Consider the following 241927-nt stretch of genomic DNA (forward strand, 5'->3'; position numbering starts at 1 on the left):
TGACCGGTCCTTCGCGTCTGCGGGCCGGGAGGGGCTGGCGGGGCTGAGACGCTCGGGACAGAAATGCGGCTTCCCCTGGGGTGCGAAGCGGGTCTTTGCCGCCGCCACTGTAAGCTGACGAGAAAGAAAGTTCGTGTGCGTTCTCCTCTCGAAAACAAACCTTTGTGCGGTTGCAGCTTTCCACGTAAATCAGGATTTTAAAAGCTAAAAATAGATGTCAAGGATGCTTTTGGTGATGCACTCTCCTGCACGCTTTCCCCAATGTCTGTTGATTAGTTTTGCTTTTTTGTCTAGTCTTAGGCCCTGGTCATGCAAACACTCATGGACTTAATGCTGTACATGTGAGTGACTCATGTGCCTGAGTTTTAGCACAGGGCTTTCTTTTATTCGTGGTGTCCTCTGGACAGGGACATCATATTTTCCAGTTTGTGTTTGATCTTGTGGACTCAGCTGTAGGGCCTCATGGCAAGGAATGTGTAACGAATTGGAGGAAATTTTGAGAAAATCAACATAACTGAGTTTTGGACAGCTTAACTGAACTAAAGTGTTTACATGCTGTATTCTTAAATAGAAATACAAACAATGTTGATTCCTTCCAACTCTCTTGAGAGGAAAGAATAAACTTAATCTTCCTCACTTACACAGGGAGGAAACTGAGACAGAATCACGTAAGTGGTGAGTCAGAGTTAGTGCTCCAGTGCCTTGGATTCTCAGTGTTGCACTTGTGCCTTCACACAAATGTCCTTCAAACCAGAAAGGATGGTTTCCAGAGCACTTGGTGGTGGTCTGTACAAGCCTGTAGTGATCAGATATCTTCTCAGTGACCTGGATAGAGATGGGCAGAGAAAAGCAACACCCTTCAAGAAACAAGTGTCTATGAACATGATCAATTAACACTGGGTAAGACTGTAGAAATATCCTTACCCCGTGTTGGTTGCTCCTCATCAGCCCATTCCTGTAGTTGCCACAGAGGTGTTTGTCATGCAGGCATATGATGGGAGGTTATTCATGCCATAGATGCAGTGCATGTGTTAAAAATTGATGTGTATACCCTTGCCTGTTTTCAGGACTAATGCAGGGCAAAATTCTGATTGGGCCACTTGTGATAATTCTTCAGTGACAGAGACACACAAGTAGTTTTTTTTTACTGTCAGGTTCAGTAAGTGAATCAGATGTATTGAGCAAGGAAAACAACAATGTTCGCTCAAAATACAGTACAAGCATCTATATTTCTGAATCTTGAGGACCCATGATGTACTTCAGATGTTTGTGTGCCAGTTGCCTCTCCTAAGAGAAGTTCCTTTCAGGGTGATCAGTAGGTGAATGGGCATTATAAGGAGAAGGGAAAGGCAGTGTGTGTGTGAAAATGGATTACCCTGTTGTTGGTCCTGAGCACCAGATTATTACTAAGGGGTCGTGCTGGTGAAAGAAGTCAGCCTAAAAAGTCTCACGTATTTGGCAAGTGTACAGGTAAAATGGCATGTGGGAAATCTCTTAATGTAACTCCCCTGATATTTACTTGAATATAAAAGGTAGGCCAGTGTCACTGTAAAGAGTAATCAAGGACTAGTAGTTTTGAAGTATAATTGTATAAAAACAGCAACATCTGAAAGGAGAGGCTTTTTCTATAGACAAAACCTGTTTTACCATCTCCAGATAAAACAACAAAATTGTCTGCAAAAACATGAGGCTGAGAATCATTTCTCCCAAAAGTCAGTTACCCCAGAAGCTCATGCTTTGTCCTCTAGGAAATGACAACCCCCCATGGTAGCATCACAAGGAGCTTTTCATAAGAGGAAAGGGCAATGACTGCTCTGCTGGCCAACTTGGTAAACTAGGCTCTGCTTATCATTTACTATCAGTGCAGCTTCAGGAAATGTAATGAAACAAAATGAAATCAATACCTAGTGGGCTCAGACATGGAGCAACTTGCCAAAAATGACACTTTGTCTTTTATTTGTCTTGGTGGTTGGTTTGTTTTTTTGTTGAGGATACTTTTTTTTCAACCTGATGCATGATATTTTTTAATTATACCCAGTCCTACTTGTTTCACCACTGTGCCCCGTTCAATGTGATGTAATGGGAAGCAGTAATAACAGCTCTTTGGCCCTTTAATCTAAGCTGCATGTCACATCAGTGCTCATTAAAAACTGTATTAACTAATCCAACCATGACTTTCTGAACTTGGGCCCCTGGGGTACCTAATGCAGGTATAATGTCATATCATTTACAAAGGCATGTCTCAGCCATATTCTCAAAAATACTGTAGAGGTCAAAGCATTTCAAAAAGGAAGTTGTCAACAGAAGTTTGCACAGAAAGGAGCTGTTTTGAAAAAAACCCCAAACCTGATGGGAAATGTACTTTGTGGCTGGGGCCCTCTGCAAAAAGTATTAAAATAGGAAGAAAACTAACTTGTTGGACTTGTGTGACACTTCAAAGATCTAGGCATATCAGCATAGCACTTGTCTAGCTAAAGTGCCGACTGGTTGGCTGGCTGCCAATGCCAACCTGGTGGTGAAAGATATTTAAAAGAGAAAGAGGATGGGAAAGAGTTGAGGAAGCAAGCATGTGAGACACTTTATGCTATAGAGAAGAATGAGATGGGGTGGCACAGCTATGATTTGCTAATGGCCGTATTGTGTTTTTAAAAAGGCAATATGTTCTTTTGAATAGATCAAATAAGCAGGACGTAAAGATTTATTGGAAAGGAATGGAGTGACTAATTCACAAAGATTCAAGCATCTGTCAGATTTATGTTTGTGAATTGCCCATGACAAGTTAATCGAAATAAGTGAAGATTTGGAGAGAAGCTTTCCTACCTATCCAGCTTCAGTTTGAATCTTCAAGATGAGCCTGGAGCCTGTCTGATACATAGAAATAGTCACTATGTGGCTACTTATTTTGTCTTCAGCTACCAGACCGAGAAGTTAATCTGTTTTATAGTGTAAAACAAATGGCAATTCGTTTGTTTCTCCTTTCAGTTTGGACTGAAAATGTTATAGTTTATGGGGTATAGCAGAGTTTATCCATCACTTCCTCTATCAGTTTTGTATATTTAGAATAAGGTCTTTAAGTTGCTGATTTTTTTCTTATTCTTTGTTAAAAGAGTAACTGAAGGAACTTTTGGAAATACTTTCTAGATGTTCAGCTCCCAAATTGTGCAGGCTAATTCACTTTCCCCTACCAGAGATCTGATCTTCAGTGGAGATACTGAAGGCAATGGAATTTTATGATTGTTTTAAGTGATGTTGCATTGGTTTAGTTTTCTCAAGCATGAATCTGTGGTAATGCTCTCCTGCAAACCATGTCTCTGAGATGGCAGAGTTTGCTGCAGGGATCTATCCTTTATTGCTGTTCATAGTTTAGGTAGATAACTAGTCTGAGAATTACATTTTGGAAATGAATTTATTTTAGTCATCTAACATACAACGAAACTGAAATCCTGTTACCTCGTAACAAACATAGAAAATATAGATCAAGCATAGTAGAAAAGAAGTTATTCTGGCAATTGTCAAGATAGGTTCTTTTCCCCCTATTCTTTTCAAATACACACAAATACCTGCATGCAAACATACATACATACACAGCCCATCTGCTAAAATAGATTTGCTGGTTTCACAAAAATGAGGTTATCTGAAGAAGTATTTTTTAGTTTTTCTAGAATGGTCTGACAAGTAGGTGAGATTAAAGGTATAAAATAATGTTAGAGTAGACCCTGCAGAGCTTGGACCATCCCAGACAAAAAAATCAAAGAAAGATGTAAAGAATTCCAACAAAGCAAATGGCTTTCCACAAAATAAGCTCTTGCCTTCTTACTCCACTTGTTTCCGGCATTTAAAATGTGCTTGTGATGTGATTGTTCAGAGCTAAAGAGGAACTTCTCTGGGTAGAACTCTTTTACTACAAGTGTAAACAATTTCTTAGTGTTGTTGCTGCAACCAGAGATTGGGGGCCAGGTCCGGCTCCCAGTGAGCTTAGTGCGGGTCTTGCCATTGACTAGAGCAAGGGCTGGACCACGCCCTGGACAAGGCTGTTGAAAATGCTAGCTGGAACAGCTAGTGCTTGTATGCTGATGGCATTCATCTGGAAGCACAGCAAACAGGGGCTGAAGGTATTTCTTCATCCAACATACATATGGGCAGCCATCCTAACCCTTTCCAGCTTTGCCATCCATTCATGGCACCCAAATACCATGAAAATGAGTGTGCTTAAAATATCTTCTTAAGTGTTGTTTATACCTTCTATTGTTTGCACAGTGCCTCTCTGATGTTGTGACTTAAAAAAGGGCAAACCGCTCCACACAACTAAACCAGCAGATTGAAAATCTATTGCAGTCTGGGCAAAAATGCCCTTCATATATCTTCTTGCTTTGCAGTGCTGTGTGACCAGTCAGAGAAAGGATGATTTCCATCACTGAAGACAAAAGAAAACTGGAAAAGTTTAAACATATGTACAGTGTTGTTCATTACTGCTTATATTCTCTGAGAGTGAAATTAAACTTTGACTTTGATTAATTTCTTAGAGAAAATGGAAGTTCTGGCAATTATTTATAACCTATTCAAAGAAGTAGATTTCATTTTTAAACTGAAAAATGGAGTAATATAATCTGCTAAGCTTGTGTAATAGACTTAAGTAGCATATAATGCACCTGGGAGCTGCTTTCTTAGTTTATATTCTTCTTGTAGTCCTTTAGGGGCCAATGCTTCTCCTGGTTAATAACATCCTTGGAGAAATGGGATTTTCATCCCTCACAGAGCACTGCCTATGGTCTTCATTTCGCTTGGCAAATTTCTGCAGCAGGGGAGGAACAGAGAGTGGGAAACTGACCTTGTTCCAGGCAGTCCTGTTAGAGCCATTCCCCAGTGAGGAGAGCAGGAAGCCCTCCTGCCATTCTGACCACATCTGACCTGAGTGGCCAGCTGGACCAGATGGAACTTGAGTGTTGCCTTGAAGGAATAGGTGAAAAATTTTCTTTCATGGTTTTATTCAGTTTTTGTATTTGGTGGTGGATCTCTTTTAATGTACTTAGATACACAAGTGGCCAAACAGGAGTTGAAAGTATGACCCTGTCTCACAGTGCCCCTGGGTTTTTGCAGTGGCCCTTTGGCCAGTCCCATTCTTGTGCAAAGGTTGGTTATGTCTCACTGTGATGTTATGGCAGCCTCTTTCAGTCTTGATCTTGAATCACAGGTATTACAGTCTTAGTGTTCTGCAGATGTCTCAAACGTAACCACACTGCAGGCATTTTTTCATTGTTCTTTAGAAAGCTGACTATTGTTGAAAACGTTCACTGAATTTTAAACTCAGGGTCCTCCTGGCTCTCAAAACCCCTGATTGTTCAAGCACAAGTGCATTTTATTAAAGCTCGTTCTCAAAGGGGGCTAACCAACATCTTTCAGTAATGACATAATGAAGGTGTTGTCATAGCCACCAATGGCTCAAAAAATACAGAAACATACATTTTCCCAAGTAGTTTGAAAATAATGAGGAGGGAAAAAAATGGGCAACAAGAAGTCATGGAGAGGTACCATTTCTAGTCTCGACAGCCGGGGTGGAACAGAGGCTGAGGGCAAGCCTTTGCTCTGGTTTGATGTGACAGGCCAGTGCAAGCCACCTTTTTTTCCTCAGAGCCTCACTTTCCCCACCAGTGGGAAACCCCCCCCAAATCTGTGGATAACTTAATGAACTAAAAGCAATGCCTGTACAGTATGAACTGTAACTTAAGGTAGGAGTTGACTCACAGATAGAATGGCATTAATACAGCTTTAAAGAAGAAATATCACAGAATCATATAATGGTTGAGGTTGGAAGGGACTTTTAGAGTTCTTCTGGCCCAAATTCCCTGCTCAAGCAGGGACACCCACAGCCAGTTCAGGACCGTGTTCAGGAGGCCTTTGAATATCTCCAAGGGAGGAGACTCCACAACCTATACAGGGCAGCCTGTATATACATTGTCTTAGGATATTCCCAATCAACTGCAGGAAGTTTTGAATTCCTTTCACCATTTTCATCTAGTTACCAATGTAAAATGCATGTTATATACATATATTTGTATGGGTGATGTATGTACATATACAGTATGTATATATGTTTAGATACATATATTCTGTATGCATAAAGTCTCTGAAACATCTGGGTAGTGCATTATCCATGCGTATGCTCTTCAAGTCCATATGCAGACAACCAGCTTGCTGACTGCCTGAATTAAACTTCAACCTTCCCAGACAATGCTGTCTGCAGCTGTAAGGTGTTCTCTAGACTACCTAAAAGCTGCCAGGTTTTGTAGGAAAAGTGCTATCTGCTGAGAAAATATTACCAGTAGCTTCCTGGAAAGAATCTCCAAGTTTCTCAGAGCAGTGGCTAAGTTACAGTTGTAGGTAATAAAAAGAGTAAAGAAGAAGGAAAGGAAAGGCACCAGGCAGATAAATTTGGTCCCATTTCTTTCGTCTCCTGTTTCTGTGCTTGGTACAAGAAGTAGGAATATAACAGCCAGGGTATTGTAAGGTCTGTGTTTTCTGTGTCTGATGCTATTTAGAGTCTAGAAAATAGCTAGTGAGTAACTACTCAGAGTAACAGAGGACTTCTGTCTTCCCTTTTGTATCTTTGCCTGTCAGACAACTGTGTCCAGAGGATCACAGAATCATTTTGCTTGGAAAAGTCCATCCTTTGACCGATCACTGCATTGTCAACTAGACCATAGCACCAAGTGCCACATCCAGTTGTTTCTAACACCTCCAAGGATGGTGACTCCTACGAGAGCAGTCCATTCCAATGCTTAATAACCTTTTCCATGAAGAAGTTCTTCCTAATGTCCAACCTGAAACTTCCCTGGTGCAGGTTGAGGCTACTTCTGTCCTCTCATCCTGTCACTGGCATCCTGGGAGGAGAGACTGAAAACCACATCACTACAACCTCCTTTCAGGTAGTTGTAGGGAGCAATGTGGTCTTTCCTGAGCCTTCTCTTCTCCAGGCTCATGAAGCCCAGCTGCCTCACCCACTCCATGTAGGACTTATTCTTCAAACTTTTCACCAGCTTCATTACCCTTCTCTGGACTTGTTTCTGCACCTTAGTGTCTTTCTTGTAGTGAGCGGCCCAGAAATGGACACAGCACTCAAGGTGTGGCCTCACCAGTGCAGAGTACAGAGGGACAATCACTTCCCAGATCGTACCTCAGACTTCCTCTCCTGCCTTTTATGTCTGGACAAAGTTGCAATTAACTTGTGTCAAACAGCACATAGAGGTACGTTTGCTTCCTATAATGGAAGGGATAAGAGGAGGGCAGAAGCTCTTTATCGTTGTGATATCCACTGGCTGTGGCTCTGGGAGCTCCATCAACCCCTTCCTCAGCCCTGTGCTCAGCCCCTTCCCTTGACACTTCTGCCTGGCCTTGCACCAGCAGGAAACACAGAGCTGTGAAGGGTTACAAAACACACCTGGCAAAAGGGACATGCTCACGCCTGCATTGCCTTATGCGGTACGGGGCTGTGCATGTGGGATGCTCTGGGAGGAAAACAGAGAGCAAAGATGTGGACCGTGGTGTAGATAGCCAAGGTGTGCTGACCCTCACACTGCTCTTTCTCTGCCACACACATGCACAGACAAATAAATACCCCACGTGCAGGCAACCCGTGGAACTGTTTTTCCCATTAGAATAATCACAGCTACTCCAATTATAACCACATGTGTGCAACTTACTCCTGGAAGATAATTCACTGATTGCAAAGCTATTGAGTGACTAAAAATATCCTCTTCAGCCCGCTCTTTAATTACTGAAGTGTTCCCCATCACATTACAGGAAGAAAAAGTACATTTGGTAGTAATTGTCTCACGTGACGGGGTCTACACACAGAGCTCTCTGCTCATCATGCAAGTGTGGTAAACTCCCTGAGATATTTTGAAAGAAAGGTTCTGCAGAGAGTTTGCCTCCATGGTGAATCAAGGGGCAGACAGCTACTGCTGATGCTGCTTTCACTTTGGTCTCTACTGTCCCAGATGTGGAGGAAGCTAATGTGATCAGAGTGAGCAGCGGTTGATAGCTCTGCATTGATGCATGTCTGGGATACAGAATTTTCTTCTGAGCATTGTTGTATGTGAAATGGGAGCAAGCTGTTTGGAAGGAAGAGAAAGGGGTGAAGTTCTGAAGAATTCCTCAGGTCATTCCAGATATGACTTGTGGATTTTCATTCTTCCACAGCGGGCACAGAGAGACCCAAGCAGTGGATAGAAGCTAAAATTTAACTCACAGAGTGTAAAATGTTGTTTGTCTTGCTCTAGCTACTGTATACTTTTATAACTGTATTTTACAAATATAGACAGTAGCATGGCTACTCTTTTCTGGTGATACCACCACAACAGGGTCCACATTCCAACGGGCTAACACCACTGAGGAATACAGGAGAAGAGGAAGAGAAGTACAGCTGTTTGGATGTAAAGGGCTCCATGCAATGTACTCCACTACTCTCAGACTCCCTCCTCACTTGAACATCAAGATTGGGAAATCAAGAACTTGAGAGAAGTGCAGTTTGATTGCTTGCATGCTTTCATGGTTGGCCATTGCCAAACTGTTCTTACTCCTCATTAAGGTCTGACATGAATCTGTAGCTGTTTATGAACTCCCCCAACTTTATTTTACGTGCTGGTGCGTTGTTTTGGGCATTTAACAGTACAGAAGTTTGCTCTGAAGAACTATGCATTCCTTATTCACTGGCCAAATGCCTTAGATCTTCATAGTGTGATAAGCAGGATAGTTTGTATCACCAGAACAAAGAGATGCACATCGGTCCTTAAATAAAGGATTAACCTACTTTTTGCCAACACAGATGACCCACTGTGTCCTTCCAACCTTACCTTGTCCCTTCCAACCTTACCCATTCTGTGATTCTGTGATTCTGTGATAATGACGATATTTATCCTTTTACTTGGTTTTTTTTCTTATTTTTTAATTTTTTTTTATTTTGCCAATGATCCTGCAAACCTCTACCACTAAGTACTTTGTTCCAGGTTTTGTCCAGGTTTATGTAGTTCAGAAGTTTTCTACTGCAGTCAGAGAGAGTTTCACCTCTTGTTTCAACAGAAGTGGAGTAGGTTGTAGAGCTAGTGACAAACTCTTTATAGTTCACTTTGAAAGCAAGTGCAAACAACTAAAAGAAATGTCTTAATAATTTGCGTGTTGAAACTTACATTGCATAAATGTGCCATTAATATCATTAATATCTTCCTGGAGATAAGATGCAATGAACTTCCTTGAAGATGAATTGCTCAACTCACCCCTGGCATGACTTCAGTGGAATCTCACTCACTTCTGACAGTGATTGATTTCATCTGGAGCACTTTCCTCTGGGAGTCCAAGATGTCTATCTTTTCAAATCCACACAATCTAACATCAGAGAACTCAGAAGCAGGACTCTCAAGTTCCAGCACTAGCTCAGCCATGAACTAGCATTATGCTGGTTATCTCATACAATTTCTGTGGGCTTAATCATTAATCTCCCAGATTTACTTATTTCTTGCAAATCATAATCTCACTTTGAAAGGTATACTGATGAAAAATTTAAATATCCACAAATTAAATGTTTCTAAAAAAAATTGCAAGTAGAGAAGGATATTCATTCCCACAAAAAGAAAAGGAGGGGATGTTTCCTGAGGCAGTTGTATAAATTTTTGATCATGTCTAATATGGTGGAATAGCAAAGAAATATTCTTGGGATGTTTGTTTGTAACAGAGAGGAGACCCTGTCCTCCGCTTTCTCTGTCATTGTATTAGTGTTTGTCTGTGTACACAAAAGTTAAAAGCATTACTTCTGTTGCAGGAGACACGGCAATAGTTCAGGCTTGAGTGTGAATTGTGACAAGCTGCATTTAAAATTTGTCATATTTGACATGGAATGAAAAATTTTCTATACAAATGTTAGTTTTAGAAAACAATGCTAATATTTTAATCCTTTATGTTAAGTGAACAACTGTGTTTCTTTAACCCACTTTTATGCCTCCTTCATGTTGACTCAGATCTGTTTGGGGTTTGAAATGGCTTTAAGTGTTCATTTTCAAAGTCTTAAGTTTTAATGTTTTGGAGGATTTGCATCTTGCCTCCTAGAAGGGAGTGGAAATGCAGGCACATTGCCAGTTCAAGGAATTTACCACTATTGCAGCAGTGCAACATGGACTTTAAGAGTGGAGTCTTCTCGTTTCGTACTTTGACTCTTTTTTTATACTTTAACTTTATGTTGCAAGTGCTCAGGGTCCTTTTTCTCTCTGTGGTGTTAACACCAAGGGACCCCATGTCTAACCTGACCTCTTACTTAACAGAAGAACTTTAATTAATAATGCAGTCACTTGTTGCTGAAGTTGAAGAAACTGTGATTTAGCTAAACAGCTTTAGGCACTTGGACAGAGCAAAGACCATTCAAAACATTCATAGCCAAAAAAAATATTTTATTATAAAGATATAGGGAAGTAGCACCACAGAATCATGTTGACAGCTAACAGAGAGAGATGTGCTAATATGAAAAAATTATAAGCTATTGGCAAAGAAATATTTATCTGCTGGTGAAGGACATTAAATAAATTGCAGCAGATGAAGAAAGGTTAAGTAGAATGGGGTACACTTTATCATACCAACTACATTATATTCTCCTGTTACTGTTTCTCTTCTGCACATGAATATTAGTGTTAAGATACTTCAGGTATGTCCTAAATATAAGTCTGTTCAGATATGTGTGGATATATATATATATATATATATATATATATATACACACACACACATATATATATTTGTGTGTGTATATACAAAAATACTTACATACATATATCTATAGCTATATCTATATATATATATATACACATATGTATCTATGCCAAATCCTTTTATGTCTGAACTGTAGATTGTGTCACAAGATTAAACAGCTTGGTTTTGTAAAACTAAAATAAAACATCTGTTTGGAAAGACCCTGGCATTGTAAGAAATTTTTGCAGGCTGTGTCTGCATTCAATGAACCCACATAAGTTTTTATAATTATTTCAACTCAAATATTCTTATCATGTACATTCAGAAACTGAAGCTAAAGAGTTTGTTGAACTTAAGGAAAGTTTTCTCCTGAACTAAAGTTGATAAGATTGTGTAACTTTCTCTATGGTAATCTGTTTCACTTTTTCATAATTTTCTGAGCTGTCTTAGCCAGCTTCCTACTTTGAGGCGAAATATGTTTTTAAAGACTTCAGCAAGAAATGATTAGTCTTTCACCACTTCTGTTAAATGCAAGAGAAATATTTTGCCTTACTTATCAAGAAAATGTTTCCTATGAATCTAGTGAAGAGGCAAGGGCCTAAAATAGAGGATCAGTGATCATAGTCCTTCTTGTACAAGGAAACCAAGTGCATTGCTTAATATTTGTTAAAAATGCAGAAAAATGGGACAACCATCTGAGGAATAAAAATTACTAAGCCTTTAAAAAATAGTCTACATTCTTAAATGCAGGTTCTACAGTCAGGTCTTGGTCCCCAGCCTTCTGAGGTGCTCAGCACTGTTCTGTGTACAAGACACCCTTACTTCTTAGATTGAAATAATTCCAGATTCTGTTCAGTTCTGTTTCGTGGTGAACAGAAGATGTATTTACCCATCTGAAACAATCCCTTTATGATCTATCAGGGAAAAACACTTTCTTACTGCTGTTGATACAGATTGGCTGCCTGATGTGCTGCTCAGCAGCAATGGAATAACATAGCGGGTGGAGGTCTGCTTCTCCTCTGGAAATCAGATCACTTCATGTTACACCATAATTTCTCAGTCCTTTTTGTATTCCCCTCAGATAAGAAAGCTCAGATTTGAATGCTTGGTCTGAGAGCAGAGCTAGAGCAGATCAAGGGCAGGGAGAATTGTTGTCTTTTTATCAACATGCTGCAACCTGTGTCAGAGCAAAGAAATGCAAGCTCTGAAAAGGAAAGTTTTTAACTTTATCTGCCTGAGTAGAAATAGAAGCAGAAAAATAGGAATTTGTAGTTGTGAAAAATTTCACAATTTTCCAGCTATAATTGTCCCTTAGTGAAATGCACAAACTGAGAATCATGAGGGATCTAGTTCTGTGGGTGTTTCAGCATGGAGCATTTGAATGTCAATGCAGTGTGCCATTTGCTTTTTGCAAATAGGCTCAGTGAGACAGAGGGACTCTTGCAGCCATTCCCACCTTGTACAACTCATTTTGCATGGTTGTTGGACCCTACCTCAGGGCCTTGAAAAGATTATAATTTATAAGCAGCTTTGAGCTCTTAGTCAAGATTCCATGATTCTAGAAGTAAGGCTATTTAATCTTCCACACAAGGTTGTGGATGCAATTATGTTGGACCAGGTCCTAGACCTTTTAGATGTACAGATATAGAGGAAACAAACATGAATAAAAGGTTTTAGAAGAGCAGGGACCTAAATGTATACCATATTGGTATACACATGAGGTAGGGGTCCTTTAACATCATTATGAATCCAAATAACTGCACTAGGCTTCCAATACTTGCCCTCCTATCCCTACTCTCATGTTCCCTCAACCACACAGACTAAACAATCAAGGTACAGAATTGCTGCTTTTAAATTTTAGACCCTCTTCTTTCCCATATGCTTTTCGTTTTGGTTAGGCAACTGCTTAAGACTTTAGAGGCTGGTTATTAGTATCCATGTGGATGTAATTTAACTGTCTTTTATTCCAGTCATGCTTTTATTGGAATTTTAAAAAGATAGTGGTACAATACTAAAAAGCAACAAAGAAAAAATGTAACATGATTCCTTTCAGAAAAGACACATATTCTATGAAACAGTGGACCACTGTGCAAAATAAATCAGGATATTAAAGCAAAAGAACTAAAAAAAGAGAACCAACCAATAATAACAAGTATCAGTGTCCAACAAATACTAATCTACAGACTAGGCACCACAGACAAAGTTTAGGCTCCATTCTTGCATGTGCTTGTGTTCTTGAATAATCTTACATTTGTGGGCATCATGTATGAGGCACACCATATATTTTCATGCATGAACTCTGTAGGTCAGGCAGTTAAATTAATTTTGAGTGAGGTCTGTTGACTGTCTTTCTTAAGCATATTGGCTCCAACAGTGTGGCACATGCGCGTTTTATGCAGAATGAAGCAAGATCCCATATCCACATAGTTTGTTTCTGATGAAATCTCATAAATTTATAAACATTGCTATTTCCCTCCTGGAAGCTCCTAACTTTGTGCATAATTTCATCAATGTTTTGCATAACCATTTCTGACATAGCACGTACTTGTGCACCAGCACATGCACACGTAGCATGTAGTGAGGCAGCATCGGCTGTGGTCTCACAGAAGGATGGATTTGCTTTGACTTAAAGGGATTTCTGGCTATGGAGTGACCAGTATGCTATGTGGAGGTGGAAGGGGCAGAGTTGTGCCTGTTGGTCGGAGACAGGCAGTCCCCTCAGGCCACCGAGCCCTACTGGGGCTGCCTGTCTGTCCCTCCTGTGTGGCTGCAAGCATCTCTGGGGCCAGGACTAACCTTCCCCAATGGTGGGAGCTGGGAAGTCCAGTCCAGCGTTCCTGAAGCCAGGGTTTGTAGTTTAAAAACAGGTCCTTAGGGAACTGAGCTGGATTTACTGATTTTGGATGCTTGTTCCCATCTGAGAGAGCAGTTGCTTCTGGCCAGCACAAGCTGCTGTCTGGTCACCTGGTGATCCTGACCAGGGAACTGATGTGCCCAAAAGATAACCTCTCCTCAGCCCAGCCACTTCTTGGCATGAGGACATAACTGCCTACACCAGCACAGTGTTAGGAAGCACTGGCCAAGAGTTAGGTGGTATGCCAAGGGACTTACTCCTTGGAAAGAGATATGAGGGATGCAGAGCACCATGAGTCCAGGACTGCAGGAAGTTCCAGGTGGAAAAACTTACAGTTAGTACCAGGGTTGTTTGGCTGTTTCTGCTCTAGGGTGCTGTGTATACAATGGGTGAAGTGAGACAGATTCAGGTTCAGTACTTTGCCTATTGAAATGTGCATCATGTAAGTTACATTGGAAACAATTTTTGGTTGACATCTTTGTTGTATCAATTTTCCAGAGTTGAGTATAGAAAGGTAAAAATAATGATTTTATTTTTTATCTCTTTTTATGATCTTTTTCCTTCCAGTGTGATGAAAAACTTAAAGATAACAGAGAGAGGATCATGAGTTTTCTCATGCTTTTGAAGCAGCAAATGTCAAAGCTTTTAAAAAAGCCATAAAAAAAGAAATCAGTTGGGAGTGTTTAAAAATCGCAAACATCAAAACTCTGTGTTTACAAAAATCACTTTTTTTTTTTTGATTGAAGAGAACACTATTTAATTGAAAAAATGCCTGCCATCCTGCTGACTGAATTATACAATGGTTTGTTGGTGGTTACAGCAATGAAATGCATAAAATTTAGTTCTTCATGTCAAGCAGGCCACGTTATCCCATGGTTTTCCAAGCAGAGCTAATTTTTAGTGCAGGATGTCTTACTAGCAGAATGAAAGGCCTATTTTGAGAGCCTTCTGAAAAGCTGACCTTTGGGATGAGTCCAGGATAAGTGTTACTGACCCTTTTTAGACTGAATATTTATTAAGTAAGCCAGAGGATTTTTAGCTTGACCCTGTCAAATTTAGAAACAAAGATCGTTGTTAGATGTTCTGTTGTTGCTGCATTGGTGTGTTGGCTTTCAGTGTGTATAAATAAATTTAAATATGTCTTTTTTGCACAAATGATGGAATGTTTGCAAGTAAGTAAACAAGACAAAAAGTTTGCAAGACCTGAATTTTTAATTACAGTTAGACAAGATTGAAAAAACCTGGTTCATCTTGACAATCAAATATATTTACCCATTTCCTTCATAACATCTGAATCTTTCTCAGCAAGATTTTTTTTAGTGTCTTTTCTTTACCCTGGAGGACAAGATAATCCAGTATAACTCTTAAAATATTGTGCAGGCATTTATACTGTACATCAGCAAAGCAGTATTATTATTATTATTATTATTATTATTAGTAGTAGTAGTAGTAGTAGTAGTTGTTGTTGTTGTTGTTGTTGTTGTTTTTAATGGAGTTATTTCTCTTTAAATTTACAGGTCTGGTTCAGAAAAATCTATCCCTTGGTCATTCTGCTCTGACATGTCTTGTTCATTAAGTTCCCAAAGCATGGGGCATCATGTGTTTGGTGGATTAATTTATCTATTATTTTTTACATCTTCTGTACTTTGTAATGTAAATACCAAAGCTGGTTTGTCATCCAGCTTGTACAGTTCCCCTTGACTTCAGTACGGGTGTGGTGCTTTATCAATGGCTTTGATGTTCCTCAGATGACTTCAGAGAAGACTTATCTCCAGAAAGGTCCTCTCCTATGGTAAAGATGAAGGACAGAAATGTTGGAAGCAGGGTGTCTAAAGCAAGTTGTTGCTCTCAAAAGAATAGGGTTGGCAGGTAACTTGAATATAGATGGTTTAGACGCTAGCAAAAATCTGTCACTAAAAGTAGTTTTCAGTATCACATATAAAAAATAGAAATACAGGAATGGCAGTGGTGGTCAAACCAGACACCCATCTAAGATCTCTCTGATGCTGGTAAGCCACAGATGGCAAGGTGAAATAAGAACAGGGCATAGTGCTTAGTGTGCAGTATTTGCCTGGAGTGCTCTCCTGCCAGCCAGTGAATTGGGACACAACCTCCTCTGAGCTGGAAGTTGCTTTTGTAAAATGCAGCTGTCCTCTGCAAACCTTTGTTTCATGAATTTGTCTGGTTGCTTTTTGAAACTGCTGGTATCCACAGCATCCTGGGGCAAAGTGCTCCAGAGCTTAATAGCATGTTGCATAAAGAGCCTCTGCCTTTCCCTTGTTTTCCACCTGCTACCTTCTCTCTTCACACCGTGCCCTGGTTCCTGCCCTGAGGGAACAGTGCTCCCATTGTGCCCAGTTTGCTCACCCTGTGACACACGTGGGTGATTTATGGAGATTGTCGTATCCCTACTCGGTCATTTTGTTTCCAGTCTATTCTGTTTAGTGATTCCCAGTGGGGAAGCTGTTCCATACCTTTGATCATCCGTATGACCTTTTCCTGAACCTTCCCCTGTTCAAATATATCCTTTTTGGGGTCAAAGGGACAAAACTACACTGGGTATTCAAGGTGCAGAAATATTGCAGTGGCATGATAATAACAACTTTTTTTTTGTCTTTTAATTAAAAATCCTACTGTTTTATTTTTCTTACTGATGGCTTTCTGATACAAACCTTGTATTTATATTAAAACATCTACATAAAGGATTGCACTATAGAGGGGTAATTGATTAGAGGCCATAATTTTGTATTGCTCTGCAGAGCTGGACTAGACCAGTGTAGCTCAACAGTAGCAAAAAAAAAAGCTTCTTTCAAGAAAAACTGGACAGGACGATTTTTTTTTTTAAATCCAGAATGAAAAGAAACACTTCTAGGGCAATTCATGAAAATTTTTTTCCACATTTTTGTTTCAAAAAGTCTTGTTTGAAAATTTTCCTTATTTGTTTTTCTTTATATTTTAAAGAAAAATTATAGTGGTTTACAGATGATTCAGGAATTTTCAGGCCAGGAACCTTACATTCAGACCTTGCAAAAGGCTTTGAACCTAAATGAAACAAAATTAAACTGGAAGATCATAATATGTGTTTGCAGTGGGAGATTGTCCCAGGCAATCCCTTGGACTTCTTTGAGTACATTAATAAAGTGCTCAGAGGATAAAGAAAAATGAGTTGATAAAATTTATTTAGACTTTGAAAATCTTTGACAGCACCTATTAAAAAATTAAGGCATCACTGGCTAAAAGTCAAAGAGTTGTTATTACTGAAAAAGTGGGAAGGTATCAATTTCCATCCATGATCAGTTTTCATTATTACAAAATCTTAAGAGCCAGGTCTGACAAGTTTCTGTACTAGGGCCAATGTTTCACATATACTATAATAACTTGGAAAGGATGGTGAGCCCAGAGGCACTAAGTCAGCAGATGGCCCCCAAATAATTTAGGCTAGTCAAGATGAAAGGAGTAGATAGGAAGACAAAAACTGGGAAAAATTTAGTGAAGCTTAAGAAATCTACTCATAGCAAATGAAGTTCAGTATGGATAAATGTAATTTATAAATGCAAGGTTAGTTATAAAGCCAATAGATAAATACAGTGCAAAGGTAGAGAAGTGTTTTTTTTGTGCAGTGTAGACACCCCTATGTTAAAGGAACTCTGGAGAAACGTTGAAAAGCATCTGCTCAGCATGTAGCTCCTAAGCTGCTTCAAGTACCATATGCAGTAGGGAAAGTCCTACGCACGCAAGAAATAGAATCTATTCAGGTAGTCAAATCACTCCTTTTAAATTTTCAAAGTCCCTGAACAACGCAGATTTGAAAGACAAAACATTCATAAAGATCATAATTTTGAAGATGTTGCTTCCCTTTGCATAATTATAGTCGTGGCAACAGCTAGAAAAATGTTCTGACTGGCAAAACCGCTGACTTTGACTAAATTAGTTTAATTGTCATTGTAAATTGTTTGAAGATTATAAAGATAACTATCTTTTGGTCTACCGATACTACCCATACATTTGAGAAAGTTCTCACATCACAGGCTTAAATTACTTCAGACTTGTGAAATTGTTTCTGTTTTGTGACTGACCTGTGTAGAAATATAATCCCACTGACTGTTAAGTTAGGGGATAGAATCCATTTAAAATTTGTTTTTCCTCAGTATGTAACCTTGTGCAATTCTACCTTCTGCAAACCTTTGAGCTAGTAAAACACAGTATCACAAATATCCAGAAAAAGCAAACATAAAGGAGCAAAAACCAGCTGGGAAACCTTTGTTTACAAAGTTGATCAAATATTTGCAGACTTTTCTCCCCCCAGTATTCACTTTCCTGCGTAGACGCAGAGGTAGCTTTACTTCTTTATGTGGGTAATACTTTTCACCTAGAGAATTCCAATCCCTTCTACAAACAACAAGCAACACATAAACTTCAATTACATTGCTGTCAGCTGAACTGCACTTGCCTGTAGTGTGAGGTAGGCATGGCATACCAACTAGATGGAACCTCCCTTAGTTGTGACAGCGTGCCAATACTGTATCAAAAATAAATTGTAGAAATGGAACGTGACCAACAGACTGGAATCAACACTTCCTTTGCAATGAAGAATATCCCAGATCTTTTATGCAAATGGCAAACAGCAGCACTTCAGCAAGACCCTCTGACTGATTAACTGGGTCAGGGAGGGGTTGCAGCAGTTAAATCAGAAGTACTTCAGAAGTCCTGCAGCATCATACAGACCCCTTCCAGCTTCTTTTTTAATGTCAAAGGAAGTATGTAAAGAATTAGAGAGCAGTCACTATGGATCATGTATGGAGAGCTCAATGTCTCTTCTTTCTTTTTCTTTCTTCTGTTCAGGTAGATTTCCTGCAGCTGAATCAAATGGATTCCATTTGGTAGTTTTCAAGGTTGATGCAGTATCTTGTCTTACATCTTGATTGACTTTTCATTCTGTGCTTTTTCCTCTGCAGCTGCTCACAATTCTTTACTGTAAGTTGTCACAGATGCAGACTTTGACTCACATGCTTGCCAAGTGAATCAGTGGCAACATCTGTTTCCCCAGAGGGATGGGTGCACCAGCCTCGAACCACCCACAGAGGCAGTGCCTATGGAAGCTGGTATTTCCTGGCTTGCATTTTGGCAAGCATTTTTGTTAAGGCGGGGAAAAATCAATCCAATGTGCTTTTGTGTATAGGTGTGAGAGTCTCCCCTCTATTCAGAAAGACAGGGTCAGAGAGAGGCAGTCATGTGGCATTACTACTACCAGGCATCTGAAATTTTCAGTTGAATCCAAGGTTCCCTAGATGGTTATTGCAGTCAGAGATGGCATTTTTAATGTGTGGCAAATGTTTCAACAACCTGTAAGAAAATATTTGTTGTTAAAACAAAAACATTTTGTAGGATACCTTTTCCCTCTGTTACTTTAGTGACCCTACATGCATATACCTGAAGCTGACCTGTGTGGACGCTCTATGCAGAACTGAAGGTGGATCTTTGTGGGGTTCCACCAACCTGCAGTGACATCTGCAGTCTAACAAATGAAACATAGTGGGATTTTGGGCAGTTCAGAAGAGGAGATACCAAGAAGAGGAGATCATGTGTGAGACTGATCAGGAATCAGTTTCAGTCCTAAATTGAGACCTGAGTCTATAGTTCTGTGATTAGCTGTGTATTCTCCTTTAAGGACCACCTCTGAGAAACTGTCTAAATTCAGTGGTAAAATGGGAGAAAGCCAGAGGTGAATGGCCACAAAGTCAGGAGCTGAGGAATTGTTTTATGAGGAAGGATTAAAATCAAGGGAGGTTTACCAGGATGGCTTAGTTTCCCCATTAGTAACACAAGGAATACTGCAAATTGTGGGAGAAGTGATTGTGAAAGAGTTGTGTGGCAAGGTGTGGTTTCATATCCTCTTTGTGACTGCACTCCTACATAGAGGTCTGGGTGGTCAGTGGAAATATCCCTTTGATCCTGAGAAATCACAGCCTGGGCCAGCAGGCTGGCCACTGTGAGACATCTTGGCCTACTTGTATTTTGAGGCTTTAATCTTTCTGTAGTTTTAGGGACAGCAGTGCATAATGGCAAGAAAATTATTCTCCAGGACAAAATCTTGGATTGAAATATCTTCCTTCCTGGTCTGAGGAAATACAGGGCAGGCAGCCTGAAGTTTGTGTGGTTTGCTGGCAGCATCTGTGCTGAGGGAATCACAAGGGAGTTACCTCTTTACCAGACCCTTAGGACACTGGTTTACAAACAAGAGGTCATGGTACTTAAGAGGTGACTTGATAGGAAGTTGATTGCAGGAGTAGAACTTGCAATCAAAAGTGGGGTCATTAGCCTGGAAGTGCACTGGGAAGTGAGGTCATGAGTGGAAAAAGTTGGGAAACTGCCCAAAGATCTGTGTTTAGTGCACTGGAACCCTTGGTCTCTCTTACACCTTCCCATCACTGTGTCCTTGAAGCTTCTACTGAGGATTAATAAACCTCTTTCCGGTGCATGAGAATATTCACTTGAATCCCATTTCTTTGGTAGAGTTCAAAACACTTGCCGGCAGGCTAACAACAGCCTCTTTTGTCCGTGTGAGGAAAAACCTGGGAACTTTGTGATCAAGAACTATTTCTCATTTTCATGAGAGCAACAGGAAAGGTTTGAGCCACAGGGGAGACATTTAGAGTCAAAGAATAGAACTTGCCTCAGCAAAGCCATAATGCATATACACACACCAACGAGTAGAGCTTAGAAATCAGCCTGGTAGCACCAGACCAGATTCTCTCTGAGAATGATTATGCATAAGAAATGAGACTTAATAGCTATTTGTAATTAAAAAGGCGACTTGTTTATTTGTGCCGTTCTTATGAATTCTGGTTTTTCACAGTCCAAATAAAGTAATCTCTCATGTTTTCCTTTGTTTTGCTATGGGTTAATAGAGAAACTAAGGTAAAACATCTAAAAAAGGTGAAGTGCTTAATTAGTATTAAAGCACTAGAAAGGGAGATGGTGGATTGTTCTATGCTGCAATAGAATAATTTTATATGCTTTTCAGACCTTTGGCTGCACAGTATTTGTGGCCATGTAGTTTATGTTTCATTAGGAACATTTTCCTGGATGTGCCCTAAGATTCTTACCTGTACCTATTAACAATGTCCTCTTATAAGGGGGCTTAGAGGAGGCTTCGTGATCTTCAGGAGAAGCAAGTGAGATGCAGGATTTCCTGAGAACTGTATTTAATATATAAACAAAGTTTCACTCATATCTCTGAAAGTTTAAGTAGTACCTCTTAAGCGAGAAACAAAAGAAGCATCTCAGAATTTGCTTGTTTTGAATAATTATTTTAATTGAAATGTTGGACTGTGTTCTAATTTCTACACCAAAATGTCTTGCAGGCACAGAGAAGAGGAATTATTTGTGGAATGCAGCATCAGCCAAGTCTCAACACACACTGGAAGGAATTGGCGTAGGCTCACCTGGTTTTGCGTGCAAAGAAGTGTTGAAGTGTAGGAGTTTGGACTGTTTTTCTTTTTAATTCTTTTCATTAGTGTTACAGAACAGCAGAGCCAAATTGCCCATTGCCTGCTTGCTTTTCACATTTCTCAAAGTCAGAATAACTGTAGATGTCAGTGGGACTTACCTTGTTGGAAACTATATTGGACAATTCTTTCCTGTTGTCCTGTCCTGTCCTGTCCTGTCCTGTCCTGTCCTGTCCTGTCCTGTCCTGTCCTGTCCTCTCCTCTCCTCTCCTCTCCTCTCCTCTCCTCTCCTCTGTTTTCCCCTTCCATTTTTCACCTGTTTTACAGGAATCGTATTGTCTTCTACTTAAACATGCTTAGTACACCTTTTCCTGTTGAAACAAATGTTTTTGGAAACAAATGTTTTTGTAATCCAGAGCTCTTGACAGAGACTGCACAAATGATGCCTAGCAATTACAACTGATCAAATATATCACTAAGCCTATGTTAAGAATTGATTTTTTTCCTTTGATGACAGAGTTAAAAGAAAAAAAATCAAGATTTTGGTCTGAATTAAAATAAATATAGACTTTTTTCTTTTCTTTTTCCCTCATCAAGGAAGAATAAAACCTCAAAATTACGTTTTGTGTTGAATGAAACATTCTGTTCAACCCCAAATGAAATATTTAGTTTCCCAAGCACTTGCAAGAAAAGCAAGAGAAATTAAGGGATGCACAAAACTGGGAATTGAGAAGTCAGATACTTTTAACCTCTTGCCAGAGAACTCTTCTGTTTTGTCACTTTTCAACTTTGTATAAATATTTATTGGAACACAGAAATGAGCTCAGAGGACTGCTCCAACTTGCAGGCTACCTATGCCTCCTCCTGTATCTATTCCCCTTGAAGATTTTAAAAATATTTAACAAAAAGTAGACCAGAAGGTAGCACCTTCACTCCAATCCCTGCTCTGAAGCACAGCAGTGGTAAAGATGAAGGGTGGATTTACACACACCTTCTTTGCATGATGTAGACTTTAAACACTTCTGACATGTACAGATCATTTTTCCTGTGCTGCCAAACTCCTGGCCAGAATTTTAAGCCAGATCTCTGTAGCAAACATCTAAACCCTGAGGTTTAGTGGGGCTCCCTCAATCACTTCTGTTGAAGCTCCTCTACCCTGTACAAGATATTTAGGAAAAGAGACAACTAGAGCAAGTGAAAGTGGCTCCCTACCCCAATGGGCATGTTGCTCAACTGGAGGGTGAGAAACCTGAAGTTCAGTTGTTTTTTAAGTTATTGAATTGCTAGTGAAACTACATAGCCAGGCAGATTGAGACAGATACCCTGCCCTGAATGAGAAAAGAGTTGATATTATGGGTGAAATTCTGGAAGATGGAGCCCATTGGTTAAATCTCCTCTGACAGAGGAAGGGAACTCATGTTTTCTCACATCTAATTGTGTTTTCTCACTGCTATAACACTGGCTAAAAGTATACCTTAATTAATGCTCTCCCAAGTCTGTCTTTTGTACCTTTTCTTCAAGTCAAAATGATTTGGTGAATTTGACCAGCTTCCCCTTTACTGCATATATTACATGGCAGATATTTCACCAAATAAAAAATGTCCTTGAACATGTGTGAATTTGCAGTACAAGACCAGAATAAATAGTGGGCTGAATAAAGCCTTTATGCTGAAATTCACCTTTTCTTTCAGAAATCTCTAGAAATCAACACATGGCATTTCTCTCAACACAAGTAGAGTTATAGCAGAGTGGTCTATAGGCAGCAAATGAACTAGAATTGTAGACCTTATAGGGTAGATACCATAGGTATAGTTTTGTCCTTGGTCTAAGCCCTTGACCAAATAATCATGGGTGAAGTTGCTTTCAGCATTTTGGTTTTTAAAGAGAGAATATTCATAGAATCATAGAATCATAGAATGAACTGGGTTGAAGAAACCTCCAAGATCATCAAGTCCAACCCTTGATCTAACACCGCTGATTGATTACTAGATCATGGTCTAAAAGTGCCACATCCAGTCTCATCCTAAAAACCTCCAGGGGTGGTGAATCCACCACCTCTCTGGGCAGGCCATTCCAATGCCTGACCACTCTCTCTGTAAAGAATTTCTTTCTAATATCCAACCTCAGTCCCCCCTGGCAGAGCTTAAGGCCCATGCCCTCTTGTCTTATTGCTGGTTGCCTGGGAGAAGAGACCAATTCCCACCTAGCTACAACATCCCTTCAGGTAGTTGAGGAGACTGATGAGGTAACCCCTGAGCCTCCTCTCCAGACTAAACAACCCCAGCTCCCTCAGCCTCTCCTCATAGGACTTGTGCTCCAGTCCCTTCACCAGCCTTGTTGCTCTTTTCTGGACCTGCTCCAGCCCCTCAATCTCTTTCCTGAACTGAGAGGCCCAGAACTGAACACAGTACTCAAGGTGTGACCTCACCAGTGCTGAGTACAGGGGAAGGATCACTGCCCTGGTCCTGCTGGCTTACACTATCCTTGATATAGGCCAGGATCCCACTGGCCTTCTTGGCCATCTGGGTACACTGCTGGCTCATGGGTTGAACAGAATGTTTCAATGTTTCATTCAACATAAAATGTAATTTCAATGTTAAAGATTCAAACAAAGGAAGGTGGTGTTGGGAAGAGCCCCTCAGAGAATTTTTCTCACCCTACCAACACAAAGGTTTGGGTGTTGAAGTGCCAGGACTGAGGACAAAATATGGCTGATGACTTCAGATTCCAAGTGAATGGTGGGGTGTAGGAGAGAAACAGAACCCCAGCACCTGGGGATGGGAGAGGTTTTTCTCCTGTGTGCTGGCTTGACTTTTGGTTTTGGGCAGCTGCAGGAAAAGAGCCACTGTTTGCTAAGCTGGTGAGAGCTTTTTCTGGCTCTGCTCCTTGCCTTCCTGCCTCCATCTCTGGGGACCCTGAGCTTCAGAGAGAGAGGGAGAGAGAAGTGAGTCACAGCTGCTTCAGGACACACTGCAGACCTTTTCTTCCTGGGGACTGACTCGGACTCCAAGGAGATTCGTGGGAATTATCACCACTCCTCAACTCCCAGCTTTTCCTTCTTTTTGAACAAAGGACAAGGAAAGAGAGAGAGTCTGCTTTTCCCCCATGAAAAAGGTTCCATCCTGCACCACATGAGTTGTTCACTGCCTTGTCTCTCCCTTGCTGGGAAAAGACTGAGAATTCACCTCTCAGCCAGCTGAGGTGTGACACTGACACTGTAAGTTAGAACTTATAGCTTGGGTTTTTTGTGTGTTCAGGTTTTTTTGGTGTTGGGAGAGTAGTTTGCTCTGGTCTGTTTATAGTTATATCTATATGTACATATATATATATTAGTTAAGAATGGTTATCCTTCTTATATCCATTTTCTAATTAAAAGCTCCTTTTCTAATTCAATAAGGAGTGAGTAGTTATTGAGGAGGAATCCTCTCCTCTGGTTTTTGTAAACATTTTGGTTTTCTTTAAACTAAGACATTTACCTATCTTTCCCCTACCCCCTTGCAAAAAGTGATTTTCAGCATGTAAAATAGTCACTGAGGATAGATAACCTGATCTACCCTAGAGACCTTATGTTGCACTCCTTTCTCCAGTTTGCACATGTTGTATTTGCCATTATTTGCATTCTCAAATAACTGCTCTGTTATTCACTTACCTGCTGATCTGTGCACAGAAACGTACAAGAAATATTCTTGTTTAAGCTTCAGAAGTTTAAACAGAAAAATCTACATTAACAATATACTATGACTACTGCAGAATTTGAACAGCTGCCCTCATAACTTTCCAAAAGTGCAGTGAGCTTAGCTGCTGGTAATGCCACTCTATGTAGCCTTCAGTGACCTGTCTCCAATGGGTCTTTCTCTTCTGCCTCCTCATGGTCAGTCATGCTGGTGCTGCTCAATCTGCTGAAGTTCAAGATTAGGTCTGCATGCTTGCAGAGGAAATTGGATTAGTTTTTGCACATTTGTATGCTTGTTTTGTTTCCTTCTGTCAAACGCATTTTTTACCTGAGAAAGAAGGAGTTAATAAAAACAGGCTTTCTGCTCTTGAAATGTAGGCCACAGCTTCTCATCACCCCATGAAAAGCCCTCTTGTTTCCTTGCTCAGCTCCTCCTGAACTTCAAACAGTCCTCTAATCCCTTTGACCTGGGAAGGTCAAAGATATATAAAAAGTATCATTCTTTGTGTAAAAGCACATTAATCATTCTTACCTAGCTCTTTATTCTCTTTTGAGGGCCTTGTGATATTTTTATTCAAGAACCACCTTCTAGCATTAACATATATTATTTCAACTCTTAAGCAAGTAAAAGACAAGGAATCCTTTCTGTCCCTGCTTTTGTTGATTCCCTGAGTACAGGCATCTAATTTATTTTCATGATTAATTTAGTTGCATAATTTAAGACATTAATATTCACTCAAAGTGCACATACATATGTCCAATTGTACTATAAATATTGTTTAAAATAAAGAGTGGAAGCAGATAAATTTTAAGTATGGTGCTCTCCATTTCTATGAATTTGTCAGAATTTGAAAGTCCTAGGACTAAATTCTGATGTCAATGCAAATTTGGAGTTTAATTTATGTCAATGAAAAAAACCCTCTGGACTTTCAGTTGGGGATAGAATCTTTTTTTCCTTGAAGAGCTGTATTCTGCAGTGGAGAGGGGAAGGGAATAGCAAATTAAAAACCCCTCTTCAGACACAATTAACTGTGTGGAGCCTGTCAAAGGCCAGGGCAAGATCACAGACGGAAATGCAAGTGCGAGTCTGAAGCAAAATTGGCAGTGGGAGTGCGAGGGCAAAGTCAGAAATGAGCCTTTCAGCCAGGCATGGCTCCATGCTGGAGAGCCAACCCATTCACGTGTGAGGTGAGGGGGCCTGTCAGGGAAGAGCTCCTGCCTCCTTGCATCCTGCTGTGACAAGGAACTCAGTCTGCACTGATGCCAACATGCAGTAATTGTCACACAGTAGAATCACGTTGCACTGCTGTCATTACACACCTGCTTGGTGCACTGCTGCATCAGGGCCAAAACTCAGAGCCGACAGAGGAACGGGCTGTTTTGAGCCTGACTCATGCTTTCTCAGCTACCCATGCTCAATGGTCTTGGTGGAGCAGCTTTTTTGAACTGAAATATCTGAACTCTACTTTCGTGAGCAGTGTTGTGACTGGTTTTTGCATATTTGGAGCAACTCTGCATGAGATGCTTGGAAGGTCTTTTGTAATAGCGTGGTTCAAAGGAAACCACAGGCTGCAGAACTGCATCAAAGTGTCACAGCTGAGAAAAACTCCTCAAGGTAACATATATGACCTTTTGTATTGATTTTATTTTTTTTCCTGGATAAGCAGAATTTTGTTTATCCAATGTTTAGTGCCTCACACTAGAAGGATATAAGTAACAACCGATTGCTCTGTTGATGTGCCAGGGGAGTTATGCTGATGCCCAGATCTGTCCACCTTTTTCTTGGCCCTGCTCTTTTGGGGCTAGAAACCAGTCCTGGGCACAGACAGGGACATAGCAATGTCCTGAAATTTGCGTATCTGACAGGGTTGGTCTCAGCTTCCTTCAACCTTCCTGGCATTATCCCAAACTCAGCATAGAGTGCTTAAACCTTTGGAACAGGACAATGAGATGATGAGAGAAGAACCACTTGAAATAGATGAGAAATCCAGGTGAAAAACTTCCATTTTTAATGCACTTTTTCTTCCCCAGGTGGAGAAGCAAAATGCTTCTTGCTGATGGTTTTCTCCTTCTGAAAGGCTTCTTCTGACAGTTGTACAGTTCCCTGGTACTTTTATCTTTCCTTCTCTCTTCCCCTCACCAAAAGGCAAGGGGAGCTGCAGCAGCTCTGACTTCTTACCAGTAAATTCTGTAAGATGAAAATTATCTAAAATGATGTATTGATGTTGGGAAGGCAAGGGTGCACTACAGACGCATATCTCCGCTGACAGTATGAACTGATGAGCCTGGTCTTCTCATGCCATAGGAAAGCATGTTGTAAGCTAGAGGAATGGATGGAGGATAGGAGGAAATATACCTGCAAGAGAGTTGCATGACTGTAAAATTCTCCTGCCTCTTAATATGGGATTCTGCCGTCAAATCTATCTCAGTCCATCAGCTCTCAACCCTGTTACTTTTCTTCCCAGTCCCTTGGCACTTGTCACCTTTGAAGCATGGCAGCTTTCTAGAGCTGTTAGTGATGATTCCCGTAAGCTCAGACCCATGACTCCCTTTCCTCTTGAGCTTCTGTTAGTGTGGTGAGGGACAGCCTCCTACCTGGGACAACTGCCTCTTGTCTTCTCCCAGTATCAAAACTAAAAATCTCACCACTGCCACCCACCACAACAAATAACCACAATGGGTTCTTTGCAAGGGTGCAGCACTCTGTCCCCGGGCTCTCTCTCTCTTTTTTTCCCTCTTAATATTCTTCTTCTATTATCTTTTAATTTGATTTTATTTTCTGAAACTTCAGCTACTTTTGTCCTGAAAGGGTTCAGGCACCTCTCTACTCCCCAGGGATGTGATCAGTTTTAACCTCCTACATTCTGCACTAAACCTGGCAGTTTTTCTACTCCCCTTCTATGCACTATTTTGGCCACTGAGCCAACTTCACTGTGCGGGAGGGGCTTTTCCAGACCATTTCTCATATAACTCAAAATCACATCATGAGAGAAGTATATTTACAGTTCTTGGTCAATAACTATTTCTTTGTCCAAGCCGTGAGGGGCTCAGTGTCCTAATCCTGCTAAAGGTACCATCTGAGCTGGTTACAAATCCCCACCTGGCTCAGACATCTGATATTGGCCATGAATTTCACTAACTTACCTCCCAGAGTTTGAGAGAGATAGGTCAATAGTCCAATCCTGTATTGTGATTCCAGTTCAGGTTGGAAAAATATTGAAATCAAACCCTCCCTTAAGGCGGAAAGGACAGAACTGTCCCCTAGACACTTTTAGAGGAAAATATGTAGTTGCCTGCAGGTTTATGGTGTGTGTGTATGTTATGTGCACGTATGTGAAAAAAAAGCATAAAACTTAACTAGGAACCATCAGGCCAGTTGTTTTACCTGGTGTTATGGGTTTCAGGGTATTGGCAAGCTGTGATACTCTTAATGGACATCCCAGGTTTCCTTCTGGAACAGAGAAATGGGGCATTTACATTTTAGTAAAGAGTATTTCCAGATATATGTGTGAAGGAAAGAACTGAAATTGTAAGTGCTTGGGTGAAAGCTAAGAAAATCTCGTTTCTATGTTTGGGAACAACAAACAGTTTATTCTGGGTACTTTGATGTGAAGGGTTCTGTTTAAGCCCTCTTGTTTCAGAGGGAGACTCGACACACTGCTTGCCTTGTCCTTGCTCAAATCCTTCCCAAAACTGAGAAGAGTGAATATAGCCTGAGATGTGCCCCATATACTGAGCTTCTACCTGTTTCTGGTGAATATGAGGAGTAGCTCAAGAGAAGGATGTGAAGAATGCTCCTTATCCAACCCTCTTAACTTTCTTTTCCTTTTATAGCTGGAGTAAAGCTAATAAGCCTGCCTATGTAAAAGGCTTTTCATGCATTACAATGAAGCTGGCTGGAGGAAGTTGACAGTTCACTGGTATGCAGGAAGAGGTTGATTTCCTTCTTTATAAACATCTCAGAATAAGGCTATAGAAGTAATAAAATATTAAACCTCCACCTATTTAGTTTCTTGGACACTATCGGAAGAGAAGTGAGGGAGAAAGCCAAAGAATCACCAGTGTGCTACTGCATACAGATTGGATTATTTCTTCAGAAAAGAAAGGGAAAAGTCAGTCTGAGAGTATCTTTTACAGGTAAGGAGGAAAATCATATAATCTCTTGCTGTTAGATTCACAAACATCCACCCAGCTCAACTTTTTTTTTACTGGAGAGGCCAACAACTTTTCACTTCACAGATACTAGGAGAGGGTGAAAGAAAGAATCTAGTTCAGAATATAGAATTTGTTAAAACTACCTGTGACGTTGAGAAGACCTGTCTTTGTGCAGCCTGGAGAAGAATCTATCTATAATACCTGCCTTGTTCTTATTTGGTTTCCTAATATTACTCAGAATTGTTCTCCACATATTTTTGAGTACCCTGCTATGGGAAAATTATTCTGAATAATCATGACCTAGCCAACAGAACCTAAATCCAATTTTACTTGAGTAGCTTTGAGCTGATTGAGAGTTTCATGGTACAGAAGAGGGCAATGCTTTTCCACCAGTCCCATACCCATAGAGCTTTACTTTAAGCTATTTGGGAGTGTTATAGCACCCACAGCTTGGGTGCTTTCGAAGAGCTTGGGCATGCAGGCAGGAAGCATCTCTCCTTCCTTATCTGGTACCACTGGAAAAAGCCAGCAGATCTAGCCAGCGTGTGGACAGGGCAGCTAAGTTTGTCAGTGGGGTTGGGCTTCTTTTGCTCAAGAAGACATAGTTCATGTGGAGAATTAGCACCTTCAGTTCAAGAGATGTCCACAAAAGGAAAGGCACTGCCCTCATGACTATTTGATGTACAGTCACTCTGTGATATTGCTGAATATTCAGATGTGTGACAAGGACCATATGCTGTGCAAGATGGGACCAATAAGAAGATGGGACCTGTAAGAATTCTCTCTTGGTCAACACACTTGTTAGATTCTGAAGATCAGGATGGAAGTGAGAAGGAGAGGTAAGGTAGTACTGGAAAATATTACAGAAAATATGATGAGACTGGAAGGGTAAGTTGAGAATTGAACATTTGAATGGTTAGCACTGCCTTGTGCTGATGCTGTCTGTTGCTAGAGTGGGAAATCCTTTTGTGGCAAAGCAGAAAAAGACATCTTTTACTCGGAGTATGCCAGATAGGTCCAGGATATCTACTGATAATTCAGGGCCTCTGCTTGAATCTACATGAAAATGCTTAACTACAGAATGTAGAAGGAAGTGCAAAAGAATTCAGCCCAAAAAATCTCCAGAATGGTGAGTTTCTGATGTGGGAGAGATGGGCTGGTTTGGCAATGAAGGTAGGCTGGTTATTGGTAGTTATCACAGATTGCTCTGCTGTGTTCTGCTGCCCTGAGGGGTAAAACACACACTGTAGGGTATGGCTAATCAGGCCCTCTGATGAGAGACAAGCTGGAATCAGGTTCAGAGAAAGGTACTGCAGTCATTTATAATCTGGGAAATAGGCTGAACTTCACCAGAAGGTCTGGGCAAGAAGGTCCTTAGAGGCTTAATCACAAGATTAGGGACTATAAAATGCAGAGCAGGTTTTGGGATAGTAGATGAGATAGTTTAAGCAATGTAAGACAAGCAGGTCAGGATTAGGAGGAAGAAAATTAATAAAGGCCAAATCAGAAACCTGTGAAGAAGAGTCAAGAGCTAAGTAGGGAATTACAAGTGAGATTCAAAGGCCAAAGCAAAGACTGAGCAGACAAGGAGCACTGTATGCTGAAAATATACGTGTACCTTGTAGCAGAGGCTACCTGTGCTAGATGAACTAGGACCAGAAACTCTGATGTTGTGCTGGATCTCATATGCTTACAGGAACCAAACTTGGAGGCTGCCCTTGTCTTTCTTCAAAGAAAGGTGGTTTATTTATCACAGGCAAAATATTCTGATATTCTATTTTTCCTAGATTCTCTGAAGATAACTAGCTTTAAAAAGAAAATGAGCTGAGGCTCATAATGGTGTTTCTTTCCCTTGGTTGAGGCAAATATTCAAAATAATTTTCAGTGTCCAAACCCTTCCAGTCTAGACCTTCCAAGTCACCCAAGGGTTGTGGTCTGACTGCAGGAATTTCTGAATTATTTTTGTGGTCTATATGCCATAGGTTCTGATCTCAACAGTCCCTCTTGTCACCAAATGTTAGGATGCTTGGGAGAAAGTCACTCTTTATGGCGCCCACTGTTATTCCTAATTCTACTCAGTATTCTCTTTCATCTGGGTCAAAAACTGGCAAGCAGAGAAAAGAGAGTAAAGTCATTACCCTTTTTTTTGGCCTCAACAGGCTACAGACCCGTATTATTGACTGCAATAAAATGATGCTGGAAAGAAATTGAATGTTTTGGTGCAGAGTACTTGAATGAGCTTCAAAACCTTGTGTGTTCCAGCTGAAAGATCAACACAATTTTGGTTTTAAAATGCTGACTCTGCTCTGGATGGCTGCTGCTGTTATGACTTCATTAGCGTGGCACAGATTCATGTCTCCCTTGCCCTGGCTTTACTCTGAAGTAGCTCTGTCAGCTCACTGTAGGTATATCTGACTTAACTCAAGCTGAGAAGAGAATCAAGCCACAAATGTCCTATGCCTAACTCTTTCAGACAGGAAGGAACTTCTGGTTTGGATCCCTTTGGGTTAAGAGGAAAAAAAAAGAAAAAGAAAAGCTTTAAAACCTCAAACTCAAACATAACCTTTCTTTCCCCTCAACAGCAGGTTTTGCTTATAGAGTGATAGTATATAGCTCTTTTTAGCATGCTGGAGCTGCCCCACAATGATACAGTACATTTTCTATTTTCCTTCTGGGAAACAGCTGGCTCCCCAGGAATGACGTGTGGACACAGCTCGGTTAAGCTGCTAAAGCAGGAAACAGTGGGTTTGCAGAGCTGACGCACTTTGGCTGCCTCTGCCATCTTCCATCCTCTGATGGCATAGGCAAAGTTCATCAAGGCAGGCATGACCTAGAATGATGTTTATGCAATACAACCATGAAGTATGTTTTTAATCAACTCTAATGACACTGAAATTATTAGAAAATAATTTTTTCCAGTGATAATTGCAGCCTACTGCTAGACATAGGTTTTGATAGAATTGTATTGATTTTACTGCCTTCATGACCCAGTGTGGATGTAGTGCAAAACATCAGGCAAAGACAGAGATGAACAGAATGACAAAGCACTGACATGGCATTAGTAAGGTCCCAACACAGAGCTGGGAGTTTGTTCTGAGTTTCCTAAGTCACAGAACCTGAGGTCTCCTTTGTACATGAAACTGATTACAGTGTTGTGGTGGATTTGTAGGTGGATCTCTGCTCCATTGTGGATATCCGTGGCTGCAGGGGGACAACCTGCCTTACCATGGTCTTCACCATGGGCTGCAGGGAAATCTACTCCAGTGCCTGGAACACCTTTACCCCCTCCTTCACTAGCGTTGGTGTCTGCAGAGTTGTTCCTTTCACATATGTATTCTTGCTCCCCTTTCTGGCTGCAATTTGCTCTTGTGTGAATTGTGCAGTAACTTTTTCCCATTCCTGACTACATTATCCCAGAGGCACTACCACTGTAGCTGTTGGGCTTGGCCTTACACACCAAAACCTTGCCATGTAAATGCAACTGAACTGTACGGGTCCAGTGGTTTACCAGAGAAAGACAGATTAGATAATCTCTTCTCCAGTCTGAACTGTTTGTCTGTTAGTGTAGCTGAAGTTGTTGATACACGTTTCCGTGCAACATCTTACCACAAAGGCTATTTTTTGTACTCAAGGATTTTTGGTTCCTTAGGCAGGCTGGAAAAATATCTTCTGACCTGCTGCTTGTCTTGCAAGACAAGCAACACTAGTAGATTGTTAGTATAAACAGTGGTTTATTACTATTATTTGGGTATAATCAGCTAATGGTAGATCCCAACCAATTATTCTTAAGGAAAATTCTACCCCTGCAAGTTTTCTCCCACTGATCTAGTAGAATTTAAGGCTACTGGTCTCCATAAAATGGTAAAAGACCCAAGTCACTTCTAGACTTCTGTCTGATGAACAGGAGTTGTGGCCCAGATGTTGTTTTTAATCAGTAGTTTGGTTTAAACCAATAAATGACATTGTCTAAAGACACTCAGAGGCTTTGGTAGTAGAGACATCAGCAAACTAGTAATCACACTACTGGACAGCCTGTGTCACAACTTGTGCAATCCAGCATTTTACTACACAACACAATAGGCTGAATTAATCAAAGTGATATCAGAGTCAAAAGGGTAGAGTTGCTAAGGCATAACTCACTGTATTTTAGAGGCAATTTTAGTTTTAATTTCCTTTTTGAGTAGTGTTTAAACTTTGATTAAGACTTTCCAGGGGAGAATAATAGAGCTGTGGGATATATGTGTAAGTTCAACTGATAATGCAAAGCAATTAAAATAAGAAGTCCCCCTAAACCTCTCAACAGAATTCTTTTCGACAGAAGTCCTTCGCATCCAAACTAAGCAGGCTGTTCCCCTTCCACTTCTGTCATCCTGCAAATGAGGACTTTCTGCAAATAAAACTAACATGTTGCCCATCTGTTATGCACAGTTAAAGGAAATTTTAAGACAATACTACTAGAACTCCCAAAGATACCATCTAACCCCATAAAAATTATTTTCACAGCTCGGATCAAAGAGCTCATGGATTTTGGACTCATTCCATCATGGCGTGTCCTTTGGAAGAAACTCCCACAGTCATGTGATTATTTTCCCACTGCCTTCTGAAAAAGTACTCAGGCTCAGAAATTCCTTTAGCTCTGACTCCCTCTCCTGTCCCCTGGATTATGTTTCATATCTTTCATGCTGCAGCCATTCACGCCATCCTCTTTAGATTAACAAGGGTTTTACTTTTCTTGGATGGTGCTGAGATCTCCTGTGTCCCCGAGGAGGGTATTGGGTAACTATGCATGTTGGACTGTCAGAAATACAGGAGGAATTTTTCACCCCAAAGTGGGTTTGTGTTTCTTGCCTTGGGTCTTGCAGAACTGTCTGCTGATCTCTGTGTATCACTGCTGAGATGGCTTGCTGGTAACCATGTCTTAGGTCTACCACCTTTGGGGGGCTTTATGAAAATGCTGGTGCCATTCACACTTCTTGATAAAGGGAAGAGGGATTAGGCTTTCCCTTTGGACCATGTCATGGCCCAGGTGATCAGCTTTGTGTAGTGGATTAGATGTGGTGGCATGATGTTATCACACATGGGAGACAAGCACCTGTTGCAGTATTTTGAAAGCTAGCCAGAGGATGTGGTGGTATATGTTATGCTGGGTTGTGTGTCACATGTGTTAAGCCACAGAAAAGTGGAAAACAGGTTCATGGAAGGGCAGACAAATGTCATCTCAGATGTACTCATGATGGTCTGTGGCAAGTGAAGCATGAGCAACCAAGATATTGGCTTTTCAGTGGTAACTGTGAGCTCTGTGGCTGCTCTGTATATATGGACAGCTTAGGGTTCACAGCCAGATAGATACAGAATAATGCAGAGAAGCCACACAAAAGCAGTCTTCTCATTTCTAGCTAAATGGTCACTAGTGATTTTTCCCATGAAATGAAGCACGTTACTTCATTTGACTATATGACAGTCATGGATAATGGCTGTTGTACTGCTCCCAAGGAATACTTTTTGGAAACCAGTCCTTTAAATTTGGCAAAGCAAAACATCTGTGATTCCAGCACAGGCATTTTGGGGCTTGATCTTCCTCTCAGCTAGTAAGCTTTCTTAAGATCTTTTCACCCTTCTTTTTCTTTATAACATCTCTGAGGAAACTTTATGATTTTAATACACTGCCTGTGATAATATTGATAAAAATAATCTCTTGTAGCCTATTAAAGCAGGAGAGGCTGGGAAGAATGGCCGCACTTAAATGTATTTTTGCAGCTATTCACGTTTACCTGTTCTTGGCCACTTTTTATTCCCTGGGTATTGAGGACTTGGTTTGGTGTAATGGGCAAGTCTGTTTTGAATTGTCATTCAATATATATATGACTGAGCAGTGAGGTGAACAGTAGGGTTGCTTGTAGTGCAGCTCAATAAACACTGTCAGCTCTCAAAATTCCAGGAATGGGATCACTTATTTTTGAAAAACCTCTGCTATACCCTCATGGATGTCCTAATTATGTGCACATATACAGGAAAAGAGACTATGCTTAAGGCAGTAGCTAAGTATCTAAATATCTCATTACTTTAAAATACTTATTGCTTTAATTAACCTGCTTTTATTTTTTTAATGTGTTGGATCCATATCTTTGAAAAGGGCAAAAGGCAATATGAGTAATTATACAGTAGCAACATATGTACTGAATGATTCTTCTTGCTTTATAAAGAACACTGAAAGTGAAATAAAAGATTAAGACTCCCATGATATACCTGAAAATAAGTGGCATAGCTTTTACAGTCCACTAATAAACTTAAATCAGGTCATGATAAAATAAAATACCAAATAAAGGAAAATTGGTTGATAAATTTAATTGCTCATCTTGGTAAAAAGCCTGCACAAAGGTTCAGACAGTCATGGTGTGGGAAATAGAGTGTTTTGAGGAATACTATGATATGCAATAAGAGACAAAACCCCCACCATACAATAACACAAAATTATTTTGATGTATGTGACTGAGGAGAAAGTCAGATGGACTTACGTGAGTGAATGACATAAAAATCAAGGAAAACTAAAAATGCTTTTGGAATAAACATCTGAACTCTGAATTAACCCAATCACCACACAAAAGTATCTTAAACTGAAGTCAATCAGGAGAGATAAGGAAGATCTCCAGAACAGAAAGAGGGAAGATCACCTCAGCTATTTTTGTGTCTTCCACTGAATTATCTAGGTGTGGTCAGAAAGAGAATTGCAGCCTGACAGTTTGACTCTGACCCAGTAGCACATTTTTTATATTCTGAAAATCAGTATTTGGGTGCTGTTGTGAAAGCTTTGTATTCAGCATAAACATAAAAAAATACCTCAGAATCAAGCTTATTATTCAAATGCATAAGAAATAAGATTTCAAACAATTAAATGCTCTAATATCTTCACAGTGATGTGGCCTCATCAGAGATCCCGTGTTCAGTTCAGTCAACCAATCCTTAAACTGGTTTTAGAGTTTGTTTCAGAAAGGAGATAAATGCCTCTGGAGATACTGAAATGGTCAGGTCTTGAAGATAAGGCTGTGGACTAGCTGGGGTGAATCCTCTGACACAGGGGTGAGTTTCCTTTGTCTGTAGCACATTAAGTATTTAGGCAATGACTGTTTCATTTCCTGATCTTGCATTCATCTTGTTTGAAGATGCACTTAACTGATGTTTAATAAAATATCATGGATACTCTTGAATTTAATGAGTTAACACGTCAGATTTTGTTTAAATCCTTTGATTTTTGTCTTACTTTTATAGCCTATAGCTGTGTGTTTAATTTTGACCAGAATTATTGCTCTAGCTATTGGCACTGGATTCCCTGTATTTACATACCTGCAAAATAAAGATTAAGCCAAGCTAAATTAAAACTTAATAATAATAAAACCCCCTCAGAAAATGAAAACAACAACTGAGCTCCATACTTCACCTTCTCAGAAACTCTAAACCACAACACATCAGCAAAAAGTACCTTTTTGGCTTTATTACTCAAAGCATGTTTATGTATTTTGGACCTGAAATGAATGGGCCCTTCTTAAATATGACATCTGTGTATTTTAAAGCAAATTAAACCTTTCTGTGGGGATTATGCTAAACTGACACCCACAGAGATTACAGACTCCTCTTTTCATGTGTAGAGGATGTCACCCCACATGTTTGTTTTTGTATGTGAGCATAACCCCTGCTCCTGCAGTGCCTAAAATAGCTGGTTTGCTGGGGTGGGTTGGGGGATATCAGCCCGTGTTGCTGGAACTCCAAGTCTTCTGGTATTTTCATGCATGCCTTTGCACATAAGGAGCCATGGGTATAGGCGTGTGTTACATGCCATATTTATCTAGCACACTGTTATGATCTGTGGCTGCAAGGATCATGTAGTTACATCCACATGTAAGCTGAAGTGCCATACTTTATCTTGATGATCCTTGTAGGTCTCTTCCAACTCAGAATATTCCATAATACTGTACAAAAACAGGCACAGGGCTGTGCTACTACACCAGAAACCATGAAGTTTTTTGATAAGGCAAAACAAAACAGAAGGAAGTATATACTATCATTGCTGATAAAAGATTTGTCATGGATTAAAATGTCTGTTTTTCTATGTGTCTGACATTTTCTTTTCTAAAACTGCCTCTGTTTGAAAAGAATTTTTGCAACAAAGAGTAGGTTTTAAAAAATTTTTGAGGTTTTAAATTTTTTTTCACTACAGAAATTTTTTAATGTGTTCTGGTGTTTCAGATTTCCAGAGCAGGAAAGCTTGTGGTTCTGAGCTATGAATTTGTTTTTTGTTCTATTTGATGATGTCCTTATTTTGCAGGTGTGCATACACAGGCATGCAAACAGAGAAGTCACCAGTACACATATAGAATGACACAGATGAGCAGAAACTCCTGAGTTCATCATGTGAAATCCCAGTCCCTAAGACTGCTCTTTATTTTGTATTTTACTGTGTTGTCTGTAAAACAGAAACTGTCATTAGATAGAGCTGTGATGAAGATAAACAGTCCATGTGAGAGTGCCTTGTGACAACTAAGTTTTGGAATTTCCAATGCTCATATTTGCCTTTTTCCTTAAATCATAAACCTGAATCTTTTACTAAATTAAACTTCTAATGTGAAAGTTGCTTACAGGTTTGTTGCTGATTCAACAAGTGACTTTATGAGTGTGTTTTTCATTCTCCGTACGAGACCTTTTAAAGTACTGCCTGACAGGCAAACAGCAGGTACTGCAACCATATTCTTAAGAAGCAGATGCTCAGGTGTACTCTGCTCAGATGTACTCCACTCAGGTAGAAGCAGCCTGTGAAGCTAATTGGCACATGTAGCTATTCATGCCATATTCATTGTAAGATGTATTAGCCTCTCTTTTCTTTACCCTTGATGTAATCTCTTGAGCAAAAAAGATCTGCTGGAGGGAAGAGCATGATAAATCTCCTGGCTCAATCAAGAGCCATGTTAAAATTGTAATCTAGTGTTTCCCCACTACCAGACTCTGTTTAACTAAGTAGCTCATGGGAAAGGTTTATTCCTCTTTTATAGTGTGTTCAAGTGAGAGAAAGGATTTGTGTGGTCAGGGATTAATTGGAAAAGACCAGGCTAGTCTTTCTATTGTTGTACCCCTCTCTAAACCAGCTCCCAAAATGGTTTATAAAATATTTCCCTTCTTGCACTTCAGTGAATTGCAAAGTTATTTCCCCAGTTTTCCTTTACCTCAGCACAGGACATTTTACTTTCAAAGTAGAAAATGTTATTTATATACTTCTGTGTTTTTTCGCTCCCTTTAATGTTTTTCCAGGAATTACAGAATAAGCAAACCCTACAAAAGTAGTTTGAGAAAGTTTAAAGTGCATTAAACTTCCCCTCATTAATGAAGGAGAGGTGATTGAAGTGAAACATAGATGTGTCTGGGGCTTACCCTTCAGGGCTGATAATGAGATTAAAAAAAAAAGGATAAGTAAATGCTCATTAATTAGGCACCTGTTCCATCATGATCAGTGCTTTAAGGCATAAAAATGCAAAATGATGGTGATATGTTGCACAATTTTGAAAAGAAAACATTTCTTCTTTGGCTTTTCTTGAGAAATACAGTGAGGCAGGCTTTATTTTGCTAATAGATATTTTTAAATCAATTTGGGAAAAGTTATTCCATGAGGTAAAGATCCTGTTTAAAGTTGAAGCTGTTCATCTGAAGGAACATCCGTCACAAGACAAGAAAAGAATGATTTCTTTGTGACTGGCAAATCAATGAGACATCTGTTTTAATGTACAGGCCAGAAATAATGCAGGGAGTTCAAAAGGGAACTATAAAGAAGGCTGCTTTTTGTCTCCTCTCTCAAGTATCCTTAGGGTGGAATTCAGCAAGGTATTTTACATTAGCAGGACTAGTTCTAGACTTTTTGTCCTTACCTAAGTGGTTGAGGTATACCTTTTGAGGATGCTGATTTTTAGGGCTATGTGGGCTACTAGGGATTTGTGTTTACTGACCTCATAAAAGAAACCAATTTGGGACTGGATTTTTCTCCCATTTTCCAGAAACAGATTGCTCAAAAGATCAATCCTGTCCCATTCTCTGTGTGAAGCAGAGACTGGAGGCTGCGCAGTCTCTGGGATGCTTGGCAGGAGGTTGAAGCACTGATTTGCCATGGACTTGGTCTTCTTGGAAATACTGTGTCTGGGCTGTAGGCTCCTCATCTGGAGAGGCAGAAAACCAAGTGCAGACCTCACTGCATGTGGTGTGATTGCATCCGTTTGTCCAACTTGCTTCCTTTCTCTCCTCTGGAGCCTCTGGAAAACTTGCTAGGTTCCTTTCTCCTGTCTTTCAAGTGCATATGCATTAAATTTAGGCTTTCCCTTGCAGGCTGTTCTTTGAGCCTCTTTTGCTTTCCTGAATGGTAATGGTCTGAAAAGCAGCAGAAAGAGGTTTAAAACCAGCAGACATCTCCTTATACTGGAGTGACCCATCCCACAAACCCCAGACACCCTGAATGAGACCTAACTCCTTATTTGTAAGGTTTTTTTGTGGACAAGAAGAAATCAAACATTGAAGACTCAATTACCTGAAGGCATGTTGGATTAGCAGTGTTTTACACTTCCTTGGTGCGCATGTGCTGTATAAGATACAAGACCAAGAGGAACCCCCAGGCATTAGGCAATGGACTTGTTAGAGCCCCCCTGATATGTGCAGTGTGGAGTCTCCTTATGACACAACTGGGCTTGCAGATGTCTTTTTCCAAAAGGAGGAGAGAATAGCAAGACAATATGCAGCTCTGGCAATGTTTGAAATCTGAGATCAATGGTCACCCTGGAAACAGCATGTTGAAAGTCTGAAAAACCTCCTAGCAGCATGTGGGTGGAGTGAAAAAAGTCCTTGGTGTTGTGTGTGCAATTCCAACAAGTTGTGCTCGACAGGAGAGAAACAGCTACTGAGGGGACACACGCACACGCTCTCGGGGGAGCCATCTTATCACCCCTTCACAAAGAAAGCTGCTGAAAATGATGTTGTTTGGGACATGGCTTCCCTTGGGAAGCGTCAGTGAAATGAATGCATTTTTGTTCCTGTCAGCATAGTACTGTGGAAAAAAGTCTGTGAAGAGATGCACAGAACAATAAAACAAATAGTCAAAGGTGGGAGAACTGTGCCCTACCAAAGGCAGCAAAACTCCTTTGCTTTTCCCATAGAACAAGATGTTGACATTGCAAATTCCAGATTGGCTGGTGACAGAACAGGGACCCAAACTCTCCTATTCTCTGATGTCATCTATTGAGGAAGGATGCAATCTGAATTTTGTGGATTGACTGTTGAAGCAGGCCCATAAGAGACCATGAGCAGGAACAGCACAGACATTCCTCAGGTGCAGACAGCTCGATGGTCTCACTTCTGTCAGTGCTGGCTGCTACCCACTGGATAGTTTGTAATGATACCTCCCTGGAGCACTGGTCAAACTTCAATGAGATGTAGTTCAGTGGTTTCCTGAGCCAGCAATGGCTGTCTTGTCATCTGACAGCTCATGAAAGATTTTTCTTTTATGAATTGGTCTAATTATGTCTTTTGACAATGTAAACTTTGACATACATAATGCTGTCTGACAATGTTTCCCAATTTTAAGCACATGATGCTTTAAAAGATAGTTCTCTTTTATTTACTTTGAAATTACCACCTTCTTTTGATGTTTTTTATTTCCTGTATCACTGGGGATAATGACATCTTCACTCATATCCTCTCTTCCACTTGTAATTTCATCATTTGTCTCTCTTCAGAGATGAAGAGTCATAGTCTTTTAAATCAGTTTTTGTTACAGAAGTTTCTTCATGCTTTTTTTTCAACCTTGTTGGCTTTTTGTGGCTCTTTTCTGGCTTTGTTATATCCATTTTGTGAGGGTGGGATGAAAACTATATTCAGTATTGAACAGGTATGTGCACATAGACTAATGCAATTGTTTTGATGTCTTGTCTATTCCTTACTTAACAAATTCTGGTATTTGATTTGCTTTTTTGATGGCTATGGGGTAATCAGGTGAATGGAATTAGCTAATGTGATCCTAAAATCTTGTCTCTAAGGGGCAGTAGTAAAGTTTAAGTCAGGATTTGTTTAGCGTATATGCTTTGTTTACACTGAATTTCATTTGCCATTCTGTCTTTGGGGAGACACTTTTTGGAAATCCAGAATTACCAGATCTGTTTGATCTCTCCCAGTCCAGACTTGTTGAATCCTTCGGTGAGCTACACTAACACAGTGATGTGACTTCCTTCTACAGAAGATGTATGGAGTTTTCCCAACATGTTATGTTTATTTCTGTGATCCCTAATTATATTATTTAGAATAATTTTTACCAGTTTATGTGTGCTGCTGTGCAAAGGAAATCCCGCAGTATTAGAATGTAGTGACCTTCCTTTCCAGAATGGGTAACAGGAAGCTCTATGGATGACAGGGGAAATTACATTATGCAAAGAAAGTTGCTGCTTTTCTATGTGTGTATAGCAAATCACTTTTCTTAGTCTTCATATTTGATAGAGTATGGGTGGACAATACTGTAATATCCCTGTTGTATTGACTCTTCAGCAGCCTTGCTGGGCATAAGAACTAAAGCACTGAGTCCTGTTGTGTTACATGTGAAAACACCCCATTGAGTTTTTCTTTTTTTTTTTTTTTTTTTTGGAATATTCTTTAGGCTTTAACAGAAGTAAAGACTGGAAATGAGGCCAGCACTGAAATACTAGCTGAAAAATGCAGGACTTGAGGGGAGATTCAATCTTGCAGAACGAACTTGCAGTTTCGAACATTCACTGGGTTGTTTCCTGCAGGGAATTACTAAAGAAGTAGAAAAAAACCGCCTCTACAAAATTAAAAACAGTTACTGTTTCTTGTTTCACAATTTCCATATCCTGAGATGATTAAAAAGTAGCATCTTGCCTTGATTTGTCATCTTTTTGGGAAAAAAATTTGTAACTAAAGAATTTTCCCAGACTTATGAACTCACTTAAAATACAATCTGTATTTGTCTTTGCTTTTTCTGTGGACCTGGATTACACTAAGAAGAGTCTGTTTATTTGGTACCTCAGTGACTGTCTTGACATGTGTGAAAATGATCTCTGTGCCAAGGATGCACAAGCCTAGGTAGAGATGAAATAAGCAGGAAAAAAAGTAATCTGAGTGCTTTAAACCGGTGAGAAAGAATAATGTGCATAGGAACATTAGCACTGTGTTTGATATATCAACTTGCACTCTGAACATTACAGAAATGTGTGATGAAATTTATTTTCCTGCTATTTGTCCTTCATTTCTTTGAGAATATGTCAGCTAGGAAGGATAAAAGAAATCTGATATTAAATTTACAATGCATGAAAAACACTCACTTTCACACTTTATGGATAAATATCTCAAGATTTTCTATTTATGTGTACAACTGAATTCCAAGTACCTAATATGAATATGTATATGTGTATATATATGTGTGTGTGTGTGTGTGTATGCACATTTGCAAAATCCAGGCTTAAGGGCTGGCTTTGTTCTATGGAATCTAATATTTTTGTATATGTCCTGTTTGTGTTATTTCTTTTTGTTTAACAAATCATAATCTATGATTTATATTCTGTGAGAGACTATGTTTGCATTCACCCACAGCACATTTGACTGACTGTGGTGATTGCTTTAAGGAAAGCGTATGTCCCTTATTTTTTAGTGGAATTTGGCTTAGATGGAGCATCTGGTTCTAAGTGAAATGTTTTCCTTCCTACTTTTCCGTCTGAGCTGACTGAGGTGTAATAAAGTTAAAAGCTAGGCCCAAAGTCATGCAATGGTTCAGAGGCTCAAAGAGAATTGAAGTAGTGACTTTTGATCTGAGGTGAATCTGAAATAGAGTTTTGAGCACAGGTCTGAGTGACTTTGATTAGATGTCTATAAGTGTCTCTCAGCCAGTAGATTTTGATCCCTGCTCCAAATGGTAGTGATTTATCTGTATCTGGCTCAAAGGGCTGCCTCTGCAAGCACTGTGTTTTACTTGACAAGGAAAACACCTATGGGAAAAAGTAAAGATAAATTTTAGCTTGACTTTTCTCAGAGTTTCTTGGCAGAGACCTCAGAAGGGAATTCTTTCTACAGAAATGTTCTCAGCTTTCTCCCTAATTTACAGGGTTAATAGGCTGCACTAACTGTCTGTGGAGAGTACAGGATCTTCATATTAGCTGATGGAGTGTTAATTAGGATAGTGGTGGTATCCTTTTATATGACAAAACTAGAACTCTATTCATTCAGAAAGATCTACAGAATGAAGCAGAAGTTCAACTGAAAGGATTTTGCAGATTTTTTTTCATTTAAATTTAGGAAAAAAAGGGAAAAAAACACCCCCTAATTGTAAAAGCAAGCAAAGATATGAAAACAACTTACAGTAAGATTCACTTTCTGGATTTATCTTCCTAGGCTTTTAGAATCATTAAGCATCTTTTGTAGTAAGAGAAAATAAATTTTCTGATACAATCTGTGTAAGGGCATGCAACTTCTTAGTTTGAAAGCTGAATGTTTCAGTTGGACACTTATAGAATCATAGAAACACATAATATTGGTGTTGGAAGGTCCCTTGAAAGATTATTTAGTCCAATCCCCTTGCTGTGGGGAGGAATACGTTCAGTTGATCAGGTTGCTCAAAGTCCCATCCAACCTCAGTGTGAACACTTTCAGGAATGGGGCATGCATAACTTCTCTGGGCTATCAGTTCAAGTTCTCAACACCCTCATAGTAAAGAATTGTTTCCTAAAGTTGAATGTAAATCTACTCTCTTCAAGTTTAAAACCTTTACCCTTGTCTTATCATTACAGATCCTGCTAAAATGTCCTTCTCCATATTTCTTATAAACCCCTGAAAGTACTGAAGAGTGCAGCAGTTGCTTCCTCTCTGGTCGTATCCAAATTTCCCACAGGTGGTTACAATCTTTCCTTCTGTGGGAGTTGCTGTTTTCCCCCATGGAGACTTTGCTGTCAGGAGTGCTGTATAGGTAATGAGGTATGGTGCCATGTGCTTCATAAAGACCACAAAAGCAATTAGGTACATTGCCTCCTAATTGTTGTCATCTCTTGTTGGATGCCAGCATGTGCGTATAACGAGATGGCACTTTCCAAATTCTCAAAGGAACCATTGTGTCATTTTCAACCTATGTGTTTATTTGTGGGCGTGGAGTCTCACAAGGAGCTTCATAGTAATTCCTTCTGGCCTTTGTTGGATAGAAAAACATTTGCAACAAATGAACTTTTATTCTTGGAGAACATATACTTTGCCATCTTCAGTCTGTCCTATTGCATTGCACACCCCTCTGACTCTATTGGGAAGATGTCTTTTGTTGGTGGAAAATAGTATTAATAAATGAAAGATCTATAAATAGACAAATCGAGACTGCCTAAAGAGGAGTGAAGTTGTTTAAATTAATAGATCACCAGAGTAGCATCATTGTTTCTGGGAATAACCCCCTATTACAAAATGCTTAACTTTTTCCACATTTCAGCTTCTGGGTACAATTGTCCTTTAATACGTTTTAGTCCAGAATACAGCATGAACTCATGTGACTTCATCTGAAGTGCTGTGCAATTCAATTGCTTCATGAATTTTTGTTTTGCAAATTGTTATTTCTTACCATGTGAGCACTATAGAATGCATTTTAAATTTATTTATTTAAACTGAAATAAAAATGTGGAAAAATTCCTCCCTTAAAGCCTAACACTGGGGCTTCACAGAGGGAGTGTTGATCATGTTGAATTAATGTCTTGTGGATTTTTTTAAAATTAATTCAGGTGACTGGCCTAGTATGTATGTAATTCTGACTGAAATTAGTCACTTTGAAAGATTAATGATTATACAGTCAAACCTGCAGATCTTAAGAAAAACTCTTGGCGTGTAATACAAAAAACCAACTTTATAGATTACATGTCTCCCTTGTATTGAATCATGTAAATAAAAATCCATACTGTCCTTATTAATTTGGCCTGAAGTAGGCCTAAGTTTGTGAGCTTACTCCACCTAATTTTTCAGCTTTATAACACGCTGGATTTAGCTATTTTCTCAGTGCTACAAGGCGAGGATGCCTATTTTTTTAGGAAGAATAGAAAAGTACTGGACTAGAATGGACTGAGTCTATTGCATCTTGTAATCAGTTATTACTAAGTTTGGGGTTAGAGTCAGAGTACTCTTTCTCTGTTTTAGAAAAATACTTCTAATGTACAGCTAAGATGTATTAATGATTATAACTTTTGCTGTTATGCTGATCTTGTCTTGAAGTGTCAGTAACTTTTATCAGTATCTGCATTTGATTTTCCCTGCTGTTTTTTACAGATAGTATTTTTATCTGCTTTTAACCTCTTTTTTTGTAGGGTATATAAGTCAAATTGGTTTAGCCTCATTCAGCCTAAGAATCCACACCTATTCCAGTCTGTTTTCACGTGTGACTGGGTCCATATGATATTACTGAGGTTGTTTCATCAAAGTGTTGTGTAATGAAATCTGTATTCCTGCTGAGTAGAAAAAAAATACATATCAGGAACACATTTTTCTTTTGCAGTGGCATCATAGGTGTGGTTCTTGCTCCTCCTGTTACTGATTTACTCATTATTTTTTCTGCTGCTCATCAAACCAGTGAAATCCCAGTCTGCGACAAAAAAACCTTAGGGATTTCTAAGTGCCTGACATTATGCTTGGCACTGCTGAATGCTGACTGATTTCCAGAGCTCCATGCCTCAAGGTCATCTGGTTCTTGTCAATGGCCAGTGTGCTGGTTTGAAGGTGAACCAGCAAGGGAAAATGAACTCACCACGAGAGAGATTATAAGTCAGAGCTAAAATTTAATAATAATATTACTATAACAACACTGACACACAAGGGAAATTGCTTTCAACTCACAATACCCCAGCTGTATAACCCAGTGTCCTGGGGCACAAACCCAAGGGGGTTTGTTTGCCCTTGTGCTGAGACCCCTGTGGCTCCCCCAAGTCCAGAGCAAAAGGAAAAGAAAAACCTGTTGGTGCAGGCGAGGGCTGTGGTCTGGGCGAGAGCAGTGATCTCCTGCTGTCGGGGTCCTGCTGCTGCTCTGGATCCGACGAGAAGGTTCCCGAGGTCTTCTTACCCACCACTTATGTACCCTCAGGGAGCACTCAGTCCCTCCCCCTGGGCGGGGACTCACACAATGGGTGATAACTCTGGGAGCCAGGGGGTGTTGAGCTGTTGATGGCCCATTAGCAGCTCCGCCCCCCTCAGGCTGGGTGTGAAGGAGATAATGGCTCCCTGGGCAGCTGCTGCTAATGGCCCATTGTCCTTGGGGAATGAATAGAGGGGGTGGAATACACAGGTTTGATCACCACCACACAGGGTTAGCTGGTCCCTCCAGCTGAACTAGGACATTATCCACCCCTTATTCCACTCCATCTAGTCATTCCCAAATTAATCCCCTTTTTACCTATACATATATATATACACATATATACAATGAAACATTACAAACTCTTCTCGCTCAAAATTAGGTCCCCTTGTGGTACACAACGTGTTTCTCCATCTTTTTGCATTACCCACCAAGTGCAGCCAGGTCCTTGAGCAAAGACAATCCCTCGGATGGGTTTGCCTTTGTTTGAGGTGGGACTAACCCAAACAGTCTTTCCTAACATACCTCTCATATGGACCACAGGGACTTTATCTCCATCTACAGTATTCAAGAGTTCTGATTGGGCAGGGCCAGCTCGATTGATGGAGCCCCGGGTGTTGACCAACCAGGTGGCCTTTGCCAAATGCATCTCCCAGTGTTTGAAAGTTCCCCCACCCAATGCCTTCAAGGTTGTTTTCAGCAGTCCATTACATCGCTCAACTTTCCCGGCAGCTGGAGCATGGTAGGGGATATGATACACCCACTCAATGCCGTGCTCTCTGGCCCAGGTGTCTATGAGGCTGTTCTTGAAGTGGGTGCCGTTGTCAGACTCTATTCTCTCTGGGGTGCCGTGTCTCCACAGGACTTGTTTCTCAAGGCCCAGGATGGTATTCCGGGCAGTGGCGTGAGATACGGGGTATGTCTCCAGCCATCCAGTGGTTGCCTCTACCATGGTCAGCACGTAGCGCTTGCCTTGGCGTGTTTGGGGAAGTGTGATGTAGTCAACTTGCCAGGCTTCCCCATACCTGTATTTCGACCACCGTCCACCATACCATAGAGGCTTCACCCGCTTGGCCTGCTTGATGGCAGCACATGTGTCACAGTCGTGGATAACCTGTGAGACACTGTCCATGGTTAGATCCACCCCTCGGTCACGAGCCCATCTGTATGTTGCATCTCTGCCTTGATGACCAGAGGCATCATGGGCCCATCGGGCTAGAAACAATTCACCTTTATGCTGCCAATCCAGATCTACCTGAGAGACTTCAATCCTGGCAGCTCGATCCACCTGCTCGTTGTTACGATGCTCCTCATTAGCCCGGCTCTTGGGTACGTGAGCATCTACGTGACGGACCTTCACACTCAGCTTCTCTACCCGGGCAGCGATGTCCTGCCACATCTCAGCCGCCCAGATGGGTTTCCCTTTGCGCTGCCAGCCGGCCTTTCTCCAACGCTCCAGCCATCCCCACAGAGCATTGGCCACCATCCACGAGTCAGTGTAAAGGTAGAGTCTTGGCCACTTCTCTCGTTCAGCGATATCCAAAGCCAGCTGAACAGCTTTCAGCTCTGCAACCTGACTTGATCCACCTTGTCCTTCAGTCGCTTCTGCAACTCGACGCGTAGGACTCCATACAGCTGCTTTCCATTTCCGGCTTGTCCCTACAATGCGGCAAGAGCCATCTGTGAAGAGAGCATATCGCTTCTCCTCTTCTGGTAGCTGGTTATATGGTGGGGCCTCCTCAGCTCGTGTCACCTGCTCCTCTTCTTCTTCAGAGGACAATCCGAAACTCTCACCTTCCGGCCAGTTGGTGATGATTTCCAAAATCCCAGGGCGATTAGGATTCCCTATCCGGGTTCGCTGCGTGATCAGAGCGATCCACTTACTCCATGTGGCATCAGTGGCGTGATGGGTAGAAGGAGTTTTTCCTTTGAACATCCAGCCCAGCACTGGTAGTCGGGGTGCCAGGATGAGCTGTGCCTCAGTGCCAATCACTTCTGAGGCAGCTCGAACTCCTTCATAAGCTGCGAGGATCTCTTTCTCAGTTGGGGTGTAGCTGGCCTCAGATCCTTTGTATCCCCGACTCCAGAATCCCAGCGGTCGTCCTCGAGTCTCCCCAGGTACTTTCTGCCAGAGGCTCCAGGATGGGCCATTCTCCCCGGCTGCAGTGTAGAGCACATTCTTCACATCCTGTCCTGTCCTGACTGGCCCAAGGGCTACTGCATGGGTAATCTCCTGTTTAATCTGCTCAAAGGCTTGTTGTTGTTCAGGGCCCCACTGGAAATCATTTTTCTTCCGTGTCACAAGGTAGAGAGGGCTTACAATCTGACTGTACTCAGGGATATGCATCCTCCAAAAGCCCACGGCGCCTAGGAAAGCCTGAGTTTCCTTCTTGCTGGTCGGTGGGGACATAGCTGCTATTTTGTTGATCACCTCTGCTGGAATCTGACGACGCCCGTCTTGCCACTTCACTCCTAGGAACTGAATTTCCTGAGCAGGTCCCTTGACCTTACTTCGTTTAATGGCAAAACCAGCTCTTAGGAGAATCTGGATTATCTTCTTTCCTTTCTCAAAAACCTCCCCTGCTGTGTTCCCCCATACAATGATGTCATCGATGTACTGTAGATGTTCTGGAGCCTCACCCTTTTCCAATGCAGTCTGGATCAGTCCATGGCAAATGGTGGGACTGTGTTTCCACCCCTGGGGCAGTCGATTCCAGGTGTACTGCACCCCCTTCCAGGTGAAAGCAAACTGCGGCCTGCACTCTGCTGCCAACGGAATGGAGAAAAAGGCATTGGCAATGTCAATGGTGGCATACCACTTGGCTGCCTTGGACTCCAGCTCATACTGAAGCTCCAGCATGTCCGGCACAGCGGCACTCAGGGGGGGTGTGACCTCATTGAGACCACGGTAATCCACCGTCAGCCTCCACTCTCCACTGGACTTTCGTACTGGCCATATGGGGCTATTAAAAGGTGAGTGAGTCTTGCTGACCACCCCTTGGCTCTCCAGCTCACGAATCATCTTGTGTATGGGGGTCACAGAGTCTCGGTCAGTGCGGTATTGCCGACGGTGCACTGTGGCTGTGGCCAGCGGTACCAATTGTTCTTCAACTTTCAGCAGTCCTACAGCAGAAGGGTCCTCTGAGAGGCCAGGCAAGGTGCTCAGCTGTCTGATTTCCTCTGTCTCCACAGCAGCTATGCCAAAGGCCCAACGCAGTCCCTTTGGGTCTTTGAAATATCCATTCCTCAGGTAGTCTATGCCAAGGATACACGGGGCTTCTGGACCAGTCACAATGGGGTGTCTATGCCATTCCTTGCCAGTCAAGCTGACTTCAGCTTCCAGTACAGTCAGCTGTTGGGATCCCCCTGTTACCCCAGAAATAGAGATGGATTCTGCCCCGACGTATCCTGATGGCATCAACGTGCATTGTGCGCCAGTGTCCACTAAAGCTTTGTATTTCTGTGGGTCTGATGAGCCAGGCCACCGAATCCACACAGTCCAATAAACTCGATTGTCCCTCTCCTCTACCTGGCTAGAGGCAGGGCCCCCCTAGTTCTGGTCATGGTATTCACTGCGCTCTCCCTGTGAATACGACCGGGAGGTTCCTTCAAGAGGATCGGGCATAACATCATCATTCCTATACTGTCTGGAGCCTTGCCCACGAGAGACCGGAGCAGCCTTCAACCTTGAAGAATTCCCTGTGTTAGTTGTGCCTCTTTGCAATTCACGTACCCGAGCTGCTAAGGAAGAGGTGGGTTTCCCATCCCACTTTCTCATATCTTCTCCATGCTCATGGAGGTAAAACCACAGATTGCCGCGTGGAGTGTACCCTTTCTCCTTAGCTGGAAGACGCCTGCTTCTGATGGCGGAGACTCTTGTTTGTTCTGGAGAGATATGGAAGAGTCCTTCCTTAATCTTCTCTTCCAGTTCAGCCAGTTTTGTTTCCACAGCTGAGACATGGGCTCGTAATGGAGCAGTGACAGTGTCTTCATAAATCCTGAGTTTGCTGACCAGTGCACCCACCTTGTCTTCTCCCTCTCTCCACTGCAATGTTGCAAGGTAGCGAGAATACATTTCTGGCCCAAGTCGTGCAAATTTTAACCACATCTGGGATGTGCACTGGACACCATCTGGACTTTTAGGGAATCTCTCATCCTCTGAAAAGATTATCTCCAGTACGGCTAATTCCCTTAAGCACCGGATACCTTGTTCCATCGTGTTCCACTGTCCTTGCTGTACGTGGAGGTCCTCCTTACAAAGATATCTCTCCCTCACACTTGACAACAGTCGCCGCCAGAGGCTGAGAGTTTCCTGTCTCTTTCCAATGCCCTGATCAATGACAACATCTCGAGACAGGGATCCCAGCTGCCTTGCCTCACTCCCATCTAGAATGGTATCATTGGCTGCAGCATCCCAGATTCGAAGTAGCCAGGTCAAGATGGACTCATTTGCCTGTCGTGTGAACTCTCTCCGGAGCTCACGCAGCTCTCCCAGGGATAGGGACCGGGTGATTATTTCTGGCTCCATTTCTTCTGCTTGAGATGAAGGTCCTGACTCTTCCTCGTCATGCACTATACGAACTGATTTGGTCTTTGATTTTCTTTTCTGGACAGGGGCAACTGCTATCGGTTTCTGTTGTCCTTCTGGCTCCTCCATGGTTTGTGTGGACATGGTGCTGGTTGATGTATCTCTCTTCCTCTCTGGCTCAGTCATGGTTTGGGTGGACATGGCGCTAGTTGATGTATCTCTCTTCCTCTCTGGCTCAGTCATGGTTTGGGTGGACATGGCGCTAGTTGATGTATCTCTCTTCCTCTCTGGCTCAGTCATGGTTTGGGTGGACATGGCGCTAGTTGATGTATCTCTCTTCCTCTCTGGCTCAGTCATGGTCTGGGTGGACATGGTGCCTGTGGATTTGCTCCTTTTCTCCTCCTCCTGATGATGTTGTACCACACCAAGCAGTGTGCGGTAGGCAGTGGCCAGGGCCCAGCAGGTTGCTGTGAGCTGCACATCTCTGGGACTACCAGAGCATCTTCCTTTCACATAGCTTAGCATTTTGGCAGGGTCCTGCAGTTGTTCCGGGGTGAATTTCCAGATCATTTGAGGAGAGAAGGTCTCCAAATACTGGCCCATATCTTCCCACTTCCCGTGCCACTCAACATCATCCGCTCCCAGGGCAGGCCTCCAGCAAGTCTCCTTAGAGAGCCCAGTTCTGACCCTAAACATGGTGTATACAGTACAGAGGAGACAAAGCAACACTAACAGCAAGATTATGCTGTCCCTAACATCAAAAGGAAGCTCAATATTTTCAATGATTGTTGTAGCAGAGGTGAAAAGGTGGAAGTAACCATCTCCGCCTGTTTTCCCCACAGTCTGGGTGCTATTTTTAATGAGACCCCAGAGGTAACAACCCAAACCAGGACAGGCAGACCAGACTGAATATACATTCACAATGAAATTCATTGCTTCTGATGTTATGACAACATAAACATAGTATATTAATAAAGCAATTTTGATCCTTCTCCCTGGTATTAAAGAAAGCATCAAAACAGGCACATGGTTCCCCATGTGTCGAAATATGAACAGGCCCAGATACACCATCCACATGAATACATCAAGCAACATGGTAGTCAGGGAGTTTCTGTACCCAAATACACAAAATGAAATTGTAGTTCTGACTTCTCTCTCGTGCCCCACGTTGGGCGCCAAAAGATGTGCTGGTTTGAAGGTGAACCAGCAAGGGAAAATGAACTCACCACGAGAGAGATTATAAGTCAGAGCTAAAATTTAATAATAATATTACTATAACAACACTGACACACAAGGGAAATTGCTTTCAACTCACAATACCCCAGCTGTATAACCCAGTGTCCTGGGGCACAAACCCAAGGGGGTTTGTTTGCCCTTGTGCTGAGACCCCTGTGGCTCCCCCAAGTCCAGAGCAAAAGGAAAAGAAAAACCTGTTGGTGCAGGCGAGGGCTGTGGTCTGGGCGAGAGCAGTGATCTCCTGCTGTCGGGGTCCTGCTGCTGCTCTGGATCCGACGAGAAGGTTCCCGAGGTCTTCTTACCCACCACTTATGTACCCTCAGGGAGCACTCAGTCCCTCCCCCTGGGCGGGGACTCACACAATGGGTGATAACTCTGGGAGCCAGGGGGTGTTGAGCTGTTGATGGCCCATTAGCAGCTCCGCCCCCCTCAGGCTGGGTGTGAAGGAGATAATGGCTCCCTGGGCAGCTGCTGCTAATGGCCCATTGTCCTTGGGGAATGAATAGAGGGGGTGGAATACACAGGTTTGATCACCACCACACAGGGTTAGCTGGTCCCTCCAGCTGAACTAGGACAGCCAGACAGAGAAAAGCTAAGAAACTCCTTCCCCATGTCCACCTTCCTCCACCCAAAAGAGTGCCAGCAGCTTCCGTAGCAGGGGTGGACATCCAGTGGACCTACCCTTACTGTCACTGGCAGCTTCCAACTGCATGCCAAGCCACACATTATCTCCTGAAATATGTACACCACAGGTGGTGTTCAAGTAATTTTTTAAGCAACCCACTCTTTGACACTCTGTCCGTCCTCTTGATTCTGACATTTCTTTTTAAGTTATGGGCATGAACAAAAATGTATAACTTCTTGAAGAACTCCAAGGAAACCTTCCCCCTCAGACCAATTGTTTTGCTGTCAGCACATCCTTCCCTGTAGTTAGTTTCTAACCATCTTACAATTGCTGAATTCAATTCCCATTTTCTACATCATAGTCCTTCCCCACGTGACAGTGTAGAAAGAACTTTAATGAAGTCCAGATATAGGAAAACTGGTTCATTTCTGTTGTCTGAAAATCTCTTATTCTCTTATTCAACCTTTGGTAAACTCAATTTATTTCCCTGGATTTCCACTTCCAGGTCTTTAATGTCTGTCTTGTCTTCAAAGTGTGTACTGAAACCATGAATGAAGTTTTGCAGTTTAAAGACTTCTAATTGTCAAAATTATTATTCCTCTTTTCTTACAGACAAGGTTTTCTGCCTGGTATTTTCCAAAAAACTAAACTTAGCATGCCTTGTTTTGAATTAGATGGCAAGTAGACTGAAGAGGCAAAATAACCACAAAATCACAAAGCAGAGTAGTTCCCCAGTCCAGGAATCACAAACAGACAAGTGCATTCTGGTCTTAGGAGGGGACTTGGAGAGGCCCACAATATCAAATATTCCCACAATAACCAATATACAGACATACGTTTATTAAATTGAGGCCTAACAACTATCTAATTCTGTGTCAACCTCATATGATAAACAAAACAAAGAGTGAGTAGGAAGAGATTGTTTGTGGAGCCTGGGAGATCACACCCTTCAGCAAACTTCCTGATGACATCAATGAAATTGAGTTTGATGCAGCTCAGAAATCACTCATCAAACATGAATAATTATTATCTGCATAATCTGGAGATCCCTATGTCTTCCTGTGTGTTCTTTTAATACTACCACCCTCTTTGAATGCATTGGCCAGTTTCAATCAAATTTGTAAAGGCAGCAATAATCATAAAGCTTTTACATTCATGGAAGTTTGGACAGATGGAGGAGAGAGAAGTGTTAACTTTGACACTTAGGGAGAGGCCAGACTATAAGCAGTGGTACCATAGGTAAATATGTCTTTAAGTGCCCAGCAATGGGAAGAGTTTTAAGTGGGCTTTGCACATGAACAAAGAAGAATAAAAAAATGAGATCATGTATTGTTAGTCTAGTTTAAAACTGTTGATGGAGCCTGACTTTTGCTCTTAGCTTTGGGCAATCCATATCTTGTACAGATACCTCCTGTCAAGTGACGATGTTCGAGAAAGACTCTATTCAGAGTCATGGGATTGTGGTGTTTTGCACAGTAAATGTCCCAAGTTTTACTGACATAGCTGTGAATACCAGCTCAGATGGTAGCTGAGCTATGATAAAAACCCCAGAGAAACTCTTATGACTTTCAAATCTCTGTCTTTATTTGATGTGGCCCAGAACATTCATCTGGTTAATTTAATTCTGCTGTTTCTCCATGTGCAGCTATGTGCTAGACCAGTTGTCTCAGGGATAAACAAAATAATTAATGTCTTTGTCTTTATCATCTGCCAGGTTTTCCTTCATGCTTGAGCAGTCATATTGACAACAGGTTATGGGGATAAATTGTCTGATTGTTACTGCTCCGTAGTTAGAAAATGCAAGACATTCAGAAAAAAAATATAGAATCATTGAATCACAGAATCAGCTGGATTGGAAAAGACCTCTGAGATCGTCAAGTCCAACCCTTGATCCACGACTACTGCAGTTACTAGACCATGGCACTAAGTGCCACATCCAGCCTCATCTTAAAAGCCTTCAGGGATGGGGAATCCACCATCTCCTTGGGCAGCCCATTCCAACACCTGATCACTCTCTCTGTAAAGAATTTCCTCCTAACACCCAACCTTAACCTCCTGTGGCAGAGCTTAAGCCCGTGCCCTCTTCTCCTACTGTTGGTTGCCCGGGAGAAGAGACCAACCCCCACCTGGCTAGAACTTCCTTTCAGGTAGTTGGAGAGAGTGATGAGGTCTCCCCTGAGCCTCCTCTTTTCCAGGCTGAACAACCCCAGTTCCCTCAGCCTCTCCTCATAGGACTTATGTTCACAAATCCCTTCACCAATGTTGTTGCTTTTCTCTGGACCTGCTCCAGCACCTCAATATCTTTCCTGAACTGAGTGGCCCAGAACTGGACACAATACTCAAGGTGTGGCCTCACCAGTGATGAGTACAGGGGAAGGATCCCTTCCCTGGACTTGCTGGTCACACTGTTCCTGATACAAACCATGATGCCATTGGCCTTCTTGGCCACCTGGGCACACTGCTGGCTCATGTTCAGCTTCCTCTCAATCCAGGCTCCCAGGTCTTTTTCTGCCCGGCTGCTCTCCAGCCACTCTGTGCCCAGCCTGTAGTGCTGCAGGGGGTTGTTGTGGCCAAAGTGCAGGACCCAGCACTTGGCCTTTGTTAAACCTTATTCCATTGGATTCAGCCCAACTCTCCAGTCTGTCCAGGTCCCACTGCAGAGCCCTCCTGCCTTCTAGCAGGTTGACACTCCCCCTCCAGCTTGGTGTCATCTGCAAATTTGCTAATGGTGGACTCAATCCCCTCATCTAAATCAATTATAAGGATGTTAAAGAGAACTGGGCCCAACAGTAATCCCTGGGTGACACCACTGGTGACCAGCTGCCAGCTGGACACAGCCCCATTCACCAGCACTCTCTGGGCCCTGCTATCCAGCCAGCTCTTAACCCAGCAGAGAGTGTTCCTGTCCAAGCTGTGGGCTTCCAGCTTTTCCAGGAGTGTGCTATGGGAGAAAGTGTCAAAGTCAAATGGGTTTTTTCATTGTAATCCAGATACAGGATTCTTCTCTTCTTACTCTTCCTGAAGATGGATAGATTTTCCACCTCTGTTGTCTCTGTCTATGACAGTTATTCTTGAATATTTAAGGTCTTCTCTCCCTATCTGCATGTCATATTCCATATTTTCAGGCACTTGTCAGAAGTGTGGGGTAGTGAAGCAGGACATCTGCCCATAAGCTTCTTATCTTTTTTCTCAATCATTTTTCTTCATTTGTGTTTCACTTAATTTTTTTCCTTACTGTAGTCAAATACTCCATAATAACTGTGATTTGTGGGGGGGAGATCTCTGCCATTACTTTTGAATGAATAAATCTGTAGAATTGTTGCTCTGATTGGAGGTATGAATGTAAAGTAGTGATTGGGTTAACCAAGGGGTTGCTTGGAGAATGGGCTTAGAGAAGTGGCCTGAGGGAATGGAATTGAATTCATTAGTTTTAAGTTCAGTACAGTAGTAGTTGCTGTTATAAATCTGGGGTAGTATAGTTAAGCAAGAGCTACACAAACAGGAAAAGAACAACAGTTCTTGCTCAAAAGTATCTAAGGATTGTTTTGTGTCACAATTTGAACAGAAAGTTGTGATTGTCATGTTTTTTCAAAAAAGATGGACTTTGTACTTGATTTGCAAACCAGTTTTTGCCTGCAAGACATGTGAAGAAAGTTTCTGCTCTGTTCCAAAATGGTTAGGATTCAGCTGGAGTACTGTGTCTGGTTTGGAGCATTTCAAGTAAACAAAAATGACAGGGGTTCAGGAGGAAAAAAGTGACTAAACTAACAAAATACTATAATAAAGGAACTAAAAGAAAAGTTCAAACACTAAGGTTACTTAACTTAAGAAAATGGAGACTGAGAGGAGCTAGGATTAAAGTTTTCAAGTGTTTAAATGACTAGTGCAAACCAGAAAGGAGTAACTTTTTCTCCTGGTCTCTGGTGAATAAGGGTGATCTTCAAAGGTTTTACAACTGCTGCAACAAAGGTGCAGCGTAGATATCAGAAAAAAAATTCTAACAGAAAGGACTGTGAAAGACTAGAATTAATTGTCTACAGAGCACTAGGCTGATGTCTGGAGCAAGAATAGCTCAAACAAATGTCATTAAGGAATGACAGAGAGAGGGTCTCAGGGACAGAAGGTGAACCTGATTGTCTCCTGAGGTCCATTTTGAGACTCTTTTCTCAGTCATTATGGCTCTGCTGTCTTATAAATCATTACTAGCTTTTAATATAGCCCTCGATTACTGTGCTCAACTATTTATTGCTGGAGTTAAATAGGTATCTTAAGAAGACAGCTGACTTAGTTAAATATGCCTCAATTCTAGCTGACAGGTTGCTGGAATTTACAGAATGAGGATAATCTTGAAAACCATGACATGAGGCAACTACAAAATGCATTTTGATGTTGAAGCACATATAAGAGTTGTGTGGCATCTTCTGACTGATCTGCACATGACAGACAGGTTTGGGGCTTTAGTTGCAGAGCAGGGCACTGTTTTTGCCTTTTTTAGCATCTGAAAAAAGCCCCAGTGAACACCACTCCCAGTTCCCCTGAGACTGCAAGCAATGCTTGAGGTCTCACAAAGCTTTGGCTGCTGATTGATGTGTTAAACAAGAGAGTTGACAGAAGAATCATCTAATATTTGCCTTTTATTCAGGGACTTCTGACTAGCTTGACATTTGGTATCAACACTCTGGAAAATATTTTGACCTTAAGACACAGATGAATTTTTCTTCTCTGATGTATTTTACCATGTCCCAATTAGATCTGCATTTAGAGAAACACTGCTACATTCATTTTCTTTAATTTAGGTCATAAGGCACAATTGCTTATATTGCTGCTGTCTGATGAGGATGTGGTGACATTTATTAAAAGAATCAATAAATTATGTAGAATAGCTGCAGGAATATAATACTATTCCTACAAAACAGAAAGATCAGATTTTAGTATCTGAAAAAGTTCTGCTCTAGCTGTGTTAGATTTCCAGTGTCTGTAGGTATCCTTTCCCTGTGGCGAGAATTGCCATTGTCCTATGTGTGAACAAAAGTCTCTGGCTTCAAGTCAGCTCTAACTTCCCCTAGGGTAGACAAAACTGATTTGTGGTCACAAAATGAGGTTGAAAAACACTGCCTACTTCTGAATATGAGTAACTGCTTAGACCTCACTTGCTGTTTGACAGTGTACAGTTGTTGGAAGGGAGAGTGTGCTAGTGGATGTCTTGTTTATATGGGTTTTAGTTAAAAAACATTTGTTTACAGCAGCCTCGCTCTAAACTCTGGAGAAACCTTTGCTGTAGCAATCAGCCAGAACCAGCAGTGGGTTGCTAGATCATGGTAGAACAATTTCACAAAGTTAGCTAGGAAGAGAACAATCCTCTCCTTCTTTCCATTTGCCACCCATGCACTGATGCATAGTATTTTTTTTCTAACCCCTTATATATCTTTTTCAGTCTCCCTGAGTGAATTCTGTGCTGAGGGCCATTGCAGGCACTGCCAGCAACACTCTGAGTTATTCGCTTCCTGTTGTGCTCTCTTCTTTACATCTCATGAAAAATTCATTCAGTAAATTCTTTGATCCCCTTTCACCTTCTATGTATAGTGGTATATCTACTAAGATTTTCTAAGGCTCTTTTTTCCTTAGTAAAAAAGACCACAACCCCTTCTCTACTGGAGTCAGTAGCTTTACTTTTGTAGGGCTGAAACAGTTCACGTGTGGAGCAGGCACTTCTGGAGGGGCATGCTGAGATGCTTAATGCCATCAGGTGGGACTCCAGTGGTGACTTGGAGTGTTGGGCTCCACAGTGGGAGAGAGGTTCCATCACGCATTTAGAGAAAAAACACCCCATTATGGTAGGTTTGGCAAGGACTTAGCTGGGTATAGGTGGGGAAGCCATCTGTTCTCTCTGTCTTCCTGGGCTGGAAAGATGTTAAACACACTGTTGATTAGCTGAGCTACATCCAAGCTGGAGGTGGTTGCAGGGTGGATTAGTTTCACTGCAAGGTCCTAAAAGGTGGGTACTAGTGGGAAAGGATTAGTGATGTTCTGGGGTGGGAGTTAGGGAAGCAGGTAGGACCACAGTGGAAATTTAGATTTGAGGGAGAGCAGAAAGAGTGGTTTCTAGACAAAAGGATGTGAAACAAACAGCAAAGTTATGAGCAAAGTCAAAGCCTCAAGTTAAAAACTTTAAAAACAAATGCACGCAAACTGGTATGGGTGCTTTTAATAGTATTTATGACTCTACCAGACCTGTTAAGTTAAGTACAGAGTAGCAGCTGAAATGATTTAAAATCAGATGCTTATGATTAGAGAGAGTCCTAGGGCTAAAGGACTGGATGAGTTTGTGCATGCCACTATGTATTCGTAAGATGGAAAGTAACTTTGGAGCCTTAGGAAAACCATGAAGGGTCACAGGATGGGTGGCTCCTTGTTGTGGGCTTTATTAATTAGCAGGCACATAATGGTTCTGAGATGTGATGTAAAGAGAAGCCTAAAGCTGACTTAGGCTTTAGAGATATGCAGGTAGGGCTGCGAGACATAGAAATGGTACTGTCTGACAGGTATGTGTGAAGGGTGCTTATCTGTCTGTAAAATGGGTGGGATGATTGTTACTGCAGCACCAGTTTTAGGGGAAACATGTATGTTGCTTTCACCTTATTCTTTTGAAACAGCAGTTAAATGCCTCCCTGACATCCAATCCCATCAGATCTCAGAAGCTAAGCAGGGTCAGTCCCGGATTAGTACTTGGATGGGAGACCTCCTGGGAAATGCTGGTTGCTGTAGTTTCTAGTCCTGAGGACTTCACTGTCACTGTCCAAGCTTGCTTGGCCGTGACAGATGAGCCTCAGGACTTAAACGGTGCACACTAAGCCTCACCTAAAATGCACTGCACAGGCTGGAAGGGCACACCCACGTAGGGGGACAGCCCGTCCCAAATTCTCGTTCGCGAAGCTGAGCCACACACATTCTTTTGAAATTGGTTACTGCCCCCTTGCCCTTCACTCTGATCTTGCTGGTGAGAATCACTGAACGACCACACAGCAAGCACATGTTACAAGGCCACAAGGCTCCTTGTGACTTAGCAGTGCTCTGCCTGTCACTGCCATGTGTTTAGCTCCCACACAGTCCAAAAAAAGAACTAAACATCCATCCTAGCTCTGCCAAAGGCTCAGGCTACATTTTCTGCGTTTCCTTACACTTCCATCATATTTTGGCCATCATGCCTTGCAAGTCAAGCAAATCTGTCAGTCTGCAGCTGTTCCATTACCTTGAATGTGTAATAATGAGCAAACTTTCTTAGTGAAGGGCTGAATGATGCTTGAAAATCTGTCATGGAGTCCATGTTGCATCGTTGATTTGTATGCTGCCATTCTCTTTTGCAGCTGGTTCCTGAGAGGGCACTATGAGTCTGGTGATGTTATCCTTTTCTTTTAGTCTGCCTTGGTGTAACATGTCAGGCCACAGGGAGCACAATTGCCCTGAAGGTTACACCCAGCTGTTACACCCTGTCCTAGTTCAGCAGGAGGGACCAGTTAACACTGTGTGGGGGTGATCAAAGCTGTGTATTCTACCCCCTCTATTCATTCCCCAAGGACAATGGACCATTAGCAGCAGCTGCCCAGGGAGTCATTAGCACCTTCACACCCAGTCTGAGGGGGAAGAGCTGCTAATGGGCTATCAGCGGTTCAACAATACCCCTTGGCTTCCAGAATTAATCACCCGTTGTGTGAGTCCCCGCCCTGGGGGAGGGACTGGGTGCTCCCTGAGGGGGAGTGGTGGGTAAGAAGACATCACGAACTTCTTGTCGGATCTAGAGGAGCAGCAGGACCTTGACAAGAGGAGATCACCACTCTCAACCAGACTACAGCCCTCACCTGCACCAACAGGTTTTTCACTTCGTTTTGCTTTGGACTTGGGGGAACCACATGGGTCTCAGCACAAGGGCTAACAAACCCCTTTGGGTTTGTGCCCCAGGACACTGGATTATACTGCTGGGTTTTGTGAGATGAAAGCAATTTCCCTTTGTATCAGTGTATTTATTGTAATATTATTATTAAATTTATGCTCTGACTTATAATCTCTCTTGTGGTGAGTTCATTTCCCCTGCTGGTTTGCCTTTAAACCAGCACACACCCTAAGTGACATTGCTTTTAAAAACCCTGATTACTCTGCTACATTTGTTCTGTGTTTCGGTTCTCTTGTTACAAACCTGGGCTCTTTAGTCTAGAAAATACACTCTTATCCCATGGTTAGAGACGAATTTTCCTGCTAATTTATTCTTCAGTGGGGTGCACTGTTGTCATTTTTGTATAATAATGCTACTGTGGCAGCACTGTCGCTATCAGTTACACAGAAGTGGGACCAGGATTGTTTGTTTAAAGTTTGCCATTGTGATCCTTGGATATCTGCTGTTCTGATTTTCTGACACAATTGTGAAGAGGTTTGAAATCCTCTCTCCCTGACAGGAACTAAACTATCAATATGTAAGGAACCACAAGTTATTTTCCAGTGTCACAGCAGGAGCAGCTGAGTCATAAATGTTCTTGAAAATCTCATCCTGTCCAGAGAATTGAAAATGGGGCTAACAAGTCTAATGGCAGTTCCCATCAGATGGACCTCTTCTGGATGAAGACTCATTTAAGCTATGCTATGTTCCTATCAACTAGCAAAACTGCCTTTCTTATGCAATTTATGCAATACCATGAGTGTTTCCTCTCATGATCCTAATTCTATAGGTAGAGTTTCCTCAGAAATACTCTCAAACAAGCACTTAGACAGAGAAAGAAAAGTTTGGTTCTGTAACTGGGCAGCCTACCCTTGCTTGCTTCCTTGACAAATTTGCACTTGATTCCTGTTCCCAAGCTCTCCATCATCATCAACCCGTGATCCTCTGCCTCTGCGGGGAGAGGCAGGCTGTGCATTCAGTGATCATTTTGAAGATGAATGTGTTGGGTAGTTCTGATTATTAATTTGCTATTTTAAGTCCACATTGTGCTATGATGGCTCTTATGGGATTTTTCTCTCACAGTAGAGGACAAAGATCTAAGGGAAGTCTGTTTAGTTTTTCTCATCCTGTAACAATACAAAATGTCATTTTGGCCTAAGTAGATACACATGTCACCAGCCCCATGGCAGTGTACTAATTAAAACATCACCCTTCATACAAATACTTGAATATTTAAGTGGACTTAAGGGAAGACAACCAATAAATGAAACACTTTTAGAATATGACACTAGTCTGCTATTGCTTCATACTCAGTTTAAAAACAGCTTAAAACATCTCCTCTTAATTTTTTAATGCTTATTTTTGAGCTTAGCACATGTAAGAGACTCCCATTTTCAGGCTGATGTATATATGATCGATGTATAATGAAAGGGCAATTGTATGTCATCTTAAATCCAAATATTTTTCCAATGAATCTATTTGAATTTTCATTAGATGCCTTAATCTAAATATGATATCTAATTCTGAATTCAATGTATTTTTCCCCCTCCCACTGTAACCTATTTTTAGTTTGTATTTGCCTCTGCTCTCATCTAGACCATAAGCTTGCAAAAATGAAAACTACTGATTGTTCTGCATTTTAAGTGCTACCATGCCATTAAACTCAATACATTTTTGCTTGTTGCATGTTAAAATGAGTTGTATTAAAAATGGTTTTTTGTCCTAATGCTGTGTACTTACATATAAACCCCTTACTTTGAAGCTAGGTCCTATCACTCACAAGTTGGAAAGTACTTTATATGCAGTACATGTTTACTAAAAACCATGTCTGGTGTAAAAACTGAGTCTGTGGTTTGGTTTAATAGAATCAAGATAGTTTGAAGTCTTGAAGTTATCCGTAAACTTGCATACACACAGAGTAAGTGCCAAGGGCACTACTTGGTAGACATATCTTAGCTGTATGGGTGTCAGTATCCAGTTGTAAATGGGAGTCTGATGCTGCAGTTGCCTCATGCCTGAGGTCTGTCTTACAGCTCTGAGCAGTCTAGCTAAAGCTAGCACATTACTTAGCTTGTCAGTACTTGGAGGATGACTCTCCAATGGCCCCAATCCTTTCAACACTTCTAGATGTGCTTAATTTGACATTATTGATGAGTTTACAATGAAGTGCATATGTAAGAGCTGGCAGGATTTGGTGTTCCTAGTATGTTGCTGCTAAGAGAGATTTCCTAATATACCTATTGTATTTTAATTTAGGATCATTTTTGTTTCAGCAATTGAGATACTTACTACAATCAGTGAACATTTTCTGGAGCAAGGACATATTAGCAGAAACCAATATGCCTGCAAGAGCTGGGTACCATTTATTTTCCTACAAGCAACAAATATTTCAAAACCCCTCATTCTATTGAAGATTTCCACTCAAGTTATGAGCCAGGGTAAACCTAAGAGATAGAGCAACTGTAAATCCCAAGAGCTGTACTTTCTATCCCATTTATTGTGAATTATTTGTGAAAACAGCTCTTTGACCATGTCAATGCAGTTTGAATAGCTTGGTGAGTGCCTTTTCCCCCAATACTTGCTAACTTCTAGCTTAAGTAGAAAAACAGCCTGGTGTATTTTGGCACAGTTTAAATTTAGAGGCATTAATGTTTCAGCCTTTTTAGGATGAATGGATAAGTCTACACTATTGTTTTTGTGTGTTTCTCTTTATTTTGACAGATGCAGCTACATATTATTACCCCAATTCTTTACCTTATAAAGCCATCACCTCTACCAGATGAAGGCCTGCACCTTTATGTGGCACCAGTCTGTGGAAACATTTGAAATGTAGCTAAGAAATCTCTTGAATTTATATTTTGTTTTAAAAGCAGCTCTGTGACTTTTACAAATAACAATGTTGGGCTGAATGTCTCCCCTATTATGTTTCTTCTATAGTCACTGCAACAAAATTTGAGTAATTTAGCCTGCTGTCATGGGTTATGTCATACACTGCCAGAATGAGTGGCAATGACACGATGATTGTGGTACAAGATTAAATGGAGTGAGTGATGATTATCATGATTTGTAAAAGAAAAAAATAAATTAAAAATCGGGGAACGAAAAAGCTTGATAGAGTTGGTTTAGGCAGAAGCTGCTGATGTGTGGTGTTGGGAGATCTGCATAGCAGTCTAATTGGTTGGAGTATTTTGGGCCTGAAAAGGCCCATTGATTGCAGGGGCTTTTCTTTTTTTTTTTTTTTTTTTTTCTGGTTCCCTTTAGTTCCTACTTTTGCTGTGTGGTCTTGTGCGAATCCCACTGGCAAGTCCTGAACATCATTCCCTGGTGGGAAGTCAGTATCTGATATGGTCTGGTTCTCACTATCACCTGATTTTTACCCTGGGAGAAATGGGAGGGATGGGAGCACTGAAAGGGCTGTGCTGGCTACCTCTCACCTGCAGCCCAGTCCTGCCATGCCAGCTCACTGCTGCCCTGTTTTGGGCTGTGCTTTCCACCTGACTGGGGATTGTTGTGCTGAATTAGTAGACACAAAGGTGTTTTTATTAACTGGATCTACAGAGAGCCTGGATGTCTTACTAAAAGGCTTTCCTGAACTTCACTGCCATGCCCCATGCCCCTGTTTTTAAATGAAATAATTCCTTTTCTCCCAACAAAAATTTCACTTAGAAGCTCTTTCTTTTGTATGTTAAGCCACCTCAGTGAGAATTACTTTGCCTCTGTACTTAGTGAAAACTGCTTGACTGAAAACACTAGAGAAAAAGTTTCACAGGAAAACAGCACTGTGAGAAAAAACATGTAATCTCTGTGTAATATAAGTGTGATACTACCTACAGCTGGGGTCCCAAATCTCCTCCGTTCCTTATACAGCTCCTTATGCAGGCCATAAGGTCTGGTGCTTTGTATCCAATAGTGTATCCACTCTCACAGGAGTTGTGAAGAAAGAACAGCTTCCCAGAGGGAAAGAGAGAGGAAACACACAGACTGGAAACAAACTTTGGGGGATGCCTAAAGAAGCTGTTAAACCCAGTCCAACCCATGGCAACCAGAAGGGTATAACAAATGAAGGGCGTATGGCTCAGCTTTCTGGAGGCAGCTGCTGCAGCCATGCATGAGGAGCAGTGTGGAAATAAGACAAGAATTAGTAGAGATGCTGGTGCATCTCTTGGCTACCTCTAAGAGGTATCTGAGCATCCCACTTAGGGCTCCATTTGGGCTTTCCATCCATAGCTGGGCAGGGCTTGTATGTGTGACTGAGTGCAGAAAGGGGTGCTGCAGGTGAATAGGCTTAGTATGGAGGCACTAATAGGGTAGCCTCCAGTATGTCCTTCAGTACAAATGAGCTGGTTGAAGCCTGTGCTGATTTGTGGATACATTTCACAGTGTAGACATGTCCTAAATGTGACTTTGTCACTCTAGAAGTCCGTGACAGAGCAGTCTTGAATTTTTAGACTGGAGTCTTCCAAGTTCTGGGCTGATGGTTTTGTTAGTTGACTACTTCTAAATACCAAACATCCACTAAGTCAATGTGTAATGCTTCAGAGCAGATTCAGGTGTGAATCCACACTGCACCATTCTCTTAAAGATCCTTGGCTTTGCTCAAACCTTTGCACTACAGAAGGAGAATTTCACTGTTAGTTCAAAGAACTTGTATGTCTAGAAACCCTTTTGATAAAAGTTAGTCTTGTGATTTTGGCATCTAAAGTGTCTTTAAAATGTCATAGCTCAGCTTAATTGCATTACTAATGTTTATTCAGGGTATGTTTGTTGCAGTGGCAACTCATGCTGCTGCACTGTTAAATTCTGGGAAAAAATGTATGAACTCTTTACAACAGGAAACAATTTGGTCAAATATATTGCATTTACAAAAAAGCACAACATTTTCAGTTAAAAGTTGAAGTTAAAAATGAGAATTTCACATTCTTCAAAGAATATTTTTGTGAGGACCAGATTTTAGGAATATAATATAGATAAAGAGGACATTTACAGTAAAATCAGTAAAATATGAAGTCTTCTTAATCATGCCAGGGGGGGATACAATATTTAAGAGGAAGATGTTTGTCTAAAACCTCCACCATGAACAAAAAGACAAAATAAGAGCTGTTAGATGTTTATAGAGTGAAATTGGAGAAGGACTGTATTGATCAGGCAGAAGATGAGTTGGTATGGCTGAACTGGAGAAATTAGCTGAAATTTCCATTTTGCTGCAGTCTGCATTTTTATTGTTTAAAGTTTTAAGTATGAAGTTTGTGATTTCAGTGTAGTTTTAATTCTTTGCTTATTACATGCGTGTCCCTTTCTTCTGCCACACTTAGCAGAGCAATAGCATGAAAGGGAGTAAACTTTCTCTAGAGGCCACAGACCAAATTGTTATAAAGTCTTAGCTTTTTTAATTTATTTTTTGGCGATGAAGAAGACATATTTTGCCATGTTTTCCTGGTTTGCCATAAAGTCCAGCGATGGCAGGTATTGCATGGAATGCATGTTTGTTTTACTTCAGTGAAGCTTCTCTACATTCTGGAGCATTCAGCTCTTTTCTAAACTGCCTTAGAAATAATCCCCTCCAACCCTCCTTCCCTCCAAAACAAAAGAAGTTTTCCTTCTCAGAAGAGCATCTGTTATTTAGCAACATCTGAATTTCCATAAATAATCCCAGCTTTCCCTTGCACAAAGATATAAACAATTGTTCCACACTGAAACCTCCCCCTGTTTCACTTCTTCCCTGCACGAGGAGAGTGGGAGAGGAGGCACCGGTGGGAATTCTGCAGGGGGACCCATTTAGGGAGCAGATGTGGGGCAAGGCAGAGGTGGCTTTTGGGCCCTTATGGGGTGCAAAAACTCTGTAGGCTGGGTCAAAGACCTACACAAGAGGGGATTTTTGAGATTGTTGGGTGTTTTGAGCAGCCAGTGAGCCATGTGGACTGATGATCCTGCCTGTCTTGGCCATGGTTTAGAGAGGGTTGGGAAGGGGAGATGCCAACCATACTCCTGATCTGAACTGTGAAACTAACATCTCTGAGCCCCACCATGAAGCTACTCAAGACTGGAGGCTTTCCACCAGTCCCACCGCTGTGTTTCTTTAAATAATATTTCTGCAGGATAAGGGCAGAGGGGGAGTTAATATCTTCTGAAAATTCTTCCTTTATTCATGGGTGTGAAATTTGTTTGGCTTGAGATTTTTTTATGCACTCCATCAGTAAGTAATGAAAAAGTGTAGTAAATAAGTAGTAAGGGATAATAGCACAAAAGAGAAATGAGTGGCTCTAGAGACAACAACTCCGTCACAAATTCATGAAATTAATGAAATTTGGCTTTTGGCTCCCTGCTGAAATGTTACTGTATTCTTAATGCACAGATATACAACTTGAAAAACAACTTGCAGTAAGAGGTTTGTTTGTTCTCCTTGCCAAAATGCATTTTTTTTTAATTGCTGGGCTAAAATTGCTGACAAATTAAAACATGCTTTTGGTTAGTTTAATTTTCCCCCCCGAAGTATTATTATTTTTTAATTGCAAAATGCCAGGATGCTTTAATTTCTTCAGTGATTCAGTAAACAAGGTCAGTGCTTTTTCCATTAAGGTATTGGGATGGCTATTTAATATACCTTATATGTATAAAAGAAAATCAGTTTATCTAGACTAAGATGACATTTCACAGTGAAGCTCATTTTTCCTTGCACTGACCTTCTGATCATTTCTCTTCTGTTCTGTCACAGGTCCAGACGTCTTCTCTATGCTCTGAAAATATTGCAAAAATTAACTTCATTATTAGTTTTACTCCTTGACTCTTCAGTGGACCCCTCACTTGTTGACAGTTCTGGTGGGTATTTTGGGGACTGCTGTATTGGTCTTCCAACTTGCTTCCAGCTGTGAGCTATTGGGCACTAAATACAACCTGAACAAACATAGGTGTTTGGTATTTGCAGTTGGTTTGCCTGAAACATAGCAGGAAATAATCCTGGGGCTTAGAGCTGGGTGGAAGGGCTCGTAGAGACTGCATTTATATGTATGAAAATCTTGCTGTTGGATTGGGTCTGTGAGGACATGAATATAGAGAATGACACTCTGCATCCTAACTTGGCAGAGCAATGACATTCCACTGTCAACTGCTGAAGTTGATTTGAATTCAACAAAATGTTAGAAATGCTTTTATTTTGCTGCTTTGACATTTTTATGTCATCTTAGAAAACTTCATATACTGACTCATGGTAACATCTTTTTCTTTACAGTTTCATGACAATGGAGTAGTTTGCTGTGATATGTGAAAGGAAAGCAAGGATATCTATCTACTTTTAAAACTTACGTATCCAGACATAAATTAAATTAAAATTAAGGTTATGTTATCCAAGCTCAGCACGGAAGCTTTGACTTTCTGTGCTAGTCTTTGTTCTTGCCAGTTTGACTGACTGCTCTGGTACCTGAAATGCATTTATGAATAGGACCTCTAGTCTGCTCTTAGCTAGGCCAGCTTTTTATCTCTTGGGTCCTGCTGTTTCTTTAAATATTTCTCTTTAATCTGAAGAACTTGTTTTTCTAGAGGAAGAGATTTCTGGCAAGGGATCCAGCAGTCAACAGTGCTCAGCTGCACTAAGAGCTCCTGCAGTATGCAGGATCAGCAGCAGTTGGTAAGGAGCTCTCTGAAGAGCTACAATGAAAAGAAGGGACTGTGAAGCCTTCACTTATCCTGAGCCTTGAGTCAAAATACTTGTTCATTCTGCACCATCCCAGAGTGTGGTGGTGGGATGTGGTCCAATGGTTTTTCTTCCACTCCTGTCGTAAAAGCTCACCAAGAAGCAGTTTGCTAAGGAAAAGCACTTTTTCTTAAAATAAATTAAAAAAGAGACACATTGTTATAAATAATACTGTTTTGAAGTATCAGACACCTTAAATGTTGATTAATTTTGGCTGTTCCCACATGTCCTGGTGCCCCTGAATGAATCTGATCTTAAAGCTGAGCACATGTCTAACTTCAGCAGCAACTGTGGCTTCAGTCTGTTTGTTTGGATTTTTACATAACATCAGTTGCTGAGGTTTTGTTGTGCCTTATCAGTGCATGAAGTGAAATTTAAGGTTTTGGCTTGGACATGTGAGTGGCCTGAGATCTAATTTACCGGGGGGATTACCTTTTTCCCCTCTGTAATGTTGCTGCCATGAGAACTGTCAGAGATGACCAATCGAGTGCACTTTCCACAGACAGAAAGTCTTCTGGTGGTTTGTCATCTCCCCCACTGAGTTTTATAACCTATCCAGTGAGCTTCAAATTCTTATCCTTTCACAGGGCTCCACAGAGGGGCATGTCTGTCTGTTGGATTCGCTGGGCTCCAGATCAGGAACTGTACCCAGAGTCTTCTTCTTGAGTGTCCTAGTCTTCCATGGTGTGAAAATCAGGAAGTTTTGTTGCATTGATGGAGTCTACATCAAATATTTCATGTATGACGTGTCCAAAGCAGTAAAGATATAGAGGTGGTTAATGTGTGCACATGAATGTTGGAGGTGTGCATGTATATCTGCTGAAGTCTTCCTCTGAATGTCCTGGAAGTGGAGGGGTGCATTAGAATTCTGCAGATATACAAGTTTTGGGACACTCTTGGTCAAGTAAGTTTCTCTCTCAAGGGGAAAAAGTAAAGATTGGTGGAAGATAGTCCATAACCACAGCATGCCTGCTAGCTCTGCCAGGTTGTTGAGTTCTAGTGAGCCATGGGGACTGAACTGTTTGCTGAAAGAAAAATCCTGGTGCAGGTGTGGGTACAGGGTGAACACACTTTTACCAGCAGAAGTGCTGCAGTCAGTGGCTTATGCGTTGTCCCAGCTCATGCTCTGACCCACTTCACTTCTGGGAGGGCTGAGGCTTTCATGTAGCATAGGCAAGTTTCCTGGTCAGGTTCCAAGTGGGGAGTGCCCCACGAACATGCTTGCATCAGTACCTTGTCAGGCAAGAGGCTTGGGCCAGAAAAAGTGCTCATGAACCCTCACTGGGCAGCCAGTGCCTTCAGCCATTCCTCTTTGGGTAGAGGTGTGTGGTGGAACCCTAGTGAGCTGCTGGGCATCAAGGAACTGTTGGCTACTCTGTGGAGGCCCCTAAGCACCTTCTGGAGAATGGGATACTGTACAGCTGGAAGGCAGGAAATGGTAATGCAGAGGGAAAAGATGGAAGTGGATTATGGCACCAAACCACACAGAACTTAAATCCTCAATTGCGGTCTTGGTTGTAGCAAAGATGTATCTTAATCTTTGTCCAATACTTGAGCCCACCTCGAACAGACTTTGCCATGGGGTTAGAAAATATTCCACCACTTGATTATGAATGAAAAAAATTGCTATTCTTCTTGAACGCACCCTCTTCTTGCAGGATGTATATGCTGTTCATTTATGCTGGGGAAATATTTGCCTACTTTACTTTGAAAACAGATGTTGAGATTGTTTCATAGAGGTCCTTTTTGTAGCTGTGACTTTCCAACTGAAGTGATAAACTTTGTGGGAGAACCTTTTCTGAAAAACCTCCCACCTGTATTTTCTTTTCTATGGCTTCCCCCCAAAAAAGCCCCACAGACTTGGTTTGGTTGGCTAGAATTCAGTTCAGCATCTGTTTTTTTAATGCTGTTGACATGAATTCTACACTTGTGAGTTTTATTCAGCTTAAGAGACCTAAGGAGGGATGGAGGGGTATGTCCATGCACTATTCAGATACTGAATACAAGAACACTCCCTTACTCTCTGACATGTACTTTGGAAAACCCTTAGATCCTCATGCAGTCTACCATGCTTTGTATAGTTAAACCCTTCTCTGCTTCTATTCCTTGAATTTAGAACACAGCCTGCTCCTGAGAAGGAAACTGGTGCTGGAGCGAAGGGCAATGGGGTAGGACAGCATCCTGCCAAAGCTGTTTAGTCTGTGCAGCAAGGCCAGGAAGAAGCATTGACTGCAGGTCTGGAGAGGGTCCCATGCAGTCCAGCCCTGTTAAAAGCCTATCAGAGTTTGTGACATGGCTATTGGGGAGAATAAGTAGCAACCCTGAGGAATAAAACCCAGGAACTGGTGATATTAAAATGCAGAGACACAAATGAGAAACATTTTCTCTCTGGTTTCTAAAGTTGAGATTTGCTGCCATGGCTCTGGCCCTGATGGCTGATTGCATCTCTTCCCCCCACAATGGTTTTGACTCCTCTCCTCCTGAACTACCTCAGGGAGTAAAACCACTGCAAAACAGACTCTCTCTCCTCAAAAAGTGCTGTGACTGCTCTGCTGAGCCAGGGCAGCTCACAGCCAGAGGGGCCAAGTGCTGGTACAAGGGGAAGGGGGAGCACCAGGAGACGGAGAAAATTGTGGGTCAAACTGGGAGTGTCAAACTGAGCTACTGGGGCATATTTTACATATTTATCTACTTGAGGTTGTTTTCTAGATTTTGCTGTCTTGGAAATCTGGTCTTTGATCTTACTATTTTTTTTTTCCTGTAACAGTACTGGACTATCTTTCTCCTTTGTGCTGTCTCTTGTGATTCTCAGCTAAAGGCTTTGTGAAGAAACACTGAGTTTTGGAGGTTTACAAAGACTACTTAAGCAACAGGCACTGACTTCAGGACTTGCAAAAGCTGACTTTTTCTGACAGGTAGGGTTTTCTCTTCTGTGCTGACCAGCTGCAGTTAATGTGTAGTTGCAGAGCCTAACCCAGTGCTGTCTCCAGCAGTGGAGATAAAATATGTAAGACATCTGTGTCAATAGAATACCCTGACAGGAATTATTCCATTGCTGTCTGCAACTGAAGTGGCACTAGCAGAAATCACAGCTGGATCGAGACATGTGTGGGATTGTGTCAGCCTGGCTTGGGTCCACTTCAGCCCTGTTCTCTGTGAAAGAAAATATTGTAGGAGCTCCACTGAATTTGGTGGAGTGAATATTTAGAAATAGAGTTGCTTTAAGTTCTCTGAGGTGTTGCTAAATCTCGTGTTGCAAAAATTTGCTGTTTACTAAAATCCTGAGTGACTCCCAGGAGCTCTCTCACCTCCTCTGCAATGAAGACCTTTGCAGGCACAGATGCCCACTGAATTTCTGCCAAGAACAATTTTCCTACGTCCAGTATGTGCACAGTGGAGAGGAGAGGGCACCTGGAGTGCTGGTGCTTCTGCCGCTGGCTGAGGTACTGGCAGGGTTGTGCTCATTTATCCCTGACTTACTGTGTGAGAGCAACAAAGGGGAATATCTGAGCCCTTTGTATCTAGCCCTGTTTGCCACTAAACAAAAATCAAGTTCAAGGGGGAATAAACGCTCCCTTCTTCATAAGCAGTTTGCTGTATAACACACTTCCCACACATCCACTGCTGGGCTCACCATTCCAGGCTTTACTTGGCAGAAAAAAGGAGTGTCTGTATAATGGCTCACAGGTGCTCATAGCCAGTGATGCTGTAGACATTGGCTCCTGGTGGCAGGTCGGGCAGGGCCGGGCAGTTCATGTGATTGAACATGGTTGGAGTCTCTGGTTAAAGCTGTGACTGTGTGACAGAGAGACTGCACATGATTTCACTCTTGCCCTTTGGTGAGGATGGTCACATGAGTTGCATCTCATGCTCTGTAAAGCACAAAGGTTCAGTTTATTTTACTTCATACTTGCAAGTAGTTAATTTTCCAGGAGTTTCTGGTTCTCTCCCACAGCACTGAATTTTTTTTTACAAAAAGCCAATGCCTTGATTATTTTACTCCTGTGGCCTCAAAGGCTCAATGGTTTGCAGTGGGGTGATTATCAGTGTTCATCAGCAAACACAAGAAGCTGTTACTGAAAGAGAGCCAGGGCATGAACTGTCCTGGGCTAGCTCTCTTGGCTACCCCAGGTTTGGGTGGTCTTGACCAGTGAACTAGTACTGAAGCAGCATGTTCCAGGCTTTCTCAGAGCTTGGAAGAACCTTTGGTATGTGTAATGGCTACATTTGTGCGAGTATTTCAGCTCCTTTCACCTTCGGTGCAAAGAGACTTGTCTATCCCTAATTATTCCCATACCATATCTGAATGTTAGGGATGCTTAATTTTGTCAAACACCCAAATGAGTGATCATAAGGCTTATTCAAAATAATGTGCAAGAAAATTAAGAACAATAGACAATTTGCTGTCTTTTGTGAAGAGGAGGTGGGAGAGCAGCTGAATATATTATTCTGCTTCTCCACATGACCTAACTCAGAGCTGAGACATGTTGCTACAGCCCACTACTTCCCTGAGAAAGGAAAATATTTGAATGAAGAGATTTCTGTTTCTCTATATGTGGTGAAGAATAGATACCCTTCATGGCTATGAGGTCTGACCAAGGCAGTGTAGGAATTCCCATCTATTCTGGCCAGGGCAGTGTCCACCCTCAGCACACACTAAATGCCATTGTACCTCTAGTTACATGATGTGGAAGAGAACAGGGAATGCTAATACATGGGTTACAGCCTCTCTACAACATTGACCACCTACCTCTATCTTCCAGGAAATCTAAGAGAAGAATGTCTCAATTTGGTCAGACTTAGCCACTAGATTTGGAGATGACCTTTCAAAACCTAGTCAATTTATCCCAGACATTTCTACCTCTCTTTGCAAGGAAATGTCTTGACATCGTATATTGATAAATCTCCCTCAAATTTGGGATATATTTCAGCTGCATCTCTCCCTGCACAGGAAATAATGCACTCCCTTCCCCCTGTGCCCTCTGCCCCACTCAAATTCCTCATCTGCAGGAGGGCAAGCAGCCAACTGCTTCTCTGAGCATCTCCTGTTTGAGGCTCCATCCAGATGCTTTGGGAGAGATGGCTGATCAAAGTAGACAGTGCTGTGATTCAGTCTCTTTTCAGGGAGCTGTGAAATGGTCCCGTACTCCCCAGAAAGCATAGCAGCTTTCCATCAGGCTGCTTTGATGCCTCACCAATGATGTGATCATCCCCTGCATCTAGGATGGCACAAAGGATGGAAAGAGATAAACACAAGAATTTGCCTGGCAGTGTGAGAGGTGGAATTTAATTTTCTTTGGGACAAGTTTGATTTTTGAATAATTTCTGTGATAATATTTACCCTTCCTGCTTTTCTTCTTTTGTAACTGCAGCAAATTGACAACTTTTCTCAACAGTTCCTTGGCTGAATGATACATCTAATTTCATTATGAATATGAAATCAATAGTAATTACAAACTCTTCAAGAGAAGTTGCATTTGCTATGGAAAGCTTTCCCAACTCATTTTTAAATAAAAGCTAAATTTACCACAAAACACCACAGCTTATAATAGACTTGTACTGCTCATGCTCTCCTTTAGACTATTGGTTGGCCAATTTGGAGGCAGAGTGTTGGGACAGATAGACCTTGTCTCTAAGGGGCTGCTGTTGTTCTCAGGCTCTTTTGTTTTTCCACCAGAAACAGCTCAGAAATTTCTAAAAATGACTACAAACAGAAAAAAAGTCAACTCCAAAATAAAACAAAAAGAACATCAGTCATGAACAGCCATTGCTTATCCAAAAGATTTGCAACCATTGAAGAGCATGTCCTGGATCAGAATGAAGGCTTGATCTTTGAGCCTTGCTAGTGTCAGAATAATGGGGTTTCCATCCTGTGGAAACCCAATTAAACTCATCGAACACAGAAGACATTCAAAAACTACACTTTACACTTTTGGCAAATTTGTGCATATGATCCAGTTATCTTGAGATGATTCACAGCTCCCACCCCCACCAGAAGGTACATGCCTCCTTCCCATAATGTAACAGAACCAATACCGAGGCTGGGACATGGTTATGGGTATTTAATGCCTTCTGCTAGTGCAGGGCTGGGAACAAATATCATCAGAGATTTCCTCAGCATGCACTTGTAGGGGAAGGAGCAGGTAGAAAAAAGAAAAGGGAAGAAAAAGGGGTGGAAGAAGAAGGAAAGGGAAGGAGGAGGCGGGAAGGAGAAGAGGGAAGGGAAAGAATAGTTAATCTGGAAGGAACCTACAATATTCAACTAGTCCAACTGCCTGACCTCGTCAGAGCTCACTGAAAGTTAAAGCATGAAATTAAGGGCATTGTTCAAATGCTTCTCAAACACTGACAGGCTTGGAGTATTGACCACCTGTGAACTTCCTGTGAAGCCTGACCTCACTTCCAGCAAACATACAATTCCTCTTTCCTTCCAAGTGGAGTTGCCTGTTCAGCTAAGCTGGTCTTCTGCATTGCTTGCTTGATTTAGGACACAATGGGATTGCCTGCTCCTGTGTTTTTAAAAGATGGTTCTTCAAAACTGATCATCACTCACAGACCCCTAAACCCTCAAAAGCAGACTCTCAAGGGACACTGGTAAATAGCTCCCTGAGTAGCTTCAAGTTTGCTCTCTAGTGTTTTTCTTCAAAATTCAGAAAAAAAGAGCTTGAAAAATAATTTTGAATTTTTCATCAAAAATGAAAAAGAAATTCAAGGCCCAACTGTGAATATTTTGCTTCCCTTCCGGCTTTCTGTTGTGCAACACATTTACTATTTGTGAACTTCTTTGGTAAACCTGTAATTGCTGGAGTAGGATGATCTTAGGATATGAAAGACTCTAAAGTGAAGCCAGGTGGAAAATGAGGATCTGGGGGATATTTTTTTATATTTCTCTTCAACTTGCCAGTGTTTGTGGAATATGCCTAGGTGCTGCTTGTACCTGTGTGTTTTCAGGACCAAAGCCATGACAGAAATAGCAAACCTGCAAGAGAAACCTTGCCTAAGTATTTAAGCAATTACATGACACATTAGAAATTTTTAGGCAGATTTCGAACCTCATGTCCAATGTTTGCTTCCTCTGTGTTTTTTTAAATATTACTACAGCCCTGATTAAAAATACCAAGGTGACAAATGGTGGTTTGCTAATGGTTGCCGACCAAAGGAAAATGGCTCTCCAGTGAACACTCCACACTCAGTGTGGGTGTGAGACCAAAAAGCACTTTATTAATGAAAGAGCCAACCTATAAAGGGTCGGATAGGGAAGGTACTCTGAACAAGTGGAAACTTAAAAGTGATTGGGTGAACAGTGTGTTGGCAACCATTAAACATAAGTACAGAGTCCTGGAAAGACAAAGGGAGTCTTAGGGGAGGGCTTTGGAACTTGGGCACGATTGGGCGAGGGAAGGGGCAGAATGGGTAACAGACAACTCGAACAGCCAATGGGGAAACACTTGTCAAATGATGGGAGAACTGACCAATAGGGTCTCAGGGATTGGGGCAGGATGGGCGGAAGGGGCAGGCGTATTTCTGGGGCTGTGCCAGTAGAGGTGCAGGGCTGGACCCCTCGGGAGGGGCTGGATGCTGCTGCACTGCAGTGACACCCACAGCAGCAGCTGAGTTGGCAGCACGGGGAAGGGGCTGTGCCTAGGTGGGACCGGCCCGGGTTGGGAGATTGCCCTGGCACCTCCACGGTGCAGGGACTTACCAGAGATGAGCCACAGGGGGAACATACGGGAGGGGAATAAATGTGGAGTGTGGAAACCACAGGGGGGAAGGGGGGGGAGGGCGGGGAAGGGGATAGGTACAGAACTTTTGTGAGCTCAAAACCATACAGAGAAAATGCATTAACTTTAAACTATAACAGCATGTCTCTCATGCATGTAGAATTCAGGGACCCTTTCAGCGCTGTCTTTCTCTGGGGTCCATTTCACAGTGTTTTCCCACAGTTTGCCAGTTAGACCTCCTACTGAGCACTTCTGCTTACTTTGCATTTTGTTATGTAAGCGAAAATGCCCCCCTGCTTTTGAGTGAGAAACTTCGTTGGTACATTAGAAATTTTTGTGTGCATGTGACATGGAGGTTGCTGAATGCAGACTATGAGATATGTACCATGGCAGATGTCTTGACTTAAAACTGATTTCCAGGTAGCTTTGAAGGACTGATGGACTGTGCTACTGTCCCTCTTGTTACTGTAAGTACTGGGTTACTAGAAAGTAGGAGTATTTCTACATTCTCAGTGTGAACATAGTTCTATTCTTTCATGTAACTTCAGGTTGAAGTGACAAGCTCAGAAATGATAAAGTAGTTATGAATTTTAATTTCCTTTATCTATGGTTTGCCAGCATTCTGTCAGCTGCAAAGTATGTGCAGGTGCTACTGATTTTTAGCCCAAGACTGTCTTGTAACAACACGTGCCTCCATAACCCCATGGATCAGTTGTGGCGTTTCTTCCATGGCAGTATTTCTTCAGACCTTCTGTCAGGCCCAAAGGGCAGAAAAGCCGTTTGTTCTCCAGCTTTAAACTGTAGCACTCAAATTACACTCACCCTGCATCCTCTACATCGCATCCCTGTAAAGTGGCGATTGAATTTTAAACTAGTAGTGTTGATTTGAGATTTTGGCTGCGTTGGCTACTTCTTCCTTTGGCTGTTGTCTTCCCAAAAGTCACAGGAAAAAATTAGTTTTTCTGAAAGAACTCTCATTTCATTAAGAAATTGTTGTATTTCATAGCTGCAATTACATATCCATTGGTGGATGATGATGATGAAAAGGGATTATAAGTGACCAGTGCAATCTGAAACACCTAGCTCTGCTTTTCTACTTCTGTCAGTACTAAGAAAACAAGACAGTCAGGCCCTAGTCACCCACTCAGGTGCTTGGCATGGAAAAGAACTGACACAGCACAGTTCATATCTACACAGCTCATCTCTTCTCCCACAAAAGCAGGATGGTCCTAACCCTCTTGGTTCTTGTGGCCATGCTGGCCTCCCTGCGTTTTTCAGAACCACGCTGAAAAATTTCCTCTGAGAGGGTTGGTAGGGTTGGGTTATGTTATCAAACCCACACTGGAGAAATGTATTGCAAGGGTGGTGAATGAATAACCCTCTGGGTAGGAGTACTTGGTACTCAGGTTGGAGTAAAGATTGGATTCTGGATCCTGAGGTGGCTTGTTCAACCATCAGTACAAGGCGTGTGCTTTTAAAAGATTTATTAAAAAATCTAGCTCCAAATTCTGTAGCTCTTAGTTAACTTTGTTAGAGTAGTATTATGTGAGTAAAATACAAAGCTCGCAATGGACAAAATATAATTAAATCTGTAGAAGATTATGAATAAACGTTATATGAAAGAGATGAGTGAGAATAAATTTACAGTTACTGTCTTCCTGTGCTAGTTTCACAGTTCCCCTCATCCTGCTATTGCCTTCTTAGATAACATTTCAGCATAAAAAAGCCTTTAGAGTTTGACTAAACTTGCTTGGGCCCACCCTGCTTAAGACATGAATATGGTAGTGCAAAGAGTGCAGACATGCTGCTTCATGTCTTCAGAGAGATAAGGCTTGTGTTGTGCAAAAGGAAGCAAATAAAAACTTGCTTCTGAATGTAAACTAGAGCAACTGTGGACTGCATCAGCCATCCAGCCAGTTTAACTGGTTACGTTCAGCGGGTCCACATGGCAGCATTCCGCATGAAATGCCATGTCTGAACTTAGTAGGCTTCAGGAGGTAATGTTTGGGAGCTGGGAGGAAAATGAGGATCCAGAAGCAAATCTGGAAGCACACCAGGCAAACCAGAAAAGAGATGGAGAGTGAGAATAGCTTTCAGCTTTTGAGCACAGTCTAACACTGGAGTTAGAGAAAGCTGTTTGTGTCAGGTTTCAAGTGACTGACGTGGCTGCTTCACCCCAGCAGAAGGTGAGGGAGTCATCCTGCACACTAGGACTTTGCAGGAGCAAGGCCCTTGGCATCAGTGGGCTTCAGCTGCTAGGGCTGCAGAGGGGAGGTGCAGGTGCCAACCTTTCTGGGGAGACACAGAGGGGCTCGGCTGCCAACATTGCCTTCTCTCTGTACTTACAGGATAAGAAGGTGTGGAGTTTCACTCTGACACTAGACTTACCTTGCCCCCTGAGACTGTCATTTGGGATTGCTAATGGAGGGCTACAGGTGCCTGCTCTTCTGTGCCTGATGCCTATGACACAGAATGTTGCTGAGTGGTGGCTCAGAATGGTCTTTTTCCCTGTACATGGTGACTGTCAAGAAGAAACTATAGTGCTCGTGACTTGGTAAGTACACTAATCCTGGTGTCATTCAAGTGTTCATGTTCACACTTGCCACTGCTTGCAGGGGAAAGAAGTGGAAATAAATCTCACACATTATATATTAAATCTGAACTGCTAAATGACATCTGATGTTCTGGACTATTTGTCCAGTAGGATGAAAAAGTGACAGGTCATTTCTGCCCTCTTTAAAATCAGTGAGATGGAGATGTTGGAAGGAGATGAAGGGGTGCCTGGAGGAAGGCTGGGGAGAATGATAAGCACTGCTCTCCCACCATGGCCTAGCAATAACAGCTCTGTGTCCCTTTTGAGGAAATGGTATTTGTGACCTTGCTACCTCAGAACTTTGCTTTCTCTGGACTTTGGTTTTTACTGCTGCCACATGTGCCATGGGAGGGTGCAAGAAGCACAAGTTGTGCAAGATATTTGTATGGTTTCTCTGAGAGTCGCAGGACAGGGCACAGTGTGAGGAGCTGCTCTGGGCCACTGAAGGCTGGGAGCAGAGCACTGGCATGCATGGTCTGCTAGTGGGCAGTGTGAGAACTGAGGAGTTCTCTCACTGTAACTTCTTAGCATCTCACCTGGCAAAAGGACTCACTCAAAAATAACCGGCTATGGGAAGGCAGGTCCTTGCTCCAGACTCCTACTGGGTGTTAGCAAATGGGTGCTCATTGCAGGGAATGACTTTTGAAAGTTTCTTGCCCCTGGAGATGATCTAGTTTTGTGCTACTGCCTATTGAGGGGTCAAAAGGAGGAGCAGGAGCACAAGGCAGAAATGCAAACAGCTTTTCCTATGGACAGTGAAAAAACAACTGAGAATCCCTTCCCTGTGGCTCCAGGGAAAGCTTGTCTCATGACCTTCTCCCTGATCTCTTCTACTTAAAATTTTTTCCTTTTTTTGTCTGCACTATATAAAACAATGCATATTTAACCAAGTCTTGATAATGTTTGAGCTGGAACTAGGGCAGGGAGTTTTCCAGAAAAAATGGGGAAACCCTTTCTAAAGTGATTACTGTTTGTGTGAAGTGTGAGTCATGTCAGGGAGAGGGGAGGCAGAAGGGCATGAGCTGCATCAATATGGTCTTTAGCAGGTGTTGGGCAGAGCAGAATCTAATGAGAATCATAGAAACAACTTGAAAGGGTTTTAACTCCACACAGGATTTTCAGGAGCTGTTGATAGGAAACAGTAGTGACCCAACTGACAGTTAAAGAGATGAAAGGAAGCCCTTCAGATTAAATGAGATTTAGGAAATAAAAGGATTAGCACTGAACAAAAGCTATATTTAGGGGTTTATTTAACCAGTGCAGTGTGGCATGATGGGATGTGGGGATGAAAGACAAAATAAAAAGATGAATGTGGGAGGTAGTATGGAGGCAAGGAATCAGTACAACATCTTCAAAACCCCTTCACAAATCTTCTGATAATTGAAAATAGTACAAAACCCCCCCAAGACAAACAAACAAACAAAAAGAATATTTCATTAGCAGTCTTGGCTTCTTTACATAGTAACAAGAAGTGTTACAATGGCAGGAAATCTGCGGTAGGGCTGTCAGCTCAAAGCCATGCCACCGGAGAAAAGAGCCTACACTATCAACTTACTTGCAAATATAGATGTCTGATGAAGCAAAATCAGATTTATGCAAAATTATAACTCTTAGAGTCATAATTTGTTGTGATTTCAAATAGGGGCTACTGAAGGACCACTCTTGTGTAAGCAATCTCAGTTTGGAGGTCTGTAGTGACAGCTGGTAACAGCCACAGAAATGAGGAGTAAACACATGTTGGTGAAGCCAGGAGCACAGAACTCCTCCATGCAGCGATCTGTCAGAGAAACATTTAATCTTGTGGCTTTAAAAGCAGGACTGAGAGCTTTCCAGAGCTCAATTTCTTCACTTCTGGTTAATCAACTATAGGTGACCATTTGTATTATTAGCAAGGTGAATAAGAAAAGGACACATGTAAGTATTTAACTTGAATGAATTGGCTGTTCATTTAGCAACTTCTCCAAAGTCTGCTGAAGGGAATAGAGGGGCTACCAGTGGGTTTGTCTCAGATGTTAGGATAATGTAGTCAGGTAATTGTGGATACTCTTGGCTAATGCAAATGCTGTTTGGGAAAAACACCACCTCCTCCAAAGATTCTGTTACTCCTAATCTCCAGGATAGCTCTAGTGTATTAGAGGCTATTAAAATCACACAGAATCACATAATAGGCTGAGTTGGAAGGGAGTCCAATTCCTGGCCCCGGACAGGACGATCCGCAAAAGTCACACCACATCCCCAAGAACATCTTCCAAACACTTCCTGAACTCTGTCAGGCTTGGTGCTGTGACCACTTCCCTGGGGAGCCTGTTCCAGTGCCCAGCCACTCTCTGGGTGAAGAACCTTTTTCTAATATCCAACCTAAACCTTCCCTGACACAACTTCAGGCCATTTCCTTGGGTCCTGTCACTGGTCACCACACAGAACAGATCAGTGCCTGATGCTCCTCTTCCCCTCACAATGAAGTTGTAAGTGCAATGAAGTCTTCCCTCAGTCTCCTCCAGGCTGAACAGACCAAGTGACCTCAGCTGCTCCTCATATAGCCTTCACTCAAGGCCCTTCACCATCTTCTTTGCCCTCCTTTGGACATTCTCCAGTAGCTTAGTATCTGTCTTATATTGTGGCACGCAAAACTGCACACAATATTCAACGTGAGGCCACCCCAGTGCAGGGCAGAGCAGAGCAGGACAATCCCCTCCCTTAACTGATTGGTGATGCTTTGCCTGATGCCCCCCAGGACACAGCTGGCCCTCCTGGCTGTCAGGGCACTGCTGACTCATATTCAGCTTTCTGTAGAGGAAGAGGAAATACATCTTTTTTTCTCCCTTTGGGTCTACAAAATGAGATTTGATGTTTTTCTTGTCTAGGTGCAAAAGAAAATATGTTTTGTGGCCTAACTACCAATAACAAAATGTTTTAGAATCATAGGTAGTTGCAACTGGATTGGGAAGGTTTATAATGCTTGGTGGATGTTCAGATTTCTTCTGCCAGTGTTTCTGGAAAGACATTAGCATAGAAATGCTTCTTTAGACCATATTCTCTTTTCACTTGTTCTGTTACCATAGGGAAATGGTATTAGGGTTTGCAAAGAGCTAATAGGTTAACAAACAAATGAACAAAAGAAAAGATAGGAGTTATTTTATTTAAGTTTCTTGGGAACTTTGAAATCTAGATATAAACAATAGATTTATTTTTTTTTTTTTAGTTTTGGATCTTCACTACTACTCTCTGTAAAGAGATGTGTGGTCTAGCCATTGGATGGAAATGGAAGCTTGACTGAAAATTTAAAGAGCATGCCTAAGAGACATTTTATTTGTTCAGAAAAATGACCTCCAATACACCAACTAGAAAAGAAAATCTTAATGATTTTTTTCAGCCAAATTAGGCCTTTGTTTTATTTTATAACTGGTTTTGTCCAGTTGAATGAAAGCACTTAAAAGTTGTTTTCCTTAATAAGTTGGTCACCACATTATTCATACAAAAGCAATATGGTTCCCATTCAGACATGATTTTCAAATGTTTGCTTGGATGTCAGGGAGCACAAGTCAGCATTTATGAGGACTTAGGTACTCTTGAAATTAAGGTTTTCAAAGCTTGCTTTAAATAACTTGCCTTCAGCACTGGGATCTTTGTTGGTGTATCCCCATTTCCAAGCAAATGCAATCAAGTTCAAGGGGCAAAACTCCCATTCTTTGGACAAGCCTGCAGCATAAGTCCTTCCTGGTCTCTGAGTTCTGCAGCCTTGATAGTGTCATGTTCTTTCTTTTGAGGGCTTGAATTCATGTCCTCTGACTGAACAAATGTCCTAGAACAGTAGGCTTTGTTTGTATGTACTTCAGGAGGATTCAGATGGGTTTGCTGGGTTTGTTGATTTAGTTTCCCTCCTCATTTTAATCGTGATGTATACCTGTGAAATCTTGTTGTGGGGTCCCCAGGTGACAACTAGGAGACACTTGTGGATTTCCTTTTCCCCCAGGCATTCATTTCCCAGAGTGGATGGTTGGCTAAGTTTAAGCAGCTTTTCATGAGTGTACTAAATACCAGGAAATTCTGGTGCGGGTTATTTCAAATCTTTTGCGTTCAAAGTTTCACATCCTTCTTCCAGGACATGAGGATGGTACTGCAGATATCTGCAAGTCTAATAGAGATCACTGGAGCTTAACAACAGCTGATTTTTCAGTGGATATGTTGATTGCCATCGGGGTTTCTGTTAGCTTTTGAATCTGAAACCAATTATCTGTCATGGGAAAAGTTTTCTTGGATGAACAACATTTGGAAAATGTGTTTTGGAAATGAGGGTATTAATAAAGGGGACTTTCAGGCATCATATTAAGTATTGCTGCTATACTGCCTTTAGGTAGTACATGGATGACTGCCTAACCATTATTTCAGAACATCTTTGAACAATAATTTTTACATAACTACATGTTTATGATAATGTATTCCAAACTTTGAAAAGGTTCCAGCATTATTTTCTTTTAAAATTATACTTCATTAAAGTGTGCATCTGCACTGTTGTCTTCTCTCATTTTTGTCTCCCTTTCAATTAGAGTGGAAGAAATGCTGAAATATTGTTGTGGTGGACTTGAAATTCCTCAACCAGAACATACCAGAGGTTTCAGAACAGAAACTCCTGTTGTCCTGAGTCACAACAGAATACTAATTTGTTGTCCAAATGTATCCCTGGGGACAGCCTTCACACATAAACAATTTTTCCTCACTAGCAACAGGGACTGACCTGGCAATTCCTGCTCTCCATGCCCTCCTATCAGCTCTGCTGTCCCAGTCTCTGCTGGTAATGTAAGTTTGATGGGTTTGCACCCCTCTCAGACACTATCCAGTGACTTTCAGCCCCCAAATGAGGCTGCAACAGAATGTTCCATGATAATCACATATTATAAATAGCCACAAAATAAAATGGCTAAGTAAAATGCATGTGTTTTTTCTTATCTCTGGTTTATACATTCTCCAAACACATTTTTCCTCCAGGTAATATATATGGTTTAAAGCTTAGAAAGATTTTTGTGTCACTTTGGGAAACCACAGGGTGTAAACTGTATGACTTCAGAATCAGTGATCTAAAAGGTCTTTTCCAACCTAAATGATTCTACAACTCTTTGATTCTAGTTTTGTCTGATTTCTTTAGAAGATATTATAGGTGAAAAAGATTCTTTTATTTATTTTTTGGTGCGTCATGCTGTTGTAAGCAGCAGTGAGGTGGAATGCTGAAATCCCTGTTCAGATGGCCTTGCTTTCTATGTAAAAGCATCAGAAGAAGCTTGTTGAACTCATACACTCTCTTACATGAGGTCATTGTGTTGATTGTCTCAGGCTTCTGGTCAGCTTTGATGTGAGCTCCAATATTTCTATGATCTCAGCCTAGGGATAAGCTGGTGGCCCTGGACTCAGCAGTGGTTAAACATGAATGTAAACAAAGTGGAGATTTGCTATGTGCCAAACAAGGTCACTTTCAAGCATACCCACAAACTCATAGAAAATTGATATCTTTGGTTTATTGCAAATATATAGTGGTACCAAAGGAAACAGTATTCAAGGCAAAATAATATGTAATGCTTACCAGCTCACGTACCTTGACTCTGTGATTTCAATCTGTGAAACTGATTAGATAGTAATCCTGTAAATACTGATGGAAGGCTTTGAATGCATTGCCAGCTTCATTTCTTGCAGATTAAAGGGTTTCTGCATTACTTGTTGGAGCCCTTGTTTTCCCTTGTGTAAGTCACTGAAGTCAGCTTTGTGGGATATTAGATCACGTATCAAATGCATGCATGTAACTGGATATTCGCATTTATCTTTTTTTCTTTGTGCTTATGGGTATTTATTTTGAAGGAAACTATGTATAAACTACAAGCAGTCCTTACATGACTGAAGCATTCAACTGCTGTGTTTTTGGGGAGCAGATGGTTTGTCTGCAGCTACTGAAGGTTGGGATCCTATGTTATATTTTCAAGTCAAGCTTACATAAATGATGGTGTCATGGAAGGGATCGTTTAAACATTCCTAAGTTTTGTCATCACTAAATTATATCAAATTGGGCACATCGGAGGCAGTATGGGAAACGTCTGGGTGGGTGCAGAGCAAGGAAGAAGGATTTTTATAAAGACAGGGAGATGTATAAACCACAGTAGTAGTCAGCTTGAACAGTCAACCTTTTTCCTTGGCCTAAGTCTAAGCTGAACAGAGATGTAACCTATGGAGAGAAGCTTGGTTTACTTCTCTGCGTTTCTGTTTACTGTGAGGAGCTGACTAAAACATTCTAGAACTGCTTTGATGGTTAGAAATTTGGTTTATTTTACAGCATTTGGGTTTAGCTTCACAAAGTCATGAAGATTCCCTTTGGGGAATCTTACTGTAATGCAGATGTTGAAGAGTAAACTTATAAGGTGAGCTCAGGCTGAAACCTGCTGAGGCTGATTTCCCATGTATCCACCATAGGAGAAAATTTTGGGAGCAATTTTTCCAAATGATAATGACAAGCTATGGAGCTGCCAGTTCAACCCCTAAAAACCAAGACAATTTTGAAATGGTAATGTGTTCACTATAACAGGTAATGGGAACATTCCATCTGGTGTTCTTCAGCATGAGTTACACACTTTTCCTCTTTTATAATTCTGCAGAGGCTTGGCACCTCTGTGTGATGAAATCCATATACTGGCTGTGCTTACAGGGCTGAGCAAAACATGGAGCAGATGAAGAGATACAGGTCAGTATGCGCATCTCTAGCTGTTTGCCAAGATGACATGGATCCAGAGGAATGTTTGAATATCATCCAGAAATTGTCATTCCTAAATATATATCCACTGAGATGACCCTAGAGAATACACACCTGGTTTCTACTTAACCAGTTGCAGAATTGATACCAGCTAAAGAGTCCTGAGACACTGGAAAGTTTTCAGACAGGTCAGTGGTGTTGCTAAAATATTCTGAGATTTCGGGTACAATGAGCAGTAGTTTTAATTTTGGTAGAAAACAAAACAAAACAGTCTCTGCCCTCAAAAAGAGGAAAAAAATGTGCAAAATTAGTTCTGCTTTAGCAGTCTGATAACCAGGCCACTTCCTGTTTTTTTTCCCACTTGCTTGTTTTTGGTTTTATCTTAACATATGCAATAGATAATTTTTTGAAGTGATTTCTCCAATGAATAACATTCCCTGCAACCAACATGCCCCTTATGTGGAAGATGATGCTTACAGAGAGATACTCTCTCTCTAGTTTCTGAGATTAACAATGCAAGATTTTGCCTTTGATAAAGACTGACTTTATACTGAGAGGTGATAAAACTGTATGTACGATGCAAAAGTATTTTTACTCAGGTCCTTGGGAATATTCTACTTCCTAGGACCTGTTATGGTTAACAACATTTGATGCTTAGTCTAAATTTTGCCTTTCTTAGGCTTGTCATTATTTCTAGCTGTTGCTGTTTTACTGTCCTAACTTGTTATTCCTCTGCTGGCTGTTTATTTCCAACAGATGCTTGTAGCCAGTTAACATATTTCCCCTCAGTCATTGCCCAGCTAAACTGCACACACAACAGTTACTCCTTTCCACTTTTTTTCTCCAGCTGAACCCTCTTTTCAGCTACTTAACATTTTATTTTGTTTCTCATGGCTTCTAATTTGTCTACATTTCTGGAGTGCTAACTGAAGTATCTTGAGAATGGCAACTTTTTTTTTAACTAAAACAAAAACCCCCAAACCCAACAATCTTTTGTTTAATTAAAGCTATTTATTATTTTCAGTGATGTAGTTTGTGAGACCTCAGTGTTCTAGAAGATTGCAAAACAAAATGAAAGTCCATGCTCTATGGAGCTATTGCTTGTGTGAGGAACTTCAAAAGGAACAAAACAGTGCAATACTTCTCTCTCTGCTCGGTTGTTTTTATCATCCCTTCCACAGTCTTTTCTAAGTGATTTTCCCACTAATTATTTCATCATTGTAGATACACTTAGACTTCACTCCACAGTTTGGATGTGACTTTGTTTTGTGTCAGGAGCCTTCACAGCTCACAGGAGCCTTTGCAGTAGCTGACAGCTTCTTGTCAAAGTCAGTTGCCCACGGATGCTGCTGTCCTTGTGGTGGTGCTGCACATGCTGGGGCAGACAGATCATTTCCAGATTGAGACGCATGTAGCAGTACAAAGCAAGCTCTGGTCTTATGACTAGAGATTTCCTTGGAAAGCACAAGGAAGATGTGGCAAGGTGCAACCATGGGAAGAGCAGTCACCTTGTCCCAGTGAGAACTGGAGCATTGTGAGGACTCCTCTTCTTGCAGAGGACAATGGATGATGGCAACTGCCCTTTTGAGATGGCAATATCAACAAGAGCTACTTCCCTAACCAGTTGATATCCATCCTGTGGCACTGAGGGCAGCTGAGTTGTTGCCTTGGTGGTCTGCTGAGCTGAAGCAGGCAGTGGGCCTGCAGTTCTCTGTGTGACCTTGGAAATGCTGCAAGCAGGCACAGCTGGGTCGCTCTAACTAAGGTCTGTGAAGGTTGTCTGTGCAAAGGGTGCAGTCAAGCTGAAGCCACACAGGCTTGACTTCAGTGTCTTCCTCTCGAGGCTCTGTTCACATATGAAAAAGGTAACATGGAGATTTGAGGAAGAACAGGCCATAGATGAAAGCAACAATCGATCTTACAGGGTCTTAAAAGAAGGTATGAATAAGTATTCCATGTGGCAGAAAATTCTTACCTGTGTAAGATGCTTTCCAAGAACAAATGAGGGATGATTTCTTCCATCACTGACATCAATTACACATACGTGGATAAGCATCACAATGAGCAGCAGCCCTTCTGCAATCCACAAGGCCATTGGAGAAAGAAAACTCTTGGGTGACACTTCCAAGTAGTCAGTTAGGTTTTGTTCTCCAGACATAACTAAATGAAGGATCTGTGATCCCTCAAATGTAGGAAAGTATAACACACTTTTTAAACCTCTCAATGTATAACATACTTTTCCAAGAGTTTGAAGGCTGCTAGTGAGGAGGTCCTGTTACCTGTAATAATTTCCTCCAGTGGGAAGGGCAAGATGGGCACCCAAGTAGCACTGTTATTTCAGCATTAAGTCAGAAAAGGCACAGGAGAACACTAAGAAGAAAAGCTACAATTTTTTCTAGAGTTTTGCTGTCTCCCCTCACTGCATGTCTGGTAGAAGTAAACAAGATTGGATGCATTTATATTGAAAACAGTTCTGGCAAATTTGGAATCTCAGTTGCAGATGTTGGACATAGACATGATGCTTCACATTTCTGGTCTACTGCATATTCAGGGCTCTATTTTCCTTCAGTCCTAGTGCTGTTTTGGCTCTCAGATCATTAGCTTCATTTTGTTCAGCTTTCAGCAATGTGGGTCCCAGATGTGTTTTCCGGTGTTTCATTTATAACTGTGAGGAATCCACAGCATCCCATCACCCCTGTGTCTGTCTTTCTTTTTTCTTGGCATTGAAGTTCTTTGAACAGAACATTCCTATTAACATCAACAGTCAAAAAAATGAAATAAAAGTAAAAAATCCTGTCAGGTTTTCATTCTCACCAGGAAGACCTTTAAGGCAGAACTTCAGTACACACTTTTGTAGAAATATTTGATGGTAAAGCTTTGGGGTTTTTTTGCTTGCCACTGTGCTATAAGAGTTTTCAGCTGACATCTTACACCCATATGCAGTGTGCCTGTTCAGTCTTCAGCTTTGTGAGTATCAGTATCAGTGTTGTAGCTGTGATAGTTTTGGGATGTAAATGGTTTCTTTTTATTATGCCAACTTACATAGTTCAGATTAAAAATGAGCTGGGGAAAGGCTTGTATGCCTGAAAGCTTGTCTGCTTTCTCCAGCTATACAGACTTGAAAGATATTATCTCCCTTACAAATCTTGCCTTCCTTTGTAAGCATGTGGTTGGATAATTATTTTCAACTATTGCTTAGATAAATGGTTTCTAAAGAATTTGGGCACACAAAGTAGCTCTTGCTAAATTGTCTAACGATGATTTCTTAAAAGAAGTGATTTTCTCTCTGAGTTTATTTCTCAGACACACAGAAATGGTTTTTTGCCAGATGTATTTCTAGGTCAGGGAATGATTTGTTCTTATAATTTTTTGTATGCATAGCAAAAAATGCAGGCACTTGTTTTTGTCTAAGTCATTTTGAAAAGTTGTCACTGTGTCTGACTTCAAAGTGCCTGATAAACTTAGATCAGAAAGGCAATGAATTTGAAATATTAAATCATGCATCTCAGAGCACTGGGCAAAATTAAAAAGGGAGGCTGACTAAAAGATCAGAAAAACATAACTCACACAGAACTGGGGGAGTTTGAGTTACTTTCTTTTTCAAATATATTTTATTTCACAGAATCTTCCTATATCTCCTGCTGCAATGATAAAATAGCTTCAGCACACTTTCCTTCTGTGGGCTTTGCATTTGCAAATTCACCAGCTGGATTCTGAAGAAGGTTCATGAACTTTGCAGCAAGCAGCTAGCCTGATCTTGCCTGTGCATAGTTTTAATTGCAGTATCTTTCAATTGCTTTGCACTTGAAAGAGTAGAATATACCATCTCTTCCAAAAGTATTGCTGTTATTGATAATTCTGTATTTTCCATATCACCGTATTTGAATCCTGATTATGCTTCAGCATTTCCATCTTCTGAGACACTGTGCCCTTCATTTTAATACAGTGCTTTATGGAGAAGCACTGCATATTGATGATCTGGATATTTACCTGTGTTTTATTGCACTGACTGCAGAGTCCAGGATAGAATGAAGAAAACCCCCATCCAGTCTTCTCCATATGTCCCATGTTCTATATATTTCCATCAAATCCCGGACTACCCATCATCTTCCTATTGTTTACAGTTCTAGGCTTTACAAACTTGCTCGACAGGAAAAGCTCTGCCTCTTGGCTAAACCTGCCTCCATGTTGCAATGCCCTTAATGAGGCAGTTAGTCCTCCACTTCCTTAGGAAGCCCAGCATTTCATTTGCTCTTGGCTGCCATTGGACAAAAGACTTTCTCCAAGGTCCCTGCCATGTCTCTGTCTTTGGACTGAAACAGTTGTCAAGACGCTGTCACATATAAGACCAAGTTATATTTAACTTTTTGCTTTTTGAAAGGGTTTTTTTTCTATTTTACATTAAAGTTCACCATTGTGTTTCTGGTTTTCTTGATCTCTTAGTCAAGAAATTACACCCTTTCTAGTATTAGAAATAATGTGGCCAGCAGGACTAGGACGGAATCATCCCCTGGACTTGGCACTGGTGAGGCTGCACTTCAAATACCACGTTCAGTTTTGGGCCTCTCACTGCAAGAAAGACATAGAGATGCTGAAACATGTCCAGAGAAGAGCAACAGAACTGGTGGATTCTGGAGCACAAGTCTTATGAGGAGAGGCTGAGGGAGCTGGGGTTGTTTAGCCTGGAGAAAAGGAGGCTCAGGGAAGACTATATCACTCTCTACAGCTGCCTGAAAGGAGGGTGTAGCAGGGTGGGGGTCAGTCTCCTTTCCCAGATAACAAGTGGCAGGACCAGAGGAAAACGTCTCAAGTTGAGTTAGGGGAGGCTTAGGTTGGATATTAGGAAAATATTTCTTCAGTAAAGGAGTGGTCAGGCATTGAAATGGGCTGCCCAGGGAAATAATGTACTCTCCATCTCTGAAAATGTTCAAAGGGTGTGTGGATATGGCACTTGTGGGCAAGGTTTAGTGGCGAACACAGTGCTGCTGGGTTGATAGTTAGACTCAATGATCACAGAGATGTTTTCCATCCTTAAGGATTCTGATTCTATGATTACTCTGCTTTAGCCTGGGCCAAGCCCTAAATAATCAAATCATCTGTCAGTGCTGGCTTGTTCCTTCCCCACCTTTTTACAGATATCACATCTTTATTAAGCAGTGCACCATTTCAAAGGACTGGCTAATGATTGCAGCATAGACAATTCATTACATAATCCTATCCTTTATTTTGTATCCTGTTTCTGATCTAGCAGCAATTCTGTGCCTTTCTCCCTATAAATACAGTACCTTGAAAAGAGATTTGAGCTTAACCTCTTAGGCCCACCAGTATGACCACTGATATGAAGTGTTGTCTTCAGAAAGGCTGGAAATCCAACTATTGGAGTTGCAGACTTGCTCAGCAGTCAGCTGAAAAACATGTAGAAAAACAAGAAAAAAACCAAACAAGGCTGACAAAAATTCAATGCTGCATGCAGTTTTATGTTTCCCTTAGGAAATACTGAACCCCTATTCTAAACCATTTAATGATTTAAAAGTCTGGGATATGCCATGGTAGGACCTCATGATGGTTCCATTTCTGTAGACTTAAGTCATTATTCTGCCATATGGGGGATGTTAACCAGACTACTTAATAGTTGAGGCAACATAACAGCCACTCTGGAACAAAGTATTTTCATTCTTATTTTATTTATGTTTTGTGTGTGTGAAAAGGCTGAACTGTAGTGGGAAAGGGAAAGGAGAGAGCAGTTTGTGTTTGGTTTTCTCTTACCAGCTTCTAGTTAAGCTTTCAAGTGTTGTTAGTATCTAATGTACTCTCCAAGGCCTCCTGTGTATTACAATCTCTAATCATCTGTGCTACAGTTTTCACAGAAGTGCTAAAAACCATTTTACCACCATTTCCCTGGCAAGACTGTTCAGACAGTCTTTCAAAGAATGAAACTTTTCATGAACTACAAATCCAAGACATTTGTGAGGCCTTTAGAAAACTTGGCATTTAAATGACTGTGTGAAGTCCAAGAGTAATTTTCGAATCTGCAGTATATAAAATCAGTCCTCCAGCTCCTTGTAAATATCAGAAAAGAAAGAGGACTGTAAAACTCAATTGTCTGTATCATGATTAGTAGAAGGAAGTAGATGGATATTAAGGACTATTAAACAGTTTTACAAAGGAGTAAGGGTCTCCACATTTAGTTTTTTTCTTCCAGAATTGCATACAAAATTAAAAAATTGTCTCTTTTACAAAAATATGTATGTTTGTGCATATTCTTTTTCTAAAAGTAAAAAAACAATATTCATTCTACAATAAATAGGACTTTAGTTCAGGACAAATATAACTCCATGTAGAACAAATATGCATATGAGACCAGAGCTAAGGCTGAACTGTTTTCACTTGACAGGTATATGGCATGGGAAGAATGCATGCAAACAAAGTCCAACACAAGGCTGTCACTCCAGCTCTGGGTGGAGCAAACACATTTTTACCTTAGTGAATTTAGAAAAATATGAACAAAGCCTTTGCTTTTCAAATCCCATGAATATCTCCAAATCTATGGCACTGTGTAAATGTCACAGAAATCTCATTCTTGACATTTGATTGATGCCAGATAAGAGGTCTGTGTCCCTTCTTTACTAAGTTTTTGTGGGAATCAGACAGATTGATCTCAATCATACTCATGCAGGCAGTGAAGTCAATGCTAAAATAACAGTAAGTCCCCAGGGGAAGAGGGAAGTTGCTGAATGCTTATGAATTAGTTGTGGGGTCTGGACTTGGCAGGTGTGAAGAGTTTGACAGTTAATGGCTTTGGGAATTCATTCTGAGATTGTTCTTAAATTTTGTGCTGTGTTCACATGCTGTGACAATAAATCACTACATATATATTTAACACCTGTTTTGTATGCACAATATTTTTTCCTCCAAACACTGCAAGTTTGGGGAACACTTGTGTGGTTATGCTCTGCGTGTTACTGAGGGCTCAGTGAATTCACTCTTGCACAGGAATCTGAGGCAGAACAGGAAGCTGAACCCAGTTCCTGCATCCCAATTTGGTGGTGTAGTCACACATCTAGTGTGCTTCCCTACAGATGTTTTCCATGCCTTGTGCCTACATAGGAAATCAGTCTGAAAATTTGAATGTTGTAGTTATGCAAGGTAAAAGCATCAAGAAAGGAATATATTTTGCCTGCACCTTGTTTGATGGATGTATCTTTGTGACTCTCAGAATGCCATATAGCTGTCAACAGACAGCTTGATGTGCATCAATTAAGAGACTCGCACACCTGCTTACTCGACAGCTGCTTTGGAGATTCAGTGTCTTAGCAGTTTTACTTTGCTGTTTTTTCACAGAGGAGAAGTGTGAGAGATGCCACCATACAGATCTGACAGTAAGGAATTAAGCAGCCTCATTCTTTGGCAGTGAAATATGAGCGGTTATGTTAATTAACAGACGTAATAATCCCTTGCTGTTAATTTTAGTTTGGAAGAAAATTATGAAAGATCCTGTGTTTCCTAGAGTTCATATGACAGATTTCCACTAAGAAAGTTATCTGTAGCAGAAAATAATAATAATAATTTAAGTATTGATATCACTTTTTATCTGTCATGTTTGGTGAGCTTCTGTCTGAGAAAGTTTCTGAAACCTAACAAGATTTCAGAAGAGCAATAGTTATTTAAATTGTGGACTAGTATCATGACAGCTCTGGAGTCAGCTCTTACTTCTATGAATAACATGGCAGGATATTAATCATTCTTTTAAACTGGAGCTGAGTACTTCAAATCAGTGGTATTAACCTCCAAAGGGTGAATGATGACAGGTGTTTTCTCAGTTCTCATTCCCCATCTCCACTGCAGACATCTCTCTTCTAAAACACCAAATTAGAGAAGTCAGCTGTAAACATGTCATGAATATATCCTAACACCACATTACATGATTACATGTAACATTTCAGAGCATAAGCACATCTCAGTGTACCATACAAGGATCTCATGAGACCCACTAGTGGCTTTACCTTGCTAGTTTCTCCTGTTTCTATGGATTTTTTCAGCAACCTGAAATAGTAGATCACTTATGTAAAATACATGTCTGAAATGTTTTGGATTTTTCTTAGCTCTACATCTTTGTCTGACTGCAGCATTTATAGTTTTCTACTAGGACATATTTCCATGGGGAAAAGCACCTGTTGGGTCCCAGGGGTGAACCAGCAATGAGCGTAACCCACCAGTGGGCAGAGCGCATTTGCTTGCAAGGGCAAAGACATTTCAAACGACTGTCTGTCCACAAAACTAAAAACTTCGAGCTCCTATGTTATGTCTCTGTATTTGTCTAAAACAGTGACTACATGATCTTTCTCAAGGAGACGTGGGCACACTCTGTCTTTGCTCTGAACTGACTAGAAGCCATATAAAAAACTAGCATGGCACCAGGCCTAAACTAACACACCCTGCTTCTCAGCTGAGCTTTATTAGCTTGGGCTTGGTGCCCTGCTAACCACAGCTGTAGATTTCTTGTCAGCTTGGGACTACAAGCAGAACAAGCTCAAGTCTCTCTGCAGGTAGTGCTGTAGGGTTTTAATGCTTATGAATAGTGCCAGAGTTAGAAATTTGAATGTTTCTACTTTCTGTTCAAGCCACAAGGTGAGTTATGTATCCTTCCATTTACAGCCCCTCCATCAGCAAGCCCAGAGTGTTTTTTAGTCTTTGCAATCTTTGTGTTACTATCAGAAAGTCATCCTTTGTGTCATTAAGTATTCTTTCCCTTTGGAATCCTGTTTTAGTTGGGGAGACAGGGATTTTTCTAGCTCATTAAAAAAAAGGAAGCAAACCAACAACAAGACAACTGTAGGAGATTAACAAGGAGTAGCTGAAGAAGGACTTGGAAATTCATGTGCAAGAAACAGATGTTTCTTGGAAATGTCTTCAGATTATTTAATCTTGGTCTCTGATCTGGAAACTGGCTCTCTTCTAAGAGCAGCTTGTTGGGAATTTTCCATGTGAAAACATATTGCTGAAAAATGCCTATTTGTTAAAACCAAACTCACCATTTAGTAAAAGATAAAGTGCCTTTGGCATAATAGTCCTTCTCTGGCTTCTGGTTAAATTCAGTAAGAGTGAAGTTGGGTGCAAAACTTCAGCAATGGATAGCACTGCTCTGCTGCCATTTGGCTTTGCAATTGTCTCCTGTCAGTTGGTTCATGGCATTTGAGAGTAATGGGTTATGCTGCCTGCTGAAGAATCAGCATAAGTGGGTTCTCCTCTCCCCTTTTCACTTTCCACTCAACCACATGCCGCTGCTGAAATGGGTGTTTACCCTCCTGCTGATAAATTGAAGTTTTACAAATTGAGTATCTTTCTCACAGCAAAATTTGAGATGACTGCTCAGCAGTTCCTTTGTCCCATTCAGAATTGTTCAACTGTTTTGGCTAATCTCCCTAACTTTGAAGGACATGGAGGTATTGAAAGAATAGCCAGTTATGGTATTTTTTTCAGGCTTTAGCTAGAAGTAGATGGAAGAAGAGCAAGTGAAAATAGAAATTGGTTAACAAAAGTTTCACATCAAAAGCTCTAGTTTAATTTCTCTTTTTTTTTTCAGAGATTTTATTAATGTGTTATCAAGATATGTAAATTTTTCATTACACATGAACTGCTGTCAGTTTACAGACATCTCTTCACTTGCAAAAAACAATCCACAGCATGCACTGACTTTATCACGAAGGGGATGTTGAGAGAATTTTTTTCTAGCTCACAAAAAAAGCAGACAAAAATTCATGTTTTCTACTTCTCTGTGAAGTCATGGAATGCCATAGCTTTGCTTGGGGAAGAATCTAATCCTGAGTCTGGAGATACAATTTGAATTGTATGGCAGTCAAACATTCTTGTACACCAGAAGAGTGAGAGAGGGGAACTGAGAATTTTGGATGCTGTCCAATACCTCTTGTTAGTGCCCTCCATCCTATTTTGGAGGAAATATTCCTATGGCATATTGGAGGGTAGTGCAACCAACCTACCTTGACCTTAGCTGTAGAGTGAGCTATTTTCCAGAATGAGACAGGTTTTTCTTTGAGCAAATGCATGCTGTTTGCTACTGGCAGTGCCATTTTATTTGTCTTGCGTATTGTTAGATTTTTGTGCTGGTAGTCTGGGTTTCATGCCACTGGAATAGGATGGCATCTAGAAGACCATGCTTTTGCTCATGAAGATGGTATAAAGATTTTGCAAAGAACATCTCTGAAGTTCCTAACACCTGTTTTTTTATAATGCTATGGAGAAAATGATGAATATGATTTATTGTTCATCCTTCAGGGGAAGAAAGATGTGGGCCCACATACCAGTGGGGAGAAATGCTTATCACAAGAGATGAGAAAATGGGTCCTCTGTGTATGAAGCAATGAAAACATGTCTTTCTACACTCCAAAGTTTTACTTTCCAGAAAATCAACATTTACAAAATAGCACTTGCACTTTTCTGCTTCTGGACAGGTACCTTGTATTTTGAATGTCATTCATTAAAGCTGATGGAAAAGTGATATTGACTTTTTAAAAAAATAAAATCTAGAGGCATTTTTCTAAATTCTCTATTTTCCACATGTTATTTACATTACTCAGCCATGGCAATATTTTGATTGGGGCAGATAAAGAGATGGACAAAAGGTAGTACCTCATTTTTCTTTCTGTGATTGTTGTTGTAGTGGGTCACATAAACAGGCCATTCATTTGTCTCCCTTGAAAAAATTTACCAAATATATGACATTTACTAAATTTACTGTTCCCTCTGCTCCACTGTAGTTACCACTATAGCAATGGAAGATAATATAACAAATAATTTATTATTTTAAATGAATCATAGGGAGGTTTGTGCTGGAAGAAACTTTAAAGATCATCTATTTCCAACCACCAGCTGAATATAGGAAGAAAGTAAATTAGCAGCTCGGGTTGGCTTTTTTTCTTCATCATGTATTATTTTCTACTGATTCAGAAAAACATTAAGGGGAACATGACCTGGTATTAGACAGAGGACAGAATTGGCAACATGTACTAGATGTGAGCTGATAACCAAGTTCTTGACAGTCTACTCAGAGGTGATTCCTCCTTCTGTTTTCCCCCCCTTTCCTGGTTTGAATGTGCTCACTGGGCAAGACAGAGGACTGAGTTTAAAAAAGAAAAATGAAATTCTAAGATTGGTTTAAAAACCCAGCAAAACAGACATTAAACTGTGATACCAGTGGCCTTGTCCCTACTCTCAGTGCTGAGGCAGTCACAGGGCTGGGATTGTGGTCCTTAACTTTGTCTCATAAGCCTCACAATCCCATTATGTGTCAGTGCTCTCATGATGCAAGTGAGGATAATTGAAAGTGACTGGATGAGAAAAGTTCCTTCTTTGTGAGAAAAATTCAGCACTCAAAGTTTGATTTTCTTTGTTACCCAGTGGAACAAAGGAGACACTTAAAACTGCTCCTGGGGGAAGCCCCTGAATTAGCCTAATCTGGGTCTTGAAAATCCTTAATGAATTTAAGCCAGGTCCTGAATCTGGGATTTCTTCACTAAAGAAGATCCTGATAACTCCATTGGTTTAGGTAGCAGAGGGTGGTCTTATTCTGTCTTTAAGAATGTCAATTTCTGGATTTTGTCTCTGTGAATATGCTCCTTTATACAGGAGGAATTTTTTCTTTTTCCTTTTTTTTAATTAAGAGATATTTGACCTCTCTCAAGTCATTACTTGAGACAGTTTAAATTATTAAAGAACAAAGTGCATTCCAAACTTTCTCAATAGTTTCTTTGTGCTGAAAATAACTGTAAAATGTCTAATAATTGACCAAACCTATACGAAGCACTATGTTACAAGGTCAGGGTAATGGATGTACATGAACTAGGGAAATGTTTTCTCCATCTACTTTCCCCTTTGATCACAGGTGTGTTCTGTCATTCCACTTCAGTAACCAAACAGATTAGCTCCTAAAATGAAAAATGGCTTGAAATTTGATATAAAAGACCCAGTGTCTGGGCCAAAATGAAAGGAGGAGGGAAAGAAGTAGTTATAAATTAGACTGTCTTCATATTGTGACACTGGCAGCATAATTTTCTACAAAGGAGATAATCTTTCCTCATTATTCAGCTGGCCAATGAGGGGCACAAATTTTGTCAGAAGCAGGAAAAGTCAGTGTAAAGAATGCGTCAGATTATAGTTTGCCAAATTAAACATCAGAAAAAAGAAAAATATCCCAGCAGTCTTGGTATTTGCAGTATGGTGATAGCTGGGTCACCTCTGTAGGCAAAAGTCTAGATTCGTGACTATTGAATGTGCTGAATGTGTTGCCTAAATCACCTGAAATACCTGTTAAAATGTGGTAACTAATCATATGCATGTGATAAAACACAAATCTATAAATAAATTTTACAGTATCCTTATCAATTGCACAGGAGCAGTGGGTATGGACTATACTGACTGAACAATTAATAACGTGAGTTCTGCTCTTCTGCATCTTTTTGGTTTCATAGAAAAAAGTCTCTGGAACTTGTGCTAGCTGCTGGGGCTCTTCTAATTTTGAATGTCTGCAGGGGCTCATATTAAAATAAGTAAGCATTGCTGGAGATCTAAAGGAAACTTCTGGAAGCCCAAGGGTTGTTTAAAAGCTAAAATATACTGGTTGAGATTGTTGTCAAATTAATTTTGAAAACATTTCTAGATGTCATTGGTAATGCTTTTCAAAGTGTATTTTGTTAGGTAGAGTGATTTTGAGATAATGAATAAATGAAAGAAATTCCAATGTATGAAAAGATGACAAAACGCTTTCCTGTTTGGTGGTATTTCACGTGGTTGACATTGGGGCCTAAATTATAGTGTGCACCGTAAATCTCAAGGCAAACACTGAGATCAGTGTGATTTACTTAGCTGCAAACTGTCAGACTCTCCCACCTTTATATACAGTACAGGCTTGACATATGCAGAGAAACCAGCTAGCTGCACTTCACTGTTTGCAGAAAGCAATGGTAAATCAACTTTTCATCAAGACTAGTACATAAATCAGTGAACAGTATATTCCTTTGAGACTCTCAAAACTGCACAGGAAAGCCACTCTAAAACCAGATTAACGGGGATCCTGATTTATGACCGAATCAAACAGCCAAAGTCTATTTTCAGTGGTCTGAAATATTACCTTTATGCACTTATCTAGGTGACAATCTTACGGCTTTCCACTGGTGCTGTTTATTCAGTTTTTTGCACATATATGGGAGCTCAAAGTATGCGTTGCTATGTGTATACATACATATGTTCTACATTTGTAGAGGGTTACTGATATTTGATTGAAATTTGCAATAGCATATCTGCTACTGTGGAGACTGCATAGGTGCTCTTTTCTTTCCCTTCATCCTTTTGCTGTGGTTTGTATCTCTGTTGCCTACTGTAGTCCATCCTTGAACACTGAACTTGGAACACTTACAAAGAAGCAAGTGACCTGGGTTTTTCAACTGGCCTAAGGAAAGACCACTGCACTCAGCAAACTTTATTTCCCCTCACTGGTGTGGCTACAAGTATGTAGAAAAAAACACAAGTCACTTCTCCTTATGCAAGTTTTTTCAGTGTTTTGATTTGTCTTCTGCTGAAGGAAAAAGTCTTTTAAATTAAATGTTAACAACTTTCTTATATTTAATATGCTGCAGACTGCTTGCACTGAAATTTATGGCTAATCTTACCTTTGCTATCTTGGCAAAAAGGTATGTATCTGAAGTATTGTTATTGCTACATGACCTGCCTGTCTGGCTATCATGACTGATCATTTCGTCATCCTGTGAGTCCTGCTAATCAGTTAGTGAAGAGCCTCATCGAGACTGAAAACAAGGTAAACGGTGTGGAGGAAAATTAAAAAAAAATACTTTGTGACCCTCCCTCATGCATGAAAATATAGAGTGCGATTGGCTGGCTGTGGTCACAGATATGGAGGTGGTTGTAGAGTTTCAGCTAGGCTAAAAACATTCTTACAAAAATATTTTGAATCTGAATTTGATTTTAAAGAGGGGGGAAATATAAGTTATTCTGCCCTTAGCTGGACAGCAGTAGTGAACTTCCTCACTGTCTAGGGTCAGAACAGCAGAAAATATAACTTTATAAAACCAGATGCTAGATATTCCTAAGCACTAGGTTAAATACTTCTGTACATGATTTTGCCAGCACTTAGCTTCTCTGTACAAAACTCCCAAACCTAAGCTGCAGAAGTGGGGGATGAGCATGGTCATGTGAATAGCTCCCACTCAGGAGGTGAGCGGGCATCTGTCTTTGCCCTTGATTGAAAGTTGTGTGCAGTGAGACTGCAGTGCAGCACCCTGGTCCTTGGCTTCTACTCTGCACATAATTTATACGGCAGTGGCCTTGCTGGTAATGTTTTTCAACATAGGAGTATCAACATGTGATGTTTAAAATGTCTTGCCTTACAGGAGCTGACTGTGTACAAACAAAAGCATCTCTGTTAAAGAAAAAAAAACCAAACAAAAAACTAAGTCAAAAGCAAATATTTGTTCGTGGTACACAAAGTTATAAATAGCTAATAGAAACACTGAAGACAAAGGACAGTATAATGGTTTGTCCTTGATACCAAATATTCAGCTGTTTGGATTGTGTATAAAATGAACCAACAACTTCAGAAATTATTAGAAGCAGTGTGCCTCCAAACTTCAGATATATACCTTTTGCCAAGGTACCAAAGGTAAGATTAGCCATAAATTTCAGTGCAAGCAGTCTGCAGCATATTAAATATAAGAACATTATTAACTTTTCTTAAAAGAATCTCTTCCTTCCACAGAAGACAAATCAAAAGACTGTAAAACTTTCAGGAGCAGAAGAAAAACGACTTGTGTTTTTTTCTATGTACTTGTAGCCAGACTTGGAGAATGTTTGTCTTTTAATTTATTCCAGAATATTTTTGTCACTATTTAGCAAAAATACTTGTTTATGTTTGGCCTGAAGCTGGTGTATGGCTCTGCTTTATTAGCTAGAAATTCTGACTTGGGACTTTGCCATCTTAATGTCTACTTAAATAGACCTGGACTGTGGGTGGAGTTCCCCTGTCCAGACTCAGTCTCCATCTCCCAGGGGCTACTTTTTTTTTTAGGTAGCCTCTGTACCTGGCATGCCTCTCTTGATCTTCAGAAACCTAAATTTATCTCCTCTCTCTGATTGTGATTTCTCAATTTCCCAGATTTTTATTTATTTTTAGGTGCCAAGGTTTTGCTTTTCCTCAGGAAGGGAATAAGGAAACTTTCTGAACCTGCTTTTTAGTAGATATAATCACAATCTTTTTTCTCAGAAGAAGGGTGCAAGATTGTAAATCCAACTTGCTAAGGGACATCACTGCAAAGCATACAGTACAGGCCGACTTCTTTCTTCAGGGTCAAACCTTGCTCTATAGGTTGTGAGTAGAAAGAAAGAGCTGCTGCTCCTGGATGAGCCACCTGTAATCAGCAGGTTGAGTTTTTTATTGGTATTTTCAATTGAATGTTATCTGATTTAGAGCTGCCTAAATCTAGGTGAGGTATTCATAAGCCAGGTCCTTTGCTGTCACATCTCAGTTTTGAGGGGATGATTTCTGTCTTGCTGATGGGATGCTGGATGGAGGGTTTAATCCCTTTTCATTGCCCTATAAAATGTCATGCATTCTGTAGACTGTACATTAAATTCTGATCCATGTGGCTGGAGTAAATACCCTGAAACATTTGACTCTTCCTCTTCCTTTCCCACCATCCTTTTATTTCCTTGCCCTGTCAGAAAGTAAACCTCATTGCTGGCTGAAGACAGGTGGGAGGAAAGTGATGGGGAAAGCCTGGAGCTAGGCAGAGGCAACAAAAATTAGATACCCCATCTCAGGAGGGATGAGTCTTCAGAGTATAAATAGCTTGTGTTTTGAAGATCTCTTCTACAAAATTCTACCTGGTTGTTACCTGCACAATTTATTAGAAATACTCTTTCTCATATTCAGATTAATCTTTACAATTGTTTACCCACGTTGTTTTTCTACCTCTGGATATTATCTTATGACTCTTGCCACCTTGACCATCCATTTTTTTTTTAATTTGTTTGGGTCTTGCAAAGGGATGGGCTACCTTTGTTGTGAAGCAAAAATGTAAATGTCTTGCTACTATGATTTCTTGGCTTGGAGTGCTGGACCAGGATAGGATAGTGTGCAGTGTATATGCCACATTTCTTTTGAGCCATCTAAAGATGATTTAAAATAGAGATCACTGATATAAATCATACGTGGAGAAATGCGAGCAAGAGAGGGTAATAATTAAGCTCTTGATTTTCTTCTTGATGATCTACAACTGTCTCTAGGCCACTTTTATGTGGCCTTGTTCTTACATGTGTAAAATCTTACACCATGAATGCAAAATTCTTGTTTTGTGTACATTGGACATTGAACTGGCTGCGGTACACTTGCCATATCATTGTCATACATGAAAGAACTGTATGCATGAGTCAGAGTCGTTGTTTGCTCAGACATGTTGTGGAAGAAATAAGCATGATAAAGCAAACTGCTGAGTTGGCAGGTATCTAACAGCATTAGGAAGCTCATTGAATAGCTTGTGACAGCCTTTGAAAATCCGGGCCAGCCTTGGATGCTGGCAGGTTGGTCCAGGATATTTGCAGTGCCCAGTGTTTAACTTCATCTAACTCAACAAGGAAGGAAGCAGATTGAAAAATGTGGTGCTCCCTTATCCTTGTAGTTTGGATATTAATCTATGGCTCGCTGTGAAATCTTTCATAGTCCTTGCTAATGATTGCCAAAATCTGCAAAGGACAGTCTAGTATGGTCATAAGATTTTTTAAGGAGCTTAATGATATGCCATCCAGTTAAAGTCCTAGCAGGTTTTCCAGGGAGCTCAAATCAAATTCCCATCGGAGTACACTGGGATAAGAGGGATCTGGACTAGTTTTGTAAGAATTTATTCTTCAGATATTTGATTCAGTGGTATTAGTAAGCAGAGTTTGTTAGCCTTCTGTTGCTGGAGTGTGGAAATGCAAGAGAGTCTTTCTTTGCCATTGCAGTAGCCAGAAGAGGCAGTGGATGGGTGAAGGAGGGCACAAAATAGGAAGCAAGCTTCCCAGCTAGTTGCTGATCCTCCAGCAGAGCCTGGTTTACTTCTCCACTGCCATCACATTGACCACTGGTACATCCAGAGGCTCTGGAAGCCCTCTGCAGCCTTAGACCAGCTCATCAGGACGGTGAAGAAATGATGCCTTTTGGAATCGTTTGCCAAGGTTATTTAGTAATTCAGTTGGGTTGTCTGCACCAGGTGAACAGGCTGTGGTGATCTGCAGCCACCATGCTTATTTTTCTGCCCTCCATGACCAACACCCACTGGAGGAGCTGCCTGTAGTAGAAGCTGTGATCATGGGAAGCCTTGACTACCCTCTCCAAGCATTGAGGAGCTGCATTTGGTGCACTGTCTCAGGCACAACATGCCCATGCCATGCAAATGGCTACAGCTGTTTTGTCTCTGCTTCCAATTTCAAAGCCTCTAGCCTCCCTGGGGAAAGGCAGTCACTGTCTTGCTTTGGGAGGTTAACAAACTCTACCATTCCCTGGGAGCTCTAAAGGTCAGGCTTTCATGTGGATGCCTTGATGGATCAGGCTGCCTCCCCCACATTTCTCTTCTGTCCTTCTTTTCTTGGGGACTGTAGAGGGCCATAAAATGCTTTGATAATTAAGCAGGGAAAATTTCCACAACCCATAAAACATAAAAGGTAATACTAAGCCCAATTTAGCTTTCAAATACCTTTCAAATAACCTGTACTTAATGCTGGTAAAGGTGCTTGGTCAGTGCTCTTGTGTAAACAAATCTCTGAGCCTAGTTTTTAACATTGTGTGTCCAGACCAGCTGTAGGTATTCCTTGGTTCAAATTTCCATCATAAACTGCAATGTGGGAACCAGTGGAGGTAAAATAAAGAGCTGACCTGAAACTTTGCCCAAACCACAGACTGGACGTAAATAGTTTTTTGAATTTTTTTCCTTGTTTGCATAATATTTCTTGGTCAAGACTGCCAGAAATTTGGTAAAGGCTGGCACTTACATCAGACACAGAGAAATTTGCAAGTCTGGAGAAGTTTGGAGAATAGCCTGAACAGAGTTTGGAGATGACAGGTGGCATTTGGTAGAAATACTGTCAGATGAGTTTGGTTAGAAATTACAAGAAAGCATTCACAGAAGTCAGTGGTACCTGCTGGGCTCTTCAAAACTTTGAATGCAGGACTAATTCACAGAAACTAAGCATGGGCTCCTTCAAATTTAAACCATCATGTTTTACCTCTGCCATGGGTGGAAATGGCCATCCTGAGAGACTGTTTTATGGCTGACCTATAACTGAATTGCAAGCTACTATTAATTTTTTTGGCCCATCATGTGTTATGGGTAAGGCAACATTTTTGGCCTGTTCAGCTTTGCATTGTCCCATGCTTGGCATGTAATTACATACCCGCACAGTAAGGAGACACAAACAGCATCTGTGGGCCCTGGGTCAATGTACAAAGGGGCCCAGCAGAAGTCAAAGAAGCCCTTGAGAGGTAGAAGGAGTCCCAGATATTTGGCCATCTCTTTTCACAATCTGAGTGGCAGAAAAAAAAAGCATGTCTAGAACTTTCTTTTTTGGAAGCCCCAGACGTCTTTGCAGTCAGGAGGAAATTTGCTTTGCATTGGGAGTATCACTGCTGGGCTGGGATACTTGAGGGCAGAGGAGGTCTTAGGCTTTTTTATTAAGAGGCAGGTACCATATCTCTGTGATCTAGCTATCGCCAGTCTTGGATTGGGGAATGTGGAGCTGTGGTAAGTAGATGAGAACAATGGAGGAACAGAGGTCTGAAGTGAGTAATTCAGACCAGGAATATTAAATAGATAGGGGAAATAGAGTCAGAAATTCTGGGTTTTGAGATGGTGGAAGTGCCTTCATATTGACAAACTACAAGTCTTAAGCCGTAAATGTTCAATATAAGTTGCATATCTGTGTATTTTTTGGTTTTCTGACCAAGTGAAATCAGAAAGTACTGGAAATTTTGCAACGATCTAAATCAAATTGAATTTTTTTATTGTGATAATGAGGTATTTTTTACAGCAGACCTTATGATAACTTGTTCCTCTGCCGTCTAGTTAGATGTTTGCTCAGCCAAATTAAGGTGCAAATGTTAATCTCTTAAGGTTTATGTTGTTGGAAATCTGGTGTTGTTGCAGTTTTTTTACAGTGCTTCCAATGATAACTTGCTTCATATTTCCTCTTTGCAGAGCTGGTAGCAAGCGTTCTCAATGGGAGCCAACATTGTTTGCAAGGTAGAGTTTCATTCCTTATGCTTTAGGCTGACTAATCTGCCTACAATAATTATCTGTGCTATAACATCCTGGCCTGATAATTCAAAGGCAAAATACAATTGCCTCTGCCTTTAAAGTTAATTTTGTTATTTTAGGAAAGGTTATAGCATTCAGGATCAGCTTTTGCAAGCTTACTGAGTTAACATTTTGTAAATTCCAGAAGGAGTGCACTTAATGGAAAGCCTAATTAACTCCGCTTTTAGTTAGACCATAATGACTGGGTAAGATTGATATGTGAGTCAGCCTTCATTTCCTGAAGCACTTCTTAAATGCCTGTTCTGAGTAGCCAACTTATGCTATTTCCCTGAAATTAACCAAAACATCTCTGACAAGGGATAAATAACTACTATGAAAACTGCACCCATTTATTTCTGTGTTTTAAGGACCAGGTACCATATTTCTATGAACTAGCAACTGCCAATTGAATCTCTAGCTGTGTTTCAGTAAACTGTGAGACATTTTTAGCAGTGAATTTCAAGTGAGATGAAGCTCTGGGAAAAAAGGCTTCACACTAGGGAAGGTTTGTGTGAGACTGAAATTTTTTTTTAAAAAATGAAATACTAACAGAGACAAATATTATAGTGCAGCAGCATATTGAATGACTGTAACTCAGAGGAAACTTAATGCGCCAAACAACCATCAAAGCCAGACAGCTGAGTTGGGTGATGCTTCTTACATATATGCTCAGGCACAGCCATGTAGCCAGGGAGACTGTTGTTTTAGAGACTGTTAAGTGAATTTGGAGGAAAAATGCATTGCAGATGGATTTTTTAATAAAAAAAAAAAAAGAGAGGAGCTTTTTGCTGCAGTATTTTGAGGGACTAGAGGTTAAGACCTTTTACATCCTCTATTATAAGTTATTGCTTCATCTTAAAGTGAACTTCATATGCTTCCAATGATCCTAGGTCATTTCCTCTAGACAGAAATCAGCATGATGTCTAATATTCTAAGTGAAGATAATTAAAAGTAGGGCCAGGCATAACACAGGGAAAATTCAATCCTAGTTAATTTTAAGGAGAAAGATGGTAAAGAATTTAATTGAACATAACATTTTTTAAAAGGTTTGTAAATGAGTGATGGATGAAAAGGAAATTATAGTAGAATTGAATACATTTTCTTTAAAGTTTTCTTAATAAAGCCCTACAGGTATAGTAGCTTAACTATACCTGTGCCCCTATGGTGTTTACTTTGAGATTTCCCACTAACCTGAGTTATATTGTCACTGTCTGATATATGTACCTTTCTCCTTGTACTGAAGACACTGCCAAGATCTCCCAGGATTTGTATGATATTAAAATAAGACTCTCTTATCTTATGTAGTTGGAAAATGTTGAAGTATTTTAGTGCTAAGTTCAACAGAAATGTTGGTCCCAGACCCAGGACTGGTTAAGTGTCATCTCTGTAAGTACCCATCAGAGTACTTACACAAGACACAGCTTCAGCCCACAGTGAGCAATCTGTGATTTTATCTGTCCTTGGTGGAAAATGAGATTGTCCAAGAAGTTGAATCAAAATGTTTAAAAGAAGCCCATGCTATTTATCTTGCTTTCTGGAGAAGGATCTTTCTATTAGGCAGAGAAGCTTAATTTCCATTTCCCCCCACCTCAGCCCCCACTCCTGACCTCTGTCCTGATGCAGTGTAGACAGCAGAGGTACCAACAAATCAGATAGATCTTAGTAAAGGCAGGTATAATAATCAATAAATATGGTTTCTAACGTTATGAATTTTCATGAAGTGTCACAAATGTGTTTATTTTGTTAATTGGTTAGAAACATATATCTCCTCCACTGATAAGTGGACAAAAAGTATGTGGCTCAGATGTCACTTTGCACTTTTTCTCTGAGTGTTTTCATCTGCTGAAAGCATAAACAGAGAGGGTTATTCAACAGAATTTCAGTATCACTCAGGTTTGATTAAAATCTTTGCTTACATTCTTTTTTTAAACAGTCCTTTTTATCTATGGAAAAATCTTTGAGGACTTTAAAAATTATATACAGTGGTACCGTATTACAAGGTACATTAAAATGTCACTGTCTCTCCCATTACCATGAAATCAGGCACCTTTCCCTGATTCACAAAGAGAACAATAAAAGTGAAGATACTCTAACATAAAATTTAAATTGAAGGGTCGATTTGAAAAAAAAAAAGACTTAAGTAAGCTTCTTTACAAGAGTATTTAAAGGAAGGTCCATTAATGTCTGTGCTGTTACAAATTTTTCATTTCATAAGCTTATGAGTTAGAGACTTACCAGAGTGACAATGTTGAGTAGTTGTTAATTGGAGCATATGGAACTGGCTGCTGCCATGGCTCTGATCTTGGCTTGGCTCAGCTCTGCTCCATGGTTTGAGAGAGATTCCATGTTTATGACATGCTCTAGACATGGTAAAGTTACAAGCTGTGCTCTGCACCAGAGAAATATTTTAAAAATTCCTTCTTCTGACTGAGATTAAAACAAGTTTGATTTGTCAAGGAAACTGAAGTAAAGATGCATGTGATAATGGAGATGAATTGACACAATGGGATGGCAATAAACAATTACAGGTTTGAAGCTGGGCTGCTGTTGCTCCAAGAGCACTCCAAAGCTGAGATTACTGCACTGCAGAAGCATATTACTGCAACTATGTAGAAAGAAAACATATCATTGTCAGTTCAAATAAATCCTCTGGGTGGAAGAAATAATTTTAGGCATTTTTCAAATGATGTTATCTCTCAAACTCTCCCATCTCTTCTAGGAAAATGGACTGAAGTGTTGTGTTAAGTAGCCTGGGAGCTGCATATCTCAGACCACAGACTTGAAAAGTTGACAGCTGCGCTGTCTATCCACTCAGGGCAGAGGGGCTGCTCAGTGGGCTGGATTTGCAGATTTTTCTTTGCTCCCTGTTTGAACAAAACTCCTCCATAAGACAGCATGTTTTGGACAAGGAAGAGCAGCAAGAACTTCGGGGTTTGGTCCGGTGACATGAGAGTGCTTTGAAAAGGCTGTAGTCCTGAGAGACTTCAGGAAAAGGCAAGAAAAGGTCAGTGAAAGCTTAGCTGCAAAAGCTTAGATGGAGAGCAAAAAGATTGCAAAAATGCTTTGAAGATATTTAGAGAACAAATTTAAATTTTAGAATTGGGTTTGGAAAACCTAAGGATATTCAGGAGTATTGTAGGTCATCAGGGTTTTGATTTTCTGTTTCTTTTTTTCTTTTTAGTTTGCCGCATCTCAGCTTTGATGGTGAACAGAAGGAAATAATACCAGAGATAACAGCAACATAGTAACATGCTTATAACAAACCCACAAACTACTAAAACTGATGAATTTTCTTTTATGAAGTGTTCCTTGAGATTCATGTCAGCAAGTCAGATTTTTGTGTGGGTTTTTTGGTTTTATTTTGAAAGGGCAGAAATCATTATAAATGCCACAAACAGGTTAGGCAGTCTGAAACAGCTGCAAAGTCTCTCAAAAACAGTTCTGCTCAGTCTACAATTACAGGGGGAAATGGCCCAATTCATGAGCTTCATTAAAATACCAGTTGATCTTTTATTTATTTCATGTCTTATTTTATTGGTTGTGCTGGTCAGACCTTGGAGTGCAGGTGCACACTTAACCTGAGTCCTTATTTTTATTCAGCCAAAACCTCAGCCCTTATCAGTATCACCCAGATCACTCATCCTCCCATCTGATCCCCAATAGAAAGAAACTTGACTCTATATGAGACTGGAAACTAGTTCTGTTTTGCTGAAGCTATGTGGAGGGAATGTTTGGCAGTTTGTTGTCTATTTTCACTTGCTTCTATGCAAGCCCTTCTACAGTCCTTCCATACTGACTCGACACCTTGTTTTTCAGATAGCTTCTTCATTGATGTCAATGTAGATTTTAGAACACTGGGAAAAAATGATTAACATCCTTAACCAGTTGTTTTCACTTGGTTTGATCTCCCCACACTGTGGATTACTACTGATGGTGAGGCATCTTCTGAAAGAAAACTTGCAAAGTGTAGTCAACAGCAGATGATCACTTGGTCTTGAGTAGGTAGAATGCCCAAGTCTGTAAGAGCTAATGGGGGTTCACACCCTGAAAAGCTGAGTATTGAGCTGAAATAACCTGTTGGCATACATTTAGAATTCACTCTTTTTCTTTGATTTTAAAAAATCATCTTAATGAATTTCACAAAGTTTGTAGCGTCAAGCAACAGCTACTGTAAAATAGTGATTGCTACTTATTTTTGTTAACTGTTGCTATATTCCTCTCAATTCTCCTAAAGGCTTTATGGTTGTGTTTGATGGGAATTTGTAAAAGTAGCCAGCTTATTATCTATGCCACACTTTTTTTTCACCCTACATAACACTCCTTTTTTGTTTCAGTTTCTGTAATCTCAGCCATTCTGATCTTTCTGTGACCAAAGATTATGAAATTGGGTTCTCATTGACAGAGATCACACAAATAACAAAACATATTTTAACCTTTGCTAATATTCTGTGAAAAACTATGTGAGAATTTTGATTCAAACCTGTAAGTGTCGAGAGGGAGAATGTACATGTGGTTATGGGATAGCAGGGATTCTCACTTGCTTTGTGCTGAAAGAATTCCAAGTGACTGTAGGCTTTGTATATATTCAGTTCCATCCCCAAAGAATGAGCTTTGAATTCTAAGGTCTGAGCTGAAAACATAATGGAAAGCTTATGAGAAGCTCACTATGTAAACTAGAAATTCTCCACTAATTTTTCTCTGTTGGAGGATGGGGAAGAGGAAGAAGGAACAAAAGTCTGCAAAACGATCCTGCAGCACTTGAGAAGACAATCGAAATCCTGGTTTCAATAAAATCCTTCAAAAGAATCACTCTAGCTACAGGGAAATCTCTTCCCATATTTTGTTAGGAAACTGGAAGCACAATGTAGCCTTTATCTGATCCTGGTAACATTGCTCCAAAGAAGCCTGGATAATGCTACACAATTGCTTCTGATTTCAGGTATTAAGCTGCAATAGTTATCTTCAAAAAGAGCTGAACAATGCTGAATTGGCAGCCTTGCTCTGGAAAATCTCCTTCATTAACCAAACAAACCTGAAAGTAGCCTGGTGGAACTTCTTGTAAGGCTTCTTTTAGTTTTCTTTTAATATAAATCAGTAAAACCAATAATAGAAATGCTCTGCAGTTAACCCTAAGGTCATTTGATAATTTAAGTTGGTCTCAAATCCAACCTCCTGCTTGAAGCCAGGTCAGCTCTGAGATTAGTCCAAGCTGCTCTCAGTAATAGGTCTTGAAACCCCCCCAAGAATGGAGATTATTACAACCCCACATATTCTAGTGGAATTTATTTTGGATGGCTGTATTTTCACCTGTTGAGCAGACATAATGCCTTTGAGTGCACCTAAGAGAACTTCCAAGTGTGATAAACAGCATAAACAACTGGAAATAGTTCAGATTCCTGGTTTATGAGGTGAAGGGAGGAAAGAGACTGTAGCTTTTGGGTCTTGAAGGCACCATAATTGCAGATTTTCAGCCATCCACCAGCCCGGGCCATCCTTCTAAGTGATACAACTCCTTTAAATGAGTGAAGTGGTACATAATGGCATTACTGTATTAGGATGAGGATGACAATGCTTGTTATTATTATTACTTATTTTCTTCTGTTTTGGCCTGGACTGTGTGCAACACACTTGAGAGAAAACTGTTCTTGAGAGAGATGTATGGAAATGTCCTCTTCAAATGCTGTGACAAACATGGGGTGAGAAAGGTATTGATGAGAGCAGACACATCTGAGCCACCCACTGCTGCTGCCACAGGAGGGATGCTGCAGGTAAGGGGCAGCACCAAAAGAGAGAGACCTGTCCCAGGTACTGTGGCATCTCACCACCACACTTCTGCTATACCTTCAGTGCGGACTGAACATATCTTTGTACCGTACTCTGTGTTTGGAGCTCTTCTCTACTTCTCCAAAGACAAGAAATGTTAAAAGTGATTAGTCAGGGATATATAGCAAGCTGTTTGAAATATTGTTGGTGATGTGTTTGATTTCTTCTTTAATCAAAGCAGAATTCATATATTGGCAAGTGCTGTGAATCCCTGATCTTATGATCACATCAGACCCAGATTTTGCTTAAAAGTAAGTGTCTTTCTTGACAAACAAGAAAAAGTATTCCCAGGGTCACTTTATCTATCCCTGTTCTATTCAGAACTAAAATTTAGTGCTCTCAGATCCAAATGCCAACATGAACCCTTTGTCTCTTCAATAAACCACACTTTATTTTTGACTTTTTCTTTAAAATAGCTTAACTGAAGCTACTTCTAATTGTACAGTCTACTGTTTATGCAGCTTGGGGTGTATGTGACCTATGGAGCTGAGCAAATGTGTAGGTGATAGCTGAAGTTTTAGGCTGATGTTTAAACAGGGCAATGAATAAGCTGAAAAGTAAGATAAATTTCTTAGATGTTGTAGATTTGGTCTAATTTGAATTTCTGTGGTCTCTTACTGCCAGACTGAACTGAATTATTTAAGATTTGTCTGACATTTTTCTGGCAGATATGCATCTGTAAAGTTTTCAGGGTTTTGATTTCTCTCTTGGCATTTTGCTGATTCTCAGAATGGAATTTTTACAGAGAAGGAATCTTGCTCCATAACAAGGGTTCTGCTTAGTTTACTAAGTGAGAGCACTGAGATACTGCTGTTGGGTTATATCTACAGCATCCATAGTAAACATACTCCACGCCATACAGTATTGAGAATGAAAGCAATAAGCTCCAGGTTAGTTTGCTGCTGCTTTACACAAAATGCTCCACCAGAAAGCAGAGGACAGTCCAGCTGGCATGCTCAGCCATGTGTTGAGCTGCCAAAGAGGCTTTTAGTGACACACTAGCTCTTGAGATCTTCTCCAGCATGCGGTACCTTCACAGTTTCAGAAAAACATCCCTTCTGGCCAAGCACTTAATTTTGTTCCCACATTTGTTGTCTGAATGGAAAGTGTGTCTGTGCCCAGGTATATACCTTGCAGAGCAGCTTCCCCCAAATGATTACTGAAAGAGTTACATGGAATTCATTCATACATGGAATAAATACATCAGCAACATTGTAGTTTCTGTCCAATAACAGTCACAGCTGTGGCTTTCATTCAGAAGTTTCTGGCAGATGCTGGAGTACATCATAAATTGTTATTCAATAGAGAAGAATTTGGCATATGAATTAAGGTGAGCAATTTTTTAGCATTATCCAGAATGGATATCCTACTGCATGACATACTCCCTCAGGAATGTTTCCAAAAAGTCAGCTGCAAATTTTCCTTCCTAAAATTTATCCATGGTGGGGTCTGTTCATTTTCTGAAATTTTAGTCTTCACAAGCAACTGCAAATCCCTATAAAAAATTCAATTGTTTACACAGATGAGAGTCTGGAATGGTCCAAATTGTACTATCAGATTAGTTTGCATTTAGATTGTGCCTTCCCAATGGCTCTGAAAGATGTTACAAATGTAAATTAGGGTTCACATTAGGACTGTAGAAACCACTATCACAACCTTTTTGGGGCTGGCAGAATTATAGGTGCTGTGACCTGTGAGCCAACAGTCATTGTTGCAGGTTAAAGTGAATTGGCTGGGGTCTATTTTCTGCAGCATATTCCTCTGGTGGGCATGTTGTTGGAAAGTGTGTGCAATCCAATACATTCTGATGAGAAACCATAACTACTGTGGTCTACGTTTGGAAACTCCATTTGTTAAGCTGTAAAAAGGAGATGCAGAACAAGTTAACTGATAATTAATGAAGCAGCTGTGTGGATTCTTTCTAGTTTATTTGTGGGTTTTTTTGTTGTTGTTTTTCTTTTTTTTTTTTTTAAGAAAAAAGGGGAAAAAAGCAAAGGAGCTGCAGAAGTATTGAAGAAAACTGGTTTAATCATAGTCCTGCCTTACCTGAAAGTGGAACTATTTGTGCAATATTTGGAGAACTAATATCTATACAATTAATAAGAGTATCTGTAATTTTTATTGGACCTAGTTCAGTATTTTCCCAGTGTCTGCTTAACATGGTCTAAGCCATTTGAAATGTTGCCAGTCAAATGGGAGAATTGGAAAGACAGTGGGTAAAAAATATGTTTGAAAGTGCATGGTTGCTGTTTGATTCTTCTCAGTCTTTCTCATACCCCTGTTTCAGCAGCTACTTCAGGGGTATTTTGTGAAATCATGTTTATGTGACAGTTTGGAAAAGCACTTTTACTTGTGCCTGACCAGAATCATAAGGCACAGAGCTAAAAATGTGCCATATCCCTGCACTGACCAAGTGTGCAACCAGTCTGGGTCCTATGGAGGAACTACATAAGTGGGAAGAAACTCTGTGCCACACAAATGTTAGTGAAAACCAGTTCTTCAGCATAAATACTGTTACATTGGGTCAGTGGAAGGTGTTAGTGAGACTAGTGTCCTATCCCTAATGATGGCCAGCATCAGGTGTCCAGGGAAGTATATACTGGTAAGAGTTGACCAGCAGCACTTGGGTGTATTTTACTTCCATAACTTCTGTCAACCTGTGTCTGAAGCTCTTCTTGAGCTGAAGGTCCTTTCTTGTTCTATTAAAGCACCTTTTATAGACTTCTCCTCTGCAGGTTGGTCTGATTGTTCTTGGGACCCATTTGGTTTTAGTCCCCAATTTTGTCATCTGCTGTGTGAAAAAGAACTTCGGCAAGTTATGTTAACTCTGTTAATATCATGTGAAGTCCAACATTTTTCTATTCAAATTCTCTGTGCTCTTCAGAAGCTGCACATCTTTCATATCTGTCCCTTACTGTCTCTTTTTCCAGGCTTGCTTGGTTTTTTCCCTTGTTGAGAACTTATTCTGTACTTCCTCCTATCTTATTGGTATTTTTCGTACCTTTTCTATTCTAATACATCTCCTTTCAGTGACCAGCTCTGTTCTTATCAATCAAGCCACAAGTCCATGACAAGTTTATACTACTATGAACACATTGATAGAAATATTTTATATTTCTCACTTGTCTCTTCTTTTCCTGTAAGTTGGATAGCTTCTTAGTAAGTCAATATTCTTAAAATTATACTTTTGTTACATATTCCAAGTTTATTTCATGGATATTTTTGAATAATAATTGCCCTGTTATTCTGCCTGTGTAGTTCAAATTATTCTTACTGATATATATTACTTTATCTTTAATGATGTGAACCACTATCTGACGTCTTATTGATTAGACATGCAGTAATCTTTCTGTAACTTGCTGCACTGCATTTTAATTTATACGATGCTGAGAAATTTTGCATTTTCTTTCTTAAAAAAGAGAGCATAATTTTCCTTTTTTCATGCCAACTTTGTTTCTGTACATTTCTCTCAATCTGTTAAGGCCTTTTTGGGAATACAAATATAATAAATTAAATGAGTTATTCACATATATATTGGTGTCTTAAAAGAACCACAATGCATCTGGGAAGTATGACAGCCCTCTATAAAAACAACCTTTTTCTTCTCTGTCATGAGGTATTTATGGGTATATCTACTATTAAAGTTCCAATCAGTTTGCCTGACATAGAAACCTAACTAATGGTCTGTAATATCCTGAATTTCCTTGCTCCTGAGACATGTTTTCTAAGTCATGTCATCTGTGCAGCCTTCCTTTTTCTCTGGGCTGGGAGCCCTTTGAAGCCATTGAAGTGATAAATCACATACTTGGGATTTTGTATATTAGTTCCTCTAGGACTGCTGGGTGAATGGCATCTGGTCTTAGAGATTTGCTACTGTTTTATTGACCTACTCTAATCCCCTGCCACTGATACTTCAGTTAGAGATTTCAGACTTGCTTCACACATAAAACCAGTCTGAGCTTTTCCATTATAAACACCAACTCAGATAATTCAATTAACTTTTCTGATACAGTCTTGAACTTTTCTTTTACACCTCTGTTGTTTATTAGTCACACAAACTCTGTGTTTGCTAGGCTTCTGTGATTAATTTGGATGCCCGTAGCAAGTTGCTCTTCAAAAGGTTTTTGTGTTTTATTACATTTTTGCTTTTAGCATATAAACTTTTGTACCCTCTTTCCTTTCTTCTCTTGCACATGACCCCTACTTCTGAAAGATATCTTTCTACTTTTAAGAGCCTCCTTTAGTCTGACAATTAACAATGCTAGATTGGTCCTGTTTGAAACATTTAAAGAGGTGCTACAAGTTTACACTGAAACCTTAGTAAGATATTTTTAGATAGTCTCCTTGCTGACTTTTTTTTTGTTTGTTTTGGTGTTTTTTTTTTATTTTGACTTGATTTGTTTTCCTTTAGCCAACCTCTCCCACTTTTACACAGTTTCTTAAGTGATGATGGAGTAGGTTTTCTCCCTCCTTATTTTTACAAGAATCTCAAATTTGAACAAGTTATGATCACTAGCTGTCATGGAGATTCTTTGGAACAAATTTTGAACTGAATCCTGTGGATTGCTTGGAACATTGGTAAAAAAGTGCTCCTCCTTCTTGTGGGTCTCTGACTGTTTCCTCCATGAGCCAGTCATTTATACCATGCAAAAAATAAATCAATTAGCTTTTTGCCTCACAACCCACTGTGTCACTTTTCTGGTTTACATGAGAGTAACTAAAGTCTTCCATGACTATTAAAATATCCTGGGCAACTTTTAATACAGGGCAGTCCTGGGCTTGAGGCATCCTCTTTTTCATTTGGCTATTAGCCAATTCCAAAATTACTATATTTCATTCTTCCATCAGTGCAACTGCATTGGTCACATCTGGGTGATTTGCATTCTGATCTCACTGATTTTTATTTCTTCTGTCCAAACTGGGAAGTGATTAGGAAGTGATTTTAGTCTGGGTCTGGTTGTCTAATTTCATACATGAAGTTTAAGAGTCTTTATTCACTTAGACTGCTTTTCATGGTTTCCTCCTTGGATTTCTTTGCTTTTATTCCATACCTTCTTGCGGCATGCTTTGGCAGAAGGATGTTTTAGAGGTTGTGAATTATTGTGGAAATTGCATACCTTAGGGACACCTAGTTAACCAGCTGAGGATTTGCAAACAGCTTGAGAAGGGAAGGAGTGAGGTATTGCTTGGAAGGAAGAAAAGGGGAAGGATGTTTTCTAGTTATCCTTCGAGGAAGAGGTGAATTCCCAGGACTCAGAGACCAGAAGAGATCTGCAAAAATTACAAGAAGAGATGAGACTGGGAATGGTCTGTCTTGAAAAGAATTGCTTACTTAATGGTTTGATGTGGTTTTAATTCCATACCCTAAAACAACAAGGGGCTTGAGGGACTGGTTTGTCTACATGTTTAGGGAGTGAGAAAATCTGACTGCCTCAGTGGGGGATTGCAGCCTTCAGAGGGCACAGCAACCTGAGAAAACCACTAACAACCTATTCCTAAAAGCATATTCATTTGGTGGTGGTTTTTTTTGGTTTTTTGGTTGGTTTTTTTTTTTTTAATTCTAGGATCAAATGGGGCAATTGTTTCTGACTCAGTAAAACTTCTCAGATTAATTTTTTTTGGTTGCATGTTTTATCCTTATGAAGTATTTATTCAGTGAAATGAGCATGATCCAACAGTGTATGTCAAGTTCTGATGGACTTCTGGGTCACTTTTTGACAACCTGGCTTCCTGGCTTCCTAACCCGGAAAGTACATTTGAGGTTTGGAAGACTTCTAGGATGTTTGGAGAAGTGCTGCACCTGAAATCAGTATAGTGGAGGTCTACAAACTGAGTGTGTGTGCAGCTGCTGATGCTGCTATGGATCATTGTGACAGGACATTAATAGAGCCAAAACTGGAAAAGGCTGGGGGCCCTGTGCTAGTACTGCTTGTTTCCCACTTTTCATATGCACTGATATACTGGAGATAAAAATCTGACCATTACAGGGGAATCTGTTACACATTGCTAAAAAGAGAAAGAGAGAGAGTGGGGTTTTTTTGCTATTATTCTTTATTCTGCATGAGAAAGTATAGCCATCTGCCTGGAGCAGCCTCCCTGCTGACCCAGTACCTACACAAGCTGCAGAATCAGAGTATTCACAATGAGAATGTTCTGTTCAGTGGTCTCACAAGGTAATCCCATCATTACAAAGCATATTAATTGGGTTTGAAAAATTGATATAAAACGGACTTGTAAAGGTATGAGGGTTTTTATTAAGTTGCCAGAGCAGTGCAGTCAGTGCTAATATCTGTTCAACTCAATGGATGTAGTAATAATCTTTCCTCTATTGGCTATCCCTTAGCTGAAAGTGCCGAAATAGGAAAAACATTATTATAAAGAAGCAAAAGCTTTCTTGAGCATGAAAATTGTAATTCTGTTTTATGTGTGCCTTTTCCCTTTTCTTTGGTAGTCAGATAAATGTATCATAGGATTGCATATGGGTAAACATCTGTCCTAAACAGGCAAAATCAATTGGAATTGATATTTCAGTCAGTGAATGCACAATAATTTGCCTGTTAGAAATAACTCTTTAAGTTCATATAATTGGAAAAGTCAGGGTAAGAAACTGTTCTTTTTACTTCTGGACCATTTACAGCATTGTAGTTCTTTGACAACATTATGTAGTTGCTCTTTCTTCAGTTAAAATAGATGCTTTCTCCATCTGTTGTGAATGTGGGCCTTCCCTACATGAAAAAATAGAAGTGAGAAACTATATATGTGTGTGTGTGTGTGTGTGTGTGTGGCTTGGCTTCATGAATGAAGATTTGGGAAGGGCTGTCCCCACGTGGGTGTGCCCTTCCAGCCTGCGCAGTGGATTTTAGGTGAGGCTCAACGTGCACAGAACTGGCCCCACCGTTTAAGTCCTGAGGTTCATCTGCCACGGCCGAGCGAGCTTGGACAGTGCCAGTGAAGTCCTCAGGACTAGAACCTACAGCACCCGGCATTTCCCAGGAGGTCTCCCATCCAAGTACTAATCCGGGGCTGATCCTGCTTAGCTTCCGAGATCTGACGGGATCGGATGTCAGGGAGGCATTTAACTGCCTAAGAAACTATATATATTCAGTGTAAAAAAACAAAACAAAACAAAAAACCAACAAAAAACCAACAACATCCAAACAATCCCTGCCAGCTTCTGTAGTTTCAGGAGTGGGTAGAATTCCTGAGACCAAGCTTCAGCTATGATTTCTAACCGAGCTTAATTGAACACAACCAGATTTTGTGTTTTGTCTCCAAAATCTGTCACCCTTAGAGGAAGTGTGAATGTACTCAGAAAAATGGTGTTTGCAAAAAGTATGTTTAATGCAGTCGGATTTTCTTTTGTCCTTTGATTTTCCTTCTCACCTTTCTCTAATTGTGCAAGTCCATAATTTCCAATGATAATGACAAACTCACAGAAGGGGTTACACTGTTTTTAGAGTAACAATTCCTGCTATTTTTGAATTTGAGCTGTTTCTATGAGAAATATTAAGATGTTAAAATTAAGGTGTGTGTGATGGTTTTACAGTGTCTCAGATCTATTTTCCCTTTGATATTAGCTGAGCTTTGAGAGGGGGAAGAGAAACTTGAAACAAACATATTTTAAAGGTGCTGTTTGTTCTAATGGGGATTATTTTGGGTGTGTGTCAGATGCTTTCGGTACTTGTAAAATAGAGCTGTTATTTTTGAGCTATGGAGAATTCATTTTGAAGGTATTAAAAGTGGTGGTCAGGCAGGAACAACTATAGCTGTTAAAGGAGTGTTTAAAATTATAATCATCAGTGATTTCCTATAAAAAAATCCATTTATCAAAATATATTTTTAATGAATACTTGAATCTTTTTTTTTTTTTTTGTAAAGCTTCTGATCTCCCTTCATAAAGGGCTGTATTTTCTGTTTCAGCACTATGCAAGATGTAAGTTTTACATTGTCATAGCATATGCTACTTCTGAACATTGGTCTGACATACTCTTCCCTCCTTAATTCTGTTTGTGATAAATTTGGCTTTTAACATAAGCTCTTTAAGTCTCAAAGCCAAGATGTGACATTGCTTCTGCAGGTCACTGAGGTCATGGACGGCCAGGCCCCTGGAGTCAGTAGTTACAAGCGCAAGTAGACCCTTAGAGTCACCCTTCTAAATTGAATGGAGATCTTCTAGTGATCAGTAATGTATATATATATGTATTTTTAAAAAAGCTATTAGAAAGGTTAATATATGTGAACAGTATGCAGGAATTATTTTTTGATGCATTTCTACTCATTCTGCTCCCCACTTTTTTCCCTGAATGTTGTCAACAGTTTTTTTCCTTTAAAATGTGTTTGCTATTAAAGTTAATAATGAAAAATATACATGAATAGTTTTTAGGTAAATATGTAAAATATGAAAACCAAGTCATATTTATTCTGCTGTGAATTGAAAGTACACTTTCTTCATGTGATCATCCTTATTTCACCCATGAATTCAACTATTGTTATGAACAATTGCTATTAAAATCTGAGTAAAATTTTCTAGTTGCAATCCATTTTCCTGTTGTTTTGCTCAATGTACATGTTCCAAATGAGCTGAGAAAGTATTGGAATGCCACCGAGGGGAACAAATTGGATTAATATTTAAATCTGTTATTGAAAATGTTAACTTATTTCAAATGGTGAGTGATAGTGTGTGGGGTAACATGACTGTTGACATTTTTCTCTGGTAACACTCCTTTCCTGGCCTTTATTTGTTTTCTGGTGGAGAAGAGGAATAATGAGTTTCAGAGGGGAAATCAATCTGCCCAAGTCTGAGGCACTTCCATAACGCCATGAAGAATGGCAGTACCAGTCTGGACCTCAGGTCCATCTTGTCATATGCTGTCGCTGTTGGTGATGAGAAGCAAGCACATTGGGAAGAGTAAATGCTGGGCAACTATCTTTAATAGCACCTCCCCTCTCTCTTCTGAAACCCTTCCACACCTTTTCTCAGCCTTCCTGCACCTCTCGTAACCTTCTGTGATTTAAATAGTATTCCTCTCTCTCCAAAAGAGCTGCATGCCATTTGAAGGTTGTGAACCAAGCATTGATACAACAGCACTGAAGTGATTTTGCTTTGTTCTCTCTTCCTTCTCTGATTATTTCTGGCATTTTCACTTTGCTTCTATGGAATCATCTATCATAACACCAAGGTCTTGCTCCAGAATGCTGTTATTTCAGAAACTAATGCTGTCTATCCAGATCCAGGATTGCCTTTCCTCACATGCATCATTTTACAGTTATGCACAATGAATTTCATCTGCTGTGTTACTGCTCAGCCATTCAGTCTCATCAGACTCTTGCAAATCTTCACAGTCTGCTCAGGTTCCTGTTCTTCTGCATAACTTACTGTCATCAACAGGCCTTACCTCATACCTCATCCCTTCTTCTAATGATGTCTGCATAAATTAAACTGCTCATTTCTCGGCACCAGTGCCAGTAAAACTGAACTGGTGACCTCCCTCTGTTGTGAGAACCGACCACTTACTCATACTCCATTCCATCTTTTAATTAATTTATTCTTGCAAGGACCTCCTTATCCTACAGTCACTTCGCTTCTGCTGTCATCCTTAGCTAAGAGACCATAGAAATGTCGGTCTAAACTTCCCTTCTATGAACATACATGTTACCTCCAGATTGTTCCTCTGTTGCCAGTGTCAGTGATGCCCAGGCAAATCCCCACTGCATGCTCTTTCCCCAGGCTTCCTCAGATCCTGCCCAGGTTTCCGGTAAATCCACCACCTTTTTCTCGTATGACAAGCTCCCCTGTGGTCCTCTCCAGGGTCATGCACCCCGTTGTTTATTTGCCTGATGATTGAATCCTCCACTGCTACAACCTGCTTCTTCCTATCTGGTCTTTGATCTTCCCTTTGCTTTAACTTCCTTTGAAAAAATCTGTCCTTGGACATAAGAATGTAGCTTCCAGGAATTTTCTGTTTGGTGAAGCTTTGTTTTGAATTGGCAGAGGAAGGCCTCTTCTGTTGCTTCCTGTGGAGACCCTTCCCAAAAGTCAGGTGCTGCTCCTGAGCACGCATCAAGCTCACGCTGTGAGGGCTGGCAGTGTGCAAACTGAGATACGCTGCTTTGCAGGCATATATAGGTGAGAAGGATTAAGACCTAGGTATTTTTATAAAACTCAAGATAAAAGGATAAAATATTCTCCAGGCTTGGGTATTTCATGCCTCCACATAGTTCTTTTGCACTCATTTTTGTTGCCTAGAAGGAAAATCTTCACATATTTTGTACAGGAAACTGTTAAGGGTTGTGCTATTCCATTTGTACCCATAACCTGCTAATTTTTACCCAGTCTTAGCAATGCTTCCAGGCTATCTATGCCAATGTGTAAGGCCTTTGAAATACAAATGGCTGTGATATATCCTGTCATTTCAGAAGAAACTGACCAGCTTTCAGGTATCAAAAGAATGAGCAGCAAAAGAACTGGATCTTTGCTTTCCTTCACTTTTTGCACTAAATTTCCAAAGAGAAGCCGATAATATTGCTTCTTCTGCGCTGGCAGAAGTACATGTTGCAATTAACTCTGGCTGAGTCTCAGCCAAGTTATATAGTTATTTTTAGAGCTGTGAAAAACAAATTGATAATTAAAATAGTACCTAGAAAAGTTTTGTTTTGATTTTTTTTTTTTCTAGAGGAAGCACATTTTATGATTTTGTGTCAGATTGATACATATTACTGAGCAAACATGTGAAAGCCTAAGTGATGCCAGCAAGTATCTGGTATCTGTACACTATCTAGCCTGATATGCAGCAGTGGTGATCTCTGGAGTCATCTTTCTGTGAAATGAAAACCAGAAGTCAAGTGAGGAAGTTGAGGAAATCTCTTTAATATAATGATTAAATTATTCAGCAGGTGAGCATTCAATTTGCAGCAAAATATCTTTGAAAATGATAAGCCTGTAAATGCCCCAGATACCCCGTGGGGGAGGTGAGGAGGCAGAAGGAGAGAAGCCAGGCAGTTTGAAATGCAGCACTCATGCATGCTTTGTTGTCAACAATACTAGGAGAGTTAAATATCCAAGATGGAGTTCAACCATTGCCGGCCCGACAAGAAGCAACTGTGCTTCTCTTGAAGACTGAAATAAATTCCAAACCATACCCAGATGCAACTCTGATCACTGAGAGGATGACTTCCAAGAACCCTTTCCCTAGTGTGCTGATGAGTGGCTGTGACTTTCACTGCCCTTCATGGCTTGGGGAGTGACAATCATTAGCTGCCTAGCTACCTACTCTTTTTGGAGCACATTGTAAGATTTAGGAGCCCTAGAGTCCTGCTGCTTGTCAAATTTCAGTGGAGTTTTTTGTTTTTTATTTGCTTGGGGTTTTTCTGTTGTTGGTTGGTTGGTTGTTGCTGTGGTTTTCCCTTAATACTTTTTTCTTTCTGTTGTTTCTTTGGGGTTTGGCTTTATGTGCAGGGTCCGGTTGAAGACTCTAACCTCCTCAGCTGTGCTGTAGGTTATATAGGTGGGAAGAAGCAGGAAAGGGCTTGAGATATTTCCTTTCTAAGAAAAGAGGAAAACCACAGCAAAACAAAGAGCAAAGGGAAGAAGTTGCTGGCTGGGTGCCACCCTGAAGGGCCTCGTTGTTCTCCAGCTCTCTGGACCTAATTAAGTGACTCCATTTCTACAGGCGATGGTGAAGTCTAATGGCAGCAAACAGAAGATCACTAACACATGGGGAAGGCCTGTGTTGTGGCTTTCTGGAATGAGAGATTGCAGTGTCTGGAGGAGGACAGAAAGGATGAGAAGAAGTACAGGGAGTGAAAGGAAGGGGGTCCCTCCACAGAGACAAAAGTGGCAGACACAGGAAGGAGTTTTCTTTCTTCACAGGAATGCTGGGAAGAATGGGGAGAGTTTAATTTCAAAGTCCAACAATGCAGCTATGGCATTTGTTTCCAATTCATCAGGAATGAGTGTATGGTTTGAACAATTTTTTCAAGGTTCCTGGCAGGGGGAATATAACTCATCTCAGCTGGCTGTTTTAGGAGATCAAATGACACAAAAAATTTCACTCAAAGCCTAGGGTATCCTTCTGGCAGCCAGAGACCATGCACATCTTCACAGATCCACTACTTGCTCTAATGTGGACCAAGAGCTGCGTGCTGTGTGGAAAACTGCTTGCTTACAAAACAATCTTATTACTGCCAGATGTTGGCTCCCTGCCCGCTTTTACATAAGTCAGGCTTTTCTTTGCTCAAGATGTTACAATTTAAAAGTGCTTTAGAAGTTTTCTTTTAAAAGGCTTGATAATACTTTTCTCCTTATTCTTTCTTCCCCTTGCTCAGAGTGGCTCTTCCGCCAGCACATGCTACAGTCTGGTATATGTGGTATACGTTAACCTCTACAACCAGGAACATCAAAACTCCTTTTTAGATCTACCTGTGGCTTGATTCAAATAACAATAAAAATACCCGTAAAGCCATGCCGTTTGCATCCTGGTAACTCAAGTACAATATCCATCTTTATTTCAAATCCTGTCTCACATAGTGAGTGTAGTTTTCGGGTTTTTTAGAGTTAAAACTTTGACTCATGGGTTATTGTACGTGTCCAAATACTAATAGCAGAGACTTTAGTCAGGCAAGTGATGTACCTTTCTAAGCAAACTTCTCCATGTGGCTACTGGGGTTTTGCTTGTAAACTTCATCCTTCATCCACAGATCAAGTAACTGTCTAAGAATTGTCATAATAAACCTGTGACATACTCCTTGCTGAATCTGCAGTGGGTTACTCAAAGTATCAATGAGTAAAAATTATTTTTACAAAATTATCCTAGCAGGCTGCAAGCAGAATTGGAAACAAGGTGTTTCAGTTTGACCTCTCAGCTTTTTGCTTTAGTTTCTTCAAAGATAGAAGTTGCATGGCTTGCCTGATTGCAGCCCAGCCACCTAAAGTTTGTGGATCTAGGTGAGGCTGGTTATCAGGGCTCCCTTTACTGTCAGTGAAGAGGGAAGGACAAATTCAAATGCCAATTCATCTCATTGAGAGGAGGAAAATCAAACTGGAAAACCTTGTCCAGATGTCTCTGTGCAGTGTTATGTTTGACACAGTTTTTAGTGTCTAGACAATTAATTCAGTTGTCCATTTACCTGGAGAACAGAGCATGGCCCATCATTTCTTTTATTTTATAGTGTTGTATTTCTTGCTCTATAGCCAGGAAATTCAACAGTGCTTAGAAAATTGTAGTGACTTAAAGGAAATAATGAAAAAACAGCACTGTACTTCTGAGATTCTCCTCTACTTCTATACCAATATCAGAATGACACAAATTTGAAAAGGGTGACTGTAGGCCCTTTATTTCACTCTCTCTTTGAAGAAACAGTACTGCAAATCACAGGATAATCCTATGGGAAGTGCAGTCATGTGAGGTGGTGATGAGATATCTCCCCCTCTCCCTGCCCCTTCCCCCCCATATTTAGGATTTTAAATAAACCATTCTCATTGGGAAACCAGTTCCAGTGTATTTTACCATGACAGTTTACAATTTTCCAGGGACATCTAAAACACTTAAACCCCCTTCAAAACCTAAAAAACCCTCCCCTTTCATGCTTAGAATAAAGACCATTGCAAGTAATAGAATAAAACAATTATGGCAATAATTGTGGGAAAAATATAAGTGATAATTGTTTATTGCCTTTCAGGATCTGACAGCTAGTTTATATTTAGTGTATTTTAATTTTCTTTGATTTTACTCAATGCATACGATTTATTTTACAAAATACTGGCCTAAAAACATCTTAGTGATTAGAGTGATATGAGTGTCTTAGACAAGTAGAATAAATCTTTCTCTCTTTTGGTGGACAAATAATTGAGGTATTTGAGATGTACAGAAAAATCTACCTTTTTTTTTTTTTGTAAGATGGTTGTGAGCTGAGCTAATCTATTTTCCCCAAAATGGGACTTTTGTTCTGTGCTGTCCTATTGCTGCGCCCTTTATGAGGGTCTCTGAAGGCCAGTCTGTGGCTACCAATAAAGACTACACACTTCCTTCCCTTCTGAGACTTTCTCTTTACTGTATATGAAAGCACAATTTTTATCTGTTTGAGTCTCATCTGTAACTTAAGAGCTTAAAATGTCTCTCCTGTTTCCAAGTCAGAATTCTTTGGCTCATATTAATTGAATGCTGTGCTGGGACTTGTATGATCAGAGGTTGTCCTTTGTTTGCCAGCTGGGGCAAAGACTGACTGTTATGCTTCCTCGAGGAGCTAGTTGATAATAAGAACTGGTTGAAATTAGTAATTTTTATCTTTTTAGATACAACAGTATTTGGAAATCCACTTCAGTCTGACTTAAAATGAAAACACGTTGCTTTCAGATGTCATCGAAAAATAAATTGCTTCAGAAAACTTTGTATAAACAAGGATGAAACTTATAAGGATGTATAAGTAAGCAATCATTTGTTTTGAAATGCAGGCATTTCAATATAGATTAAACAGTGTGCTTTGAGAGTTTCTTTTGTTATTTTTTCCGTTATAAAAGAAATATTTGTCTGAGATGACATATTGTACAAATAGCATAAAAAACCCTTCCCAAATCAAAATTCCCTTAAAATCAGAAAAATTTCTGAGTTAAAAAAGTCATGATGTTTCTCTTTTAAAAGTGTTCTCACCGGAATCAATACATTTTTCAAAATGTCGAATTAAAGCAAACACTCAGAAAACATTTGAATGAATGCAGTTGGCAAGATCTTGCTTTACTCCTTAGAAATACAAGAAGAAACACAATGTTGTTAACCAACTACTTCTGCTACAGATGAACTATTGAATAAAATGTTTTGTGGGGTTTTTCTTCTTTCCATGAACCTTGTTGGCTTTTAACAGAGAAGTAAAAACATGTTGAAGCAGGCACACCTTTGGCTCTTTCACTGAGAACATAAGAACAGCAGGATGAGGTTTGCCAGTCTTTTTTTCCCCCCTCTTGGCTCTCTGTTCCTCAAATCTAGCTGTGCATGTTGTTTGTGTGTGGATGTGCGTGTGTCCACACGCAGATGGAGGGAATGCCAACTCCATCATGTTACCTGGAGTGTGCATTTCCCACCAGGTGGTGCTGATGGAAGAATCTCAGCCATGGTGGTAAATCCATATGTACATATACAATTGAGGAAAGTGATACAGAATATAATTTAAGATGGTCTGGGGACTATCTAGCTTTGAGATTTAAACATCCCACTTTTAGCCCAGTATATTAAAATTCGGTCCATGCATTGCTATAGGAGGACATATACGCAAAGTTCTCACATAAATGATGAGTGCTGGTTATTCTCTGATGGAAAAACTGAGCAGAAAAACCTGTCCTTATTTTAATTAAATGTTCTTTTCTTTTTTTTATTCACTTTAAAGACTGTTTAATAGCTCATGACATTGCTTTCCAAAAGCAACAATGAAGAATGGGAGAAGGGAACAAATAATTTTATGTTTTATTATTAAGCACCCATCTGACTTGAATAGATCCTTTAGTTTTACTGCATTGCCAGTCATAACATGGAGGTAATAATGATGAACAAGTGCTAGTGTACTTGTAAGATTTTGCTAAAACTCTTTGGATAATTTGATGAAAATATCTTTAGAAATGCAAAGTGTCATCATACAGAAAACAACCAATTAAAATTACATAAGCTTGCTTTATTTTGTCCTTAGAATAAAACAATACAGAGGATCAAAAGCCTCTATTGAAAGGATAATTTTAAGCAGCATTCTGAAAAAGCCCTTAAGTTTTCCAACTGATTTGTTTTCCTGCTGCTGGAGCCAAAGGTGAATCTCTCATGAGTCAGGCAAATGTAGAGTGATTTTTTAACATCCCTCTCTAAATATCTTCTCAATCTCATCGCAAATCACAGCAGAACTGAAAAAACTAAAATCCCACGATTTGCTGAGAAGAAAGGCTTAAGTAGCTTTCACACAGTAAAATCTGCTAATTAGAGTGATTTGGGTTCCTGTAGATAGGAAGATGTACATGATATCACTGTGATCTATTTCTAGTGTGTGTTGGTCCCCATGATACAAGGCAAAGGCATTGCGAGTTCTGTCAACAGTACCTTTTTAAAAGGAAAAAAGTGGAATTTTTTCTTTGGTGCCCCTGAATAGCAAGCTGCCCATGTGACTTGAAAAGAATGAGGCAGATTTGAAAGTGAAGCATATAATTACACTGGGCATGGCTAGGTCAGCACCTTTCAAACTGGCAAACTGTGGCTGGGTGCTGGCTCATTGGATAACACAGGTACTCTTGGAGCACTCTTCATAGATACCTGTTTGTTCACTACTTGTATGTTAGCAAAGGAGGAAAAGCTTCTTAGTTGATGGGTAAAATGAGCAATGGTGATTCTTAATAGTACTAAATCTTTCATGCCTTGTATTTTTCTATGAACTTTTGAGAGGGCAATGTTCTTTTACAACAAGTTTTCTTCTAAACCAGACAGATCCCCTGTGAATCTTGGAAGAAATGATGTGGGTCTTTGTGCAGGGTATAGAAGGGTATCACAGCTCCAGGGATTAAAAATGAGAAACTGGTAATGGAATTGATCTGCCTAAAAGCAAGAGTTTACCTTTTGGGTATCCAAAGCAGAAACAAGTCATCCAGGCTCCTTTGGAGCCAATTCTAGAAACAAACACTTTCTAGAGCACAGCCTGTGTTTATTTTAGATGACCCTCTTATGTTGAGATGACTCATAATCCAAATGCCTACACAAGGGCTGACAAATCCTACCCCTTCCACTGCTGACTCCAGCACATATTCCAAACAGACAGAAGTCATGCATGCTGCTTCCCTCTTGGCAATGTGAGAACTCTCCCTTGCAGAGATGCTTGCAGAGAGGAATTTGAGACAGTGCAACCTCTTGGTTTGTTCTCTAGCCACTTTTTGTTGGATGTCCCTCTCACTCTTCCATACCCTAGCACCTCAGGGATTTCCAGACCATCCAGAAAATAGGCAGAATGGACAGGAAACATATCAGTCAATGAAGAAAGTGTAATGTGAGTGGAAGGAGAGGCTGGTTGACTGAGACTGACATACTTTGCCCACCAAAGTATGTCTTAGCTGCTGATGCAGTTCAGAGCTGATCCACTTCAGTGCAAATCTGGGGCACCCTGGCAGGGATTTTTGCCCCATTAATGATCTGACCTAATCAAACCTTCTAAAAGATTAGTCTTCTCTAGTGGAAAGCATAATTATGTAAGCAGAAGCTATCAGCACCTGCCTGGAGAACCCCAAAGTACTAAAGAATCCTGCTGGTCCAGATGATGTGATACTCTGAATCTGATAACTGCAGAGGGAATATATTCAGTTTCTTTGGATAAGATTGGACTACTTTTTGTATTAAAAGTAGTGATACAGAGGTTAATTCCATTTGTTTTCAAACTAAGCAGTAAATTTTGAGTGAGCAGATATATGTGTGTGAGAGATGTTATTCTTGTTCAATACCTAAGAGGAGACTTCAGGCATAAATACAGACAACACCCCCCAGTTGCTGTCTTCACCACCAAAACCAGGCTCTGATGTTGCTAATTGATGTAGAAAACTGACTGAAGCTGAGACACAAAAGGGCAACAACAACAACAACAAATCAGAACTTCAGGCTCTTTGAGTAACACCCAGACTAGTGACTTGTGCTCTCTTACACCTAGTAGGATTTGGCTTTTAAAGAAGTATTGAACTGAACTCCTAGCATTACTGCTGAGAAGCAAAGTATTTAATCAGGGAGGCTACTGGTGAAATGTGACTGAAATTATGTGCAAAAAAGAAGTTCTCAAATTTAAGGTCTGGAGAAACTTTCCTAGTCATGTAGCAAGGTGTTCTCCCTAAGACAAGAAGTAAGTAAAAGGTTGCATCAAGGCCAGTAATTTCAGTCTGACTTTTTCTTTATTTTCCCAGGATACTTTTACTCTTCTGTGACTTTTTGTGTGATGTGCCCAGACTTCATCCAGACAAGGAGTCAGGACTCAGCAAGGGTTCACCCTAAGATCTGAGAGTGGGAAGTACTCTTGGATCCCACAGTCTAGACATAGCTTCAGGGAAGACTTCCTTTCCCCTTGCTTTTGGGGTGGTTTGTTTGATTTCTTGTTTGCCCCCCACCCCCTTTTTGCATCTTTTGAACTCTGAAATGAATTATTGCAAACTATGCGAGCACTTCTTGATTTAAGTGACCAGTTTGGGAGAATGTGGTGTCTTGATCTCACAACAATTATTGAAGGAGAATACACTTAAACCCCACTCTCATTTCACAATAATTGTAGGCAAGTGTAATTTTCCTCAGAGATTCAGGTCAAAACATGAGGTCTGGAGGTGTTTCTCTCATAGCTTGGTCTGGGACAAGTTTGCATGTGTTCAGGGATCTATTCTTTCTGAAACCAACACCATCTCATTCATCTTGCTGTGTTAGTATGATACTAGAAGCTCCTATGATTTGTTAATGCTCAGGTTGCTAAAACACTGGCAGCTCTTCTTTCCAGTGCATGTTTAGTGTGGGAAGATAAAGCCAAGCCATGGCAAGCAGAAAAACTGAGGATTCTTCATTTACATTTTATTTCCCTACTACCATCTGAAGAATAATATAGAACATGCTGCTTTTGCATGATAAAGAAAAAACAATGTAAAGGCCTGGAAGCTGAAGTTTTGAAATGGCCATTCAAAAACAAACCAAGGGCAACCCCACAATACAATTTTTGCTGGATACTATAGACAACCCTTTGATCAACCTTATATGTTGTGGTGGAGGCATCACACATAGTAAAAATATCTAGCCGTGCTTTCCTAATTTGTGTTCCCAGACAGCTGGAGGCTGGATAATAGGATGGCTTTAAATAAAATAATACTCCACTCAATGCCAGCATAGAGCCATGTGTTATAAGGAAGAAAAATTAGAGTGCCTAAATGTATTAAAACACTTTTGGATGGAATAAAATGTGATCCCTTTTAAGTAGCACTGACTGGCATGTTCTCCAAACAGAATAAATAGCCAAGATATTCTGGCACAAGAGGCTGAAAAAAAAAAAGTGATCTTTGGTGTAATAAACAAGTTAAAATCTTTTTCTGCTGTTATTTATACTAGATTAGTAACGTCTCAAGATATAGGTGGCAAAGTGTGATTAACCAATTAAAATGTACCATTGACACAAATGCGTGGATAGAACTGATGACAATGCTCCTAGATCTAGGGGAGTGTTCCTTCTTAAAACCTATTATTCCACCTTTTACTTATATTTTTTTGCATTGAAACATGTTTACACTGTGTAGGCAAGGGCAAATTTATCTGTTATGCATGAAACGGCTGAGAAGAATCAGCCAGTGTCATTACAGAATGCTTTCCTAAACATCTCACAGCTATGTCAAAGCATATTTAGCAATCTAAATAACCAATGTTCTTTTAAAAACCATATCGGAAAACCTTCACCTTCCCCAGGGATTTTTGTTCTATCAGGAAGGCAGTCAGGTTAAATTATAACCTTTTAGACTTTTACTAATACCAGCAAAATTGAAATGGATATAAATGCTGTGTTCTTTGAGGAGAAAAAAGATGACTTGAGCATAACTATTTTTCACTCAGAGTTCAAATTCTAGATAAAAGCAAAAGCTTTCAGAACCGTAAGGTGTCTTGACAACAGAAGGTATTTCTTATAATTAAGATTGCTATATTCAAGACAACTTTTCACAATTTTCTCAGTCTGAAATATGTAAAGCGTAAGTCAACACTGGAGAAATAATAACTAAAAATTTGTTTTATCACAAAATTTTGGGCTTGGATAACAGGAATTTCCTGTCTGCTACTGCAGAAAGGGGCCAGAAGTGGGGAAGGCAACTGGAGGACTGCTTTGCACAAGGGTCTGCTTTCCTAGTCCCTTGACCCATGCCCAGCTGGAGGGTTGAAGGGATCAAAGATCCAGACAAAACAGTAAAAGAAAGAGGGATCTTCACAACGGTAACCATTATGAAACAGTTTGTGTTTCCTCAGAGGTGCAGCTTGGGTTATAGCAGCAGCATGTGGCCAGGTGGGATGTAAGGCTTTCTTCCATATGTCCTGTCCTAGTTTCCCTCCTAGGAAACCCGGGCATGGGTAGGAGCTGCTTTGTGCTCGTTGATTTGCAGCTGGGTTAGCTGGGGGACTCCTACATAGTGTGCTCCCTAAAAGAGGCATCCTGGCTTGGTCAAAAGACCTACCAGAAGTGCCCAAAGATACTTGGTGCTTCCAGCCTGGCTTTGTAGCCAGCAGCAATGTAGGCTTGGCATAGATACTGGGGGAAGTGCCCTGATGGTGAAGGGTCAATACTAATGATCATTTTCCAAATTCATGGTTATGCCGTTGCTCTGCAGGCTTCTTTACAGGATATGTGCCTTTGTGTTTTTGGGCGGCACTTTGGTTTTTTATGGTATTAGCTACCAGTCAGTCTTGCACTTGCACAATTGCGTGTGCCCTCTTGATGAGTATGAAAAATGCGCTTTGACCTAGAGAGACCTTCAGTTCTAGGGCCCACAGCCTTGATTATATCTTCAGCAGTTGGTACAAGAGTCTGGGCTACAGTACATAAGGTGCAAATGATGAGATTTGTAAGTGGGCATTAGAAATGTTGTGTTTGTTATTTATAAGTTAATAGCACTGTTTTTATAAATGATGTATAGATGACTGGTTGCTTAGCAGAAACACAGTCCAAAAGCCAGACCTATAAATAAGACAAAGTTACAAAGAGTAGTTCTATTTCTGTGGATAAAGCAATATGCTTTCCAGTGAACTCACTTGCAAGGTACCTCTACATGCAGTATTTTTCCGCATTTTGTGAGAGATTAAAACTCCCTGGTGGTCCCATTTTTTCTACATAGAACAAACACACACATTGTGTGGTCCACACATAAGCCCAAAATTACCTGAATATAAATCAAAACCTACTTTTTTTTTTTTTGGCTTTTACATGCAACTAGTACTTGCCTGTCAGTTATTTGAGTCAATGTTTTTCAGTTTAATTTTGTATATTAGAATTTTATATCCTGCAATGTAGTCTTCATTTTCCAGAACGCTGAGTCAAAACTTGTAGTGAAGCAAAGAAATAGTCAAGAAAAAAGCTCAGTGGCAACAAATTGTCTTGCTGTTTTATTCTTTCTGCTCTCATTTATGATTTCTACAGATTTCATAAAGATTTCTAGAAATCTGCCTTCTTTAAAGCTGTTCTCTTCATGCTTTTCAGAAGCACTTTAGTATGAGTGAAACAACAAACATACAGATAATTTTTCTTTCTCTCTTTCAGATAGTTTCTTAGATCAACATATTTTTAGAACATATGTAAGATATGAATCTGAATCACTTGACACAACCCTAAGATGATGCTCGTAGGCAAATACTATATTATGTTTTCTAGTATAAACTTTGATAACTGCCTTTCAATATATCTAGGTAAAATCAGTAATGTGACTAGTGGTTAGTGAAGAACTGATGGCCACCTTCTTGAATTTTGATATACTGGTATTTTCATTAGTTAGATGGCTTTCTTCAAGTACCGTTATCAGTAGACTGGGCACAAATGTAATTTAATTGTAGGTTAACTTGTTGTTACAACAACCAGAAGAAATTTGTGTTGTCAGAGTCTCATCAATATTGGTACAGCACATATTTGACAGTGTGAAGGACCAGGATTGTAACCCTAAATCATTATTATGACAAGAGGGTCATGATTTTCATTAATTTCATTGAATTATTATTTTCTTCATTGATATTCAGGACATTTTAGTAGCTGGGCCATTTCCTCCATTCTCACACCTCAATATAGAAATGAAAAAACAATAGATTGAACTTAAAGCACTGCAAATGTAAATCTGAGGGTAAATTTGCAAGCTGGGAACAAAAGGATATGACTGATGAGGGTCTAGTAACAAAAGTCTCTGCTGCTTTTATGTGATTCATGTTCAAACACGTTTGGGTTTTTGGTGATTTTTTTTTTTTGGTGTGTGTGTGTATGTTAAGAGATTCAGGAAATTATATTCCTCCAAGCAGTTTCATTCATGAGCAGCTTCTCATTTTGGTGTCTGATTTTCAAATTATGCTGGGCAAATTTTCTTAAACTAACAGGTTGCATAGTGTTTCCTGGTGAGAGCGGTATAGTTCCCACAGGTGAGTTTGTAATGAGAATACTCATATCAGTCAGTGAGATTACTCCTTAAAATATCCTTTTTCAAAAAATATTGCTGACTCTAAACTTGTCCCCTGGAAAATTTCCCAGAAAGTTAAGAATGTATGTCCAGAAACATAAATGAAACCCTGTGTTTGGTAGGGTGTTTTCAGAAAAGATTTACAACAGCTGCTTTCTGCTGCTTGTATTGATCTAATGTGTCACCTGATGGTATTGCTTTTGGGAAGACAAAAAAGCCAATGCTTTTCAAGAGGTAGAGGTTTCCCTTGTAGATTGACCTGGACACAGGATAGGCACAGGATTAAGTTCTGATCCTTCTCAGGTTGTTTAAACCAAAACTTACAGTAAATTACCCAAAACCACGTTTCTCTGGGGTGGGACTGCCCTGAACTGAGGATTAATCTGGACCCTGCATTGTTGAGACTCTGAAGTGTTCCCCAACCCCAACAATTCTAAAACATCAGCCCCCCCCCTAAACATTTCAGAAGACACTCACATGACTGGCATAATCTGTTTTGATATTAGAAATTAAAAGCTGCCCTTTTCAATGAGAAAACAAACACAAGCTCTGTGAACCACAGGAAGTTCTTGATGTAGTTTAGGGCTACGGTTTGGGGCAAAAATCTCAAAATTTGAAGTTCTGTCTGTAAAAAAGAGAAAAGATGAAAAAGTAAAGCATTCTCATTTGTGCAATTGTATGGTCTGTACTGAAGAGCTTGAAGAGAACCATTAAGTTTAGCTACTTGCTTTTACTCCTCTCCATGAAACCAGCAAAGTAAAAAGAAGCTCTGCCAATGGTGCATTTACAAAATGTTTGCAGTACTCTTGTGTCTCCCGTGCTTTGATTCTACAAAATCCTATTCCCATTTTTTTTTAAACCTTAATACCTTAAAATAAGAAGTACTAGTCAATTCAAGTATCTGATGAATAGCATGGATTCCTGTTCCCATTAAAAGTTACCCAGCTGGAATAACAACGTCCCACTGCTTGCCAAGTCAACACCGTCACAGCTTACAGAGATAAAATTGTAACTGAATACTCTCACATGCACAATGAAACTGTCCTGAAATGCTCCCTGCTCACAGCAAGTTGGATAAAAGTTACTTAGGTCTTAGTAGTCAGTGTTAAATTTTATGCCTCCAAGGTCCTTTCTTTTCCACTTCTTGCTTCCTTCCCTTGGAGGTTTGTCAAATTTAATGCATTTGTCTCTTTGGGTACATCACATAAAATTAAGCAATTCCTTAGTAAGGAATTACTTTCTTGCTACCAAGCAATTGGACTTTATGTTAGGGCAAGCAGTCATCAAATGCTAAGCCATGACATTTTGATTTATGCATCCCATAGAACTGTAATCAACCTGTTGCATATGGTAGCACCGAAATGCTGCCTCTTTTTAGAAGTAATAACTTCACCCATGGAAAGTCATTATGTCCATGGCAATTCAGAGTTAGAAACAGGGAGGTCAAAGCTTATTGGAAAGACACTTACAGAAAAGTGCTCCACTTTTTCTTTCCCCTGAAAATGTTTTTGAAAGCACATAAAATTGTGTGGTGTATGCCAAATGACCTGTGAAATAACCATCCACAGCTGTGGTTGTAAGAAAAATTATGTACCACTGCTGGCACAAATATTGATCTGATAAAACCTTTTTAATGTGAAGTCATCAAGCCTTTGAAAAGATGAACCTATTGATCATGAAAGACCATGGTACAAAATTTGAGGAACAAAGGACCACTGCCACCACCAGCAGCAGCTATTAAAAATAAGGAATATAGAAAAGATTTCTGGGAATGTATCTGAAATTGCAGATGGTCTACTTTGGAGATTACTCTGGCATAGCAACAGAAAGTCACATGCATAATACAGAAACTGTCTTGCTTGAAGAAACTGTGTAGAAACTTGGATCCAACTTCTTCTGTGGAGAGGGCGAAATTATCAGTTAAATTGTGAGTCAGTAGATTCTAATGTATACTTAGGACTCGTTTGTACCTATTTTTATGTCAGAAGCTCAAGATGTGAATGAAATGTTTGCATAAATAGCAGGGCTGTATTGTGGAGGCTGTTTACTTACTGAACTGTTGTACCTCTTTTTTGTTTGTTCATTGTGTAAGTGAGCTATGAGTGGGGGACAGTATCCCTTGAGAGGAGAGATGATATTTTTGGTGCTCTTTCCTCCTTTTTTTCTTTCTCTGTGTTTTTCCATTGCCTTTTCGATCTCCTCTGTGCAGCTTTCCCAATCATTAGTAACATGTACCAGGCTCCATGGTTGTTTCTTTGATGAAACCAGTGCCATCATCTGACATCAATCAGCTACATCAACGGTAAAGGTGAATGTTTGACATCTTGCTGTCTGGGGTTCATGTTACCAGCTTGAGGGCATGAGCAGAAAAATGGAGGAGTTTCAGTTGGTCTGCTGGCCTCAGCTCCTTTTTTGTTTGCCTCAGGAAAGTTACCTTCATGAACATATTTTGTTGTTTTAAACTCTTCTAAAGCATGGACTGAGAGATTCTGTATTGCATTAAATGTGCCTAGCATGTCACACACAAGCACAACACATGGTTCTACTTATTAACCTTATTAATAGAATAAAGTGAAATAAAAACCTTGTGTACAACAGCCACGCAGATGGCCACCCTCAGACAAATTCACTACCAGGCTGTTACCAGGTACCCCACAACTGTTTGTCCTAGTAGTGCATGACTGGGACTTGCTGGCAGGGATCAAAAAATGCCTTTTTGATTTCCAGGTTTAAAACTGGGAATTGGTAGCTAATGTTTTCCTATATGTGTTATTTTTCTGGGAGCTGCCTTTCTTCAGATTTCTTTTTTTTTAGCCAGTGCATTTACCAGCTGGCAGAATATCTACTTGCTGTGTGCTTGAAAAGTGGTAATAAATGCTTTATAAACACCACAAACTTGAATAAAGCTCATAATGCTGGCTTCCTCCTGTGGTGAGACAGAGGAGAGAGAGAAAGGCAGAGATGCACAAACACCAACTTTTCTTCATGTGTCTGTGACTTACAGGATCCAAATCATGAGCTGGTGTTCAGACCAGAATTTAGAGGTCAGTAGCCTAGGAAGGATTAACTTGTCCAGTTTTGTCTTCCAGGTCATGGGATGATAACTTTTCAGAGGTTTGTTTTGGGAACAGAACACCTTTCTTTTATTTGGATGTCAGGAAAGGGATAGTGTGAAGCAGAGAACACTCTCCTTTTGGATCTCTGTAAGAGTGTAGTAAGGGATAAAGAGCGTAGTCCCACGCATCTCCCTGTCTCCCAAATACAAAGAGGAAACAGCAGGTCTCCTCTCTGAACTACCATGTTCAAAAAAGCACAACTTAGGGACTTTCCCCCATGCCACCTTTTTTCTAGAGAGAGGATCTGGGAGGCCAGCCCTAGGAGCACAGTGCTCTGTGCAATGTTCTTGCTGCTTCACAGCAGTTTCTCTGGGAACAAATAAAGCAGCGTAGCAGGTGTCTCTGTTTCAGTATCCATGGTAAGCTCTGAAGTATTTTGAAGTAAACATACAGAAGGCCTTGGTGATTGCTACAACATAGTCACACGGAGGTTGTAATGCTTTCTCCATGCTTTGAGTTTGATGACAGCGAGTTTTGGATACACACCAATAATTTCCAGTCCTTGCAGGCTGTCTGCTAGAGAAAATTTATGTATCAGCTCAGCTAACTTCAGTTGTCTCTGAAGCAGAACCCTGTGTAGCCCTTACTAGTTTTTGGAGTAAAGTGATTGTAAGTAAAATTTGGATAAATTTTTTTTAATCTACTTTTCATTTAAAGGCATGTTATCTGATTGGGAAGACATTGATGAATGCTCTGTCCTGCTACTTTGCTCCTTTCTTTTTCTCCCACTTCTTAAATTGGTATAATTTCTAAGTGGTTAGTCCTGAGAAGTGTTGATATACAGAAATACTCTGTCCTAAACACATGTGAATAAATAATGACCACACAAGTCTCACATCCAAAAAAGAATTTAAATTAGTTGTTTTGCATCTTAAATTGTCCAGGGCTCATGGTTTCAGGTATTAACATGAAGCTGTTAATTTCAGCAGCTGTCCTTCCCTGTGCTGGACATGGTGGAGCTTTTTGGGAATTATCAAGTTCAGAAAGGACTGAGCCACTTTCCTTTGCAGAGAAATCTCCATTAGCAGCTTTGGGAGTACCTGCATGCATGTGATATTCAGTGTACCATCCCTTTGCTGTCACTGGGATCTTAGCTAGGTTGGAGAGAGCAGCACAGAGCCCTGGGTGGTGATGATGACTTAGAAAATCACAAGCCCTATGAAGAAGTCATTACAAACCTGGAGTTTGGCCCTTCCTCTGAAAATTTGCTGGATTATTACCAGAAAGACTGGCCAAATTATCAAATTCCTGGTTCATGGGAAATTCTGACATTTGGTTTTGTTCTGATTTGGAACAAACCCAGTTATTTCAAAATTTCCCACAAAAAAAGAAGTTTATAGGGAAAAAATAGGAATAGGAAACAATGATGCATGGTATTTCCAAAATAAAATATACTTCCCAGGACGTGCTACTTTCCAGTCTTGCTGCTGCTTCTTATGGAGCAGCACAAGGAACTAAGGCTGGGGATGGGAGCTCATACTTCAGGACTGCTGATTTCAGCCACGTCTCCCAACACAACCAGGCTCCCAGTTTGGTGGCAGCAAGCCTACAATCTCTACATCCCAAGCAGCCCACCAGGCTTGCTGGTAGGAAGCCAGTTTCCAGTGGAAAACTACCTGTGGTTTGATGTTTAATTGAAACAGATATGTTTTAACATGAAAATTTCTGGCTCTGACAAATCAGTTTTCCAGTGCAATGACATGCCATCAGAATTCTCATGGCCAGCTCTAATTGCCACTTTGATGACCAAAATCTTTGTTGACCAGAGTCCCATAATTTCCTGGCAACCACTAAATATCTTGAGCACAGAAACAAACAAAAAAAATCATACTTTGTTCTGTACTCAACAACTATGAAACTTGCAAGGCTGTTTCTGGGCAAGTGTATTATGAAAAAAGTTCCTGCCTTCAGGGCAGCAGTGCTGGGGACACACATGTTCCTGTTTCAACCTTATCACTGCTACATTAACTTACAACCACTAGAGAAGAATTGTGTTCCTACCTCTAAGGAGAAGACAATGGCCTCATTGCCCAATGAGGCACGTTGTCCAAGTCTAATTAGAAACAGGAACTTGCTCACTAAAGCACTGTTTATTCCTATTCTTACAGCACAAGATTTCAAAAATCTTTTTTTCATTGTTTTTATGATTATAATAGAGAAGGCTGTTTATTGATTTTTATACTACATGAGTGTTTGATACACAGACTTCCTGCTTCTAATGAAACAGAGCCTCCTAAAACAAAAATAAAAAAATAATAATAACCTCACTCAAGAGTGAAATAATTGTGGTCAGAATCATAATTCAGTGAAAATTTCCTCCCCTTCTGAACATGTTGCCAGAGACTTTCTGTGGTCTTACAGGCCCCATAGTCTCCATGACAGAGGGAGGATTTCTCTCCCAGTCAGCAAAGTGTCTGGACCCTTGCTAAGACTACTGGATGGATTCTAGCCTTTGAGTCACATTTCTCCCTTTCTCTAAGCTCACCTCCATTTTGGGCAGCAGTCATTGTGGATAGGTGTGGTGGAGGCAAGCTGGTGTCAGTTGTGACTGGGTTGCCCCACTTGGGCTCCTGTAGCTCTGAGGAGCTGCAGAAGGAACACCAAATGGGAAGGAATACAGATGAATCAAATGGGGACAAACCCAGATCTTGTTTCCAGAAACGTGGAGTTTTTCCTTCTGATTTTTATCTGGTATCTAGAAATGTGAACTCCCAGAAATTTTTTGAACAACTGATAATTTTTCTTCACCCAGACTTTACTCTTCCAGGTTCCTTGCTTCCTTCCTTATTTCCAGATTAAAAACTGATCTCACATGCAAATCTCAAATAATCCATCCCTTGATCTGAGTTTATGAAGTGAAACTTACGTCTCAGTGGAACACCTTTTGTCAATATTTTTTTGTTCCAGAAATGTTGGCATCTGTCAAGAATCCTTTCTAATCTGTTTTTAAGAGCTGCAAATGCTCAGGGTTGAAGACCACTTACTAGATACAGGTCAGTACTGGAAACAGCTTACAACCACATTATTTTCCATGGAGCTCATCAAGACAAGAACAAAAGAAGCAAAAGTCCTCTTAAAAGTTCCCAGCAGTAGCCTCAACATTTTTGGCAAGGATATATAAAGATTGCAGTAGCACAATGCAGCACTGTGTGAGGGCAGATTTGTTACTGGAATTAGCCTAATCACAGCAATAAAAGTAGTCAAGTCATTCTGTTTCATAATTATTCCACTTCCAGTACCCCAAAGATCTCTCACACATCTCTAATGCAGTTCAGTGTTGAGGGAGATGTTGCTTCATCTAACCAATTTTGTGTGGATATGGGGTGTCGTGGTGATGCAGCTCCATCACTCCTATGTCTCCTCTGGAATACCTGTGTTCCCTATAGGAAGATGTTTGGTTTGTGCTTCTCTGTGGCAGAGGAGATTATTTGCTTATTTTCCTCTGTTCCTGCAAGGACTAGACCCAAACTAAATCTCACCAAAGCCAGCTCCTGCTGTTTTATCTTAAGGGATCTTTCCATCAGCAGCTTCATCATCTTGGCATGGGTAGGTAGTGCTCATGCGACCAAAACAAGCCTCTCTGTGTAAACGCACAGAGCTTTACTTTTCTGGGCATGAATGGAGCCAAGAGACCAAATGAACCATTCACCTCTTGGTGCACCATCTTCCATGTGTCATCACCCTCTGCATCAGAGAAGCCAGAAGAAAATCTGTTAAGACCATTTTTCTCACACTGTATCTTCAACAGAGTATGGGGACATGTAGAGGAGTATTTGTTTGTTGACCCCTTGCAGAGGTATTCCCATGGGTGGGTAGCCAGTGCCTACTCTCTGTGAAGATGCAGTGTTACTGGTTGGTTGCATTCCAGTTTGAAAATAGTGTCTGTTATATTTGGTTTTGGTGCTTAGTTAAGATGAAGTGCTGTTGGTGAGAGACTTTACAGATTACAGTGAAGTTTCGTTGTTCTCTTAGTGCTCTGCTTGTCTTGTGAATGGCCTGTCAGCTCTGCAATGGATGTCAACACAGACATGTGGAGCATCTTTCTTTCTCTTGACTGACACAGTCACAGGTGAGACCACATGGGGAGGGAAGATGGATGTGCATGATGTATGTGGTTCCTCCATCACACTGCTCATAGCTGTGAAGCACAGTAATCTTTCTCACACTTTGGGATATGATACTTGACAAGACTTTGTGAATTGGCCTCTTGTGCTCCCTGGGACAGGAGAGGTGCCTTTGGTGCTGATGCCAAGCTCTGAATCCTCTCTGAGGGACAAAACCAGGCTTTCCTGGTGTGTTGTGGGGGTGTGCTTGAGTATGACCTTGTCATGATCTCTGAGAGATGATAAGGACACTGATGTTCAAGGGGCTGGTGGGTCCTTGTGGGAGAACATATATGGACTGGAAAGATCATCTTCGAAGACGGACTTATGAGGATGATCACACAGAGGATTAATCCAGATCACAGTCGCAGCACCAATTAGAGACTTTTATCATTGAAGTTTAGTTTAAGTTCACTGCATTTTATTGTATGGGTTTTAGTTCAAGAGGTTTACTGTTATCCCCCCGCAGTTCCTACCCACATGTTTATCCCAGTTAATCTCTGTATTGTCTTCCCTTCACAGCAGTTTTCCCGCCTTTGCCAAAGACTCTGCTTTCCCACTGGTCAGTTTTCCCACCTTTGACAAGCGTTTCCCATTGACTATGCGGTTGCCCTAGTTACACACTCCTCCCCTGCCTTTACCCAGTCACATCCAAATTCTAGAACCTCCCCTCAGATCCCTATAAATAGCCGTGTTGTCCTTCAATAAATGCCTTTTGTGCCTCCGTTTCCGTCTGGTGCGGAGTGTGCTTTGGGTCGTTTTCCTTGTTCAACAGCTCATCAGCTCCTCAGCAGCAGCCCTAATAGGGAGACAAGCCCCTCTTGTAAGCACTATAAATAGAGTTTTAGAATTTGCAAGTCAAGTTCACAATTGACTAATGTGTGAAAAGGTATTTTCCTAACTCTATAATGATGATTATGACATACACAAAATCCCTGCTAAACTCCCACTGAGTAGGAACCAGGTATCTGAAGACCCCTTGCAGATCTGTCCTTTAATGTCATGATACAATGACATAAAAATAAAAAGGCAAGGCAATTGTCAAATTGTGTTCAACTTTGAATGTTATTACAAAATCTGATGAACCACAAAGGGTTGGTTTGGCTAATTTAGGATTGCTTCGGATTATTTACAATTATAGTCTCTGTCTCAATTTCTGTAGCTAGAAGTCTTGTCAAGAATAAGGCTGACTGGAAAGTAGAGTGCCTTCTATGTATACATATGCTGGGATTGGTGTATCTGTGTAAAGGCCGATATCCAGAGACAAGAAAGATGGTGGATGCTACATCAGCTGTGTGCAGTCAGTTGCATAGCCCATCAGTGTTTTATAAATCAAGGTCAAAATATGCTGAAGAGAATCTAAAAGCTCACATGTATTTAAAGGAGCTTTAGTTTGATGTGGTGGATTGACTCTGGCTGGATGCCTGATGCCCACCAAAGCTGCTCTATCCCTGCCCACCTCAGCTGGGTAGGAGAAGGAAAATATAGCTAAAAGCTTGTGGGTTGAGATAAGAATAGGGAGAAATCATTCAGGAATTACTATCCCGGACAAAACAGACTTGCAAAAACTTAATTTGTTAGCTACCTAATCAGAGTAAGATAATGAGAAATAAAAAATAAATCTTAAACCACCTTCACCATACCCCTCCCTTCTTCCTGGGCTTAGTTTCACTTTCAGTTTTCTACCGGTCCTCCCCAAGTGGCACAGGGGGGGATGGGGAGTGGAGGCTGTGGTCAGTTTATCATACATTGCCTCTTCCTCCTTGGGGGAGGTCTGTCTTCTGTATCTTCTCTTGAATGGACTGTAATGGTGGTGGGTTTTATGTGGATACACTTAAAATTGGTCATCAAAACAAGTATTATTGCTTGTGTCCCATGTGTCACGGGAGATGAAGGTCATGTGTTGGCTTTAAACTAAAGGCTTCTCACATGTGGTTAATACATGGTGTGGGATGTCAGATTTGTTTAGTTTTCTTCAATGAAACAATCCCTTTTCCTTTTAATCTAGAGAAGCCATCCATAATGAATTGCAAGATTGTGCTATATGTCTTGGAAAACAAAACGGCCTTTTAAGGAGGAACTCTCTGACAAGGGCTGAAAGTCTTGAATTCATTCTATGGAAACAGTCAGACTGATTCACTGCTCAGAAGTTAATTAGTATAAATGATAGAGGATCCAGCCTCTTTCCATCACCTTGTATTTCCAAATATCTCCTGGAGCCAAATCGAGACAGTGCACAAAGAGTGTTTAAACACACTTGTCCCTAAACCCCCTTGCTAGAAGGAATGTCTGGAATACAGGTTGTAAATCAGGTCCTACAGTGATTGATCCATGTGCCAGCAAGTGAAGCATAAAAATTGCAGTGTGCTTGAAAGAACATAAAAAAGGGAAAACAGACCATTATTATTTCTGAGCTCAGGGGAAAGAGCAGTTGAATCTGACATGCTGGCCAAGTCTGAGTAGCCCTGGCCTGTCTAAAAAGCCCAGACAACTGCCTCACTCCCTTCTCCACAGCTATGTGCCCCCTGTAAACAAGGAGCTGGCCCCATTTTTCTAGCCTGTGAACCTGGCACCCAGAGGTCTGACTCCTTTCAGGAACTTCTTAAACCTCTTTGTGTGCTCTAATTCAACAGCTGCATTTCTCCAGCTGTGAAATAACATACTGGGAGGGCAAATTGCATCTTTACTCTCTCTGGTGCCATCATAAAAGTTGCTGACATGCCAGCCATACATTTGAAGCACTTTGTCCCCCTTATCTTTTCCTGGGGAGAACATTTCTGTGACTTGCACAGTATTGCTAGACATAGAAAATCCATAGTTTAACTACTCTGACTGCTTAGTTTTGAATCAGAAAGTTCTGTCCTGTTAATGTTTAAATAAAAAGAACTTCTGCTGAAGCAGAAAAGAGCTACAATAGGATAGTGATACTTTCATTAGAATAAGTAGGTAACTCTTTTTGTACTGAGTGTAGCTGTTTCTTTCCAAGGAGAGTTTACCTTTTCCATACTTTTGTTGCATACACCTGGAAAACCCTTGTAATTCTCCTTGACTCTGTAACAAGTATGGATGCACACACACATGCATGCATACCCATAGAAGGTGTCTTTTTTAGATATATATAAAGTATTGAGGGATTTGTATGACAGGCTGTTGTCATCACTCAGGTGGCTGTAGTACCATTCAGTTCTTTAAAAGGATGAAAAATGCTTTTGTTTCTGAGTATGACCCAGTTCTCATTTAATTACAGACATCAGCAGGCTTTCTTATCTGCCTCTTCTTTTATGCTGCTTCAGAAGCTCAAAAGGATCCTGATGATTTTTCAAGGACTCAAATAACAGTCCCCACTCCTGTGATTTGATGATTTCTTAATACTTCTACTTTCCCCACATGTCTTCAGTACCTCTTATTCCTTCTTTAACTGCTCTGAGACTGATTTAGCCTTCTGTCCTTCACTTCAAATGGATTTTCGTGTTGCTTGTTGTATGTTGTCACTACCAATGCTTTCTTGCCAGACTTTTTGGTCACTTTTTATTCTTGGAAACATGCATTAATATTCAACAAGATTGAATATCTCTGTTTCTCAGCAAAAACTTGTCTTGAAAAGGTTGAAAATTTCTTCTGAAAGTATGATGGTTATGCCCAACTGTGTCTCTGTGAATGTTAAAATCATGGCATTTACAATGTACTATTCTAGAATTATTTCCTAATGGCTATGCTATTCTCTGTGGTTTGGATATAGGATAAAATTTTGGATGCATCTCTTTGACCAGGGTGGCTTGTGGTAAAAGGCAGGGAAGGAGCTTTTTTTTGTCTTAGTCTGTTTTGCCCACCATGTGTTTTAATTAAGACAGTTTCCATATTAATTAAAATAATACTCATCAAGGCAAAAATTAAAACAATTAGCAAACACGTAAAAATGTTAGTACCTGAGCCTTTGTACATGCTTATCAGCCTTAGCATAATAAGCCCAAACTATGTCTTGGATAGCATACTGTTGCCTAAAATTGAAGATCTTTCTGAGAAAATATTAATCTGGGTAAAGGTAGAAAACAGTTCTTTGCTAATAAGCTTTTTAGGTCTACAGAATGTTGATGCAAGTGTGCTACAACATAGAAATCTTACAATTTATGAAAATATTTAATTATCATAACTCAAGGTTTTATCCAATCTCAGTATTGAGTACTCTCAGGCCACTTGATGTCACTCCCCAAACCTCCCCTGGGTCTGCCCCTTGACACACCCCCTTAGAATTGGGCCTGGGGTCCTGAGACCACTTAATTCATGATCATCATCTGAGTTCTTCCAAGGTTCCTGGGTTCTCTCTCTTCTTTTGACTAAAGTGGTATCTGATTGTCCTAATGTAGATACATGAGTTTCAGGCAAGATGTTCTAATTATTACCTGACCCCTAAGACAGAATTCAAGTATGTAGCACAGGGGTTAGAAGCTGCCAGCTAATATTTAAAGTGTAAGATGCTACATAACTGTATAAAACCTACAAGTGTATAAAATCCTACAAAAAGCTATAAATATATAGAATCCTAAGGCAACAATACTACTCAAAGCCTGAAAAAAATCTATGGTATTCCTATAGGGTTCTTAATTTGCTGAAAATATGGGTCTTTTCTGATACACTTACCTTCAAGCAAATTTTGATGCAGTGTGGATGCTTAGTTTGATTTGGAGGAGCTTGCTTCAGTTTATTTTAAATCCATTCAGCCTTCGGGCTGAGATGATTGGTGAGATTGCAGCCATTCAGTAAACTGTCTTTCAGCAGCTCAGTCTGCAGTGAGACTGAGTCAAACTGGAAGAGGATTAGTCCTGCCTTTGCTCTGGAGTACATAAATGCATTTTGATAGACACAACTGTTTGTCTCTTGAAGAGGAAAAGAGGGGTTAGCCTATGTGTCCACAGGCACAGTAGTATGCCTTTGCTGTGGTCCAGGTTAAGAGACTCCCTGCATTCCTATAGCCTGCTCCATTGTTGCCCATCCCCTCCTCTTGCAGCCTGTGCAATTTTTTCTCTCATTGCTCTTAAATGGGTCTTTAAAATTATATGATCTCCCTCAACACACACCTTTAATATACCTCAGATGTTCAGCAGCTTGAGCCTGCACCTTGTACTAAACCTTTGCTGCAAACCTCTTGGACATAGTTTCATGCAGCCTTTCGTGGATTATCTAGGTCAGACCTTAATTTCAATAGGTGCAGTTTCATTAGGATGTTGAACCCAGGTAGCAAGTTACTTGCTTACCATGTCCATGCAACTAGTATCTTGGTGTCAAGATTTACCTTATCTGGGGAATATTTCGATTATTTTGAATTAGAAGGGTTTGGTGGCTTGGACTGCTTGAAGCAGTCTCTGTTTACTGCAAGGCATGTGGTGAATGAAGCAGGGGGCTACTGCAGGATTTGTCATCAGACGCAAGGTGTGTGGAGATCAGGAGAGACAAGATCCCATGGGGATTAAGATGCTACAGAGTTGTTAGGACCTTGTAACTTAGTTACCACCGTGTAAACTAAGCTTCTGAAGAGACATTACTCCTTGCAGCAATCCATTTACTCTTTCCATAGACTAAGTGTAGATCATTACACCTTGTTTAAATGGAATATTTAAGATTTCTTGATGCAAATCCTGCAAAGGGAACTTGCTGCCCTCCATATCTTTCCTTGCACCCTGTTGCAAGGCTTGTCCCAAGACAGCTGTACTGACTGCTTTGACCCTTGTAGACAGTACTACAGTACTGCCGGTTTTCCCAGAAGCTCCAAGAGTAGACATGAAAGTGGTTCCTATGTGCTGTTTCTTGCTGGACTAAACATAGGTGCAGTTGTATGTAGTTTGGTTTGCTTGCCATCCAGGCCTTCACTGTCCCCTTCCCCTAGAACACAGTCCATCAGAGCACAGCAAATGCATAGTCTTGTTGAGCAATATTTAGTTACCACAAGCCGCTGTGTGGGAGAAAGTCACACTGGCAGTTGAATTAAACAGCTATACCTGCGGCTTTCCTCAAGCCTTATCTGTGAAGAGACTCAAAGTCGCACTCAATGACATGTCTGTGGTTTCCACCACTTCTCTGACAGCTTTACTATGAATCACTGAGAAGGCAGATTAAGGAAATTGACGTAGTCCACTCTTTGAGTTGCTGGGATAGCATGAGTTAAGCAGCTGAGCTGGAAATCCCATGAGATCAGGCTTTTCTAGTGGGAAGATTTCCCATACTTCCTGCTTTTTGATGTGCTGGAAATGCGCTATGCTCAGCCTTTCTTGTGGTATCTTGGCACTACTTATGTAAATAGTTTGAGACATCATCAACATAACAATCATGCTTCTGTCTAAAATGTTTTCATTACTCCAAATCACAACTAAAAGAGAAAGAGATTGAGGTCTCTTATTCAGGCATTTAAGCATGAACCAACTTTCCTAAGTATCAGTCAGATCATGCCCTAGAAGTTTTAGGGTTTAAATTCAGAACTGCATTGGCTTTGCCAACAGTGCTAGTAGAGGACTTTTTGACAACTTGCTCCCATCCTCACTACCTCACTATTTTGCTGTCCCTTCAGTTGTAGTCTGTAAGCAGCTGTCCAGTCAGCCTGTTCATTTGTAGGATTTTTATTTAGAAGCACTCTTGTGTGTGTGTGTGTGTGTGAGAGAGAGATCGAGAGAGAGAGAGATTGAGACATTTTTAATGAGAACAATTTAATCAACCTGAATTTACAGCAAGGCTGCAGCACCTGGTTTTTGGGAAGGATGAAACAGTCAAGGGAGGGAAGTTCAGGGACCTGCAGACAGAACTCCTTGGTGCTGCTGCCTGATACTTTGCCCATCTTTAGGCTTTGCACTGAAAGCCTAGAGTCCAGTACATATGTAATCATTATAGTTCCTCTCAACTCACAAGCCTTAAGGCTGAAATTAAGTTTCTGTTCTCTGCTCTGAAATGACCATACTGTGTTGCACAGCTCATGTGCATGTGTGGCCTGGTATTAGCTGTGCAGTTTTTAAGTCTTTAGGCAGTAGCATTTCTTGTTACCTTCAATGTATTTTCAGAAACCACTAAAATGATGCCAACTACAGGGCCATCAAACAATTATGAAAGCCCTTAAAGTTTCCAATGACAATATGGATTTAGCAACTGAGTATTCAAAACTGAACTGAACCTCAGCCAAAGTTCAAGGCTGGAGCCAGGGCATTAGCTGGGCATTATGTTCAGTCTAAAATGAGTTTTGGAGTAGTATGAGGTTTGTAAGTGTGCCAGCAGGTCTGTGCTATAGAACACCTGCTTCTGATAGAAACACAGACACTGGGATAATATTTCTACATGCACTGTCATGCTCATAGGTTATGAGAAAACACGTACAAACTGCTTTTAATTTATGAAATGTATTCTCAGAATGTGTAAAGTATGCAACCAGCTGCCCTCAAATATTCACATGCCATGTCCTCTTTTCACTTGTACCTTCTATCCCTTTGGTTCTCTCAGCACACCATGAATGCCCTCTCTTGCAGGGGAAATGCAGACCCTTCACGTGCCATAGGCTAGTGAGAATGACAGGACACATTCTTCCAGGGCTATGTAATGACTGCTCCGTGAGGCACACTAGAGTAGTAGATTAGGACCCTTCAGAAGTCAGGAAGTCTCTAATGTATTGTTCGTTGAATAAACAACTTTAACTGTTCAGTTCTCCACTTACATTAATCATAAGCCACTTGGAGAACTGCAGACACCTCAGGGTGGCCTGTAATGTTGGCCACTTCACTCAGAGCTCTGCTTGTTTATGTTTCCCTTCCCACTGTTTCTATGAAGCCTACAGGAGGTGAACCAAACAATATATTTACTTCTTTCACTGAGTAACCAAAGCCTCCATGATATGGTGAACTACCCATGAGGGAGAGGAGACCGAAGGGGCAATAAGCATCATCTTACTGATGATGTCTCTAGCTCTTCTTCCCACATTTTTAACAAATTCTTCTTAACCCTCTGATTCTTCATGTCTTATAGTATTTTTGAAGAATTTTAGTAGACTTAAAATATTTTATGATATTTGTTTATCAAGCTGTTAGCAAATTTGCAAGTACTGTGACCAATATTAACAAAAATCAGTCACAAGGGGTAAGCATCTCTCTGCACAAACACACCATCCATCCTCATTCCCTGTCAGTTTCTTATTTTAAGTATACCTTGTTTAAATTTTATTATTTATGTAAGGAAAACATAAAGAAGCATAGTTTTTCAAAACATTGCATCTTACTGAACAACAGACAGGACCAGACGCTCCATCCTACTTGAACACAGGGTCATTTGAGTCTATATAGAGAAATTATGTCAGTCTAATATTTCTGTGATATAAATCTGAAATACTTAAGTTTGGAGTGACATTTGAATCTGAATGCAAACTGAGCACAGTTTAGCCTCAGATTTAGTATCCGGTTTATTTTTCACTGGCCTGAAGGACAGGAATCTGGGAAAAGGAGTTGGTTCCTCTGCATTGTATTCATACTGTTATGGCTGGGATATCTTTCTTGATTAATTTTCATTTGCATCTCCTCATGCCTAGCAAGCAGCTCTTCTTCTTAGTCTATTGAGCCGTAAAATGTGTTGGTGATATTTACTTATTCCTGCTGTCTGGAGACACCTGGAAGAGCAGAAATCTTCCAATGCAAAGATAATGAGCAGTAAGGTAAGAGAGACATAGGACTTAACACTGCATTTTCTACAATAATTATGTAAGCCAATGGAAAACAAGGAATGTTGAATGACCCAAGGAGGTTTTAATGTGCAAGAAGGTCTTGCGGGAATCTGCTCTCTGATGAATGCTATTTAGTATTGCTACCACAGATCTGGTATATCCCAGAGTCTGATGCCTTCAAAGTGCTTTTATATGATTGAGTTTTATGTCTAGCAGTAGAAAATTAGGTCATTTTTATATGATGTGGGATATATATTAGGGAACAGTGATTCTGAAAAGACTTCTGGGTATGACATAGTGGCTAAAAGGAGCTGTTATGATCCTGCAGTAAACATTGGGGGTGGAACATTGCTAGTATTTATAATACCTCCGCCAAAATAGCACTTTCCAATTTCATCTTTGTTGTTTTCAAAAACATACTGACAAATTTTAAAAAAGAGCTTTTTGAGCCTTCATTTTAAGTTTTAAAATTAATGACTTGAGGAAGATTTTGTAGTATGTTTGTAAGAATAAGTTGAGAATTTAAGAAATGGTGTGGTTATAGTGTGTATTTGAATATAGAGAATGCAGTCAATAACAGTGGGGTTTTTAACTTGTGAGGCAATGGGAGAGCATTCAGGAGATAAAGAATGATGCAGAGCAATGCAAAGCATAAAAATTAGGTAGCTGCTTTACCAGGTTTAAATTTCTAAGCAAGGAAAAATTTCTTCTTAAGACATGGCTTGTCATTCAATCCAAGTTTTTTGGCTACGGTAAATGGATTATTCAATGATATTATGGGGGAGGGGTGTGGGTGTGTGTTGTTGATCAGTAGATGCTAAAATGAAATCATCATAATGATTCTTTTGGGCCTTAGTTGTAAAAGTATGAGTATTCCTTAAAAAGTCATCATTTTTATTCATTGCTGCTGATCAGAACAATCTGAAGTTGTCAAAAGATGTTAAGCTTTTATTTCAGGGTATTAATGGTTAACTCTGTACACAAAATCTCTCCCTCTCTTGAATTTCCTTTTAATATGTAGCTCTTTAGAGAAAGAGGGCTTTCCTCGGAATATATCTATCCGAATGTCTCTCTGCTAAATGATGCGCTGGTTTTAATCCCTCAGCATGTGGAAAGCATTCCCTTGTGCTAAAGAGATACAGTTTTTATAAAGTCGAGATTTTTCTTGCTGTGGTGTCTCAGAGTCAAGGCAATATCCCTTTTGGACTTCCAGTGTGTGACAGAAGAAAGCAGACATTGAAGCTATGGTAGATACATGTGTGTTTGTGATTAGAAGCTGGCAGTCCTGACCTCTGGGTTCCCTGATTGACTAGGATGCATTTCTCCCTACCACAGAGGACCAGCACAAGACCTATGAGCAATTTAAGCTTCATTTCAATGCAGTTTTGACAACTTTCATAGGATGTGAGTGGATAGCAAATTTCACTCACTGGAAACATTTTAGTGTGGAAAAATTTTACTAACACATGAATGATTTTCTTTTAGACTTTTACAGACCAAGGAACATTGTAATATCATTCCATTAGTGATTCCAGCAAATTTTTTTAAATTGAAACACTTCTTTTAGGAAGTTAATCAATAGTGATTTAGAGGCCTGAAGGTATGACAAATTTACAGCTTACCTGCATGTCTTTTTCCATTACATAATTGATTCAATTTATTTCAATTTTGAATTTTAGATCTATCTTTTAGCCATTTAGCGTTAATGCACTGTGCTGCTAGTTGAAGTACTAAGACTTATCACAATTTGAACATGTGTCAGAGATACATAAATTAAGGAAAAAAAATGAATAATAATCCCTGTGTCTCTCTAAATACTACTTAATTGATTGGCAACCTTCACACCTTGTATGCACAGAAATGTAATTTCTCTGAAGATGGTGGCTTGCTTTAACATTTGGTTTACTTGACTTTCCACATTTTGCATTGTGATTATCCATCAGCAGCAATGCCAGAGGCTCTTGCAGTTTAGCAGGGGCAGATCGGGACATGGCTTTCATCTTGTTGAAACATAGAGTAATAGCAAAGTTCTTACAACCCTCTGAAATACGTTAGAGACTTTGAGGTGAATATTAAGTGACTTGGCTGTGTGTGGGCAGTGCAAACACAAACTGCAGCAACAAGAGTCTTCCAGCCTTTTCTTCGAGGTGTCCTACAGAGAACTGAAAGTTGCAAGCAATTTGCTCGTTATTAGACCAGAGTCACCAGACCGGGGCCTCTTCATGTTGACTTGCAAAATGCTTTCATGCTTATCAGTGTACAGCTGGATTTCCTCTGCTTTATCACACCACCACTTTTCCTGTACGGCTCTCAGCTTTGTTTGGAGTTCTCTTGGCTTGCTATTATATGCAGTTCTCTTTGATGCAATGATAGATCTTGCAACTCTGCTCTGTGAAAGGTGCAGCTCTCCTGAGGTGTTGTATAATTGCAGGATCACTCTTATCTCATCAATCTTAATGTTTTCTAATATTTTTGCCCTGGAGTCTTGTTTGAGGCATGGTATAAAATATCCCTGAAGATTTCAAAATTGCTTTGCTGAAATTCTTTAGAGTTTTACACAGTGAACTTTTCATAAAGCTAAACTTTGAGGATTAACATCTACTCAGTGCAGTTTCCCTTGTTTTGTAAAGGAAGGAAGTATTTTATGCATTAGCAGAAAAACTTCTAATTGTAGTTGTTATGATAAGGGGAAGACTCTGGACAGTTTCACATTAATAAAACTTTTCCTCTTACATCAAGGTTTCTGCTAGGCTATTCCATGGAGTCATGCTCTCCTAAAGTGAAAAAGCTTGAAATGTGTACTCCCTCGTGACTGAAAAGTTGAGGCAACTGTCCAGCATAGCAGCTATATGCTGCATTGTAATCCTATGAATAGTTTCAGACTGATTAAGTCCAGTCTCTTGCTTTACCTCACTTCTGACAGCAGGATTTCTTGTTTTGTTCCCTGAACATTAAATGTCTTCCACATGTACTTTATAGTTAACTGATTTTGTATTACCACAAATTAAGACAATGGCTCCTATCCATGCAAATTAAGACAAACAATTTCTTTAAGCTGAACAATTTTTATCATTTATTTTTTCAAAGTCGTTTTCAATGCCTGCTATAATTGATATATTTTTCACCTCTTTTCTGTAATTTCTGCTTGCTTCCTAAGACACATTGTTGCTTTTCCACATCTGCCAGCATGTTGTTGGTGCTATAGCAGAAGGAAACTCCGCCCAAGAAAAGATCTTGTATCTAGGAATGGAAAAGTAGGACCTGTTGCACTATCCACTGGATCTGACAAAAGTGTAGGTTTGAGATCTTCACATAGCAAGTGCAAGAAGGAGTACTTCTTCAAGCAGGACGGCCATTTTTAAAAGGTATGGCACAGTCTGAGATAACTTCAGCCTTTTAAAGAGTCCTTCTTTTCTTTTTTTTTAAATAAACCTGTAAATGAATAAAATGTACATCTTCAAATAGTCTTCACAGATTTGAAAAGGAGAGTAAGAATTAGGATGACTAGAAGGCATATGGTACACTGGTGGGAGTGTGGGTTGCGAAAAACCTGGAGTCATACCCATGAAAATAGAGTGTTTACAGAGTTTCTACTGCTAAATGTTATTGAGAAAGTTGAGAGAGAAATTTAGCTGCGCAAAGGAACAAGGTAGTGTCCCCATCCTTAGGTGTCGATGCCAGACTGAATGTCCAAGCGAGACCAAGGGACATCCAGTCTAGCTCTAGAAATGAAAATAGTGTTGCAGGAAATGTCACACTCTCCCTTTTCTTCAGTGAGAAACAAAATGCATCAATATAACCTTTTTTAGCCCTTAATCAGTCTTTGCCCTTCCTTCTGGATAGAGACAAACACTTGCTGTGAATTACTTAGCCCAAGTTAATGAACAGAAAACAGACGCAGCTCTTGTATTGGCCATCAGCAATAGCTAGTGGCAGTGGGGCTGCTATATGCCAAGCAAGGTCTATGAAGAAATGACACCTGCCATTTTTTTTTCCTTTCGGGGAATGCGTAACACCCAATAAGCGTATGCAGTGACAAGGAGTATGCAGTTCTATCCTTTCTGGCAACAAAATACACAGACTGCAGCATAAGTGGCTTCTAACTGTGAAGGTCAGGCAAGCCTGCAGTTCTCTTACACAGAAGAGGATGCTGGGACCTCAGTTTCAGAAGACCAGATTTCACAACATCCTCATTTATGAGCACATACTAATTTGCTGGAATTAATAATCAGAAACTCATGCAATTTTTCTTCATGTATTATCATCTGGGACTTATCACCATAGCATATGCAGGGAAGACAAAGGGAAATTTAATCTACTACTTGGCCTTCGCATCCTTTGGCAATGTACTAAAGTGAACAATCTGTATAACTATATTCTATAATTTCAGGCTCCCTGAATATGATAGACACTTCATGTACAAAGTTTGCTTTCAGAATAATTTTTTTACCATTTCTAAAATAAACTCAATTGCACATTTCAGCTTGTTTAACTGAGATAACGTTCAAAGGCATGGAACAAAATATCCTCCTTGGGCTCTTGGCTGTGGCACTAAGCACTCACTGAACTACTAGACTATTGAAAGTATTCTCTTCCTCCTTCATAATCTTTCAAAGGTCAGTATAGACCCTCACATTCAAGCATGGCTAACCTGGAGGACTGAATGCATTACTTACTGCCATGTGAATAGAACTGCAGTCAATATCTGGTTAATATTTGCCATATGCAATGTGGGATATGCTTTTGTGATAGCTGAGAGCTAACAAGACTGTTTACAGAGCAGAGGGGGTTAAGTGTGCCACTATTTTTCCCTTTTCTCTCTGCTAAGAGGGCTGTGTTTGCACTGACTGAAATTAAGGCATGGTGTGACCTCAGCTGTCATGGATTAATTGAGTTTTTATTTGGTTTTGATGGGTGAATACAGACAAAGACAAACCATCTAGTCTCAAGTGGATGGAAAACAGAGACATGGGTCTTGTGCACTGAAGTATTTATATGTCACTGCCCAAAATTGCAGGTAGTGAAGAAAGAGGCAATGAGTGGGTGGGTAGTTTTGCCCTCAACTTTTAGGGCATCAGGTTGCTTTGTACAAGACAGATACGTACACACACCAGAACTCCTCTAAGATATTTGACTTCAAAACACTTTAAAGAACATGAAGCTGACCCTGAGAGTTGGTTGAAGAATGGTTTGTGGGGGGCAGGTCTGGAAAACCTGGGGAAAATTCTGCAGCCATGGGTCATCCCCCATGGTCACCCAGTGAGTCCATGAGAGGTTAGGGCTGTTCACAGACAGCCTCTACCATGGTGCAATGGTTGCTGTGTGTATCATACATAAGCAACAGTGAGCATAGGTATGGTGATGTGTCATGTGAATGCTTCCTTATGAGCTCTTTGAAGTATGGAAATCAGACCAGAGGTTGCAGGAGGCATTCTTGTTAAAGAAAAATAATTTTTAAAAAGTCTGTCTTCATACTGAAGAAGTGCTACACAGTGGGCTGGGAGCTCTAGTGACCTCCCAGTGTCAGCTGCAGGGCATGTTTGACAAGTAGACTGGTCTGGTGAGATTCTGATGTCCTGAACTTTACATCACCACCTTTTCCTCAGTTCTCACAGTGTAGTTTGACAGCTGGGCTGATTCATATTGGTCGCAATTTTGCAGTGATCAGAGATAAAGAACTCAATTGTAGAGAAAGTAGCAACATTTTCCATTTCTAAATGGAGGGATAAGCAACCCATTTTAGGGAAATTTTGTAAAAGCAGGTATTTCAGCACTTGTGAAACTATGGTGTTTTAAGCCAGGAAATCAACAGAAAGGAAGAATTTCTGTTTTGTATAAAACTGACATGATTTGAAAGCACATTTAAAAATCTAATGACTTTTCAGTGACTCTTTTCTCTGTAATTGAGACAGAAGTGTAACTCAATCAGAAGACCATGTTGGCTGGTTTAATGTACAGATTATGCTTTCAGTGAAGCATTTATTTCCCTACACACTGGACATCTGGAAACATTCCCCTGCCACATTTTATTAGAACATTGAAATCACCTCGTTAAATGATATGGAGAGACTTAGAAAGCAAGGTAATTGTTGGGAGATCAATCACTGGTTAAACTTCCCATGCCATTTTAATATGTTCCCATTTACTGCCATAGATACTCATTCTAATCATTGGCTCTGCCATTGAAATGATTTTCCTCACAGACTTCCAGGTTTTCTGAGCCTTCTTCTGGTGAAATGACCCCTGCAGCATTTTTCTCCCTTTGCTGTTGGACATATGAGCTGATAAGCAACCAAGTACATATGTCAAATTACTATTTTAGTACCAACTGCTGCTTTTCTCTTAAAGCTACAATAGTAGAAATGGGGCTGGACAGAAAGTCACATCTATTCATTTACATCTATTCTCTCAGATCTCAAAATGGACCTTTATTTATTACAGTAGAGCACAGAGTAGATGAAATGGTGAGTCTGCTGCTGTGTCCAGGGGATATCTGAGGTGGCTAAGAGGGAGTACCTGGGAGGGTTTGGAGCCTGAAGGCTTCAGGGGGCAAGATGAGGTACAGTGTGGGGAACTGCAGTGCTGATGGCTGATGCAGTGAAGGTATGCACAGGCCGAGGGGCTTCTGAAGGAAGAATAGCACTGCTGATGCAGAAGTTGACAGAATGAACCTGCCTGAAGCCTATGGGGAATACAGCCAGTGCAAAATAGCAACTGTATCAGTGGACACAGGCACTGAGTGTGCCATGCTACTTGACAGAGCGTTAAATTTTAGCAGTCAGGTTGGAAATGAGGCTAAGGCTCTGCCAGGGAAAAATAAGAAAAATCTGAGGGAGTTCCCTCTTTGAAGGGATATGTATTGTGGTGCTTAGCAAGTGTGTGTAGTCAAGGGAGCTGGGAAGACACTACAGGCTTAGAAAGGGCTAATAAATGTCAGAAGTGAATGATAAAGATGGTCTCACCTGGAGGAAGAGCACATCAGGGAAGCTTAAACAGTGACAAATCTCTACTAGAGAGAAATAAAATGTCTGAGCTCTCATAGGTGACATAATTCAACACCTGAGAGGTGACCAACTTGTCAGTGGAAAGGAGAAGACCATCAGTGCAAAGGGGAAGCTGCTGGGATGTTTTGAGCAGCACTAGTGATAAATACAGAGAAAGAAAAAACACAAAGCAAGAACGTCACTTGGACTGGCACAAGTGTCATAAAGGTGATGGGGCAGAGTTGGCATAAATGAAATAAGCATGTTTTCTTAAATAGAAGAAAACATTCCAAAACTGTGACCTGTATCAACTACTTTTTGCTTCTTAGCAGAGAGAATGAAGGAAATATAATGCCCATATATGGGATTTATGGCCTATGGCAAAGTTTTATCTTTAAAACTCTATGCAGTACCTATATAACTGTGTATCCTTTATGCTCTTTTCATGAAGACATGCATTGGAAAGAGTCATTCATCAGGTTAATATTTATTTGCACTTTAATCCTCTTTCTTTCCCACTCCAAACTAGTTGTGTGTGGTTTTGTCCCTCCCATTAACAACTGTAAATAGAAAGCAGACGGGAAGTCAGCAGCTTTGACAAAAAGCAGGAAGAGGAGAAGAAAAAGCCCTGAGAAAATGATAGGCACACATGGCACACTCTGATCTCATTGTAATGAGGAGGCTTGTAAAGGCTTGCATTCGTGGGTCATTTACCTCTGCCATATGGGGTGTTTGCTTTACTTGGTAAACAAGGATCACAGCACTCCAGTTTTAGGCAAATAGACTGTGGATTTATTTTCATAACTGAACTTGAATGACTTTAAAAGTGTGTAATAGCTCTCACTGCTTTTCATTGCTTTTAGACAGGGCTTTTTAAATGTAGTGTGACTATTGACAGCCCTGGAAGGTAGTCTAGGGTCACTTTTCCTTTGCTTTGATTCAGGTAATCAAAAGAGTTACAGTTCTTTTCCATGTCTACCTAGCAGCTATGGAGTTTCTCTGTCTCTGTATATATTTTACTTCAGTTTCTAATGTTTCTGTCTGTCTCTGCTCTGCTAGCTATGATCTCAGCATCACTCTGAGGTGCTCAGCTTGCTCCAGGGACATGGAGATTGGTGTGCCTGGCATGGAAACCTAGATGGATGGCAGAAATCCAGCATGAACTCAGGCTCTGCCCCTTGGCTCTTGCCTTGGTTGTAACGAGCTTGACCCCCATAGAGAGAATAAGTCAACCTGTACACAGTTTATGAAGACCTCAGAGATGTAGACTCTGTTGTTTCACTCCTTACAGGAGCCCCAGACACCTGTGAGGATTGCCATGCTGTGACCTCTTCTAGAAATGGTAGACCAGCTTTTATCTGTTCAGTTCAATATGAGCTAGCACCTTTCACACATTTTGGGTAAAGTGCCTTTTAACACTGTGTTATTGACTGCCCTTGGATGTTACTCTCAATATGCAAGAAATTGATGTTTGTGTTTCTGCTCCTTCAGTCTCTGTGGAAATGAAAAATGTTTTACCACTCTTCCAAAATGACACACTTCAAATGTACTTTGGTAATATTTTGCAGGAGTTTTGTAAGGCCTCTCACCAGTTTCCAGGGCCCTCAGTCTTACTGATCAAGATCTACTTCAAGACCTCAGACTAAATCCAGCTAAGGCAAATGCTTATTTATTTCTACAAGATGCTCCATAAGTGCTTCTAGATTTGCCTGAAGAAAAAATACCTTGACAACTTCACTGCATCTCTATCTCACACCTGCCCATTCCACCACAGGATCGCTGCTGTCCTCCCATGAGCCTACTCAATCCCTCTCCTCCCTGGGGAGCATTTTACCTACCTTCATCTCTGCTGTGCTTCAGGGAGTAGTCATGGGGGCAGCAGCCCCTCTGTTCAGCCCCACAGCCTTCATTGTCATGACAAAACAGTAGCTTGAATACCAAGTCAGTTCTCACTCATGTGTAACTCATTCTGCTCTGGGGAAATTCCCAGGATCCAAGCAGTGTTGGTCTTCCTGACTCTAAGGCTCCCCCACCCAGGGTCTGAAGTCTGCCAACAGCAGAAATTCACAGCAGCAGGGTATTGTCCTGCATGCTGCCTACAAATTTGGTGTAACACAAGGACTTGGGACACAGGAGCTGTATGCTGTGAGCTGTGGCAATCTTCTGCTTTTGATCTCACATTAATTTTGCTCTTGCACCTTCCAGGGTTTGTTTCAAGTTTCATACTGACCTTCTTCTGACCATCTTCCAGCCAAAGCTAAAACCTTCTTCATCCTCAGGCCCAAAGGACCGGGCTGGAGGGAAGGAAGGAGCAGAAGGGAAGGGAACAGGAATCAGGATGACCACATGAGGGAACCAGCAGAAGCACAGACAACCTGACTGCTTCTGAAAGCTGCCTGCTGCCCTCCCCCATTCCAGAATCTCTCTCTACACTCAGGTGGGGTAAATAGCCCTTGAGGCAGCTTTTTTCCAGGCTGGGGGAAGCTGGAGGTCATGTGTTAGGGAACAACTTCAGTGCAGTCTGGCTGGAGCTGGGGAGACTTGACCTCAGGTTGTAATTTTCCTTCTGGTCTTCCCAAGGTTAAATGACGGTATCAAGCAATACCAGAAATAACGCCAGCCATTGAACAGGAATCGGGAGTTAGTGCAAGTTTCTAACTCCAGCTTAGCCCAACCTGTTTTGTGATCCAAAAAGACCCAACTGCCCACCGTGTGCTCTATTATTCCTGACAGTTTTCACAGGTTAATCCTTGTTTTGCTAGGTAGTGATGAAACCCAGAGGGCAGCTACAGCCCTGGCCTGTGGGGCTGTCATCTCTGAGACAGCATTGAAAAGGCTAAGGATCATGGTGGGGTCTGAGCAGGTCCTGTCCTCAGCTGGGACTGCACTCCTGTTATTATCAACTGAGGAAAGCCATGAAGCTGCTGAAAATGGCTCTGACAGCACAACAGAGAGACTGATTATTGGACAAAAGGGTGATGCCTAATTTTGGGGTATGGATGTTGTAAGGGATGCCCGGACAGTGCTCCAGGCTTAAAAAACACAGCTTGTCATAATGGATGCTTTTCATCCAAGCTTTCAGAGACATCACATCAGTTTGGTTTAGTAAATATTTCAACAGCGTTTTTGAAGTACCAATGAAAACAGAGAAAACCTTTGATGTCTACAGATCCTTTATCCCACCATACACCTCACACCATGCTTTTCAGCAACATTGTTTAGTCAGGTTAAAGGGATGCAAGGTGCAAAATCTCATGCTCACTGAAGTCAGCAGGAAACTTTTCCCTGGTTACAGAGAAGCCAGGCTCATGATGAAGTAAAAAAAAACCCAAAACCTTTGGTTTCTTTATTTCTCTCTCTCTCATTAAACATCCAGAAAGAATTCTGATCAGAAAAACAGAGCCTCTTAAGGAAAACCAAATGAAATGAGCATCATGTGTGAAGAATTATTTTTAATTATTATTAATTAGTTTTCACAAGAGTGGTTGTCTTGGATGTTAATCCGTGTGAGAGAACCAAACCGGGTATTTTTTTTGATGGCCAGTCTGGAAGTCCCTGCACCACTGAAGCAGTATTAACAAATGTCTTTCTGGATGGATAGGCATGGATATGCCATATTGATTTTCCCAACAGATCTTTTTTTAAACGAAATTTTATTCTACTGCTTAAAGTGCCTGTTCTGTAATATAGATATTTTGTGTACATTAATAATTCCAGGAAAAATTCCTACCCAGCAAGTCTGTTCAATGCCCTATTTATTTTCCTTCTTCGTGTTGTCTTTCCCAAACATAAACACTAACAATAACTTCTAGGGTTCACCTGCTTGTTTCAAAATAAAGTGCAAAACAACTGAGGGCCAAAGAATGCATCAACACAAATTGGGGATTTCTGCAATATCTGTGAGGGTGTTTAAGGTGAAGAACACTCTGCATGCTGAAGTTTGATTCCACCTGATACATATATGCATGATATCTCGTTTGTTTTCCTCTCTGTCTTCTCCCTGCTAACCTATCTTTCTTGAGGTTTCCTAACATTTTATTAGTGTTTTGTTTATGAGTAGCTTTTTTCTTTTCTTTCCTTTTCTTTTCTTTTCTTTTTTAACCCCACTAATATGGATTTTAATTTCATTTCCTTTTTCTTCCTTTTCTTTGTAATTCCCTTTATCTTCCCATTCCAATTTCTTTTCCTTTTTCTCCTGCTCTGCCTTTCTCTGTGGGAGCTCATCCTTATCCCTGATTTAGTGTGATAACACAGAAAAAGCCCATGTTTTCAGAAGCTCCGTTCTGTCTCAGGACAAAACATAGCCCTTTTGTTCTGCATGTGCTGGCTCACCCCAGCTGAATGAAATGGCTTTGTTTTAGGTGTAGAGAGTAAGCTGGATCTGCCTGGCAGGTGCATCTTACAGCCAGTGTCACACTGCAGTAAATTCTGTAATTACAGGTCATGGAGGTGGAGCTGTCCTTTGATGTGACTTTTTATGTTGTTGCAAGCGGATACAATTTGACTGAGATATCAAATGCAGCTAGCAGTAAAAATTTAATTAACAAATCAAAGCTTTTATCTGGGGTTTTAGAACTCAAGCCAACAGGTTTCTTCAATCTAAAGAAATCACAGAGATGGAGGGGTGAAAGCAGTGCCTTTGTAGTATATATAGCTTACAACCTTTTTATAATGCTTGCAAAGATAATGCCTTTTTAACTGTTACTTTTCCCCTTGAGAAGCTTTTAGATAGTCCCCAAAAGCAAGGACATGGTTCACTCTATGCTTAATTTTCATCATTTTAACTCTTCAGTTGGCATGCATTTTCTCTCACATGCTGCAGATTACTTAGCAGGGGAAGACAAGGCATGTTCATACTTGTCTTTCTGCAGCTGCGGCTGCACGAAGCATCCCAGCACTCCAAATTCAGGTGTGGGATTATTCTTCCTGTGGGAAGCCAGTCAGTGGTGGGATTAGAGGTCTGACCAGTGGGACATAACATTTCTTCCATGATTTACTTACTATCATAACAATGAAAGCTTCAAGGAAATAAGACTGAAACTTGGCTCTTATCTCTCACCTGCAATGGAAGAAGACATTCTTCGCTGTCAATGCTTTCTAGGGATGCTGCCATGACCAAAGCAGCGAGGTCCACGTGCTGACTGCCTTAGTCACTGACATTCATTCTGCTGGGAACTGGGAGAGCAGCAGTTTGTGTGTGATTACTGCCACCTGTGAACAGAAATAAATGTAAAAGAGCAAGCAAAAAAAAAATATCCACACACCAGCGACATCATTGTCAGAAGCCACATGTCAGAGCACCCCAAAAGCACATAATGAGAGACATATGGATAATTAGGGCAGGTTGCACTCTGCATCTCAATGAATACAACTGTCTTGTGTTTATGGGCCAGCTGTTTCTCAGAAGTTATTTCCAAGGATGTGTACAGGCCAAAGTTATAAAATGTTACAGAGCAGACTAGCACAGAATACCATAACTAAAGAAAAATTATCTCTAGTGTTCACTGTGATATTATGTATTTGACTTTTCAAGACCTAGAAGGCCTTCAGATGAACAAGCAGTATGCTGCAGAGATCCCAGACAAATCTTCTGTCAGTCTGTGGAGGTGAGTCACCATATATGCACTACTCATGTCTTTCTCAGTGCATCTGGGATTGCCCCAGGAGTTTCTGCAAGTGTGCACAGGAAGGTCTGAGATCAGGAAAGAGAAGGAAAGAAAAGGAAAGAGAAAGAAAGAAAGAAAGAAAGAAAGAAAGAAAAGAAAGAAAGAAAGAAAGAAAGAAAGAAAGAAAGAAAGAAAGAAAGAAAGAAAGAAAGAAAGAAAGAAAGAAAGAAAGAAAGAAAGAAAGAAAGAAAGAAAGAAAGAAAGAAAGAGAAAGAAAGAGAGAAAGAAAGAAAAAGAAAGAGAGAAAGAAAGAAAGAGAAAGAAAGAAAGAAAGAAAGAGAAAGAAGAAAGAAAGAAAGAAAGAAAGAAAGAAAGAAAGAAAGAAAGAAAGAAAGAAAGAAAGAAAGAAAGAAAGAAAGAAAGAAAGAAAGAAAGAAAGAAAAGAAAGAAAGAAAGAAAGAGAGAAAGAGAGAAAGAGAGAAAGAGAGAAAGAGAGAAAGAGAGAAAGAGAGAAAGAGAGAAAGAAAGAAAGAAAGAAAGAAAGAAAGAAAGAAAGAAAGAAAGAAAGAAAGAAAGAAAGAAAGAAAGAAAGAAAGAAAGAAAGAAAGAAAGAAAGAAAGAAAGAAAGAAAGAAAGAAAGAAAGAAAGAAAGAAAGAAAGAAAGAAAGAAAGAAAGAAAGGCCACCTTTATATTTAGAGTACACAAATTAACTTCTTGACATTTGCATTACTAATTTTGGCTCTTTGATAGAAGTACTCTGTTACTATACTTAAAAGCCTCAACTATCACCTCAAACAACCGAAAGAAAAAGGAGGAAAAACTTCAAAGTGAATAATTACCTGTTGATGATATATTATATTTAAAGACTCTGGCTGTTGATTAAAGCTAGTTCTAAGATTGTTAATAGCCGGCAGTAAACAACTAATGAATTAAAGCAAAGGAACTAACAGCAAGTATAGTTGAAGGACATTCCCATTAATACCAAAGGCCAGAGTCTAAGTGTTAAGTTTTACACAATAAAATACAGCAATTTCACACTAGAGTGTATAAGAATTCAGAAAAATGGTCACATGTGAATTATTAGGGACTGTCCTTTGAACTTTGTTCTCAAAGCACTTTGATGTCATGAACAGCACCAGGCTTTCCAGTCCTCTGTTTTTTTCTGCAGTTAATGTGTAATTTTTATGTGGTTTAATGAAGAGAATAGATTTGAATGTGGAGAGCTATACCTACAGCAGTGATGGAAACAGCAAACTTAGAGAGAGAAGTAAAAGCTCAAAGAAGGCAAAGAGCAGGAAATGGAGAGAAAACAGTTGAAAATACTGCAGAATAAATTGGATGTCTATAGGGATCTCTCTGATTTTGAGCTGTTAAGAATCTTGATGAAATAGGAAAGTGAGTGATTTAAAGGGGGCAGTTGGGAGAAATTATCTCAGCATATTTTAGCTAAGTAGATGACAGCAGTGCTTCAAACATAATCCTTCAATCATGGCCCATCTTCTTCTCATCAGAGCAAAACCGTTTAAGCTACTGGCAATGCTCACATGAACAACAGTGGAAGACTCTCATTTCGTACTAAGTGGAGCCCTAATCGGAGGAGTTTTAAAAAAGAGAGTATTATTTTTATTTAAATGGATGGGAATTGAGGTCATTTGCAAATTAAGAACTTTCCAAGGGAATATATTTCTTCTCTTTGGAATTCATTTCAGGAGAAATAAAACACAGTGAAACACTGTGAGCTTGCAGAGCATTAGCCTGATATATATATGCCATGGTGCTAAGTGCTTTTTACCTCTTGTCAGACCTAAGCTTTTAAGGCTGCAAGATTTTCTCAGGGTTTAGGAAGTAATTAAAAATAATGGAAAGCAAAATGTGGATGATACATGGGCACTGAAGAGCTAGTAGGTATTTCTAGTGGAACTAGTTACTAAAGTACCAACCATTGCTGTAGAAGTCAAAACCTTCATGATGGCACCAGCCACAAAGCCAGATGACAAGTAGGGGTATCCATTCAACAACATCATGGATCTTAGCCCATGGTAGACAGCATACTTCTCATGACTCCCTCTCAAGCCAGCAAATTGGTGCCACAGTGCCCCTTAGTAGAGAGTCGCCCACTATGATCACTCGATGTTTCTTTTTATGGTAACCACCATGTGCTGTTGGTGCAGGTTCTCCTTGCTGGTCTTGCTTGTGGACATATTAAACTCTTAAAGCATCTTATCTGCTTTTGGTCTGCAGATAGGTTGAATTAGGGCCCAGCTTTTGTGGGTCACCTGCATCTAAGTGTTGCTGAATTTTAGGAGCTCTCTAAACACATACAAAGAGTAAGGTTAGGAAGGAGACACTATTTATTCTGTACAGGGTGCAAGCTGGGAGTTTTTCCACCAATAAAGCAAACTAAGCAGTAAAAAGACAGATTTTATACATTGAAATCTACATAAACCTGCCTACCTAAAACATAGTTAATGCCTACCTAATGCATAATTATTTAATTTGTTTAACCTTATGTAATACTTGTAACTGCACCTGTGTGGGCCTCTTCAGGGGTCTCTGGTGATCTCTGGTGGTCATTTGGGGAGGTGCCCCCTGCTCAGTTTTAAGCAAAGTTCAGCTCAGGACACACAGAATCCAGGAATGCGTGCCAAAGAACATGTGATCTGTAGCTCCGCACCACATTTTCTCAAACAATTGCCCAGCAGGACATAAATTACAAAAGCATAAACATTAAGCAACACCTGCTTAAAACACCTGATAACATCTATTTGCATTCAAAAGAGGGGTTAAAAGTGAGAATGATACTATCAGCTTCTATTTGCAACAGAGATCAAAGGAAAGGACAGGGACAGAGAATCTTGCTTAAAGACTCAGATAATTCTGTTTAAAGGATATCACAAGGTGTCTCAGTGGTATTCATTATAGGTATGTGGTTCTGAAGCCATGGATCTATCTCTGTTTCAGTACTTCTAATCACCATCACCATGATGGCTAGGCTTCTCGAACAAAGGTTTGGGAAGGGCACCCCCACCCTTGCTGCAAGCGTGCTGGTGGCTAAAAAGGCCTTTGTGGAACAGGCAAGTCTGGTCGCAAAAGGCACAGCAGAACGTCTCTTTAGGTGATATTGGTGAGGAACGGTTCTTTCTATGTTGTCTTTTCTCCTTGTGACTGACTCTGCGCGCATTCTCAATGGAAGCAGCAGCGTCGTGAATGGCGTGTCTCCATGAATCCCGATTGAAGGCCAGAGTGGACCATTGATGGCAGTCAATATGTCCAAGGCCAAAGTATTGTTTCAGGGAGTCCTTGTATTTTCTCTTCAGGGCAGCTGGTGGAGAGTTCACCATACAGCACAATCTTCAGGAGGTGGTGATCCTCCATCCTGGAGACGTGCCCTGCCCAGCGTCGCTGTGTTCTCAGCAGCATGGCCTCGATACTGGTGACCCCTGCCTGTTCAAGAACAGACACATTCACCGTGTAATGAGACCAGTGGATGTTTAGGATTGAACGGAGGCAGTGCTGATGGAAGTGTTTGAGGAGTTGCAGGCGGTGGCGGTAGGTGACCCATGATTCAGTACCTCTAATACCACACAGCCTATTAAATGTCTCTTGTAATTCAGCCACCTGCCACAACAGGTCATCAACCTGTGCGCACATACCCTGGACTTGCCTCAGTTTCCATTTCTGCCTCTGCTGCTGCCTCTCCGACTGCTTCATGAGCTTTAAATTAAAGACAACAGACATTTGTACTCAGTGAATTTCAAGGAAGAGCACTTGCATTGACCAAACATGTGCCATTCACCTTGCTCTACAAAAGCAAGGTCCATTGCCTCAAGGTCTGCTTGGGAAAGACCCCAGGATTCCAAACCCCAGCAGGGGGAAATCTTATGTGCCTGGAGTGCACCTTTAATCACAGGATGCAATATGGTAGAAATTAATTACTTTTTAAGAGCCAATATTGTGTTGTGTTGGGGTTTTTTGTTTGTTGGTTTGGTTGTTGTTGTTGGGGTTTTTTGTTGGTTTTTTTTTTTGGGGGGGGGGTGTTTGTTTTTTTAACCAGAATAAGCTACTTGTTCAATGGTGGGACCTGTTCAGCCATTTTTCATGGCATCAATCTCACTGAACCAGGACTCACCAGTCACCTCTCATCTTAGGGAAAGGATTGCTGCGAACAAAACTCAGGCTAAACCAGGTGTCTCAGAAGTTGCAAGAAGGATATGAGAGGGTAAATGAGTCAACTTATGAAAAGGCAGAAAAGGCCAGTGGTACACATGATGGCTAGGGGCAAGGCACATGACACACAACATTGCTGCTGAGTGTCTGCGCCTCTCCATGGAAGTGGCTAGTGAGGGACCTGGCACTCTTGTGTTTTATTAATACAATCACTGGCTTATATCCTCAAGACAAATGTTCATTATATAATAATTATAGAAGTAAACAGAGGGCAAAAGTTCCTCAGCTTTATGTTAAGTATTAGTATTTCCCTATTAGGTGCTGCAATTTCTGTCATTTGCCATTCACTGTCTTGGAGACAGGCATCCTTTTTGGGACTGCAGTCCCATGGGAAGGAAGCAGTGAGTCAGTTTGACATTACATCACCACTGGAGGAGAAGAATCCCTTCTCCTGCCCCATTTCACCACTTCATATCTTCCGTGCTGACTTCTGACTGTAAACTCCTGCTGCTTATCACGCACGAGCTCATGGGATCCTACTTCAGATGATTCAACTCATAATTTGGTAGAGGACTAACACATCAAAAGTCTAAAAATGGCTCAGGGAAGTATCTGATGAGGATGGAGTTACCCCAAATGAGTGTGGGGCAGAACCAGGAGATTCTCTGAAAGAATGGAAGAGCATGAGAAAAGAGAAATACAGATGAGTCTTGCCTTCTTCCACACACGTGAGCTGTGAAACAGCACCCAAAGGCATTTGTCTGAGTTTCCTTTGAGTCCCTGGAGAGGGAGAGGCACTCTGAACTATGGAAGCTGAACAGCTCTGTAGGAGTTTTGATAGAGAGAGCCTGAACAATGAATGTGGAGTAGAAAACAAACTTTTGGAAGTTTAAGGTTAAATGAGGTAAAGTCCAACCATAATCCTTAGCACTTCAGGTAATTGTCCATCGTTATCCCTGTATTCACTGTTTCCCAAACACTTAAATCTGTCCTTCCCTCTCCCATGAGTGACAGTACTCAACCTGCCTGCATGCTGTTCCCACAACCTGTGGGACATTTTAGTTGTGTTGTCCTCTGCACCAATGACAGTTATATAGATGAGAGGTCTATCTGCACCCCTTGGCTACTGAAAATGTCCCATCAAAGTACCAAGGGCTTGAGGGTGGCTTTGCTGGAAATAGGAGGGCAGAAGCTAGTGCCTAGAGTCTATCCTACATTGGCACTGCTTGCTGCTCTGTTGTGCCTCTCAGAGAACTCAAGGTGACCACAAAGCTGCACAGTCCCTGTCCTGTCTCTATCAGTGTGGTACCCACCTATACTGGTATGTATATGTTGAGAGAAAATCTAGGCAGATCTTGCATATGTGTTTCCTCACTTCATTCCTGCCCCAGGCACATACCATGCACCTATGCAACAACTGTCTGTCTGTTTTCCATGTCCTGTTTTATGCTTGTCTGCAGTTTTTGCTGCTTGCTTTGAGGGCTGCATCCTGCTGAGTGTTTTGTGATGGAACCCCAGACCTCAGCGAAATCCCAGACCTGGTTTGCCAAAGCTTGCCATTTTAGTGCATTATTTGGACTACAGCAGTGCCCAGAAACCCCTTTATGCAGAAAAGTATCTGTGGCTGGTAGACATGCAGCTGTTTGTCCTAAGGTCCAAGATGTGCTCTCACAGCCCCATCCCTGCCTCTTTAGTGCACAATGTTTTCAACCATCATTAAAACTTAATGTATTCCTTGTGGCACCATTGTGAGAAAGCTATCTTGTTTAGGGAAAAAAATGTTACTAAGCCCAAAGCAAAGACAAAGGCACTTTTTGGTGATGGTGTTGATTATTCACAAAATGTCATTCACGAGTTGCCTTGTTTGCCAAGTGTGGGGCATATATTAGTATTGACAATGAGCAATGTGGATCTCTTCTATAAATGGTTGTTTCAAAACACGATTAGTAATATAAAGGGGCCAGAAGGTTCCTCAGTACATCTAATGCTGCACCTCCTTTAAAACTGTTATTGCTAGTAGGCAAGACGTGTTCTTCCCCTTTGTCTTCCAGACTGCTTTTCGTCCTGTAAAACCTCAGGCCCGTTCCACATTTTTGTGTATGTTGCAACTGAGGGTTTTTTAGTTCCTTCAGGAGACAACTAGTTGAAATCTATGTCTTGACTCCAGGTTTCTACATACACTTTCCACAGACATTTGTGCTAGCCTTTAGTTGAACAACTCCAGTAATTACATAAAATTATTTCCAATAATGTGAAGGAGCAATAGTTCCATGAAACTTACTTCATTCTATCTCTTCATTTTAATGTGAAGACATTAGTTCAGATTACATAATTTCTGAACATATCAGTGGAGTTGGAATAAATCTTAACATATCATCCCCAAAAGATTTACAGCAGAAGGGTTTGAATGTGCAAATATTTATGTGGTGTGGAGTCCTGCAGAGTCTATTGTTGCCATAGACATGCTTGCTCAAGGACGATATCGGTGTGTAGTGTTGGAGGTAGAAACAGGCTTTTAAGAGACCTGAATACCACCATTCCATTGAATGGAATGAACAATACAATGCACATAACAAGTCAACTACCACCTGTATAAGGCATCTTTGGAAATGGCACTGTCAGTTTGTCTGGAGGGCCAAGATTATTTCGTCATTTGGGTGCCAAGTTATGTATTATTTCTCATGAAGAATACTTGTACGTTTGAGTGTGGTTGGGTATAATGATGTATAGGTGTGTGCTGGAAATCCATCCTTCTGGTGGCTTGGCCTAGTCTATCAGCTAGCAAGGAAAAGAAGAGAAAGAGGTGCAGATGATGGATATAAAGTTACACCTGGCCTTTATGACTGCTGGTGTCTTTCTTTCTTGTCTTACCAGAATCCACATTCCTATGAGACACTTGTGTAATAGAAGAATTTGTTTACGTTTTTGCATATTCTTTCCAATACAACATTAGCTGATGCAATCCACCACAATAAATATTAGCTAAGTATTTCAATACATTCTGGATGGGGTGTAGTCTAAACCAGAAGTTGATGCAAAATATCTGCACCCCTCTTCCCAAGCAACAGCCATAGCCAAATTGCTCCATGGTTTACATGGAGTAGCAGCCCAAAGAATACTAAGGTCAGCAGGAATCTTTCCACTGACTTAAAAATCCTTTGTCTCAAGCCACCTGAGACAATGTTAGGCACTGATTTTACTCCAAAAGTAAACATGGATTATGAAACATTTCTGGGAGCCTAACCCCTCTCTTCCATCCACTGTGGTCAGGAATGATCCCAAATCAGGGATGTCCTGGCTCAGGAGGGGTGGTACTGCTTGGTTGTGAGTGGAGCCAAATTTTTGGCTTTTTCCATTTGTCTCAGTCTTCAGGATGTAAAATTTTCCCTGGCTTTTGAACAGAGAATGCAGGTTAGTCTTTCTGTGTGGAGCCAGCATTTGTTGAACTGCTTTTCCAATTTGCATTTGTTATTTTCCCATTAAAGGAGGAAGAAATTGAATTATTGTTCCTTTTTTGGAAGGAGGTGGAATTGAATTATTGTTCTTACCTATTTCATATTTATGTAAGCCCTGTACATGTGTTCTTGTGCATCAAATAAAGTAAAAAATTCATAAATAGAAGGTCTGGTAATTGCTTCTCTGAACCCACCATTTTGACTATGATACTTTTAAATTCAACTGTTAGACTCATAATTTATATACTTTATATAAGAATGGTACAGCCTGACAGCATTGCCGCCTGGTAAGAAGTCAAAGTAAGTGTTCTAGCAGGGCTCAGGCACCATGACCACTACTGTAAAAAACCCGACAACCAACCAATCAACAAACTAACAAAACTCCAGAAGTAGAAGTATCCCATGTAAACTAAGCAAGTACCCTGATCACTCCAGGTTTGAGCTATTACTTTTCACCTCAGGATTAAAATTTCCTATTATTGTATACTTTCAGGACAGAAAAGAAATTTAATGGTAAGTTAGAGAGGTTAGATAAAGTTTTTATTTTCAGCTTTCCCCGCTATAATCTGTTTAATTACATCTTGGTAGCACAGAACCAGTAACAGTGACTGCAACATATTGGCTCACAAATGATGGGTAAAAACATGACCTCTTCCTCTCTCCCCACTCTTTCTGTCACATGAACTATGACTATCCAGTGAGCAGCTGGAGAAGGTTGGAGAGGTAGCACCAAGCGATGCAGATGAGGGGGATCAGGCACAACAAAGTTAACCATCACCACTCCCAACAACTGATTTCTCCTACATGATTTTCTTTTCGGTGGGAGGCAAAAACAATAGTAGCATGTTATTTCTGATAGTAATGCATGTGTTGGGATATATGTTTTTATGACAGCATCTGAAATCTTTGAGGTATTTGCCATTGGGAACTTTGTCCCATTCCTCTTGGTTTGTGTATTATTTTCAGCCCTGCTGCCTTGGATTCTCAGCCAGCTTGCTTGTGTTGGAAAGGGAATTCCTGAAAGAGAAGTTTTAGGCTCACTCAGGCCTTGGGGGGTTGTTACCACATCCCCGATTGTGCACTTGACACTGACACGTTGAGTGATTTAGGAGCAGACATTTGCCATCTTTGCCTCCATTTCCCTTCTGTGAAATTGTTGATGGTGATGTTTACTTCAAAAACTGCATGAAGCTGTACATTTGCCAAGTTCCCTATGAAACAACACATGACATCAATTAGTTGCCCAACACTGAGAAAAAAAAAAGCTGTTTCATCATTGTGGCACTGAATATATTATGATTCTCCATCCATCTTGAATGGCTAGCCTTGTAGGGTATGAGTTTAGAATCAGTTGTGTACTTTGCCTTTCTGTGTTCAGATACAGAAAAGACCTGTAAACATGAAGATAGTCAGTATTTATCATTTGATTTATCAAAGGATTAAAATGCCTTGTGCTTTTATTGGTTGTCATTTCTCTGGCCTCAGTATGCAAGATTTTACTTTGCTTGTTTAAAGGGGTTGAAATAAAAAAACAAAGAGCAAAAAATAACTAATAATCTCCTAGTTTGTTTTCTTAGTGCGTACATTGTTTACCCATTATTTTTCTTCTCCAAATTTCTGTGAATTATACAGTAAGGATTAACTTCTTTAGTTTGAAGATAACAGCAAATTTACCATAGACTTTAACAAAAACAGAAGATGCCTCAATGTCTTGCCAAAACGTTTTAAAGATGAAGATGTTGAGCTGCTTAAAGGAGGGGCCTTGGATTCTTCATACTATGAGTTGATCTACTAAATACTGACAATGCACAAGAGAAAGGGGGGAAACCCCTTGACTCTCATGTTACTTGAACAGAAAGAAATACCTCACTTTGTTTGGGATTTATACTGATTAAGCCATAGTCTTATGGATTTCTGTGGGTTTTTTTTGTAAATGGAGGAAAAGCATACAGGACAATTTTGGCAGTTGATTATGACTTTCATAGTTCCACTAGTGCCTTCATAGTGAAAAAATTTGCAGCATGGGATGGTTTATTTGTGTAGCATTTTTGAGATGTCAGATACATATTTTTTTTTACACAGACTAATGTGTGGCCTTGGCATCAAATCTATAGCTCCATTACATTTGACAAGGGTTGCTAAAAATTAAGACCTTGGCAACAGGCTGTCATTCATACCTTTGCGGGGTGGGGTGAAGGTATGAAACGTCCTTATTAAAAAAGAGCCAAATCACATTATTGGAGAGGATCACATTGCTAGACTTCACGCACTTCACGAATCTCTGGCATTGTGTTTGCTTCATGATTGCCTCAAAGATGTGAAAGAAGAAAAAGACCTGTTGGTAGGCCGTGCTGTGTCCCTCTTAAGTCATGCAATAATCACTGTAGCTCCCTTTCTCATTTGTTTCCTCATGATCCATTGATTCTCCTGCACCCACGCTCTGAGATTTCATGGCTCCTGGCAGACCACCAAGCTCTGAGGGAAGAAGAAGGAGCACATATGTGAGATGAAACGGGTACAAGCTTTATGCAATCAGCTCTACTTTTCCTTTCTCATACAGGCGCTTGTGTATCACCAGAGTTTTCCTGAAAGATCAGAAATAAAATCTTCCTGGATTTGGAGCACTAAAAAATTGGTTTTATAGCAGAAATGTGACTCTGTAGGAGTTAATACAAATCCCATTATTTCAGTTCTTTGACATAAAAGAATGGTGCAGCTGCCTTGCCATTTTCAATACTGCACTGTTACCAGTATTGTGCAGAGGCCAAATTTGGTACAAAGTGAGCTTAACTACTAACAATGGCATCACACCAATAGCAATAATTCAAAGTAAATTACCTCTTCTCCCTTCCTTTCTTTGTCTTTGCATTTCTGTTCTGGGTGAACTATGAAATGCTCTAGGCCATGCATTTCTCTGAGGTGACTGCAATTTTGCAGTAGCAAGCACCTCTGCCCTTTAGTTGTTAACCACATGGTGCTCCAAACAAGACAGCAAACCACTAGGAATGTCAGCTGCATCCCATCCTACTGGGAATTTCACATTTTTCTGAAGACAAAAATATTTTTCCTGGCTGATACTTTTTAATAGCTAATAAAAATAATAATGTGCTTTTAAAATAAGTTTTTCTAACCTTGGAGTCTGAATGCTGCATATCACTTACTTTTGACTGAGTCTGATATTGTTCAAAAAGGCTTGTGTTATCCTTAAGACTTAGAAAAAGACAATAACACAAATGAAAACAGATTCTCAGCCAATGCAATCCAGAATTCCTTGGCTTAAGTGAGGTGGATGATCAGACTTTTTTTTTTTCAGCTCACCTGTGTGACCATTACACTAGGAGCAAGAGAGGGTGTTAGCATGTTTTGAGAAATAATCACTTTGTTGTCAAGAATTCAGATGATTTAAACGGAGCTGTTTTACTTTGTAATGCAGCAAATGAAGGTTCCACAGTTTTGTAACCTATCATGTGCTTCAGATGCTTGAAAATGCATGTCCAGTGCTTTTTAGAACCTATTGGGTCACTGTCTTTTTGTTATTTTCTTTTTTTTCCTCTATTCCATTTTTTCTATTCTTTTCTTTCTTTCTTTCTTTCTTTCTTTCTTTCTTTCTTTCTTTCTTTCTTTCTTTCTTTCTTTCTTTCTTTCTTTCTTTCTTTCTTTCTTTCTTTCTTTCTTTCTTTCTTTCCTTTTCTTTCTTTCTCTTTCCTTTTCTTTTTTTTTCTTTCATTTTTCCCATTTTTTCCCCTTTCTGCTTTCATCTCTCGTCCCCGCCCCCACCCCCCCTTTTTCTGTATTTTTATGCTTTTGTGTTTTTCAGGGTTATCTATCTGGAAGCAAAGCAAACATTGACTTGCTTTCTTTCAAAGGAGATTTTTGTTGAGGTAATAATAAAACATTTGTGGTGAGCAGCAAGGGGCCATCTGTTCACTGCTTTAAAAAATATTCACAAAGTAAGCATGTCAGTGAAGTGCAGCAAAAAGGACAAAGCAAAGCCTACCAGAGTGCTTCTCTCAAGGCTGTTATTTGAAGCTTTTGGGTTGCTCCAACCCACACGGTTTTGAACAGAGCTTCTGAGAATGTCTGGGTTAAAGCTGCCCACTGTTTTATTTGAGTGACAGCATATTCTCTCACTTCTGCAGCTTCTGGTCTGCAGGCAGGCAGATATAGACCAACTTTGTATCACACATACAGAGACTGCAACAAACTGGAAGGGCCCAGGACTTGCCCAGGTCCATCAGACCTCCCATATTCATGTCTACCATTAAATCAAAGGGAAATAGTGCATGCATGCCCTCCCCACAAGCTCTTGCATGTTGGTTATTTACAAGACATGCTTACTTACATTGTTACATGATGAAACCTGGTGGGGACTACTGTCCTCTCTGCACGAATGCCTAGAGGTAGGAGCCCTAAGGAATGGTTTTTCATGTTTTCCTTTTTAATTCTTGCCCAGTTAGGGTTGCCTTTTGACAGAACAACTGGGACACTCAGCCTCTTCTCCAGGTCCTGATGTTATGGCTAAAGCACCAAAGGGACCTGGGAGACATGCGATGCAGGCAGAAAGAGCCACACCTGCTCTGTGTTCTATGCAGGGTTGGGGGGTAGGAGACAGTTCCCACAGGTCTCTCCTTGCTGAGGAGCGAGAGAGATCTGTTCACTCAGAGAGACTGGATACAGGATAAAGGCTCAGGGGAAGAGAGTGACTTGGGTACACGGCTAGCCAATAGGGAAAATGGAGGGATCAAACCCAGTAGGAATCAAGGGACTGGGGATAGACAGGTGAGCTAATCAATGGCGTTAGGACAGAGGGGAAAACCGATAGGAGGGACGGGCGCAGTGCCCGCGGTTACATTGGCAACTCGAGGCAGAGTGATGCCGAAATGGGCTGCCCCAGCCCGACCAGGCAGGGGTAGCCTCGGCAGGTCCCGGCTGCTGCTGTTTGGCAGCAGTGGCGGCCGCCGCGGTGGCTGCATTGGCAGCACAGCGAGGGGTGACGCCCCCCGGGTGGCACTGCCCCGACCCGGGAGGCAGTCATTGCGCTTAAGCGACACGATGACTCGTCGGGGACAATGCCTCAGGGAGAATACACCACGGGGGGGCATACAGAAAACTTTCTGAACCAAAACCATACAGTCAAATACATAACTTTCAAACTCCCACAACCAAAGTCTTCCATGTTTGTAGCTGCTCAGGCCCAGGGGGCTCCCCAGAGCCATTCTGTGTCTGTATCAGAACTTGTTCTTTCCATGTTTTGTAGTCCAGTTTGTTTCCTACAGTGTCCGTCTGTTAGTCCTACACTACATTTCCCTGACCTGCAATGACACTGAGGTGGGACTTGCTCCCTCTCGTATGTGTCAGCTGCAGAGGAATACGATGAGATGGGAAGACCTGACTGAATCTGTTCCAGTTGCTTCAGAGGATGCAGTTTCAGTAACACTGCTCAGGCTCTTCAACTGCTGCCTGTAGCCTGCTTATCACTGCATTTGCTTATCACTGTGCTGACAGGCATTTTGATCTGGAGCAAGTAGCACTGCAACAGGTTTTGGATGTTAGGTGTGAGCTTGTCTACTCCAGTGGGCTTAGAAGGTCCTGATCCCCTCATCACAAGAAATTTACAAAGCAGTTGGAAAAGTTTAATGAAGGGCAACAAAGATGATCAAAGGTATAGAAAAGATCTGTATGAAGGATGACTAAGCTAGGACTTTATTGTTTGGAAAGGAGATAAAGGAGAAAGTGATGGATTTACAAAAAAATCTTGAGTGGCATGGAGAGAATGAATGGACTGATTTTCTTATTCTTTTCCAGTACAAGAGGCGAGAGACATCAGATTAAGCTAATAAAATAGTAGGGGGCTCCAAATAGAACCTCTTCTCAGGCAGCTGCCTTGTAGATTGCCTTGCCAAAGGATGTCCTGGATGCTAAAGTTTTAGCTAAAATTTTATCTGTCCTCTTGAGTACAGACAAGAGAATTTAATGTAAGACTAAACCCTTGAGAGTACTAAATACATAGAAACCGCAGCCTCATCTGGAAGCTCCTGTCCTGAAAATGGCTAGAAACTGGGAGAGCGTTATAGGGAGTTTTCACATATACCTGTTCACTAGGCGTGTGCTCTTGGGATGGTGGGAAGCAGAGTGTGGCGTAGAAGGATATTTTACCATATTTCTTCAGTTCTTCACTGCAGAGAAAAGTCTGCAAAACTGTAGAAACTATGGGTAAGGTTTAGCTCACTTAACCCTCAGAAAGTAGCAGCTCTAGTTACCTATCTCCCAGAAATCAGTGGCACTGAGAGCACTTTGGCCACCCTAAGATAGGTATCCAAAAGGATGGATGAAACACCATCTCCATCTACCTTTTATTTCTGTTTTCCTAGGGAGTCTGGACAACTGCCTAGGGTTGGATGAGTAATTTCTTTCAAACTTCAGTTAATCTTGCTTGAGTAAGACTGATACTGATTGAAGCAGGTTTTAGCAGTAGGTGTAAGGCCTTTTTGCTGCAAGGTTTTAAATGCCACTATGTCAAGGCAAACTTTTATTAGATGTGTCCTCTGAAAAAAGCGCCTTAAGCATGACTGGGAATTTCTTTCTTAAAAGGAGAGTGGTCAGCAGCAACAAAACCAATCAAGCTCTACCTAGGGTCTGAGGAAGCTCTGTTTCAGAATGTAATACTTCTGACATTTCACTGCATATTTAGACACTGCATTTGAAACTAACTAAAAGGTGACTGATACCTGATAGACACAGATTGCTGGCTTGTGTTGTACTGTCCAGAAACATTACATGACCATTTGCAGCTGTTGTTCCAGCGTGGGACACAGCAGCTGTCTCATCAAATCACACCACAGAATAACAGCATACAAATCTTCCATATTATCTGCAATAAGAAAACAACTACCAATGACAAGACCCCAACAACAAATAAAGGATATCTTGAAAACTAGTTTTTTTCTTCCTCTGATTACATTTATTTTCCAGAAAGCAGATGTAAACACAACCCAAGTTCATTCTAGCTTTGTAATCACCAGCCTTTGTTTTTGTAAATGTATCTAAACTGCTAACTTCATTTGCACAGCACTGAATTACTCAGAAAATTCTTTCTTATCCGGACTTCCAATATGCAGTGTGACAGATCTTGGCATTGGTGGAGCACTGTACCCTGCCTGCCTTATGTAGATGCTTCTGTGGATGTGTTAATCATTACTGTATGTATTAAAGTGAAATACTTGTATTTTTTTAGAGTAAGTCTGTGTTTCACTGCTGCCTTTTACAAGTAACTGTGACATTTAAGATGTAAAATCAAATTTGTTCCAGAATTTAGATTTCCTGATGACAGTAAAAGCCGAGATTAGCAGAAATAGCTCCATTCTACTTTTCTTTCCTAAATTTGATTGGATATGATTGTTTAAATGTATAACCACTATCTCAACAACACAAAGGCTAATAGATTTGATGAGGATATGAAACAGGTAGGAAATGGGTTAATACAAGAAAATGCAGCTTGCCTGAGAAAACAGACAAAAATCTGAAAACCATTACTTTAATTATATAGTTGACTTCTAAAATGATAAGATGCTATTTGACAATCAGATATGGAAATAATAAAAAAATATCTGAATATTAATACTTCTGGATCTTACAGTGTCCTAAACTTGGAGTAATGCCACTGAACATATCTAAATGCCATTGATATAGAAATGGTGAAAGGTATAATCAGATCTGGATTCTTTTTTCACCTGCTATGTTTACCTGGCCAGACCTTTACCTGGTCATTACTCTTCATGCAAAGCTAAGACATCAAGAGCTTTTTGTCTAAAGTAGTAACACTATCCTCAGGTAAAAGGAGCTCTAAACATATTTAAAGGCTACACAGCATGGGAGAAACTCATAATTTGAGCCAGAGTGGGTGGCTGAATATTCTGAATATTTTTATGGATCCTTTTAAAATTATGAGCTGACAGCAACTTACCTTTTCTACTACCCTGAATGCTATTTCATGCCATCCTTTAGAAATGTTGCATGGGGGAGGTAAGTCTTGTTACATGACTAAGAGCTGGCAGCATTTAAACACCTACCTCCCCTTCACTTCGGTTAAAATTATCCACAGAAATGCCTTTGTAGATTTGAGTCTGGTGAGCAGTGAGATATGGCAGGAAATCAAAGTGACCTGCAGGAACAGCACAGCAGCTGAACAGCTGCAGCAGGTGTTTTGTGGCTGTGCTGATGGCAAAGGTACTGAAGGAATTGTCTGTGGCTGCACCATGACTGTTCTCCTCTCCATTCAGGAGTCAATGCTCACCTGAAGATGATACTGACTCTCTAGGATGGATGGAAATCACAGCTGACAAAGTAACTTGTCCTAGCTATCCCATCAGCTTTCTGAAGCAAATGTTTTCTTAGAAGCATTTCTGGAAGTTCTCTGCAAGTTGGTGGTGTGTCACTTTCCAGGAATTTGCAAAAAGTGATGCTATGAGCAGTCAGACAAGGGTTGGACAGTGTACAAAGAGAGCTTCCCTGAAAGAAGGCTAATATCAACAAATATAGGTCAGATACACATAATCATTTCTCTGCTCTGGCCACACTAACAGTAAACCAGCTGCAAACATAAGCAGATGACATGCTGAGTCTACTTCAAAGGCTTTTTACAATTCCTTAGCTTGGACCCAAATAGGGCAATGTGGACGCCAAGATAGACACAGAAATCTTCCTCAGACAACCATTTCTTAGCCTGGTATTGCATCTTGGTTACCTCTTTAAAGAAAAGGAATGCTGCTATAATTAGCTGGTTTCATTGCTGTTACAGTTGATGCTATGCTGCACGTTTTGTGGTCACATTTAATTTTCAAGCCTGAAGGAAGGGAAAAAAGCCTGTATCAGGGAAAGGTGGGACATGGGTTTTAGCTGAAACAATCTGTGGGTCTGGACAACTTAGCTAGAGAGTCATCAAATACCAAGAGGAAGAATTGGGGACCTTCCTTTCCATTTCTAGAGACTGCTTCAGACAATATGCTGGAAGTTTGCACGAGGGGCAGACTGTCCTTGCACAGACTGCAGCCCTTGCATTGTCATCATCCAAAAGCCATACTGGGGCAGAGAGACAGGATAAGGCACGCAAACACTTAAAGGCTGTCCTAGAAGGGCAGGAGCTGAGCAATCTGGGAACAAGTGGCATTCCTGCTGTGAGGGTTATGTCCCTGTTAACCCTGTTTAGAAACTACCATCTCACTTTGCAAATTTTCTGAAGGTTTGCTGTGAACCTTTTGGGGCAGTCACATGCACCTGGGCTCATAAACACCATGAATCAGCACTGGCATGTTTAAGGCTTGGTGCATTTGGTTTGGTGTTTGTTTTTTTTATTTTCAGCAAGAGAAATGATCCCTTATAGATCTCTTTCAGAAGTAATCCCTGTATATTTTCCATACTGGATACAGCTACAGGTTTCCTGTCTTACCAGAAACAAAAGTGCCAAGTGTTGTTAACAAAGGCAGGCAGCAAATAGCGCTGATACTTCTGGACTTCAGATCCCAAAGAAATGTCATCACAAAGATCTGTTGATTTTGGAGCCATCTAAAAATGACAACTGAGCTCTGGTTAAGTGAAAAAAAAAAAAGTATAAGCTTTTACAAGAAAGAAATGTTGTGTGTGTATAAAACACTTCCTGGGATTGTGATTTTTCCAAAGTGCTGTGAGTTGAAAGTTGTTTTTCATTCAACAGCTACAGCTGTGACTCCAGCTGTCCCTCCTGAATGTTATTTGATTCAGGAAGCCTCTCGTCTTTAGAACTGACCTTTCAAAGGGATTCACCTTGCATTTCCCCTTTTTGTCCTTCAATATGTATGTACTGATGAGCTGAGGTTGGTGGCCATGTGATAAATTGCTAGAAACTGAGAAGTTGAAAAATAACCTGCTCATTAGTTAGAAGGCTTATAAGTAAAGTAGGGAAGGAAAAACTGTGGAGGATGAGGATTGTTAATGGAAGGTGATAAGAGGCCCTTTGGAATATGACTAAAAAAGTAAGTCTAAACTGATTGTATAGGTGGATGTTGCATGTATTTCCTGCTGCTTTTTGCAAGGGGTGGCTCGGCACTCCCACCATGGCTGGAAGTTTTTCTTTGGCTCCTTATACAAGTGACCTTTTCTGCATATGACTGTTTAAATCGATTGCTGAGTCCATGTGTTTCCCTGTAACACTGTGCTATCTTATAATGAAAAACAGTGGTATCTTCCTTGTGACAGGAAGGGATGGGCATTTGACTGATAATGACTCTCAGTGTAGCTTGAAATGCCATTTAGTATGTACAGCCATGCAGTTGTACAGCAGTGCCACCTTCCACCTAAGCAAAGCTCTCTTCCTTGTTGAAACTATTCATTTTAGTAAGACTGCAGGGTGCGCTGAGGTTGATCTTGCTTTCCTGTTCAAGATAAAAGCATCACATGCGGTTGTTACCTGTGAATGTTGGTAAAATCTGTGTAGATAAATGTTGCAGTTTCTGGCAGTATCTTTTGCAGTTCTTGAGACAGTAAATGGTTTTCAATATGTGCGTGGCTGGTGGAAGCCACCCCTCTGCCTTTGGCTAGACAGAGGATACCTTAAATGTCTACCAAAACTTAGTTCTTGAAAACTGGCCCCTGTGAGAAACACTTTTAGTAAGCTGGACTTTCCTGAAATGAAGTAGGTGCAAATTAATCAATTTAATTACCTAAAATAGCAGTTTTCCTGTGTTAGGCATTGAGGCATTTAATTTTGTCTGAAACTGTTTCTGACAGAACTAGGAGGATTTGCAATACTTCTGGTCAGTCAGGGTTGGCCATCAGTGTGAAATTATCTCTGTTTTTGCTGGTATTGGAGGGAGGTTGGTCTCTTGCCATTGCTCTTTGGCATCACAAGATACATGTGTGAAAGAGGCAATGCTGGAGTCAGACATAGACCTATGGATCCCCTGTGGCTGTCTTCACACCGATGAAAACAAAATGCATGATATTAGCAATGATGCACCAACTTTGGGAGCTGTTCCAGGAGTTGTTCCTGAGGCATCCAAGGGAGATAAGAGTTAAGCATGTGCTCCAGAAAAGCAAACACACCAATCATGTTAAACCCAGGCAGCCAACCTGCAAGGGTGTTGTGCACAGAATAAACCCACAGGGAACCACAGCAGACATGTTGGGGCTTTCACAGTTTGTTCTTTGAAAATATATTAAAAAAAAAATATCAAAAATAGCATGGCTAGCAGGACCAGGGAAGTGATCTTTCCCCTGTACTCTGCATTGGTGAGGCCACACCTTGAGTATTGTGTTCAGTTCTGGGCCCCTCAGTTCAGGAAAGATATTGAGGTGCTGGAGTGGGTCCAGAGAAGAGCAACAAGGCTGGTGAAGGGACTGGAGCTTAAATTTGTGGGGAGAGGCTGAGGGAGCTGGGGTTGTTTAGCCTGGAGAAGAGGAGGCTTAGAGGTGACCTCATGACTGTCTGTAACTACCTGAAGGGAAGTTCTAGCCAGGTGGAGGTTGGTCTCTTCTCCTGGGCAGTCAGCCATAAGACAAGGGGGCATGGGCTCAAGCTCTGCCAGGGGAAATTTAAGTTGGAGATCAGAAAAAAATTCTTTACAGAGAGAGTAATCAGGCATTGGAATGGCCTGCCCAGAGAGGTGGTAGATTCACCGTCCCTGGATGTTTTTAAACTGAGTTTGGACATGGCACTGAGTGCCATGATCTAGTAAATGGACTGGAGTTGGACCAAGGGTTGGACTTGATGATCTTGGAGGTCTTTTCCAACCCAATCAATTCTATGGTTCTATGATTCTGCAGTAGATAATGAATATATATTATAGAAGATTAATTATTATATATATGTATATAATTCTATATATATGTATATAATTGTACTGTGCCTTCAATACAAGGCTGGGAGCAGGTAACCTTCTACCTCTTTCTGCAGAGGTTCCTAACTGCAGTGAGTGTAGCCGGAAGGAGTCTGTGCCATCTGCAGTGGGCAATCATAAAACAGTCTATGACACAGAAAACTGTTTATGTAGCTGTTGAAACACTGGTACATGACAGCAAATACTTTTTGTTATATTTGTTGTATCCATGGCTCACCAGAGGAAGCAATGCTTGTTCTCAAGGCAATAATTTTGAAGGCCTATCACTACAAAACTTTGGCAACATGCACACTGTGAATATGTGGTGATACTGGAGTTTTATGCCTGTCATAGTTCAGCAGGCGGGACTAGTTAATAACTGTGTGGGGGTGATCAAAGCTATGTATTCTACTCCCTCTATTCATTTCCCAAGAACAATGGACCATTTGCAACAGCTGCCCAGGGCACACCTGACCCCTCAGGTTGTGAGCTGGGTGTAATAGACATCTGTGAGATAAGAGCTGTGATAACTCCCCTCCAGGGAGTCTGAGGGGGGTGTGTCTGCTAATGGGCCATCAATGGTTCCAAAATACCCCATGACTCACAGAGTTAGATCACCCATTGTGTGACTCCATGCCCTGGGGGTGGTACTGGGTGCTCCCACCTGGACCTAGGGGTACATATCTTGGGGTTTGAAGAGCTCAGGGGTCATTCATTGGATGGAGAGGAGGACCAAAACCTCAACAGGAGGAGACCACCACTCTCCACCGGACTGCAACTGTCAGCTGCATCAACAGGTTTTCCACTTTGGACTTTTACTTTGGACTGGGGGAACCACATAGGTTCAGCAGAGGGGCTAAAAACCCCCTTTGTGCTTGTGCCCCAGGGTGCTGGGTTATACTTCTGGGGTTTTTTTGTGGTTAAAATCAATTTTTCTCTTTGTGCTATTGCATTTATTGTAAAATTGTTCTTAAATTGTAACTCTGTCTTATAATGTTTTTTGTGTTGCGTTCATTCCTCCTCCCGTTTACCTTTAAACCAGTATAATGCCCAAAGTGACTTTAGTGCTGCAGTCAGCTGTGTTTCAAAATTTTGGGCCTGGAGAAGCACTGCAAGCAGTAGTAATATATTAATGTAAATTGCAAAACACTTCTGAATATCTATGCCAAGCAAACACTGTTGGTAGGCTGAGAGGGAAGTGGGAGTGAGGACTTGTAACAGCTAACTTTCTAGACAGTCTTTTGTATCATTCAGTAATACAAGGTCAGTACTACTCATTTAGACTAGTGACTACTTGTTAGTTGTGTGCAACACCATCCTCCGTCCCTTTAAAGAACTTAAAGTGAGCTACAGTTTGAAGAAAGGGTTGTTTTTGGTTTTTTGTTTATTTTGGGTTTTGTTGGGTTTTTTTTCTGGTAGAGCAATAAAGACAACTGAAAGTGAAGACACCAACAAAATTACAGGGTTTTGGGACATCCAAGGTTATCTTCATCTCACGATTAGAAGGAGGAACATCAGGTTAAGAACGGGGTGACAATTATTGCTTTGAGGATAAAAGGACGTAAAGCAGTTCTTAAAAATCTGTATTACACTGTGGGGTCATACTGTAAATCAGGATACTTTTAGCATTGAAGTCTGAGTTTTAAAAATGGGAAGAACAGTAGATAAGAAGAACAGGAATAAATTATCAACACCAGAGGAGGTGAGGATTTGTTTTAGATTGTGTAAAATCTGTGCTAGGGAATGTCTCTTTGGTTCTCTATTTTTGATGAAAATAACACCTTAAGAATTTCCTGTTCTCTTCTCATCCACAGAGTCTTATTCACCTCCACCTTCACCCCTGCTCTTGACTGGGATATGTAGATGTTTAGGAGGGCCACTGGGAAACTATATTAGTGAATTGACCTGAAGCCTTTAAAAATCCTTACCAAAAAGCATAAATCCTCCCTGTGCAGGAACTAGGGGCCCCTACCTATGTTTGCATGGTACTATTACTTCCAGTCCAAAGTCTGTGTGTGAAGCCTGCACATACTTCCTGAGCATGGATCTAGCTTGGGATCACAGAACACAGTGCACAATTATCTGGGTTATCCCATGTGCTGGCCTCATATTTGTCTATAGAAATCCTGCCTGGCTTTGTAAGATCTGACCCTTCATTAATAAAGACACCTTGAATTATCCTGCCTTCGTGTGCTTAAGGGTTCTCCTGGCAGAAATTCTCCTTAGAGAATCCTTTCCTTAAAACTTTGGTGCCTAGTAGGGACATGTATAAACACATCCATAATCCTGGGTTTGGCAGCCTTGTGGATGCTATGCACAGAAGACAGGTTTGCAACTGGGACTTACTAGTATCCCATGGAAATAAGCAGAATCACAGTAGCAGGCAGTGATCTGGTAGTCTGTACAAAGTGGGATTTCTTTGTCCCTCTTCCTCCCCATTTAAGGTTCCTCAAAGTAAAATATACATTCACAGTAATACTTTTGCTGTTTACATCAGCAATTCAACTACATGGATTTCAGCTGGATTAAATATAATTTTTTTATTGATAAATTGTGTTCTGAGCAGTTATCTCCATTTTTTTTAACGACAAAGTCTATAAAAAACCTTGATACCATTAAAAAAAAAACATCTGCAGAGAAAAGCTCCAATATGGAGTTTGCTGAGTATTTCAAAGAAAACATAGTTACTGCAATAGCTGTTGATCCAAGATAGTTCACATGTGGGAAAGTTTAGCTGAAGAAAGTACAGTTCATACACATAAAGATAGGACATCTTTAAACATAGGTGTATAACTTTACTGTTTAAACTCCTAACCATAATTTTAAATAGTGAGATTTTGCTCATTTCCTTTTCCCACTATTTCATCTGCAGATTTATGGATATAAACTGTAGGAGAGAGATTCAGTTTGCATGTTCTATCCTGCTTCATTTGGCCTTTTAAAAAGGTTCACACTAATGTGGTTATCTTTTGGGATGGCACATCTTCATATGCTGGTGATAGTTTGTTTGGGGCCAGTTCTGCGCACGCTGTGCCTCACCTAAAAAATCCACTGCGCAGGCTCAAAGGGCACACCCACGTGGGGAGAGCCCTTCCCAAATCTTCGTTCGCGAAGTTTTGCCATACCTACCTACTTCTATTGGTGTTCTTTAAAAGCATGCTCTTGCCAGAACATGGCTAGCTTTTTCTGTATATTATTAGCTTATCAAGCCTGGGACTTGCCAAATAAGCTCTGTTGTAGTGTATGACTATATCATGACTCTGAGCCTTTTAAATGCACTGTAAGTTAATGCTATCAGTAGTACAGTACTTTCTGTATTTGGAATTTAAATTATGGAGTATTAGGCTTTTAATAGGATTCACTGGAAAGTTATGAGGAATTTTTGGGCAGAAATTCATTTTTTCCCTTCAAAGTTAGGTTTTTATCTCAAGAATTCTATATTGGCCTCATGCTGACGTCTGTGTGCTCATAAATCAGTGCATGGGGAACTTCATGCTGTGTGGCTGCCTCAGGATGAGAATTCTGATGGATGTGTGGGTGCCTCACCTTGTGCAAAAGCTGCACCTGACCCACATGTGGATGCGCACCCATTGGTCTCCAGTGCTGTTTTGGCCTGGGGTGTTAAAATAGAGCTGAGTGGGGTGCTCAGGGGTAGGATGTTAGAGCTGTGGCTCTGTGACAGGATAGAGATAAGGGACTGGGCTGCTGATGGTAAAACACTCTTTTGTGGCATCACCCAAACAAAGGATTCCAAACCTATGTGTTAAAGGATCTGAGGATGTAAAGTACTTTTCTAATACCACCATGCAAAGATCTTGCAAGCCGCTGTCAAACAATAGAGTTTGAATGTTTATACCTTTCTGGTTTTAGTTTAGGCTGAGTTTTCTTATCTTCTTCCAGCTGGGTCACATCTGTAAACAGATCAGTTTGACTGTAAGGATATGATTCCAGAAAACTAGGAGAGTCAGTTCAGTCCAAAACACCATCTGCAGAAATGAAGATTTTAAAACTTGGATTAGGTGTACCAATCCTACACTGCTTCTGTTTCCTATCTGATATTTTTCCTGGGTAAGCAGACCATTTTCTGGAACAACGTCCAACTTGTTGAATGGCTTCTGATATTATGGCAATATTCCTCAGCAGATCACAGTTTAAAACCAAAATATTGCCTATTTCAAAATAATGCAGATATTAACAAATTTGTTTCACCAAAATCAGTGTGATGGAACACTTAAACTTCAGGAAAAGGTAATTGTAATATAATTTGGATCCTTGAAAACTTTATCCTCAGACCTTCTTATTAACATTTTCCCAGAAGACTGCTAACAAAGTGAGGACCACAAGTACCCACTGACTTCACTAGGTGCTACACATCTGTACAGTTTGCTGCCAGAGATACACAGCCAAAGCAAAAACGGCTAGAACTCCCACAAAAGCCATCTCTCCATTGACCCAACTCAGCAGCAGTTCACAGGACCATTGATGTTGTTCATATTGCCTGTAGTTTGGTCAAGTTCCCAGTCTCAGTGATTTGGGTGCTCAGCAGATGACAGCTCAGTACAGAGGTAATGTTGGAAAATGTCAGCACTTGGAACAGGGACATGGAGAAAGTTTGGGATTAGGAAGCTGCTAGAAGTGCTTATGATAGAGTAAGCACCAATTTTTATGCTTTTCAGGTTCTGCCTCTTGGAAAGGCATAGGAAGAGTAAAATATTGTCACTATACATGGGGGTATGCAGACATCCTCTGGATTACTTTGGTGAATGAAACAATTAAACTTATGGAGTGCAGGTATACACCTGCTGAGCACTGAGTCCTTGCCTTCAGGCAATAGGATCACAGTCTACTATTATCTATTTATCCTTGAGTAAATAGCTCTTAATTCCTCTTCTGGATAATGCATGACTAAGATTAGTGGGACACCCAATTACTGCTTGCAGCACAGTAAATGTTATCTTCCTTCCACCTTCAGCACTGCCATTTACAAAAATACCATATTTCCTAACCTTTCCCAAGTGTGCAGCCTGCTGTGGTTTTTTTGTAGTTAGCTCAAAATACTCTGAAACAGTGGGATCTGAGTCACGCAGAAACTGTTTGGGGTTATCCTGTTACATGCTCAAGTGTGTCAGGGCTAGAGGGGTGCTATCGTGATATGCTGATAACATAACCAAAAATGTGCTAGGCTGTGTATTGTCTTTTGTATCACTTACTCTTTTCATTCACCTTTTCACTAGAGCAGGTGTTTTACTGATAGCACTGTTAAGAACCATGCATATTGTATTTGATTGCAGTTAAGAGATGTAACATAAGGGTTTGGGAACTTTATGTGTTTTGGAAGACAGCCATAGCATGCAAACCAAGATGCTGGAGATCTGGGAGTGCATCTGCTGTTGTATCCCACCAGCTTGAACTGCTCATTTGCTTAGAGCAGAGATTTTTTCCTGTGTAAAATGTTCAATTTTAGTTTTCTTCAGCCACTCACTTCCACCTGCAGATTACTCATGAGGTAATTTCTTGCTCCGTGTGAGGCTAGCTGAATCTGGCATTGGAAGTGTCTCTCTCTATACTGCATATAAAATGGAAAAGGCAGTGAATGTGCCTGAAGAGATGCACTATTAATCTTATGTATGTGAAGGGTCTCGCTTCAGACAGCATTTGTGTTTCTTGGCAGCAGTGGACAAAGTGGGGATGTGACAGCCGGTAGTGCAGGGACTGAGGTTAAGGCTGAAGAGCCCACTGTGGGCAATGCTATCCTACCACAAGTTTCTGGTGAAAGAACATGCCATTAGTCTGCTGGGTTGCAGGAGCCTGAGCTGAAACAAATTCCTGAAGATAGTTTAATAATTCAGTTACAACAATTTTAGGGGTTTTTTTAATCTTTCTGGACAAATACAATACTAGGTGAAGCTGCTGGTGTTTAGTTTCCCCACAGAGCTCTGTAGAGCCTTTTTAGAGTAAACATATCCTCAAATTTGTGTATGGAAACTGAGAATATAATAGAGGACCAAAGGTGAGAAGAGTGCAGATGGTTCTTTTTTTCACTGATAGAGATTTTATGGTATATATCAATGTAACCAAAGGACTACACTCAAGTGAAAAGGTATCCTGGGTCAGAATCACTTTTTTTTTTCTTTTCATCAGTGGATATGTGGCATAATCCAGATGACTTAAGTGAACTGCACTTAGGGATCAACAGAACTGATATCAGGATGTAAGCCATGAACTGCTCATCTTTGCACAACTCCTCCCTCTGACTTGAACTTGTTTTGGAGGTTGTTGTTGTTTAGTTAGCACTGGTGTTTTTACAAACAGACAACCTGTCAGCAGGCCAGTTTGACCCTTTCAAACCAAGGGCAGTGACCTCTGATGTACCCAGCAGTGCTCTAGGGACATGCCATGTGGTTGGACCTGGGGCACTGAACCTGTCTACAATCTATTCATAACACTGAGCACAGGACAATAACACTCCTTTTTACATCCCTAAGCCTTCTGGGGGTTCCATGTGCTGGACTAGAGAAGTTTGTCCAGTTCTTGCCCTTATGTCCCTGAGGGGCTGAATAAAGAAAGCCCCATCCCTTCCTGCAGCTCAGTTGAGCTGTAACAGTTCTCCTCCTCAGCAGCATGATCCATTCCTAGAAAGGCGAAGAGCAGGGTCAGAGTGCTCTTCCTCAAGACAGGGTGGCTTTTTTAGCATCCTGCTTCTTGTCTGCACCATAGACCAAGCAACCTGCTTAATTAGGCCAGATCTGGCAACTAAAAGAAAAACATGATGTGCTGATGCATCTCATCTAAAAATTACCAACAGTAATACAAGTTTTCTTAATAAGCAGATAGCCCTAACCAGGCACCACCCACAAGCAGTGTTGTGCATTTATGTCTGGCATTCAGGTAATATTAGGTATAGATTTTAAAAAGCCAACCAACCAACCTTGCAGTTGAAGCTGAGGACCTTCCTGTGTATAACACACCTGGTTTTCAGAAGTGAATTTCTGAGTTTTTGACCTATTTAGAAACTTCAGACAGTGAATGTTTTTAGCACCCAATACCATGTGTACAGTATTTTTGAGCATTTTTGCTGATGACTTGGTGCATTACAAGCAAAGTTGGGTAACTGGAGTAGCGTTCTGCAGTAAAGCTTTCAAGTGATCTATAGGTGGAGAGGAGTGTCAGTGTGACCCAAGCCGGTGGTGGCAGGGACCGGAGGAATGTTGCGTGTTTTTCTGTCTCAACTCTAGATTCTGACTAAGCCCTGCACAGGTCCTGGTATCCAGCAACGGGCTGTCCTCAGTCCCACCTGAGGAAGAGAGGAGCATGAAGTGAATGTAACTGGGTTGAGAATTTGGCCTCAAATGGCTTTCAAACTGTGGGAAAGTGATAGTGTTTGACAAGCAGAGAAAGTACTGAAAGGTCACACTAAACACCTTCTCTATTTCAAAGCAGAGAAAGGCCTTTTTGTAGGTAATTCTATTTACTTGACCAAAACAGAAAATGGCACAGCAATCTCCCCTTTTTTGTATCTTTTCAGGTATTTGCACACTGCATGTTATGAATACATGCAGGCAATTTTCCTACACTATCTATAGACTTACTTTCTTTAATCTATGCAGTTATGGGCAAGTCGAAGTTGAGGATTGACTCTGGCATTTCTGTGGTTCTGGATTTTCCATCTGATGTGGTTTTGAAAAGTACTAGTAAATTCTTGCAGAAATCTTTTGTGTCTAACCACAGCTCATGGATTTTCTCCAGAATGGCAAAACTTGTCTTGAACTTTCTCCTCCTGCTTTCTATTACAGACTGGTTGATCATTCTTGGTTTACCTTGCATTTGAGCTATGGTGTTGGAAGAAGGCCATTCTATATATGTATAATCAAGGCCTTTCACCAAACTTACCCATGGCATGTTCCAGCATAGATTAACAATGGCCACTTCAGGCACAACCCACATGTGGCAGTTGTGGGTAGTGAACAAGATGCTGAACATCTCCTATGGACAGAATCATGGGACAGGTTGCAGTCTCATTAAGGCCCTTGTACTCTCCCATTCTTATTTTGTCCATTTAAATTCCACTGAAGAGGGAGTATCGGCTTTCCAGAAGAGAAGAAACAGTGACTACTTACTGTGCAACAGCTGAAAGCTATCATTTTTAAACTTACAATTTCTTTTGACATTGGATGCTTATACTGGAAGACACATTTTTCACTAGAAAACAATTTCTATTTTGCTTTGCAGAGCAAAGAAATGATTAAAGCAGAAGCTATTCCCAGTTTACAATCACTCCTTCAAGATGGTAATAATAATTGACCTCAGGTTAGTCTCTATATAAATTATATTTGAAATCATGTAAGTTGAAAACAAGCACAGTCTAACTGTCCCCAAAATGTATTTTCCAAGAGAAAGTGAAATCAGGTTTGAGTAAGACATGGAGTGAAACTTGCTTTGGTTTCTAAATGCCAGTGTGCTAAACAGAAATCAAGTGCTTGTGTTCCATATGTTAAAAGTATGTTTTGTCAGGCATTAATAAGAAAAGTATTATATTAAATCTGTGGCTTTTCTAAAGTTTTCTTTTTTGGCAATTACACTATGGAAGAGAGCAGCTGAAATAATAATAAAACTTTAAATTTGCAGGGAACTTTCATCTGGGAATATAAAAATAATTTATAAGCCTAGTTAGGTCTATCTTGGTATTTTTCTAGGATACTGCTTTCCTGTGGCAATTGGTAAGCAAGTGATTTTACCCTGGTTTAGCAGAAGAGTGAACTGGGGCAAAGAAAGGGTAAGCAATCCATGCAGGGCTACTGCAGCAGATCAGGGAGGGTTAGTCAAGATTCATGTGCTTGGAGGTGGGGTTTGCATGATGGCTTTGGGTAACTTTTTGGTTTCTTATAGTAGGGAGTTTCTCACTGCCAAGAGCCTTTCCCCCATCAGTGTGGAGTATCCAAGTCCTAAGGGTCTACTTCCAGATGCTGGTAGCTGCTTGCCTCCCTCTTAATTTCATTCATTCACAAGGGGCACTCACTAGGTCCCCTCTAGATGCCCAAGCCCCTCTCTTTCTCATGCCAGAAAACTGGGCTCTGCAGCAGGCGCTGCCCATCCCAAGCAAGGAGCCCAGCTGGGACACTGACATGGAGCACCCAAGTGATGGACTTCCAAAGAGCCGCATTTACAGGGGAGGCAGAGATGCATCTGCTGAAACCATGAAGCATCTTTTGGTTGCTAATAAGCATCTCAAGGTACCTGGAGAACAGCAATCCTTCAGTTAGAAGTGATGAAGGTCCCCCTCATCATGTTCAATCCCTAGCTGAGAATAAAGGGTGAAATCTCCTGGCCAGTTGAATAGAGGACCACTCTAGGGAGTCTGTCAGTCACTTAAGAGATGCATATCTTCAAGATGGGAGTGGCTCTGATTAGTGAGATATTCAGGCCTCTTTCTTGAACCAAGCTAACCCCTTGTTACAAACAGCCCATTTCTGTCGAGCTGCAAATACATCTTCTTTAATAAGAATATATTTTTCCAGGTTATAAATCCAACAAATCTTCATTAAAGGAGGATTTCCTCATCTTTCTTGCCAGAGAGGTTGTAAATGCACAGGGTACTCCCTGAGCTAAGTCCAGGTCTCTGTGGATGGTCTTGGGTGGATCTGAAGCAGAAGCAGCACTGTGTGCTCCGAAGAGACATTTTCTGGCTATGCTCATTTCTGCTGCCCACGTGAAAAACAATTGTGAAACACTAAGGGGGATATCTAAATCTATAATTTTATCAACGAGCTGCTCAGTCAGGTATGGAGGTAGTGAAAATAAGCATTTGCCTTTGAAAATCTGGATTTAGACCACATACACCAGTTGTTACAGATCTCAAAACAGAAAATAGGTTTTGTTCAGCAAGAGGGTACCATGTTGCTGATTCAGAACTCTGAAACATCACTATTCCACTGAACAAAAAGCAAATCATATATCTGCATAACGTGTACTCAGGTACAATCAGGGTTTTAAGTATTAAATTTTTATTATTATTTTTATTTGCCAGTGATTCTGTTCAATTAACATGACTAGATGTGCAGATCCTGATGTCATTATTGGATGAAAAAAAAATAGCAGGTGCCAAGCAGATTTGCAGATCTTCTAGTAATTTTATTAATTAATAAACTCCAACTTCAAATATATGCAAAACAAACACATGCACAGAAGGCTTAAATCCAGATCTGTTGAAGGAATTCCAGTTCAGGACATTTTATTGTATGGCCAAACTTCGCGAACGAAGATTTTGGGAAGGGCTGTCCCCACGTGGGTGTGCCCTTCCAGCCTGTGCAGTGGATTTTAGGTGAGGCTCAGCGTGAGCAGAACTGGCCCCACCATTTAAGTCCTGAGGTTCATCTGCCATGGCCGAGCGAGCTTGGACAGTGCCAGTGAAGTCCTCAGGACTAGAACCTACAGCACCCGGCATTTCCCAGGAGGTCTCCCATCCAAGTACTAATCCAGGGCTGACCCTGCTTGGCTTCTGAGATCTGATGGGATCGGATGTCAGGGAGGCATTTAACTGCCCAGGACATTTTATTAACCTCCACATAACTGACTGTGCTTCATCTCTGCACATGTTTTGATTTGTTGCTGCTCAAAAAAAAAAAAATCAACAGCACATCTTGGATGCCTGGTTGAAATATTTTATGAAAGTGAAAGATCAGAGGCAGGTCAAATGCCTCATTCTGGCTTGCTCAAACATGTTCAAAAACAGAATGATTCTTAGCATTTGGGCAACTTTGTTAGGGCTTTTTGTCTTAGTTTCTGAAGTCTCTGTAGCACATAATCTGGATGTTTTATGAATTGAAGGACATTTTATTTAGACACCTGTGTAGACAAGTACATACGCAAATTAATTACTAGTTATGATGTGCACAAATCACTGACAAACCAATATATTGAAAAAAGTCCTTTTATAGGTTGTTACGTCTTTGAAGAGCATTATTGAGGTATGAAACTGAGATGTTAAGTCAATATAAGGAAAACTCTTATGCAAAATGAATAAGGCAGAGCCGTACCTAGCTATAGCTGAAAATTTGGTCTGATGGTTCACATGTGCTGGAGATGTTTGTATTAAAAGTATCATTAGAGTTTGGCTTTTCTTCAGCAGTTGATTGTGACATTGAAGGACAGAGATGTCATGTTTGGACTATTAACTGACTTTCATTCTCTTAATGAAAAACCAGTTAGTTTGCAAATAATTTTGCTGCTGTTGATCACAATTTTAAAAGCTTTTTTGAGTGCAGCTGCTCTTTCTCAAGTGTGTGGAAATGTACCTTTAATATGTGTCTTTAAAGGTCTTAGGAAGAAGGCAATTAAAACTACTTACTTTATAATGATGAATGTCACTTTAAATCACAAAACATTTGTATGCCTTTGATTCTGTTACTATTAATGGTTTTCCCTTGAAATCTGTTATAATTCATGGGAATTCATTAGTCTTTTGTAGAATGACATGGAACTGTGATTTTGTAATTCTTCTGAGCACTATTAAAATGATTTCCCCCAACTGTTGTTTCCTTTAGGACAATTAAATGTCCTTATTATCATTATGTCCCATATACATACCAATTGTCTGTAATAACGTGGTTGGCAATCAATACCTTTTATGGGAAGTTTTGTTTAATTTTGTTCTCATCTTTCACATGGATGGTACATCTTGGCCATATTTTTGCCCAATGTGTATATGCATACCTAATGGACTGGTTTTTAGTTTGATGGTTGTTGAATATGTGGTAAGACTAATTAGTTTAATTGTTTCTTTTGATTCAAGTCTTTTAAAAATTTATAGTACTTCAAAATGGCTAACATTTAGTTACTGTTTGAGATAAGTTCTGAGACAATTTTTTTCTCTTTCTTTCCCCTCCCTCATCTTCCAACCTGTCTGCCCAATACCTGAGCAATTGAACCACATGATTAATGTAAAATAAAGATCATCCATGCTTTCACTATCTGTAAGATGAATGGTACTCCAAACATAATGTAGTTAAAGAGATTTACTTGCTCTTCTTGTTGATCCATACATGAGGGACTACTGAGACTAACACTGTTCCCTGCAAGGTTCTGGCCTGATGATAATGTTCATGTTATTTTTAGGGCATTGTTATTGACATTGGCTAGCATTATTCACAGCCCTTAATCAAAAGGAAAAAGTGATAAAGACATCTTTATGATACACTGTATGTGATAAGCATACGAAATATGGAAAAGATTAAAGACCCCATATCTTGGCCTCAGAGAAAAGAGTCTTTGTCCTGCTAAAATAAAGTTGACCAAATGTGCTCATTTAGGCAGGGCAGCCCTCATTTTCTCATCAAACACATCACTGGTTAGACTTCTAAAATAAAAACCTTAATTTTACTTTCAACTTTGAGTTCCCATAAAGATTGTTACACTGCTGTGTTACCAAGTCATGCAAGGCAATTCAACTTTTGCCTTTTTTTCTGCAGGTGAATAGTCAAAGGAAGCTACCAGCTAAATATGTCCTTCAATTCCTCCATGAATCAGGGCATCAAGTGACAAAGTTTGTCCCTTGCTGACCTGTTCCTGTGCATGAAATTCTTTGTAATTGCATTGAAGTGAGGCAGGTTGAAAAAATTTACCACAACAACAAACAGCTGTAGGTGCAATTGTCTTATGGGAATTACTCAGCCTGTACATCTATTGCTCTGAAAGTGCCGAAAAATATTTTAAAAACTCCAACAGATAAAAACTAAAGGGAAAAAACCAAACAAACATGAAATACCAACCAGGCCATCTGCCCCTGCAGCACTCACCCATTGCTGCTTCATCTGCTTGATGCTGTTTGAGGATGAATTTTGTCAGAGGCAATGGCATCTGGCAGTGAGGATTCTTCATTTACAAATTAAAGGTTCACATGGTTAACCAAGCTCTTCTACTTCAGGGTCAGACACAGCTTGTGGGAGTATTTTCTCATTAGATTTTTATAGTTTAGAATGGACTGAACATATTGGCCTTCAGGACTGCTGCGAGGTTAAATTTGAGAGTGGAATTTTAAAAAGAATATTTGCATATGGCTGTGTGCTCTGGAATGAAGACATTTTTTATTCATTCAGTCAGCTGACTATGTAGGTTCCTACTTGCATGTACAGAAGAGGAAAAGGAAAGCTCTAAGAACTACATCAGGACAGCAAGAAACATCTAGACATATCCTAAAGTAAGACCTTTGTTTATGTACCAGACACTTATTCCATCACTGTGTCTCCATTAAGTTGACAGTCAGTGAATTCCCATCCTCTTCTGCATTTTTGAAGCAGAACCACAGCTCTAGGAGAAGATACATTATTAAGTTTTGTTTCCCTGTTTTCTTTTTGCAACCATTGTCTGCTTTTGAATTTTCTGTAGGGGAAGTAAGTCTGTCTTCCAAATACCTTTTTCCATAGAGTATAACCGTTCTTTCTTGCCTATCTGGAAATATTATTGAATTTTTCTGGAAGAGTGTAATGAAAGAGCCGTTTGGATTTAAAAAAAGTCTTAAAAATAATTTTATTACTGTTAAGTGGAAGCACTTTTAATACTTTTCTATCCTAGATGGGAGTTATCAGTGTTGACAGAAAACCTAAAGGAGTGAAAAAAAAATAAATAGTTCTCCAAACTGAAAGGTTATACATATAGCCAAGTATCTAGCAGCTCTGATACTAATAGTTTGTCTTCAAATCACTAAGAACAGCCACAAGGCAACAGCCGCTTGGCAAAATTGTCTTCAATTCTTTATGTCTCAGGGTTGTGAAGAGAAGAGGTAGGGAGATGTTTTTATGAATCCTTTGGCAGTATTTGCCATCCATCATTCCCAAATGATGGTGGAGGAGCTGGTGGTGGTCTGTGATGCCATGGCTCATGCTGATTTCTGTGAATCAGCACTGGAAGGACTCCACTGGTGTATTTTAAAGCCCTTCCCATCCCTGAGATTGTGCCACAGTTTTATTCCTATGCTGGGCCCTGCTGTGCAAAATGCATCCTTTGTTGCATGGCAGGTTGCTTGGCAGGCTCTATCCCAGGCTGCATGTCTGTGTGGTGGTTTGCAAGGGAAAAAAGGCATGTGTAGACCCGTCATGCACCTATATCCAGTGACTGGCTTGACTTCATTGGACCCTTGTATGATTAGGAACTGGGGTGAGTAAAGATGAGTGCTATTTTTGGTCGTTGTTCAAGTACAGCAGAAAACTCCTAGGGGCAAATGAAGATTGTCTGGCCTCTGCTGCCTAATGACCCTCTTTCTGGAGAATGTTAAGCTGAATTTGTAGTTCTACCTCTTTGTTTAAACATTGACTTTCAATTTATTACTTAATGGACTTAGGCTTAAATTGGAGATGAGTCATTATTTGCCCTTCCTAATGGTAAACTGGGCTGTACACACAAACATGTCAGAAACAGCTGAGGGTAAAATGCTTTATAGTTTGGCAGCCCATCACATTATGTTGGTGTGACTCAGTTAATATAAACTGTCAATTACCATGGCAATTAGTGAAAAGTGTGTCTTTCTTACCTGAAAACTCAGCAAGATAGTTGCTATTGCTTTGGTACAGCAGTAGGATGGAATACTGATAGTCTGTGATGCCCAGTGTTGGGTGTTTTGTAAGCACAAATCAGAAAGTCTGATTCCATTTCCTGATGCTGGAAGCAGAGGGTCTCTGGCCTACTGGGCCTATCGGGACCCTTATAACCCAGACCCCGACAGAAAATAAAGTGCTTCCAACATGTTCATCAACCCTGTGTGTGTCTGAATTATCTTGAGAGCCTTCCCCATCGCAGTCCTGAGAAGTAGGCAATAATATTAATCTATCCAGTAGTGTTTTTCCTTTGTAGGATCTGTATCTCTTTAACTTTTGTTGGCTGCAGAATAAATCTGTTAAATACTCAGTGAATTAAGCCCACAAAAATAAGTATGATATTCTTTTGTGGTGGTTTAAAAGTAAACCAGTGGAAGAAATGAACCCCTCTCAAAAAAGATTACAATTCAGAGTTGCAATTTACTAAAAATATTACAGTAAGTACAATGCTACAGAGCAAAATTGGGATTTAACCCACAAAAACCAGATGTATAACCCAGCACCCTGGGGCATGAACAGAATGGTGTTTGTTGGCCCCTGTGCTGAGTGCTGTGTGGTCCTCCTGAGTCCAAAGTAAAAGGAAAGGAAAACCTGTTGGTGAGGATGATGGTCACAGTTCTGTCAAAGTAATGATCGCAGTCTTGTTGAGAGTGGCAGTTGCAGTCCTATTGAGGTTCTGGTCCTCTGGATCTGACAAGCGATACCAGAAGTCCCAAAGCCCAAAGATTATATATGCTCAGGTTCAGGTGAGAATGCCCAGTATCTCCCCCAGGGCAAGGAGTTTCACAATGGGTGATTTAGCTTCATGAGTCATGGAATCTTTGATGGTCTGGGTGACTTAAGCTGCCTATTACGCCAGTCCCTAATGGCCCAGTAGCAGACATGACCCTTCAGGCTGGGTGTGAAGGTGCTAATGCCTCCACAGAGGGGAGCGATCACAGCTGAATCACTGGTGTGAAGACACAAACACTCCCATGCCTCGCAAGGTTCTTTAACATTCAAGTTGTAGCCTGAGGGGTCAGATGTGCCCCGGGCAGCTGCTGCAAATGATCCACTGCCAACGGTTCATGCAAAATGACATAGAGCATGTAGAATACACAGTTCTGGTTATACCCACATAGTCATAAACTGATCCCAGCCCCTGTAACTAGGACATCTTGGTTTACAATGTGAGTAGTGTTCCCCAGGTAGTCCTTTGGTTTTCTTTCTTCATCACTTGGTGAAATGGAGATACATGTGACTACTTGGAAGGAACCATGTGGGAATAAAATTATTCAAACAGCTAAACATGCTGCTGTTAAGAGCATGAAGATTGGGGTGAAGAACCTGAATAAACCTCATTTACTGAAGATAACAGACTGCATATATAACTGTGTAGGTTCAGCATTTTTCAGCAGGTTTATGAGTTTTCTGGCCAATACACAATTTCCTTTATTGTATAAGGGATTTCAATAGATGACCAAGACTAAGACAGGCTGCCGGAGTTTCGTTCAGTGCTGGGATATTCCTTGTGATGTGTTAACTATCCTTAAAGAGAGAGCCTCTATGCTTATCTAAGTCACAGCTACCATTTCTGACATGCACGTTCCCCTCCTCCTACCCCCAATCATTTAAAAATAATTTTACTCCTTGAGGTATGTGAGAGTGATACCATTCTGCAATCAGAAATGTTTGAGGGTTGGGCCTTTCTTCAGCTTCCTTATATTTACTTTTTTATTCCCTTATAATGTCATGTTTCTGCTTGAAAATATGTCTGGCTACACAGGAAGAGTATCCATTGCAATTTATGGTTCCTGACCTTTTCTGAAGCAAAAATAAATTGCTTTATGGAAAGAACCCAGATGCTCTCCTATCCTTTCCTTCAAATAAATTTGACCTTACAGTTGTTTCTTGTGGAGACAGTAGAGGCTTCCCTTTGAGTCAGATATTCCTTAAAGGATGCTGAGTTTCTCAAACCTTTTCTCTTACTGACAGGGCTGCTTTGCCTGTCATGCCCCATGCACACAACTTCTTGTTGCTTGGCTCCCCGCCAACCCCTGATACATATGTTCATGCAGGGGCCATGAACTGGGAGTCCAGCTGCAAGTATTGTACAGCAAGAGCAGTGTAGGGTATTGCATGGGAAAGAGAGGAAATAAATCCTGCCACCTGATGAAGGCTTATCACACTGGCACTTTTGTGCTCCTGGTGATCACTGGCACATCCTGAGGACAGCACCAGCTTTCAGCCTGTGCTGCCCAGGGGGATTGCTGGAGCATGGAGGGTCAGGTGGTATCTGTGTAGGCCAGATAAACTCTGTTGTCATCTCTTATGCATCTGACTTCAGTTTTTCCCAAGGAGTGCTCAACTCTGTCTAGAAAGAAAGTCAGCTGACTTACATATATAACCTTTGCTTTTTCAGACTAAGGGTGTGAGTTTGGAAGAAGATGACAAACTCTGGTGGGCAGTGGCCATGAAGTTCTCAGTCTTAACTATGTGCATACGTTTTATTGAGATTTGAGGGTTCGGGTTGTGTTAAGTACTTTAAAATCACTTTCTAAAATGAATAAGTAATGAACCATGCTTCACATTGTTGGAGAAAACAATACCATTAGGGGAGATCAGGAAAGGCATCTTTCTGACAATTATTTTTAATAAAGTGGTGCAATTTAGCTAAACTTTGGGGAACAGTTGGGGGCAAGGGGAGAAACATCCCTCTCTTTGGTTAACCTTGCTTGGGAAATGTGAATCACTGAACTAAATAAAGTTTGTAAAAGATGCTTTGAAAATACTATGCTGCTACGCCCTATAATTCAGCCAAGAATGAAGGAGGCGGGAAAAGAAAACATCAAAAGCCTCTGCTTCTTTTTATATTGCTTCCTGGCACATTTCTGTTCCCCCATCCCCCATCTTATTGCTGGTTTTATTTTGTTTCATTTCATCTCTTTGTTTTGTTTTTAAAACAATCCTTTTCATTTTGTAAAGCTAGTACCATAACCTTAACAACAACCTTGTTGTCTACAGACAACAACAATAAGAAATGCCAAAGGAGAAGGGAGTCCTGTAGGGACTGGAGGACAACAAAGACAGTTTTCAACATTTTTATTAGTACCTCATGATGTACACATGAAAAATTAAGTTCAGAACATGAACTGCTCTTCAGATGGCGCCGTTTTAAATCTGGAGGATGTTAACATTCCTGCTGCATGACAAAGGTCTGCCACCCCCTGTGTTGATACTCATCCTGCTCAAAGGGGCAATAACATCTAAGGAGGAACAGGGGCTGGGCCACCAAATCCTGCTTGAAGGCCACTTTCACAGATATATCTTGGGATTTTCTAGCATTCCTTTGTGAGGGGCAGCTTGCCCTTGAGGGCTAGGCTGCATGGCTCTTGTTCTTTGCAGGGCTTCAGCTGTTTCATCATTTCCACACATTTGGATGTATGCTGTGGCAGAAAGGATTATTAGTGGTAGAGGAGGAAAGCCAGCAGGGAAGTGCCTTCCTCTAAAGTATAGATGCATGTGTTTTGATACTGTTTTAACAGCCGCTTGCGTAGTCATATGACATCATGGGAAAAGAGTGCAAGCTATTTGTATAGACAAATTCATCCTGTGGGTACCCCCCATGCTGGCCTGAGTGAAGTACTGGGAACTGGTAGTGGCATGTGGTGGCTGGATGACAGCAGGCAGTGGGAAGCCCTAGGCTTGTTCCCCCGGTGCTTGGGGCAGCCAGGTGTAAAACCCATCCCTGCAGTATCTGGTGTTTGGTCTTACCTATTTAATAGGAGATTAGCAGACGGAGCATGTGCCATTCACTTGAACCAGTTTCCTCTGAAGCATGTCTGAATCTGCCCTACTCTTTTAACAGTGACAAAAGCAGCAAATGAAATTGAATAGTCTTATTTTCATGTCCTTTCTAAAAAGCCACACAGCTGGGGGGACTTTGTTGGGAGGTGGCAGCTCTCAGTGCCAGAGAGGCACGAAACCAGTTAGTCATCTGCTTTTCCATCTCTGCTTTGTTGCTTGACCCTTTACCCCTTCTCATAAAAACAAACATGCACAGCCTGACTTCCAGGTGCTTTTACTGGTTAAATGCCCATTGAAGCATATGCAGCCAGGGGAGGGCTGGGGTCTATGGCAGGATGGGAAGGAAAGTGGGTTTTCTCCCCAGGCTGCCAAGTACTGCTGCCACTATTAGCCTGAGGGCTGGGCTAGCACGCATGTGGTTCAGGCATTCCCTAAGGAGCACTAATGACCTTTGTATCTGTGGCTTCACTGTCCCCAGACCCAGTGCTTTTCTATCTGGTTCCTGCTATTCCCTTAAATCCCTGCTAGCAGTTTAATAGCAATCAGGGAGTTTCAGTGAAGCTGAGGTCACTTTGACTCACCAAATGTCACTGTTTCTAAACTGGAACCAGACTGAGCCAAGGGTAGTGTTTCTGCTGGGGGAAGCAATGACAGAATGTCCTCCAACTCCTCCTCAGATACTGATCACGCGTCCACAGCCTGAGCTCAAGGTTCCCTTTATGTGAGGGTCAGTGTCTGCAGCACATTTATTAACATGCCCCTGAGTGCACTGTCTTCTTTACATGTGGGTTTTATGTCGAAATCCTTAATTTTTTTTTTTTTGGGGGGGGGAAGGAGGGAGGGGGGAGGTTGTGTGTTTGTGTGTACTCCACTTTCATGTGTACCAGAAGTTGCCTGATGTGCCCTGCCTTTGAATCACCCTGTCCCTGTGAGGAATATGCACAAGCATTCAGTAGCCCAGCATGAGCAAAGACACTTCTATATGTCTTTAGGTCAGTGAAAGCTGAAAACAGATTATTTCTGACAACTGTTTGACTTGCAGATCTGTTGGTAGTACCAAAGTTTTGAGGTTAGTTAAGTATTACTGAAACAACCCCCCAGTATGGCTGTGCAAAGCATAGCCTTATGCCAGAAGAGCTGCCTTGGAGCAGCAGGGCAGTGCTCTTGGTCTGTGGACAGAAGGCTTGAAGCTGCCCTTCATTGCAAAATTTGAATGCTCAGCTGAAGAAGTGATTATGCTGCCCTCCTAACTCCCCCACCCTTTTTTTTTTCCTTCCTTCCCTCCTAAGAAAGAAATGGGGGAAAGTCTGTGGGAGAACAGCATTTGGTGATTTGTGCAAAGCATGGTGAAAAATGATGGCTAGAGAAGCATGACAAGGCATGTAAACTTGTGCTAATGGAAACCTATGTGCCAGCTGACTGTTTATTCAGGCCTGTCGTTGTCAACAGAGATCACTTCACAAGACAGGCATTGTTTGTGGTAACAAGTGCACCATGAAGGAGAATGTAGCTTTGAATTCTATGAATTCGCCTCTTTGAAAGACAAAAAAAAAAATTAAAAGCCATCATGCTGTCTTTACAATATCTGATTACATGCCTGAATATATTGGATTTAATCAGCCTGTCTTTTATAAATCAAACTTCCTCTTAATTGCATTCTTCTCATCAGTACTGTTGAATGCATGTTACTGTCCCAAGACTACCTATCCATGTTGTCAACCTGTATCTTTCGATATCCCTGACTGAAGCAGGATCAATAATAGAAAGAGACAGTGGTGTCCCAATGTTTTCTCTCGGTGGAACAAGAAGAAAAACAGTTTGTTGGACAGACTGTCACACTTACTCTTCTGGATTTTCAGCAAAATCTATCTAAGCTTAACAAATATTGAAACTTAATTTTCAATAGAATCCACTGTTTTGCAGCTATTTAGACAAAATACAAATTCTTCAGCACAGCATAAAAAACCCACTAAATCTTGTGTCAAAACTGCAGAGTTTTGCTGGTCTTTGAAGGTATCACATATGCCTTTTTGCCCTTTTTAAAAAGTAAAACATCCTACAGCTGTAAAATTTTTTCAGCCTCATGAACCTATATAAATACCAGTGAACTGAATAGCAGTTGGTTGAGACTGAGAGTTCAATGACTCTGAATTACGACTAGATAACAAGGGTAACAAACTTCATCCACATTAGACAATTTAGAATCGCATTCAAGGTTTGGCTATTGGATCATCTGAGTTGTATCATGGAGAAATGAGCATGTGATGGCCACCCTGGAAATTTGGTACTGTTGTGTTTCTGATTCCACTCTGGCTTTCTAAGAGAGACTTTACATTTCATCATGCCTCAGTTTCTTTCGCCTCAAAACCCCTTCACACTCAAAAGATACTGTGAAACTTAAATGCCTCTAAAATTCTTGGAGAGCATTTTGGAGAGAAGATCCCCTTGAAGATGTGCATCTGTGAAATGAAGCAGGTTTTAGTTTAAATAGTGAATATGGCCAATGCAGTGATCTTCCAGCCAGGAGAGAGGACTCCGGCCACAAATGCTGTTCCCTGGTTCCCTGGGTCTTCTACAGAGATTCCTGCTGTGCCAAGGAGCCAGTAATGTTCCCTGCACAGCCTGGGAGGAGCAGATTTAGGGACAGGCCTGGATGTGTTTCAGGTATGCTGCCTCAGCAGCCAGACGCCTCCCCAATGTTAATTCCCAAAGCTTCACCAGAAGCTGTGGGGAGGCAGTGCTACAGTCTGTTGTGTGAGATAAAGTTTTAACCTCTTTGTTTTCCTTGGCACTCCTTCTGGTTGGACACACAGCAAATGTGGTCAGTCATTTGTACATGTGGCATTTTTGTGCAGCCTTGGGAAGACCCTGCTTCTTACAAGGCTGTGCTCTCTAGTTCACCAGAAACAGCACTGCATTTCTGAGACTCTTGAGAGCATAACTCCCTGTTACTAGGAAAAATATCTCCTTCTGGTCTTTAAGTCCTCTGTACCTAAGCTATGAGGGTTGGCTGTTGAAGCAATCTAAGACATAGAATGTAAGAATCTGCTCCTGGAAAGAAGTGGAAATGGAAAGAAATGATACATTTGAGTAGACTTGGAACAGAATGTGCAAAGCATTTTAAGCCAGAGCAACACTGAACAGGGGATGGTGAAAGACTTGTTCTCAAGTGTTTCCATTTTTCTTTATCAACTTGAGAAGTGAATGAATTTCTGGCATTTGGTTCAAGAAGTACATGTCCAGACCTCTGCAGGCAGTGATAAACTGTTTTCAGACACTGCTGACTCCAGAATCCAAGCTCTACCAGCTGCATTTGTGCTTAAATACTGAGTCTGCTAGCAAAGTGATTGACAAAGTTTCCTGGCCAGAGCAGGCAGTAACTAATTGGTTTATACATGTTTATACTGGACAGAAACTAACCCCTTGTTAGAAAGAAGCATACACAAAATCGGTCATGGCAAAGTGTTTGTACTCAAAGAAAGACTGTACCTAAAGCCCTTTAAACAAAACATCTTATTTCCTTTTGCTTTCATCAGGAGGTATCTTTGGATTTAAAAAATGTAGGATCTTGCTGAGATCCTCTGCTTCCTGTGACTCAGAGCTCTGGATCAGAAAGCAGCCTAACTGTCAGCACTGCTGCCTGCACAAGCCAGCCAGCATGCCCTGATGCAGGGAGTGTTGTCAGGGTGCATTATCCCCTGCATCTGTCTCCAAATGGCCCAGTGATGGAGGGACAGACAAACCTCACTTGGAGACCTGGTCGTGGTGCTCAGTTGTGCTGACACACTTGCAAGCACAGCTGACACCCTACTCTTGCTCCACAGTGCTTTTTAAGCTGCTTTGGCAGTCCAGAAGAGTAGGACACTGCAAGACACATTCAATAGCCAAACACATTGCTACTGAAAGTCTAGTTTTATTAAGAACCTTTGAAATTATCAAGCTAAAGCCAGATGTGCTTTTCTAAAGGTGATTCTGCTGAAATGTTAATTTTGTATTAATTACCTTCCAGGAGACAAATTATGTCATCAGTGTATAGCTAATCATTTGTCTCTAGAAGGGTTAAGGCAAAGAAAACTGAGTCATTAGAAAGGAATAATTCCTTTATTTGAAGCACACATGAAACAGGAGTCCGGATGGTGAAGGAACAAAGCCTCATTCTTTTATGTGCATTTGCTGAATGCCTTGGTGTCTTAGACAAAGGACAAGTATCTACTAGTGGATTAACATTATGAAAAAGTCAGGATTAAAAAAAAATAGTTAATTCTCAGTGAAGCTGTGTAATTGAAGCTCCATAGCAGTTCAGAAGCTCAGGCCCATAAGCTCCTGGCCACTAGCTAATTCATGTATTTTATGACAAGAAGGCAGAATGTTAATCATCAGAGCACCATATGGAGGGGGAGAATGGGAGTGCCACATGGATATTCACTGGCAACCATGTGAACTTCAGAGGCAGTACAGAGGGCTATTAATGCACTCCCTTGCCCCATCTGAGAGTGCTGACCTCACTTCTAATCCTGTCCCTCCAGGGTACTTAATTTCCAGCATTGCTCAACCCAGCCAGGCCTGTTTAACAATTTCTTTTCTGGGTTAGTCTCTTTGAAGAGGCCCTATTTTCTGTTCAGTGACATGAAAGAGATACTGATGTTGATTATCAAAGGCATGTACTCCAAACCACCAAGCGTCTAATGCCCAGGGGAGGTAATATTATCTCTGCCTTCAACATTTACATCCTCCCGCCAAGACAGATGTGGTGGTTAACTAGCACATCTTTTTTCCTTCCTACTAATTTTACATGAGCTATTAATCAGAGGGGAAAATTAACTAATTCTTCAGCTTGTAGGTCATGCTAGGGCAGCACTCTCATCTAGATTAAAAGGACTGTGCTGTTCCTTGCAGCCAGACAGGTTTAAGTACGGATTTTTTGCTATGTTGTACCAAAGAAGTTTCACAGCAAGACTCTCCAGTGACTGCAAACCTTAGTCCAACTGCACAGCTGGATGGCTGGTTATTCCCACTTACTCCTGCCTCTGGGGAGGGGGGAAGACTGCTCCACCTACCAGCTCCCAAAGTAAAGATCTGCCTGCTCACTGGGAAAGGAAAAAACTTTTCCTGAATAAAGGGCTCTTGGGCATCCACTTTCTGATGATGAGGGAAGGCCTGTCTAATAAGCAGTCATAATTTTCTGAGCTTTTAATCCAGAAATCCATGAAATTACACTGTGGGCAGGTGGAGCTCAGAGGTAAAAAAAGAGAAGCAACTGCTATGTTAAATGAAATTATTGCTTAGGGTTTCTTTCTATAATGTTTTCCTACTTGCCAGCAGAGGAAATTTATCTGATGCAGAGCTGCAGAGAGAGCTGTGGCTCAGTGTAATTGTGTAAAGCAGTGACTACACCATTGCTGAAAGTCATCTCCTGAAGCCAAGGTGGTTATGCATGTACAACAGGAGGTCCTCTCTGATGCACTGGTTCAAGCCTTCTCCCATCATACCAGCTTTGCTGTACACCAGCTGTACTAGGCATGCACATATATATATCATGCTTTATACTGTGGATTATGTGGTCTAGACTCAATGGCTCAAGAGGTCTCCTCCAGCTTTGTGTCAATTAAGATTATACAAAAGGAGGGATTTTTTTTTTTAAGACGGGAATTGAATCCTAACCTGCTCACCTTGTGCATCTCTGTGTAGCTTTTTCCTTCCTCACTCTTCATGTACATTCTGACTGCCAAGATGACAAAAGTAAGCAATCCCAGAAAGGTTAAGGAAATTGAAGTTAGCTGGATTACTGTTCCTTCATCTTTTGCCCATTTTAAGATCTTAGAAGGCATGTTGTTTCTGCTGAAGCTGTTTATTTAAAAGATGTACACAAATCCATATTAAGTGATTTCAAGATACTTTATGTACTGATAATGAGAACAATGGTATGTGTAGGTGTGTTCACACAATTTTCAATTTTTATCTGTGGTAAAATTTAGTCTAAGGAACTTAAAGTTGACAAAAATGAGTCATAAGTTGCTAGACAGATTTATAGCTATTTAAGTAGGTCAGGTACTGTCTTTTGAGCTGAATGCCAAAAAGTCCAGTGAAGGATATCTAATATCTTTTCAGTGAAATATGGCCATGTGAGTTTTTATAACATTTCACAAATAAGTTGTATCAGGACACTGACTAAACATTGAGTGTTATTTTAAATGTGTCTGAAAACAGAAGGAACATGAACTCCCCTACTACTGAGGGATTCATTGTGGGCAACTATCATCACTTTTGTCTGTTTTATTTTTTTATAAAGATGTAAATGCACATGCAACATCTCATATAATTATTTCAGTGGAGCACACATGAAGGACTTCTGGCAGTAGAGGTATCTGATCTGCACACATTCTTGCGGTGGTGCTAACCCTGGGGAAGTCTTTCAGCTGCTACTTGTGGACTGCCCTCGCTGTATGCAAACTGTACATGTTTGCTACTTTTCTGTAACAGCTGACCCCAAGTATTTTGGGAGTTTTCCAAAAAATTATTTTAACTGAAAGATCATCACTTAGCTCAAGGCATTCAAGCATTTCCTATCTTTTTGCTTTGTCCTTTATTTGGGAGCACAATACGAATAAAAACCTCCTTTGGCACTCTTACGTGGTTTTCAACTCCACATTGCTACCAGCTAATGAGTAATCCCTTCACTTCTGAATTTGCTAGTGAGTTTCTGCTAGGAAACAGAGAAGTTACATGTAGAACTAAATGTTTGTGATGTGCCTTTGTGGTAGTTTTGGCCTAGTAGGCCTTAGTTTTATCCAGGCCTTAGTTTTAGTGGGCCTCAGTTAAGTAGGCTCTGAAAGTGCTATGTAGATTAGGAGGGACAGGTTATTCCCTGATTTAAGCAACCAAAGAGGTATTTCATATCATCTGACATCAGCTCAAGTATAAAAAGAGAGGGAGGAGGAAACCTCTTCTGACCGTGGCCGTGGTAGTGACAGGACATGTTGCTCCTGTTCTGCTGAACTAGGCCCCACCGCCATTTGCTGCTATGTTATCTTGGGGAAGTAAAATGGTTATTCCTAGTTTTCACTCTGCTTGGGTCTGTTCCTTGGGAGACTGAGTTTTCTTGCGTGATTTGTAGCTGGAATAGTGGGATTTGTGTTTGATGGGGAGTGGGGAGTTATTTTCTTATCTTTGTACATATGTGTTATATTGTAGTTTGCTTTTAATTTTCCATTTTCTGTGTAAATATATAAACTATTTTCTGTTTTAAGTTTTAGTTGTTTTCCTCCCTTTTCTCAGCAAGGGGAAGGAACTTCATTGTGTGGTTGAATACTTGGTATTTTGCCAAGGTTTCAAACCAAACCAGCCTTCATAAAGTGCTTGGATTTGGTCTTCCAGAAGGGGATTCAGTAGTCTTTTCCTCAGTCTTAATTAATTGCAGAATGAAAGAGCACCGAGATGTGTTCAGACAGTTCAATTCTGATCAAGACTCATTTTACTCAATTTTATGATGACTGTGCTTATTCCAACAACACATAGCCCTGGAAAAAAGGACAATGGCAGCAGTGTATACAAACATGTGTAAAAGCAATACTGATGAGATGTGCACTCAAAAAAACAGGACCACAGGAAAAAAGTAAGTATGATTGTAGATTTATCTTGATTTGGAAACCAACTATTCTGGCTCATCATGAACATCAGACTTCTTTTTTTGTGCTTCAGCCTGGAAAGTCCAGCCTTGGACTGAGGCCACTGGGTAGTAATTGGAGGCTGCCTGTCCTAGTTACAGCAACCAGGACCAGTTTATCACTGTGTCAGTGTAACCAAAACTGTGTATTCTAAACCCTCTGCTTCATTTCTGATCAGCTATTAATAATGGATTGTTTGCAGCAGCTGCCCATGGCAGCTACAACCTGAGTGTTAAAGAACCTTGCGAGGCATGGGAATGGTTCTGTCATCACACCAGTGAGTCAGCCGTGGTAAGTCCCCTCTGTGGAGGCATTAGCACCTTTACATCCAGCCTGGGGGGTCAAGTCTGCTACGGGGCCATTAGGGACTGGCATAATAGGCTGCTACAATGGTCCAGATCATCAAAGATTCCAAAAATATCCCATGACTTACAGAGTTAAATCACCCATTGTGGAACTCTCCATCCTGGGGAAGGTACTGGTCATTTCACCTGAGCATATATAATCTTTGGGCTTTGGGATTTCTGGTATCACTCATCAAATCCAGAGGAGGACCAGGACCTTGACAGGACTGCAACTGCCACTCTCAACAAGGCTGCGATCATTACTTTGACAGAATTTTGACCATCATCCTCACCAACAGGTTTTCCTCTCCTTTTACTTTGGACTCAGGAGGACCACACAGCACTAAGCACAGGTGCTAGTGAACACTGTTCTGTTCATGCCCCAGGGTGCTGGGTTATAAATCTATTTTTTGTGGGTTAAGCCCAATTTTGCTCTGTATCATTCTATTATTGTTATCCTTTTCAGTAAATTGTAACTCTGAGTTGTAATCTGTCTTGAGTTGGGTTCATTTCTCCTACTGGTTTACCTTTAAACCCACACACTGCCATTGATCCAGGAAACAGGAGAAGCTGACATAATGGCAGGGCTAGAGCTAGCAAACTAAATGTACCTATGTTCCTTAATCATGAATATGAGGGAGCCATGGAAAGAGTTAGCAGATGGTCCAGTCTCACACTGAAACCAGGGCAGGCCTTTGACAGAAAATCCCCAAAGGTATGAACTGAATTTCAAATTCTGGTTGTAAGCTGGGTGATACGTTTTCCCAAAAATCTTATTTCTCACTAGGAGAGTTGGTCTTTGTTGTAGGATGCTCTTACAGGTCAAACATTCTTTGTTCCAGGCAAAGGCAAGTAACTTTACCTCATTTAATTCCATATGTCACAAGTAATACCTAGCTGTTGCCTAATTCAGCTTATTCTGCTTGTGTCCTCCCATGTACATAAACTCTGAATATATTATTTTTTAAAAAAATAAGTATGTGAATTTTTAAATGCCTTAGAAATTTATCTTGCTTTAGTTATTTTAGACTGGCTGAGAACTAAGCTATTAATGTATTTAGCTCTTACAGTGGCAATGGCAGCGCTATAGTGCCTGTAATTGCAGCAACATTGTTAACAACATATGTTTGCTCTTCTCATTTGACAGAAAATGAAGAATTTTTCCAAGAGGCAAGCTGTACAGGTCAGAGTAACTATATCCTCTTATCTTGCATAATCTGCATTCAGCATGTTTTGAAAGTGAAGACTTTTAAGAGGAGATTTCTGGTTTCATGGCCAGTAGCTTCATAGGAGTTGGACTCAGTGATACATTAGCATTTCTGTTTCAGTGACATTCATACCATTTTGATGGGATCTTGTGTCTTACAGGGGAGTTTTTCTGAAACAGTTTCATTTCATGTTTGCTTCAATTGGAACACTCAGTTTTTGATCTCAGAACCACTGGGCATATGTTAGCCTGCTGTGAGCAGGCTTCATGATAATTACATGAATATCATGTAGACCATAGCTAATTAAAGGCTGTAAGTAAAGTGGCATTTTAAAAATCTTGTAGTATCTGCCAGAGTTAGTCAAAATACCTCCACTTTTTAATACTTTGTCATACATGTTCTGGTTTTGGCTGTGATAGAGTTAATTTTCTTCTCAATAATTGGCACCGTGCCGTGTGTTGAATTTAGTCAGAGAAAAATGCCAATAACACACTGATGTTCTGGTTGTTGCTAAGTAGTTCTTACTCTAAATCAAGGATTTTTCAGTGTCTCATGCTCTGCCAGTGAGCAGGAGCATAAGAATCTAGGCGGGAGCATGGCTGGAACAGCTGACTAAACTAGCCAAAGAGATATTCTATACCATAGAATGTCATGCCCAGTATATAAACTGGGGGGAGTTGGCAGGGAGACACTAATCATTGCTTGAGGATGAGCTGGATATTGGTCAGTGGGTAGTGAGCAACTGTACTATGCACCACTTGTTGTTCTTGGGTTTTATTGTTTCCTCTCTCTTTTTACAGTTATTATAATCATCATCATCATTAGTATTAATGGTATATTTTATTTTGTTTGAATTATTAAGTTGTTCTGATCTTAACCCAGAGTTTTACTTTTTTTTTGCTATTCTCCTCTCCACCAAGAGTGTGTGTGTGTGTGCGCGCGCACGTGTGTGTGCGTGTGTGCGCGTGTGCGCGTGTGTGTGCGTGCGTGTGTGCGTGTGTGTGCGTGTGTGCGCGCGTGTGTGTGCGCGTGTGTGTGCGTGTGCGCATGCGTGTGTGTGAGTGCGCGTGTGTGTGCGTGTGTGCGTGCATGTGTGTGCATGTGTGTGCACGTCTGTGTATGCGTGTGTGCGTGTGCGCGCGTGTGTGTGTGTGCCTGTGTGCGTGAGCGAGCCAGCGGCTCTGCGTGGTACTTAGTTGAAAGCTGGTATTAAACCAGGACACAGCAGTATGTATATTTTTCCACTGATTCAATTTCCACCACTAAGCTGAGTCAGTTGGCTGAGTTAGGCCCATTTTTGATCACTTAAGTGTCTATGAATCAGCTGGTTAATTATTACCATTGCCACCACTACCCATTTTACCAGTGGGTTGGGTAGCCGTGAGCAATTACAGAAGACATTCAGACAGAGTATGATCTTCTCTAGAATGAACTCATGTTTTGTGGGAGCTCCATGTCAATTTTTTCATTCTCAATTCCCATTTCATATAATTTTTGAGTTCAAAGGACATCCAAACTATAGGCTCTATTCATCTTTTTCATTATAGCTCTGCCCATGACCAACAGGCTGGAAAGTGTCTTGTGGTGTTTATGGGAATGTAATGATGTTTAAAGAAGTCATAGTATTTTATCCTGATGGTGTCTGTTCTCCATGTTGTGAAATTTTGCTGTTGGCCTGCTCAGTATTATTAAACGATGCTCAATTCTTTTTTACTCTCAAAGGGATAGTAAATGGGTTTAGTTTTCTAGTATCTTGAATTGCTACAGAAGTGCTGGGGCCAAGTTCCGTCTCAGAGGGCTTCCATCCACTGAACTCTCATGTTCAAAGTCTACAACTGTTCAGGGACGTTTACTAAAATGTGCTACTTAAAATGAATAGCTGCTGTGACTTTAAAATAAGGTAGGCAGTTACCTCCACTTTATTCCCTCATGAAGTAAGAATTTTTCCCAGATTTGTTCATATGATAGTAATAATCTCTCACAATATATTTCAATTACAGTGCTGCTCTCTTTTTCATGCCAAGCCTTCCTGTAGAATTGTGTCAGTTTCTTTTGTAGGATTTATTCCCCCCAAACATACTTAAGAACGAGAGTTTAATGTGAGTTTAAGAAAATCATTATTTTTCTTAGGCCACTTCCCCTGTTCTTATATTGCTAGAGAGATAAACAAAAGCATTGTATAATTTATTGATAACTGGAACTGATCTGGATAGTCCTTCTCTTTCCATTACACTGCTCATCTGAGCTCAGCCACTATCAGAAAAATGCTGGTGGTCTTGAACATGAATTGATATTATTTTCCAGTTGATAACCTTTGAGTGGAGACACAGTTGTCTGAATAACTCTTTTTTCTAGGCAGATTTTTTGCATGCAAAACAACAAATGCATTGCATGCAAAGCAACCAGTGGTTGAGGAGTAATGTATCCATTCTTGGTTATTTCATCCTTATGCAAACATCTTTCAACACTGCTAGGCTGTACAAGATGACACGTGGATGGCTTCAAACAGATCTGTTATTGTCATTCTGATTATGGCACAGCTGAGGGCTTCGATCAGCATAGTAGTCCAAAAAACTGCTGGCAGAATGGGAGTCAATTTAAAAAAAATGCTGAGAAAATAAAAAGCTGCAAATTCAAATTTAATGTTCTAAGACCCAAGCTCCCCTCCATAACTCTCAGTTATGACCACCTCTTGAAAAAATATCATCACATATTAACACAGGAACCAGGAATAAAATCATATTCCATTTGTAAATAATTTTACACCTTGCAGTCCTATTCCCACCTCCAAATCTCTACTGAGCCGCAGAGTGGAAAAAAGAAAAGGCACAGCATCATACTGCCTCCTCCTATGTGCTTGCTTATTAGCATGGGGCTCATTCCTCGAGTGTGGTACAAATGTTAATGTGCCCTCTTCTAATTTTGCCATTGTTCTACTTCAAGAGGAGTTATGTAAGACTGGAGGGGAGAGTTCCTTTGCAATCATACACTGAACATGGGAAGTACCTATAAGACAATGAAGATCTGGGTCAGCACAGTCAGTCAGAGGATGAAATGTGGTCCATATTCTTCTCTGTGACTCCAAGCAGGGAGTGGAAGACAACTAGTTCCTGCTAAACTAAACATCCTGCATGTTAAACATCTGGTGTGCTCCTGTGTGTTGAACCACCATGAAACTCCTAGAGAAGAAAGGGATGTCATCATGCAATTCTACCCATATCCTAAAGCAGGATCTGGCCCTGGTAATGGAAACATTTGCCCACTGTGAGCTACAAGAGTGGTTCTCCTGCTATGTCTTGAATTGAGGATAGAGCAAAGCCATACTGCTGTGGGAGCAGAGTCAAGAAGTTTCTGCTACAAGTTGCCTGATGTTACTCCAGGGCAGGCAGGATCAAGCCCTAACCCTGGTGGAAGAAAGGCAGTAGAGCTTCTCTTAAGGCAGGTCTTGCCCAGCTGCACAAAGCAGAAGAGAAGCTTCTGTGTAATCATCTCTGCCACGGGTTGCCAGGCTATTGGCAAGGTTTTTCTATCAGTTTTATTCTCTCTGTGACTACATCTCAACTGTCATGTGAAACAGAAACCCATGCAGCCCTTTTCCTGGGACAGAGCCTAGTCCTGCAATGCCCCATGATACTGCCTTGCTTGATGTTGCTGAAAGCCCTCCCTGACTCAGTGGTGTACCAGCCATGTAAAAGCTCTGCTGGTGATCTCTTACATGCTATTACCTGCAGCTGTTTCAAGAATCATCTCTTGCTTGGGACTGAAGCAATGATGTCAAGTTAAGGTAGCCCCAGCTCAGTCCCCAAATCCACACTGAGGAAATTGTGAGAGGCATCCTGGCCTGTGGAGTGTGCCCATGGTGTGTGCTTGCAGTGGTTAACATGACAACAGTCCTGACAAGGCTTTGAAACACACACTTTGTGGGCAGCAAGGGAGGAGGCATGCAAACTTTTGCTGCTCCTGCACTTTTTCAGTTGAGAAAGATTTCATCACAGTGCACACAGAGCAGAAGCAGGAGAAAGCATTGGTTCTTCCAGGCATTTTTACAATGCATTTGTGTGATTCTCAGTGAGAAGAGGACTCATCTCCTTACCTGACCTGTTGTGGTCCATTGCATTTCATTTGACTTTGCTGATGAGCACAAGGATCTGCTTTTGTGAGCTGGCAAGTGTGCCCATATTGTGGCTGAAAATATTCACAGGTGCCTCCATTCTCCTCCCCATCACTCCATCTGCTCGAGGGCACTGGGGGCAGGTAAGCAGGGATGGAAGTGGAAGTGATTGAGGAGGTGAGAAGAAGCGCAGCTCAAGGAAGCAGAGCTGGAAGCCTGGCCAGGGAAAGGGGAATATGGAGGCAGAAATTTGAGGGGTGAACAGGAGACCTTTGAGGAAGCAAAAAGAGATGAGGTAGAAAAAACAAGTGATCCTTGCTAAGTCTGCAGGTTTCCCAGGCCAGGAACACATTCTATCTCTGTGACTGCATGCTATCCTTCGCAGGTATTCTGATTACTGCTGTGTCATGTACACTTCCGAGCACGGTGGTGGGGACCAGGGAGCTGATGCTGAGGGGTGCAGCAGTAGGTGGTAGCTTCTCTTTGCTAGGGAAAGGGTGATACATAGATATTTGGCATAGTCCTTTGCATTGCTTGGCTTGTTGAGAGCTTTCTCAGGTAAAAGCCATTGCTTACATTTAAGGTATGGAAAGATGCCATGAGTGGGTCCTGTAGAAAGAGAGCTTAATAATGATATAGGAAAGGAAAATATACATCATAAAATGAGATAATGCCTGTCACAGCACACCTTAAAAACTTGCTTTGAGTTGCTAACGGCACCAGTGTTCTGAGGAGGGTTCATGACCTTTACTGATGATAGTCTTCCTCCTCACCCTTCTTCACCAATTCCTATCTAAGCTCCTGCTCTGTATTCAGCAAACTAAATGAATGAATGAAGAAAGAGCTAATTTGTAGCATGAAATGTTAAAAATGAACTTTCATAAATAGATTCCAGTCTATAACAGTCCAATTAAGAAATTGCAGCAGATTTACACATCAAGTAATACTAGACTTAGGCAAGCCAAGTGATCAAAGGTACAGCCAAAAAATCAGACATTAGCCAACAAAGCTGATTAAATACATAGAGTATAAAAAAACCCATACATAATAGATATGTGAGGTTGCTGTAGCTGCCAAGAAATGATGCCAAAATATCCTTGCTGGCTTTAGTTTGCTTAGCTTAGATATATATGCAGATGCTGAGCTGAGCCCAAACTAAGCATCAAGTATGAACCTAGACTTTTCCTTCATCAGCTTAACAGCTCATCCTTGACAGACTGTGTGGGCTGGGTTTATTATGGAGATTTGCTTGTCTATCAGGAAGAAAAGCATAATAGTCTGACCTGATCTCCCCTCATTGCCTCTGAAATGAGGCTACCTTTCAAGGTTTCATCAAGATCACACCCACTGATGTGATAACAGAAATTTCTGTTTCTGATTTTTCAGCTGTGATCTGATTACTGTAAGAAACCAGGTCTGCTTTTATTTGTGGTTCTTTCTCCCTTGCTCAAAGTGTCATGGGTTTTAAAAAGTGTTGAATGTATGGTGGATGTTTCCAAAGGCTGAATATATTCCAAATGTCATATGAAGGCAAATGCATTTCATTAGTGTTTTTAACTTCCTTAATGAGATTCTTCATCAAGTTCTGTAGATGGCAGTATATTAATTTTCTTTGAGGTGTTTTGCTCCAGTACTTATGTATTAGGGCACTTGTTTCTCTACAAGCAGAGAAAGGTATCCCTTGCAGGGTCAACCTGCACTGAAAGGTAATAACTAAATGTCATTGTCCAAAGAGTTGGGTCAAGGATTGAGGAGGTACTCTGGGTATATTATTACTGTAGACAAATCTACAGACCACATGCTTTACCATGAATACCAACAAGAAATTCTGTATATATACAGTAAAGCTGAAAAGCAATTCTGCAATGTATTAACTTTTGATTTTTACCTGTCTCTGGAGTCTGTCAGCTTCCTACTCCTTGTACTTAAAATGCCTGTTGGCAAGAGAGTCTAGTGACTTAAAAATAGACAAGAAGAGTTAAAAACAAGTATGAGACAGCAGTAGAAAGCTGTATGGAATCTTTCCATCACCACCAGTGGCTTTTTGGACTAAGGCTTTCCTGAATCAGAAATTCATCAGAGGTACAATATTTGGCTAAGAACACACACTTCAAAATGCCTAAAAAAAAGGAGGCATTCAGATTTGATACTGATATGCAAAACAAATGTCAAAATTATTAGGGTTACATATGTGATAATTGTTTTTCTTCAGGGCAAAACAGTAATTTGAAGAAATAAGAACCATGACTGATCTTTTGGTTTGCAATTACCTTTATAGATGCACAATTGCATGTTTGGATCTGGCAATTGAAATTGTTTTGTTTGCTTTTCTTTTTGCATGTTGTCTGTAATTACCACATCTGAGCACAGAAGACTCTATGTTGTTGTTTTGTGAGACGAAAAGGATCAGGGAGCCTGTGGTTTAGTTGCTGGATAATTTCAAAGACATTTTGAATACAAGAAAATTCCTAAGGAATTGCCTGCTTTGTTGAGTTGCTTTTTTTATATTTTCTCTCTCTCTCCTTTTTTTTTTCTGTTCTTAAGGGTGTGGAGTGGGAGTAGAGATGGCAAGATCATATTGGTTTATTTACTGCTCACAGAGGAGTTCAAGCATTTCTTTGCTTGCTCTAAGTATCATGGAATGTTGCTAAAAATTGTGAATAATTTTATGATTACTTTGCAATGTGTTTCAGCCGTGTGACTGGAATTCATTGTTGTTTTGCTATTGTCATGAATGGATGGAAAATGAGATCTTAAACAAAAATGCGATGAATAGAATCATAGAATATGCTGAGTTAGAACCAACCCATCAGGATCACTGAGTCCAACCTGACCCTGTGCAGGAGAGCCCAAGAGTCAAACCATGTGCCTGAGAGCATTGTCAAAATGCTTCTTGAACTCTGCCAGGCTTGGTGCTGTGACCACTTCCCCGGGGAGCCTGTTCCAGGGCTGAGATACCCTTTGTGTGAGAACTGTTTTCATGATACCCAACCTAAACCTTCCCTGACTCAGCTTCATGCCTTGATGCTGAAGTATACCTCCCCTTTCTCAATTCTGCAGACAGATTCATTGGTACTCTCCTCTGATTTATGAAAATGAAGGGCTGAATGGAAAGGACTAGTCAAAACATGAGGATTATGACCAAGGATGGACGATTCAGCATGACGGTACCTTATTTTCACTTCCGTTGTTCCAAGAACAGAGAATTTTGTTCTGTAATCCATCTCTGCACAAAATACTCGTAGAATGTAGTAAATATGTCCATTGGTATATTTATATGTTGTGATTTTTATATTTCTAATTGGAAAGGTCTCTGTAAATTATTCTGGTGTAGTAAGACAAGTACAATGCAGACATCATTCTCAAGGACTCCTATCTGATGTCTAGACTTTTGTTGTATATACACACACACACATAATTGTATATAAAAAAAGTGCTATGGGCTACAACCTTGCCCACCTGGCAGAGGAGGACAGCCTTCTATAAAGATAAGGGTCATGTGTGTTGCTTTCAGCCAGTGGAATAAACTCCCCTGGGAACTGAGGGCCTGCACTGACTTAACCTTTGTCTGCCTGCCTGCTTCAAGTGCAAAGCTATTTCTTCAGCCTTGTTTTCTGTAGTATAAATACATATCAACACACTTAACCACAATTTAAAGTAATCCCCCCTCTCAAAAAAAGACACTTCATTGCCCACATCTCTCTTCCCTGGGGAATGGTGTACAAACAGACAGTATGGGCCAAGTCTTAGTCACATGGGAAGCTTTAAGAAACTGCTCTGATGCTGTGGTGAAGTAGAGGAATGTGAATACAATAGGAAAAATATCTCCTGTTGCTCCTTCCTGAAAAGCAAAACTTTTGGTCAGGACTTGGGCCTTTCTTTGCCAGAATCTCCCTCTTATAAATGTTGATAATGTTTTTGCATACTGCATTATCTATCACAAATATTCCTTTGGCTTCATGATGGCCAAATGGGATATAAATGAAGGCAAGGGCACATGCCAAGTTTTCTGTGGTAAACTGTAAGAATCTGTTCCCAGAAGTGAGTTAAACTGAGTCAGACATAAGCCTCATTAACCTAGCTGTCAGTCACGAACAATTCTATTGGATCAGTCATTGTTTCTTTGAAAAAATTGTTTCTGCAGAAGGATTTGTGAATTTTCTTCTCTCTTCATCTGTACCTTGCTATGTACTTTTGGGGACCCCATAACTGATGGGAGCAAGAAAAGTGAGATGTACAACCTAGAGCTATCATACTTCCATTTTCCCCTTGCACTTTGTCTCATCTGGTATTTTCTCAATTTAGAGGATTTCCAGGAGCAAACCAGAAAATTCTGAGGAGACATTTGAAAGTCCTAGGATAACAGAGAGAAAGATTGATAAAAGAGAGTGCAGTGCTACTTTATAATAACTAAAGACTCCATTTATTTCTCCCTGAAGGTGCCTTTTTGGGTGGCACCTGGGGAGCCCCAGGCAGATGGATCCAGCTGGAGATCCTACAGAAAATGAGCCAGGGGATGAGCAAGACTGGGGTGCCAGCCTTCTTCATATCCAGAGACAGGAGAAGCACCTTGAGGGAAAGATGGGATTTTTCACTGTGTTCTAGTTCAGTAATATCAGTAATACCTCAGTGTTATCAGTGAAGCTTCAAATAGCTTATCATTTGCCTGCATACATATGTGTCTTTCCTCCTTGCCAGCCCAATATTTCTACATTTGAATGTGTGAATAATAATCCCCTGAGTAGATATGGATAATATAAAAGCATACTAAAATCCCCAAATATTCAGGGAAAGATCTTATCTTTTGTTACGTGGAAAGATGTCTGCAGTCTGGCTGAAATAAAGGAATAACTTAAAAGGCAGAAAAATAAGCAGCAGAACATCAGCTCTCACTTCAGTGTGTAAACTTTGGAAAGGCCACCTGTCAGATCCCTGGTGGAAAACCAAATTTTGTTTGGCATCTGGCTGATTGCCATGATGAAATGTTGAAGTGTTTGGAAACTTGTGGAACTTTCTTCAAAAGGCACACTCCCCCTCCTCCTTTCTCTAAATAATTAAATCTTAAATGTTCTGGCTTGCAGTTAAGAAAAGATAAAACACAACGGCAGGATTCTTTCAAACACACTACCTAATAATGTGGGGCCTTTCGTGTTATTTATTTTAGCTTTCGCCATATGAATTACAAAAGAAATTGTCTCAGTGTCACCTTTACTTTTCATTCCAGGCAGTCACCAATTCTGATCTTGGTAACAGTGAAGTAAATCTGAAATAACTCTGCTGAACTGTGACCTAGTTGCAGAGAGCTGTATACTTGTTCCACTGTAAAATCGGTGGACAAACACAAAATTATTGTGATCTTACTAGTCTTATCTTGCCCTAAAGCATAACAGAATTTAGTCCAGATTTTGGGGATTCACACAAGCTACTCTGCATTTAGGCAGTGTGACTGAAAACAGAATGAGACCCACAGTTGTCATCTGGGTGACGCCTTGTGAAAAGATAAGTATTTCATGTGAAGTCTGTTTGACAGCAGGTATGTTTTGCTCTGATCATTCATTTTGGCTGTTTCACCCAGCAATACATTGTGTTTCAGGGTCCTGCAGGAAGCAGATTGTTTCATGATTCCAGCATTTATAGGAATGCAAAGCTCCAGATTAACACCATCTGTTGTTTGAAGTTCTTTTGGTAATTGCTGTTCTTTTAAGTAGCAGACATTAGGAAGCTATTCTTGCCTCAGTAGACATACTTGGGGTTGCCAGCAGGGGCATATGTACTCTTGAGAAATTGGACCCAAATTTTGTTACCGTTAGTTGAGCTATAAAAAAAATCTGAAAAACGAGGTTTTACTCCCTTAAGTTCCTTGCTGGCTTTAGAGCTCACAGGCACTAGGGGGAATGGAGGGCCTGCAAACACCCTCAGCCATGATGCACAGACTGGGCTGCCAACATACAGACTTCACCATGGTGTCCCACTAACTTGTCTTGAAGATTTCTGGAACTGAAGCATGAGAAGTCAGTCTGCAATGTCACTGGCACAACGGAGATGACAGAGTAGAGCCTACGGATAAAACCATGCACTGCTGAAATACTCCTCACCATTTTCCAACATGTGTTACACATACCAGATAAGAGTGTAAGTGCTATTCCTTCTGGGGATCTAATGCTTTGTCTTGCATATATAAGTTGGAAGAGTGCAGAGACAAGTCAGGTCAGTGATCTCATCTTGCATGCTGGTAAGTAGAGCTTAAGAGGGAAATGAATTTGCTCCAGGTATATGAGCACAGCCAGAACAAGGCACAAGGCTGTAACTGTCCAGCTGTCTCTGCACAGGTCTGGCAGCATTTTGGCCTGAACTCAGAAAGAGCCTGTCAAAGGCTCCATACACTGCGAGTTACAGCTGGGAATCAGCACAGGACAAGAGCCACTCCCCAAAGGCATTCTGGGTGCAACCATAGTGTTTAGTGAGTAAGGCAGTTTAGGTTACTCTATAGCTGTGCCAGATGGCCTCAGGGCAAAGAGTGGTCCTTGAGCAGAAACGGCTCATTTCATTTACCACCACACTCAAGGTAGCTTGAGTGTCTCTGATCTAACCTTGTAAGAGCCCAGCACCTAATGACTTGATACTTGTGACAAGGTCACTTTTGAGATGCATGATGTATTTCCTATTGGCTCCAATAAGGTACAAGCCAGGCTTAGCCATTATCCCTTGGCTTCAGCACTGAGTAGTTCAACAATAATACCAGTTTTTCTTGAGATGCAGGCAGTTGAAGATACAGGTAATCAGATGGCAATGACCAAATTCATCTTGCAGAAAATGGTGATGTTTTTAATGACACATGTTGAATTTCATCCAGAAATCTTGGGGTCCCATAACAACCTCTGTTGCACATTTCATGCAAATCAGGGATTTTTTATATTTTAATATCTAAGTCTCAGGTGGTTTTTTTTCCTCTGTTCTTAGTGAGTGCAGTAGTTTAAAAAGGAGTTTTGTTCAATAAGAAGTGAGAAGTCCTCTAGGATATGACTGGTTCTCAATATTTCAAAACTAGCAACAGTGCCATTATTTTAAATGAAAGCAGGATATTTTATTGCTCTAACATGATTTTAAATCTTTTTGCATGACAAAAAAGTCAGAAGAAAAAAGGGATAAATCACAAACATCTTCTGATGTATTACAAAATACAAAAATTATTGGGATGCAGAAAACACTGAAGTTTTCACTTAAGTATAATCTCTTGCCAAGTCCTGGAAATGTTACTCAGACAAACACAGTGAAACTTATGAGAGGCTTCTTTAAGTTAGGTCTGCAAAGTTTCACTAAAATTTCCTAAATGAGTGCACAAATGGCTCCTAAGGGGAACCAAAGGCCAAGTAGTTGCCTCTTGTCGCCTCAGGGCAATCACAAGCACAAACACAGGCTGGGAGGAGAATGGATTGGGAGCAGCCCTGAGGAGAAAGACTTCACAGAATCACAGAATTGTTGGGCTTGCAAGGCACCTCTGGAGATCATTTGCTCCAATTACCCTGACAAGGCAGGTTACACAAGAATGTCTTCAGAGAGGGAGATTCCATGACTTCCCTGGGCAGCATAACCCAGTGCTCTGCCACCCTCAATGTAAAGAAATTCTTCCTCATGTTGAGGTAGAACTTTCAATTTATTTTGTAGCCATTGCTCCTCATTCTGTCTCTGGGCACTAGAGAAAAGAGTATGGCACCATCCTCTTGACACCTGCTTTTGAGATATTTATATGTATTGATGAGATCCCCTCTCAGTCTTCTCTTCTCCAGACTAAACAGTCCCAGCTCTTGCAGTCTCTCCTCCTGAGAAAGATGCTCCAGATTCCTCATCATCTTGGTGGCCCTTCAATGATCCTCTCCGGTAGCTCCTTGTCTTTCTTGTACTGAGGAGCTCAGAACTGGACAGAGCACTCCAGATGTGGCCTTAATAGGGCTGAGCAGAGGGAGTCACTCCCCTCTTCCTGCTGTCCACACTCTTTCCTATGCATCCCAAGATCCCATTGGCCCTCCTGGCAACACTGCTGGATCATGGTCCACCTGTCATCCACCAAAACTCCCACATCCTTCTCAGCAGAGCTGCTCTCTAGTAGGTCAACCCCAAACCTGTAGTGGTACCTGGTGTTATTCCTCCCCAGGTACAGGACCTTACATTTGTCCTTGCTGAACTTTGTTAGGTTTCTCTCTGCCCAACTCTCCAGCCTATCAAGGTCCCACTGAATGGCAGCACAGCCTTCAGGTGTATCAGTAACTCCATCCAATTTCATATCATCAGCAAACTTGCTAAGGGTACGTTCTGTCCCTTCATCCGGGACTTGGAGGTATTGATTGACAAGGAGCTCAATGTGACCCAGCAATGTGCACTCGCCAACCAGAAGGTCAGCCATATTCTGGGCTGCATCAAAAGAAACGTGGCCAGCAGGATGGAGGAGGGGATTCTGCCTCTCTACTCTGCTCTGGTGAGACCCAGCTGGTCTGGGGTGCTGCATCCAGCTCTGGAGCCTCCAGAAAAGAACATAGAGTTGTTGAAGTGGTGTACTGGTTTAAAGGTAAACTGGCAGGAGAAATGAACACAACACAAAGGAGATTGTAAATCAGAGTTACAATTTAATAACAATATTACAATAAATGCAATGACACAAAGAGAAAAATTGGGTTTAACCCACAAAACCCCATAAGTATAACCCAGCCCCCTGGGGCACAAGCACAAAGGGGTTTGTTAGCCCCTGTGCTGAACCATATGTATTTTCCCCAAGTTCAAAGTAAAAGTGGAAAACCTGTTGGTGCACCTGACAGTTGCAATCTGGTGGAGAGTGGTGGTCACAGGCTGGTTGAGGTTTTGGTTCTCCTCTTGATCCAACAAGTGACCCCTGAGGTCTTCAAACCCCAAGATATGTACCCCTAGGTCCAGGTGGGAGCACCCAGTACCACCCCCGGGGCAGGGATTCACACAATGGGTGATCTAACTTTGTGAGTCATGGGGTATTTTGGAACCGTTGATGGTCCATTAGCAGACATACCCCTTTAGGCTGGGTGTGAAGGTGCTAACGATTCCTTGGAGGGGAGTTATCACATGTCTTATGTCACAGATGTCTTTCACACCCAGCTCACAACCTAAGGGGTCAGGTGTGCCCTGGGCAGCTGTTGCAAATGGTCCATTGTTCTTAGGAAATTAACAGAGGGGGTAGGATACATAGCTTTGATTACCCCCCCACAAAGATAAACTGATCTCACCTTCTAAACTAGGACAAGTGGGTACAAAGAAGGACCACAAAAATCATCAGAGGGCTGAAATACCTCTCCTATGAAGACAGGCTGAGAGATCTGAAATTATTCAGCTTGGAGATAAGAAGTACCCATGGAAACCTAATAGCAGCCTTCTAGTACCTAAAGGCAGCCTACAAGAAAGTTGAAGAGGGACAACTTGATGCTCCCCTTTGACCCTCCACTATGTTTCCATCAGACCTGCAAGGGTAAGGAGGCATCCCAATCTCCCACAGGTAATCTGCAGGGGAAGTGTACTGCAACCATGTTGGCTGGAAAGCTGATGGACAGCTTAAAGGACTTCTTCCCAGCTTAGGTTTTGAGGACAAGCCTTGCGACGTAGCCCCTGAAGAGGAAGCCTATCCCTTGGTGAAAAGAAAAAGAACAGCAAAAACTCCTTAAAAGCTGTGTAAGGATATTTTAGCACAAAGATTTTCTTCTCCAGAGCCTCTTCCTGTGGTTTTAAAGTACAATGGGGATAGTTCAGACCACCACAAATGTTGATACAATTGTAGGAAAACAAGAATCTAGTTTGCCTGTTCCTGTCAAGGAGTCATTTCTTCACTCTGAAAGTGATGACTGAGCCCTGATCCAAAGAAATCCTGAATGCCCAGCAATTCATGTTAAGGAGCAAAACAAACTCCTCAATTCCTCTTTTATTCTGCCATGGCATTTTGGTAACTTTTCAACATGCTGTCATCTAGTGACAACAAAGACTTCATATCTTCTTTCAAAAGCCTTCCTTTTGACCTTGTACTAATTAGAGCACATGTAAAAAGAATTGCAAATTGAAATGCAAAATAATATCTGTGTTAGCTAGTTCTAAAAATAATGTGGAATAGCACAAAGAAATAGCAAGACAAGTTTTGCATAAGCTGCTTCTGATTTCTACATGTCTGTGGTTAGTCTACAAACTTCCACACATTCTTCTGACCTCTAAAAGGTTATGTGCTGCTCTAATCACTAGACCTGTGTTTAAAAACTAATATGTCAACTTTGTTTTCAAGGCAAGTATGGGGTTTATAACTCCAGGACACATTTTCATCCCCCATGGTATAGGGATGTATATGTGCCAGGAGGTCTTACTTGAAGATACTACTTGAGATCATACATGGGCCTGCTGGAATTTTATGTTTGACAGAAGGCGCACATCCCAGCTAAGAGGGGATTATGTAATTGTAACATTTTGGGGATTTCCTTGGTGTTTGTATAATACTGTGTCCTCTTGAGGTTCAGTGAAGAGCTCTCCACCTCATTTATTAAGCATGTAAAAAATGTAAATATATAATTCCTATTCAGATCTGAGGGAGCTTGATCCTCATGAGTATTTTTGGTCTCTCTATAGAGATGGTTACAGTGACAGCACAAGTCTAATTTGTTCCCAACTGTGTCTTGAAAGATAAGAGAGAAAATTCCTTGACGTAAAACCTATTTTGGTCATGTGCATCTCTCTCCTTGTGTCTCACTACTGTGAGACACGAGGAGATTGTAATATAGTTTTTCAAGTATTTTCCTCACAAGGTGCCTATGAAATAGGCTGGCTGATGCTATCTAACTACTGTGCATTTCAGGGAGCAGTTGAGATACATTTTTGACTAAGAAATGATCCTAAGCAGCCTATGCTGTAATTCAGAAAGCCTGTGAATGTAACAGGAATTGGTCTTTACTGTATGTTTCCTTCCTAAGATTTTAAGTAAGGATAGCAAGATGTCTGTCCTTAACTGGAAAGACTGCAATGGTGAAGCAAACAATGATCCAGGTCAAAAGAGGTACTTAATATTTCACCAGTTTGGGACAGTGGGAGTTTATAGGAGCTGTGAGAGTTCAGCACTTCAAAGGATGTCCCTTGGATTAGAGACCAGACTAATTCATCTATCCCACCCCTCTGGCCTATGTTCCTAAGTGATAGGGATATAACTAGTTATATCAGAGGCACCCAGGGATGTATGAAGCCTGGAGGCAGGTGATGGTCCCTGAACCAATTTATCTGGCCTTGCCTACCTGGAGCCTGCTCTGCATTATATGGTGGCCAAAAATTGGTTGTTATAGCAGCAAAAATGTGCTTGTGTGTTTTCATGAGCCACCTTGGGATTTGTTGATGTGCTACTTAGGAGAAAGCAGGAAAACTCAGCTCATTTATGCTTTTACAGGTCAACAGCAGATCTATATATATAGTAAGGGACTTGTAATGATGCAAAACTCTGCTTTCCTGTCAGTTCATGGCCCACATGAATAGAAAGGTTGAATACCTTTCATTTGATGCAGCAAGGCACATTACAGAAGCAGCACGAAGAATGATCACAAAGAAAAGTAATATTACCCTGAAGATGTAACTTAGTTTTTGTTGTATTGTCTGGTAAGCAGACTGGAATCAGCCTATCTTAGATGCTTTAAATTCACAAGTTCAAATTCACAATACAGGCCAACACTTAAATGCAGCAAAAAGGCAAGATTTTCTGACCTCAACAAGTGAACAGCTTATGTCCAGAAGCACAATTGGTGAGCCTCATTTTCTTCTAGCCTCATTGGCATAAGTGCAGATGCCCTTCTTATTCTCATAAGTATCTCCCCCTCATTTCAGCCTTAAAAAGCCACTTGCTTCCATAATACCCTCCAGCAGGATATCAGCTTGCACACTGGTAGGTTTCTAGTAATCAAAGGTTTGTCAGGTAAAAGTAAATAATTCCATGTGATTATTAGAAAGCAAATACTCTATAGTATCCCCAGAAGTCACAACACAGCTATAAGAAAACAAAATACACATTTTTATGAAAATGGATACAGCCTTTAAAAGTTTGAAAAAAGGAGCACTCACACTGACAGTCTGTATTGGGCTGTCTCGGTTTGAGGGGAAAAAACCAAAATGTTTTACCCACAAGCAGGGGAGGGGCCTCCTCCACGATAATCACACCACTCTTTATCAAATTTAAGAAAAGGAATTTTAATACAAGAAGGATAACTGCTATATATATATATATGTAAACAGACTAGTGCAACCCACTTCCCCAACACCACAAGAGAGGAAAAAAAAACCAAAAAAACAAAACAACAACAAAACCCAGCAGGTTTTTTTTTCTCCGGGAGAAAAGGTTATACTTAAGTGTTCATGTCACAACCCGGCTGGCTGCAGAGTGAGTTTCAGTCCCTCTCCAGCGAAACAGACGAGCAGTGAGCTTTCAGATGGACTCAGTCTCTTCCCCCTGTGTTCCCCGTCCAAGAAGCAGAAAGGTACCAGCAACCAGCAGCAAATCCAAGGCAGGCAGCAGCAGCAGCACGGCACGAAAAGTAGTCCGAGGTGGGCAGCGGCAAGACAGCCAGGAAAAACCCCAGCAGTAACCAGCAGGGCAGCCTGCCTCCTTCGAGCCCCCACTCCCCCTTTCCGCCGAGCCAAGACTGGGGAGAATATCCAAAAAAAAAAAACCAAAAGAGACAAACCTGCCCCCACCCCAGCAATCAACAGTTAATTGCTTCTTTTGTTAACCGCTGGCCTGGGCAGTTAAGTGGCAGGGGAGAGAATTTACATAATAATCCCAAACTACAACATGGGCAAACCTATACTTGGGTCACATCTGCACACAGTGTTCTGGGCCAATTCACCATTGAGCGATGCAAAGTAACTGTTTCACCCAACAAAGCTATTCCACCCTAGAGAGCTGGGTGGTTTGGAAAGGGTAACTCATCCTACTATGATGTGGCCTTCTAATGCCTGGTAAAGAATGTATTCTGCTGGTTGTTTCACAGAGACCAAACAGGTTTTTTTGAGGTTTGCAAAGGATAAAAACAGAAAGACCTGATCACCATTAAGCCTCTGTTCAAAAGTCAAGATTGTAGAAATAATGGGCTGGGTAAAGAAATACTTGGCTGATTGATGCTGAGGCTGGGAGAAGATTGCTCATGGTCTTTGGTACCTTCTTTGATGTTATTCAATGATAAGATGATGCGTGCCAATGGAAATGTAAGAAACATTCCAACTTGTTGAGCACCATGCCCTGCAACTTACAGCTGAATAGGACGCAGTATGTCAAATGAAGATGATTGCATCCCACAGGACTTTTCTAGCTACTATGAGTGGACACCCAGGCTGTATGCACAGCTCTTATACCAAAATATATTCAGAATTTTGACTTCTGAGAAAAAACAGGCTCAAAGGATAAAGCCTTTCATGCATTGGTCTCCATTTCAGATGGTCCTAATTTATATACCCTTAGCAGATCATGCCATTAGTAAAGAGGTGGGATGGGGAGAACTGTAGTATAAACAAAGTGAACATCACCCAAAAAGTAGCATTCAGTAACTAGACTGCTCTGGTAAACAGAGATAGAAGTTTTAAAATAAAAAGTTTGCAAAGAAAGCAGACAACAGAAAGAGTAACTGGGCTCTCTGTTCTTTCCATATCTCTCATTTTTTGTATTTTGCTTCTCTGAAATAATGCTGCTCTGGTCTCTTATTTCTGTGCAGGGCTAAGGGTTGGAATCGATGATCCTCATGGGTCCCTTCCAATTCAGCATATTCTGTGATTCTGTGATTCTCTGGAAAATCACTAGCAAGGAAACTTCTCTTCATTTACTCAGAATCTAGACTTTTCAGCCTTCATTCTTTACATCCAAAATATATGCACACAGATATTAAGCTCTTAGAGAGAGTCCAAAGGAAGGCTACAAAGATGGTGAAGGGCTTTGATGGGAAGCCGTATGAGAAGCAGCTGAGGTCACCTGGTCTGTTCAGCCTGGAGAAGAAGAGACTGAGGGGAGACGTCATTGCAGTTGCAACTTCCTCATGAGGGGAAGAGGAGGAGCAGGCACTGATCTCTTCTCTGTAGTGACCACTGACAGCACCCAAGGAAATGGCCTGAAGTTCTGTCAGGGGATGTTTAGGTTGGATATTAGTAAAAGCTTCTTCACCCAGAGGATGTTTAGGCACTGCAACCAGCTCCCCAGGGAAGAGGTCACAGCACCAAGTGTAACAGTTCAAGAAGCATTTGGACAACAGTCTCAGGCATATGACGTGCCTCTTGGGGGTGGTCCTGTGCAGGGCCAGGAGTGGGACTCGATGATCCTTATGGGTCGCTTTGAACTCTCTGTATTTCTGTGATTCTGTGATTTAAATGCCTTTTTAAAAATTAAACTAGAAATAAACACTTTTTTTTTTTTCAAATTATGTCTGTTTTAGATCAAGAAGGAAATCCTACAACTTCTTATTCAATACAGGATCCTGTTCAGTGCTGGAACATATGCATTCCCAAATGCATATGCTGTCCCAAATACATTCCTACCATTGAAAACAACTACATCATTTTTTTTCTCTAATGCAACAAGTTCTTTGCTAACGGGTAGTAAATGTATCACTTCTACGGTGATATATACAAGCTTCACCTTCTTCCCTTTTTATTTTACAGTTCTAATTCACAGATTCCTCATTCCAATTTTCTTTCATCTAGCACTCTTCCATTACTCACGCTGAAACTGTAAAATGAAGGGCCTGGTTACAGCACTAGATTTTATGACTTTTTGTATGTATATGATTGGAATATGTGTATAAAATGATAAATGAATACATAAAGAGATCGAGTGAAACATGACATCTACACTGGATTGCTTGACCTCTGTGTAGTAATTTCCATTTGCATATAGCTTTGCCAGGATAGGAATATAAAGGTTAAAGCTTGCTTGGAGAACTTTAAATTACATCTTTCTGGACACTGATGTGCTTGACATTGCAATTCTATTTTCTTCAGCAGAGGTTTGTGTTTGGGTTTTGTTTGGTTTTGTGTGGTTTTTGTTTGTTTTTGTAATATAGCAAATAATTTCTGTGAAAAGTAGCTCAACATTCATATTACAATAACATCTGGAAGCTCAGAGCTAGAATTTAAATGCTGTTGAGACTAATTGCACTAACTGTTGTATAAATAATAGATGTCCTTGTCCCAAACCTCCAAGATGAGACAAATACAAACAGACAGGTAAGACAAAAAAAAAAAAGAATAGGATATTCCCACTTCTTAGGAGTCAGTGCTGAAAACTCTTCATTCTTTTGGCCATAATTCAGCTGATGGCAGATTCTTAGGGGAAGAATGTAAGAGCAGTGCAATAATAGAATGACCTGCACATTGATTTAGCTCCCAAACCTCCTGTAGTAATTTGTTTAGGGGCTTCTTAAGCCACAGGTTATATCTACATTGTTGTGTTTAGCCATGCTGTATCAGATGTTTTTTCATTAATCTGTCTTAATTACTTTAAAAAACCATAATTTGGGGCTCCAGAGTATCCTGTGGCAATGAGTTCTCCATTTTAATTATTTGCAGAAAACATGTTTCCTTTTTGTTCACTTTAAACTGCTCAAAACTTCATTAGTTGCCAATAAATTCTTCAACTTAATTGTTCCCTATTTACTTTCTCTGAACCCAGTCACTTAGTTTCATGAGATTCTGCCACAACTCTTTGTTGTCTGCTTTAGTTTTGGCTAAACTAACTTCATCACCTCACTCTTCAGTTCCTTTACAATTCATTTCATGAAATGCATGAGTCAGTATAACTCTCTTGTGCCTTATTGGTAACCTCCTTCAATTGAACAAGCCAACCATTTGTTCTTACTCTTTATTTTCTAAAAAATAATTAATTTATGTGACCACTTCTATGACAGCTTAGTTCCTTTAAGCATCTCTATTGAGAGATGTGAAGTACTTGCTGATAAAATCACTATATCCATTGAACTGATGTTACTTACAAGTTCAGTGTCTGGATCAAAGAACTGTAATAGATTTGCAAGGTAATAGTTTTCCTCTAAAAGGCTTTATTCTCCTCTTCAAGTCTTTTCTAGATACACCATATTTGTCCGTATGTGCACTAAATCTGCTCTTTTTAAATTTTCCACTGTATTTATCACCTTATATTTCTCTCATGCTTTATATATAATTTCATATATCATGCACCACAGTTTGTTCATAGCCTTCACAGGCTGTTCCTCTGGACCACTTAGGTAAATACCACACGGTCCTGATTAACAGTTATTGTGAGGTTTACATTTTCGTCTAGGTACAAAAGTCCTTGTATTAACACTTCAGCTTGAGATAAATCTTCAGTCTCTTTCTCTGAAAAGGGTGGTCTTGGTATGAGAAACTCCATAAACTTCTCCACAGTGAACAGTGAAGCCTCAGCGTCAGCTTTAGGTTTTACACATATATCATTTTTCAGACTTGCCCATTCTCTGGCATGAGTCCTGCTTTTGAAGTTTGAATAAGTTTCTATTATTAGTTTTTAATAACTTTGGTAAATTACATGCTTCATATTGGCTTTCCTTATCATCTATATTTATTCTTCCAATGTTTAATTTTCTTCCATTTTCCTCTTAGAAATTATCCCCAGTTCTGAAGAATGCAATATCACACCTGATAACCTTTCTTTTGTTGGTTTTGTTATCGTGGTTTGGGGGGGGTTGTGTTTTTGTTGGTTTTTTTTTGTTTGTTTTGTTTTGGTGCTGTTTTTTTAGCTCCATTGGTTTCTTTGTGTTTTAACTGAATATTTTTAACTGTTAGAAAACATTCAGTTTTCTAACACGGTGCCCTTAACTGTCTTGTTACCCCCATTCTCCCAAGTGTTAACCTACCCTGTGAGTTAGTTCACTTGATTAGCTTTGTCTTATCCTTCATTGGCTTTGCATAGATTCAGTCTGCCTTTCAGAATGTTTCTGAATTAATACATTGTGAACCAGCTCCTGCTCACTCATCAAGCATAGTCCATGAGCCGCTTCGCTACTTTGGATCTTTCATTATTTTTTTCGAAGTGATACTATTTTCATTGTTTATAGTTTAGATCAGCTTTTTCTTGTGGGGCATTTACTTCACTTGCAGTAGGGTGACTGAAATCTCCATTTAGTATTATTTTCACCCTGACAGCTTTTCAAACCTGCAGGAGTCAAGCTGGAGTTTCTAAGATTGTGAATATGTATCTTTCTACAACCTAAGCTCTCTCCAGATACTACTGTCTACTCCTGTCTATTGTGTTTTCATGGTTATTATATTCAGCATAGCTTAAGGAAAAGAAGCTCTACAATGGTGTCTCCACACAGTAGCAACTTGGTGCCATGGGTTCTGGTATCCCACCTTTAACAATGTACAATTCAGGCTCCCAGACCAAGGAGAGGCCTTGGGCAGTACTTCAGATGAAAGAATTCTTTAAAGATCTTCATATACTGCAACGCAACCAGAGCCAAATTATCGTAGATTTCTACATGAATACTGTAACTGATGAATTTTACAATGTCTCTGTGCTAGAATAGTTTTTTTTAATATAACCATGAAATATTCCAAAGCAGATTATAGCAATCTTAAAGAAGGCCATCTTTGGATATATCATCATGTCTAGGCTTTGCAAAGGAAGATTTGGGAAGGGCTTTACGCATGCTTGCTGCAAGGTCCTGGTGGCTAAAAAGGCCTATGTGGGATAGGCAAGTCTGGTCACAAAAGGCACAGCGGAACGTCTCCTTAGGTGATATTGGCGAGGAACGGTTCTTTCTGTGTTGTTTTTTCTCCTCGAGACTGACTCTGCATGCATTCTCAAAGGAAGCAGCAGCATCGTGAATGGTGTGTCTCCATGAATCCCAATTGGAGGCCAGAGTGGATCAGTGGTGGCAGTCAATATGGCCCAGGCTGAGATGTTGTTTCAGGGAATCCTTGTATCTCTTCTTCGGGGCTCCTCTCTTGCGGCAGCCGGTGGCGAGTTCACCATAGAGCACAATCTTCGGAAGGCGGTGATCCTCCATCCTGGAGACATGCCCTGCCCAGCGCAGCTGCGTTCTCATCAGCATGGCCTCGATACTGCTGACCCCTGCCTGTTCAAGAACAGACACATTGGTCACGTAATCAGACCAGTGGATGTTTAGGATTGAATGGAGGCAGCGCTGATGGAAGTGTTGAAGGAGCCACAGGTGGTGGCAGTAGATGATCCATGATTCAGACCCATATAAAAGAGTAGACAGTACAATGGCTCTGTAGACACTGATCTTTGTACTTTTCTTCAGGTGTTTATTGGACCAGACTCCTTTATGGAGTTTTCCAAAGGCTCTGTATGTCTTTGCTGGTCTGTTGTCTATCTCTTTGTTGATCTTACCATCTGAGGAAATGATACTTCCCAGATAGGTGAACTGCTGGACTGACTTAAGCTCTGAATTGCCTATGGTGATGCGGGGATGATAGAAGACTTCCTGAGGTGCAGGTTGGTAAAGAACTTCTGTCTTCTTCAAGCTGACTTCCAGCCCAAAAAGCTCAGCAGCCTCTGCAAAGCAGGATGTTAAGCGCTGCAGAGCTGCTTCTGTGTGAGCAACGAGGGTGGCATCATCAGCAAAAAGCAGTTCACGGACAAGGTGGTTTAGGGTCTTGGTGTGGGCCTTCAGTCGCCTTAGGTTGAATAGGCTTCCATCGGTATGATATCGGATGTAGATGCCGTTTTCTTCATCGAGGTCTGCTGTGGCTCTTTGGAGCATCATGCTGAAGAAGATTGTGAATAGAGTTGGTGCAAGAACACAACCTTGTTTCACACCATTGGTTATTGGAAAGGGCTCAGAGAGTGCATCGCCATATCTGACTTGTCCACACTGATCCTCATGTAGCAGGATGATCATCTTGAGGAACTTGGGGGGATATCCTAAACGTTCCAAGATCTGCCACAGGACTTTTCTGCTCACAGTGTCAAAAGCTTTGGTGAGGTCAACGAAGGTTACATAGAGTCCTTTGTCCTGTTCCCTACACTTCTCTTGTAGTTGTCTGAGAACAAACACCATGTCTGTGGTGCTCCTATTGGCCCTGAAACCACACTGGCTTTCTGCAATAGCGGGTACTAATCTGTTCAGAAGTATTCCTGCAAGGATTTTACCAGCAATGAAGAGTAAAGTAATACCTTGGTAATTTGAGCAGTTTGATTTTTCTCCTTTCTTCTCGTACAGGGTGATGATGACTGCATCATGGAGATCTGGTGGTAGTTCCCCTTGTTCCCAGCAATGCACAATATGCTTGTGAAATTTGGCAGGGAGTGCTTGACCTCCACGCTTCCAGATTTTGGGTGGAATTCCATCAACCCCAGCTGCCTTGCCAGTTTTCACCTGTTGTATGGCCTTAAGTGTCTCTCCCATAGTAGGGGCTGCATCCAATTGATTTTTCACCGGTTGTTGTGTAATAAGCTGAATTTCTGAGCCTTGGACTACACGGTTGGCACTGAAGAGAGTCTGAAAATGTTCAGACCATCGGTTCAGGATGGAGGTGTAACTGTGAGAAGCATTTGGCCATCTGCACTGAGTAAGGGGCTTTGAACCTGGTGTGTGGGTCCGTACACTGCTTTCAGGGCCTCATGGAATCCTCTGTGGTCACCCAAATCTGCGCATAGTTGAGTCTTTTCTGCTAGGTTGAGCCACCATTTGTTCTGGATGTCTCGAAGTTTCTGTTGGAGCTTACTGCATGCAAGACAAAAGGCGGCTTTTTTTATATGGCAAGATGGCTGAGCAAGGTGTGCTTGGTGAGCAGTTCTCTTATTATTTCAACAATTCCTGGATCTCTTGATGGTTTTAATCAAACCAGTCTCTGTTCTTCTTGGAGGAGAACCCTAAGGACTCTTCAGAGGACTGCAGGATGCTATTTTTAATATGTTGCCAAAGTGCTTCAGGAGAGGGATCTATGGGATTATCTTTAAGTCTAGTTTGAAGGTTTCCCTGGAAGCTGTCTCTCACTGTAGCTGTTTGAAGATTGTTAACTTGGTACCTCCTCCTTGGAATGTCGCCTCTCTTAGGTTTGGGCTTGAAGTAGAGGTTAAGTTTGCAATGCACAAGGCGGTGGTCTGTTTGACATTCTGCACTCGGCATCACTCAGGTGTGACGGACATCACCAACATTTCTCTGTTGCACTAAGACATAGTCAATGAGGTGCCAGTGCTTGGATCGAGGATGCATCCAGGTTGATTTCAGGCTGTCTTTCTGTTGAAACATAGTGTTGGTGATGGTGAGCTGCTGTTCTGCAGAAAACTCTAGCAGGAGGCGTCCGTTGTCATTGCAGTTTCCAATGCCATGCTTGCCCAGTACTGCTTTCCAGGGTTCAGAATTCTTTCCTACTCTAGCGTTGAAGTCACCAAGAATTATGATCTTATCATCTGCAGGAACCTTTTGGGTGAGGCGGTGCAGGTCAGTGTAGAATTTGTCTTTTTCCATTGGGTCAGCTTGGAGAGTTGGGGCATATACGTTAAAAAGAGCAACATGTTGCTTGTTGTGTAGAGGGAGGCGTAAGGACATAATGCGATCGGAATGACCTGTCAGCAGATTTTCAAGTTTGGAGGCAATGGAGTTTTTAATCATGAAGCCAACTCCTGACAGGTGTCTTTCGGTTTTGGGTTTGCCTGACCAGTAGAGTGTGTAGCCAGCACCATGTTCTTTAAGGCTGCCTTCCTCATGAAGACGAACTTCACTGAGAGCAGCAATGTCAATGTTGAGTCATGACAGTCCGTGGGCAATTAGAGCAGAATGACACTCAGGATGTCCACTACCCACAGTGGATGTCCTGAGCACACTGTCAAGCATGGTTCTGATGTTCAAACATGCACGTGTCAATTTGAACATACCTTTGGAGACAGGTGTATGCCTTTGAATTCTCTTTGACTTTGCTTTTGTTTGGTGCATCAGAAGATACTGGTTGGCTGTGGTTATCCAACTGGGTGTGGAGATGAGCTTTGTTTAGGCCACCTTTTCTAGGCCCCTCTCCATGTGGAGCAAGCAATGCTGTCCTTAGAAAAGGCTGCTTGGTTGTTCAGGATGCTGCCTCATGAGACTGTCATCTCTGGGATCGAGTCTCAAATGACCAATATCCTGAACCGCCTGCATGCAGGATTGGGTCTGCAGCTTCCAGCTGCTTCCTATAACCTGCTGTTTCAACCCTCACCTGTCACTACAGGGCTTTGCAATGTGGGTGAACCCTTCAAGCCTGCGCAGTGGATTTTTTCGGTGACGCACAGTGTGTGCAGAATTGGCCCCACCCTTTACTCCTAAGGTTCATCTGCCATGGCCTAGCAAGCTTGGACGGTGACAGTGAATACCTCAGAATGTAGGTTTGATTAGAGTATCCTTCTCATAGATGGATGGCCTTACAGGGCTAAGTGAGCTCCATCTGCCCAGGTTTGGAGTTAGAGTTGGCCTTCTCCTCGGATGGTTGCCAGGGGGCTAGCATGCCCATCCTGCCCATGGACATACTTTGTCTGACCCTTCAACTGAGACCTGGCATGGGAGACCCTACTGTAGTCACAAACCACCACCAGCATAGCTCTCAACCTCATGAGGGCACGCAAGCTTCTCCTCCGTGATAAGGAGGTGTCCCTGGATAAGTCTTTGGATATAAAACTCTTGGCAATGGACCTTTAGGTCTGTAGTGACCTACAAGTCTTAAATAAATGGGTTGTTTCACACCTGAACCTTGAAGATATGGTAAGACTTCATGTTAGATTTATAAAGAGAGGGACCATCCTTTGATAAGATTATTAATAGTATATATTTCATACCTTTGATGCCAAAGGGGTTTTTTGATTTTTCAATTTTCATATTTTGTAGATTTTAGGAACACAGTAGATGTAATGCTGTAGATTTTAGTGAATTAATATTTAGCAGCTTATAGTATAAAGTCCTTCTGTCTCTACCCCTGCTCCAGAACAGGCAGCTAAGATCTGCCAGCTATTTAGTCTCTTTCTCAAGGTACCAGATTAAAGAATATCAGAGAGAACATAAACAGTCTTTTTACAGACTTTTACGGCAACACCTTGAATAATGTTGTGTGAAGAGTGAACAGCGAACAGCATTGACTCATGTACTTCTTGGAACATTACAGCTTTCTGTCTCATTGTCATAGTTCAGGATCGAGGGAATAAATTCATAATAGAAAAAAATACAAACTTAGGAAAGTGGGAAGAAAAATATTTAAAGTCACTATTTCTGAAAAGTAATAGAAAGGAAGTTTCCTCATGTATGTGGATCTAAACTGCTATAGATCTTAATGGGGAAAATCAAGCAGAAGTACTTTGTTAACTGTTAAATTGAAAGCAAATGTACCATCTTGAGGAATTATTTTTACCATCCGGTACCAGCTGTAATGTTATATTCTTCCCTCTCCCCTCTCTGTACATAGTAAGCCATATTAGCTCTTTACTTTTTAATCTTGTTTAATGCTAGAAAGAAGTAAATGTCAAAATGGCCTATTTCCATTATGACTATTCATGTCCAGTAGGTTCACTTTTCATTTCAGGTATACAGCAATGATTGCACATCTGTTTTCTGTGGTTGTTTCACATGGTCTCTGGGATGTAAATGCACAGATTCTGGGGTGAAAAAGGGTGTGTACACAGTGCTAAGCTGGATAAAATGCTAAGGATGCTAAGAAAAAAACCCCAAAATAGATTAGTTAACCAAGAAATGGCTTTTTAATTTTTTTAACTTGTGTTCATATTCAGTAAATTAACTTAATCCCAGGTCTAATATCTAAGACTGGAATTATTCTGAAACTCATCCTGGGTCTCATTGCTTTGGAAAATCTCCAAAAAAATGTCATGCTTTTTCTGTTATCTGCAGCAGTATTTCAAGCACAGAGGTACCTCCTTTTCACATATGAGAGAGCTGTGCTATTCTCAGTTCTCATCTCAGAAAAAGACACTAATTTTGTCCTGTGAAGAAAGTCCATTCCTTGCCTGTATTTCAATCACTCTGTGCATTTTGTCTTTTATGTCCATATTAAAAGTTTCACAATTCATAATCTAAAAATAAATGGGTGGTTTAAGATAGTATTTTCCAATCAGCAGCTGTTTTTACTGTAGGTGAAGCTGAGGGATAAGTTACAGAGGAGATAAAGACATTGAATTCTGTAGCCTCCAGTAGCTGTGTTAGCTTGGGTTGAAGTTGGTAGCCCCAAGTCACTAGAGGTATTCTGTGACTAAGTTGCAGAACTTGAGTGCAAATATTTCTTCCTTGCACCTTTCCCAAGACATCCAGTTCTCCTTGAGACTAGAGGAAACAGCTAGAATATAACACAGTGGATGATTAAGGATCATTAGTCTGAAGAGGAGTTAAGTCTCGAGGTCTCATGATTATTGAGGTCTGAGTACAAAGCTGTTATACTCTGCCCCAATACTATTCCATTTCCTCTTCTGTATGTACTTAGAAGTGTATCCTGTGGAAGGAGAGACTTCCCTGCTATCTTAAGCTCTAACAAATTAAGGTAGGGAAATGCTGAGAGAGAGCTGAAGTCTCTACTGGGGACTCTGTTGTACTCCTCTTGTGATCACATTTGTGTGCCTCTTTTTCCAGCACACTAGAGAACATGCTAGAATACATCTAGCCTGAGACATCCCAACACATGTATCATGTAAATTAGGAAACAACTATTGTGGAAAGCTGCAGAGAGGACACATGAAGATACAGGTTCACACATTCTTTGGGGAATTATCCAGGTAGCTCAGAGAAGAAATAGGACTTCTGAAGTGTGGACCCAAGAAAGAGTCAACCAAAAGTATTTGAAATATTTCCAGTAACAGAGGATAGCAGAGAGCACCCCAGCACAGTGGAAGTGTCACAGACCAGAGGGATAGTTAGAGTTATTCTGGTCAGGAGAGGAAATATTGCCTTCCTGGAACCAGGGGCAATCAGGCAGACATTTGAGAAGGTGGCAAGTTCTTGGTAAGCAGACTTGATGTCTGAGGGGCTGCCTCATCTGATGGGTTTGTTTTATTCCTTTTACATTTTTATAAATATTTTTAAATGTATCATCTACTTTAAATGTGGTAAATCCTTTGATTTGCACTTTGCCTTGGCCTGGATTAATAGTAATTTCAGAAGAGATAAGTAACAAATAGTATCTTGAGCAAGGAACACTAGACAACAGCTGTACATGACTGTTAGAAAAGCACTGGTCTGAGAAACACAAATGGATACAGAGACAGGCCTGGTCTTCAGCCAAGGGGAGAGGTGGCACTTATTTTTTGGTTTGTATTTGATGTTGTAGCTTGTATAAATAATTTTTACCCTGTACAATTAGCAAAATGTAGATGCCTTCAAAAAACTGTATTTGGCTTGTGCCCATGTTCATAATCTTTCCTGTGCAGTGACACAGAGGGCTGCCAGAAACCTCTGGCCCTAGCTTGAGACACAGTTACATCTGCCACAGGAGGTGGGTCTCTACTGCATTTTCAGGAAGGATGTACTCAGGTAAAGTAGCCCCATGTTCTGTCCTCTCCTGCCATTTGGTGTCTGGCTCTGTACTGCTTTCTATGTAGTCCAGGCCAGCTTGATACCAACATCTGAGATAGATTCTTTAAATCTAGTTCAAGTATTTGTGCATAACATAGCAGTGCAGAAGTATCCAGGAACTCTCATTACATTGAACACACAAGCTATTTTATATTTTTAGTGGAAAGAAATAAAAACAACCCCACAGTCTAAAAAATATTTATATAGGACATTGCAATTATTGTTCAGAATTAATGAGTTTTATCCCCTCCTTTTGGCTTAAAGAACACAAAATCCCAATGAAAGGAAACAGATGTAGTTGTTTTAAGCATTTCCAAAGGAAACTGCAGTAAAGTCTGAAACATCACTGTATAAAAGCTTTGTGTGTCATGGAGATGTTCCGATATTGTTTTCATTTGCCAGCTGTGTGTAAAGAGGGAGTTACATCTCTGGCCAATAGATCTTCCCACATCAGAGCAGTAACAACAACAAAGCAGCGGAAATATTATGAAAACGCTAACTTTACCTTCAAATACACTTGATTTTCCTAAACAAGAAACGTGGACTAGGAATCAGTTCAAAGAAAAATGGTCAGAATTTATAACACTATGCTGCAAAAGACAATAAAAGGAAGAAAGAGCATTAATAAAATGAATGAGCCCAAAGGGAGTGTGGCCAACAAATAAGAAATCAGGACATTACCTCCTGGCTCTCCTCCTTAGCTAGTGCTTGTCAGTCTCTATCCTCCAAGAAAAACACCAGCACTTTCAATTGTCTGAAGACATACAGCATAATAAACTAGCAAAGAATTTCTAAAACTGCAAATCAGGTGATTCAAGTCCACCTCCTGCCTCAGCCTCTCCCATTGGTGTTAAATATTATTATCTGTGTTATGGCAACACCTAGAAATTGCAGACCCAGGGTAGCAGATATTTCTACAGCAGACCCATAAAATTATAGTTTTTGCCATGGAAGCACCTGCAGCCTGGTGATACAAGCTTCCTGTGCTTTGGCTTTCCTATCAGTAAAGTGGCAAACTTCAGTTTGACCAGGATGTCTGTGTGAGTCAACTGTGGGTTTCCCACTGATGTTCTCTTTCACCAGCTGCCCACTGAGTTGTAAAAACAGCTGTTGGAACATGGCAATCTGTAGATCATAGGTTAGATTTTTGCATTCAACACTACACATTGCAGGGATATGTTCAGACCTTACAATATATGGCGTCCAAGCTATTGAACATGTGGGGAAAAAACCCAAAACAACACATCCAAGGCATAAAATGCTTTTGAATCACATGACTGTATGATAGGATGACACTTTAAATTAGTGACTGCCCTTGTTTCAACTAGGATAGTGTTAAATTTCTTCCTAATAGCTGGTACAGTGCTGTATTTTGGATTTAGTGTGAGAATAATGTCGATAACACACTGATATTCTGGTTGTTGCTAAGTAGTGTTAATTTAAAACTGTCTTTTCAGTTTCCCATGCTTTGCCAGTGAGTAGGTGCACAAGAAGCTGGGGGGTGGGATGTATGGCCTGGACAGGTGTCCTGAACTGGCCAAAGGAATATTCTATACCACAGAACATCATGCTCAGTGTATAAAATGGGGAGAGTTGGCTGGAGGCTGCAGATTGCTGTTGAAGGATGGACTGGGTATTGGTCAGCAGGTGATGAGCAACTGCGTTGTGCATCACTTGTTTCACTTGGATTTTGTTTTCTCTCTCTCTCTCTTCATTTCCTTACAACGATGATGATGAATTTTATTATTATAGCATTTTATTTTGTTTGAATCATTAAACTGTTCTTGTCTCAACTCGAGAGATTTACCTTTTCTTTCTGACTCTTCTCCCTACTGGGTTAGGGTAGGGGGTAGAGGGAGCAAAAGGCTGCATGGGACTTAGTTGCTGTCTGGGGTTAAACCATGACACTGATGTTTTCAACTGAGAAAGCAGTGAAAGTGACAAAATATCTTCTGTGAACTAAAAAAAAATACACCCCTAATATAAAATAATGGCTAAGATCTACAGTGGAAAAAATAACAGTTCCCTGTGAAAATCCTGTCTTTAGTTTGTGTTTTCTTAATGTATTTCTCTGAGAGTCTTGTTTCTGCCTTTCCCCAGTCAGTTAAAATGTTGACACTGACAGTCACTTCAGCAACTTAATTTCTTCCTTTTTTTGCATTTCAAAGGATTATCCTTCAATTTTCAAGAACTATAGTGTTGCCCTGTCAGCTTTCAGTTAAACCGTGAGACTTTAAAAGAAACCCTCTAACCCTAAAAAACCTAAACAAAATTTTTAAAAGCCCTAGTACCTTAATGAAACAGTATACAGGAATAAACTTCTCGTGACTCAACTGAAAGAAAATATCAGAGAACAATAAACTTTTCAGGCAACAATATTTCAGTAAGTACATATCCTGTTCAACAAATACCACATACAGTGTTAATAAAGTACAGGAAGGCTGTCAAAGCTTATTTGCTGGACAAAAACCTCTAGAAAACGGAACTTCTGTCTTTCCGCCAAGGGAAGATACAGTCCCAAGTAAAGAGAGGGGTGGGTTGTTGTGTGACCATATTGTATTCCACATAGGTGTTAGTACCTAATGTAGCCACTACAGAGGAGAAGGAAGCTCTCTTAAATTCTTCTGTTCCAGCTCAGCACATGAATTCTTTGGCTGGGAACTGACAGAGAACAGACGGAACTCATTGTCTTTCAGCAAACTGTGTATAACCACCACGCACCAAAGAGGATCAGTCAAGAAGGTATGAATACCCTTAATATTTTCATGTTTTCATCAAATAATAACTGTCTGTGAGTCAAGATGCTGAAAGAAAACAAGATTGTCAGCCACAGAAGGGTACAGACTACCTGCCTAGAATACAGCAGCCTGTCATAGGAGCAAGGCCAGCTGATCACTGGACACCCACAGGGTAAACTTGGTAAACATGACAATGCTTCTTATATGTAACAAGAAAGTTTTAGCACATACATATGATTACATAAATCCAGGTGACATCCGCCTGAATAAAGCAAAAATAAAAGTTATATTCACACTGAAGTGCCATGTGGAGTCATTTTGTAAGGCAGGTTCCTGTTGAGCTCATGGTTCCAAAACTGAGCTCTCTGATATATTGGTGTTTTCCTGTGTACATTCTGCATTTTGACAGGATACTATGGCAGCACTTTATGCTTTAGGAACTAAAGTTCAGAATAATCTATTGCACATGCTTGACTGCTGTCAATTCAGCAATATGCATTTGAATATATAACAAAATACTTCCCTCCCCCAAACTATCCTAAAACATAGTTCCTTTCAAGAATGAATATATTGTTATGTATTTGCACTGAAAGTTTGAAGGACAAAAATAAGGACTTTTGCCTGGAATGTCATCTCAACAGTAAACTGGACAGAAAAAAAAAAGAACAGAAGCTAAGCATCTCTGCCCTCTCAAATATGAACCAATGCATGAACCAGACTGGGGATACAGCTGAATGGTTTTATTTGGCTAGACAGAGAAGTACAAAGTACATATTGAAAATACGAGATATATAAGACAAACAAGAGGGGCAGAACTCTGTTCTACTTGTTCACAGAAGCCCCAGAAAACAGATCCAGGTAAATGAATGGAATGGGCTTTTTCCAGCATAATGATAACAGCACTCTCTTGCAGTTCTTTTTAATCAGCCTAACAAGTCTTCAAGTTTTATTTTTTTTACATTCAAATTTAACCTCCTATCAAGTTTACTTAGATAAAAAAATGAAGCCTGATCTCATTTCCACCAACTGAATTCCTAGTTGTTACTTACAAGAAATAACTTTGACATTATCTTTCCACATGCATGTTACTGGCCAGAGAAGAACATATACTGCAGACTGTCATCCTCTGATCATCTCATTTCCGTTTTTGCTAACCAGGCAGACTTCCTTTTCTAAGAAAACTGCTGAATAGACAGAAAGCAATTTTCTTTGCCTGTGGCCTCTGCAACAATTTTAGATCTTAGTGGCATAGCTCTGTGAAAAGTGTCTTTCTTGTTTGCATTTTCTTCTCCACTAATCAGCATTTGCCTATCAAACACAGCACTGTAAGGGCAGTCAGCTGCCATTCAAAGTAGTGCTGAATGCAGGAATACAGGACAGAGCACCAGCATCCAGGCAGAGATTTGGGCTTACTGTTTTGGTAGACGAGAAGTGACAAGGGCAAAGAGAAAACTGCTGTGAGGCAGGAGAGAAGCGCATCTGCCCTTAAGTTACGTTCCTCATATAGAAGACAGGTTTAAAAGACTGTTTCCTTTTCATTTTCATTTTTCTTATCTCAATTTACTGTTCTTCTGAAAGATGGCAAAGCTGTTAATGTCTTCACAAATTAACGCCAAGTATCTACACCTTTCAAAAGCCTCTGATATTTAACAGATTAGCACTGGATAGATACCTGTAAGGAAAATAGTTCCAGTGTGCAATATATATGCACTTGTATTTGTATGCATGGCTCGGCTTTGCGAAGAATTGGGAAGGGCTCTGCCCACATGGGTGTATCCTTCAAGCCTGCACAGTGGATTTTTTTTTTTCAGGTGAGGCACAGCGTACACGAAACCGTCCCCACCCTTTAACTCCTAAGGTTCATCTGCCACGGCCGAGCAAGCTTGGACGGTGACAGTGAAGTCCCCAGGACTAGAACCTACAGCCCCCGATATTCCCAGGAGGTGTCCCATCCAAGTACTAACAGGGCTGACCCTGTTTAACTTCTGAGATCTGACAGGATTGGGCGTCACAAAAAGGCGCAACAGTTGAACATATCCATACAGCTAGGCACATCCAAGGAACACAAGATCTTGATGTTTGCTTCTAATGTGTACAGGAGGAATATTACTGTAAGAAACCTGAACGAATGCAATCCCAATATGATACCTCAGTATGACTTAAATCTACTTATAGTGGCTGAATTTCAAAGTTGTGCAATGGGTGAGCAAAATACAAGTACATCACTCAGATCAAGTCCTTAAAATATATGTGTACTTAAGCCTTGTATAAGAAGATTTAAGTGGTATCTAAACCCCATTTTAGCATAAAAGTAATTTCACATCTGAAGAGACCAGAATATGTACAACACTTTGATTCAATCTGTCCACAGCTAAAAGAGACAAACCACATGTGAAGGTTGCCTTTGAAGATTGAAAGGCTGCTGAGTGAAATCTTTTCATTATCTATGTTAAGTAGCTCTGTATCAGTAACTTTCCTCAGAAACATACCTATCGGTTATTTTGGCTAGTCTGGCTTTGAGCATGTATGCTGGTTCCACCACGCATTGATTCACGATAATGTGTTCAAGCATTGCCAAGTATAAGCATGTCAAACCTATCCCACTGTCAGGACTTGGTAACAGGAAACTAGTAAGTT

At 40.7% G+C, this 241927-nt stretch overlaps 1 long non-coding RNA gene across 1 annotated transcript; it reads left to right on the forward strand.

Moving 5' to 3' along the window:
- Positions 1 to 107328: 107328 nt before the first annotated feature.
- Positions 107329 to 239213, forward strand: LOC139670979 (uncharacterized). Its single transcript, XR_011697619.1, has 3 exons — positions 107329 to 107377; positions 160777 to 160849; positions 239186 to 239213. It is a non-coding gene; the product is annotated as an uncharacterized lncRNA (long non-coding RNA).
- Positions 239214 to 241927: the final 2714 nt, after the last annotated feature.

Source organism: Pithys albifrons, chromosome 4 (assembly GCF_047495875.1).
Source record: "Pithys albifrons albifrons isolate INPA30051 chromosome 4, PitAlb_v1, whole genome shotgun sequence".
Classification (NCBI taxonomy): Eukaryota; Metazoa; Chordata; class Aves; order Passeriformes; family Thamnophilidae; genus Pithys; species Pithys albifrons.